We start from the raw sequence: 288,358 nt of genomic DNA, 5'->3' as shown, positions 1-288,358 counted from the left end.
TTGTCAGTCCGCGTGCTGGGTAATGTTTCTCCACACAGATCTACAGCGACGATTGGGCGATGAAATACGACGGTCACACCGTCCAGACTCCTATTGTGAGACATTCCTCTGTCTGGATCAGCACCGCCGCTCGTATCTTCTATAAGTGCAAACAAATTCACCTAAATCACTGTATCATGAAAAGTTCTAATACTGTGTATATATATATATATATATATATATATATATATATATATATATATATTTTATATATGTGTATTTTCTAATATACTTTTATTTTATTTTTAAGTCTTTACATTTTTCAAAATCTCTGCTTGCTGTCTGTAAACAGAAGCTGAAAACCCGTCTTGGCATGTTTTCTCTCGTAGGTGAGGGTTTGTTACAATTGTATCCAGTCTAGAAAATCCTCTGTGATCTAAACACATCAGCATCATACATTTCTCTCCCGTCCTGATTGTTTGCTACAATGTATCAGTGCAGGTGAAATGTATTAGTCTAAATTCCAGGCGGTTTAGCTCACAGAGGGTTATCTAGACAGGATACAATTGTAAAAACACTCAGCTGTGAGAAATATTAGGCTCTGTTCACACTAGCATCATGTCTTACAGTATTACAATTATGATGGATCCTGAGTGTTTTAATTGACTTTGGGTCACTCAGGTTTACGCCAGGTATATATATATATATATATATATATATATATATATATATATATATATATATATATATATATATATATATATATATATAATGAAAAAATAGCGCAGCGGACAACGTTCTTCTGGCCATCAAGGGAAATTCCACAAAAAACAGCCCGAGCAGTAATCTAAACATAGCCTTAGGTCTGAACAGATTTGTTATCAATCGGACATAAATCAGAATCTAAGAATGTTCTCATTCATTGACAGCAAGCAGAGATCGTAGAAATGTTAAGAAAACAAAATGGAAAATAAATTAGAAAATTGCAGGACTCTTCTTTTTAAAATCGTTAAACTTTATTTCTATAAAAACCCAAATACCTCTTTAAGTCAAAGTTTTTAAAGGGTAATTAAACGTTCAAAAAACGACCTCCACCGATAGCTAAAACAAAGCGGCGGAAGTGCTCGGGTGAGCTCTGAGCCGCTTGTCTCTGATCGGAAGATCAAGCCAATAAACAAAACATAAATAATTGATAGAATAAAACCGAAGTAGTGCGGTCACAAGTGGAGATGTTGTGCTGCCATATTACCGGTGCTATAATCTCACTGCTGCGTTATTACTAGAACTGTTGTAATGTAGAAACCATACTGTAACAGTGACTACAGGATGCACATAGTGTCTATACCTGCACATTGTATGGCTATATGAGCTCGAAAATGTAAATTTAAAGTGGAGTTTTCCTTTAAGAACCCGGCCAGAAGGTTACGCGCACACACCAAGTACACAATGTCTTTCTCCAGCTTCTCCGGGTAAAGAACATTCTGAACAAACTTTACAACAATCCACTTTTAAATGAATTGGCTAAAGATTTGCATATCATTAAATGAATTCAGGAGTAATTAAGAGGGGATTATGAATGGGCGGTGCAGGGTAGTAGTCCATTATTCAGGACCAGGGTGGAGAGTAGGAGTTTATGGAGCAAAATCTCAGCCCTGTATTATAATCTATGGCCACGTGTCTGTTAGATGCCGGACAAGTTCTAGAAATGTAAAGTGGATTTGTCAGGTCTCCTATCTGGGGGTAACGTAATATAGAGGTGGAGGGGCTGAGCTCGGGACAAATAGTTTTCTATGTGATTTCAGCTTTTACGTGTAAAAAGCTTTTTAAATGCTGCCAGAACTCATAGAGAGAGGCTGTGAGTCCTGCTTCCCCCACCCACTCATAGAGAGAGCCTGTGAGTCCTGCTTCCCCCGCCCACTCATATAGAAAGCCTGTGAGTCCTGTTTCCCCCACCCGCTCATAGAGAAAGTCTGTGAGTCCTGCTACCCCCGCCCACTCATAGAGAGAGGCTGTGAGTCCTGCTACCCCACCCACTCATATAGAAAGCCTGTGAGTCCAGTTTCCCCCACCCGCTCATTTAGAAAGCCTGTGAGTCCTGCTTCCCCCACCCGCTCATAGAGCAAGCCTGTGAGTACTGCTACCCCCGCCCACTCATAGAGAGCCTGTGAGTCATGCTACCCCCGCCCCATCATAGAGAGCCTGTGAGTCATGCTACCCCCGCCCACTCATATAGAAAGCCTGTGAGTCCTGCTACCCCCGCCAACTCATATAGAAAGCCTGTGAGTCCTGCTTCCCCCACCCACTCATATAGAAAGCCTGTGAGTCCTGTTTCCCCCACCCGCTCATAGAGAAAGTCTGTGAGTCCTGCTACCCCCGCCCACTCATAGAGAGAGCCTGTGAGTCCTGCTACCCCACCCACTCATATAGAAAGCCTGTGAGTCCTGTTTCCCCCACCCGCTCATAGAGAAAGTCTGTGAGTCCTGTTTTCCCCACCCGCTCATAGAGAAAGTCTGTGAGTCCTGCTACCCCACCCACTCATATAGAAAGCCTGTGAGTCCTGTTTCCCCCACCCGCTCATAGAGAGTCTGTGAGTCCTGCTTCCCCCACCCACTCATAGAGAGAGCCTGTGAGTCCTGCTTCCCCCACCCACTCATAGAGCAAGCCTGTGAGTACTGCTACCCCCGCCCACTCATAGAGAGCCTGTGAGTCATGCTACCCCCGCCCACTCATATAGAAAGCCTGGGAGTCCTGTTTCCCCCACCCACTCATATAGAAAGCCTGTGAGTCCTGTTTCCCCCACCCGCTCATAGAGAAAGTCTGTGAGTCCTGCTACCCCCGCCCACTCATAGAGAGAGGCTGTGAGTCCTGCTTCCCCCACCCACTCATATAGAAAGCCTGTGAGTCCTGCTACCCCCACCCACTTATAGAGAGAGGCTGTGAGTCCTGCTTCCCCCACCCACTCATATAGAAAGCCTGTGAGTCCTGCTACCCCCACCCACTCATAGAGAGAGGCTGTGAGTCCTGCTACCCCCAACCACTCATAGAGAGAGGCTGTGAGTCCTGCTTCCCCCACCCACTCATATAGAAAGCGTGAGAGTCCTGCTACCCCCACCCACTCATAGAGAGAGGCTGTGAGTCCTGCTACCCCCAACCACTCATAGAGAGAGCCTGTGAGTCCTGCTTCCCCCACCCACTCATATAGAAAGCCTGTGAGTCCTGTTTCCCCCACCCGCTCATAGAGAAAGTCTGTGAGTCCTGCTACCCCCGCCCACTCATAGAGAGAGGCTGTGAGTCCTGCTTCCCCCACCCACTCATATAGAAAGCCTGTGAGTCCTGCTACCCCCACCCACTCATAGAGAGAGGCTGTGAGTCCTGCTACCCCCAACCACTCATAGAGAGAGGCTGTGAGTCCTGCTACCCCCTCTGCACCTTGACTGCTTTTCCTGTATTAGTTTGTATAGAGGAAGATCTAACAATCACTGTTCTGTGTGAGTAGGGGAAGCAGGACTCACAGGCTTTCTCTGAGTGGGTGGGGGAGGCAGGACTCGCAGGCTTTCTCTATGAGTGGGTGGGGGAGGCAGGACTCACAGACTTTCTCTATGAGTGGGTGGGGGAGGCAGGACTCACAGGATTTCTCTATGAGTGGGTGGGGGAGGCAGGACTCACAAGACTATCTCTATGAGTGGGTGGGGGAGGCAGGACTCACAGGCTTTCTGTATGAGTGGGTGGGGGAGGCAGGACTCACAGGCTTTCTTTGTCATCAGTCCGGTTATAAACCTCTTTTTACATAAAAATAGTGAAGGAAATCATGGGGAGCTGTTTATCCCCGAGCCCAGCGTCTCCTCCTCTATCCTGTGCTGCCCTCAGAGACGAGAATTTGTCAGTCATATGAGTGGAAACCAAAAACATTGGCGTAATATCTGATCACTTGATACATAATAGATGATCTATTCAGTCCCATCGCCTTCACCGCAGTCGCACGTCCGCTCTGGCTCGCTGGAATCTACCACGTCATTCAGAGGGGGAGGGGGGTGCATGGATAATTTGGAGACCCTTTTCTTCTTGGTAACCTGTAATAATAGCTGAGCAGATATCTCTTTAGCTCTGTAAGCGGCTCAGTAACCGCTCATTAAATACACACTCGTCTCGGGGCCGCCAGGAATAGCTCGGCTTCACGTGATCCGCGTGGCTGCCATTTTATTTTATTGCTTATTTTGCAAAAATGTAGCAAATGTTGAGGTTGTGCGCTGGAGAGGGATGAAAAGTCACTGACGACTCCCGGGAGGATTTCCAGCCTGACCACGTTGCAGCGCAGCTCTGGAGCACATATTTTCCCATACAGGTCAGCCAGCAGTTACACAGCGGAGAGAGGGGGATTCTGCCAGCAACTGGAGGACGCAAATTCTTTCTTTTCAGCGCCCCGGATTAATCATCTGTTTATTATTCTCAATATAACATGCTACAGTCCTCGAAAACTTCCAGATGAGGGTTATCACCCCCTTCCCTCAGCCCTCTGGCATGCGTGTTGGCTAGGCCGAATATAAGGGCAGATGATGCAAGTCCTATGTAAAACTGAAGATTATTGTGATTACTGTCTTAGGCCTCATGCACACGGCCGTGTCTGTAATCACTGTCTGCCATTACGGGCGCGGCTGCGGACGGTCACCCGCGTTTTCGGCCCTGGCTCCCATACAAAGTGTGGGAGCATGGACCGTAAAAAGCAAAACAACGGACATGTCATTTTGCGGAGGCTTTCTACGGCCCGGAAACCTTCCCACAAATACACGGGCAGGTGTCCGTGGTCAATAGAAGTGAATTGGTTCGTAATTGCGCACCGTAATTGGGGACAAATTCTACGGTCGTGTGCACGGGGCCTTAGTTCAGATCTAATAACTGTAACCTGAAGTCCAATGTAAAACCACAGATCATCATGATTACTCTCTTAAATACAGATAATGCAATAGGTGTTACCTATAGTTCCCATGTAAAACCAGACATAAAACACAGCGTTTCCACGAGACTGTGCCAGAAAGGAAAATATTCCACAGCACTGGACCACAGAAGGGGTGCACGCCTCCACTGGACCTGGTCCACGTTCCTCAATATCCGGCAAACCGAAATAGACAGCGAGGCAGCACTTCCAAAAATATAAGCTTTTAATCACCCGTGCCACTAGACTGGACTGACCGGCGGCAGCGGTTCCACTAGACTGTGGACTGACCGGCGGCAGCGTTTCCACTAGACTGTGGACTGACCGGCGGCAGCGTTTCCACTAGACTGTGGACTGACCGGCGGCAGCGTTTCCACTAGACTGTGGACTGACCGGCGGCAGCGTTTCCACTAGACTGTGGACTGACCGGCGGCAGCGTTTCCACTAGACTGTGGACTGACCGGCGGCAGCGTTTCCACTAGACTGTGGACTGACCGGCGGCAGCGTTTCCACTAGACTGTGGACTGACCGGCGGCAGCGTTTCCACTAGACTGTGGACTGACCGGCGGCAGCGTTTCCACTAGACTGTGGACTGACCGGCGGCAGCGTTTCCACTAGACTGTGGACCGACCGGCGGCAGCATTTACACTAGAGAACAATGTTCCATTACGTTCTGGCCACCTGCAGCCACCACTAGAGGGAGCTGAGGCGATTACTTCATACTGTTATACATAGAATACAATAATAACTGTATGTAGTAAGCGCCCTCTAGTGGTAACTGCTGGCAGCCATAATGTTATGTATTGTATCTATGCCTATGCTGCCGACTCCTGGCTAGAAAAATCACTTGAACACCTTTTGGATCCCAAATCGCCGTCTGGAGCCCCGTATACTACGCAAGACCACACATTGCGATACCGCTCTGAGGACAGACAAAAAAGTAGATTTACCTGCAGTCCTATGTAAAATCACAAATAAGTTGATTTAGGTCAATCTGACATTGGGGTGGGGCGGATACGCTATGTAAAAGCACACCGCGTATCCGCCCTGGATTGTGGTGCAGTTTTTAGGCCGGAATGTCCGTTGCGGAAAATAGCAGGGAGAAAAAAAATAAATGTAAAATCAGGCTTACCCGTAGCCATGGTGACGCATCCCTCTGACGTCCTTGAGACCGGCCTCCTGGGATGACGTTTCATCACGTGACCGCTGCATCAGTCACATGGGATGAAATGTCATTCCTGGAGGCCGGGCAGGACGAAGGAGCAGAGAGTTCTGGGTAAGTATGAGATTTATTATTTTCCTGTGTTTCGATTTTTTGCAGCAAAATCGCAGCTTTTTCGCCGCAAAAATCGCTACATCTGCGATTCATTTCAATGGAGACAACCAGCAACGGAAAACCAGCGGTTCCGCTGCATAAATGGACAAGCTGCGGGGGGAAGAAAAACGCTCCGCAGGTCAATTTATGAACGGTTTTTGGCAATTTTTTTTACGCCGCGTGTGGGTGAGATTTGTTCAATTATCATCCGCGTTGCTGCTACCGTATTATGCTGAGGTTTTTCCGCAATCAAATCCGTTGCGGAAAATCTGCAGTGTTTACGCTGCATGTGAACCCGGCCTTAAAGGCGCAGTATCCGTACACAACATGACTTATTATTACTGATCATTTCCCGGCTGACTCTTCCCTTTCATTGCACAGGAGAAAATAATTCCCCCATTACCAGCGGCGCGGCGTGAAGTGTCTCTCTGACCTGTTTTATTAAATAAAAAGCAGCGAACGGCGTCTTTCAATTTCCGATCCAGAATTTCGGGGGCCCTCTCCTGTTTATGCTGCATTACATCTTATTGAATGTAAGTAATTACCCCCCCCCCCCCCACTCTGCTGCTAATTCATCCACTACCACAATGTATGTCGGATTAAACACATTATTGTAATGGCTGAGGTACAGCTCATGAATTTTCACGAAGGCCGAGCGGCGCGGGTAATAAGGGAGACGCTGCCGGTGGAGAGAACGCAATTACCGAACAGCGAGCAGAGGACTCCAGTACCCCAAACGCAAAGAGGTGACCCCATATGTACTTGTGAATGGCCGCCTACAGCAGATTTCAGCGTAGAAGTTACTTATATCGCCATACAGCGCCCCCTCCCCCACTGACGCCCCCTCCACTTTGTATGTAGAATATTTTTGGGAATGCTTTGCTTTACTCCTGTGGAGTCACCTTACCTCATGTCTTATGCTCCAGTCACATCCAGAGCTGCCTTCAACATTCTGCTGGTTTCCTGTTAGCTCTCAGGCTGCAGGGTCTGATGTCACATGATTTTTTTCCTTTGCTTGTGAAGTACATTGTGGGAGAAGGTTTACACCAGGAGCTCCTCCGTAATCTGATGGAGCACGTAGTGCATCTGCAATGCACTACACCATGAATTAAATGCAGCTTTGAGTGTAACTGGAGAAGATGTTGTGAACGTTTTACAAGTATTTATACAGGAATTCAAAGAGCGACCATTTATAATTCTAGTATTGTGAGCATTTTTATTTTATGTTTGGATGTGGATTAAGCTTTTAAATACTTGACAATTTTATTACTCCAGTCCTGTCCAAAGCTGCCTTTTTAGAATTCTGCTGATTTCTTCACAAGCTTCAGGACCTGCCCTGTGACGTCTGCATGAATTATGTAATGGCGCGTTGTGAGAATTGTATTGGATACACAAGTCACTATGCTGTAGGAAAACATGAAACATGATTAGAATGCAGCTCTGGGTATAAATAGAGAACACTTTATGTAACAAAAGAATAGCAGTAAAGTATTTATACAGGGAGATGAGTATAAATATATTACCATTACTGTGGGCAAGAGTTCATAACGCAATTTGCCGAAACTCTTGTACTGTTCCTAAATCAAGTTTTTTTTTTTTTTTACTCCAGTCACATCTAAAGCTGCAATTATGACTGCCCTTTGCTTTGTCAGTATCTGCACAGTGCGTGCTTGCAAGTTTCTTGAAAGAGAACGGGGACATGTATTTCTTATGTTTAATGGTGCCCCCATAACCGTGCTAGCCACAGTACCCTCAGTGCCAGCTGCAGTGCCCTCCCTCAGCACAACATGTTCCCTCACTCTTGTAACTTCTCACAATCGGTACACGAGAATGTCTTCCAGTCTATAACAAGCCCAGTGTACGAAAGACGGCATAGTCCACAATGCACTGCTCAATTATTTGAATGCAGCTCTGGATGTAACTGGAGTATAAGACCTGTAACTCAGGGCAGGTTGAATAAATGTGGGTTTACGTCTGTATAATAACCCCAAACACAGTTGTAGGACGCCTCTCCACAACGCAACTTCTGCCGGGTCTGCTGATCTCTACGTCCTGTAAGGGTGTAAATGAAAACTTTTGCCAAGGGGGGTGTTTTTTTCTTTGTGGGGTGCGCTAAATGTAAAGCTTTTGCATGTAGCTTTAATACTACTATGTGGTTAAAGTCTAAGGGCTCGTGCACCCTACGCTTTCACGGATCTGCAATATGGCACCCACAGACTGATAGAGGGCCATACTGTACCCCCATGTATACAGGCACGCGGAGGTATCAGAAGGACTGTTGTATCCTCCATCATAAGCCCTATTAACGTATATTCCCCTAAAAACTATATAGTAGGTCTAGGCAATTAATCGGAGAAAAAAAAGACTAAACTGAATTCAGTTCAATTAACCGACGTCATCTTGCGCATTTCGGTTTTTTTTTCCCCAGAGTTTCAAATGTATCTGCGTCCTCAGAACGCAGATACAGTTGAATCCAATGGTAGAGCAGGGAGCAGTAAGGTCCCTGCTCTGCCATTCAGTATGTATCGCCAGATGCTCGCGGCAGAGAGGTGCGAGGCAGTGACGTCATCGCGCCTGACTGTGCCGAGCCACACAGACCAAAGGAGCAGAGGGATATCCTCCACTCGTCGTTGGAATGGGGTTGGGTGAGTATTTTTTTAGCCACTATTGGGGCTGTGGGGGCATTTTACAGCGTGTGGGCAGTTATGGGGCATTATACTGTGTGGAGGGCAGTTATGGGGCATTCTACTGTGTGGAGGGCAGTTATGGGGCATTCTACTGTGTGGAGGGCAGTTATGGGGCATTATACTGTGGAGGGCAGTTATGGGGCATTATACTGTGTGGAGGGCAGTTATGGGGGCATTATACTGCGTGGAGGGCAGTTATGGGGCATTTTACAGCGTGTGGGCAGTTATGGGGCATTCTACTGTGTGGAGGGCAGTTATGGGGCATTATACTGTGTGGAGGGCAGTTATGGGGCATTATACTGTGTGGAGGGCAGTTATGGGGGCATTATACTGCGTGGAGGGCAGTTATGGGGCATTATACTGTGTGGAGGGCAGTTATGGGGCATTATACTGTTTGGAGGTCAGTTATGGGGCATTATACTGTGTGGAGGGCAGTTATGGGGCATTATACTGTGTGGAGGGCAGTTATGGGGCATTATACTGTGTGGAGGGCAGTTATGGGGCATTATACTGTGTGGAATTTAGTTATGGGGCATTATACTGAGTGGAGGGCAGCTATGGGTGGCATTCTACTGTATGGGGCATTATAATGTGGGGGCAGCTATGGGGCATTATACTGTGGAGGGCAGCTATGGGTGGCATTCTACTGTATGGGGCATTATAATGTGGGGGCAGCTATGGGGCATTGTACTGTGTTGAGGGTAGTTATGGGGGCATTATACTGCAGCCAATCGCAGGATGTAGCGGCGGCCACATGGGATAAAACATCATCCCAGGAGGCCAACCTGGATGACGTCAGAGGGCCGGCCTCCTGGGATGATACTTCATCCCATGTGACCGCTGCTGCAGCCAATCACAGTCTGCAGCGGTCTCCAGGGATGAAACGTCATGGTAGCAGGCTGGCTAAGTGCTGCAATTTTCCACAGCGGACATTCCTGTATCACTATTGTTTTATTGCTACAGTTTATTTGCAGATATGTATTTCCATGGTAACAGACAACAAACAAACACTGTAGTCTGATCTTGCAGTCACACTTTCTTTCGTAAGCTACTTTTATACTAACGTACACTCAGTAAGTTAGCAAGAAGTAGAGGACAGATAGATTGGAATATCGCCTCCGGATCAGACTACACAGTTTGTTGTCTGCTACCACGGAGACACATAGGTCTGCATAGGAGCTGTATACACACAGCAATAGGACGTTTTTAATCAAAACTTATTGCAAAGTTAAAACAATTTTAAATTTTTGAGAATTTGAGACAATGGCAAAAAATTTGTTGGTGAATTAGGACGTAAGCTTTAGGATGCCAAGTGCAGTCCACTGCTTTGTCCACCAGGAACGCTACAACATGAAAATTCCCAATGCAACTTGCACTGCCCGAAGGAGAATGTAAAACCCTATTTGGGGTCTTTGGGTGTCTTGCGAGGTATAAAGACGTCAGTTGCGTGATACGGGTTATAGGGGCTCCCTGACGCTCCGCATGTGTCACTCTACTGTATAACCAGAGCTGATCCACGCCGGCGCCTTGGAGTAACCCTGCACGTTGCGTCCTGCGCAGCATATCATTAGAAGGGAATTAAAGGCATGAAATGAACATTTTAATGAAGTAGGAAAGCGGCTGACGTCAGACGTGCTCATTCATTGCTGCTTCCAGGAGGCCTAATGAAATGAAAATGAAGTTTATACCCTCAGCGACTTTAAGCCAGGCTTGATTTCTGCCTGTGATTGAATCTTAATGAGAAGACACTGCTGTGTGCAAACATGTCTGGGCTGGTAGCGGGATTGTTAAATCAAGACACAAGACATGTTACTGGTGGTATAGAAGCCAATGTGCATCCAGCTCCTCACTGCTAATGGGAAGCGATGGCCTGGAAGGTGATGTTATTTATAGGAGCGATCTATAGGATATCATTATAGTCCGGGACAGCAGCAGGTCTCCAGGATACACAGAGCTTCTTATTTTCTTATATACATAGCGCATGGTAGACAAAATTGCACGGAAAACAGGACATTTGTGTTTACGTAAGCGGTGGTGGTATCAAGGTCAATAAATAACATAGGTTGCCTGCCCTATATACCCTCAATATCAAACCAAATCGCAATAGTTAGACCCAGGCAACTCAATATAAGTTTCTTAAAGGGTAACTAAACATTCAACAAACTTCTGACCTGTCATAGTGACATGTCAGAAGTTTTCATCAGTGGGCGTCCGAGCACTGAGACCCCCATCAATCGCTAAAACGAAGCGGCTGAAGTGGTTGTGTGAGTGCTCAGCCGCTTTGTCTCTGTTTTGTCTCTGTTTCGTTTCTGTTCGGCTTTTTCCGGAAATCAATGTAGCGGTGTACGGGCTCAATAGAAAGTCTGAGCCTGTACACCGCTACATCGGCTTTCCGGAAAAAAACGAAACGGCTCAGTGCACACACGAGCGCTTCTACCGCTTCGTTTTAGCGATTGGTGGGGGTCTCGGTGCTCGGACCCCCACCAATCAAAACTTATGACATGTCAGAAGTTTGTTGAACGTTTAGTTACCCTTTAAACCATACAGAGACCGTCTCATCCACCATATACCTTAATGACTGTCCTGCACCCCAACACGCGTTTTGCAAATGGCTTCGTGCTGGATCAATATCTGGTAGAAGTTTAAATGGTGGTAAATCAGCTGAATCCCGAATTGCACCCAGTTTGCTCATCACAAGGTTTTTTTCTGGCACATGTGAGTGGCAAGGCCGTACCCCAGTGACGACCGTCCCAGCGTCCGGAAGTCAATACTGCGCAGAAGTGCAATACCCAGTCCCATAATGCATCAGGAGCGACGTCACGGATGAAGTCCCCCCCCCCCCCTGTTCTGTCCGGTGCATGCGCGCTGAACCCACGAGTCGGCCGTCGCTATATTGGATGTTGGCACTGCTAATATAACAGCATCTACATATAACCAGCTTTTTGTATATTTAAAAATAATGCTAACGAACATGTAATAAGGACTCCCCAACTTCTAGTAACATAGAATATAGTGTATACATATAGAGCAAAATAGCAATCAATTATTACAAACCTATATTGTATATTGGGATCATCCAAGCTTTGCGGCCCCTAGGCCTGGGCAATTACCGTAATCGAAATTCAGCACAATTCATCGACGACCTCTTGCACATTTCGTTTTTATCAATTATTTTCTCTGCATCTTCAGTACACAGGTACAGTTGAAGCCAATGGTAGAGCAGGGGACCGTAATGTCCCTGCTCTACCATTCACTATATATCACTGGAGGTGAAGCAGTGACGTCATCGCACCTGTCTGCGCCGAACTACACAGACCAGAGGGGTCTCCTCCACTCGTCATTGGAACAGGGTTAGGGGAGTATATATATATTGTTAGACAGAGAAAATAAATATAAGCAGCACAACCAGCAACCAGACCATATGGACCACATAGAAATCCCAGCTTCAGGGGGCGCTCGCGGACGATCGTCCCAGTCCAGGGGAAAGAGCAGATCCAAATGAAGAGAAGGAAACCGCAGCACTCCAGGGGAAAAATGTGTCTTTAATTCACCAACACATCACCGGCAACGTTTAAAGACCCTGTGAGGGATGAAACGTTGCAGGTGATGTTGGTGAATTAAAAACTAATTTTTCCACTGGAGTGCTGCGCTTTATTTGTATATTATTAGTTTTATCAGGCACTATTGGGGGCAGCTATAGGGGCATTATACAGCGTGGGGACAGCTATGGGGGACTTTATACTGTGTGAGGGCAGCTATAGGGGAATAATGCTGTGTGGAAGTCCGTTATGGGGGCATTGTATGGTGTGGAGGGTATTTATGGGGGCAATATATGGTGTGGAGGATAGTTATGGGGGCATTATACTGTGGTGGCAGCTATGGGGGGCTTTATACTCTGGGGTCAACTATAGGGGCATTATACGGTGTGGAGTCAGTTATAGGGGCATTATAATTTGTGGGGGCATTATAATGTGTGAGGGGTAGTGTCGGGGTATATTATATACAGTAGTATACAGCAGGCTTGGGATAAATATTAATTCAATGGCATAGCATGCAAATAGGGGGAGTGGCATGCAAAAATGGGTGTGGTCTCATTAATTGTTCAATAATCGTAATCGAGGTCACATGTTCAATCAATCGGGATTTTGACTTGGATCATAATTTCCCAGCCCTAGCGGCCCCTGCTGTTAGGAGAGGGAATAATCATAATAACCAAAATATTGTCTAATGTATTCTACATGTTCACATGATGAGCGGCAAAAATAAAGCACAGACGCTCCGAATATTTATTAGTCGCATTATTAGTCGGCACCACCAACCGTGCATTCATATTGTATATAACGTCCTGAAACAACCGCACCAATGTATACACCGAATGTGCAATGTAGATCCTCCGCTGAATATGTACAGGACAAAGACACGTGCCTGAGAGCTGAGCGTGTGCGTAAACGGCTCCACCCGTAAAAACGTAACACGCAAAACCGCAGCATAATACAGTCCCAGCATCGACAATGTGATTATACCAATGAGGTATTTTTCGGGACGAATATTGACCCGCGGTGCGTATTTTTGAAACCGCGGCATGTCAGTTTGTCAAAACTGCACTGGGCCTAATAGCCAATACATATGAGTGACCAGTATTAATTTATCAACAAATAGTGTTATGTGTGAAGAATATCTCATCGTGTACACAAAAGATTAGAAAAAATATGTATGCGTGAAAAAGTGACAAAAAACATATAAATATGTCAGTTAGGGGGGATTCACACGAGCGTGTATTCGGTCCGTGCGGGCCGCATGGTTTTCACGCGCCACGCATCGACCAATACAAGTCTATGGGGCAGTACAGACAGTCCGTGCTTTTTGCGCAGCGTTTGTTCGCTGCGTACAAAACGCGACAGGTTCAATAACTCTGCGTATTTCGCGCATCACGCACCCATTGAAGTCAATGGGTGCGTGAAAACCACGCAGGTCGCACGGAAGCACTTCCGTGCGAACCGACTGAAACAGCGCACCAGCTGTCAAAAGGATGAATGTAAACAGAAAAGCACCACGTGTTTTTCTGTTTCCAAACATCCAAATGGAGTGTCTTTGAGATGAGCGAACCCGGGCAAGCGAACCGAACTTCACCGGGTTCGGCCGAACTCGGTTTGGCCGAACCCAGCAAAAAAAATTCCGGTACGCGACGTCCGGAGATAGTCGCTGTCCAGGGTTCTGAAAGAGTTAAACTGTTTCAGCACCATGGACAGTGACTACCGATCCCAATAAACATGAACCTGTAAAAAAAAACGACGTTCTGACTTACCGATAACTCCCGGCTTCTTCCTCCAGTCTGACCTCCCGGGATGACAATTCAGTCCAAGTGACAGCTCCAGCCAATCACAGGCCAAGCACAGGCTGCAGCGGTCACATGGACTGCCGCGTCATCCAGGGAGGTGGGCCCGATGTCAAGAGAGGCGCCTCACCAAGGACGCGTCACCAAGGCAACGGCCGGGAAGTTCTCGGTAAGTACGAACTTTTTCTTTTTTTTTTTAACAGGTTGGTGTATATTGTGATCGGCAGTCACTGTCGAGGGTGCTGAAAGAGTTACTGCCGATCAGTTAGCTCTTTCAGCACCTTGGACAGTGACGGGCGTCAACTAGCCTCATCTCTATGATGGCGGCTGCGCGAAAATCACGCAGCCGCGCATCATACACGGATGACACACGCAGCTGTCAAATGGTTTTTGCGCGCGCAAAAACGCAACGTCCGTCTGTATCTGCCCTTATGGAAAGCCGATGTAAAGAAAAATAAAAGAAATCCATATAGAGGAGGAAAAATAGTGATGTGTAAAATAAAAGAAATACAGCGTTGGAAAAAAGAAGAAATTGCAAATGGTTTCGGTTTGTGCCCGTTGTGTAACGTCCTGTTCACACAGAGTTTTTTGCAGGCGGAAAATCTGCCTCAAAATTCCTTCAGGAATTATTGACCTGCCTGCACTCTCTTTGCCCCATATTTTGCAGCGTTTTTTGGCCGCGGCCATTGAGCGCCACGGTTAAAAAAAACAAAACACTGTGAAAACCGTTTTCTGTACCTCCCATTGATGTCAATGGGAGGTCAGAGACGGAAATGCCTGAAAAAACGGAAGCAAACGGAAAAAAACACCTCCGTCTCCCATTGAAATCAATGGGAGGCGTTTTTTGGCGCAGTTTCCGATGCGGTTTCTACGTCAAAAACAGCGCCAAAAAACTCCATGTGAACAGGGCCTATATTTTTGGTTCTATTGCTTATTGGTGTTTATTATTATATGGTGTTTTGGGAGGTATTATCGGTTTTCGGTACGGTATTGGTTCCCATGTACTGAGATTATGATTTTGTGGATAGACCTCCTTATTTTTGGTCTTCTTTTTTCCGGTTTAATAACTTCTAAATGCATATATGATGTAAACCATTAGAGTGGAAGACCACCCCTGTCCATATGGACATTATGGAGGAAAGTTCCCGCTTAGAACCCCGGGAGATCTCCGTAGAGCCGCTCCTGTTCTGGCAGACTCCTCTGATTGGCCGCTTTTGTATTGCTACATTTGCCCTGCCAGACAAGTGGCCACCAGCTGATCGGTTACATTCTCTACAAATAATGCATATGACCACTTTAATATATCTTAAAATGACTACAGACCCCAGATAAAACCCCCCAAAAATATATACAGCCCCCAGACCAGGCCCCCTAAAGAAAAATACACCTAGGCCCAGATCCGTCCTCCTTAATTTATACCCCAGACCGGACCTGCAGATGCGGGGCTGACATCAAGACGTTGTCTGCAGCGGCACCCGGAGTGAAGAAAGCTGCAGTAACGGGGATGGGTGAGTATATGTTTAAAGGGGACCTGTTACATCGAGCGTGCCGTCCAATCTGCAGGCATAATGTTCTAGAGCAAGAGGAGCTTACCAGATTGGTGAATACTTGGGGAAAACATTAGGAGTAACCTGTAAATTATTGATTTAAATCTGTGCTCACTGTGGGATAAAGTGTCCAGTGGGCGGTCTTAACTAATGATTGACAGCCTTTCCTGTATTAATGGGCATAAAGAAATAGCTGTCAATCACAGAGTTAGACCGCCCACTGGACTCTTTAGCTCACATTCAGCAGGGATTTAACTCCATAAGTTATGGGTCATCCTTTTCCCCATAAAACTATATATCAATCTTCTTCTCCACTTCTCCTGCTCTATAACATGCTGCCCACAGATGGAACATCATGTTACTTTTAAGGGGACGTGGTACCCAAGAGATTTGCCTGTTCTTCGGGAGATCTCCGGGATATTCTGGGATAGGTGGGAAATCTAGCCTAATAATCACAGAGCTGTCATCACTTCCCTGCAATACTCAGTAGGGCGGCGATCCGCACAGCACAGAGCTCCTCCCAGGATACGGAGAATATGAAACTTGTGCTCCATCACGAGACATGATGGAAGGGTCGTTCAAAGTAGAAAATGAGGAATTTATCCAAATATATTGTACAGAATGTCTTACCCATGTAGCAGCGGAATAATTCCTGCACCAGAGTGGTTAAAGGGTCGTCCAGTTTAGAAAACTTATCTTCATACACCCTATTAGGAAATTCTAAATTAATAGAGGGGGGTCCTCTGTTCAGGATCCTCATCTCTAGGTCAGAGTGGAGAGCGGTTACATTAGAGCGTCTCTCTCTCTGGAGGACCTGTCCTGTATTACACACACAACACATTGATATGAATGGCCATTGTGTAATGCTTCATTACACCTGCGGTGGTGCTGCAGGGAAATTAAACACTTACTGACAGGTTTCTCCACAGATTACACCTGATCGCTGAGGTTCACAGCAGGAAGATACTTTGTGATCTGCTTATTGTCAAGGGATCTTCAAACAAGTAGACATTGTCCGAAGCAAAGAGCCCCTTTAATATCAGCAGTTGATGGAATTGCCCTCTAAATCATATTAGTCAGGTCTATCATTTCTATTAATGAGTTCCATATCTGTGCTTCTTCAGGTTTTCTCATTACATTTGTCTTCATTGATGACGTGAATCTCACATTCAGCTAAACCTCTATTTCCGCTGCTAATTAAATAAGGTATTGTCGGATTTTTAGGCGACTTTTCATGAGCGGCGTTGAGTTAATATTGGCTTTTTGGAGAGCATGTTAAACGCGTCAGCTGCTTCCCCGAGAGCTGAGCTGCTAACGATAATTATCATTTTATTTGTCAATCAAGAGAATTAGTTTGCAGGAGAGCGTAATTGGCATTGTGCGCTGCTGATAGGACGCCGAGTCCTGCGCCATCGCCGTCCTCAAATATTTATCAAATAAAACAAACCTTATCCTGATAATGGGAAGGACTGTCAATTATTATTAATTGTTCTGCCGCCTTCCGCTAGAACATTTTATATTTTTACGCTTTTCTACTTTGGGCGGAGCTTAATGTCACATGACTTTGTATTTGTCAATTGGCTCATGATTAGGGAAAGAGAATTCGCATATGGCTGGCTCATTTAATTCACACATATGTGCCGACACCGTAGAGATTATGAAACTCCGACATCTAGCCCAATTTGTCATATGTGTTTTACAAAGCGTGAAAAAATGCTGTTCTAAACATTTCTACCAATGGGAGGCATCTACCTGAGCAACCAGGCTTTGTGGTCTTTGTTACTCGTGGATATGTGTGCACTCCATGTGGTCAGGCTTGGTATTGCAAGTAAAATGTATCAATGGTTTTAATGTTCGTTTCTCAACCTTAATATGGTTTGAAGACTTCTACACGTCTTATTCCTATCTTATAGCCTTATACACCTCTTATATCTCTTATTCATCCTGTAGCCTTATACACCTCTTATATCTCTTATTCATCCTGTAGCCTTATACACCTCTTATATACCATTCAGCCATAACATTAATACCACTTGCCTAATATTGTGTAGTCGCCCTCGTGCCGTCAAAACAGCTCTGACCCCTCGAGGTATGGATTTCACAAGACGTCTGAAGGTTCCTGTGGTGTCCAGCACAAGACGTTAGCAGAAGATTTTTTAAGTCCTGTAAGTTGTGAGGTGCGCGGCCTCCAAGGATCGGACTTGTTTCTCCAGCACATTGCACAGATGATCGATCGGATTTAGATCTGGGGAATTTGGAGTCAACACTTTGAGCCCTTTGTCATGTTCCTCAAACCATTCCTGATCAATGTCGGCAGTGTGGCGAGGGCTTTATCCTGGTCCCATCTCTTCCCCAGGTAAGCGATGCACCTGCACTCAGTGATGTAAGACGTGATACATCAGAGAAGGTCCCTTCTTCCATCGCTCCATGCTACAGTTCTGATGATCACGTTCCCATTGTAGGTGCTTTCGGTGATGGACAGGGATCAGCATGGGCAATGTGGCTACACTGCCCCATATACGGCAAGCTGCGATGCTCTGCGTGTTCGGACATCTTTTATCATAGACCGCAGTACGTTTTTCAGTAATTTGTGCTACAATAACTCCTTTGTGGGATCAGACCAGACGTGGCTAACCTTCACTCCTCACATTCATCAATAAGCCTTGGGCGCCCGTGACCCGGTTGTCCTTCCTCGGAGCAGTTTTGGTTGGTACTGACCACTGTATACCGGGAACGTCCCACAAGACCGAGAACGTCCCACAAGACCGGGCACATCACCGGACGTTTTGGAGATTCTCTAACCCAGTCGTCTACACATCACAATTTGGACCATGTCACAGTCTCTCATATTCTTACACGTCTCCAGTTTTCCTGCTTCAAACATCGACTTCAAGAACTGACGGATCACTTGCTGCCGAATAAATCCCCCCCTCCCCTCGTCAGGCGTCATTGTAACCAGATTGTCAGTGTTTTTCACTTCACTTATCAGTAGTGTTAATGTTATGGCTGATTGGTGTATATGTTTTATTCATCGTTTAGTCTTCTAGAGATCTTTTTACATTTTTTATTTTTATCTTGTGACACTTCTTATCTTCCAAAATCCATCGATAACCTTACACACTTCTTATACATGTCTTATATTCCTCTTCTAGCTTTATACTATTATTATACATCTTATATACTCCTTGTAGACTTATACTATTATTATACATCTTATATACTCCTTGTAGACTTATACTATTATTATACGTGTCTTATATACTCCTTGTAGACTTATACTATTATTATACATGTCTTATATACTCCTTGTAGACTTATACTATTATTATACGTGTCTTATATACTCCTTGTAGACTTATACTATTATTATACATGTCTTATATACTCCTTGTAGACTTATACTATTATTATACGTCTCTTATATACTCCTTGTAGACTTATACTATTATTATACGTCTCTTATATACTCCTTGTAGACTTATACTATTATTATACATGTCTTATATACTCCTTGTAGACTTATACTATTATTATACATATCTTATATACTCCTTGTAGACTTATACTATTATTATACGTATCTTATATACTCCTTGTAGACTTATACTATTATTATACATGTCTTATATACTCCTTGTAGACTTATACTATTATTATACATATCTTATATACTCCTTGTAGACTTATACTATTATTATACGTGTCTTATATACTCCTTGTAGACTTATACTATTATTATACGTCTCTTATATACTGCTTGTAGACTTATATTATTATTATACATCTTATATACTCCTTGTAGACTTATACTATTATTATACATCTTATATACTCCTTGTAGACTTATACTATTATTATACATGTCTTATATACTCCTTGTAGACTTATACTATTATTATACGTCTCTTATATACTGCTTGTAGACTTATACTATTATTATACATGTCTTATATACTCCTTGTAGACTTATACTATTATTATACGTATCTTATATACTCCTTGTAGACTTATACTATTATTATACATGTCTTATATACACCTTGTAGACTTATACTATTATTATACGTGTCTTATATACTCCTTGTAGACTTATACTATTATTATACATGTCTTATATACTCCTTGTAGACTTATACTATTATTATACATGTCTTATATACTCCTTGTAGACTTATACTATTATTATACGTCTCTTATATACTGCTTGTAGACTTATACTATTATTATACGTCTCTTATATACTCCCTGTAGACTTATACTATTATTATACGTGTCTTATATACTCCTTGTAGACTTATACTATTATTATACGTCTCTTATATACTGCTTGTAGACTTATATTATTATTATACATCTTATATACTCCTTGTAGACTTATACTATTATTATACATGTCTTATATACTCCTTGTAGACTTATACTATTATTATACGTGTCTTATATACTCCTTGTAGACTTATACTATTATTATACGTCTCTTATATACTGCTTGTAGACTTATATTATTATTATACATCTTATATACTCCTTGTAGACTTATACTATTATTATACATGTCTTATATACTCCTTGTAGACTTATACTATTATTATACGTGTCTTATATACTCCTTGTAGACTTATACTATTATTATACGTATCTTGTATAATAATAGTATAAGTCTACAAGCAGTATATAAGATACGTATAATAATAGTATAAGTCTACAAGCAGTATATATGTCTTATATACGCCTTGTAGACTTATACTATTATTATACATGTCTTATATACTCCTTGTAGACTTATACTATTATTATACGTGTCTTATATACTCCTTGTAGACTTATACTATTATTATACGTGTCTTATATACTCCTTGTAGACTTATACTATTATTATACATATCTTATATACTCCTTGTAGACTTATACTATTATTATACGTGTCTTATATACTCCTTGTAGACTTATACTATTATTATACGTGTCTTATATACTCCTTGTAGACTTATACTATTATTATACATCTTATATACTCCTTGTAGACTTATACTATTATTATACATGTCTTATATACTCCTTGTAGACTTATACTATTATTATACATGTCTTATATACTCCTTGTAGACTTATACTATTATTATACGTGTCTTATATACTCCTTGTAGACTTATACTATTATTATACATGTCTTATATACTCCTTGTAGACTTATACTATTATTATACGTGTCTTATATACTCCTTGTAGACTTATACTATTATTATACATGTCTTATATACTCCTTGTAGACTTATACTATTATTATACATGTCTTATATACTCCTTGTAGACTTATACTATTATTATACGTGTCTTATATACTCCTTGTAGACTTATACTATTATTATACATCTTATATACTCCTTGTAGACTTATACTATTATTATACATGTCTTATATACTCCTTGTAGACTTATACTATTATTATACGTGTCTTATATACTCCTTGTAGACTTATACTATTATTATACGTCTCTTATATACTCCTTGTAGACTTATACTATTATTATACATGTCTTATATACTCCTTGTAGACTTATACTATTATTATACGTGTCTTATATACACCTTGTAGACTTATACTCTTATTATACGTGTCTTATATACTCCTTGTAGACTTATACTATTATTATACGTGTCTTATATACTCCTTGTAGACTTATACTATTATTATACATCTTATATACTCCTTGTAGACTTATACTATTATTATACGTGTCTTATATACTCCTTGTAGACTTATACTATTATTATACATGTCTTATATACTCCTTGTAGACTTATACTATTATTATACGTGTCTTATATACTCCTTGTAGACTTATACTATTATTATACATGTCTTATATACTCCTTGTAGACTTATACTATTATTATACGTGTCTTATATACTCCTTGTAGACTTATACTATTATTATACATGTCTTATATACTCCTTGTAGACTTATACTATTATTATACATCTTATATACTCCTTGTAGACTTATACTATTATTATACATGTCTTATATACTCCTTGTAGACTTATACTATTATTATACGTGTCTTATATACTCCTTGTAGACTTATACTATTATTATACGTGTCTTATATACTCCTTGTAGACTTATACTATTATTATACGTGTCTTATATACTCCTTGTAGACTTATACTATTATTATACATGTCTTATATACTCCTTGTAGACTTATACTATTATTATACGTGTCTTATATACTCCTTGTAGACTTATACTATTATTATACGTGTCTTATATACTCCTTGTAGACTTATACTATTATTATACGTGTCTTATATACTCCTTGTAGACTTATACTATTATTATACGTGTCTTATATACACCTTGTAGACTTATACTATTATTATACGTGTCTTATATACTCCTTGTAGACTTATACTATTATTATACGTGTCTTATATACACCTTGTAGACTTATACTATTATTATACATCTTATATACACCTTGTAGACTTATACTATTATTATACGTGTCTTATATACTCCTTGTAGACTTATACTATTATTATACGTGTCTTATATACACCTTGTAGACTTATACTATTATTATACGTGTCTTATATACACCTTGTAGACTTATACTATTATTATACATGTCTTATATACTCCTTGTAGACTTATACTATTATTATACGTGTCTTATATACTCCTTGTAGACTTATACTATTATTATACATGTCTTATATACACCTTGTAGACTTATACTATTATTATACGTGTCTTATATACTCCTTGTAGACTTATACTATTATTATACGTGTCTTATATACTCCTTGTAGACTTATACTATTATTATACATGTCTTATATACTCCTTGTAGACTTATACTATTATTATACGTGTCTTATATACTCCTTGTAGACTTATACTATTATTATACATGTCTTATATACTCCTTGTAGACTTATACTATTATTATACGTCTCTTATATACTCCTTGTAGACTTATACTATTATTATACGTGTCTTATATACTCCTTGTAGACTTATACTATTATTATACGTGTCTTATATACTCCTTGTAGACTTATACTATTATTATACATCTTATATACTCCTTGTAGACTTATACTATTATTATACATGTCTTATATACTCCTTGTAGACTTATACTATTATTATACATGTCTTATATACTCCTTGTAGACTTATACTATTATTATACGTATCTTATATACTCCTTGTAGACTTATACTATTATTATACATGTCTTATATACACCTTGTAGACTTATACTATTATTATACGTGTCTTATATACTCCTTGTAGACTTATACTATTATTATACATGTCTTATATACACCTTGTAGACTTAGGCCTCATTTACACGAGCGTGTGCGTTTTGCGCGCGCAAAAAACGCTGCGTTTTGCGCACATTTGTATGGCGTATGCACTGCGTATACGCAGCCTTGTTGCGTTTTAAACGCGCAAAAGGCACTTGGCAGCTCCGTGTGTCATCCGTGTATGATGCGCGGCTGCATGATTTTCGCGCAGCCGCCATCATAGAGATGAGGCTAGTCGACGCCCGTCACTGTCCAAGGTGCTGAAAGAGCTAACTGATCGGCAGTAACTCTTTCAGCACCCTCGACAGTGAATGCCGAACACAATATACACCAACCTGTGAATAAAAAAAGACTTTCATACTTACCAAGAACTTCCTGCTTCCCCCAGTCCGGGCTCCCGGCCGTTGCCTTGGTGACGCGTCCCTCTCTTGTCATCCGGCCCCACCTCCCAGGATGACGCCGCAGTCCATGAGACCGCTGCAGCCTGTGATTGGCTGCAGCCTGTGCTTGGCCTGTGATTGGCTGCAGCTGTCATTTGGACTGAACTGTCATCCCGGGAGGTCAGACCGGAGTTATCGGTAAGTCAGAACGTTTTTTTTTTTTTACAGGTTCATGGATTTTCGGAGCGGAAGTCACTGTCCATGGTGCTGAACCAGTTTAACGCTTTCAGCACCGTGGACAGTGACTGTCTCCTGACGTCGCGTACCCGAACATTTTTTACCGGTTTCGGTCAAAACGAGTTTGGCCGAACCCGGTGAAGTTCGGTGCGCTCATCTCGAATTTGACACTCCGTTTGGATGTTTGTAAACAGAAAAGCACGTGGTGCTTTTCTGTTTACATTCAGGAGTTTGACAGCTCTTGCGCGAATCACGCAGTTCGCACGGAAGTGCTTCCGTGCGGCATGCGTGGTTTTCACGCACCCATTGACTTCAATGGGTGCGTGAGTGCGCGAAAAACGCACGATTATAGAACATGTCGTGAGTTTTTTTCTGCGCACACGCGCTGAGCGCAATTCACGCATCGTCTAAACAGCCCCATTGACTAATATAGGTGCGTACGACATGCGTGCAAAGCACGCGCGTCGCACGCGCGTATAATACGTTCGTGTAAACGAGGCCTTATACTATTATTATACGTATCTTATATACTCCTTGTAGACTTATACTATTATTATACATGTCTTATATACTCCTTGTAGACTTATACTATTATTATACGTATCTTATATACTCCTTGTAGACTTATACTATTATTATACGTGTCTTATATACTCCTTGTAGACTTATACTATTATTATACATCTTATATACTCCTTGTAGACTTATACTATTATTATACATCTTATATACTCCTTGTAGACTTATACTATTATTATACATGTCTTATATACACCTTGTAGACTTATACTATTATTATACGTGTCTTATATACTCCTTGTAGACTTATACTATTATTATACGTGTCTTATATACTCCTTGTAGACTTATACTATTATTATACATGTCTTATATACTCCTTGTAGACTTATACTATTATTATACATGTCTTATATACTCCTTGTAGACTTATACTATTATTATACGTGTCTTATATACACCTTGTAGACTTATACTATTATTATACGTGTCTTATATACTCCTTGTAGACTTATACTATTATTATACATCTTATATACTCCTTGTAGACTTATACTATTATTATACATGTCTTATATACTCCTTGTAGACTTATACTATTATTATACGTGTCTTATATACTCCTTGTAGACTTATACTATTATTATACATGTCTTATATACTGCTTGTAGACTTATACTATTATTATACATGTCTTATATACTCCTTGTAGACTTATACTATTATTATACATCTTATATACTCCTTGTAGACTTATACTATTATTATACGTGTCTTATATACACCTTGTAGACTTATACTATTATTATACATGTCTTATATACTGCTTGTAGACTTATACTATTATTATACATGTCTTATATACTCCTTGTAGACTTATACTATTATTATACATCTTATATACTCCTTGTAGACTTATACTATTATTATACGTGTCTTATATACTCCTTGTAGACTTATACTATTATTATACGTGTCTTATATACTCCTTGTAGACTTATACTATTATTATACATATCTTATATACTCCTTGTAGACTTATACTATTATTATACGTGTCTTATATACTCCTTGTAGACTTATACTATTATTATACATGTCTTATATACTCCTTGTAGACTTATACTATTATTATACGTGTCTTATATACTCCTTGTAGACTTATACTATTATTATACGTCTCTTATATACTGCTTGTAGACTTATATTATTATTATACATCTTATATACTCCTTGTAGACTTATACTATTATTATACATGTCTTATATTCCTCTTCTAGCTTTATACTATTATTATACGTCTCTTATATACTCCTTGTAGACTTATACTATTATTATACGTGTCTTATATACACCTTGTAGACTTATACTATTATTATACATCTTATATACTCCTTGTAGACTTATACTATTATTATACATGTCTTATATACTCCTTGTAGACTTATACTATTATTATACATCTTATATACTCCTTGTAGACTTATACTATTATTATACATGTCTTATATACTCCTTGTAGACTTATACTATTATTATACGTGTCTTATATACTCCTTGTAGACTTATACTATTATTATACATGTCTTATATACTCCTTGTAGACTTATACTATTATTATACATATCTTATATACTCCTTGTAGACTTATACTATTATTATACGTATCTTATATACTCCTTGTAGACTTATACTATTATTATACGTGTCTTATATACTCCTTGTAGACTTATACTATTATTATAGATGTCTTATATACTCCTTGTAGACTTATACTATTATTATACGTCTCTTATATACTCCTTGTAGACTTATACTATTATTATACGTCTCTTATATACTCCTTGTAGACTTATACTATTATTATACATGTCTTATATACTCCTTGTAGACTTATACTATTATTATACATGTCTTATATACTCCTTGTAGACTTATACTATTATTATACGTGTCTTATATACTCCTTGTAGACTTTTCCACTTATACGGGCCATATTAACATGTTATGGCCTCACACACATCTTTTATATGTCTTCTATTTGTCTTCTGATCCTTTTTACCTTCCACAATCCATCTATGACACATCCACTTATCAGCATATCTAGGACTCATGTACGGCCTATAATCCCTCAGCACAGTTTTGGCGCAGCCTATCGATCATTGTCCCAACGTTATTTTTTTTTTTACTAAGAACTAGTTGAGATATCACGGGGCTCGTCCATATTCATGAGTCAGCTGATCCGGCTCAGGGCTTACGAGGGCTCAGCGACGAATGGGCACTTTTATCAAGGTTTACGTATCTCGGATTGAACGCCTGATGCTCATCAGCAGAGGCGCCGGCCGATCCGCTGCCTCAGCACATCACACCAGAACACGCGCCTCCTCTCCGCACTGCCACAAGGCGGCCATTAATCAAGGTGTTCATCTCCGAGCTGACGTCAGTCATCCAATGTCTACGTGACTGATGTGAGAAGCCAGCGGAGGGTCTAGTTCTCCCCACTGAGACTCTGGCGGGGGAGGGGGAGAGTAAAGTGGCATTTTATAGGAGAAGAGCGGAGTGTTCAGCCTGCAGCTCTGGAGACCTCTTGGCCTTCGTATATTAAAGAAAATTACAGGCCAATCTTCAAATCGACAGTTCGGCGTATACGGGTAGAAAATTCCGGCTTTTTGTTAAATCGTTCGACCATTGAAGTAAATGGAATCTTTAAGTGGCAAGTGCGGCGGCGGTGTGGGGGGGGGGGAGACGCGTCTTCTATAAATAGCTGGGAAACAAGAGAGACAATGGTAAGAGCAGATCGTTCCAGTGAAAATGTAACGCCATTGTAACCAACGCACGGCCGCTCTTCATCGTCTGAGGTCTGCGATAACCAGGAACGCTCATCCAGCTATACAATGAAATGACATAAAAAATAGCAGTGTATCTGTTGAGCCGATGTATCTAAGCCTATCATGTGGGATACGGTCTGCTGAGCTGATGTATCTAAGCCTATCATGTGGGATACTGTCTGCTGAGCTGATGTATCTAAGCCTATCGTGTGATATGGTCTCCTGAGCTGATGTATCTAAGCCTATTATGTGTGATATGGTATGCTGAGCTGATGTATCTAAGCCTATTATGTGTGATATGGTCTGCTGAGCTGATGTATCTAAGCCTATCATGTGGGATACGGTCTGCTGAGCTGATGTATCTAAGCCTATCGTGTGATATGGTCTGCTGAGCTGATGTATCTAAGCCTATTATGTGTGATATGGTCTGCTGAGCTGATGTATCTAAGCCTATCATGTGGGATACGGTCTGCTGAGCTGATGTATCTAAGCCTATCGTGTGATATGGTCTGCTGAGCTGATGTATCTAAGCCTATTATGTGTGATATGGTCTGCTGAGCTGATGTTTCTAAGCCTATCGTGTGTGATGTTCTGCAGAGCTGATGTATCTAAGCCTATCGTGTGATGTTCTGCAGAGCGGATGTATCTAAGGCTATCATGTGTGATACTGTCTGCTGATGTATCTAAGCCTATCATGTGCGATACTATGCAGAGCTGATGTATCTAAGCCTATCATGTGCGATACTATGCAGAGCTGATGTATATAAGGCTTTCATGTGTGATACGGTCTGCTGACAGATGTATCTAAGCCCATCATGTGTGATACTGCCTGCTGTGTCGGTGTATCTAAGCCTTTCCTGTGTGGTACGGTCTGCTTTGCCTGTGTATCTAAGCTATCATGTGTGATACTGTCTGCTGTGTGGGTGTATCAAAGCCATTTTTTGTGTAATGTCTTCTGAGCTGTGTATCTAAGCTTATCCTTTGTGATTCTGCGCTACATCCTCCCTAGTGATGGATAAGCGGCGGCGGCACATCTGCGGCAGGGTCCTGTGTTGTCGTGTATTACATATGATAGATGGCGGCGTCCGTCCTGGCAGCTTGCGTGATACGGTGACATAGATCATAATGACACTCAGCGAGGACGCACGGAGCCGCAGCATAGACTGTGCATCATGTGGTGGGACCGTCCTCTGCCCCTTCATTCAATAATTGTGTGTAGTCAAGCAGAACGCCTGGTAGGAGTCCTATTCCTGCCAGGACACCGGGCACAGCTGGCACATGCCACACACAAATAATGGATACATTACATCAAATCTGCTCACAAGTCAGCAGGGTCATTGGAGAGGTGGCCGGACCATGCAGAGCTACAAGTGCGCAGCAGCTGAGCCATTAAAGGGCACCACACCTATCACCAGTCCTCGAGTAAAGCCCGGCATTCACAAGTCCTCGCCATAATAAGGCAATTTGCTTTGCATTTTTTTGCAAAATTGTGGCAAAGCTGCTGCGTTTTGGCACGACTTTGCAAAATTTGCTGCAAAAACATCTTGTGAATACAGTCATAATCTAGTCCGCTGTTTGTGAGTTACCGAGGTCTCTATCACAGCAAATAGATACTGGGTGACAACCTCTAGTGGTCCCCCATAACGGTGCCCATAGGATTGTTACTCAACACAAACTCCCCTCTCCCTCCGCTACCCGTAATGTGTCAGTCTTTACTGTATTTCTAGCATTCTACTCATTTGCAAGCCAATTTCTTGCTCCCTCAGAGCGGTGGAAATAATGGATTACACGGCATCTATTGAAATCCATGTCAAATCCGTGTAATGTCAGGTCCTCAAGCAAAAGAGAGGGGTCCTAAATGGGTAATTCCTCTGGGGCACTTTCATTTTTTTAACTTTGACATCAGGCGCTTAAATCTGTAAGTATCGTGCACGCGGTCCTATTCTTATTTATAGGACCCGGCGCTGATACTCGCTGGGCGTCGTATGGGCATCTGACATCAGACGGGAGAATGACATTGGAGCGGAACTTCAGGCTGAATAGCAAAAGCAGCACACAGCACCCCTGATCTATGGTTGAGGGGTACTGTATGCGGATGATAGGAGTTTATCTACTTATGGGCATCATGTAGACGCTCCTCTTCTCATAGCTCGAGCAGTTTAAATATTCAGAGTGAAGTTCCCATGCGTTAATTAATTTATCTGGGGTTCCCGTTCCTCTGTGTGTCGGCACTGCAACGTCCCCCGGAGATATCTATCTGTTCTCCTTCATGTTGTACAGTGTCAGACGTATGTTAGACACATTGAACTTGCCGTCCAAATTGAGTAACACATGACTGCAGGATCAGACTACACAGGGTTTGTTAGTAGTCTGTTACCATGGAGACGTATAGGAGCTGTATACATAAAACGGTAGGAGATTTTGAATCAAGATTATTTGCAAAGTTGGTGTAATAAAAGAAATGTCTACTCTTTACTATCTCTTGGGGATGCAGGTTGGTACATGAGTATGTCCTTTAGTGAGTCGTGACAACCACCCCAACCCCCCCCCCCGCCCTCATTGTCACGCGTTTTCTGCTTTATGTTGGTTGCTGTGAAGATCTCCACAATCCACAGGAAGATAAGCGGAGCCCATGCTGCTGGAATTGCCACATCCCTGCACCAATGTTGGGAAATGCAATTCTTTGGTGATGTAATTGAGAAGGAAGGTCCCGGCAGGGCACTAGCAACATATCTCCTATTACAATAGCTGCAGAAATCATCAGTGGTTACAGCCCAGAATAAAAGCCATTGAAAACACAAGTTAGACCCAGGAATTACCTCTAATAATCATAGCAGCTAAGACACTGGAGACACGATTACTCGAGTAGGCTACAATATATCAGCTCTTTATACATAGTTTATATGTGTCTCCGCCATGTGGTGGACATGGTGTACTACACCACATGTATGTTTGCTGGCAAATAAGACAAATATACGGAAATTTTCAATAATAATAATTCATGTAGAAATACTATAGCATAAACTTGGGCCACGTGCAGACCTGGCACGTTCATAACAGATTTTTGGTACAGATTCTGGACCGGAAAGCCGCAACAAAATACATTATAAGGCCTTGTTCACACGGCGTGTACTTGACGCGTTTTACGCGTCGAAAAACGCGTCAAAAATGCATGCTTTAAGCTTCCCATTCACATCAATGGGAAAACGCATTGTATTGCATACGACACATTTTTTGTGTAATAAAAGAATCGTCAGGTCAATTCTTGGCGCCGAAAACGCTCTTAATTCCCATAGTCAATGGGAGTCCTAATTACGCCCCCAAAAAAATGCGGCAAAAAGGCCTGTACTTTAAAAAGAGTTTTGCAAAAAGACTAGTATTTTTTACACGTCGTCTTTTTTTTTTTTTTTTTGAGCCGTGTGAACAAGGCCTTATACATATGTACTGGCTTTTCATAAACCCCATTCACATGTAGCAGATTTTTTCCGCTGCGCATTTGAGGGCATGATGATAAAGCAGGGGGAAGAGCTGAATAAGCAGCCTATGCCCCTGATGAAACATTCGGTACTAAAACTGTATATGTCATTACTTTATGATCTGTGACTCCAGCTTTGCAGTGTTTATTGAAATCTGTTACTCCCCATGCTTTACACTGCAGCTCAGATTGTTCAGATTTGATGCTAGTAAGAAGCACAAGATCTGCAGGCAGTCAGAATGATTATAAATTACAACCAACTACACCCCCAGTGAGAAAAAGAGGCATATCGGGAAGATGCCGGACACAGAATAAAGGGTCGGAGCCTCAATAATGGAGGACCCTGGAGATCTCCTTTACAGGGGTTTTCCGAGTTATTAAAAAAATTGGCCAATGCAGGAGGGATGCAAAAAAAAGAGCCATTGCTCAACTCACGGATCCCCGCCTTTCCAGCATCGCCGCTCCGTTCCTTCCCGCCGCTGTATTTTGACATAGCTGCAGCAATGACGTCCCCGTATCCCCACGTGATCGTTCAAGTCAATCACTGGTCTCGGTGGGTATACGGCACAGGAGCGCTGAGGCCAGTGCTCGGCTGCAGCAATCACGTGGGTATACGGGCATGTTAACGCTGCAGCTATGTCAAAACACAGCGGCTGGAACGACAGGGATCCTTGAGTTGAGCAATGGTTCTTTTTTTTTTTGCATCCCTCCTGCATTGGCCAATTTTTTAAATAACTTGGAAAACCCCTTTAAGTGAGACCTTTATTGAAATGTAACGCTTATCTGACCGTCTACGTCCCTCTCCTATTGTAAGTCTCTGCCGTTTCTCTTCCCGCGGTGGAAGTCCCGGTCCTCGCTTACCAGTTTTTCTATTGTTATTTTATATTTTCTCCTTCTCTCCGTCAGGAAACAACCTTGATGCCATCCATGACATAACCGTGGCCTATCCCCACAACATTCCCCAGACCGAGAAACACATCCTCAAGGGCAACTTCCCCAAGGAGATTCACTTCCACGTCCGTAGGTATCCCGTCAGCAGCCTGCCCGTCTCTAAGGAAGACCTTCAGCTATGGTGCCAGGAACGTTGGAAGGAGAAGGAGGAGCGGCTGCGCACCTTCTACGAAGGAGACCGGTACTTCGACGTCACAAGACGCAGTCGGATCCCGCCTTGCAAATCGGAACTCAGGGTGCACTTGATAAAGTTTGCTTCGTTGCTGTACTGGACGACCCTTGTCATTGCGTCCTTTTACCTCATCTACCTGTACAGTATCGTCCGGTGGTACGCCCTCGTCATGGTTGTCATCTTTGTCCTTCAGGAAAAGTACTTCGGGGGACTTGAGCTCATCGAGCTGGCATGTCACCAATATCACACCACCCGGCAAGCCGCAGCGGGCAAGCAAAAATAATACAGGGCTGTCTATTTATGATACTTTTTGTAATATCTACCATATTGTGCATGTGAACCGGGTAACCCGAGGCTCTCCAGAATGCTGAGATTTGTAGTTCGTCATCGCCTGGAAAGCCTCTGGTTGCCCGCACTTCATGAATTCCACCTTGTATAGAGACAACATCATAAGATTACATCGGTGGGAGCTCGTAAGTTGGAACCCCCGAGTCCCGGCGTGGCCATCACCCAATAGAGAGCTGATCTTCTTCAGGACTGCTCAAAGATTTACGAAAAACCTTGAATCTCGGCTCTTCTTTCTTCGTTGATATTGATGGTGCTAAAAGCCTTTATTATAGTCGATGGACCTTCTGTAGAAGAGTCTTTTTGAATCTTTGACCAGCGCCAAAAGGGATTTGGACTCTTTACCGAGCGCCATGGCCCCGTATTTCTTGGAACGGTCGGAGGTCCTTGAGGTGGGACCTGTCCGATGGAAGGTGGAATTCACTTTTTACATTTTTCCAGGTATCTTCACTATTGTATTTTTAAAGAACGTTTTAGCCGTCTTCATAGGAAAAAAAATAAAAAATCTTTCAGTCGGTGGAGTTCGACACTTTCACAAAAAGTAAAGCATACCGTATCACTGAGTGTACTCAAAGGGTTAATCTGTTGTCCCTTTAAACTGGATCTCCCATAAACCACCTGGGAAATCCAAATATGATGTGTTTTTACATGGAAGTTTTTGGTGATGTTATCTGTTCAGTAGACAATCAGCCGTTTTCTTTATACTGTATCGGTGTGTGTGTTCGGGCACCGTTGTTTACCTTTCTTCTTTTTTTTTTTTGTGGTTTTGTTTTTTGATGAAATCCTGCCAGATGGAATAGCAGCTAATAAAGCGACTCTCCAGTCCCAGCACAAAATTATAAATATGATGGGGTGTATGAAGTAATATTACTTGGTGCCCTCCAATTGTGCCCCTATCCTGTGGATCCACCGCTTTGGGGTCCCCTCTGTGTTGTCCCAAAACTGCCACATCGCTGCACAAACGGAGTCTACGACACGCCATTGGTTCTCGGGTTGGCCAGAACTGCTCACGTGAACAGCTCTGGCCAATCCAAGAACAGTGGGAGTGTCTCAGACCCGTAGTCTAAAAAGTGCTGCAGCCATGTTGGAACAACACAGTGGGTACCCCAAAGCGGCAGATCCACGGCAGAGGGGGGCAACTGGAGGGCACCAGATAATATTACTCTATATACCCGCCATATTTAAAATGTTGTCCCAGGATCGGGGGGGGGGGGTGGACGCTTTAAGCGATAGAAGTGCCCATTATGAATGTTTGAGGTGGTTTCCATTGACTCCCTCTCGGCGAGCTCTACTTGACTCTTCTGTTCTATCAGGAGAATATTTAGACGGTCCTGACATATTTTTTTGGTTGTTTTTGTGAGATCACATAAACCATTGGAGCCACGGTCTCCTAGATATATTCATATCTAGTCTATCATAGGAATTAAGAATGGGAAGCCAGGAATCGAGAGACAATTTGGAACTACAGGTCTCATCATGGACCCGGTATCTTCAGTTGTCTACCGTCCGAGTAGTGGCCCTGGAGTCCCGTGCTGCACTTCATGGCCTCCTCAATGGCCCAGACTCAGGTTTTAGATATTGGAATTTGAGTGCGTTCTACATAATGTGTATTGATTCTGGATCTCTGTATAATCCGGAATCCAGAAATGTATCTAACCCTCATGGGTTCACCCCTCATCGGAGCTCTGAAGAAGCCGCCTTCACTAGGTCCATGCTATTCAAGAATTAAATCATGCCATCAGACAACGAATAAATTAGACACGTTTTATATAACGGTGCAATTACTTTAATATGACATGCGATAATCCAGAAATTCAGATCGTCCGGCACTCGTTTCAATCACAGGACTGGATGAGAGTCTGAAGCCTCTCAAGACCAGAATACTAAGATTCTTAAAAAATAAATGGAAAAGGATTGTATTGGTTCAGAAAACCATGGCTGCCCTCTTCCAGAAACAGAGCCATAGCTGTCGGCTTCTTTGAAGTGATTGAGGCTGAGCTGCAATACCACACAGAACCTGTCGACGAGTGTGGCGCTATTTTTGGAAGAAAGCCGCCATGTATTTCTAATCCTGGACTATCCCTTTCATGTACTTTTTATATCCGTCCCATAGTCCACCACCCATTTAGTCCCAGTAATAATGGATTCAAGGAATTTTATGATGCTTTTATAAGTCAGTCTAGTTTACAGAGCATTTGAGGCTAAACTAATGAAGTTTCGGAAACGGAGGGCAAGATGGAATGAAACTTGTGCTCCGGCACTGAATTGCACAATGTCAGGGACTATGTCTACCTGGGACTATCTATCATGTTGTGTTACATAATATATTATAAAACGTGAGCTCTTCACTAAACGTTATAACATCTTCCAACATGTCCATGACCCTCACCAGTTCCCAAACTAAAGGGAGCCCCTTGTGGCCATACTGAGAGATTGCCTTGACTGGAAAACTTTTATACAATTCTCATTCTTCTGCTCCTTTTATTTCAGTGGATCTTGAGTAGGGCTGGGAGATTAAGACCTAAATCAAAATCACAATTAATTGAACATGTGACCTCGTTTACGATTAATGGACGATTATTTAGGCCATGCCCCCTGTGTGCAAGTCACACCCCTCTTTTCACGCCACGCCATTGAATTAATATAAATTCCCTGAGCCTACTGTATATAATATACCCCCTGAGACTGGCCCCTACAAAGTATAATGCCCCATAGTGCCTCCTGACACAGCGTAATGCCCTTATAGTTCCTGCCCACACAGTATAATGGCCCATAGTGCGTCCCCACGCGGTATAATGCCCCCACAACTGCCCCTACACAGTACAATGCTCCTATAGCTGCCCCCACGCAGTATAATTGACCCATAGTGCCTCCCCACGCAGTATAATGCTCCTATAGCTGCCCCCACACAGTATGATGCTCCTATAGCTGCCCCCACACAGTATAATGCCCCCAAAGCTGCCCCCACACTGTATAATGCCCCTATAGCTGCCCCCACATAGTATAATGCCCCCATAGCTGCCCCCACACAGTATAATGCCCCATACCTCCACTGCACACAGCATAATGCCCCCAAACAGTATAATGCCCATAGCTGCCCTCCGCATACATTATAATGCCCCTATAGCTGCCCCACACAGTATAATGTTGAAATAGTGCTTAATAAAAGTAATGAAATAAATACTCACCTAAGCCCGTTCCCACAATGAGTGGAGGAGATCCCTCTGCTCCTCCGGTCTGTGCTCTGTGTCACTTGGCGCATACAGGCGCGATGACCGGCGTTACATAGTGAATGGTGGAGCAGGGAGCTGACGGCTCCCTGCACCACCATTGTATTGAACTGTATCTGCGTCCTTAGGACGCAGATACAGTTGATGCTGGGAAATAAAACATCTGCACTGAATTTCGTTTTTGTTTTTTCGATTAATTGCCCAGCCCTAATTTGAGGATTTTCTGTTTCCAGTCACAGAAGGGTTTGAGGGGTTAAACCAACGCTCCTGTCTCCAAGTTGTTGGAAGGTCTGAGCCTCACCAATAACATGTTGCAAGTCCGTTTCGCATGGACTTCCCTCTCCAAGAGGTTCATCTGGACCCTTAACACTTGTCCTATTTCGGACCCTGCCGAGTTCCTCCTTTCTGGCGGCTTTTTGGAAACTTTCTTGGAGAAAAATTTTAATATGAAAACTTTTTTTTGTTAGCTCTTTAACTTTCCAAAGAGAAACTTTGAATGGAAAATAAACTGAGGTTTGTGTGTGATCTTTATGGTTCTTCTTCCTCATTACTTGGTGTTACCCATGAGACCTCAATATTTTTACAAATGATCATAGGAATGGAAGTCGTGATCTGGACATGACAATGGAATAACTCAACTCTTTAGGCTGTGTTCGCAGTTAAACACGATGTTCGGCTAAATACTCTCGACATATACCTCCGATGAAAGTCTCGGACGTGACGTGAACAGTCTTAGTGGACTGACCATCCATAGTTCTATTTGAAATATCTCATCGGCATCATTATATAAGAGGAGGAAACAATACTGAGTTTATTGGGTATAACCAGGTCTGTCATAGAATGGGAACTCAAAAGTGGAAGTTTGGGTGATGTAGACCATTTTTGGTATTCACCAAAGGAAATAAACTGATTTATAAGTAAAATGTGGTTACAGTGGCTCAGGCGGAGTATTGATAAATGAAACCGCCTTCCATAGTCGCTCATAGACATGAGATCTTTCTAAGGGATCCAGCTGGTTTTGTCAGGATCTACCAACTATTTAATATCCATAGAACGGTTAGGCCCTCACAAGACCTCTGATGTCTCTCGTTTCTTCCAAAATAAGTGGTAAGGAGATGGCCGACAGCTTCTCATCTCCCCTACCACCATAGAGTTCTTACATGTTCATCCCAGCCATACATGGGTCCACATTCTGGTCAACAATCATTCAAAGTCTATGGCCTGTTTAATGATAGATTGTTGGTCAGATTGGAAAGATTATGAATTTCCAGCTCGTCTTCTGTTGCATTTCAACTTTTGTCTAAGGCAATTCACCCAACCAAGATGACTTGGTTTCGTCAAGGCCCCATTTACACAAAGTGACGGCCCAGTAGCTATATTGTAATGTTCTGGAGATGGTTGGCATTTTTACACTTGAACAATCACTTTCTTCGTTGGTGAACGATAATGTTATAGAACTGAACGTTTATCACTTTGTGTAAGCGAGCCTTAAGACCCGTCTACAGCCTCATGCAGGACAATCCATCCGCCCAACCATGATATGGTACTCTAGACGCATGCCAGGTAGAGTTTGCACATACGATGTGTTTTGCACAGTCCAACCATCTTGGGCATTGTACTGTTGAATTATCCATGGGGACATGTTTGGCACAGTTGTGCACGTCCATGATATTGTCCAAAACGTTGTGCCCTAGACGTCTGCTAAACCGTCTATCCGACCCAAGACCTCATTCAGTAGTCCCTACAAGACCCTTAATCCATCTAGACATTGAGCTCCGTTTATGCAGGTCAGTCCATATATCCAGGACTTTGTACAGCTGTCTAAAAACCTGCGCCTCAACCGTGCCAGCCATCCATTTAGTCTGGGACAACATCTTCAAAATTGTCATGGATCACCCCACCAACAAATGATGAGGCCATAACATCTACAAACCTTAGGACAATGCGCCGTATTCTGCTTTCCTTTGACTGCGGCCATCAAACAGAAGGGCGCGTTACAATGTTTTTTTTGGGCTGTAAGTCAATGATGGTAAGCAATTGTATACAGTCATGCAACGAGAAATTGTTGGATGGCGCCAGACTGATCTAAGAGCCCTACTGCCGGGGAGCTGAGGATGAAAGGGCAACAATCCCGTCCTAGATTTTCTTGAATGACTCTACTTGTCCTAAAAAGCTACACGTGACCTGTAGAGTGGGACTCCGCTCCGCCCTTGACTCCTTTTAAGTAGAGTTCGTATTGGCTCAGATGAGCCTAGCATGGCCTGGAGGAGCTGTATACCTCTGCTACCATGTTTATTTTATAGGAAACCGTCTTTGGATGGGCAACCGGAGAACATATCACCCTAAGAGAGTAAGTGCTTGGTCAATAAGCGCCATATCATACCCATCTATGACTGGCAGTAATGAGGTCACCACGTGTAATTGCACTTTATTTTCCAAAAACAAACCAAACTCTAAATTATAATTATTCATACGACTCTATAGACCCCATAAAATAACATCCAGACAATGTTTTTAGCTTCTATGTTAATAGTGCCGCCCATAGCGTCACCTATATAGCCTTATACTGAGCGTACATGAACTAGGAGAACTTGTCCATCAGAGACTTTTTTACCGGGTTTATTTATATCGTTGCTTTTAATCATTGTTTTTTGTTTGATATTCTGATCCTCTTTCTCTCCCATAATCCTTTATTCATCCCTTTATCAGCCGGCACAGTCACGTCCTCTGATGTTTTCACTCATTTAACTTTGTAATCATTCGTGAAGGGATCAAATGTGCTGTAAACCCTTTGAAAGTGCATTGTTACTGTATATGAATAAATAAAGATTAAAACTTTTCTCATCCTTGTGGTTAATATTTTGCATAGAAGATCAGTGAAATGACATCTACCACCTTCACACAATGGAGGAGGCAGGGACGCAGCTATAATAAGTAGAAGTCACACCCTGCTCTGGTACCTGACGTTGCCCAAAGGTGCCTCTGCCACATACGTAGACACCAGTGTTATAAATGGGATATGGTAGGTGGTGGCCATGTTAAAGATTTTGGTTTTGGGACCAGGAGCTTCAACTTACACCTCAGGTGGAGGCCAAGTGTAAGCAACTGTACTGATCCTGAGTTACATCATGTATTATACTCCAGAGCTGCACTCACTATTCTGCTGGTGCAGTCACTGTGTACATACATTACATTACTTATCCTGTACTGATCCTGAGTTATATCCTGTATTATACCCAGAGCTGCACTCACTATTCTGCTGGTGGAGTCACTGTGTACATACATTACATTACTTATCCTGTACTGATCCTGAGTTACATCCTGTATTATACTCCAGCGCTGCACTCACTATTCTGCTGGTGGAGTCACTGTGTACATACATTACTTATCCTGTACTGATCCTGAGTTACATCCTGTATTATACTCCAGAGCTGCACTCACTATTCTGCTGGTGCAGTCACTGTGTACATACATTACATTACTTATCCTGTACTAATCCTGAGTTACATCCTGTATTATACTCCAGAGCTGCACTCACTGTTCTGCTGGTGGAGTCACTGTGTACATACATTACATTACTGATCCTGAGTTATATCCTGTATTATACTCCAGAGCTGCACTCACTATTCTGCTGGTGGAGTCACTGTGCATATACATTACATTACTTATCCTGTACTGATCCTGAGTTATATCCTGTATTATACTCCAGAGCTGTACTCAATAATCTGCTGGTAGAGTCACTGTGTACATACATTACATTACTTATCCTGTACTGATCCTGAGTTACATGCTGTATTATACTCCAGAGCTGCAATCACTATTCTGCTGGGGGAGTCACTGTGTACATACATTACATTACTGATCCTGTACTGATCCTGAGTTACATCATGTATTATACTCCAGAGCTGCACTCACTATTCTGCTGGTGGAGTCACTGTGTACATACATTACATTACATTACTTATCCTGTACTGATCCTGAGTTACATCCTGTATTATACTCCAGAGCTGCACTCACTATTCTGCTGGTGGAGTCACTGTGTACATACATTACATTACTTATCCTGTACTAATCCTGAGTTACATCCTGTATTATACTCCAGAGCTGCACTCACTATTCTGCTGGTGGAGTCACTGTGTACATACATTACATTACTTATCCTGTACTGATCCTGAGTTACATGCTGTATTATACTCCAGCGCTGCAATCACTATTCTGCTGGTGGAGTCACTGTGTACATACATTACATATCCTGTACTGATCCTGAGTTACATCCTGTATTATACTCCAGAGCTGCACTCACTATTCTGCTGGTGGAGTCACTGTGCACATACATTACATTACTTATCCTGTACTGATCCTGAGTTACATCCTGTATTATACTCCAGCGCTGCACTCACTATTCTGCTGGTGGAGTCACTGTGTACATACATTACATTACTTATCCTGAGTTACATCATGTATTATACTCCAGAGCTGCACTCACTATTCTGCTGGTGGAGTCACTGTGTACATACATTACATTACTAATCCTGTACTGATCCTGAGTTATATCATGTATTATACTCCAGAGCTGCACTCACTATTCTGCTGGTGGAGTCACTGTGTACACACATTACATTACTTATCCTGTAATGATCCTGAGTTACATCCTGTATTATACTCCAGCGCTGCACTCACTATTCTGCTGGTGGAGTCACTGTGTACATACATTACATTACTTATCCTGTACTGATCCTGAGTTACATCCTGTATTATACTCCAGAGCTGCGCTCACTATTCTGCTGGTGGAGTCACTGTGTACATACATTACATTACTTATCCTGTACTGATCCTGAGTTACATCCTGTATTATACTCCAGAGCTGCACTCACTATTCTGCTGGTGGAGTCACTGTGTACATACATTACATTACTTATAGCCTGTATTGTACTTCAGAGCTGCATTCATAATTCTGAAGTCTTGCTGGTTTAGTGTCTGCACAGAACTAGCACCCACTGACGTTAGAATGGAGTGGACCGGCAGACATTGATGATATTTAATTACAGGCGTTCGCACGGTTTTTGACTTCTTGACCCTTTCTAGTCACTATTTTCTTACAAAGAGAAGAGAAGCTCTTGTGACTATAGTATTCCAAAAACAGGGACAGCTAAAGCAGCTCTACAGTGTAAGGACCCTGAAAACAGCCCCATACCTCACCCTCCTGAATATCTGAGTGGGATATTTGAGTTAACTGCGGCCACCCCTGAATTTTTAGTGCAGATATCCAGCTTGATTGTTGTGCCAAGCGCCACTGCTGCCTGGAAACATCTGCTGGGTTTTCATCTGGAGACGACATTGTCACGCCGCAATGTGATATCAGTGGTAACCGCTCCAATACTTACATGTGCTCTCCCCCTCCGAGATCTGCAGTTAATTAACGTCTCAGCCACACACAAATCTTTCTCATTAGTGACTGCAAATTGTGTGGATTTTGCAACCCACAGTGAGCAGAACATTTGGAAGTACAATTAAAGGAACACTCCAGGCAGACCTGATACACTGTATCAAGCCTAATGCAGGGACTAAGGGGGTGGAGCATGACACAGGCTTTCTCCCTATGTGTTTTTTGAATCCTTGTGTCATGCTCCGCCTCCTCAGGCCTTGCACTAGGCATAACACAATGTATCAATTTTCCCTGGAGTGTTATTTTAACTCTTAAAGAGACACTACATTGAATGTCTAGCTTATCTCAATTTAATATATTCTATCGTTTCCTTTTATCAGCCATTTCAGGTTGAACGTAGGACAGGTAAATGCAATCAATTATTCCCTGTTATCAGCCATTTCGTGTAATCGGTGTCTGATCACAAAAGCAAAGGGGCCTTCTCTCTTCACTGCAATAGGACTGTAATGCGCATGCAGTGAATGGGAGGTACCAGCTGCACCTATTACAGGTTTCAAGAGGGGCCGACCCTCCCCCCTGGATTCCTTATAGATAAGTCTCTTCCTCGAGGCATAACTACAGGGAAATGTGCCCCCTAGAGCAGAATTATTACGAAAAGAGGTCCCCTTTTACACTATTCACTGTAAGCTACCGGCTGTTATAGTCATCTGCCCAATTTCAGCATTGTCCCAGGTCCACAATGTGCACTCAAAGGTCGACGGCAAATCGCGAGATGACCTCTCTGTGTGTCGGTAATGGTTTTCTTTGGACTTTTTTGCAATGGCCACAAAGATGTATGTGAATTTTTTTCATAGGACAACATTGAAGTTGGGTTTTGGGAATAATGCGATTTCACCGTCACTCAAGGGCTGATGGCGAGGAGCTCGAGAAAGGGAAGCTCTTGTTGGGAAAAAAAAAAAAAAGGGTTCCCTTGGGAATTGGGACCTTCATGCTTCTTATGTATGGTCTCTGCAAGTACTGAGTGCCCAAGGACTTTTACACGGCTGATTTTCTAATAGACCTCCTCCAAGAGGTGACCACCCTGGAGCTCCATGCTCTTCTGGAGACATCTTCTACGTTTCTGAGGGGCAGGTGGTGCATATCCATAACGTACTACCAGAACTTCCAGCCTCCGCGAGGAGAACGTGGCTGCTGGTCCTCACGCTGGAGAAGAACGCATTATTGAGGAGTGTAGAGGAGATGACCGGTGACTCCACAGTGGGGCTGCTTTTGCGCTATGGACCTGATGCTTTGCTTTAGACTAGGTCTACACCGTGACTGGTTGCCTACAAGCTACACCAAAAAATATCTACTAGCTGTCGCACGACTATTTTACGGTGCAATGTAGTTGCCATGCATTTTTGGATTTGCAACGGCAACTAATTCAATGTCCGAGATCCCCCCAACAGTCCGGTAATCCGGCGGTCCTGCCATGTGCTAGTTTTCCTAATAGAGGGGTTGTCTTGGATTTGTCTGCTAATCTCAGTGGATCCTGATAATCTTGGAGAGCGTTAATATTTTATACGGAGGAGACGACTGGTGATCAGGTCCTAAATGGTTAAAAATGATGAGGAAGTTGTTCGTTCTTCTGTAATATTCAGCGACCCGCGGATGTTCAGGAGACCGGAAATCAGGGGAAGCTACTAAGACTTCTTCAGCAATGCGGTGGAGGAACCCCAGCATGCATTGGGGGTCTGCTGCCTCTGTGCCACGGTGGGACTTGTAGCTTGCAGGTCACGTATGGAGATGAATAAGCCATACCCACTATATGGCCAAAAGTATGTGGACACCTAAGCATCACACTTATATGAGCTCGTTGGACGTCCCAGACGCGACGGTTTTTCCTGCAGCGGATCCACTGTGGATATTTTGCACCAAATCCCTGGGCGAAAAATCTGCTGCATCTGAACTGAGCTTTAGAAGTTACCTGTGCGATAGCCACGAGGCTGTTGTCACTCTCCGCGATCCGGCCACGATTTGTACCAAAGTCTTTCCATCGTTCCTTGCTTGTCTCTCTAAACCCCATGGTGCAGTGTTCTTGGGGCTTCTCGATTTCTTGGACAGATTCCATGTTGCTGACCCGACTTGACCCAGGCTTTGCTCATGTCACTGAACTTTTCACCAGCTGTAGCTGTGCCAGTCGCTGACGTCTGCCATTCTCTGCACCAGCCACCGACCTTTCCATCAGCTCCTTCCATACTGTACTACCTACGCAGATCCCTTGTCTACTACTGTGGAGTCTTTGGCCCACCTTTATTTAAGGGGTAGTCCAGGATTAGAAAAACATTGCGGCATTCTACCAAAAACAGCACTACATCTGTCTGCAGGTGGTGTGAGGTATTGCAACTCAGCATCATTTAGTTCAATGGACCTGGGCTGCAATGCCAGATACAACCCATGTACAGGTGTGGCGCTGTTTCTGGAAGAAAATTGGCATGTTTTTCTAATCCTGGACCACCCCTTTAAGCCGCATGCACCAGGTTTGAAGAAGTGAAAAATTTTTCTGGTCTCCGAAGGAGATGTGGTTTATACCACCTTTATAATCTTAAATAGGGGGAAATGGGGCAAGTTCTGTCAGAAACCTGCACTTGCTCATAGCACGCGTAGATTTCATTTTCACAATTTAAAGAGCACCTGTCACCTCTCCTGACATGTCTGTTTTACTAAATAATTATATTCCCCATAAAATAACAATTCTGGAGCATCCCTCTGTTATTCCTCCTAGAAATTAATGAATAAATTGAGAACTGGGTGTTACCAGTTGGGTGTGTCCCTACACAGTCCGACAATGTTGACAAGGGGAATGGTAAGGGTATGTTCACACGCAAACTCCAAAACGTCTGAAAATACGGAGCTGTCAAGGGAAAACAGCTCCTGATTTTCAGACGTTTTTTAAGCCACTTGCGATTTTCACTGTATTTTTCACGGCCATTTTTGGAGCGGTTTTCAATAGAGTCTATTAAAAACAGCTCCAAAAACGTCCCAAGAAGTGACCTGCACTATTTTTTTAAAAAGGCAGCGTAAAAAAAACGGCCCGTCGGAACAGAACGCCGTTTTTCCCATTGCAATCAATGGGCAGATGTTTGGAGGCGTTCTGCTTCCGATCTTTCGGCCGTTTTTCGGGCGTTTACAGTCCGAAAAACAGCCGAAAATAGGCCGTGTGAACATACCCTTACAAGGGGAATGGTAACTTCCAGTTGTCAATTTATTCATGAATTTCCAGGAGGAATAACAGAGGAATGGAACAACACAAAGCTCTAATAAAAGATGCTCCAGAATTGTTATTTTATGGGGAATACAAGTATTTACGAAAACAGTCTTGTCAGGACAGGTCCATTTTTAGGACTGCACCAAATTTAGGTGTGAAAATGTTAACAAATTAACACAATCAATTTTCTTCACTTAGACTGCCGTGAAATCGTGCTATAGGGGCTGCAGTCTTGAATAATTGGTGGCAGTCCGGTCATGGTCACAATGCGACACATCCTATTCCTATTACCAGGAACTGTCACTCAAAATTGGATGTCGCTCATCAAGTCTTCGTGTTGCCAGGTCCCCATTCGGCTGGTCCCTTATTTAGGGTCATCGTTTACCCTAGTAGCCGGATTCCCTGATCTCCGGCTCTGGCAGGTAGTGTAATTTTCAGATCTTAGGTTCCTGTAAAGTCTGTTTTCTCTTCTGTACATCCCGATAATCCCTTGACTGACGACTAATAAAGAATTTTCATAACACGGATAATCTGTTTATCTTAATCCGGTGGAATTTGGCGTTTTCCCATAAAGCGCAGTCTCCCACAGGTCTAATTAATAACTAGTGAGAAATGCGATCCCATGGACAACTTTTTTGGCACTTTGCTGAGATTACGGAAATAGTTCTGGCTCCAAAAATAGAAAAAAAAAATCTCATACCTTGTGCCGGTTCCAAATAACACGCCTGGATAATCCAATTTACTGCGTAAAGATGGGATAATCGAATGGAACATTTGCAAAAATACTTGCCCGGACTTCAAGATTTTTTTTTCCCAGCCTGACATGAAGGAGGTCGGGGTTATGTGAGTTTCTTTCTGTTATTTCAATCCTTTATATTTTTCTCGACATTTACTTGGAAGGGTTTATCTTGTTTTTCCTATGACTTATAACTTGTACTGTCAATAGGATCGCTAGGACTTGCTTTTCTGCATGTAGTAAAACAATCTGGAAGCTGTTGGTGTGGAATTTCTGGTAATCCGGAATCCACACAAAATGGTTCCAAAATGTATTGGACATGCCGAAAACTTCTTGTCAATAGCCATTATGCAATCTGCTAAGATTTTTCAAATTTGTGTCCAATTTTTGACCTGTAGGATATTTCCAGACAAATATTCCAAAGACGAATTCCCCAACTGATAGAATGGGAAATCTTTACATCTATGGCCACCATGTAGATGGTTTCCCAGAGTTGAACGTTACTTTCCAAGTAGGGATTTTGTAAATTCACATTGGTATTGATACACAGCCTGGCAAATCCCCTATTACGGGACTATACATTGCCCATGTACAACAATGGAGTCTAAAATATGGACCCATAATACAAACCCATTATCTTATATGGGCAAAGTATGTTTACATTATAGGAACTTTCCAGTTTCAAATAGCTATTTATCGACCAAAGGGGCAGGTCAAGTCGCCACTTTTTGGCCATTGAGGTGAGGAGCCCAATGTCAAGCTGCCTCCCACAAGCACAAGGTATGTTTTTGTCTCATTGACACTCTTTCCAAAACTGTAGTTCTGCTGTCCTGCGATTTATAGGGTGTTGGTTGAGGAGGAGCTGGAGTTTGTTAGAGAGTGGGGGGATGGTGTTGTAAACAGGGTAACGATCAGCCGATGAACAAGCAAACGCTAGTTCATCGGCTGATTGTATAGTTTATGCTGCCAGTAATATTATCGTTGTCAGCAGCGCATCTCCTTGAAGTCGGGGAACAGGATGAAAAATTTTACATCCCGGTTCTGTGTCTGTGTAGGGGAGGGAGGGGAGGAGCTGCAAGTGAGAGCAGGAAGAAAGACCACAGCCTGTTAAAGGGACAGTGTCATGATTTTTTTTTTTTAATTCATTTATGTCTTTTTATTTAATAAAATATTATATTGACTTTATTTAATTGCTCACACACAAAGTTTTTTTTATTAACACTTTCTTACTGTACTGGGGGCTGCCATGTTTTATTTAATCTGTGTATGTGTCTCTTAGCGACACATACACAGATGAAATACGGCAGCTACAGGGCATAGGACACAATGAACGGGAGCCGTTCATTGCATCTGCCATCTGGCCCTATACTGCGCAGGTGCAGTTCAGAGCCACCCAGCAGAGAAGCTGGTTTGTAGGGAGATAGCAGGCGCATTTATGAAGACTGGCTGCACTGCAGGTAAGGTGTGTGTCTCTGTCTGTCTGTCTATCTCTCTCTCTCACAGACCCCCCCTCTCGTGAACCCCCCCTAGCGACCCCTGCCCATGTGTGTCTGTGTGTAACAGAGTAGTGTATGTGTGTCTGTGTGTAGCAGCGTTGTGCATGATTGTCTGTGTGTAGCAGAGCTGAGTGTGTGTCTGTGTGTAGCAGTGCTGTGTGTGTCTGTGTGTAGCAGAGCTGAGTGTGTGTCTATGTGTAGCAGTGTGTGTGTAGCAGCGTTGTGTATGGTTGTGTGTAGCAGAGCTGAGTGTGTGTCTGTGTGTGTGTGTGTGTAGCAGCATTGTGTATGGTTATCTGTGTGTAGCAGAGTTGTGTATGTGTATCTGTGTGTAGCACCGTTGTGTATGGTTGTCTGTGTAGCAAAGCTGAGTGTGTGTCTGTGTAGCAGTGCTGTGTGTGTCTGTGTGTAGCAGAGCTGAGTATGTGTGTCTGTGTAGTAGAGTTGTGTATGTGTGTCTGTGTGTAGCTGAGTGTGTGTGTAGCAGCGTTGTGTATGGTTGTCTGTGTGTAGTAGAGCTGAGTGTGTGTCTGTGTAGCAGCGTTGTGTATGTATGTCTGTGTGTAGCAGTGCTGAGTGTGTGTGTCTGTGTAGTAGATTTGTGTGTGTGTGTAGCAGCGTTGTGTATCGTTGTCTGTGTGTAGCAGTGCTGTGTGTATGTGTCTGTGTGTAGCAGAGCTGAGTGTGTGTGTCTGTGTAGCAGAGCTGAGTGTGTGTCTGTGTGTAGCAGCGTTGTGTATGGTTGTCTCCGTGTAGCAGAGCTGAGTGTGTGTCTGTGTAGCAGTGCTGTGTGTGTGTGTGTCTGTGTGTAGCAGAACTGAGTATGTGTGTAATGACAGGGTAGGGAGACAGACAGGTGAGCCCTAATCTACCCGCCACTCAGTCCCTGCCTACTTGCAACGACCCGTCCTAAGCGATGGGGTACGACTGGGCGACGGGCCCTGCGCTCAGTAAGTGCAAGACAGACAAACAGACAAGGGTAAACAGAAGCTAGGGAAAATGGGGCAGCTGCCCACGGAGACACCGTGAGCAACAAGAGTAGTGAACGAGCCGTGTCAAACCAGGAGAGAACGAGGTACAAAACGCTGAGCAGGAGAGTGGTCAGAAAGCCAAGGTCAATAACAAGCAGATGATGAGTAGTACAAGCAGTAGCAGCAAGGACAGGAAACGAGCATAGAAGAATCACAGACAAAGGAGGAACAGGAAAGGCAGGTATAAATAGACAGTGGGCGGGAGCTAGCTCCGTCTGGCCAGGCTGTGAGAGGCTCTCCCGCTCCTAAGCCTGCCATCCTGAGTGGTGGAAGATGGAGTCAGTCTCACAGACATAGGAGCAGGTGCAGACTGATTGCCCACGGGCGTCGACACAGAAGCTGTGTCTGGCAAATCCTTTACAGTACCCCCCCTTTTATGAGGGGCCACCGGACCCTTTCTAGGTGGACCTGGTTTATTGGGGAAATGAAGGTGGAACCTCCTGAGCAATACCCCGGCGTGAACATCCCGGGCGGGTACCCAAGTCCTCACCTCAGGCCCGTATCCCCTCCAATGGACCAGGTACTGGAGGGAGCCTTGGACCATCCTGCTGTCCACAATCTTGGCCACCTCGAATTCTACGCCCTCAGGGGTGAGAACAGGGACCTGAGGTTTCCTCGAGGGAGCCAAGGACGGGGAGCAGCGTTTATGGAGGGAGGCATGAAAGACGTCGTGCACTCGAAAAGACGGGGGCAACTCCAGTCGGAAGGAGACAGGGTTAAGGACTTCAATGACCTTGTACGGCCCTATAAACCGGGGAGCAAACTTCTTGGACGGGACTTTAAGGCGCAAATTTTTAGAAGATAGCCACACCAGGTCCCCGACCACAAACGAGGGGTTAGCAGAACGTCTTCTATCTGCCTGAGTCTTTTGTATGCTCTGGGACGCCTCTAGGTTCTTCTGAACCTGGGCCCAGACTGTGCACAGTTCCTGATGAACGACATCTACCTCGGGATTGTTGGAACTACCAGGTGAAACGGAGAAGAACCGTGGATTAAACCCAAAATTACAGAAAAAGGGGGAGACCCCTGACGAGTTACTGACCCGGTTATTAAGGGAAAATTCGGCGAGGGGAATGAATAAGACCCAATCATGTTGACAGTCAGAGATAAAACACCTTAAATATTGTTCTAGAGACTGATTAGTCCTCTCCGTTTGGCCATTAGTTTCAGGATGGAAAGCCGAGGAGAAGGACAGATCAATCTCCAACTTTTTACAGAAGGCTCTCCAAAACAATGGAACAAATTGTACCCCTCTGTCAGAAACAATATTGACAGGAACCCCATGGAGACGCAGGATGTGTTTGACAAACAAGGTAGCTAACGTCTTGGCATTGGGTAGTTTCTTGAGGGGCACAAAGTGGCACATCTTACTGAAGCGGTCTACTACAACCCACACCACCGACTTGCCTTGAGATGGAGGCAAATCGGTGATAAAATCCATGGAGATATGGGTCCAAGGTCTCTGGGGAATGGGCAAAGAAGATAGTAAGCCCGCTGGTCGGGACTTTGGAGTCTTGGACCTAGCACAAACCTCACAAGCGGTGACGTAGGCCTTAACGTCTTTAAGCAACCCAGGCCACCAGTAGTTTCTGGCAATGAGGTGCTTGGTACCCAGGATGCCTGGATGGCCAGACAGTGCAGAGTCATGATTTTCCCTAAGTACCCTTAGCCGGAGTTGCAGGGGAACAAACAGCTTGTTCTCAGGAAGGTTCCCAGGAGCTGAACCTTGATCAGCTGCAATTTCGGAGACTACATCAGAATCAATAGAGGAAATGATTATACCTGGAGGCAAAATACAAGCAGGATCTTCCTCCGAAGGAGGGCTGGCCATGAAGCTACGCGACAGTGCGTCAGCCTTAATATTTTTAGACCCAGCCCTATAGGTGACCAAAAAGTTGAATCTGGTAAAAAATAACGCCCATCGAGCTTGTCTCGTTGTTTAGCCTCCGGGCAGATTCTAAGAAAACCAGATTCTTGTGGTCGGTAAGGACCGTTACCTGGTGCCTAGCCCCCTCCAGGAAGTGGCGCCACTCTTCAAATGCCCATTTAATGGCTAAGAGTTCGTGGTTGCCAATATCATAGTTACTCTCAGTGGGCGAAAACTTCCTGGAGAAGTAGGCACAGGGACGGAGATGGGTGAGGGACCTGGTACCCTGGGACAAGACAGCACCCACTCCCACCTCGGAGGCGTCAACCTCCACGATGAATGGCTCCATTTGGTTGGGCTGAACCAGCACTGGGGCCGAGATAAAGCACTTCTTAAGGACCTCAAAAGCCTGGACAGCCTCAGGAGGCCAGTGGAGGAGATCAGCACCTTTGCGAGTGAGATCCGTAAGAGGCTTAGCGATGACAGAGAAGTTAGCAATAAATCTCCTGTAATAATTAGCGAATCCCAGGAAGCACTGTAACGCCTTCAGGGAGGCAGGTTGGACACATTCCTCCACAGCCTGGACCTTGGCGGGGTCCATGCGGAATTCACGAGGAGTGAGGATTTGACCCAAAAATGGTATCTCTTGCACCCCAAACACACATTTTTCGGTCTTAGCAAACAGTTTGTTTTCCCGAAGGACCTGGAGCACCTTCCTGACATGCTCAATGTGGGAGGACCAGTCCTTGGAAAACACAAGTATGTCATCAAGGTACACTACAAGAAATACCCCCAGGTATAAAATCTCATTTATGAAATTCTGGAAGACCGCGGGAGCATTACACAAACCAAAGGGCATGACGAGTTATTCGAAATGACCTTCGGGCGTGTTAAACGCAGTCTTCCACTCATCCCCCTCTTTGATGCGGATAAGGTTATAAGCCCCCCGTAGATCAAACTTAGAGAACCATTGGGCCCCCTGAACCTGATTGAAGAGATCAGGAATCAAAGGAAGGGGGTACTGGTTCCTTACAGTGACCTTATTCAAGTTCCGGTAGTCAATGCATGGCCTAAGACCACCATCCTTCTTCCCTACGAAGAAGAAGCCAGCACCTACCGGAGAAGTAGAGGGGTGAATGTAACCCTTGGCCAGGCATTCCTGGATATACTCGCTCATGGCTTCACGTTCGGGACAAGAGAGATTGAATATCCTACCCTTAGGGAGCTTAGCTCCTGGTACCAAATTGATTGCGCAATCGTATTCTCTATGAGGAGGTAACACTTCGGAGGCCTCTTTAGAGAAAACATCAGCGAAGTCCTGCACAAACTCAGGTAGCGTGTTCACCTCCTCAGGGGGAGAAATAGAATTAACAGAAAAACATGACGTCATGCATTCATTACCCCATTTGGTAAGATCCCCAGTATTCCAGTTAAACATGGGATTATGCATCTGCAACCAGGGAAGGCCTAAAACCAAATCGGACGATAATCCCTGCGTCACCAGTACAGAGCACTGCTCCAAATTCATGGAGCCAACAAGGAGTTCAAAAACAGGGGTATGCTGTGTAAAATAACCATTAGCAAGAGGAGTGGAGTCGATACCCACTATCGGGACAGGTTTAGGCAAATCAAACAATGGCATAGCTAGAGACAGCAAATTCCACAGACATAATATTAGCAGAAGACCCTGAATCCACGAAGGCACTGCCGGTAGCAGACCTACCACCAAAAGAGACCTGAAAGGGAAGCAAGATTTTATTAGGTTTCATCTTTACGGGAAATACCTGTGCGCCCAAGTGACCTCCCCGATGATCACTTAGGCGCGGTAGTTCTTCCGGTTGCTTATTCTTACACCTAGGACAGTTGTTCACTTGATGCTTGTCATCCCCACAGTAGAAGCAGAGACCATTCTTCCTGCGGAACTCTCTACGTTGTTGGGGGGAGACGGAGGCCCCGAGTTGCATAGGTACATCCGAGTCTTCCGTGGAAGAACGAAGCAACGGAACCTCGGGAGGCATCATGGGGGAGTCAGAGGAGAAGGCACAAAAACGTTCAAGTCGTCGTTCCCTGAGACGTCGGTCAAGTCGTACCGATAAAGCCATAACCTGATCTAGGGAGTCAGCAGAGGGATAGCTAACTAGCAGGTCTTTCAGGGCGTTCGACAGACCCAACCTAAACTGGCACCTCAAGGCAGGGTCATTCCACCGAGAAGCTACACACCACTTCCTAAAGTCAGAACAATACTCCTCTACAGGTCTCTTACCCTGATGTAAGGTCACCAGCTGACTCTCGGCAAAGGCAGTCTTGTCAGTCTCGTCATAAATGAGCCCGAGAGCAGAAAAGAAAAGATCAACGGAGGAAAGTTCAGGGGCGTCAGGAGCCAAGGAGAAGGCCCATTCTTGGGGCCCGTCCTGGAGCCGGGACATAATTATACCCACCCGCTGGCTCTCCGAACCTGAGGAGTGGGGCTTTAAGCGAAAATAGAGCCTACAACTCTCCCGAAAGGAGAAAAAAGTCTTCCGGTCCCCTGAGAACCGGTCAGGCAACTTGAGGTGGGGTTCCAGAGGTGAGGTGGGGGGCACTACCAGGGAAGCATCACGCAGGTTGTCCCTCTGAGCCAGGGCCTGGACCTGTAGGGAGAGGCCCTGCATCTGCTGAGCCAGGGTCTCAAGGGGGTCCATAGATGTGTCAGGGACCAGGGTAGACTAGGTATATGGGCTTGTGTTTATGTAATGACGGGGAGGGAGACAGACAGGTGAGCCCTAATCTACCCGCCACTCAGTCCCTGCCTACTTGTAACGACCCATCGTAAGCGACGGGGTACAACTGGGCGACGGTCCCTACGCTCAGTAAGTGCAAGACAGACAAACAGACAAGGGTACACAGAAGCTAGGGAAAACGGGGCAGCTGCCCACGGAGACACCGTGAGCAACAAGCGTAGTGAACGAGCCGAGTCAAACCAGGAGAGAACGAGGTACAAAACGCTGAGCAGGAGAGTGGTCAGAAAGCCAAGGTCAATAACAAGCAGATAATGAGTAGTACAAGCAGCAGCAGCAAGCCAGGAAACGAGCATAGAAGAATCACAGGCAAAGGAGGAACAGGAAAGGCAGGTATAAATAGACAGTGGGCGGGAGCTAGCTCCGTCTGGCCAGGCTGTGATAGGCTCTCCCGCTCCTAAGCCTGCCATCCTGAGTGGTGGAAGATGGAGTCAGTCTCACAGACATAGGAGCAGGTGCAGACTGATTGCCCACGGGCGTCGACACAGAAGCTGTGTCTGGCAAATCCTTTACAATGTGTCTGTGTGTAGCAGCGTTGTGTCTGTGTGTAGCAGAGCTGAGTGTGTGTCTCTGTGTAGCAGTGCTGTGTGTGTGTCTGTGTGTAGCAGTGCTGTGTGTGTGTCTGTGTGTAGCAGAGCTGAGTATGTGTCTGTGTGTAATAGCGTTGTGTATGTGTGTCTGTGTGTAGCAGAGCTGAGTGTGTTTGTGTGTAGCAGCATTGTGTATTGTTGTCTGTGTAGCAGAGCTGAGTGTGTGTCTGTGTGTAGCGTTTTTTTATGCGTTTTTTTGGCACATAAAATGCGCAAAAAAAATGTGTCAAATACACGCCATGTGAACCTGTCAACTGAAAAGTCATTCACTTCACTTTCATCATTCTAAGGGTATGTTGAATGCAGTGTTTTCAGCCGTTTTTCGGGCCGTAAACATCCCGAAAAATGGCTGATAAATCAGAAGCAGAACGCCTACAAACATCTGCCCATTGGGAAATACGGCGTTCTGTTCCAACGGGGAGTTTTTTACGCGGCCGTTTTCCAAAAACGACGCGTAAAAGGAAGTGCATGTCACTTCTTGGAACGTTTTTGAAGCTGTTTTCATTGACTCTATAGAAAAACAGCTCCAAAAACAGCCGTAAAAAACGCGGCCAAAAATGAGAGTTTGATTAAACAATGGCTGATAATCAGGAGCTGTTTTCCTTTTATTTAGTAAGCGTGTGAACATAACCCTTAGCCTTTTGGTGTGTCCTATAGCTACTGCCAGCTGCCATTTGTACAATCACTCCCAAAATGGCAGCCGGACACTGCTTAGCAATTTGAAAACACCTTTTCCTGGCTTGTAGAGGGGGGGTGGGGTTGAGATTCCCTCCCACATTTACGGCGGCTGTGAGTCAGGTTGCTTTGCCTTATTCACCTTGCTGTAATTCTGGGAAGTGCTCCCTCTGGTGGCCAACATAGGAAAACATGTCAAATTATTATTTCCTTTTTAATACATTCCACCATTTGGAAGAAAAAAATAAAATACAGCAAAAAACGTAAAAATATAATAGAAATAAGTAACTTACTTTAAAAAAAAAGGTTTAATTTGTGACACATTCCCTTTAAAGCCCCTTTACACAGGCCAATTATCGGGAAAACTAGGGTTCATATGAACGCTTGTTCCCGATCATTACCTTGATACGATCATCGGCTGATCGTATCGATTATGCAGCATTAAATATTATGGTTGTTGGCAGCACATCTTGGTGTGTAAACGTAGAGACGCTCTGCCGACGTAATAGAAATGTATGGGGACGAGTGATCGTAGTAACGAGCGCTCGTCCCCATAAATAGCTCCTTGCGAAAGGAGTAAACTAGCGCCGATCAACGAGCTGTATCGTTGATCTGCGCTTGTTTACACGGCCCATGTCGGCCCGTGTAAGAGGACCCTTAGTTTCTAGAACATTGGTGACACGGCGAGTCCTTTCTAATCAAAGTAATATTCAGGTCAATGTGAAGACTCATTGTGACTTTCTCTTACCCTGTAATACAGTAAACTCTTTACGCCTCTTCGATTATAATTTCATAAAATACTTGGGTGTTGAGTTTGCTGGAAGGTTCCAGTTGAGTGAAACCTCTGCTTCCCCTGGTCCATTTCCAGTTTCATGTTCAGCAGTTTATTATTCTTCACTCTGGCACCATAAACCTTCCCATCTCAGCATCGGATTAAACTTTCAGAACCTTTTATTCCACAAATGCCATTATCTAGAAAATGTCTGACCAGGCAGCAGCCTCGGGATTAAGAAGGCTTAGTCAGTAATACAGGAGGACTAAACCCACAATGGAACTTGTAAAGATAAGAAAGTGCTGGAAAAGTCACCGGATGCCGTGTACTTCTTAAAGGAACGGTATTTGACAATGTCTCACTGGTCACACCATTGGGTTTGATATGACTACTTAGCTTCAAGAGAATGAGGCGGGCCACCAAGGTATCCGCACCGGAAACCTCTCGTGAGCATATAATACTCACTTTTCTGGTTCCACTGGCACTCTATAGTCCTGGCGAGAGCTCTCGATCTTGGATGATGGGCAGACATCCCAGATAACCAGTACTCAGCATCCTCTATATAGATGTAACAGACTTAATTCAGTAGGCAGGGAGTCTCCTGGAACCGGTGGTGCCAAAGAACCATTAAATTAGAGACCCTTTGCCACCTTTGTTCTGCTATGGGGGCAACCCACCACTGCTCCAATTCCAACTTCACCAAGCACTTGGTAACCTTGCTCTAAATACCTCCTAGACCTCTGTGGGTCATGACAGACGCTACCCGCTGCCGTTCGCGGCCGGTTCCTTCTCGTCGGCGGTCAAATAGCATGTCTGACGTCAAATGTATCGCCAAATGACTGTGGAGAACAAGGCAGCTACAATGTAGGTTCCTGTCAACATACAACCGCAGTGAAAGTCCCAGTTGGTACACTGTCCCTTAAGGGATTACTTAATAATAACTTTTAACCTTTAAGTGGCTTTTGTCATGTCAAAAAGTGATGTCATATCGCTAGGATTGACTGTGATCTTTCAACCTCAACTTCTGACACGGCCTGTCATAGCTCCAGGGAGTCCTGTAGATGAAATTTGTAATCCAATGGAATTTTTGTCCTTTAATAACTGCTACAGCCACAAACATTACAGAAAGACTCCACCCAAAGCTAAACTTGCAGTAAATTAGTGGAGTTGATCTTCTATTTTCTTACACATTGAGAACTCTCCAGGTAATGATAATGTTTCACATTAAAACCATTAATAATTTTTTCTTGCAATACCTTGCCTGACCACGCGGTGTGCTGTTAAAAAGAACACATATCCTGGGAAATCACAAATATACTGTAAAGCTCCACCTAGTGGTAGAAATGTTGATGTATTTCATTATTAGCTCGTCAACACACAGAGATGAGTCACTGGAATGTGTTTTCTTAATGCATCACAAAACGTAAATAAAGGATGGCACTGAACCGTTTGTGGTTCAAGTCAAACCCGTCTAGATTTCCCTATTTACACATGATCGCTGGCACATTGAACTCATGCAGAGAAAACGTAGAAATTATATGACTGTACCTACCAACAATTACATGATGTCCTGAATATAAAATGAGCATGAAAATAAGGTCCTCATAAGTAAAAGCCCCCATGTTTTTTCTTTTTCATAGCTGTAGATTTTGATTACATTTTTGTTTCGGCCCGTGCACATGCTAAAAATATACATAAAGGTCATTTGTATGAACTCAGTGATGTATAAAAGGCCCGAGCCCCCTCAGAAGACGCGATATAAAATGATTTACATTACGCCTTTTGTACTGGGTCTTCATGAAAAATGAAAATACCAGATGAAAAAAATCAAAAGCCTCAAAGGACAAAATAATTATCCGCAATTGATGTTCTGTCTGTGTTGAGGCCTCTGCAGCCGCCAACTATGAATCTATGAGACATCATAAGCAGAGGCTGAATCGCCACCCCAAAAATAGAACAATGGGCCATTGAATCATTTTTAAAGCGTATTGTTTTTGAAAATGGCGCCTTTTCCACTGGAAATATTTTTGGTACACTCTTTAGAAAGTGCCCCTGACGTATGTTCCATCTCACTTGCTTGCAAAGATACATCTGACTTGGAATATTCTTAACAAAAATTTCTCGGCCGAAAGTTTGTGGGCAACTGAACATCAACTCCAACTCCTTCCATAGCCGTGGGCATTACCAGGGAGTTGACTCTTCGATTTATTGCTATGGCAAACATCATTATTCTAGAAAGTCTTTCTACAAGTCTTTGGGACATGCTTGTAGAAATTCCCGTCCCTGGAACGAGGTCGGGCACTGACGTTGGTTTGTACGGCTGGGAGCACCATTCATGTTCTAGTTCAACCAATGTTTTTGAATAAGGTTGAGGTCAATGGTCTCTGCAGTTGAGTTCTTCTACTCCGAACCATTTTATTATGACCTTCGCTTTTTTTCTTGGGACATTGTCTCGATTGAAGTGGAAAGAGCCTTCATCAAACTGTTGTCATTGTAACAAGTTCTGCTACCATTTTTATGCGCTATACACTTCAGCACTTGGTGGTCCTATTCACTGAGCTTGTGTGACCACTGCTTCACGGACCACCTGTTGTTCCAATTTACAAAAAAATAGCCCTTACCATGTAGCAAGTCAGACGTTTAGCAACCTGACACGGGACATCCTATGACTGCACCATGTTGAAAGTGAGAGTTCTTTAGAATGACCAAACGCTTGAAGATACCTGAACGTTGTCTCCATCTCATACCAAAACCATCTGCAAATTTCTATGGAGCTGGTCCTCCCATTTATTGCGATAAGAACCCCCATTATTCCAAGAAGTCTTTCTACTAGATGTGATTCCTGTCCATTCTGCCACAAAAGGTCGGGTACTGATGTTCAATCATCTACAAGAGGTCGGGCACTGATGCCCATTCAACATAAATTCTGGCATTGCTGTCCATTGAACAAGAGGTCGGGCACTGATGCTGTCACAATAACAGCTCTTACACCAAGAACAGTTCTAAAAAAAAAGTACTCTCCCTGTACTTTCAATTGTTGCCTGGATGACATTACTAGAGATCGATCTGCGTCCGCTGGTGAGCGGCGAGGGTGGCACGTCCCCCACCACCCCAGTGCACCGCCATTGACCACTTCCCCCTGCAAACATGGTTTCAGTTGCGACCCGGGAGAAAGCTGAAATGATCAATGTCGGAGAGGCAACAAAATAGCTCTGGGAAGGGCCAGGACCACGCGTGGACCCCACACTGCAGCGACCACGAGATCATGACCAAGAAGATCAAGACCACAGCATCCTGCTGTCTATCAAAGAAAAGTGCTCAACGTGACAGAGGGTAGAAAGATCTATGGCCTGGTGAGTGAAGGGCACAGGGATAAATTTAGAGGTTTGTGTGGCTGAAGGTTGGGAAGTATCTGCGCTGGATGCTGACCTGCACTTTATAGTTACACCCCTTGGTTTACCGCTCGTGGCTGAGCTGCTGCATCTTCTAGACTCTTCCACTCCATAATAATAGCACTTACAGGTGACTGGGGCAGATATCTAGCAGATAATAATAACACAGGTGACCGGGGCAGATCTAGTAGATAATAATAACACTTACAGGTGACCGGAGCAGATCTAGTAGATAATAATAATAACACTTACAGATGACTGGGGCAGATATAGTAGATAATAATAACACTTACAGGTGACCGGAGCAGATCTAACAGATAACAAGAATACTTACAGGTGACCGGAGCAGATCTAGTAGATAATAACACTTACAGATGACCGGGGCAGATCTAGCAGATAGTAATAGCACTGAGAGATGACCAGGGTAGATCTAGCAAATAATAATAACGCAGGTGACCTGGGCAGATCTAACAGATAATAATAGCACGTACAGGTGACCAGGGTAGATCTAGCAGATAATAATAGCACATACAGGTGACCGGGACAGATCTAGCGGCTAATAATAACACTTACAGGTGACTGGGCAGATCCAGCAGATATTAATAACACTTACAGGTGACTGGGCAGATCCAGCAGATATTAACAACACTTACAGGTGACCGTGGCAGATCTAGCACATAATAACAGTTACAGGTGACTGGGCAGATCTAGCAGATCAGAAATTCCATAAATTTACTTCAGAGTGCCACATATAACGTGACTGAGCTATTCAGTTACGACTCATCCTGCATGCAATGTATGTCTATGAAGATTACATGGCTGTGTGCCTGATTTTATCCACCTGTTTTCAATGGGTGTGGCTGAAATACCTAAACTCAATAATTATTTTAACCATATACTGTAATGTATTAATGCATCTATTTAACCAAGTCATATCTATCTATCTATCTATCTATCTATCTATCTATCTATCTATCTATCTATCTATCTATCTATCTATCTATCTATCTATCTATCTATCTATCTCATATCTATCTATCTATCTATCTATCTATCTATCTATCTATCTATCTATCTATCTATCTATCTATCTATCTATCTATCTATCTATCTATCTATCTATCTATCTCATATCTATCTATCTATCTATCTATCTATCTATCTATCTATCTATCTATCTATCTATCTATCTATCTATCTATCTATCTATCTATCTATCTATCTATCTATCTATCTATCTATCTATCTATCCCATATCTATCTATCTATCTATCTATCTATCTATCTATCTATCTATCTATCTATCTATCTATCTATCTATCTATCTATCTATCTATCTATCTATCTATCTATCTATCTATCTATCCATCCATCCATCCATCCATCCATCCATCCATCTATACAACACAAAAGCTGAACAGCATATTCCAACAAAATAAAACAAAACGTGTATATAGGTAGAAGAACCTTTCATTTGAAGTTTTATTTTGTTGGAATGTGCTTTTCAAGCTTTTGTTCATATAAACTTTCTTATCTTTATCATAGCAGCTTATTGGACTAAATTTACCAGAATCTGGAGAACTTAATATAAACCACAAATATTGCAATGACTTCGTAATGATATATCACAAGTATCTGCCCCTTTAAAGAATTGTAAAGAAATGAGAGTAAGGGCGGGTTCACACGTGGCGGAATTTCACTTAAATTCCGCTGCGGACACTCCGCAGCGTTAATCCGCAGCGGTGCCGTTTGTCCATTGACTTACACTTTAATTTAGCAGTGTTCGTTTAGACGAGGCGTAAAATTCCGCTGCGGAGCATAGGCTGCGGAGCGGAATTTGGTGTCCGCAGCATGCTCTGTCTGTTGCGGAGCAGTGGCGGACTCATGGCGGAATTTCTCCATTGACTTCAATGGAGAGTCAAAATTCCGCAATGAAGTCCGCAGATCTTATGTGTGCTGCGGAGCGTATTGGTTTTACTACCATGACATTTCTTCATTCTGGCTGGACCTATGTATTTCTAGGTCTACAGCCAGACTGAGGAAGTCAATGGGGCTCCCGTAATGACGGGAGCGTTGCTAGGAGACGTCAGTAAATAGTCACTGTCCAGGGTGCTGAAAGAGTTAAGCGATCGGCAGTAACTGTTTCTGCACCCTGGACAGTGACTACCGATCTCAATATACATGTATCTGTAAAAAAACATATAAGTTCATACTTACCGAGAACTCCCTGCGTCTGTCTCCAGTCCGGCCTCCCAGGATGACGTTTCAGTGTAAGTGACGGCCGCAGCCAATCACAGGCCAAGCACAGGCTGCAGCGGTCACATGGACTGGCGCGTCATCCAGGGAGGTCGGGCTGGATGCCGAAAGAGGGACGCGTCACCAAGACAACGGGCGGTAAGTATGAAATTCTTTTACTTTCACTAGGGAAAGTGCTGTCCCTTCTCTCTATCCTGCACTGATAGGGAGAAGGGAAGCACTTTTCCCGCAGTCCGCAGCAGCTAGTCCGCATCAATTTTCGGCACATTTTGTGCAGATCCGCAGCAGAATCTGCGACGCAGATTCTGTGCGGCATTGATGCGGACAGTTGCGGAGGAAATCCGCCACGTGTGGTCATGCCCTAAATGCAGAAGATGATATCAGAGCCGCAGCAGCAGTATAATCCTACATTATAGAAATCACATATCATTGTATATAAAGCAGGTCAGTGGAGCACGGGAGGATGTCCCAGCACCAGAGAAATCAGCAAATATAGGACAAGATGTTATAACCGGTGATTATAGAGAAGGTAAAGATACAGAATACAGCAAATAATAAAGGATATAGAGAGGGACATGTCCATATATTATTAATACATAATGCTTTATAATTTAGAATAATTGCTGCAAATACCTGTAATAAGCCAATAAAGAACAGAGTCCAAACTAATAAAATCTCTAAATGTGTACATAGGGGGCAGTATTATAGTAGTTATATTCTTGTATATAGGGGACAGTATTATAGTAGTTATATTCTTGTATATAGGGGGCAGTATTATAGTAGTTATATTCTTGTATATAGGGGCAGTATTATAGTAGTTATATTCTTGTATATAGGGGGCAGTATTATAGTAGTTATATTCTTGTATATAGGGGCAGTATTATAGTAGTTATATTCTTGTATATAGTGGGCAGTATTATAGTAGTTATATTCTTGTATATAGGGGGCGGTATTATAGTAGTTATATTCTTGTATATAGGAGGCAGTATTATAGTAGTTATATTCTTGTACATAGGAGCAGTATTATAGTAGTTATATTCTTGTATATAGGGGCAGTATTATAGTAGTTATATTCTTGTATATTGGGGGCAGTATTATAGTAGTTATATTCTTGTATATAGGAGCAGTATTATAGTAGTTATATTCTTGTATATAAGGGGCGGTATTATAGTAGTTATATTCTTGTATATAGGGGCAGTATTATAGTAGTTATATTATTGTATATAGGAGCAGTATTATAGTAGTTATATTCTTGTATATAGTGGCAGTTTTATAGTAGTTATATTCTTGTATATAGTGGTAGTATTATAGTAGTTATATACTTGCATATAGGGGCAGTAGTATAGTAGTTATATTCTTGTATATAGGGGCAGTATTATAGTAGTTATATTCTTGTATATAGTGGTAGTATTATAGTAGTTATATTCTTGTATATAGGGGCAATATTATAGTAGTTATATTCTTGTATATAGGGAGCAGTATTATAGTAGTTATATTCTTGTATATAGGAGCAGTATTATAGTAGTTATATTCTTGTATATTGGGGGCAGTATTATAGTAGTTATATTCTTGTATATAGGAGCAGTATTATAGTAGTTATATTCTTGTATATAGGAGCAGTATTATAGTAATTATATTCTTGTATATAGGGGCAATATTATAGTAGTTATATTCTTGCATATAGGGGGCAATATTATAGTAGTTATATTCTTGTATATAGCGGCAATATTATAGTAGTTATATTCTTGTATATAGGAGCAGTATTATAGTAGTTATATTCTTGTATATAGGGGACAGTATTATAGTAGTTATATTCTTGTATATAGGGGGCAGTATTATAGTAGTTATATTCTTGTATATAGGGGCAGTATTATAGTAGTTATATTCTTGTATATAGGGGGCAGTATTATAGTAGTTATATTCTTGTATATAGGGGCAGTATTATAGTAGTTATATTCTTGTATATAGTGGGCAGTATTATAGTAGTTATATTCTTGTATATAGGGGGCGGTATTATAGTAGTTATATTCTTGTATATAGGAGGCAGTATTATAGTAGTTATATTCTTGTACATAGGAGCAGTATTATAGTAGTTATATTCTTGTATATAGGGGCAGTATTATAGTAGTTATATTCTTGTATATTGGGGGCAGTATTATAGTAGTTATATTCTTGTATATAGGAGCAGTATTATAGTAGTTATATTCTTGTATATAAGGGGCGGTATTATAGTAGTTATATTCTTGTATATAGGGGCAGTATTATAGTAGTTATATTATTGTATATAGGAGCAGTATTATAGTAGTTATATTCTTGTATATAGTGGCAGTTTTATAGTAGTTATATTCTTGTATATAGTGGTAGTATTATAGTAGTTATATACTTGCATATAGGGGCAGTAGTATAGTAGTTATATTCTTGTATATAGGGGCAGTATTATAGTAGTTATATTCTTGTATATAGTGGTAGTATTATAGTAGTTATATTCTTGTATATAGGGGCAATATTATAGTAGTTATATTCTTGTATATAGGGAGCAGTATTATAGTAGTTATATTCTTGTATATAGGAGCAGTATTATAGTAGTTATATTCTTGTATATTGGGGGCAGTATTATAGTAGTTATATTCTTGTATATAGGAGCAGTATTATAGTAGTTATATTCTTGTATATAGGAGCAGTATTATAGTAATTATATTCTTGTATATAGGGGCAATATTATAGTAGTTATATTCTTGCATATAGGGGGCAATATTATAGTAGTTATATTCTTGTATATAGCGGCAATATTATAGTAGTTATATTCTTGTATATAGGAGCAGTATTATAGTAGTTATATTCTTGTATATAGGAGCAGTATTATAGTAGTTATATTCTTGTATATAGGGGCAATATTATAGTAGTTATATTCTTGCATATAGGGGGCAATATTATAGTAGTTATATACTTGTATATAGAGGTCAGTATTATAGTAGTTATATTCTTGTATATAGGGGGCAGTATTAGGCTGGGTTCACACGTGGCGGAATTTCACTTAAATTCCGCTGCGGACACTCCGCAGCGTTAATCCGCAGCGGAGCCGTTTCTCCATTGACTTCCACTTTAATTTAGCAGTGTTCGTTTAGACGATGCGTAAAATTCCGCTGCGGAGCATAGGCTGCGGAGCGGAATTTGGTGTCCGCAGCATGCTCTGTCTGTTGCGGAGCAGTGGCGGACTCATGGCGGAATTTCTCCATTGACTTCAATGGAGAGTCAAAATTCCGCAATGAAGTCCGCAGATCTTATGTGTGCTGCGGAGCGTATTGGTTTTACTACCATGACATTTCTTCATTCTGGCTGGACCTATGTATTTCTAGGTCTACAGCCAGACTGAGGAAGTCAATGGGGCTCCCGTAATGACGGGAGCGTTGCTAGGAGACGTCAGTAAATAGTCACTGTCCAGGGTGCTGAAAGAGTTAAGCGATCGGCAGTAACTGTTTCTGCACCCGGGACAGTGACTACCGATCTCAATATACATGTATCTGTAAAAAAACATATAAGTTCATACTTACCGAGAACTCCCTGCGTCTGTCTCCAGTCCGGCCTCCCAGGATGACGTTTCAGTGTAAGTGACGGCCGCAGCCAATCACAGGCCAAGCACAGGCTGCAGCGGTCACATGGACTGGCGCGTCATCCAGGGAGGTCGGGCTGGATGCCGAAAGAGGGACGCGTCACCAAGACAACGGGCGGTAAGTATGAAATTCTTTTACTTTCACTAGGGAAAGTGCTGTCCCTTCTCTCTATCCTGCACTGATAGGGAGAAGGGAAGCACTTTTCCCGCAGTCCGCAGCAGCTAGTCCGCATCAATTTTCGGCACATTTTGTGCAGATCCGCAGCAGAATCTGCGACGCAGATTCTGTGCGGCATTGATGCGGACAGTTGCGGAGGAAATCCGCCACGTGTGGTCATGCCCTAAATGCAGAAGATGATATCAGAGCCGCAGCAGCAGTATAATCCTACATTATAGAAATCACATATCATTGTATATAAAGCAGGTCAGTGGAGCACGGGAGGATGTCCCAGCACCAGAGAAATCAGCAAATATAGGACAAGATGTTATAACCGGTGATTATAGAGAAGGTAAAGATACAGAATACAGCAAATAATAAAGGATATAGAGAGGGACATGTCCATATATTATTAATACATAATGCTTTATAATTTAGAATAATTGCTGCAAATACCTGTAATAAGCCAATAAAGAACAGAGTCCAAACTAATAAAATCTCTAAATGTGTACATAGGGGGCAGTATTATAGTAGTTATATTCTTGTATATAGGGGACAGTATTATAGTAGTTATATTCTTGTATATAGGGGGCAGTATTATAGTAGTTATATTCTTGTATATAGGGGCAGTATTATAGTAGTTATATTCTTGTATATAGGGGGCAGTATTATAGTAGTTATATTCTTGTATATAGGGGCAGTATTATAGTAGTTATATTCTTGTATATAGTGGGCAGTATTATAGTAGTTATATTCTTGTATATAGGGGGCGGTATTATAGTAGTTATATTCTTGTATATAGGAGGCAGTATTATAGTAGTTATATTCTTGTACATAGGAGCAGTATTATAGTAGTTATATTCTTGTATATAGGGGCAGTATTATAGTAGTTATATTCTTGTATATTGGGGGCAGTATTATAGTAGTTATATTCTTGTATATAGGAGCAGTATTATAGTAGTTATATTCTTGTATATAAGGGGCGGTATTATAGTAGTTATATTCTTGTATATAGGGGCAGTATTATAGTAGTTATATTATTGTATATAGGAGCAGTATTATAGTAGTTATATTCTTGTATATAGTGGCAGTTTTATAGTAGTTATATTCTTGTATATAGTGGTAGTATTATAGTAGTTATATACTTGCATATAGGGGCAGTAGTATAGTAGTTATATTCTTGTATATAGGGGCAGTATTATAGTAGTTATATTCTTGTATATAGTGGTAGTATTATAGTAGTTATATTCTTGTATATAGGGGCAATATTATAGTAGTTATATTCTTGTATATAGGGAGCAGTATTATAGTAGTTATATTCTTGTATATAGGAGCAGTATTATAGTAGTTATATTCTTGTATATTGGGGGCAGTATTATAGTAGTTATATTCTTGTATATAGGAGCAGTATTATAGTAGTTATATTCTTGTATATAGGAGCAGTATTATAGTAATTATATTCTTGTATATAGGGGCAATATTATAGTAGTTATATTCTTGCATATAGGGGGCAATATTATAGTAGTTATATTCTTGTATATAGCGGCAATATTATAGTAGTTATATTCTTGTATATAGGAGCAGTATTATAGTAGTTATATTCTTGTATATAGGGGACAGTATTATAGTAGTTATATTCTTGTATATAGGGGGCAGTATTATAGTAGTTATATTCTTGTATATAGGGGCAGTATTATAGTAGTTATATTCTTGTATATAGGGGGCAGTATTATAGTAGTTATATTCTTGTATATAGGGGCAGTATTATAGTAGTTATATTCTTGTATATAGTGGGCAGTATTATAGTAGTTATATTCTTGTATATAGGGGGCGGTATTATAGTAGTTATATTCTTGTATATAGGAGGCAGTATTATAGTAGTTATATTCTTGTACATAGGAGCAGTATTATAGTAGTTATATTCTTGTATATAGGGGCAGTATTATAGTAGTTATATTCTTGTATATTGGGGGCAGTATTATAGTAGTTATATTCTTGTATATAGGAGCAGTATTATAGTAGTTATATTCTTGTATATAAGGGGCGGTATTATAGTAGTTATATTCTTGTATATAGGGGCAGTATTATAGTAGTTATATTATTGTATATAGGAGCAGTATTATAGTAGTTATATTCTTGTATATAGTGGCAGTTTTATAGTAGTTATATTCTTGTATATAGTGGTAGTATTATAGTAGTTATATACTTGCATATAGGGGCAGTAGTATAGTAGTTATATTCTTGTATATAGGGGCAGTATTATAGTAGTTATATTCTTGTATATAGTGGTAGTATTATAGTAGTTATATTCTTGTATATAGGGGCAATATTATAGTAGTTATATTCTTGTATATAGGGAGCAGTATTATAGTAGTTATATTCTTGTATATAGGAGCAGTATTATAGTAGTTATATTCTTGTATATTGGGGGCAGTATTATAGTAGTTATATTCTTGTATATAGGAGCAGTATTATAGTAGTTATATTCTTGTATATAGGAGCAGTATTATAGTAATTATATTCTTGTATATAGGGGCAATATTATAGTAGTTATATTCTTGCATATAGGGGGCAATATTATAGTAGTTATATTCTTGTATATAGCGGCAATATTATAGTAGTTATATTCTTGTATATAGGAGCAGTATTATAGTAGTTATATTCTTGTATATAGGAGCAGTATTATAGTAGTTATATTCTTGTATATAGGGGCAATATTATAGTAGTTATATTCTTGCATATAGGGGGCAATATTATAGTAGTTATATACTTGTATATAGAGGTCAGTATTATAGTAGTTATATTCTTGTATATAGGGGGCAGTATTAGGCTGGGTTCACACGTGGCGGAATTTCACTTAAATTCCGCTGCGGACACTCCGCAGCGTTAATCCGCAGCGGAGCCGTTTCTCCATTGACTTCCACTTTAATTTAGCAGTGTTCGTTTAGACGATGCGTAAAATTCCGCTGCGGAGCATAGGCTGCGGAGCGGAATTTGGTGTCCGCAGCATGCTCTGTCTGTTGCGGAGCAGTGGCGGACTGGTTGCGGACTCATGGCGGAATTTCTCCATTGACTTCAATGGAGATTCTAATTTCCGCAATGAAGTCCGCAGCTGTCATGCACATGTTATGTGTGCTGCGGATGCGTTTTGCTTTTTTAACTTGACATTTCTTCATTCTGGCTGGACCTATGTATTTCTAGGTCTACAGCCAGACTGAGGAAGTCAATGGGGCTCCCGTAATGACGGGAGCGTTGCTAGGAGACGTCAGTAAATAGTCACTGTCCAGGGTGCTGAAAGAGTTAAGCGATCGGCAGTAACTGTTTCTGCACCCGGGACAGTGACTACCGATCCCAATATACAGCTACCTGTAAAAAAAATTGAAGTTCATACTTACCGAGAACTCCCTGCTTCTGTCTCCAGTCCGGCCTCCCAGGATGACGTTTCAGTCTAAGTGACGGCTGCAGCCAATCACAGGCCAATAACAGGCTGCAGCGGTCACATGGACTGCCACGTCATCCAGGGAGGTCGGGCTGGATGCCGAAGGAGGGACGCGTCACCAAGACAACGGCCGGTAAGTATGAATTTCTTTGACTTTCACAAGGGAAAGTGCTGTCCCTTCTCTCTATCCTGCACTGATAGGGAGAAGAGAAGTACTTTTACCGCAGTCCGCAGCAGCTAGTCCGCATCAATTTACTGCACATTTTGGGCAGATCCGCAGCAGAATCTGCAACGCAGATTCTGTGCGGCATTGATGCGGACAGTTGCGGAGGAAATCCGCCACGTGTGGCCATGCCCTTATAGTAGTTATATTCTTGTATATAGGAGGCAGTATTATAGTAGTTATATTCTTGTATATAGGGGGTAGTATTATAGTAGTTATAGTCTTGTATATAGGGGCAGTATTATAGTAGTTATATTCTTGTACATAGGAGCAGTATTATAGTAGTTATATTCTTGTATATAGGGGGCAGTATTATAGTAGTTATATTCTTGTATATAGGAGCAGTATTATAGTAGTTATATTCTTGTATATAGGAGCAGTATTATAGTAGTTATATTCTTGTATATAGGGGGCAGGATTATAGTAGTTATATTCTTGTATATAAGGGCAGTATTATAGTAGTTATATTCTTGTATATAGGGGCAGTATTATAGTAGCTATATTCTTGTATATAGGGGCAGTATTATAGTAGTTATATTCTTGTATATAGGAGCAGTATTATAGTAGTTATATTCTTGTATATAGGAGGCAGTATTATAGTAGTTATATTCTTGTATATAGGGGCAGTATTATAGTAGTTATATTCTTGTATATAGGGGGCAGTATTATAGTAGTTATATTATTGTATATAGGGGGCAGTATTATAGTAGTTATGTTCTTGTATATAGGAACAGTATTATAGTAGTTATATTCTTGTATATAAGGGTCAGTATTATAGTAGTTATATTCTTGTATATAGGAGCAGTATTAGGGCATGACCACACATGGCGGAATTCCTCCGCAACTGTCCGCATCAATGCCGCACCTAATCCGGGTTGCGGATTACGGCTGCGGATCTGCACAAAATGTGCAGAAAATTGATGCGGACTAGCTGCTGCGGACTGCGGGAAAAGTGCTTCCCTTCTCCCTATCAGTGCAGGATAGAGAGAAGGGACAGCACTTTCCCTAGTGAAAGTAAAAGAAATTCATACTTACCGCCCGTTGTCTTTATGACGCGTCCCTCCTTCGGCATCCAGCCCGACCTCCCTGGATGACGCGCCAGTCCATGTGACCGCTGCAGCCTGTGCTTGGCCTGTGATTGGCTGCAGCCGTCACTTACACTGAAACGTCATCCTGGGAGGCCGGACTGGAGACAGAAACAGGGAGTTCTCGGTAAGTACGAACTTCATTTTTTTTTACAGATACATGTATATTGGGATCGGTAGTCACTGTCCCGGGTGCAGAAACAGTTACTGCCGATCGCTTAACTCTTTCAGCACCCTGGACAGTGACTATTTACTGACGTCTCCTAGCAACGCTCCCGTCATTACGGGAGCCCCATTGACTTCCTCAGTCTGGCTGTAGACCTAGAAATACATAGGTCCAGCCAGAATGAAGAAATGTCAAGTTAAAAAAGCAAGACGCATCCGCAGCACACATGACATGTGCATGACAGCTGCGGACTTCATTGCGGAACTTTGAATCTCCATTGAAGTCAATGGAGAAATTCCGCCATGAGTCCGCCACTGCTCCGCAACAGACAGAGCATGCTGCGGACACCAAATTCCGCTCCGCAGCCTATGCTCCGCAGCGGAATTGTACGCATCGTGTAAACGAACACTGCTAAATTAAAGTGAAAGTCAATGGAGAAACGGCTCCGCTGCGGATTAACGCTGCGGAGTGTCCGCAGCGGAATTTAAGTGAAATTCCGCCATGTGTGAACCCGCCCTTATAGTAGTTATATTCTTGTACATAGGGGGCAGTATTATAGTAGTTATATTCTTGTATATAGGGGGCAGTGTTATAGTCTTGTATATATGGGGGCAGTATTATAGTAGTTATATTCTTGTATATAGGGGGCAGTATTATAGTAGTTATATTCTTGTATATAGGGGGCAATATTATAGTAGTTATATTCTTGTATATAGGGAGCAGTATTATAGTAGTTATATTCTTGTATATAGGAGCAGTATTATAGTAGTTATATTCTTGTATATAGGGGGCAGTATTATAGTAGTTATATTCTTGTATATAGGAGGCAGTATTATAGTAGTTATATTCTTGTATATAGGAGCAGTATTATAGTAGTTATATTCTTGTATATTGGGTGCAGTATTATAGTAGTTATATTCTTGTATATAGGAGCAGTATTATAGTAGTTATATTCTTGTATATAGGGGCAGTATATAGTAGTTATATTCTTGTATATAGGGGTAGTTTTATAGTAGTTATATTCTTGTATATAGGAGCAGTATTATAGTAGTTATTTGCTTGTATATAGTGGGCAGTATTATAGTAGTTATATTCTTGTATATAGGGGGCGGTATTATAGTAGTTATATTCTTGTATATAGGAGGCAGTATTATAGTAGTTATATTCTTGTATATAGGGGCAGTATTATAGTAGTTATATTATTGTATATAGGAGCAGTATTATAGTAGTTATATTCTTGTATATAGTGGCAGTTTTATAGTAGTTATATTCTTGTATATAGTGGTAGTATTATAGTAGTTATATTCTTGTATATAGGGGCAGTAGTATAGTAGTTATATTCTTGTATATAGGGGCAGTATTATAGTAGTTATATTCTTGTATATAGTGGTAGTATTATAGTAGTTATATTCTTGTATATAGGAACAGTATTATAGTAGTTATATTCTTGTATATAGGGAGCAGTATTATAGTAGTTATATTCTTCTATATAGGAGCAGTATTAGGGCATGTTCACACGTGGCGGATTTCCTCCGCAACTGTCCGCATCAATGCCGCACAGAATCTGCGTTGCAGATCCTGCTGCGGATCTGCACAAAATGTGCAGTAAATTGATGCGGACTAGCTGCTGCGGACTGCGGTAAAAGTACTTCCCTTCTCCCTATCAGTGCAGGATAAAGAGAAGGGACAGCACTTTCCCTTGTGAAAGTCAAAGAAATTCATACTTACCGGCCGTTGTCTTGGTGACGCGTCCCTCCTTCGGCATCCAGCCCGACCTCCCTGGATGACGCGGCAGTCCATGTGACCGCTGCAGCCTGTTATTGGCCTGTGATTGGCTGCAGCCGTCACTTAGACTGAAACGTCATCCTGGGAGGCCGGACTGGAGACAGAAGCAGGGAGTTCTCGGTAAGTATGAACTTATGTTTTTTTACAGGTTGCTGTATATTGGGATCGGTAGTCACTGTCCCGGGTGCAGAAACAGTTACTGCCGATCGCTTAACTCTTTCAGCACCCTGGACAGTGACTATTTACAGACGTCTCCTAGCAACGCTCCCGTCATTACGGGAGCCCCATTGACTTCCTCAGTCTGGCTGTAGACCTAGAAATACATAGGTCCAGCCAGAATGAAGAAATGTCAAGTTAAAAAAGCAAGACGGATCCGCAGCACACATAACATGTGCATGACAGCTGCGGACTTCATTGCGGAAATTAGAATCTCCATTGAAGTCAATGGAGAAATTCCGCCATGAGTCCGCCACTGCTCCGCAACAGACAGAGCATGCTGCGGACACCAAATTCCGCTCCGCAGCCTATGCTCCGCAGCGGAATTTTACACATCGTCTAAACGAACATTGCTAAATTAAAGTGGAAGTCAATGGACAAACGGCTCCGCTGCGGATTAACGCTGCGGAGTGTCCGCAGCGGAATTTAAGTGAAATTCCGCCACGTGTGAACCCAGCCTTATAGTGGTTATATTCTTGTATATAGGAACAGTATTATAGTAGTTATATTCTTGTATATAGTGAGCAGTATTATAGTAGATATATTCTTGTATATAGGGGACAGTATTATAGTAGTTATATTCTTGTATATAGGGGGCAGTATTATAGTAGTTATATTCTTGTATATAGGGGACAGTATTATAGTAGTTATATTCTTGTATATAGGGGCAGTATTATAGTAGTTATATTCTTGTCTATAGGGGGCAGTATTATAGTAGTTATATTCTTGTATATAGGAGGCAGTATTATAGTAGTTATATTCTTGTATATAGGGAGCAGTATTATAGTAGTTATATTCTTGTATATAGGGACAGTATTATAGTAATTATATTCTTGTATATAGGGGCGGTATTATAGTAGTTATATTCTTAGGCAGTATTCTTGTATATTCTTGTATATTCTTAGGCAGTATTCTTGTATATAGGGGACAGTATTATAGTAGTTATATTCTTGTATATAGGGGCAGTATTATAGTAGTTACATTCTTGTATATAGGGGGGCAGTATTATAGTAATTATATTCTTGTATATAAGGGGCAGTATTATTGTAGTTATATTCTTGTATATAGGAGCAGTATTGTAGTAGTTATATTCTTGTACATAGGGGGCAGTATTATAGTAGTTATATTCTTGTATATAGGGGCAGTGTTATAGTCTTGTATATATGGGGGCAGTATTATAGTAGTTATATTCTTGTATATAGGGGCAGTATTATAGTAGTTATATTCTTGTCTATAGGGGGCAGTATTATAGTAGTTATATTCTTGTATATAGGAGCAGTATTATAGTAGTTATATTCTTGTATATAGGGGGCGGTATTATAGTAGTTATATTCTTATATATAGGGGCAGTATTATAGTAGTTATATTATTGTATATAGGAGCAGTATTATAGTAGTTATATTCTTGTATATAGTGGTAGTATTATAGTAGTTATATTCTTGTATATAGGGGCAGTAGTATAGTAGTTATATTCTTGTATATAGGGGCAGTATTATAGTAGTTATATTCTTGTATATAGTGGTAGTATTATAGTAGTTATATTCTTGTATATAGGAACAGTATTATAGTAGTTATATTCTTGTATATAGGGAGCAGTATTATAGTAGTTATATTCTTCTATATAGGAGCAGTATTATAGTAGTTATATTCTTGTATATAGGAACAGTATTATAGTAGTTATATTCTTGTATATAGGGAGCAGTATTATAGTAGATATATTCTTGTATATAGGGGACAGTATTATAGTAGTTATATTCTTGTATATAGGGGCAGTATTATAGTAGTTATATTCTTGTATATAGGGGGGCAGTATTATAGTAGTTATATTCTTGTATATAGGGGACAGTATTATAGTAGTTATATTCTTGTATATAGGGGCAGTATTATAGTAGTTATATTCTTGTCTATAGGGGGCAGTATTATAGTAGTTATATTCTTGTATATTTGAGGCAGTATTATAGTAGTTATATTCTTGTATATAGGGAGCAGTATTATAGTAGTTATATTCTTGTATATAGGGACAGTATTATAGTAATTATATTCTCGTATATAGGGGCGGTATTATAGTAGTTATATTCTTAGGCAGTATTCTTGTATATTCTTAGGCAGTATTCTTGTATATAGGGGACAGTATTATAGTAGTTATATTCTTGTATATAGGGGCAGTATTATAGTAGTTATATTCTTGTATATAGGGGGACAGTATTATAGTAGTTATATTATTGTATATAGGGGGCAGTATTATAGTAGTTATGTTCTTGTATATAGGAACAGTATTATAGTAGTTATATTCTTGTATATAAGGGGCAGTATTATAGTAGTTATATTCTTGTATATAGGAGCAGTATTGTAGTAGTTATATTCTTGTACATAGGTGGCAGTATTATAGTAGTTATATTCTTGTATATAGGGGGCAGTGTTATAGTCTTGTATATATGGGGGCAGTATTATAGTAGTTATATTCTTGTATATAGGGGCAGTATTATAGTAGTTATATTCTTGTCTATAGGGGGCAGTATTATAGTAGTTATATTCTTGTATATAGGAGGCAGTATTATAGTAGTTATATTCTTGTATATAGGGAGCAGTATTATAGTAATTATATTCTTGTATATAGGGGCGGTATTATAGTAGTTATAAATTCTTAGGCAGTATTCTTGTATATTCTTGTATATTCTTAGGCAGTATTCTTGTATATAGGGGACAGTATTATAGTAGTTATATTCTTGTATATAGGGGCAGTATTATAGTAGTTATATTCTTGTATATAGGGGGACAGTATTATAGTAGTTATATTATTGTATATAGGGGGCAGTATTATAGTAGTTATGTTCTTGTATATAGGAACAGTATTATAGTAGTTATATTCTTGTATATAAGGGGCAGTATTATAGTAGTTATATTCTTGTATATAGGAGCAGTATTGTAGTAGTTATATTCTTGTACATAGGTGGCAGTATTATAGTAGTTATATTCTTGTATATAGGGGGCAGTGTTATAGTCTTGTATATTTGGGGGCAGTATTATAGTAGTTATATTCTTGTATATAGGGGCAGTATTATAGTAGTTATATTCTTGTCTATAGGGGGCAGTATTATAGTAGTTATATTCTTGTATATAGGAGGCAGTATTATAGTAGTTATATTCTTGTATATAGGGAGCAGTATTATAGTAGTTATATTCTTGTATATAGGGACAGTATTATAGTAATTATATTCTTGTATATAGGGGCGGTATTATAGTAGTTATATTCTTAGGCAGTATTCTTGTATATTCTTGTATATTCTTACGCAGTATTCTTGTGTATAGGGGACAGTATTATAGTAGTTATATTCTTGTATATAGGGGCAGTATTATAGTAGTTATATTCTTGTATATAGGGGGGCAGTATTATAGTAGTTATATTATTGTATATAGGGGGCAGTATTATAGTAGTTATGTTCTTGTATATAGGAACAGTATTATAGTAGTTATATTCTTGTATATAAGGGGCAGTATTATAGTAGTTATATTCTTGTATAGAGGAGCAGTATTGTAGTAGTTATATTCTTGTACATAGGGGGCAGTATTATAGTAGTTATATTCTTGGATATAGGGGGCAGTGTTATAGTCTTGTATATATGGGGGCAATATTATAGTAGTTATATTCTTGTATATAGGGGGCAGTATTATAGTAGTTATATTCTTGTATATAGGGGCAGTATTATAGTAGTTATATTCTTGTATATAGGGAGCAGTATTATAGTAGTTATATTCTTGTATATAGGGGCAGTATTATGGTAGTTATATTCTTGTATATAGGGGGCGGTATTATAGTAGTTATATTCTTGTATATAGGAGGCAGTATTATAGTAGTTATATTCTTGTATATAGGGGCAGTATTATAGTAGTTATATTCTTGTACATAGGGGGCAGTATTATAGTAGTTATATTCTTGTATATAGGGGGCAGTGTTATAGTCTTGTATATATGGGGGCAGTATTATAGTAGTTATATTCTTGTATATAGGGGGCGGTATTATAGTAGTTATATTCTTGTATATAGGAGGCAGTATTATAGTAGTTATATTCTTGTATATAGGAGCAGTATTATAGTAGTTATATTCTTGTATATAGGGGGCAGTATTATAGTAGTTATATTCTTGTATATAGGGGCAGTATTATAGTAGTTATATTCTTGTATATAGGAGCAGTATTGTAGTAGTTATATTCTTGTATATAGTGGGCAGTATTATAGTTATTTTCTTGTATATAGGGGGCGGTATTATAGTAGTTATATTCTTGTATATAGGAGGCAGTATTATAGTAGTTATATTCTTGTATATAGGAGCAGTATTATAGTAGTTATATTCTTGTATATTGGGGGCAGTATTATAGTAGTTATATTCTTGTATATAGGAGCAGTATTATAGTAGTTATATTCTTGTATATAGGGGGCGGTATTATAGTAGTTATATTCTTGTATATAGGGGCAGTATTATAGTAGTTATATTATTGTATATAGGAGCAGTATTATAGTAGTTATATTCTTGTATATAGTGGCAGTTTTATAGTAGTTATATTCTTGTATATAGTGGTAGTATTATAGTAGTTATATTCTTGTATATAAGGGCAGTAGTATAGTAGTTATATTCTTGTATATAGTGGTAGTATTATAGTAGTTATATTCTTGTATATAGGGGCAGTATTATAGTAGTTACATTCTTGTATATAGGGGCAGTATTATAGTAGTTATATTCTTGTATATAGGGGCAGTATTACAGTAGTTATATTCTTGTATATAGGGGCAGTATTATAGTAGTTATATTCTTGTATATAGGGGCAGTATTACAGTAGTTATATTCTTGTATATAGGGGCAGTATTATAGTAGTTATATTCTTGTATATAGGGGCAGTATTATAGTAGTTATATTCTTGTATATAGGAGGCAGTATTATAGTAGTTATATTCTTGTATATAGGAGCAGTATTATAGTAGTTATATTCTTGTATATAGGGGGCAGTATTATAGTAGTTATATTCTTGTATATAGGGGCAGTATTAGGGCATGACCACACATGGCGTAATTCCTCCGCAACTGTCCGCATCAATGCCGCACAGAATCTGCGTTGCAGATTCTGCAGCGGATCTGCACAAAATGTGCAGAAAATTGATGCGGACTGGCCGCTGCGGACTGCAGGAAAAGTGCTTCTCTTCTCCCTATTCAGTGCAGGATAGAGAGAAGGGACAGCACTTTCCCTAGTGAAAGTCAAAGAAATTCATACTTACCGCCCGTTGTCTTGGTGACGCGTCCCTCTTTCGGCATCCGGCCCGACCTCCCTGGATGACGCTCCAGTCCATGTGACCGCTGCAGCCTGTGCTTGGCCTGTGATTGGCTGCAGCCGTCACTTACACTGAAACGTCATCCTGGGAGGCCGGACTGGAGACAGACGCAGGGAGTTCTCGGTAAGTATGAACTTATATTTTTTTTTACAGATACATGTATATTGAGATCGGTAGTCACTGTCCCGGGTGCAGAAACAGTTACTGCCGATCGCGTAACTCTTTCAGCACCCTGGACAGTGACTATTTACAGACGTCTCCTAGCAACGCTCCCGTCATTACGGGAGCCCCATTGACTTCCTCAGTCTGGCTGTAGACCTAGAAATACATAGGTCCAGCCAGAATGAAGAAATGTCATGGTAGTAAAAACAATACGCTCCGCAGCACACATAAGATCTGCGGACTTCATTGCGGAATTTTGACTCTCCATTGAAGTCAATGGAGAAATTCCGCCATGAGTCCGCAACCAGTCCGCCACTGCTCCGCAACAGACAGAGCATGCTGCGGACACCAAATTCCGCTCCGCAGCCTATGCTCCGCAGCGGAATTGTACGCATCGTGTAAACGAACACTGCTAAATTAAAGTGAAAGTCAATGGAGAAACGGCTCCGCTGCGGATTAACGCTGCGGAGTGTCCGCAGCGGAATTTAAGTGAAATTCCGCCATGTGTGAACCCGCCCTTACAGTAGTTATATTCTTGTATATAGGGGCAGTATTATAGTAGTTATATTCTTGTATATAGGGGCAGTATTATAGTAGTTATATTCTTGTATATAGGGGCAGTATTACAGTAGTTATATTCTTGTATATAGGGGCAGTATTATAGTAGTTATATTCTTGTATATAGGGGGCAGTATTATAGTAGTTATATTCTTGTATATAGGGGGCAGTATTATAGTAGTTATATTCTTGTATATAGGGGGCAGTATTATAGTAGTTATATTCTTGTATATAGGAGGCAGTATTATAGTAGTTATATTCTTGTATATAGGAGCAGTATTATAGTAGTTATATTCTTGTATATAGGGGCAGTATTAGGGCGGGTTCACACATGGCGGATTTTCACTTAAATTCCGCTGCGGACACTCCGCAGCGTTAGGGCGGGTTCACACATGGCGGAATTCCACTTAAATTCCGCTGCGGACACTCCGCAGCGTTAATCCGCAGCGGAGCCGTTTCTCCATTGACTTTCACTTTAAATTAGCAGTGTTCGTTTACACGATGCGTACAATTCCGCTGCGGAGCATAGGCTGCGGAGCGGAATTTGGTGTCCGCAGCATGCTCTGTCTGTTGCGGAGCAGTGGCGGACTCATGGCGGAATTTCTCCATTGACTTCAATGGAGATTCAAAGTTCCGCAATGAAGTCCGCAGCTGTCATGCACATGTCATGTGTGCTGCGGATACGTCTTGCTTTTTTAACTTGACATTTCTTCATTCTGGCTGGACCTATGTATTTCTAGGTCTACAGCCAGACTGAGGAAGTCAATGGGGCTCCCGTAATGACGGGAGCGTTGCTAGGAGACGTCTGTAAATAGTCACTGTCCAGGGTGCTGAAAGAGTTAAGCGATCGGCAGTAACTGTTTCTGCACCCGGGACAGTGACTACCGATCCCAATATACATGTATCTGTAAAAAAACATATAAGTTCATACTTACCGAGAACTCCCTGCGTCTGTCTCCAGTCCGGCCTCCCAGGATGACGTTTCAGTGTAAGTGACGGCTGCAGCCAATCACAGGCAAAGCACAGGCTGCAGCGGTCACATGGACTGGCGCGTCATCCAGGGAGGTCGGGCTGGATGCCGAAAGAGGGACGCGTCACCAAGACAAGGGCCGGTAAGTATGAAAATCGTTTCCTTTCACTAGGGAAAGTGCTGTCCCTTCTCTCTATCCTGCACTGATAGGGAGAAGGGAAGCACTTTTCCCGCAGTCTGCAGCAGCTAGTCCGCATCAATGTACTGCACATTTTGTGCAGATCCGCTGCAGAATCTGCAACGCAGATTCTGTGCGGCATCGATGCGGACAGTTGCGGAGGAATTCCGCCATGTGTGGTCATGCCCTTAATCCGCAGCGGAGCCGTTTCTCCATTGACTTTCACTTTAATTTCGCAGTGTTCGTTTACACGATGCGTACAATTCCGCTGCGGAGCATAGGCTGCGGAGCGGAATGTGGTGTCCGCAGCATGCTCTGTCTGTTGCGGAGCAGTGGCGGACTGGTTGCGGACTCATGGCGGAATTTCTCCATTGACTTCAATGGAGATTCTAAGTTCCGCAATGAAGTCCGCAGCTGTCATGCACATGTTATGTGTGGTGCGGAGCGTATTGGTTTTTTAACATGACATTTCTTCATTCTGGCTGGACCTATGTATTTCTAGGTCTACAGCCAGACTGAGGAAGTCAATGGGGCTCCCGTAATGACGGGAGCGTTGCTAGGAGACGTCAGTAAATAGTCACTGTCCAGGGTGCTGAAAGAGTTAAGCGATCGGCAGTAACTGTTTCTGCACCCGGGACAGTGACTACCGATCTCAATATACATGTATCTGTAAAAAATAATAGAAGTTCATACTTACCGAGAACTCCCTGCGTCTGTCTCCAGTCCGGCCTCCCAGGATGACGTTTCAGTGGAAGTGACGGCTGCAGCCAATCACAGGCCAAGCACAGGCTGCAGCGGTCACATGGACTGGCGCGTCATCCAGGGAGGTCGGGCTGGATGCCGAAGGAGGGACGCGTCATCAAGACAACGGGCGGTAAGTATGAATTTCTTTTACTTTCACTAGGGAAAGTGCTGTCCCTTCTCTCTATCCTGCACTGATAGGGAGAAGGGAAGCACTTTTCCTGCAGTCCGCAGCGGCTAGTCCGCATCAATTTTCTGCACATTTTGTGCAGATCCGCAGCCGTAATCCGCAACCCGGATTAGGTGCGGCATTGATGCGGACAGTTGCGGAGGAATTCCGCCATGTGTGGTCATGCCCTTATAGTAGTTATATTCTTGTATATAGGGGCAGTATTATAGTAGTTATATTCTTGTATATAGGGGGTGGTATTATAGTAGTTATATTCTTGTATATAGGGGCAGTATTATAGTAGTTATATTATTGTATATAGGAGCAGTATTATAGTAGTTATATTCTTGTATATAGGGGCAGTATTATAGTAGTTATATTCTTGTATATAGGAGCAGTATTATAGTAGTTATATTCCTGTATATAGGAGGCAGTATTATAGTAGTTATATTCTTGTATATAGGAGCAGTAATATAGTAGTTATATTCTTGTATATAGGGGGCAGTATTATAGTAGTTATATTCTTGTATATAGGGGGCAGTATTATAGTAGTTATATTCTTGTATATAGGAGGCAGTATTATAGTAGTTATATTCTTGTACATAGGGGCAGTATTATACTAGTTATATTCTTGTATATAGGAGCAGTATTATAGTAGTTATATTCTTGTATATAGGAGCAGTATTATAGTAGTTATATTCTTGTATATAGGGGCAGTATTATAGTAGTTATATTCTTGTATATAGGAGCAGTATTATAGTAGTTCTATTCTTGTACCTAGGGGGCAGTATTATAGTAGTTCTATTCTTGTACATAGGGGGCAGTATTATAGTAGTTCTATTCTTGTACATAGGGGGCAGTATTATAGTAGCTATATTCTTGTATATAGGGGGCAGTATTATAGTAGTTATATTCTTGTATATAGGGGCAGTATTATAGTAGTTATATTCTTGTATATAGGGGCAGTTTTATAGTAGTTATAGTAGAGATAGATGTTTGTAAGCGTTCTGCTACAGATTTTTCAGCCGTTTTTCAGGACGTTTACGGCCCGAAAAACGTCCAAAAATAGCCCGTGTGAACATACCCTTAGACGGACAATTTTATAATTTGGATGGAAATCCTCATTAACGGTGAACACATACTTTACAGGATCGGAAAATAAAACGTCTTGTAGCCCCGTGTTTCTGGCCGAGGCTGGGAGTCCTGTTCTGTGAGTACATTTCTTATCCGCCATCTCTCAGTTTCGGAGTGTGGATATCTGTCAGTTGAAGATTGTCCGGCCGCTGCCGGAGGAGCCACATCAGGAAACATGGTTATGAGATGACACCTAGGACGTCTATGAGAAATGATGTGATATGTATACGGGTGCGACCACAGGAGACCCGCTGAGTGTTTTCCAGCCTCAGTAGTGACATCTCCTGAAGTGATTCAGATGCAGCCATGTTTAATACAAAGCTCCTGCTAAAATGTACGAAATGCAAATAAAGGCATACTTTATATTAGTGCATATAATACATTATACCGGTGTAGCAGAGCTGTGTTTGTCATTTTGTGCAATGTGCCATGAGATCCTAGCAGGTTATGTGTGGTTTTTCTATATTAGTGCATATAAGGCATACATTATAAAGGTGTAGTAGAGCAGAGTTTGTCATTTACTGCAATGGGCCATGTGTTGCGTTTTTTTTTACATAGAAGTGCATATAACGCATAATTTATACATGGGTAGCAGAGCTGGGTTTGTAATTTGGTGCAATGTTCCATGAGATCCCATTAGGTTATGTGTGTTTTTTCCATAGTAGGCATATGAGGCATACTTTATACAGGTGTAGCAGAGTTGGGTCTGTCATTTGGTGCAATATGCCATGACATACTGATGCGTTATGTGCGGTTTTTCCATAGGTGTGCATATAAGCCATACTTCAAACAGGTGTAGCAGAGCTGAGTTTGTTATTTAGTGCAATGTGCCAAGAGATCCCAATAGGTTATCTGCGTTTTTTTTTCCATAGGAGTCCATATAAGTCTGAATTCAGACGGCCGTAGTATACGTCTGTGTGATGGTCGTTAAAGCAACAGCCGTCACACGGACGCAGGTATTTCAATGGGGCTGTTCACACGACCGTTGTTTCAACGGACCGTGGGAAGGGTGCATTGAAAAATACAACATGTCTGATTTTCTTCCGTATATACGAAGCCCTCCATAGACTGAATGGATCCTATGGAGATCCGTGAAAACGAGACCCGCACGTGTGCAACTCGGACATGAAAATTCGCCATTTTTCACTCGTTCGTGTGAATCTGGCCTAAGGCATAATTTATACAGGTGTAGCAGAGCTGGGTTTGTCATTTAGTGCAATGTGCCACGAGATCTCAGTGGGTTATTTGCGGTATTTCCATAGGAGTGCAGGTAAGTCGTTTTATCAACTTCCTATAACATTGAGTGCAATTATTTATTCACAACGTCTGTATATAGATCAGTTCATATTAGTCTGACGCGGGGCACAAGCCGCTGACAGCTTTTGGGGGAAGAAATGCAGTTGAAAACGGCCCAAAAATATATCCACCATGTTCTTTTTTACTATTGGGCGACAGTTTTCATTTTGAGATGTGCGCCAAATTTATAAAGCGTGTAGAACATTGTACATCAGAAAGTTGTCATCCAGCCAACACCAGATGGCTTCTTGCTGTCAGTGAATGGAAATATTGTCTTTATCCTGAGGCTGGAATCCTATCATGATCTTGTCCTGCTTACACAGCTGCATGGCTTGCTATTAGAGAGAGCACTGATACACTGTAACGAGCCCTAGACCTGTGTCAGCCAGACTATTTTAGGGGATGTGACTTGGGAATTCTTGTTCAGGAAAGTTCTGCCAGTTCTGTTTCGGTCACTGTCTAGATCACTGTCTGGGTCAGTAACATACACACCCAGCGTCCTCGCTGTAGGGAACACAAACGTTTCAATTTTTCTTGTTCCTAGTGCCTGAGGGGGCCCAATGGCCCCTCTACCACATAATAGGACAGAAATACCTTCAGTGTATGCCTCCTCTTACATCTCTCTGTGATTGGTGGCTCAAGGTTCATACAGAGTATTCTCAGCTGCGCTGCATTGTAGGGGATGTAGTGTTCATCTCCCACAATGCACTGCACCAAATATCAGGGTGATTTATGGCATAACTGATGACACATTGTGAAGAGCTTATTACACACGTAGATTTATGGCTGAATAAATACGCTGTAAAAGAAAAGTTGTGCTCGGATTTACGGGATCTTTCGCCAGGATATTTTCCTCTGTAATAATCCAGTTTTATCACAAATTCCTAGAACCTTCAACTTTTTACTCATATTTTCTGACCGCAAATGACGGCCTATGATGCCAAGTGTGAGATTTTATTCCCTGGCCCAAGTCAAGCAATGGTCATGGTCCCGCTCATTGGATGTAATGTTGTGTTACTCAGCATAAACATCACATGAAATATTAGAAAACCAGAATAATCGGGGATTAGATGTTCCTTACAAAGTTCAGTAAATTTCACTGCTTCGCGATGGTTGGGCAGAGCACTGGTTTATGAAGTAAAAATGCAACTGTTATTATATCATTGTACAGATGTAGCAGAGTGGAGTTTGTCATCTGGCACTCATAGTTATATTAACTGTGATTTTCATAGGACTGCAGGTAAAACGACCTCATTATCTTAACCCAAAGGTGGACACAGAAAAAAGGGCAAAAACATCATGTGGGTCTTTTTCCGCCAGCATAGCCGCATCTTCTCATTTTTTAAATAATTCTACATATTCTACATTTCCTCTGCAATGATGGGTAACATTCCTGGTGGGCCAGTGCAGTGAGGGGGTTAACTATAACATCTGGTGGTCTGGTACAGTGGAATTACCTACTTCATGTAAATAAAGCCTATCATTCTATTGTGAAAAGTTCTGCAACTTTCTAATAAACTTTGTGTTTCAATTCCTCCCAGTTTTCAAGATCTGTGTCTGTTGTCAATGAATAGAAATGTTCTTGTTTATATTCGGAGGCTGGAAACCTGTGCAGACCTAATACTGATCATCCCAGGTAGGCTAGTGCCGTGAAAGTGTAAGGGAATGCCCCCACGTGGCGGATTTCCTCCGCAGCTGTCCGCATCAATGCCGCACAGAATCTGCGTTGCAGATTCTGCGGCGGATTTGCCCAAAATGTGCAGTAAATTGATGCGGACTAGCTGCTGCGGACTGCAGGAAAAGTGCTTCCCTTCTCTCTATCAGTGCAGGATAGAGAGAAGGGACAGCACTTTCCCTAGTGAAAGTAAACGAATTTCATACTTACCGGCCGTTGTCTTGGTGACGCGTCCCTCTTTCGGCATCCGGCCCGACCTCCCTGGATGACGCTCCAGTCCATGTGACCGCTGCAGCCTGTGCTTGGCCTGTGATTGGCTGCAGCCGTCACTTAGACTGAAACGTCATCCTGGGAGGCCGGACTGGAGACAGACGCAGGGAGTTCTCGGTAAGTATGAACTTATATGTTTTTTTGCAGATACATGTATATTGAGATCGGTAGTCACTGTCCCGGGTGCAGAAACAGTTACTGCCGATCGCTTAACTCTTTCAGCACCCTGGACAGTGACTATTTACAGACGTCTCCTAGCAACGCTCCCGTCATTACGGGAGCCCCATTGACTTCCTCAGTCTGGCTGTAGACCTAGAAATACATAGGTCCAGCCAGAATGATGAAATGTCAAGTTAAAAAAGCAAGACGCATTCGCAGCACACATGACATGTGCATGACAGCTGCGGACTTCATTGCGGAAATTAGAATCTCCATTGAAGTCAATGGAGAAATTCCGCCACGTGTGAACCCAGCCTTAGGCTGGGTTCACACAGAGTTTTTTTACGAGTTTTTTTTTACGCGGAAACCGCGCTACAAAACTCGCCAAAAATGCCTCCCATTGATTTCAATGGGAGGCGGGGGCGGTTTTCTCCCACGAGCGGTAAAACCGGCTCGCGGGAGAAAGAAGGGACATGCCCTATGTTCGCGCGATTACGCCTCTGACCTCCCATTGACATCAACGGGAGGCAGAGAAAGCGTATTTCACGACATTTTATGCCCGCGGCGCTCAATGGCCGCGGGTGAAAAACGCTGCAAAAATCGACGTGCAGGCAGAGGAAGATCTGCCTCAAACTTCCAAACTGAATTTTGAGGCAGATTTTCTGCCTGAAAAAACGGCTCCATTACGCCTACAAACATCTGCCCATTGCCTGCAATGGGTTTTACGATGTTCTGTTCCCACAAGCCTTTATTTTACGTGTCGCTGTCAAAATACGGCGCGTAAAATGACGGCTCGTCAAAAGAAGTGCAGGACACTTATTGGGACGTTTTTGGAGGCATTTTTCATTGACTCCATTGAAAAACAGCTCCAAAAACGGCCGTGAAAAACGCGAGTTGCTACAAAAATGTCTGAAAATCAGGAGCTGTTTTCGCTTGAAAACAGCTCCGTATTTTCAGACGTTTTTGGTCACTGCATGTGAACATACCCTAAGGCTGGGTTCACACGACCATGTTACGTCCGTAATGGACGGAACGTATTTCGGCCGCATGTCCCGGATTGAACACAGTGCAGGGAGCCGGGCTCCTAGCATCATAGTGATGTACGATGCTAGGAATCCCTGCCTCTCTGCAGGACAACTGTCCCGTACTGTAATCATGTTTTCAGTACGGGACAGTAGTTCCACGGAGAGGCAGGGACTCCTAGAATCGTACATAACTATGATGCTAGGAGCCCGGATCCCTGCAGTGTGTTCGGTCCGGGACTTCCGGCTGAAATATGTTCCGTCAATTACGGACGTAACATGCTGGTGTGAACCCAGCCTTAATGAGAACATCCCTAGGGGCTAGTACAGAAAAGGTGTTAATTAGGACATCCCTGGTGGTCTAGTACAGTGAAGGGGTTATTGAGGACATCCCTGGTGGTCTAGTACAGTGAAGGGGTTAAAGAGGACATCCCTGGTGGTCTAGTACAGTGAAGGGGTTATTGAGGACATCCCTGGTGGTCTAGTACAATGAAGGGGTTATTGAGGACATCCCTGGTGTTCTAGTACAGTGAAGGGGTTAATTAGAACATCCCTGGTGGTCTAGTGCAGTGAAACACATCTGTTTTCGTAAACGTATTCCCCATGAAATGATTCTGGAACATTTTTTTCTTAGAGTCCTACATTGTGCTGTTCCTCTATTACTCCTAGAAATATATGAATAACTTGACAAGTGGGTATTACCAGTTGGGGGGGGGGGGTGTCCCTACACAGACTGACACTGTCCAATCAGAGCTGACAGAATGAGACTTTAGGGACTCGCCCCTTTGTTAAGGAGAATGGTAACACCCAGTTGTCAATTTACTCATATTTCCAGGAGGAATAACAGAGGAGAGGCACAAACCAGAGTTCAAAGAAAATATGTTCCAGAATTATTATTTCATGTGGAACACAAGTATTTACTAAATTAGACAAGTCCGGAGAGGTGACAGCTCCTCGAGAAGTATTTCTGCAATCATACAAATTTCTTGGGGAAATTCCTCTGTCGTGAGACAATTCCCTGTCAACCACTTATGTCTTATTTATTTTCTATGCATACATCAGCCGGGCTTGGTCTCGTTCCTACAGATTCCTTCCCGGAGCATGAAAAGAATTCCTCGAAAAAAGGAATGGAAGGAGCAGAAGTGAGGGATGCTGGGAGATTTCTTGCAGGTCCACGAGCGGTCACATGGGGAGGGGGCGATGAGACTGCACCAAACCAGGATGTTCTGCAAAGCAAAAAGGGACCCGTCTTGTTTCCTGCAGCATATTCCACATCTGTCTTAACTGCAGAACGTCCCTTGTCTTTCCTCGCTCTTGATAACTCTGCTCCTGGGTGGAATCTGTATTCTGGAAGTGTACGGGAATCTGGAGGGAGACGCAGAATATTCGCGGTGACGTCAGACGCTCTCCATGTTGTTCTGCCACCTCGGTACTGACGTCAGTGCTGAGAGGAATCGTGGGCACATCAAACACCTCATGAATCTTAAAGCCGAGGCCAAATATCAGGAGGTGCATGAAATATATATGACACGGCCCAATGTATGGGATATAGATGAAAGTTTAAGGCGGTAAAAGCAAGTCACGGAGGAAAGCGTAACAGCAGGGGATTATGGGATAGACGCACCTTACATCGCACGATGCAATCTTATGTCTGTCCCATTTAGAGAACTTTATTGGGAATCGTTCTGTAGCGAAAAGTTCTACAACTTTCTAATATACTTTGTGTTTCAATTCCTCACCATTTTAAAGATCTCTGCTTGCTGTCAGTGAATGAAAACATTCTTGTTTATATTCAGTGGCTAAAAAACCGGTACGAATGATCTAATACTTATCACAGCTCAGGGTTTGTTACAACTGTGTCTAGTAAAGACCATCCTCTCTGAGGTAAACAGTCTGAGCTTCAGACTGATACATTTTACCTGCACTGATACATTGTAGCAAACATAGAAGAGAGATCTGTAATACTCATGCGCTTAGTTCACAGAAGTCCTTCAGAGCCAAAAACCATGCCTGATGCAGCTCTCGCTGACGCCCTAAAAACAAGGTATGACAAGGTGATGCCAAAGCCATTCAGTCCCTTAAAGGAACATTAAACCTAGAAAACAATGATAAGCGTTTGTTTCAGGAGCTGCAGGAAATGTTGCGGGCAGTCTAGCAGATATATGTTCATTTTCTCCTGATCCATCTAATTTTCTGCAGGTAGCTTGAGCACGCGGGTGTCAAGCTTAGCTGACTCCTATTGCACACAGAGCAATGAGGGGGAGAGCTCCTGCTGCAGCCAGTTGCCTTACAAATAGAGACAAGTCTGAGCTGAGATTTGCGAGCTAGTTGTGGCTGCTCTTTTGGTACATATAGAATAATTTTATATATTTCTCAGTTTTTATTGTAATATGAGATAGACCAGGATCAAAGGGAAGAAAGAAAAAGGGAGGAATGCCGTTTTTTTTTAATTTGGAAAAAAACCCGCAACTTTTTGAAAATTTACATGACATCTTTTATTAAGATTTGTAAAAGAGTTTGTCCTTGGAATACTCAGTTGTTGTCCCAGTTCACCTGGAGGTTAGTAGAGAGGAGACCTGACTGTAGTACTGGTCACAAGCCGTCCAGGTGTCATTATAAAGTTACTTGGAAAGGTGTCTCCTGCAAGGTTCCGTTTTACATCCCAATATCACCACTCTTATCCAGTGGCTGTGTGTGGTATAGCAGGTCGTCCCAATTCAAAGTAATACCAGACAGTATTTTAGTGGTTTAATGTTTTCCGTATGTGAACTTTTTTTCTTAAAGAGGATCTGTCACTAGTTTATTAATTCCCTGTCTCCTACCTGATCTAATAGGCGCTGTGATGTTGATCACTGCAGTGTGATTTTGTTTTCAAAAACGTTTATTATTTGCAAAGTTATGAGATTTTTTTTCTAAATATGCTAATTTGTCTATACTTGCCAAATGGGAGGTGACTCTTTCTTTTGACTCTGGGCGATGTAATGTTTTCTGTATGACGCTGTCCAATCAGCTTTCAGTTTCTCCTCTTCCCTGCTCAGCAACACAGTGTATATAGGATACAGCTTCCATTCCCTACTGTGTTTTCAAATGGTGATATCTGTCATTGTGTCACAGCTAGAACTGGTCTCATCTTCCATATGCCACCAGATCTACTGTTCTAGGTGGTCCACAGCTGGAGATATGGCTATTTGAATTGACCCCCCCCCCTTCCCTCCAGCCTCAGTCTCTCACACTGTGAGAAGCAGCTTCATGCTGATTGGACAGCGTCAGAGGCTGGGAGGAGCTCCACCTCAGGAGAATCGCTGGTGGTGACACCCACTTGCCTAGTATAGCCACATTTGCATATTTAGAAAACAGCTCATAACTATTAAAGTAATAAACTTTTTGGGACACAATTTTCACTAGTATTATCAGTGTGATGGCGCCTATTAGATTAGCTGGGAGAGTGCGCATTACTAAACTAGTGACAGATCCTCTTTAAGACCATTCTGTGTTATATTTTTGGGGATATGCATCATTTGCAGCCCCCTCCCCACAGCAGCGTGCCTACTTTATAGAACGTTTCTAACCACTCCCTAAACAGGTTGTGGAGAAACCTTGAACTTGGTCTAAGGTTCCCATTATATGGTCTTTAAGACTTTGAAGTAACTCTGGGCTAAACGGATATGCCATCATGCCTAGTGAAGGTCCTGATGGGGTGGAGCATGATGCAGAGATATAAAGAAAATGCTTGTGTCATGCTCCACCCCCTCAGGCCCTGCACTAGGCTTAATAACACAGTATCAGTTTGGACTGGAGTGCTCCTTGTATGTATTGGGTTGTGAGGTTTGCGTTGTCTGATTATTACAACAGGATCATGAGAGGGTCATCAAATCATCCAGTGTTGGACCTAAGCTTTGAAATACTACAACTTTTCGTCACATTGAGAAACACAAGACACTGAAGACAAGTTATTGTCCTCTAGCATCAGAACTGGGACCCAGTTCTGGTAGGAATTAGAGGGAACGTCCAGCTAAACTGAGAAGATCCTGAGCCATAACCACTGGAGGTCAATGTAGAGGAGACGCCACTGAAGTTTTTGTCACTAGCCGCCCGTATTTTATCATTGACTTCCCTGGGAATGGTCTCCGACAACATCTCGAATTAAATCCAGCAGCCACTAGTGTTGAAGACCATATCAATGTTGTCAGACCTTCTCCAGTACCAACTCATCCCACACATCGAAGATGAACCACCATCAATTTCTTTTTTTTCTTTACCATTTCCATGGCGCTCCTGTGGTGACACTTTCCTAGTCTGTTTACCAGCCTCCAGCAATGACGCGTCGTCTCGACAGCAGACCGCTGCAGGGGTCACATGTGATGACACGTCATTGTTGGAGCTAGGTTTAAAGAGTCCTACAGTCAGACCAGGGAGCACCAGGGAAATGGTGAAAGGAATAGACAGTTTTGTTTTTTTAATACCACAAAAGGGGAAATCTGCACAATTTTGTGTAGAAATTTTCTGCAGCAAATCCATTACGTGTGAACCTGCCCTTAGGGTGTAAGTTGTTACGGTATGTTCTTAAAGAACCCAAGGCAAGACACTCTTATCAATGACGGGGACCTCTACAGATCTCAAGAACAGGGCCCAGTCACCCCATACACTGACATGAATGGGAATTACAGGAGCTGGACTACCAATCTGTTATGGCATGTTCACAGGTTCTTTTGTGAGGCTAGCCATGTTAAGGACAAATAATATAGAATTCAGTCTGGCATATGACCTTATAAAAGTTGGGTTCTAATAAATCTATCCAGCACAATGATTAAATGGTGGTAATTTGTACTAAGATGTTGGAACTTAAAGACATGATGGTCATTCACCTATTCTAAGAAAATAGCACAGAATTAGACTTATTAAGTTGAGTTAATTGAGAACATTCTGGCCACCTTCAGCCGCCACTAGAGGGAGCTCACTGCATATATTGACCCTCAGCTCCCTCTGGTGGAGACTTCAGGTAGCTCAGAGCGCTATAAAGATATATTATGAAATGAATCAGCACAAAATGATGGACTTAAAAAAAAGTCGAAACGGTGGAGATTTCCTATAGTTATAGTTCTCCTTCCTTTACTGGTAGTCACTGATTGCCAACTACACCGAATAAGAATGCGTTTCAAGCACGAGCAGTTGGCTACTTATGTTGTAGGGCTCTCCAGCTCGTCGCTGTGTAGTAAAGATCTTCCGCTTAGTTTGTCACCAAGATCATCCAGATTTGGTTGATAGATCTTAGGATCTTTGCACACAGAAGAAAGGAACTCCAAGGGTACACTAAGCCATCCAGGGGCATGATGGGAAAATAATCGAAAACGTAGCCGTTAGTTGGAGTCGAGTGTGTCATCTGCCACGTCTGGTGTCATCCGCCACATCTGGCGTCCTCTACCACGTCAAGCGTGCCAAAGCCTCTGCTACTGTCTGGACTCTTACATGCACCCTTGTGCTAAGACTTAGCATAGACTGTTGTTTGACCAGCTGCCACTCCGCTATGGCAGAGCAGCCTAGTGGGTCCACATACCCCAGGATCGTGACATCAGCCTTTCTCTTTCAAGAAACTGCTGTGTCTGGTATTCACCATACATGACCCATGGACATGGAAATTGACTACCACGGTCCGTGCGTTGGGTCAGATCAAGGGAGAACATTTGGTAAGGCCAAAAGCTCATTACCACCAGCCGGGTAACACCGTGTTCTTGGTTGGCTATCTTCTCCATGTAGACCTCCTTATTTTTTAAGGCACTGGCTACACACTGGCCATTTACGTGACTCTATCGCTGCAATAATGGAATCTAAAGCAGTCACCAAGTTTCCATTTGGGCAATGACATCTCAACACAATAAGGAAATGTTGACTCTAAGCTCAAAGCCGCATCACATCTGCAAATAAAAAAAACATCTTGCACATGGGTCCAAACAATGAAGATCTCAAGTCCAAAATGTGAATCTCGTTGGTTTATGTAACTTCTGGACACTAAGCTTCAGGGGGTGCAAAATTAGCGGTGGCCGCTGGATCCTTAGGGGGCCTAGAGGTCCCTCTGTCACCTAAGACATCAGTATCATAAATGGACCATGGTAGGTCTTAACATATTTTAGAAAAAAAAGGGGCACTGTTAATGACTGTCTGCATGAAAATGGGACCCTAACAATCATTGGGCTAGGGACAAGTTACGGCCAAAAGAGGACCAAGACCAGGAAAGGGACAATTTTGTGTAAAAGAGGGGTGGGGATGAGCTATAGACCCCCCTTTCTGATATATTCAACCAATGGCAACACGGCTTAGTGCTAACACGCCATTTGCTGTTTTTAGAAGTTGCACAATATTAAACCCTAGCCAACACCCCAGGCTAAATGAACCCCTTAGGACTGCCACAGTCTCAGGCCCATCGGCTATACAACTGAGGGCCTACAAGAACCAATTGACGGCATTTTTTTAAGGGCCTTTCACTCAATCTTACAATATTTTACACAATAGTTTTACATCGAAATTGCTTCATGTTGATTGAATCTTTTATGGTGGCCTAAAAATTGTCGTTTGTCGGCATTATAGTATATTATATATATGTCCTTCGATCATTAATGACTCGCTATATATTGTGGATCAGTGCTCGTTTTTATCTTCACATGTAAAAGGAACCTTAGGCCCTGTTCACACTGAATTTTTTGGCGCTGTTTCTGATGCGAAAACCATGCCAAAAAAATGCTAAAAATTTAAAAAAATGCTCGCGGGAAAAAGAAGCGTCATGCCCTTTCTTCAGGCGTTTCTGTCTCTGACATCCTATTGACATCAATGGGAGGCAGAGAAAGTGGTTTTCGCAGCATTTTTTGCCTGCGGTGCTCAATGGCCGCTGAAAAATGTTGCAAAAAACACGGCAAGTGTTCTGCCGGCAGGTCAAAATCTGCCTCAAAATTCCTTAAAGTGTCGCTAAACGTTTAACAAACTTCTGACATGTCATAGTGACATGTCAGACGTTTGGATTGGTGGGGGTCCGAGCAGTGAGACCCCCACCAATTGCTAGAAGGAAGCAGCTGAAGGTCTCGTGTGAGCGCTCAGCCGCTTCGTGTCTGTTCGGCTTTTTCCGGAAATAAATGTATCGGTGTACGGACTCAATAGAAAGTCTATGAGCCAGTACCCCGATACATCGGCTTTCCGGAAAAAGCCAAACAGACACGAAGCGGCTGAGCGCTCACACGAGACCTTCAGCTGCTTCCTTCTAGCGATTGGTGGGGGTCAAGTTTGTCAAACGTTTAGCTTAACTTTAAGGAATTTTGAGGCAGAAATTTCCACCTGCAAAAAACTCAGTATGAACAGGGCCTAAGTGTCAGTGTTTTACTGATGGGGTTCTTTTGCTTCCTCTATCTACGGGATCATTCTAGGATTTATCTGTGATGTTACTCATGTGGATGTATTCCCAGTTGTTGACCCCAGAACCTGGAGACCTTTGCTCCTCAGATGGGCAGTTGACCAGGTGCTGGGTAATGGTTGACCACTATGCAGAGCGTATGCCCAATATCCCAGAATCCCCTGCCGGCCCTAATCCTACAGCCCAAGGGATGGATCAACACTCGCATTGTCTTTCAGTTCTTCTTTTCTTCTCCGCTCTCTACAGGCAGATGGATTTTGGTGATTTGTTGTCCTACATTTGTTTAATATAAAAATGATTTAATCCAATAGTCGATGTTTTACACAATTACTGAAAGCCTCTTACCCCGCAGTCATGTTACGTGTCTCGTTGTCAGGCTGAGCTGCTTTATGTCTGGTCTCATTTTAGATGGCGAGAACATAAACAGACTTTGCATTTGGGTCAAAATGAGGCTTCGTTCACATCTACGTCAGGGCTCCGTTCATGGATTCCATCAGACCTTTCCGTCAGGGGAACCCGTGAACGTAATTCAAACTGAAACAAGCGGAAACCGTAGGTTGACAGAATGAATAGCGCAGTCGACTACGGTATTGATTTCGTCAAGATCTGACGGAACCCATGAACGGAGCCCCGACGCAAATGTGAACGAAGCCTAAGTCGGCACCTTATGAACGGAATCCAAACGGAATCAAATGTAAACCATAGGTTTCCGTTTGAATCGCCACTGATTTCAATGGTGACGGATCCAGTGCAAGTGATTTCCGTTCGTCTCCGCTTTGACTGAATCAATACCGTAGTCGACTGCGCTATTCATTTTGTCAAAACGACAGAACCTTTACACAACGGGGACAAACGGAATCCATTTTCACCGGATCCGTCACCATTAAAACCTAAGGTTTCCGTTTGTTTCAGTTTGGATTCCGTTCATGGGTTCCCCTGACGGAAAGCTCCGACGGAACCCATGAACGGAGCCCCGACGCAGATGTGAACGAAGCCTTAGTAAATCAGATCTAGATTAAGGCTAAGTTCAGATCTCGTTTTGTGCCCACGTTTGTGGTATACGACGACGCATACGTTGTTATACGTTTGTGTCCGTTCTTACTTCTAAAAACTGATACTTTTTTTGTTCTTGATCTAAATCAAACTTTGTAAAGTAAAAATTTTCCCTATAAGGTTACAAAAACGTATACATTTTACGTATGCAAACGTAGGGTTTATGATTGCATACGTCGTCCATACGTTGCCAATGCAAATAAGAACGTATACGTTTTGGAAAAGTACTGAAAAGCGTAGTAGACTACTAGAAAAAAAAGGATAGAACTTAAGCACACCAAACGTAAGCACAAACTACACCATTAGGGCGTCCGTCCTGACCATAGAAATCAATGTACACGCTGTGCTACACGTTCTGACACTGTTTTTTTTATGTCAAAATGTGCGCGTCAGACGTACAGTAAAAACGAAGTGTGAACTTAGCCTTATTGCTATAATTCTCCAAGTGGACATGTAAAAAAGCTAACATCTTACCTGTTTTTCTAGCCGCCGGGCTGCTAAAAATAATGCACTGTAGGGAATTCAGTGTAAACATTAATAGGAGGAGCCACAGGGAGGGGGAGGAGAGAGCAGAGACACTGCATTTCTACAAAGCCTGGCTGACTCTGTGACTAGATTATGGCTCTACAGCTGCAAAAAAGTGATTTCTGTAACTGAACTACCTTCCAGACCCAGCAAGAGGAAGAGATAAGATATAGGAAGAAAGCACAGAATACAGTAGGAAAAAAAAGGTTTGGGATTTTTGGGCGGAGATGTGCTATTAGTGCTATTTTATACTGAATTATACCTGCAATTTTTTATATCTTTTGACCCATTAAACATCTGTAGTAGCGCAATAAAAAAGTAGCACGATACATGTAAGCTCAATTATTATACTTGGACACAGAATAAAGCCATCACCCTCATGGGACAGTTTAAGCCTCGCTTCAGTTCTACCCAGAAACTCCTCTTTTGAAGCAAATCAGTATAAACCTGACCCTTATATGGCCTCGTCCATGGGAAAGTCCCATCAAAGTTACAATAAATATCTATTCAATTAATGCCGCCATACAGTGCTCACTCAGTACCCTAATACAGTGCTCAATACATATTCTGACTTTCAGTGTTTAATTAATAGCCCTCAGTAAGGGAGGAAGGTGGAGCTGCACCCTGGGGCATATCCGACAGCATATATAAGTGATAATGTAGTGTCAGGGGAGCGGGTGTCTCATGCAGAGAAGGGGTCTTGGCATCAGAAACACTGGTATACAGCAGATCTATTGTGGCTCTTCCACCAGTTTCAGAACCTTACATCCCTTATGTTCTCCATCCAGAAGTGTTACAGGGATGAGTGAGATTTAGGATTTGGAGCTAACAATTTAAACCACTAGCCCAACATAAATTTCTGCTCTGGCAAGGACCCGCATTGGCTTCATGTGACGCCATTAACAATTTGCCATTGACCCTTTCACTGTCAAAGATGTATGTAATACATCATGACTATACATGCATGCCGCCTCTAGAATGTACCACATTAAAGCCCAGAATCCTAGCTTTCAAACGATATCAGGCTCAAATCTCCAGGCACAATATTCGGGGTGTAGCACTTGTTTGAAGTCGGGGAGCAGGATGAAAAGTTTTACTCCCTGGTTCTGTGTCTGTGTAGGGGAGAGGGAGGAGAAGCTGCAAGTGAGAGCAGAAAGAAAGATCACAGCCTGTTACTGTCATCTCTCCCCTGTACAGCGTCCAGTGACATCAGGGGGGGGGGGGGGGGTTATACAGGATCTTTTTTTCATGTTATTACCCCCTCCTACCAATCAGGTAGGAGATGTGATCTTTGATAATATGTTGGTTTTTTTTTAAATTGAGGTTTTATTTGTATATTTAAAAAATGTGAACACTTTGCGGCAGCGAAAGGGTTTAAAAGGAGCTTTGGAAAATAAATAATCCATGTTTGCCGGATCTGCTCCCGTTTTTGGCAACAAAAAAGAATATGGAAGGTCCTACACAGGCCAAAACTACGGATAATACAATTATTTTTTTTACCATGAACGGCAGATATGTTTTCCTTCTACATATAAAAGAGATCCTAGAATTTGTACGGTGACAGTTTCATTCCGGTTTTCTCGCATTGCCAGTGACCGCGGCGTTTTATCTTCTTTGTGTCTTATTTATGGATACGATGATATCACACAATCCGTCCACAGACCCGTTTTATAATGGGATTACTGTCAGGGGCCGCTTAATCTATTAAGCCCCATTTATCAACACAAACCCCCATCAGTAGATAATCAGAGCCCGGGGGGAGACGGCAAGAAAATGAGTGTGTTCTGTGTATTGTGTTTAATATGTGACCCCAACCGTTTATTCCAGCGCCAGTCCTCAGTCATCGGAACCTTTTCTTACTGTATGTTACCAAATCTCATCCTACAAATAACCCCCTTAATGATACTGGCACTTTGCAGAATTCATGAATATAATAATACAGCGAACACTGACACATGGCAAAGCAACGGAAGAGGGAGAGAGAGGGAGCCGGGAGGAAAATGGAATTTGTAAAACAATGCGGATAGATAAGGTGCAGGACTTAGGCTTCGTTCACATTTGCGTCGGGGCTCCGTTCATGGGTTCCGTCGGATCTTGACAAAATCAATACCGTAGTCGACTGCGCTATTCGTTCTGTCAAAACAAAGGAACCCTTACACAACGGTGATCGGAAACCATTTGCACCGGATCTGTCACCGTTGAAATCAATGGTGATGCCAACGGAAACCTATGGTTTCTGCTTGTTTCAGTTTGGATTCCGTTCATGGGTTCCCCTGACGGAAAGGTCCGATGGAACCCATGAACGGAGCCCCGACACAGATGTGAACAAGCCTCATCTACCGCCACAGATGGGTGAGAACCCGAGGCTTTCAACCACCATCCATCCTAATATTAATTGTATAGCAGTTTGACTTCGATATTATGTAGCACTATTATTATATTACTTTATGAATGGAGCTGTTATTTGGTCACTGTATGTTGGTATTATTCGAGCACTGTATGGCAGGATTTACTTGTGTGGCACTGCTACATAGGCACTCTACAGTATACTATTGTTGTAGTGTATGGCGACACTGTATAGCATTGTTATTTAGGCAATTGTATGGACCTGTTATTTGGGCACTATAATGTATGACTGGTCATTTATACACTGTATGACAGTGCACCATATGGGAGGGTGCCAACAGAAGATACTTCATAGGGCATCATCAAACCTAAGACTGGCCCTGGATTGACCCACCATTCAGCTCTTGTGGATGGAACACCTAAAGGGGTTGTCCCATCTTGCATCTAGCAAGTGTCATATCAAACCCCAGTGCTGGATTCACAGTTACACTGCTCAGTACTGCTGTACAATCTCCTCCATGCTGCTGCTGCTTCTAGTAAGTGTTATATCTCACCCCAGTGCTGGATTCACAGCTACACTACCCATTGCTGCTGTATAGTGTCCTTCATGCTGCTGCTTCTAATAAGTGTTAAAACTCACCCCAGTGCTCGATTCACAGCTACACTGTTCATTACAGCTGTATTATGTCCTCCATGTTGCTGCTACTAATACTAGTAATTGTTGTTTCTCACTCCAGTGATGGATTCAGAGCTACTCTGCGGTTTACTGCTGTATAATCTCCTCCATGCTTCTAGTAAGTGTTATATCTCACCCCAGTGCTGGATTCACAGCTGCACTTCTCATTGCTGCTGTATACTGTCCTCCATGCTACTGCAGCTTCTAATAAGTGTTTTATCTCCTTCCAGTGCTGGATTCACAGCTACACCGCTTATTACTGCCGTATAATGACCTCCATGCTGCTGCTACTGATTCTAGTAATTGTTGTATATCATCCTAGTGCTGCATTTACAGTGCGTAATGTCCTCCATGCTTCTAATAAGTGTTAAATATCACCCCAGTGCTGGATTCTCAGCTACACTGCTCATTAATGCTGTATAATCTTCATGATTCTAGTAAGTATTATATCTCACCCCATTGCTGGATTCACAGCTACATTGCTCATTGCTGCTGTATACTGTCCTCCATGCTACTGCAGCTTCTAATAAGTATTTTATCTCTTCCCAGTGCTGGATTCACAGCTACGCTGCTCAGTACTGCTGTATAATCTCCTCCATACTGCTTCTAGTAAGTGTTATAGCTCATCGCAGTGCTTGATTCACAGCTACATTGCTCATTACTGCCGTATAATGTCCTAAATGCTGCTTCTACTGATTCTAGTGATTGTTTTATCTCACCCCAGTGCTGGATTCATAGCTACACTGCTCATTACTGCTGCATAATATCCTCCATGCTTCTAGTAAGTGTTCCGTTTTGTGCCTACAGCTCCTATGCAAACCTATGTGTCTCCATGGTTATAGGCTGCAAAGAAGTTACTCCACGTTTTCTACTTCCTGACCTACAGACAGTAAACTAACGTTTCAACTATGGAACTGTATTGCTATAAAATGCAGATTACTTCTGCAAATGTATTTCCAGTACAAGTCATATTATGGATTTAGGGATAAAGCAGAGCTGAATTTGTCATATAACTAGTCCTTCTGTATAATCTCTGTATTAAGATAATGTGGTAGGTTTTCTGGCAGTCCTATGTCAAACCAACATGCGCTGACGGATTCACCAACTCCCTGAATCTCGTTGTTTCACAAATTCGGATATAAATCTGGATGTTAATCATCTGATTTGACATCAGAATTGTAGCACGGATTTCATCTCGCTTTATCCCGAGCTCAGCTTAGCCCCGTTTGCTTCAATAGAGCCAAGCTGCAATACCAGACGCAACCCATGGACCGAAGTGGCGCTGTTTCACATCCCCATTGTGTCCTCTTCAAAGTACGCCCTACACAGCCCCAGTCACATGACTCAGATCCGATACTGTAAACCGCATTTAAAGAATTGTGATATCACACTCAGCTCTGCTACATCTACATATTATCCATAGACTACTTTTTATTGAAAACTGGATTTTCTAATTGTGTATTCCTTTAAAGTTCTCGTGCACGTCGGTGCCGGTTCCAGGCTGTTACTCCTGTCATCGCTCAGCTAATATATTCCATTTGTGTTACTGTCTAGCAATTAATCATAACTCATCACGTCGTCTCTGTGTTGTGGGTTCTTATTAGGAAGGGTCAAAATATTCTTGGGATCTGCCAGCTATACTAAGTATCACCGAAGACATTGAAATCTGCACGCGGGTAGATAATGATGTCTCGCGCCATTGTTGTATCAAAGGTGACGGGAGACGAGGAGAAGATCACAGCAAGATTTCATGATGCAAATCCTTTCCCATCACCGGCGGAGATCCCGGCTTTATAATATGCAAACAATGATGAGGGTATTACCTCTGATGAGCTGGTTAAAAGTCAATCTTCTCCATGTTGTGGGACCGGAATAGGTCATGATGGTGGCCCCACAAATAAGGATCCGTCACATGCAAATTATTATTAGAAGACAACAATGTTTCCGATTCGACTTGGTTATAAATTTGAGAAAACGTGAAACTTTCATATAAACTCTTGTGTTGGATCCTTAATGAGGACGTGACCTCCCCCGACATGTCTGTTTTATTAAATAATTGTATTCCCCATCTAATAACAAATCTGGAGCATCTTTTCTTAGAACTCTACGTTGTGCCGTTCCTCTGTTACTCCTCCTAGAAATGTATGAATAAATGGATAACTGGGTGTTACCAGTTGGGGGCGTGTCCCTAGACAGACTGACAATGTCCAATCAGTGCTGATAGTGTAAGGACACGCCCTTCTGACAATGGGAATGGTAACACCCAGTTTTTTATTTATACATTTCTAGGAGGAATAACAGAGGAACGGCACAACGCAGAGTTCTAACAAAATTTGTCGTCGATTTTTTATTTCATGTGGATTACAAGTATTTACGTATAGACATGTCAGGAGAGGTGGCAGGTCCGCTTTAAAATTAATGTCCCCTTGATCCCTATTTTGTTTTTGTTAATATTGCTGAGCTGTACCCGCGCCATCACTAGCAGGTGTCGGCTGTAATATACCTCCGATCCCAATGGCAAATGCATGATTTTTCAACGTGGGGTTTTTCACGTGTGTTAGAAAGCAAAATGCCCCCGATTATACAAACTTTCTACATAAATGACATCATACACTGTTACATGGGGGGGGGGGGGGGTTTCAGGGTTAGTAATGGTATTCCCCCCATACTCCTGGTGGTCTAGAGGGGTTTAGCAGTTTATACCTAATATCTCTGGTGGTCTAAGGTGAAGAAGGGGTTAATATTGATATACATTATGCATGGTAGTTATGGAATAATATAGGTTCAGAATTCTCATAAAGCTTGGTTTATATATATATATATAGTGCTCCCCTGGTTCCCATAACAAAATTCTGCCTTCCTGCAGCTACCACTAGGGGGAGCTCACTGCATAGGGAAACTTACAGCTCTAATTAAACTCAATAATACATTTGTGTGCAGTGAGCTCCTCCTAGTGGTGGTAGAAAGAATTACAGTCTTTGACTGTTTTCCTCAACTGCTCAGAGGTGGGTTTTCGTGCACTAGAATCCCCCTAAGTGCGCTCCTGAACCCCGGCCGTTTAATCCCTTAGATGCCATGGTCAATAGGGACCGCAGCACCTAAGTGGCTTGACAGAAAGAGGGGGCTCCTTCTGTCACCAGATTGGTGCACCTTCAATGTGTTTGCCTGCCATGTCTATCTGCCTAGTAGGGTCCAAGAGATTGCGTATCAGTATAACACTGACAGGCAAAATACATTGCAAAAAATAAATAAACGCTAACCAATAAGTTACATGTATTCCTAAATGATAGCATTGAAAAATACAATACCCCCAATAAATAAAACTGCCACTAGAGTGCTCCCTCATAAACTGTGCCAGTAAAGTGCTACCTTACACACAGCTAGAAAATTCTGTCTGTCTGCAGCCGCCACCAGGGGGAGCTCACACAGATTTATATGGCACCCATATTGATCATATATTCAGCAAGCTCCCCCTAGTGGCGGTTACAGCAACCTTCACGGGAAACTAACCTGCTCTGCCAAGAGTTTAGCAGGGTGGACAAGTGTGGAGTAACTATATGTATATTGGGTGCATCATTTAAGTATTACAGTCGGCTTTAGTATACAGTATATATTCTTTTAATCAAGGACACATTTATCATTTCTAATACTTTAAATTGTAAAATTTATAATTTACCTGATAATTATATGAAAAATGTCATATTTATGCCCCTAACGGTGGGCTGTAAATATTCAGGAGCCTGAAAGCTGCAATGTCCAGTGTAACGAGCTGATATACAGGCATTTCCTAAAATACTGCGAGCTCCACGATCCCTTATGATGACCTTATCAAAGGTCGCGAGGAAGAATATGATAAATGTCAGAGCCGGGGGGTGTCGTGCGTGTCCTCAGCCGTCCTTCCTCTGCCTTTTCACCACGGAACCCACCCACAGGGACAATGATCTTTTCATAGACCCCTGGGCTATGCTGTATATAAAATATTAATATTATGCAGATTTCCTTGTAGCTGTGCCCCCCTCCCCCACCCTGAGATACAGAACGACTCCAGTAATACTGAAGCTGAAGGATAGATAATAATGGAGGCTTCTTATACATAACAGGACTCAGCACGACGCTCATTTATTATAGAGGTTTTCCAACAGGTACCTATAGAATATAGGAAAAAGGAAGAATTGTCCAATCAGAATACTCCCTGCCCCCCATGATCACTGCTTTATGTCACATATCTCCAGTGCTGAGACCCTCCAGAGACATTTACATCACACGTGTGATTATTAGCAGCTCGGTTTATGACCTTTTAATACCATGACGTCTTTAGTTCCAATATTCTGTGCTGATTATGCTCATAATATATCTTTATAGCAGTAGGAGCACAATTTTCTAATACAGAGCTCCAAATCTCCTGCATAGTCATAGCGCTAAATCATACAATTCTGTCTGCCTGCAGTCACCACTAGAGGGAGCTCAGGAGCTCACTGCATACCGTGTTATCATTGAGTTCAATGTATGAAGTGTCTGCAGTAAGCTCCTAAGCTCCCCCTAGTGGTGGTTGCAGCCTGACAAAATGTTACAATGTATCTCTACGGTATTGCAAGGAATTTGGAACTCTGTATGAGAAAACAGGGAGCTCCAGCCACTATAAGCATATGCCATATATGTCCCTACCACTGTCCCCTCTAAAATGTGCCCTCTGAAAATAAGATTGTTACTTTAACGCTTTCCTTTCCAGACTGCACAGCTTAGAGGGGACTCTGGTCCCTGCTAGGGACAGTGATATGGACGTTTTCTTCATGTGTGAGCTGATCTGGGATAAGAAATTATAATTGGCTTTTTTGCTGGGAAAAGAGGCAACAGAGTCTTAATTTAGTCTGAAACAATGGCAAACATTGCGTTTTTAGTGCACGTTCCACATATTCGCCGGGAAGTTCTCCCTGCATATGCGCTGAACGTCTATAGACTTCGATGGACCCAACGTATGCCGAAAGAGTTTTTTTTTTTGTATGCCAAAAGAGTGTCCTGCATTATACAAATGATCACAATTATAATGAATCAAAAATTTGAATATTATTGTGGGGTTTTTTTTACTTTTCTTTTTGATTTTTTTTTTTTTTTATGTCTTACTAGATTTTTTAATATGCAGAATAATTTGTCCAACATCCCACTATATCATTCAAGTCCAGTAGGATGTTAAAAGAGCGCCACACCTGACCACAGGTTGTATGTGGTATTGCAGCTTAGTTCCATTAACTGCAGTGGAGCTTCTCTACAACACCAGACACAACCCATGAACAGGTGTGGCGCTGTTTTTGAAAGAAAGCAGCCATGTTTTTCTAATTCTGGGCAACTCCAAGTTTCGCTCTTTGTTGTAAACTTTCATTATGAAAAATCTGCTGGTCTGGCATCAACAACAACAGCAGCACCAGCAGTTAAATAGGGGTTTAAGAGAATCTGACCCCTCTACATCTGAGAGTGAAACAACAGACTCTGAAAGAGTAGGCCCATTCTCTGGGACTGGTGGTGGTAGGCAGAAATACAGGGGAGGTGCCAGAGGCAGGAATAGGGGTCGGGCTAGAGCATCTTCCAACAGTGGCAGTAATTTTTTATCCAACAATCCCCCCATTTCCCGCTACATGCTGAGGGGACAAAAGGATTCAGAAAGGGAAGAGGAACGGATAGGTTACAAATTATTAATTTATCTGAATATAATCTGAGTGCATCTGAGATCATGCTATTAGAGAAGGGGCTTTCATTTGTCCCCACAGTGAAGTTTGATTCATTTACTTGGATCAAGGATTTCAATTTATTTGCTCGTAAATTAAAATGGATTAAGTTTTTCAAACATCACAACCGCAAAAAATGTATGGAAATGGGTTTAGAAGAATCTGATTTGGAAGGCCTGGAAGCCTTGGAAGGGTTGTTTGAGGAAGCAGGTAGAGCCCCAGGACTAGGGCCTTTTACCAATCTAAAAACTAAAAGTAGGAAGCTGCAACCACTGGGAGATTTTACAAATGTGCATTTATTTGTTGACATGGTGGGAGATGAGATTAAGGCTTTGAGTCAGGATATGAGGGGCATTGACAACAATCTGTCCAGGTCTGAACGTGTAGCTCTTACCACCTTGGAAAAAAGACAAAATATTATTTTAAAAGCATCCGATAAGGGTGGGAACATCGTGGTCATGAGCAGAGATGACTATAGAAGAATGTGTGAGGACATTTTACTCAATCCTGACTGTTACACCATTTTAAAAGTTAATCCCACAGCAGAGTTCAAAAAGGAACTTTTGGGTATTTTGCGCGATGCAAAGAGCAGGTCTCTGATCAGTGCCAGTGAATTTGACTTTTTGTTTCCACAATTTCCCATCATGGCATGTTTTTATAGCCTGCCCAAAATCCACAAAGGGTATCCTCCCTTACGTGGCAGACCTATCGTGTCAGGCATCAACAATTTAACCCAGAATGTGAGCACATACATTGACCAAGTGTTGCGTCCGTTTGTATTGGGCCTTACATCATATGTACGTGACACTATGGATGTTTTAAAACAAATTGAGGGTACCACACTGGAACATAATACATTTTTGGCCAGCCTGGACGTTGAGGCTTTGTATTCTTCTATTCCACATAGACTTGGTTGTGAAGCAGTGGAATATTTCTTAACCCCTTAATGACCGCCGATATGCCTTTTCACGGCGGTCATTAGTGGGCTTTATTCTAGAGCGCCGCTATTCTACGTCGCTGCTGTAGAATAAAGTAAACAGAGCAGGGAGCCGTGAAATCTTCCTGCTCTCCCTGCTCTCAGCTCCCTGCTCTGCCGGGTGAGATCGATATTAGTATCGATCTCACCCGTTTAACCCTTCAGATGCGGTGCACAATAGCGAGCACCGCATCTGAATGGTTTTGGAGAGAGGGATGGAGCTCCCTCTCATCCCACCGACACCCGGCGATAAAATCGCCGAGTGTCTGTGTCTTCTATGGCAGCCGGGGGTCTAATAAAGGCCCCCAGGTCTGCCTGCAGCGAATGCCTGCTAGATCATGCCGCAGGCATGACCTAGCAGATGCCTGTCCGTTTTAAACGGACAGGCATAATACACTGCATTACAAAAGTATTGCAGTGTATTATAATAGCGATCGGAGGATAGGGAAGTCCCCTAGTGGGACTAGTAAAAAAGTAAAAAAGTTTAATAAAGTTAATTTTAAAAAAAAGTGAAACAAAAAAAATGAAAAACCCACTTTTTCCCCTTACAAAATGCTTTACTATTAAAAAAAACTACAATAAAGCAAAAAAGTTACACATATTTGGTATCGCTGCGTCCGTAACGACCCCGACTATAAAGCTGTTACATTATTTAACCCGCACTGTGAACGCCGTAAAAAATAAAATAAAAAACAATGGAAAAATTGCTGTTTTCTGTTAATCCTGACTTAAAAAAAATGTGATAAAAAGTGATCAAAAAGTTGCATCTACTCTCAAATGGTACCAATAAAAACTGCAAGTCGTCCCGCAAAAAACAAGACCTTATACAGCTATGCCGACGCAAAAATAAAAAAGTTACAGCTCTTCGAATGTGACAATGGAAAAATGTAAAAAATGGCTTGGACATTAGGGCCCAGAATGCAAGCAGGGGGAAGGGGTTAAAATCTAGAGGTACTCAGTATGGGGCTCATAACCAGCTTGTTTTGCAATTGCTACATTTTGTGTTAGAAAGAAATGTATTTATCTTTGAAGACCGCATTTTCCACCAACAACGTGGTACAGCAATGGGGAGTCCGACTGCTCCCACCTATGCAAATTTATTTCTTGGTTGGTGGGAAGAGACAGTAGTATTTGGGGACAGATTTGCTAAATGGACTTCATCAATAGGGATCTGGATTAGATATATTGATGACGTGTTGCTGTTTTGGAATTCAACAGAGGAGGAATTTAATACCTTTGTGGCAGCCCTCAACGTAAACGATCTAGGGCTAAGGTTTACTTGTGAAATCAGTGATCAGGAATTATCTTTTCTAGATCTCAAGATCATTAAAACTAAGGAAGGCACAATACGTACTAAAGTACATCGTAAGGAAACAGCGACCAACAGTTTCCTTCAATGGAACAGTTGCCACCCTTATCCCCTCAAACGAGGGATCCCTAGAGGCCAGTTTATGAGAGTACGCCGGAACTGTAGCTCGATGGATGACTTTGAGATACAGGCGCAAGACCTCACAAATAGACTGAAGGATAGAGGCTTTCCCATGGGAGTAATCAGAAAGGCCTATGAGGGAGCGAGGGATGCAGATAGGCAGAGTCTTCTTGTCCCTAGACCACGTAAAGAGGAAAGAGTCACGAGACTCATAGGTACTTATGACTCCAAACAAACTGAAATCATGCAAATTTTAAAGAGGTACTGGCGTATCTTAAGTGCTGATGTGGACTTGGCGGATCAGATCACACAATGGCCCTCAGTAACGTTCCGTAGAGGTAAAAACATTAGGGACAGGGTGATGCAGAGTTGCTTTAACCCCATTACACAAAAAGGAACTTGGCTGGACAGGCAGGTACCGGGCACACATAGATGTGGCAGTTGCAAAGCTTGTGATTTTATCCAGAGTGGGAAAAAATTCAAAAGTGTTACCACGAAGGTTGAGTATGATATCCGAGACTTCGTGAATTGTAAAACAGCAGGAGTGGTCTATTTAATAACATGTCCATGCCCCTTGAATTATGTGGGCAAAACGGTGCGGCAGTTTCGGCGCCGGATTAGAGAACATGTTGGTGATGTTGTTAACTCGAGAGATACTCCCATATCCAAACATATACATGCAAAACATCAAGGCAGAGCAGAATGTTTAAAATTTCAGGCAATTGAACTAATACGTCCTCCTAAGCGGGGAGGGGATTGGGACAACCTCATTCTGCGTAAAGAAGCCCAATGGATTTACAGATTGGAGTGTGTACAGCCTGAAGGGTTAAACGAGCAGACAAATTATGCCTGTTTTATTTAAATATGCATCCTTATCGTCTGTAAATCATGAGCTTTTTCTAGGCAGATTTATGGCCGTTGTGCCAAGTCCTTGTACAGCAGCTTGCATTATGCTATTTAATGTTAATAGGCATGGTTCTTCGTTTTAGTAAGTGATTCAAAATTCCAATGTGTGGTAGACATTGTATCGCTCAATCATTCATACAATATGTATCTACAGGGATGGTGGTTTATCGATGGTAGTCCAGTTGCGGTTTTTGAGCTGATCCGCAATATTTATCCAAACTTATTATTATTGTTAGACTCCATCCTCGATTACAATTAAGCTCCTGTGCGGCAATGAGGTGTTCCTACAGCCTCCACTGCGCCTGCGCGTTCGTTCTGATGTTGTCAATATTGCTTCCGGGTATGTCAGATGACAGCCGGTAGTCACATGGTCAGGCGTCACGAATCTGGTGGGTGAGTGTGATTGGCTGGTTCGGAGTGCGCCGCCGAGGCCGGGGGAGGAGTTATGTGTTATAGTAACTCAGAGTCCCGTAGGGAAACATGCCGCTGACATCTATGCGAGCATGCTTCCGTGGTGTACAGCAGAATATCTGCTGTTGAAGTAATATCGCTGGCATCCTGGCCAGAGTGACCAAGCTACAGACCCCTGATGATAAGTATAGAAACGCGTAGGGTTGGTTTCAAGTGAGGAATTTTAGCGTAGGAGACAGTGGCATTGTTGTGTACCTGAGCATTAGGAGTTTCTGGTGTGGTTATCGCGGGCTCCAGTGTGTTTGAGGGTCTAAACCACTGTTACACCAATGTTTAAACGCTGATTCCAGATTGGTATCTTTGTAGTACACCCGGTCATAGAGGGTTCACAACTGAATCAGGACTTGGAGTAATTGTTTAATACGTTTTAATACACACGGTGGGGGCTTTTCACAGTGGTGATTGTACCCCTGTTTTTAGAGAGTTATGAAATAAAGTTATATATTTTACTCATATATCACTTCAGTGAATGTACAATTTTTTCATATTTTGTGGGAGCACAAATTATATGTATCGTTTAATACAGTGAATTACTATGCATTATACAAATGATCACAATTATAATGAATAAAAAAATTGAATAATATTGTGGTTTTTTTTTTACTTTTCTTTTTGCTTTTTTAAATTTTTTATGTCTTACTAGATTTTTTAATATGCAGAATAATATGTCCAACATCCCACTATATCATTCAAGTCCAGTAGGATGTTAAAAGAGTTGTCCAGGATTTGAGAAACATTTCTGCTTTTCCAGAAAACAGTGCCACACCTGACCACAGGTTGTATGTGGTATTGCAGCTTAGTTCCATTAACTGCAGTGGAGCTTCTCTACAACACCAGACACAACCCATGAACAGGTGTGGCGCTGTTTTTGAAAGAAAGCAGCCATGTTTTTCTAATTCTGGGCAACTCCAAGTTTCGCTCTTTGTTGCAAACTTTCATTATGAAAAATCTGCTAGTCTGGCATCGCATGCAAATTCTATATCTTTTAAGTACAGTGAAATTCCTTTAATCTGGAATCCAATAATCCAGAAAATCTGATCACCCAGCACTGAAATGTGTCGTTTACACTTTAAATTATTTTTCTATTTTTTTTTTCTCCATGGCCGTCCCGTAAACTAAAATATTTGATAATCTGACAGAAGGTTGATGCTGGATTATTTTTTTTTCCTATAAATACTTTTCTATTAAAGCAGATTTGTTTTCTTCTGTATTTTTAGAATTGTCTACTATAATCATTTCTCTGCTCATAATAATAATTTTATTATAATAGGCTTTTCTAATTTATAATATGTTATTATTTACAATATAATTATCGTTATCATCATTAATATGCAGAACGTTCTAATTTTCTCTCGATAAATTGCATTAGAGTCCGACTAGATTTATCAATCTCTAATTGTATGGAGATCAAAGTCAAACAAGAGAGAGACAAAATAATTACTGGGCTGCATTTGTATAATTACTATTGGAAGCCGGGGAAGGCGGTGACCCGACCGCGGTCTGGAACAATGCGAGACTCGGGATAACGCAGGCATTGCAATTGAAAGGTTCATCATCCTAAGGATTAGACCAGTCCTGCCTGCACACAAATGCAATTATAGAAATGCTGTTCGACAATTGAAATTCTAACTCAAACAGAGGATTAGAAAGGAGATTTAGGTAAATGTAGAATAAATAAACTCCATCCACTGTCTGGAGATTATAACGTATAGGGGAACTGGAGATGTTCTAGTCCTCGCTGAAGTTATCTCGCTGCTGGAAAAACTTTTTTCTATGTAAATTACAGTAACCGTAATTAAATTGAACCCCCTTAAAATTATATTAGAGAAATCCGTGGCGGGTGGAAATTTAAGGCTGTAAAAAAGGTACCGTAATGGGGTCCTACCACGCCTTATGCAGCGTCAGTGATATAATGACTCTCACATGAAGTATTTTCTCTGGAAAAGGGGGTTATGCAGGGGCGTAGCTGGAGCCAAACAGGGCCTTGGGCAACAAGCAAAATATGACCCCCTGCTTCAGATTTTAAGACAGTATTTCTCTTAATTTCAGTTTACGTAATACTGCCAAACAGTGCCAAGATACTGCCATATACAGCCCACATAACCTGCAGTATCCACATAATACTTCCTTAATAATATGCTCAGATTATACTGCAATTCAATTTTCAAATAATACCACCATACACTTCTAAATAATACTGTGTGGTTTAGAGTTCCTAGTTTTCCTCTAGAAAATAGAGGCTCTAGGCATTAGCCCAGTTTGCTACCACATGGGCTTATCTAGAGAAGGGCAAGTGGGTGCTACGGTTGGTACCAAGAAGCCATTCGCCCTTGGTATTTAGATACAGGACTATCGAAATGAACTGGGTATTTGCCCTAGATGAAAGGAAGCCTTATGCCTCATTCGCACGAGCGTGTATCATGTCCGTGTGCTGTGCGTTGAAACAAAAACAATTGTTGGAGATAAAGTCCAGCGATCACAAGTATCTATAGAGCACGCTGCTATATTACTTTGTGGAACTACAAGAACCAGCAATACAGAGATACACACCGGTGGAAGTTGGAATTTTCTTTTTTGCACGCAGGCTGGGGAAAAGGAGGACTCTTTGTGGACACTTCAGACTTTTTGCTTTCAACTGTCTGAGCGGTAAAATGTATTATTTTATTTTGACTTTGTGGTGTTGGGGATTTCACCTCCCTTTCACCTGCTCCGGTTGTTTTTCTTCTTTATGAATTTGCAGTGAGTGGAGACCTGAGTTTTTTCATACTAGAGAAATAATTGTATGGCACTTAATTATAATTTGCCACCAGATAAACGTCACATGTAGCATATATCAAATCATCTTATTCCCAGTGGGGATTCTCTTACTTTGTTTAGTTCCTGAATCATTAAAACTCTTCAAGTAATTATAAAGTAATTACGTGCAATACCCTGTCTGACCACATGGAGTGATGTTAAGAGAGAGCCCATCATTCAGGAACACTGAGCACATGTAGTAAAATATTCTGAAACGCCATCTAGTGGTAGAAATATTTAGTGCATTCATTAATTGTTACGGAAACTCACCAGATAGTAGAACCTCCAGTGCCACAATTGATTTAGCGCTGACTAACTTGGGCGCAGAGTCCAGTGTTACCTGACACCCTACATGCTACACAGAGGCGTAACTTGAATCTCTGGGGCTCCAATTCAAAATCTGTAACAGGGGCCCCACACCATGTGTCATTTATAATACTGGTCTTCTTATGTGGCAGAAGGTCCTTTAGGGCCCCTCAATCACCAGGACCCGGTTGTAACTGGTAAAAAATTACAGCTGGAATCCCAGAATCAGATATTCTAGTGTCCGTATACATATGTCTTAAAGGAAAAATTTCCCTTACCTATATAATCTTATTTTCTTATTTGGTCTGCTGATAACAGGGAACACTAGCGACACATAATTACATAAATGCACATCTTTTTATTTAACGGGAATTTTAAGATAAATTATTTCATCTACTAGACAGCCGGCAAATCCAATTTAATGGTTTATTAGTGGATTTTTAGGAATGAGGGTTGAAGTGATCGGTATAAATGTTTCTATTATCGACGGTCCACGTTTATTTTTCAGAATAAAATGAAGAAGTATACGATAGGATTAATTAACTACCTTTGCCAATTTTTGAGAATGGACGTCAGGGAGATGCTGAAAGTGGCGTATAAGGCAGAGCACATGCAAGTTTTGTTACCTTATGCCCCACCCATTTATATAGGACACACCCCAATGTACAGCATTTAAATCACAAATAGTGCATATGACCCCCTCATCATACCCCTAAATAAATACATCAGGCAGACCCCCTAAATACAGAGCCAAGACCAAGCCCCCTAAATAAATACAGTCCCCAGAACAACCCCTCTAAATACAGAGCCAAGAGTAAACCCCCTAAATACAAAGCCAAGACCAAACCCCCTAAATAAATACAGACCCCAGACCAACCCCCCTATATACAGAGCCAAGACCAAACCCTTTAAATAAATACAGACCCCAGACCAACCCCCCTAAATACAGAGCCAAGGCCAAACCCCCTAAATAAATGCAGACCCCCAGACCAACCCCCTATATACAGAGCCAAGACCAAACCCTCTAAATACATAGCCCAGATCAACCCCCCTAAATAAATAAATACAGACCCCAGACCAACCCCCCTAAATACAGAGCCAAGACCAAACCCTCTAAATAAAATACAAACCCCAGACCAACCCCCTTAAATACAGAGCCAAGACCAAACCCCCTAAATAAATACAGACCCCAAACCAACCCCCCTATATACAGAGCCAATGCTAAACCCTCTAAATAAATACAGACCCCAGAACAACCCCCCTAATTACAGAGCCAAGACCAAACCCCCTAAATAAATACAGACCCCAGACCAACCCCCCTAAATACAGAGCCAAGAACAAACCCCCTAAATAAATACAGACCCCAGCCAACCCCCCTAAATACAGAGCCAATAACAAATCCCCTAAATAAATACAGACCCCAGATCAACCCCCCTAAATACAGAGCCAAGACCAAACCCTCTAAATAAATACAGACCCCAGACCAACCCCCCTAAATACAGAGACAAGACCAAACCCTCTAAATACAGAGCCAAGACAAAACCCCCTAAATACGGAACCAAGACCAAACCCCCTAAATAAATACAGACCCCAGACCAACCCCCCTAAATACATAGACAAGACCAAACCCTCTAAATACAGAGCCAAGACCAAACCCCCTAAATACAGAGTCAAGACCAAACCCTCTAAATAAATACAGACCCCAGCCAACCCCTTAAATACAGAGCCAATAACAAATCCCCTAAATAAATACAGACCCCAGACCAACCCCTTATATACAGAGCAAAGACCAAACCCTCTAAATACAGAGCCAAGACCAAACCCCCTAAATAAATACAGACCCCAGATCAACCCCCCTAAATACAGAGCCAAGACCAAACCCTCTAAATTAATACAGACCCCAGACCAACCCCCTAAATACGGAACCAAGACCAAACCCCCTAAATACAGAGCCAAGACCAAACCCTCTAAATACAGAGCCAAGACCAACCCCCCTAAATACAGAGCCAAGACCAAACCCCCTAAATACAGATCCAAGACCAAACCCCCTAAATACAGAGTCAAGACCAAACCCTCTAAATAAATACAAACCCCAGACCAACCCCCCTAAATACGGAACCAAGACCAAACCCCCTAAATAAATACAGACCCCAGATCAACCCCCCTAAATACAGAGCCAAGACCAAACCCTCTAAATAAATACAGACCCCCAGACCAACCCCCCTAAATACAGAGCCAAGGCCAAACCCTCTAAATACAGAGTCAAGACCAAACCCTCTAAATAAATACAGACCATCCTAATAAATAAACCACCTAAATAAATAAACCCTATACATCAAAACAGACCCCCTAATGAAATATCCAGATCCCCTAGATTATTGCAGACCCCAGACTAGACCCCTAATTAAACACAGACCCCCCTAAATACAGACCCTAGGACATTGTCTGAGAATAAGGGGGGCTGCAGAAATGGGGAAAATATTTTAAAGAGGATGCAGCGCCCAGGAGATTTTCCTGCTCTTCCGGGGGTCTGGAGGTCACCTCACCAGGCAGGATGGGTGTTGGGTGACCCTGTTCTCAAGATAGGAGCTGGATATGAGGATATGCCATAAATGTCTGTGAGTGGAGTACTCCTTTAATATTTCCCAGGATAGGAATGATTTTCCATGGTGTTGTATCTTTTGGTAAATGCCCAATAATCTCCCTGATTGTAAAAGATAAATGTAATCTCCCGGTATTTGTCTACGGCCGGCGACGGGGTGAACACACCCTCAGGGTATTCAATTGTTAATGCAAATAAAAGTGATAAGTGCCCCTGAGACGCAGGTTTTTATGGAAATCCACCCCTGGGTCAGATGAAAAAGCACCACTTTATAAATGGAGGCCGTCTGTCTTCTCTGCCTCCGGTGACCAGCCACAAGGAGGGTGATTGGTTGACCATGTAAATGGTGGGGTGCTCGGTCCGCCTCTGTATTGGCTCATTAAGGGTGGGGTGCCCTAATAGGGTTTATGGACTGGGGTTTCCTTTATGTAACAACCCCTGTATACTGGCCTGGCAAGGGGTCAAAAATAATGGATATCACCCTGTGGAGCTGCCATTTTGTTGGTCTGTGTTCCCTCCATATCACGGGCAGCACAAGAACAGCTAAACCATCTCCACAGTCTGAAGACCCTGCAAACAGCTCCCCATATCTCAGCTTCCTTGACCAATTATGAATTTGACTTGATGGGGACTGGGACATTGGGGTGAAGCTCAGACGCACCTCGAATTTTAGGTTTTGAGAGGAGAAAGACTTCAATACCGAATAAACAGAGATGAGATAATCAATCACCCGACTAAGGTAACTGACCCACCTGCCCGGTGCGGACATTAACCCCTTACTGTCCCAGACCACCTGGGAGGCTAAAACTAACTCTTTACTGCTCTAGACCACCAGGGAAGATGGCATTAACACCTTACTGCCCTATACTACCAGGGAGGATGATATTAACCCCTTACTACCCTAGACCACCTGGGAGGCTGATATTAACCCCTTACTGCCCTATACCATCTGGGAGGCTGACATTAACTCCTTACTGCCCTAGACAGCCAAGGAAGCTGGCATTAACCCCTTTACTGCCCTAGACCACCAGGGAAGTTGGCATTAAAGAGGCTCTGTCACCACATTATAAGTGCCCTATCTCCTACATCAGGGGTCTCAAACTCGGCCGGGTAAGTGAGCCACATATAGAAAAAATGTGAAGTTGACGGGCCGCATTACTTTCAAATTTGATACATTACAAAATTATTGTTAATTAGTTATTTGAACTACTATAACAATACTACATTACTATAATAATAGCGCTAGGTTTAAACTTACCGGAAATTTGAGAGAATTCTCCACGTGCTTATTTCAACAATCCAGTTTTACAGTTTAAGTGTCGCTAAATGCAGTCCGGCAGCGTTTGGCAGACACACAAATGTTAAAATTAGGCAGCCCCTTTTTAGATCGTGCCACAGTGCCCTCTGTAGATAATGCCACAGTGCCCTCTGTAGATAATGCCACAGTGCCCTCTGTAGATAATGCCACAGTGCCCTCTGTAGATAATGCCACAGTGCCCTCTGTAGATAATGCCACAGTGCCCTCTGTAGATAATGCCACAGTGCCCTTTGTAGATAATGCCACAGTGCCCTCTGTAGATAATGCCACTGTGCCCTCTGTAGATAATGCCACAGTGCCCTCTGTAGATAATGCCACAGTGCCCTCTGTAGATAATGCCACAGTGCCCTCTGTAGATAATGCCACAGTGCCCTCTGTAGATAATGCCACAGTGCCCTCTGTAGATAATGCCACAGTGCCCTCTGTAGATAATGCCACTGTGCCCTCTGTAGATAATGCCACAGTGCCCTCTGTAGATAATGCCACAGTGCCCTCTGTAGATAATGCCACAGTGCCCTCTGTAGATAATGCCACAGTGCCCTCTGTAGATAATGCCACAGTGCCCTCTGTAGATAATGCCACAGTGCCCTTTGTAGATAATGCCACAGTGCCCTCTGTAGATAATGCCACAGTGCCCTCTGTAGATAATGCCACAGCGCCCTCTGTAGATGCTGCCACAGTGCCCTCTGTAGATAATGCCACTGTGCCCTCTGTAGATAATGCCACAGTGCCCTCTGTAGATAATGCCACTGTGCCCTCTGTAGATAATGCCACAGTGCCCTCTGTAGATAATGCCACAGTGCCCTCTGTAGATACTGCCACAGTGCCCTCTGTAGATAATGCCACAGTGCCCTCTGTAGATACTGCCACAGTGCCCTCTGTAGATAATGCCACAGTGCCCTCTGTAGATACTGCCACAGTGCCCTCTGTAGATAATGCCACAGTGCCCTCTGTAGATACTGCCACAGTGCCCTCTGTAGATAATGCCACTGTGCCCTCTGTAGATAATGCCACAGTGCCCTCTGTAGATAATGCCACAGTGCCCTCTGTAGATAATGCCACAGTGCCCTCTGTAGATAATGCCACAGTGCCCTCTGTAGATAATGCCACAGTGCCCTCTGTAGATAATGCCACAGTGCCCTCTGTAGATAATGCCACAGCGCCCTCTGTAGATGCTGCCACAGCGCCCTATGTAGCTACTGCCACAGTGCCCTCTGTAGATACTGCCACAGTGCCCACTGTAGATAATGCCACAGTGCCCTCTGTAAATAATGTCACACACACCCCTTGTAGATAGCTCCATTGGGGCTCCCTCTTGGAGTGGAATCGCCAGCCAGAGCGTTGCCGACGCTTTGGCCAATTATTCCTCTGCTGGAAGAGCCCCTAATGTCACTGTTCATACACAGTGACGTCAGGCGATCCTCCTGGACCGGAATGTGATGTCTGGGGCAACCCCAGAGCCGGTGTCCCAGAGCGCAGCACTAGAATAGGCTCTGCTCCGGAACTCTCGGGAAGAAACTGACATCAGTGTCCATATATGGACAGTGATGTCAGGGGCTTGCCCAGAGCTGGAGTCCCGGAGCAGAGCCGCTTCTAGCACCCTGTCTGGGATTCCAGCTCTGCTCCTGACATCACTGTTCATATATGGACCGAGATGTCAGGGGCAACCCCAGAGCTGGAGTCCCGGGCAGAGCGCTACTAGCGCTCCTACTGGGACTCCAGCTGTGCTCCTGACATCACTGTCCAGCTCTGGGGAAGCCCTAGACATCACTGTCCATATGTGGACAGCAATGTCAGGGGATTCCACAGAGTCCCGGAGCAGAGCCTATGCTAGCGCTCTGCCCGAGACTCCGCTCTGGAGAAGACCCTGACAAAACTGTCCATATATGGATAGCGATGTCAGGGAATTCCACAGAGTCCCGGAGTAGAACATATACTAGCGCTCTGCCCGGGACTCAGCTTTGGCGAAGACCCTGACAAAACTGTCCATATATGGACAGCGATGTCAGGGATTTCACAGAGTGCCGGAGCAGAGCCTATACTAGCAGCTCTGAGTCCCGCGGGCCGCATATGACAGCCTCAGGGGCCGCATGCGGCCCGCAGGCCGCGTGCTTGGGACCCCTGTCTTACATAATCTGATCGGCGCTGTAATGTAGATAACATCCGTGGTTTTTGTTTTGAAAAACAATCATTTTTGAACACGTTATGAACAACTTGAGATTTATGCTAATTAGTTTCTTAATAGCCAATTGGGCGTGATTTTACTTTTTTTCATTGTAACCAGGGAAATCTCTGTGGAACTAGTTACATATTGTAGGTTCACTTCTCTCATCCAGTTATTGTAAATAATTTTTTTTTTTCTTAGAAATATTCCCAATAGCAGCGTCCTCTCCATTTATAACTATACAGCAGCGACATCTACAGGATGCTGCGATATCCAGACAAATGCAGGAAGACATTCTGCTGATTTAGTGTTATTTGTTTAAAAACATCAAATGTGAAGGACGGAGGAGGAAGAGAGAAATAAAATGAAATTATAATTTGCATCAAATTTATTGATTTTTGGATTTCAAAAGATGAAGTCGCTGAAATGTCTGGAATCTGCAACAGAGAATTGGTGCAATCTGCCATCTGCTGGTCACACATTGAATCACACAAATATTTTATGTTATTTCAGCTGGACACATCCCAGTGCCGGGGAAGCTCAGGGGCCCTAGAGCAAAACCTGTAACAGGGCCCCTTACTTACTATGTGCCGGGTACAATACCGGTGTCTTCTTATGTGACAGCGGGGGTCCCCTCAGATATCACGCCCAGGTGCAACTGCTCTGTCTGCACCCCCTTTAGCTACACCCCAATCCCAGTGGTCGGCCAGGGAGTCATTTTGCCAAGAAATCTGCTGCTGGAGCTTAAGGAGGTTTCTGACTCCTAAAAATAGATTCCTACAGGCTTCAATAGAGCTAAAATATACACTGGCCAAAAGTATGTGCCCCCCGACCATTACACCTATATGAGCTTGTTGGACATCCCATTCCAAAACCATGGGGGTTAATATGGAGTTGGGCCCCTTGTGGCTATAACACCCCCCACTCTTCTGGGAAGACATTCCACAAGATTTTTGGGTGTCTGTGGGAATTTGCGCCCATTTGTGAGGCCAGGACTGATGTTGGGGAGAAGGTCTGGCTTGTAATCACTGTTCCAATTCATCCCAAAGGTGCTGGATGGGGTTGAGGTCCGGGCTCTGTGCGGCCGCTACAGTTCCTCCACAACAAACCCCTCATCTCATGTCTTTATAGAGCTGGCTGTGTGCACAGGGGCGCAGTCATGCTGGAACAGGAAAGGTCTACCCCATTTTTTACAGGACTTTTTAGAAAACGTCTCAAAAGGGGACTGACTAATGCAAATTTGCATTAAAAGAGTAATTCTGGGGTGTTTGGGGAGTTTTAGAGAAGTGGGGGTGGGGCTTCAAATGTCACTTGTTGGAAGGTATGGATTGGCTGTCCGGCGGCCCAGGGCCAGATTTATTGAAAATGAAACCTTTGACAAGTGAAAAAGTACCCGACCCCTCCTCTCTATTTTTAGAGAGTTCACAACATTTCAACTATAACATACAGAAAATACAAATACATAGACGCATTTTACCCAAATATTTATACCCAAATACCACCATACAATGCCAAATAATACTTCATAAAATGCTCACAAAATGCGGCCATTCACTGCACAAATAATACCGCCATACAATGCCTAAATTGTGCATGGGTTAATAGTAGAGTCCCTGGTGGTCTAGAGCTGTAACAGTTAAAGTGTAGCTAAACGTTTGACAAACTTCTGACATGTCATAGTGGCATGTCAAAAGTTTGGATGGGTGGGGGTCCGAGCACTGAGAGCCCCACCAATCGCTACAACAAAGCAGCTGAAGAGCTCGTGTGAGCGCTCAGCTGCTTCGTGTCTGTCTGGATTTTTCCGGAAAGCCGATGTATCGGAGTACGGGCTCATAGAGTTTCTATTGAGTCCGTACACGATACATTTCTTTTCGGAAAAAGCCGAACAGACACGAAGCGGCTAAGCGCTCACATGAGCGCTTTAGCTGCTTCGTTCTAGCGATTGGTGGGGGTCTCAGTGCTCAGACCCCCACCCATCCAAACTTCTGACATGTCCCTATGACATGTCAGAAGTTTGTCAAATGTTTAGTTACATTTTAAGTGCCTGGTGGTCTAGAGCAGTATCGGTTAAGTCCCTGGTGGTCTAGAGCAGTATCGGTTAAGTCCCTGATGGTCTAGAGCAGTATCGGTTAAATCCCTGGTGGTCTAGAGCAGCATCGGTTAAGTACCTGGTGGTCTAGAACAGTATCAGTTAAGTCCCTGGTGGTCAAGAGCAGTATCGGTTGTCCCTGGTGGTCTAGAGCAGCATCGGTTAAGTCCCTGGTGGTCTAGAACAGTATCAGTTAAGACCCTGGTGGTCTAGAGCAGTATCGGTTAAGTCCCTGGTGGTCTAGAGCAGCATCGGTTAAGTTCCAGGTGGTTGACGGCAGTGGAGGTTTGTATGCTCCATTCTCAGGTTGCTCTTAAAGGGGCTGAGCAGTTGCCCATTTTACCCTAAGACCTGACGTTTCTTGTTGTTATTGCCCATAGTGACTTCCCTGTAACGTGGCGCTGCTACACGTGTGTAATCTGCTCTCATCCAATCAGGATTGTGAAAATCTATTGTTCGGGTTGCACTATTTATTGAGGCCCCTGTTTAAAGTGCCCCTGTCCCATAATAGGTTTAAAGGGGTTTTCCACTATAGCAGCTTCTTCAACAATGATCTGAATACCAGGGATGTAGCTGCCGGGACCCCGGGAGATCAGCTATATTTCCAAGGCGAAGCCGCCAACATATACACATCCGCTGCAATGTTGGGGAGGTGATAATAATGGGACTCGCTGGGGGGGGTTCATAAATGTGGGACAACCCCTTTTATATTCAAATGAAATCCAATATTTAGGATAAATGAGGACCTGCGGTAGATCAATTGAGGTCCAGAAGATAAAATCCCTGGTGATCGGCCAGCTGTACATTTCTCCTGCAGTGGCCTCTACAGGAGAAATGTGGGATTACATGCAGTTCATTCAAATGAATGGTCAACTATGTAATACATGTGTAACGTTCGTGGTCGCTGACCACAAACTCCTTCCATCCGGTCCACGCCCTTCTCTCCAGAAATGTCTGCACATGCGGCCGTCCTGTTCCACAGTAACCACCAGGGTGTGCTCACGACCAGTCAGAGCGCACACAGGTGTGAAATTGAGCTGATTGCTCCCAGAGCACCCTGGACTATAAGAAGGGCTCTGCCCCTTCCTGCCTTTCCTGAGCTTTGTTGTCGTTACCCTAGTCTGTCTATGCAAATGGTCTCCTAAGTGTTTTCCAGTTCTCAGTGTTTCCCGTTCCTGCTACCTGTAACCTGTATCCCGTGCTATCCTCGTCAAGTGCCGTATTGAGTTGAAGTCGTGCTGCGTTGAGTAGCACGCCTGTCCTGTTACACCACGCCTGGTGTCTGCCTGCTGCGTAGTCCCAGCCGAGCCTGTCTTGCTACTGTATGAGCTGCCACAGGTACACTATACGAACTATAGACTGTGACCTGTGTCCTGTTGGCCAGCTGCCATACCGTCAAGGCGGTACGGTCCAGTGGGTCCACGTACCCTACGTGACAACATGGTCACGATGAATCCTCCAGAGCCGCAGCCACTCTTTGCAGCAGTTCTCTGTTCTGGCTAATGGATGGGGTCCTGAGTGGGGGACCACCCCTTTCTGAAGTTTACAGTGTGTATCGATACAGACAGTCCTAATGGAACAACCCTTTTAGACATTCATTTTTGCTAATTATTATTGCATAAATATTACCTATCTATCTATCTATCTATCTATCTATCTATCTATCTATCTATCTATCTATCTATCTATCTATCTATCTATCTATCTCATATCTATCTATCTATCTATCTATCTATCTATCTATCTATCTATCTATCTATCTATCTATCTATCTATCTATCTATCTATCTATCTATCTATCTATCTCATATCTATCTATCTATCTATCTATCTATCTATCTATCTATCTATCTATCTATCTATCTATCTATCTATCTATCTATCTATCTATCTATCTATCTATCTATCTATCTATCTATCTATCTATCTCATATCTATCTATCTATCTATCTATCTATCTATCTATCTATCTATCTATCTATCTATCTATCTATCTATCTATCTATCTATCTATCTCATATCTATCTATCTATCTATCTATCTATCTATCTATCTATCTATCTATCTATCTATCTATCTATCTATCTATCTATCTATCTATCTATCTATCTACCTACCTACCTATCTATCTATCTATCTATCTATCTATCTATCTATCTATCTATCTATCTATCTATCTATCTATCTATCTATCTATCTATCTATCTATCTATCTATCTATCTATCTATCTATCTATCTATCTATCTACCTACCTACCTACCTATCTATCTATCTATCTATCTATCTATCTATCTATCTATCTATCTATCTATCTATCTATCTATCTATCTATCTATCTATCTGTGTATGTGTTCAGGGAATTGAATTTGTGAATGGGAAGAAAACACATGGTGATATTTACATTTTTCACACTCAGCGCTGAAAAGTAAATTTAATTAAAACACGTTACTCAAGTGAGATACATTGTGGCAGCGGAGAATCGCATTACGGGAAATGGTTGCATTGATGTGGAATATTAATATTTCGTTTAATGAGTCAGCTCGGAAAACACTTTATGTAAATATAATTTTTATTGTATTGTGCCTAGAAGGATCCGTGCGGCCATTTATATTTATCTAGAACAAGCCGTGATACATAGAAGATTCTGCCGGCTGCCGTCGCAGTTCAAATAAAATTAAACCATTAATACAAATTGTGATTATATCGCATACGGTTCCCATCCCAGTTTATTTAACCCCTCCAGGTCATGATATTATTGTGCTATACTCCGAAATCAAGGGGTCCTATAGCAGGAGCTGGGGTATTTCTATTACCCTTCTCAATACTGCCGGGGGATTGAACTGCCATTCTGCGATCACTTGCTAATTGTCTTTTATACACAGCATCACATTGATGATGTATTATATTATAAGATATATTTATACGATGGTCTCTATATCTAGTCGATGGTCCATGATGATATAAGCAAACACATCAACCACTGTACCCAACCATTTTCACCCTGGGTGGTCAATACAAGATTTATGTCCTTTATGTCCAAAAAGCTCAGTGCCCCCTTGATGGTCTATGGTAATATAAGGAAAAAAGTTAATCTTTATATCCAACATGCTCTGCATTTTCTTGATGGTCCATGATTATATAAGAGTAGATGTCAACCTTCAGAACCAACAAATCTCCATGCCGTCTTTATGGTCTATGGAAATATATAAGAGAACATGTCAACTTTCATAACCAAGAAGATTGGTGCCGTCTTGATAGTCCATGGTGGTATAAGAGTAAATGTCAATATTTATATCCAACAAGTTCTGTGTCTTCTTGATGGTCCATGGTGGTATAAGAGTAAATTTCAATCTTTATATCTAACAAGTTCTGCGTGTTCTTGATGGTCCATGGTGGTAGAAGAATACATGTCAACCTTTATATCCTAAAAGCTCGGCGTCTTCTTTATGGTCCATGGTGATATAAGAGGACATGTCAACCTTCAGAACCAACAAATCTCCATGCAGTCCTCATGGTTTATGGAAATATAAGAGAACATGTCAACCTGCATAACCAAGAAGATTGGTGCCATCTTGATATTCCATGGTGGTATAAGAGTAAATGTCAACCTTTATATCCAACAAGTTCTGTGTCTTCTTGATGGTCCATTGTGATATAAGAGTAGATGTCAACCTTCAGAACCAACAAATCTCCATGCCGTCTTTATGGTCTATGGAAATATAAGAGTACCTGTCAACTTTCATAACCAAGAAGATTGGTGCCGTCTTGATAGTCCATGGTGGTATGAGTAAATGTCAATCTTTATATCCAACAAGTTCTGCGTCTTCTTGATGGTCCATGGTGGTAGAAGATAACATGTCAACCTTTATATCCTACTAGCTCGGCGTCTTCTTGATGGTCCATGGTGATATAAGAGGACATGTCAACCTTCAGAACCAACAAATTCCCATGCAGTCCTCATGGTCCATGGAAATATAAGAGAACATGTCAACCTGCGTAACCAAGAAGATTGGTGCCGTCTTGATAGTCCATGGTGGTATAAGAGTAAATGTCAATCTTTATATCCAACAAGTTCTGCGTCTTCTTGATGGTCCATGGTGGTAGAAGAATACATGTCAACTTTTATATCCTACAAGCTTGGCGTCTTCTTGAAGGTTCATGATGATAAAAAAAAATGTACACATTAACCTTTACATCCAACAAGCTCCATGCCATGTTGATGGTCTATGTTATTATAAGAGTTTATATTAACATTTATATCCAACAAACTCAGAACCATCTTGATGAACTACGGTGATATTAGCATATACATCAACCGTTATATTCAACAGACTCCACCATTATTGATGGACAATTGTGATACAAGAGAGCAACAAAAGTTTTATACTCAAGGTCTTCTTGATGTTCCATAGTGATATAACAGTACATGTCAACCTTCATATCTATCCATATTTATGGTCCGTGGTGATAGAAGACTATTCATCAACCTTTATATCCAACAAGCTCTGCACCATCTTGATAGCCCATGGTAATAAAAGGTACTTGTCAAACTCCAACAAGCTCTGAACCTTTTGAGAATCTTTGGTGATAGCCTACATATTAACCCTCAAACCTAATGAGCTCAGCTCCTTCTTGTTGGTCTGTGGTAATAGAACAATATACATCTCCCTTTATATCTCGCAAGCTTTGTCCCTTCTTGGTGGTCCATGGTGATGGAAGAGTACAGATCAAGCTTTATACCCAAGAATCTTGGCGCCTTTATGATGGTGTATGATGATATATTCAGCAAGCTCAGCTCCTTCTTAATGGTCCATGAGGATATAAGTGTATACATCAATTTTTATACCCAATGATGGGGTTCTTTGGCCAAGACTTGTGTCCTACTCCACCCCATGTTTCTGGGAGGAAAGATATTGAGACTAATACTTCCATAACAATGCCCTACCATGTCAATAAAGTATGCTATTGTATTATGTTTTATGGCAATAGATTATTTTTATCATTGAAAAATAAAATAAAAAATACATTGCCAAATAGCAGTACCGGTCACAAACACCGCCTGCTGACCTTACCAGTTCAGCCCCTGCCTCCATCTTGCTCTTTTCCCTTTGGTCAGCCCATGGTCATGTTGTGGATATCCAGTTGACCTTATTTGCTACCACCGGCAGCTCTTGGCACCTGTGTGTACGGAAGATATACAGATGTAGTCATCTTTATCTTGACTTTTAACGCATTAAATACCCAGTGGTAAGAAACTTTAACTTGACTTTTGAATGGTTTTTGTTGTGTGATATTACGGTGCAGCAAGTTATCAGATAAACTTGGCTACATCTGTCTATCTTCTCTACATCCTCATGAGCTGGTCAGTGATTTCCCATGCCTTGTCCTATGTATTGTGGCATAGGACGCTGCACTGGTGGTAGAACTACAAGGTTCCTGAGCCCACCCGCTGGAATATGGCAGTACCCTACAGTGCCCACATAATAATACCATAGAGTGCCTATAATTAGTCCAGTATCAATACCCACTGTCAATACAGTATCAATACACACTGTCCAGTGGCTTAAATCTGAGACATCCCACCAGAAAGCAGGTTCAGATTAGTTATCGGATTAGAGTAGGGCTGGTCCAGGGGGTCGGGGCAATGCCCATTTGGCCCGTGCTATAATCCAACTTTGGATAGCATGCCTCAACCTTCATACACAGTAGACTCTATTTCTAGTTGAAGGTGTAATGCACTATGTTATAACATACAGATGTAGCAGAGCTGAATGTGCGTCATGTGATATATTAGATTAGAATAACTCAGTAGGTTTACCTGCAGTTCTGAGTACAAAAGACACATTGTGATATATCACCACGAGTAATGCCAAATGACCAACCCAGCCTTGCAGCAGAACCTATTCAGCTCTGCTACATCTGTAGTACATCTATGTAGATATATCTTATGCATATAAGTGGTGAGCTTGACGTGTGAATTCTTCTTCAGCTTTATAAGTGAGTCTACTGCCCCCTAGTGTTTCAGGCTATTAAAGGGGCAGAAATAATTGGATAAGAATAATTAGAATAATTGATGCTGACGCCGTACCAATTACAGCAGAAAGATCTTGGGGAAGGGTTGGATATAGGGATGACACTATTTGATTTAATTGGGCTATTGATGGATCTTGAACATTGAGATATGTGTCCCACCCCTCCCCCTTCATGATAACCTAGTTGACGCTGACATTAGACCAGGGGCGTAACTAGGAAAGACTGGGCCCCATAGCAAACTCTTGAACGGGACACCCCCCGGGTGCCACAAGCAGCCCCCCTTATAAATAGTGCCCCCTGTAGAATGTGCCATACAGCCCCCCTGTAGATAGTGCTATATAGCCCCGCCTATCGACAGTGTCACACCCCATTTGTAGATAGCGCCCCACCTTGTAGATAGTGCCATATAGCCCCTGTATATATCGCCATAAAACCCCCACTGTATATAGTGCCACACAGCCCCCTCCCTTGTATATAGTGCCACATAGTAAAAAGTGCAGCACAGCCCCCCTTAATAGAAAGTGCCACACACAGACCCCTGTAGGTTGCGCAGCACTCAGCCCCCTATAGATAGAGCCACAGCCCGCCCCCTTGGAAATAGTGCCATACAGTTCCCCCATTTGTGTAGTGCCACACAGCCCCCCTTGTGTATAGTGCCACACAGCCCCCCTTTGTGTATAGTGCCACACAGCCCCCCTTGTGTATAGTGCCACACAGCCCCCCTTTGTGTATAGTGCCACACAGCCCCCCTTGTGTATAGTGCCACACAGCCCCCCCCTTGTGTATAGTGCCACACAGCCCCCCTTAATAGAAAGTGCCACACACAGACCCCTGTAGGTTGCGCAGCACTCAGCCCCCTATAGATAGAGCCACAGCCCGCCCCCTTGGAAATAGTGCCATACAGTTCCCCCATTTGTGTAGTGCCACACAGCCCCCCTTGTGTATAGTGCCACACAGCCCCCCTTTGTGTATAGTGCCACACAGCCCCCCTTGTGTATAGTGCCACACAGCCCCCCTTTGTGTATAGTGCCACACAGCCCCCCTTGTGTATAGTGCCACACAGCCCCCCCCTTGTGTATAGTGCCACAAGGCAATGGCACATCAGAGAAAGTTGTATCAGTCAAGGAGATGTCACTCAAACATGGAAAGGTGGGTTTGGAGGCAGGACTTTGTGACTCTTCAGGATAGCGGCACCGCCCCATGACCCTCTAATGAGTAATTAGCATATAGTGTGCGCCGTTTTAAAAGTGGATTTTAAGGATTTTGCTGCATCTGAAAAAAACATACAAGGGAATGTTTGGAAATATTGTCAGGTCATGTATTACTGCATGGTCGCGGTTCAAGGGGTTAAAACTACCTGACAGATTCCCAAGAAATATACAATGAATTGAGAATAATTCTATCTGCCCTGCAATATTGTTGTTATAAATATATTCTATACAATTACAGATCCAGAACCAAGCTCTGACATATATACAGCACCAGAAATAAGCTCAGTGCATATATACAGTACCACAACCAAGCTCAGTACATTATATACAGCCCCAGAACCAAGCTCTGACATATATATAGTACCACAACCAAGCTCAGTACATATATACAGCCCCAGAACCAAGATCAGTACATATATACAACACCAAAACAATGCTCAGTACATATATACAGTACCACAACCAAGCTCAGTACATAAATACAGCACTAGAATCAAGCTAAGTACATATAGACAGCACCAGAACCAAGCTCAGTACATATATACAGTAACACAACCAAGATAAGTATATAAATACAGTAACACAACCAAGATAAGTATATAAATACAGTAACACAACCAAGATAAGTACATAAATACAGCACTAGAACCAAGCTCAGTACATATATATACAGCACCAGAACCAAGCTCAGTACATATATACAGCACTAGAACCAAGCCCATACATATATACAGCACTAGAACCAACCTCAGTAAATATATACAGCACCAGAACCAACCTCAGTACATAAATACAGCACCAGAACAAAGCTCAGTACATATATACACAGAACCAAACTCATTACATATATACAGCACCAAAACCAATCTCACACGTATATACAGCACCAGAACCAAGTTCAGTACTTACATAAAGCATCAGAACAAAGATCAGTACATATATACAACACCAGAACAAATACAGCTCAATTTAGTGCAAACCCTGCCGTATAGGTTTTTACTGCGTAAAACTACAGCTCCCAGCATGGCCCAAACAATGGTGAGGATATGCTGGGAGATGCTGGTTCACAAAAAAAAAATCATATCCTAATCATCTCGCTGCAGATCATACAGTGACTACAGTGCTGATTAGAGGCAGAATAAACATTTACATTAAGTGACTCACCGGTGACGTCTCAGATTCTAGTTCTTTTCTTTTCCCTCCGGTCCAGACCTCTATGATGGATTTCTACCGGCCACGACCCATTTGTGCAGTTTTCCGCTCAGATGTCTTCAGCTTCTCACTTTTAAAACATTTCTGCACCTATAAACGAAGTTAAAATTCTCAACACCTCTAAATATAATAAAGCACCATACACTGCACCTCTAACTATAATAGCGCCATACACTGTGCCCCTGATTATAATAGTACCATACACTGTGTCCCACACACACACACACACACACACACACACACACACACACACACACACACCGTGCCCCCTGTAGATAGTGCCCCCATAGCCCCCTGTAGATAGTGACCCCCATAGATACTCCGTAGATAGTGACCTACATAGAAGCGCCTGTAGATAGTGTCCCACATACAGCCCCCTGTAGATAGTGCCCACATATGGACTCCAGAGCTGCAAGGCAATAGTTTTATGAGAAAAAAACAAAAAAACTTGACATACTCACATGATCCCATTCCCACGCTGTCCGCTGGCAATGCAGACCTGCTGTCTTCTGAGCATGTCTGCTGGAGCTGAACAAGCATCGTTCAATGACGCTGATTGGCAGGGCAGAATGACTTGCCCCATCAATCAGCGCGTTTCAAGCATGGAAGCTGAATGGTCGGGCACGGAACATGCCCGGCCATTCAGCGCTAATGCATGTATTTAGCTGTCGCTAGCACCGGGATCCCCTCCGGTGCTAGCGACGGCTACAGGCATGAGAGGGCCTGTGTCGCCCGGCCCATACTTGTTGGAGGCTCGGCGGCGTGAGCCCCATAGTAGCGGTGCTACCGCTGTAGCAGCCATAACGGCTGCTTGCGGTGCCATCAGGCATATGGGGGGGCGTGTAGGCTGGCGGCACGGGCCCCCTCAAGCCGCGGGCACGGTAGCAGTCGCTAGGGCTGCTACCACGGTAGTTACGCCACTGCATTATACATTGGACTCAGTTCATCATTATTTAAATACATAATGTTCTCATCACACGACGCCAAATAAAGCAAGAAAACCCGATATATACAGGGAGAAATAATTGATCGTATAAGCAAATTATGCCAAACGCTACTCCCTACCGAAGACACGAAATGATCCGGCGAATAACAAGCGCGATGAGGAATGAGGCGCGATGCGACGGCCGCTGATTAACTCTCAGAGATTTATTTCCTCTACGAATAGGACTTTAAAGGGTAACTAAACGTTCAACAAACTTCTGACATGTCATAGTGACATGTCAGAAGTTTTGATTGGTGGGGGTCCGAGCACTGAGACCCCCACCGATCGCTAATTCGAAGCTGCAGAAGTGTTCGTGTGAGCGCTCAGACTCTTCGTTTCTGTTCGGCTTTATCCGGAAAGCAGATGTATCAAGTACGGGCTCATAAACTTTCTATTGAGTCACCGTACTTTGATACATTGATTTCCAGAAAAGCTGAACAGAAACTAAGCGGCTGAGCCTCACACGAACACTTCTGCCGCTTCGTTTTAGCGATTGGTGGGGGTCTCAGTGCTGGGACCCCCACCAATCCAAACTTCTGACATGTCACTATGACATGTCAGAAGTTTGTTGAACGTTTAGTTACCCTTTAATTGACGTTTAATTGCCGACCATTCAAAAATATATGCTTGACATTTAGGGGTCAATCATTGTCATCCCGTTTAACCTGCGCAGAAATAAGTGTGACCCGGCAGATGGATCCTAATTAATAAATAACATTAAGGGTATGTTCACACGGCCTATTTACGGACGTAATTCGGGTGTGTTTTTGCCCCGAAATACGTCCAAAAATAGCGCCTCAATAGCGCTGACAAACATCTGCCCATTGAAAGCAATGGGCAGACGTTTGTCTGTTCACACGAGGCGTAATTTACGCGCCGCTGTCAAATGACGGCGCGTAAATAGACGCCCACGTCAAAGAAGTGACCTGTCACTTCTTTGGCCGTAATTGGATCCGTTATTCATTGACTCCAATGAATAGCAGCGCCAATTACGTCCGTAATGGACGCGGCGTTCAAGCGCCTGCACATGCCGTTACGGCTGAAATTACGGGGATGTTTTCAGGCTGAAACATCCCCGTAATTTCATCCGTTACGGACGCCCTCGTGTGAACATACCCTAATAATGATAATGAAACTATTATTTTCATATTTGCCCCCCTTAAAGGGATATTCCAGCTGTCAACAGTCGTCACCAATCAATTGGATAGGTAATAAATTATAGATCATGAGGGTTCGGTCATTGGGAACCGACTGCCCCGTCCCACTAGGATGGCCGGAATTAAATGCACCTTCCATAGAGTTGTTAAAAGGGTAAACACACAAAAGCTTGGCCTCCACTCCATACAACTTCTCCGCACCACGGTCCCAGGAGTCAGCTCTGAAAACGCCTTTTCTCTTTAAATCAGCCTCATATTTTGCAGCATGAACATATGCCATGTGAACATAGCCTTAGCCAACCTAGTGGTAGTACAGGGAAGAGAAAAGTGTCTAACATGTCTAGCTAGATGCACCAAATTTATCATACAGCGTGCACCAAACTGCTTGGTCTAAGTTTACACCTCCACAGTATCGGCTCCAGGGTATTTGTGGCACTTTACCTTTTGGTTCTTGTTTTAATCTTTTTAACCACTAGGTGGCAGCATTGCATTACTTATATACACACTAAAAAAATATTATTTTTGTCATGACATAATGGAATATAAGCGATCTGTAGGGGACAGTATTATAGTAGTTATATTCTTGTATATAGGGGGGCAGTATTAGGGCATGACCACACATGGCGGAATTCCTCCGCAACTGTCCGCATCAATGCCGCACAGAATCTGCGTTGCAGATTCTGCTGCGGATCTGCACAAAATGTGCAGAAAATTGATGCGGACTGGCCGCTGCGGACTGCAGGAAAAGTGCTTCTCTTCTCCCTATTCAGTGCAGGATAGAGAGAAGGGACAGCACTTTCCCTAGTGAAAGTCAAAGAAATTCATACTTACCGCCCGTTGTCTTGGTGACGCGTCCCTCTTTCGGCATCCGGCCCGACCTCCCTGGATGACGCTCCAGTCCATGTGACCGCTGCAGCCTGTGCTTGGCCTGTGATTGGCTGCAGCCGTCACTTACACTGAAACGTCATCCTGGGAGGCCGGACTGGAGACAGACGCAGGGAGTTCTCGGTAAGTATGAACTTATATGTTTTTTTACAGATACATGTATATTGAGATCGGTAGTCACTGTCCCGGGTGCAGAAACAGTTACTGCCGATCGCGTAACTCTTTCAGCACCCTGGACAGTGACTATTTACAGACGTCTCCTAGCAACGCTCCCGTCATTACGGGAGCCCCACTGACTTCCTCAGTCTGGCTGTAGACCTAGAAATACATAGGTCCAGCCAGAATGAAGAAATGTCATGGTAGTAAAAACAATACGCTCCGCAGCACACATAAGATCTGCGGACTTCATTGCGGAATTTTGACTCTCCATTGAAGTCAATGGAGAAATTCCGCCATGAGTCCGCAACCAGTCCGCCACTGCTCCGCAACAGACAGAGCATGCTGCGGACACCAAATTCCGCTCCGCAGCCTATGCTCCGCAGCGGAATTGTACGCATCGTGTAAACGAACACTGCTAAATTAAAGTGAAAGTCAATGGAGAAACGGCTCCGCTGCGGATTAACGCTGCGGAGTGTCCGCAGCGGAATTTAAGTGAAATTCCGCCATGTGTGAACCCGCCCTTATAGTAGTTATATTCTTGTATATAGGGGGCAGTATTATAGTAGTTATATTCTTGTATATAGGGGCAGTATTATAGTAGTTATATTCTTGTATATAGGGACAGTATTATAGTCGTTATATTCTTGTATATAGGGGCAGTATTATAGTAGTTATATTCTTGTATATAGGGGCAGTATTATAGTAGTTATATTATTGTATATAGGAGGCAGTATTATAGTAGTTATATTCTTGTATATAGGGGGCAGTATTATAGTAGTTATATTCTTGTATATAGGGGCAGTATTATAGTAGTTATATTCTTGTATATAGGGGCAGTATTATAGTAGTTATATTCTTGTATATAGGGGCAGTATTATAGTAGTTATATTCTTGTATATAGGAGTAGTATTATAGTAGTTATATTCTTGTATATAGGGGCAGTATTATAGTAGTTATATTCTTGTACATAGGGGGCAGTATTATAGTAGTTATATTCTTGTATATAGGAGCAGTATTATAGTAGTTATATTCTTGTACATAGGGGGCAGTATTATAGTAGTTATATTCTTGTATATAGGAGCAGTATTATAGTAGTTATATTCTTGTATATAGGAGGCAGTATTATAGTAGTTATATTCTTGTATATAGGGGGGCAGTATTATAGTAGTTATATTCTTGTATATAGGGGCAGTATTATAGTAGTTATATTCTTGTATATAGAGGCAGTATTATAGTAGTTATATTCTTGTATATAGGGGGCAGTATTATTGTAGTTATATTCTTGTATATAGGAGGCAGTATTATAGTAGTTATATTCTTGTATATAGGGGGCAGTATTATAGTAGTTATATTCTTGTATATAGGTGGCAGTATTATAGTAGTTATATTCTTGTATATAGGGGCAGTATTATAGTAGTTATATTCTTGTATATAGAGGCAGTATTATAGTAGTTATATTCTTGTATATAGGGGCAGTATTATAGTAGTTATATTCTTGTATATAGGGCAGTATTATAGTAGTTATATTCTTGTATATAGGGGGCAGTATTATAGTAGTTATATTCTTGTATATAGGAGGCAGTATTATAGTAGTTATATTCTTGTTATCTTGTATATAGGAGGCAGTATTATAGTAGTTATATTCTTGTATATAGGAGCAGTATTATAGTAGTTATATTCTTGTATATAGGGGCAGTATTATAGTAGTTATATTCTTGTATATAGGGGACAGTATTATAGTAGTTAATATTCTTGTATATAGGGGCAGTATTATAGTAGTTATATTCTTGTATATAGGGGGCAGTATTATAGTAGTTATATTCTTGTATATAGGAGGCAGTATTATAGTAGTTATATTCTTGTATATAGGGGGCAGTATTATATTAGTTATATTCTTGTATATAGGGGGCAGTATTATAGTAGTTATATTCTTGTATATAGGGGTAGTATTATAGTAGTTATATTCTTGTATATAGGGGACAGTATTATAGTAGTTATATTCTTGTATATAGGAGCAGTATTATAGTAGTTACATTCTTGTATATAGGAGGTAGTATTATAGTAGTTATATTCTTGTATATACGAGGCAGTATTATAGTAGTTATATTCTTGTATATAGGGGGCAGTATTATAGTAGTTATATTATTGTATATACGAGGCAGTATTATAGTAGTTATATTCTTGTATATAGGGGGCAGTATTATAGTAGTTATATTCTTGTATATAGGGGCAGTATTATAGTAGTTATATTCTTGTATGTAGGGGCAGTATTATAGTAGTTATATTCTTGTATATAGGAGGCAGTATTATAGTAGTTATATTCTTGTATATAGGGGGGCAGTATTATAGTAGTTATATTCTTGTATATAGGAGCAGTATTATAGTAGTTATATTCTTGTATATAGGGGGCAGTATTATAGTAGTTATATTCTTGTATATAGGAGCAGTATTATAGTAGTTATATTCTTGTATATAGGGGGCAGTATTATAGTAGTTATATTCTTGTATATAGGAGGCAGTATTATAGTAGTTATATTCTTGTATATAGGGGGGCAGTATTATAGTAGTTATATTCTTGTATATAGGAGCAGTATTATAGTAGTTATATTCTTGTATATAGGGGGCAGTATTATAGTAGTTATATTCTTGTATATAGGAGGCAGTATTATAGTAGTTATATTCTTGTATATAGGGGGGCAGTATTATAGTAGTTATATTCTTGTATATAGGGGCAGTATTATAGTAGTTATATTCTTGTATGTAGGGGCAGTATTATAGTAGTTATATTCTTGTATATAGGGGCAGTATTATAGTAGTTATATTCTTGTATATAGGAGCAGTATTATAGTAGTTATATTCTTGTATATAGGAGCAGTATTATAATAGTTATATTCTTGTATATAGGAGCAGTATTATAGTAGTTATATTCTTGTATATAGGAGGCAGTATTATAGTAGTTATATTCTTGTATATAGGGGGGCAGTATTATAGTAGTTATATTCTTGTATATAGGGGCAGTATTATAGTAGTTATATTCTTGTATATAGAGGCAGTATTATAGTAGTTATATTCTTGTATATAGGGGTAGTATTATAGTAGTTATATTCTTGTATATAGGGGACAGTATTATAGTAGTTATATTCTTGTATATAGGAGCAGTATTATAGTAGTTATATTCTTGTATATAGGGGCAGTATTATAGTAGTTATATTCTTGTATATAGGGGCAGTATTATAGTCGTTATATTCTTGTATATAGGGGCAGTATTATAGTAGTTATTCTTGTATATAGGGGGCAGTATTATAGTAGTTATATTCTTGTATATAGGGGCAGTATTATAGTAGTTATATTCTTGTATATAGGGAGCAGTATTATAGTAGTTATTCTTGTATATAGGGGGCAGTATTATAGTAGTTATATTCTTGTATATAGGGGCAGTATTATAGTAGTTATATTCTTGTATATAGGGAGCAGTATTTAAGTAGTTATATTCTTGTATATAGGGGTAGTATTATAGTAGTTATATTCTTGTATATAGGGGACAGTATTATAGTAGTTATATTCTTGTATATAGGAGCAGTATTATAGTAGTTACATTCTTGTATATAGGAGCAGTATTATAGTAGTTATATTCTTGTATATAGGGGACAGTATTATAGTAGTTATATTCTTGTATATAGGAGCAGTATTATAGTAGTTATATTCTTGTATATAGGAGCAGTATTATAGTAGTTACATTCTTGTATATAGGAGCAGTATTATAGTAGTTATATTCTTGTATACAGGGGTCAGTATTATAGTAGTTATATTCTTGTATATAGGAGAAGTATTATAGTAGTTATATTCTTGTATATAGGGGGCAGTGTTATAGTAGTTATATTCTTGTATATAGGAGCAGTATTATAGTAGTTATATTCTTGTATACAGGGGTCAGTATTATAGTAGTTATATTCTTGTATATAGGGGCAGTATTATAGTAGTTATATTCTTGTATATAAGAGCAGTATTATAGTAGTTATATTCTTGTACATAGGAGCAGTATTATAAGTTATATTCTTGTATATAGGGGGTAGTATTATAGTAGTTATATTCTTGTATATAGGGGGCAGTATTATAGTAGTTATATTCTTGTATATAGGAGGCAGTATTATAGTATATAGGAGCAGTATTATAGTAGTTATATTCTTGTATATAGGGGCAGTATTATAGTAGTTATATTCTTGTATATAGGGGCAGTGTTATAGTAGTTATATTCTTGTATATAGGGGGTAGTATTATAGTAGTTATATTCTTGTATATAGGGGGTAGTATTATAGTAGTTATATTCTTGTATATGGGGCAGTATTATAGTAGTTATATTCTTGTATATAGGGGACAGTATTATAGTAGTTATATTCTTGTGTATAGGGGCAGTATTATAGTAGTTATATTCTTGTATATAGGGGGCAGTATTATAGTAGTTATATTCCTGTATATAGGGGGCAGTATTATAGTAGTTATATTCTTGTATATAGGAGCAGTATTATAGTAGTTATATTCTTGTATACAGGGGTCAGTATTATAGTAGTTATATTCTTGTATATAGGGGCAGTATTATAGTAGTTATATTCTTGTATATAGGAGCAGTATTATAGTAGTTATATTCTTGTACATAGGAGCAGTATTATAGTAGTTATATTCTTGTATATAGGAGCAGTATTATAATAGTTATATTCTTGTATATAGGGGGTAGTATTATAGTAGTTATATTCTTGTATATAGGGGGCAGTATTATAGTAGTTATATTCTTGTATATAGGAGGCAGTATTATAGTAGTTATATTCTTGTACATAGGAGCAGTATTATAGTAGTTATATTCTTGTATATAGGGGCAGTATTATAGTAGTTATATTCTTGTACATAGGAGCAGTATTATAGTAGTTATAATCTTGTATATAGGAGCAGTATTATAGTAGTTATATTCTTGTACATAGGAGCAGTATTATAGTAGTTATATTCTTGTATATAGGAGCAGTATTATAGTAGTTATATTCTTGTATGTAGGAGGCAGTATTATAGTAGTTATATTCTTGTATATAGGGGGCAGTATTATAGTAGTTATATTCTTGTATATAGGAGCAGTATTATAGTAGTTATATTCTTGTATATAGTGAGCAGTTTTATAGTAGTTATATTCTTGTATATAGGAGGCAGTATTATAGTAGTTATATTCTTGTATATAGGGAGCAGTATTATAGTAGTTATATTCTTGTATATAGTGAGCAGTTTTATAGTAGTTATATTCTTGTATATAGGAGGCAGTATTATAGTAGTTATATTCTTGTATATAGGGAGCAGTATTATAGCAGTTATATTCTTGTATATAGGGGCAGTATTATAGTAGATATATTCCTGTATATAGGGGCAGTATTATAGTAGTTATATTCTTGTATATAGGGGCAGTATTATAGTAGTTATATTCTTGTATATAGGAGGCAGTATTATAGTAGTTATATTCTTGTATATAGGGGGCAGTATTAGAGTAGGTATATTCTTGTATATAGGGGCAGTATTATAGTAGTTATATTCTTGTATATAGGGGGCAGTATTATAGTAGTTATATTCTTGTATATAGGGGCAGTATTATAGTAGTTATGTTCTTGTATATAGGAGCAGTATTACAGTAGTTATATTCTTGTATATAGGGGCAGTATTATAGTAGTTATATTCTTGTATATAGGGGCAGTATTATATTAGTTATATTCTTGTATATAGGAGCAGTATTATAGTAGTTATATTCTTGTATATAGGGGGCAGTATTATAGTAGTTATATTCTTGTATATAGGAGCAGTATTACACTAAGCAATTTTAGCAGTGAGGAGGGCACATGATTCTGCTAAAAGAGGCCGCTACCATTATGAATTACCTTTGTCATGAAGGGTTGTAGTGGTTTGTACCAATGTTGAGGTAGGTGGTTTGTGTCACTTGCACATGAATGCCAGGACCTAAGGTTTTCCTGTAGAACATTGCCCAGAGCATCACACAGCCTCTGCTGTCGTGTCTTCTTCATATGATGCATCCTGGTGCCATCTCTTCCCGGGTAAGCAATTTAAATGCACTTGGCCATTAATATGATGTAAAACATGATTCATTAGACTAGGTGCCTTCTTCCATTGCTTCATACTCCGCATCTGATGATCTCGTGCACGTTGTAGGGGCTTTCTGCAGTGGACAGGGGTCAGCATGGACGCTCTGACCTGTCTGCGGCTACACAGCCCCATATACAGCAAGCTGCCATTCTCTGCATGTTCTGACATCTTTCTATTATAGTCAGCAGTAACTTTTTCAGTAATTTGTGATACAGTGGCTCTTCTGTGGGATCGGACCAGACGGGCTCGCCTTCACTCCCGATGCGCATCAATGAGCAATGGGCGCCCATGACCATGTCATTGGTCACCTGTTGCAGTTTTTTGGACCACTTTTGGTAGGTAGTAACCACTGCAAACTGGTAACAGCCCACAAGACCGGCTCTGATCTTAATGGTAATGTTATAGCTGATCGGTGTATATGTACATAGACTCAACATAGAGAATTTTTTCTATTTATTATTTTAACCAAAACATTTTTGAAGACATGTGGATACAGATTTTTTTATTTTAGCTACAGTTAAACTTTAATTTAAAGTCTCAGAAATTATCTACAAAAACATCACTTATATAGGAGAACAGTTCTGGGCGGGTGACAAAAGTTCTGAAATGTTGTACTTTATAAAATCTTAAACTTTCAAACACATTTAAAGGGATTTTACCAAGTTGAACGTTTATCACTTATCCACAGGATAGGTGAGAAGCGTCTCATCGCTGGGGGCCCATACTTTGGGACCCCAATTAATAACTAGAACAGGCGTCCTGAGCCCCAGTCCTGCTACAGCTCGACCGCAGGGAGGAAACGTTTAGGTCAAGCATTCGCTGCTCATTTCAAAGTTTGTGGGACTGAAGGATACAGCCGGGTACAGCGCTCATCTATGTCCGTCAGTCCCATTCATACTTCTCATTACTACACTGGGGGATCGGGACAGCCGTTCTAGTGATCGGTGGGGCTCCCAGCGATCAGTTATTCATTACTTATTCTGTGCATAGATGATAAATGTTGAGCTTGACATTACCCCTTTAACACACAGGCTACAATGAAAAAGGAAATGTAAACGACAGCAAGACCGCATCGTAAGGCTTATAAACTGTCCAGGACAATCCGGAGCTTTCACAGTGGACACTCATCTCCTACAAGACACAAGGAAAACACATTCATTACATGCGGACACAAATAGATACATTTTCCTTGAAACACATATTGATACTATTTTACAGCTTATATAAAGATATAATCTATATAAAACTTGGAGTCACTTTGTAAATGCATGACATTACTTATCCTGTACTGATCCTGAGTTACATCCTGTATTATACTCCAGAGCTGCACTCACTATTCTGCTGGTGGAGTCACTGTGTACATACATTACATTACTTATCCTGTACTGATCCTGAGTTACATCCTGTATTATTCTCCAGAGCTGCACTCACTATTCTGCTGGTGGAGTCACTGTGTACATACATTACATTACTTATCCTGTACTGATCCTGAGTTATATCCTGTATTATACTCCAGAGCTGCACTCACTATTCTGCTGGTGGAGTCACTGTGTACATACATTACATTACTTATCCTGTACTGATCCTGAGTTACATCCTGTATTATACTCCAGAGCTGCACTCACTATTCTGCTGGTGGAGTCACTATGTACATACATTACATTACTTATCCTTTACTGATCCTGTATTATACTCCAGAGCTGCACTCACTATTCTGCTGGTGGAGTCACTGTGCACATACATTACATTACTTATCCTGTACTGATCCTGAGTTACATCCTGTATTATACTCCAGAGCTGCACTCACTATTCTGCTGGTGGAGTCAATGTGTACACACATTACATTACTTATCCTGTACTGATCCTGAGTTACATCCTGTATTATACTCCAGAGCTGCACTCACTATTCTGCTGGTGGAGTCACTGTGTACATACATTACTTATCCTGTACTGATCCTGAGTTACATCCTGTATTATACTCCAGAGCTGCACTCACTATTCTGCTGGTGGAGTCACTGTGTACATACATTACATTACTTATCCTGTACTGATCCTGAGTTACATCCTGTGTTATACTCCAGAGCTGCACTCACTATTCTGCTGGTGGATTTACTGAGGATCAGTACAGGATAAGTAATATCATGTATGTACAGAGTTATATCCTGTATTATACTCCAGAGCTGCACTCACTATTCTGCTGGTGGAGTCACTGTGTACATACATTAAATTACTTATCCTGTGCTGATCCTGAATTATAGACTGTATTAAGCTCTGTGCAAACACTAAACAAGTAGGGAATGCTGGGAGATTTCAATTTGGAAGCCTGCAGAACTGTGAATGCAGCTCTGGACACCAATTTTAAAGTGACTCCTGCATGACAAATTGTTTTTATGTAGTCCCAGCCTAAGAGTTCATGACTTTTAGGCTGGGTTCACACTACCTATTTTCAGGCGTAAACGAGGCGTATTATGCCTCGATTTACGCCTGAAAATACGGCTCCAATATGTCGGCAAACATCTGCCCATTCATTTGAATGGGTTTGCCGACATACTGTGCCGATGATCTGTAATTTCCGCATCGTCGTTTGACAGCTGTCAAACGACGATGCGTAAAATGACTGCCTCGTCAAAGAAGTGCAGGGCACTTTTTTGGACGTAATTTGAGCCGTTTTTCATTGAATTCAATGAAGAACAGCTCTAAATTACGGCCGTCAATGACGCCTCGCAAAATGCGAGGACGAGCAATTACGTCTGAAATTACGGGGCTGTTTTCTCCTGAAAACAGCTCCGTCATTTCAGCCGTAAATGCAGTTAGCGTGTGCACATACCCTTAGATGTCAGCCAGTGGCAGAACTACCACTATAGCAGCCAAAGTTGCCTGCGGCATGAGCGGACCCGTGCATCCCGGCACATAACATTTATATGCCAGGCGGGGCAGCATGGGACAACTCATGCCTGGTGGCATCGCTAGCTTCAGGCACCTGGGGCACCCCAGACGCCAGGCGGTAATGATCGCCACATTCAATTGTATCTGCGCTGTGTATCTATACTATGTGGGGGCATTATACTGGATGGGGCAGCTATGGAGGCATTATACTTTAAGGTGGCATTATACTGTATGGGGCAGCTATGGGGGCATTATACTGTGGGGGCAGCTATGGGGGCATTATACTGTGGGGGCAGCTATGGGGGCATTATACTGTGGGGGCAGCTATGGGGGCATTATACTGTGGGGGCAGCTATGGGGGGCATTATACTGTGTGGGGGCATCTATGGGGGGCATTATACTGTGGTGGTCAGCTATGGGGGGCATTATACTGTGGTGGTCAGCTATAGGGGGCATTATACTGTGGTGGTCAGCTATGGGGGGCATTATACTGTGGTGGTCAGCTATGGGGGGCATTATACTGTGGTGGTCAGCTATAGGGGGCATTATACTGTGGTGGTCAGCTATGGGGGACATTATACTGTGTGGGGGCAGCTATGGGGGGCATTATACTGTGTGGGGGCAGCTATGGGGGGCATTATACTGTGTGGGGGCAGCTATGGGGGGCATTATACTGTGTGGGGGCAGCTATGGGGGGCATTATTAAGTTGATAATTTTGTACGGCCCGCAAATGATGTTATAAATATCCAAATGGCGCTTGGCAGAAAAAAGGTTCCCCACCCCTGATCTATCATCTTTCCCAGTTACGCTCCTGACGTCGGCCAGTAGGACTTACCAGTGCGTTTCCTCCCGGTGATCAGCTGGACATGATAATTTGCATCCACTGGAAGAAATAATATCCACATCGTGATTTATACAGAAACAGCAGCAATTATATCGTGTGCAACTACAATCATCCAATCATCTGTCCCTGATAATATAGGACCGTGGTCCCCAACCTGTAACTCTTCAGCTGTAGTGAAACCAGAACCCCCAACATACACTGATAGCCTGTAGCTGTTAGGCCATGCTGGGAGTTGTGGTTACACGACTGCTAACGAACCTCAGGTTGGAGACCACTGATCTCAGGTATATGGGGGGCTGTCAGTCACCCTTGGGCATCTGCTCTGCGGGGATATCACCCATGTTTGGTTTTACAGGCTGGCTCCAACACCAAGAAAATCAATGAATTGAAGCTGCTACCCCTCCCCTTCCTATGTTCACACTTTGCAGTAGGATGCGGCACAAAGTCACGCTACTACTGCGAGGCAAAACAAGTGAGAAACTTTTCTGGTTTTATGGAAATAATCACAAATGATTATTTAATAATCAAAAGTTTAGCAACTTTCCGATATAGTTTGTGTTTCAATTCCACACCATTTTTAAGATCTCTGCTTGCTGTCAGTGAATGGGAACATTCTTATTTGCATCCAGAGGGTGAAAAAATTTACTGACCTAAACTTTCCACAGTTGAGGGTTTGCTACGGTTGTATACAGTCTAGACAATTCTTTGGACTCCAGATGGATACATTTTAGCTGCACTGATACATTGTAGCAAACTATCAGGACAGGAGAGATTTGTTGTGTTGCTGACATGTTTTCAAATTCACAGCGTGCTTTATATGTTGCAGATTTCACCATTTACAATGCACGCAAAGGATGAAATCTAAATTAGTGGGAAATTTGCTGCACATTTTCTGCCAGGTATAAACTTTTATTACTTTCCAACCTTTAGCGTATCTGAGGATCAATGGCTGGCTGATAACAGAGAGCAATAGTGTGCATTTACGTAAGTCGTTTTTCATTTCCTTTTTTGCTGTGATTTTCGGAACCGCGGCAAAACGTTGACATTTTTGTAAAAACCGCAGCGGTTTTCTGTTTTACTAAAATTGCAGCAAAATATTGCAATAAAAGTCTCCAGCAAATGCAAAAGCACAGTGTGAAACTGCCCTCTGTTATCAGCCAATCATCCTAAAATAAGCAAGGTGTGAACAGTAGGGCAAATAATACAGTAAGTCAAAGATCACATATGACGGCAAATCTGCATTTGTTACATGTGGATTTTAACACGGATTTGCACTGCAAACGGTAAAATCCGCTGAAAAATTCTGCTAAAAATCCGCCACACATAAAGCATGCTGTGGATTTGAAAACACATCAGCGCCACAAACCTCTTTTTATTTTTTCCTGATAATTTGCTACAATGTATCAGCGCAGGTACAATGTATCAGTCTGGAATCCAGGCCGTTCATTTGACAGAGGATTGTCTAGATTGGACACAACTGTAACAAATCCTCAGCTGTAAGAAGTTTTAGGTCTGAACACGTTGTCAGCCTGTGGATGTAAACGTGAATGTTTAATGAAAAATAAATATATCCTCAGGCCAAGATCACACACACGCAGTTTTTAGTGCAGTTTTTTTTTTAAGGCAAACTCAGAAGTGGACACAAAGGAAAGTAGAAGCATCAGTTTTTTCTTTAGACCTTTCCTTCCTTTCGGATCCAATTCTGGCTTTGGCTGAAAAAAACTGCATCAAAAACTGCATCAAAACTGTGTGTGTGACCCTGGCCTTATACAGTATGGCACAATTAATTTTTTGTCTTATGGATTCTCACAGAATATATGATGAGAACAATCCCCCATGTACAGGTACAATATAGGACCATAGTTTATATCGGCGCCATATTCCCGATCCAGGTAACAACAATCCGAAATTTGGCCATGTGCATGGGGCTTTCCTCATCCGTAATACTCCTATATCAGTACTGTGCTAATAATGAATGCTCCCTTGTCATGTGACGCTCACCTCTTCTGCGCTCAGGTAAACCCCCGCTCCATCCTTCGTTAAGTTCTGGAAGACTTCTGAAAAGTAATAAGTGGGATGTTATGTGAGTCACATGGGCCGCCACGGCTTATACCGCCATATCTGATCTCATACAGGGCCGTACGCTGAATTTTGATAAGATTAGGGGGTTTAGAGACACATACATGTGTTCATTTGCCAATGACATTTAGTCATACTCAGTGCCCCCATAATGTTTCCAGTTAAAGCCTGTGCCTACATAACAATGACAGCCATAGTATTAGGCATAACATTGCCATTCATAGTCAGATCATTGCAAGCCATAGTGCCTCCATAATATTAAAAGACATAGCCAGTGCCCATAACATTACCAGTTATAGTAAATGGCCATAACATTGCCATCCATAGTCAGAATCAGGCACACCATTGCCAACCATAGTAAGTGCCTCCATAGCATGTATAGGCATAGAAAGTGCTCTTTTATATAACTTTTCCAGCCATAGTCAGTACCCCATAACATTAACAATCAAAGTCAGTGCCCCCATAACATTGACATCCATAGTCAGTGACACAATAATTTTGCCTGCCATAGTCAGTGCTCCTACAACATAGACAGCCATGGTAAGTGGCCACATAACATTGGCAGCCATAGTCGGTGTCTATAATGCGATGCCAAGGACAATGGATGTTGGTCATCAGCACTTGATGCGGTGTAGAGGGTTACATATGATATGAATGGATCTTCTTTGTACTGAGATTACTTTATGGCAAGATGTCCAAGCCCATTGAAAAATGTGACGTCACCATGATGACCCTGGGGATAATCTTGACGCTGCCGCACGTCACATCCTCTGCTGCGGGATTTCACTCACTTGTCACAGTTTCCAGGCGAATCATGCAACAGACAAAGTCTGCAAAGCTCAACTTCTGGGCGTAGTTTGCGTATCGCAGGAGCATGATATTCAGCACCGCGTCACTGACCATGAGACCTGGAAAATATACAAAAATGGATCAATGTGATGAGAGGAACATTCTGAGAAAAGAAAGATATTCATCAAAGCCGGTGTTATAAAAGAGCTTTTCCATATAAAAGGATGAATTCCTATACCAGTGGTGCCCAGATCAATTGCTGCTGGAGTGGTCCTTTAAAGGTCTATGTCCACCTCAAGAACCCCATCTTACAATTTTCACACTTTGTAAACAAATTAATGACTTATTTTGTAATAATCCTGAGTTGGACCCCATATTATACTCCAGAGCTGCACTCACTATTCTGCTGGTGGAGTTACTGTGTACACACATTACATTACTTATCCTGTACTGATCCTGAGCTACAGCCTGTATTATACTCCAGAGCTGCACTCACTATTCTGCTGGTGGAGTTACTGTGTACACACATTACATTACTTATCCTGTACTGATCCTGAGCTACAGCCTGTATTATACTCCAGAGCTGCACTCACTATTCTGCTGGTGGAGTCACTGTGTACATACATTACATTACTTATCCTGTACTGATCCTGAGTTACATTGTGTATTATACTCCAGAGCTGCACTCACTATTCTGCTGGTGGAGTCACTGTGTACATACATTACATTACTTATCCTGTACTGATCCTGAGTTACATCCTGTATTATACTCCAGAGCTACACTCACTATTCTGCTGGTGGAGTCACTGTGTACATACATTACATTACTTATCCTGTACTGATCCTGAGTTACATCTTGTATTATACTCCAGAGCTGCAGTCACTATTCTGCTGGTGGAGTCACTGTGTACATACATTACATTACTTATCCTGTACTGATCCTGAGTTACATCTTGTATTATACTCCAGAGCTGCACTCACTATTCTGCTGGTGGAGTCACTGTGTACATACATTACTTATCCTGTACTGATCCTGAGTTATATCCTGTATTATACTCCAGAGCTGCACTCACTATTCTGCTGGTGGAGTCACTGTGTACATACATTACATTACTTATCCTGTACTGATCCTGAGTTACATCCTATATTATACTCCAGAGCTGCACTCACTATTCTGCTGGTGGAGTCACTGTGTACATACATTACATTACTTATCCTGTACTGATCTTGAGTTACATCATGTATTATACTCCAGAGCTGCACTCACTATTCTGCTGGTGGAGTCACTGTGTACATATATTACATTACTTATCCTGTACTGATCCTGAGTTACATCCTGTATTAGGGCGGGTTCACACATAGCGGAATTTCACTTAAATTCCGCTGCGGACACTCCGCAGCGTTAATCCGCAGCGGAGCCGTTTCTCCATTGACTTTCACTTTAAATTAGCAGTGTTCGTTTACACGATGCGTACAATTCCGCTGCGGAGCATAGGCTGCGGAGCGGAATTTGGTGTCCGCAGCATGCTCTGTCTGTTGCGGAGCAGTGGCGGACTCATGGCGGAATTTCTCCATTGACTTCAATGGAGATTCAAAGTTCCGCAATGAAGTCCGCAGCTGTCATGCACATGTCATGTGTGCTGCGGATACGTCTTGCTTTTTTAACTTGACATTTCTTCATTCTGGCTGGACCTATGTATTTCTAGGTCTACAGCCAGACTGAGGAAGTCAATGGGGCTCCCGAAATGACGGGAGCGTTGCTAGGAGACGTCTGTAAATAGTCACTGTCCAGGGTGCTGAAAGAGTTAAGCGATCGGCAGTAACTGTTTCTGCACCCGGGACAGTGACTACCGATCCCAATATACATGTATCTGTAAAAAAAAATGAAGTTCGTACTTACCGAGAACTCCCTGCGTCTGTCTCCAGTCCGGCCTCCCAGGATGACGTTTCAGTGTAAGTGACGGCTGCAGCCAATCACAGGCCAAGCACAGGCTGCAGCGGTCACATGGACTGGCGCGTCATCCAGGGAGGTCGGGCTGGATGCCGAAGGAGGGACGCGTCATAAAGACAACGGGCGGTAAGTATGAATTTCTTTTACTTTCACTAGGGAAAGTGCTGTCCCTTCTCTCTATCCTGCACTGATAGGGAGAAGGGAAGCACTTTTCCCGCAGTCCGCAGCAGCTAGTCCGCATCAATTTTCTGCACATTTTGTGCAGATCCGCAGCCGTAATCCGCAACCCGGATTAGGTGCGGCATTGATGCGGACAGTTGCGGAGGAATTCCGCCATGTGTGGTCATGCCCTTATACTCCAGAGCTGCACTCACTATTCTGCTGGTGGAGTCACTGTGTACATACATTACATTACTTATCCTGTACTGATCCTGAGTTATATCCTTTTTTATACTCCAGAGCTGCACTCACTATTCTGCTGGTGGAGTCCCTATGTACATACATTACTTATCCTGCACTGATCCTGAGTTACATCCTGTATTATACTCCAGAGCTGCACTCACTATTCTGCTGGTGGAGTCACTGTGTACATGTATTTCTTATCTTGTACTGATTCTGAGTTACAGTCTATTATAGCTGGGGACTGGGGCTTCGTTCACATCTGCGTCGGGGCTCCGTTCACGGGTTCCGTCAGACCTTTCCGTCAGGAGAACCCATGACCGAAACCCAAACTGAAACCATAGGTTTCAGTTTGCATCACCATCGATTTCAATGATGATGGATCCGGTGCAAATGGTTTCCGTTGTTTTGACAAAATCAATAGCGCAGCACGGGACAGTATTCCCGCGGGGAGTCATGGACACCTAGCGTCATACATAACTATGATGCTGGCAGCCCAGCTCCCTGAACTGTGTTCGGTCCAGGAAATGCGTCCGACATGCGGTCTGTATATCACGGACTGAACACGGTCGTGTGAATAAGGCCTTAGAAACCCATCTGAATGAGGTCACCTTTTTTAGAGCAGGTGGTCTCACACACTTTACTTTTAGTAATTTACTGACAGCAAGCAGAGTTCTGAATAGGAATTGAATGATAACGTTTATTAGAAAATTGCAGAATGTTTATTATGCAATGATGACGGAAACTTACAGTATTAAACGAATACTAAATACTAATACTATACTAATGATCAGTTATTTGATAAATTCAACTCTGCTACATCGGTTCGTGGCTATGCTTGGCACAGGTTAAATACACACTTGACCTCATGCATAAAACTTTACTGTCAAAAATGTCAGTAAAAATAAATCAGATTGCGGCAGCTTCCATCATTTGTGTTACACTTTAGCATCCGCCAGTCATGGAGCTACACAATCTGCAGATGTAACGGGGCAGAACCAAGGGTCTCACTGTGACTGCATGCCTGCTAAGTTCTGTAGATGAGGAGGGGGTCCTGCAGTGAACCCCAATATGCTTCTCCCCCACGTCACGCTCATAGGGGTCCAGGAAGCTGAGATATGTGGAGCTGTTTGCAGGTTCCTCACTCTGTGTAGCTACTTTAACTGACCCTGTGATATGGAACATAGAAGCCGCACTACAGGGTGAAGAAGTGAAAATTGTTTTTGATCCACTGCAGAACTAGAACACTCCCAATGACCACAGTGCCCCCTCCATAGCACAGGGAGCACACAGACCGCTAAATCTGCTCTACAGTGCGAGGACTCTGCAAACAGCTCCTCATATCTCATCGCATACAGTAGATCCTTGTGAGTGTGACACGGGGGGAAAGGGCATATGGTAGTTAACTGCAGTCACACTTGAACTTTCAGAATACTATAAAGTTAAGCTTTAAAGGGGTTCTCTCACCTCTTTTCTAAAAAGATGCCACCTTGGCGATCAGCTGATCACTACAGGTCCAGGTCCTATGAGGTCGGAATCACCGACTTATTTTCCCTGCAGTGGCCACTAGAGGGGAAATTAAGTATTACATGACAATCATGTAAAACATTGCCGGACTAAGTCTACTGGAGCAAAAGCTACTTTCCGCTCATTGATGACATCACTATGCCCTAGTAGGGCATTTGGACAGGGGCTGATTTCGCAAGACAACCCATTTAAGCTCTGCCCTTGCCCCACTCCAGAAGACCCCATCTACTTTAAGCTACATCACAGATCTGTCTTTGTCCTAAGCCTTGTTAATATCCTGTCCATGCCATTTACCACGTTATGACCGTAAGATACTTACTGACCCAAACAAATTACATAAAAACGACCGCAAAGCCGTGAATCAGGATCTGCAGTGTGTACGTCGCCCGTGAAGAACGATTAATGTCTTTATACAGCGATCGCCTCTCAATGAACCCAATAACCTCAATATCATTTTAAACGCCAAACTCCAAAATCTGCCGCAGCCGATCCATCAACGTTACAAGTCGTTGTTCTTCTAGAAATGTAAGTAATAGGACCTGTCTGTTCACTTGAAGGACCTATCCATTCTTATTTTCCAGCTTAAAGATCTGGGACTACAGAGAATTACTGACTAGCGAGAGATACGAAGGTCGTACCGATCTAATGTCAATTGCCTGGGTGAGTTTAACCCTTTGTTATATTTCGTGATGCCCTATCTTATGTAAATAAAGCTTGATCATTTTATAATGAGAAGTTCTGGCAACTATATATATATATATATATATATTTATATTTAGTATCATTTCTTTTGATTTCTGCTTGCTGTCAGTGAATGGGAACATAGTGAATGGGACATATATCCTTGTTGAGAACCTGTACACTACCAATACTTCTCATAGCTAAGGATTTGCTACAATTAAATGTAAAATGTATAAATCCGGATTGTCTTGGTGGGATATAATTGAAATATTGAAATTGGAATTTGAACCCCGCTGTAACACCCAAAGAAAACTATAAAGTATAATAGGAAAAAACATACAAATAAACAAATTATTCATTAAAAAAAAGAGAAAACAAAAAAAATAAACATTGTACCAGCTTCCTGGGCTGCTCTTGCCAAGCCAAAACCATCAAGAAATCCAGTTTGGTTCACATCAATGGTCTGGAATAGATCCTAAAAATGGGAAATCCATATTAATCAATGATGGCATTAAAAATAATATTATGTATCATATATGGGAATACAGCACAAAAGTGAAAAAAGAGAATTAAAGTAGTTAAGAACTACTACTGGTATACTGTCCCATTTATTATACAAGAATATAACTACTATAATACTGCCCCCTATGTAGAAGAATATAACTACAACAATGTTCACACGGGGTATTTTGCCGAGTTTTTTGACGCGGAAACCGCGTCGTAAAAGTCGGCAAAAACGGCCCGAGAACGCCTCCCATTGATTTCAATGGGAGGCGTCGGCGTCTTTTTCCCGCGAGCAGTAAAACTGCCTCGCGGGAAAAAGAAGCGACATGCCCTATCTTCGGGCGCTTCCGCCTCTGACCTCCCATTGACTTCAATGGGAGGCAGGAGAAAGCGTATTTCTCGCTGTTTTATGCCCGCGGCGCTCAATGGCCGCGGGCGAAAAACGGCGCGATAATTGCCGCGAAAATCGGCGTGCAGGGAGAGGAATATCTGCCTCAAAGTTCCAAACTGAATTTTGAGGCAGATATTCCTCCCCCAAAATACTCTGTGTGAACATAGCCTAATACTGCTCTTATATACAAGAATATAACTACTATAATACTTCCCCCTATATACAAGAACATAACTACTATAATACTGCTCCTATATACAAGAATATAACTACTATAATACTGCTCCCTATATACAAGATTATAACTACTATAATACTGCTCCCTATATACAAGATTATAACTACTATAATACTGCTCCTATATACAAGAATATAACTACTATAATACTGCTCCCTATATACAAGATTATAACTACTATAATACTGCTCCTATATACAAGAATATAACTACTATAATACTGCTCCCTATATACAAGATTATAACTACTATAATACTGCTCCTATATACAAGAATATAACTACTATAATACTGCCCCCTATATACAAGAATATAACTACTATAATACTGCCCTTATATACAAGAATATAACTACTATAATACTGCCCCCTATATACAAGAATATAACTACTATAATACTGCCCCTATATACAAGAATATAACTACTATAATACTGCCCCCTATATACAAGAATATAACTACTATAATACTGCCCCTATATACAAGAATATAACTACTATAATACTGCCCCCTATATACAAGAATATAACTACTATAAGACTGCCCCCTATATACAAGAATATAACTACTATAATACTGCCCCTATATACAAGAATATAACTACTATAATACTGCCTCTATATACAAGAATATAACTACTATAATACTGCCCACTATGTACAAGAATATAACTACTATAATACTGCCCACTATGTACAAGAATATAACTACTATAATACTGCTCCCTATATACAAGAATATAACTACTATAATACTGCCTCTATATTCAAGAATATAACTACTATAATACTGACACTATGTACAAGAATATAACTACTATAATACTGCTCCTATATACAAGAATATAACTACTATAATACTGCCCCCTATGTACAAGACTATAACTACTATAATACTGCTCCTATATACAATAATATAACTACTGTAATACTGCTCCTATATACAAGAATATAACTACAATAATACTGCCCCCTATATACAAGAATATAACTACTATACTACTGCCTCCTATATACAAGAATATAACTACTATAATACTGCCCTCTATATACAAGAATAGAACTACTATAATACTGCCCTCTATATACAAGAATATAACTACTATAATACTGCCCCCTATATACAAGAATAGAACTACTATAATACTGCTCCTATATACAAGAATAGAACTACTATACTACTGCCCCTATATACAAGAATATAACTACTATAATACTGCCATCTATATACAAGAATATAACTACTATAATACTGCTCCTATATACAAGAATATAACTACTATAATACTGCCTCCTATATACAAGAATTTAACTACTATAATACTGTTCCTATATACAAGAATATAACTACTATAATACTGCCCCTATATTCAAGAATATAACTACTATAATACTGCCCCTATATACAAGAATATAACTACTATAATACTGCTCCTATATACAAGAATATAACTACTATAATACTGCCCCCTATAAACAAGAATATAATTACTATACTACTGCCCCTATATACAAGAATATAACGACTATAATACTGCCCCTATATACAAGAATATAACTACTATAAGGGCATGCCCACACGTGGCGGATTTCCTCCGCAACTGTCCGCATCAATGCCGCACAGAATCTGCGTTACAGATTCTGCGGCGGATCGGCCCAAAATGTGCAGTACATTGATGCGGACTAGCTGCTGCGGACTGCGGTAAAAGTGCTTCCCTTCTCTCTATCAGTGCAGGATAGAGAGAAGGGACAGCACTTTCCCTAGTGAAAGTAAACGAATTTCATACTTACCGGCCGTTGTCTTGGTGACGCGTCCCTCTTTCGGCATCCAGCCCGACCTCCCTGGATGACGCGGCAGTCCATGTGACCGCTGCAGCCTGTGATTGGCCTGTGATTGGCTGCAGCCGTCACTTAGACTGAAACATCATCCTGGGAAGCCGGACTGGAGACAGAAGCAGGGAGTTCTCGGTAAGTATGAACTTCTATTTTTTTTTACATGTTGCTGTATATTAGGATCGGTAGTCACTGTCCAGGGTGCAGAAACAGTTACTGCCGATCGATTAACTCTTTCAGCACCCTGGACAGTGACTATTTACTAACGTCTCCTAGCAACGCTCCCGTAATTACGGGAGCCCCATTGAATTCCTCAGTCTGGCTGTAGACCTAGAAATACATAGGTCCAGCCAGAATGAAGAAATGTCATGTCAAAAAAGCAAGACGCATCGGCAGCACACATAACATGTGCATGACAGCTGCGGACTTCTTTGCGGAATTTAGAATCTCCATTGAAGTCAATGGAGAACTTCCGCCATGAGTCCGCAACCAGTCCGCCACTGGTCCGCAACATCCATTGTATGCCGCGGACACCAAATTCCGCACCGCAGCCTATGCTCCGCAGCGGAATTTTCAGCCTCGTCTAAACGAAGCCTACTAAAAAGAAGTGGAAGGCAATGGAGAAACGGCTCCGCTGCGGATTAACGCTGCGGAGTGTCCGCAGCAGAATTCAAGAGCAATTCCGTCACGTGTGGCTTTGCCCTAATACTGCCCCCTATATACAAGAGTATAACTACTATACTACTACCCCTCTATACAAGAATATAACTACTATAATACTGCTCCTATATACAAGAATATAACTACTATAATACTGCTACTATATACAAGAATATAACTACTATAATACTGCGCCCTATATACAAGAATATAACTACTATAATACTGCCCCATTATACAAGAATATAACTACTATAATACTGCCCCCTATATACAAGAATATAACTACTATAATACTGCCCCTATATACAAGAATATAACTACTATAATACTGCCCCCTATATACAAGAATATAACTACTATAATACTGCCCCTATATACAAGAATATAACTACTATAATACTGCCTCTATATACAAGAATATAACTACTATAATACTGCCCCCTATATACAAGAATATAACTACTATAATACTGCCCCTATATACAAGAATATAACTACTATAATACTGCTCCCTATATACAAGAATATAACTACTATAATACTGCGCCCTATATACAAGAATATAACTACTATAATACTGCCCCTATATACAAGAATATAACTACTATAATACTGCCCCCTATATACAAGAATATAACTACTATAATACTGCCCCTATATACAAGAATATAACTACTATAATACTGCCTCTATATACAAGAATATAACTACTATAATACTGCCCACTATGTACAAGAATATAACTACTATAATACTGCCCACTATGTACAAGAATATAACTACTATAATACTGCCCTCTATATACAAGAATATAACTACTATAATACTGCTCCTATATACAAGAATATAACTACTATAATACTGCCTCCTATATACAAGAATTTAACTACTATAATACTGTTCCTATATACAAGAATATAACTACTATAATACTGCCCCTATATTCAAGAATATAACTACTATAATACTGCCCCTATATACAAGAATATAACTACTATAATACTGCTCCTATATACAAGAATATAACTACTATAATACTGCCCCCTATAAACAAGAATATAATTACTATACTACTGCCCCTATATACAAGAATATAACTACTATAATACTGCCCCTATATACAAGAATATAACTACTATAATACTGCTCCTATATACAAGAATATAACTACTATAATACTGCCTCCTATATACAAGAATTTAACTACTATAATACTGTTCCTATATACAAGAATATAACTACTATAATACTGCCCCTATATTCAAGAATATAACTACTATAATACTGCCCCTATATACAAGAATATAACTACTATAATACTGCTCCTATATACAAGAATATAACTACTATAATACTGCCCCCTATAAACAAGAATATAATTACTATACTACTGCCCCTATATACAAGAATATAACTACTATAATACTGCCCCTATATACAAGAATATAACTACTATAAGGGCATGCCCACACGTGGCGGATTTCCTCCGCAACTGTCCGCATCAATGCCGCACAGAATTTGCGTTACAGATTCTGCGGCGGATCTGCCCAAAATGTGCAGTAAATTGATGCGGACTGGCCGCTGCATACTGCGGTAAAAGTGCTTCCCTTCTCTGTATCAGTGCAGGATAGAGAGAAGGGGCAGCCCTTTCCCTAGTGAAAGTAAACGAATTTCATATTTACCGGCCGTTGTCTTGGTGACGCGTCCCTCTTTCGGCATCCAGCCCGACCTCCCTGGATGACGCGGCAGTCCATGTGACCGCTGCAGCCTGTGATTGGCTGCAGCCGTCACTTAGACTGAAACGTCATCCTGGGAAGCCGGACTGGAGACAGAAGCAGGGAGTTCTCGGTAAGTATGAACTTCTATTTTTTTTACACTTTGCTGTATATTGGGATCGGTAGTCACTGTCCAGGGTACAGAAACAGTTACTGCCGATCGCTTAACTCTTTCAGCACCCTGGACAGTGACTATTTACAGACGTCTCCTAGCAACGCTCCCGTAATTACGGGAGCCCCATTAACTTCCTCAGTCTGGCTGTAGACCTAGAAATACATAGGTCCAGCCAGAATGAAGAAATGTCATGTCAAAAAAGCAAGACGCATCCGCAGCACACATAACATGTGCATGACAGCTGCGGACTTCATTGCGGAATTTAGAATCTCCATTGAAGTAAATGGAGAACTTCCGCCATGAGTCCGCAACCAGTCCGCCACTGGTCCGCAACATCCATTGTATGCTGCGGACACCAAATTCCGCACCGCAGCCTATGCTCCGCAGCGGAATTTTCAGCCTCGTCTAAACAAAGCCTATTAAAAAGAAGTGGAAGGCAATGGAGAAACGGCTCCGCTGCGGATTAACGCTGCGGAGTGTCCGCAGCGGAATTCAAGAGCAATTCCGCCACGTGTGGCTTTGCCCTAATACTGCCCCCTATATACAAGAATATAACTACTATACTACTACCCCTATATACAAGAATATAACTACTATAATACTGCTCCTATATACAAGAATATAACTACTATAATACTGCTCCTATATACAAGAATATAACTACTATAATACTGCCCCTATATACAAGAATATAACTACTATAATACTGCTCCTATATACAAGAATATAACTACTATAATACTGCCCCCTATATACAAGAATATAACTACTATAATACTGACCCTTATATACAAGAATATAACTACTATAATACTGCCCCCTATATACAAGAATATAACTACTATAATACTACCCCTATATACAAGAATATAACTACTATAATACTGCCTCCTATATACAAGAATATGACTACTATAATACTGCTCCTATATACAAGAATATAACTACTATAATACTGCCCCTATATACAAGAATATAACTGCTATAATACTGCCCCCTATATACAAGAATATAACTACTATAATACTGCCGCTATATACAAGAATATAACTACTATAATACTGCCCTCTATATACAAGAATATAACTACTATAATACTGCCCCCTATATACAAGAATATAACTGCTAGAATACTGCTCCTATATACAAGAATATAACTACTATAATACTGTCCCTAAATACAAGAATATAACTACTATAATACTGCCCCCTATATACAAGAATATAACTACTATAATACTGCCCCCTATATACAAGAATATAACTACTATAATACTGCCCCCTATATACAAGAATATAACTACTATAATACTGCCGCTATATACAAGAATATAACTACTATAATACTGCCCTCTATATACAAGAATATAACTACTATAATACTGCCCCCTATATACAAGAATATAACTACTATAAACTGCCCCTATATACAAGAATATAACTACTATAATACTGCCCCCTATATACAAGAATATAACTACTATAATACTGCCCCCTATACACAAGAATATAACTACTATAATACTGCTCCTATATACAAGAATATAACTACTATAATACTGCTCCTATATACAAGAATATAACTACTATAATACTGCTCCTATATACAAGAATATAACTACTATAAACTGCCCCTGTGTACAAGAATATAATACAGAGATTCCTTTGAAATCATTCAAAGAAATATTGGGACCGTACCACGAGATTATTAGGCTACATTCACACGACAGTGAAAAACGGCTGTTGTGTGACGGCCGTTTTCAGAACAGTGAAGTTCTCTGTGTGTATTCACATGGCCGTTTTTTTAACAGCCAGTGAATATAGGTGGTTAAAAAATAGGACAGACAGCTCCCATAGAAGTCAATGGATTCGTTTTTAACGGCCGTTTTTTGGATAACTGTCCTTGTAACGACCGGTAAAATCTGATCCTGGTTGAGGACTCCCCGCACACAGCGCTACTTTGAGCGCTGAGCCCGAGGAAGCCCTTGTCATTACTGTCCATATAAGGACAGTGAAGTCAGGGCTTTCAACAGTGCATCGCGGATTCCAGTCTTGTAGATAGCACCCCTCCATGTATATATCTCCCAGTGACTGAAGATAGCAACCACCCCCACCACACGTAGATATCGCCACTGTAGCTCCCTGTAGGAGCGGAATCCCCGGCGGCCAGACGCCACTCTGGCAGGGGATTCCGCTCCTGGTGAAGCCCCCGGCATCACTATCCATATATGGACAGAGACGTCAGGGGCTCTGTCTATGAGCGGAGACCCTGTCCAGAGGGATTCCGTTCCTACAGTGAGCTACAGTGGTGCTCCTACATTTTTTTGTTCTACAGTGGTGCTATCTACAGGGGAGTGGGGGTGGTATCTACATGGGGGTGCTTTATGGTGGGTGTGGTGCTATCTACAGGGGACACTGTGGTGCTATCTACATGGGCACTGTGGTACTATGTGGGCTCTATGGCACTATCTACAATGGGCACTGTGGCACTATGTGGGCACTGGCACTTTATATGTGGGCACTGTGGCACTATGTGGGAACTGTGGTACTATGTGGGCAATGGCCCATTTGTGGGCATTATCTACAGTGGGCACTGTGCCAGTATCTACAAGGACATTGCGGAGCCATCTACATGGGCACAGTGGTGTTTTCAGGGGGCTGGGGAAAAAAAAAAACCTGACAAATGAAATCCATTCTTTTTTTTAACAGCCATTAAAAACGGATGACAAACGGCCATTAAAAATGGACAGACGGAAATTTGGAGACACTGATGCAAAATGGCCATGAATGTTTTTTTCACTGCCGTGTGAATGAAGCCTGAGAGTATGTTCACACGCAGTGTTTTCAGACATAATTCGGGCGTTTGAAAAAAACGCCCCTAATACGCCTACAAACATCTGCCCATTGCTTTCAATGGGAATTACGGTGTTCTGTTCCCACGAGGCTTAATTGTACGCGTCATTGTCAAAATATGGCGTGTAAAATGGCGGCTCGTCAAAAGAAGTGCAGGACATTTCTTGGGAAGTTTTTGGAGGCGTTTTTCATTGACTCCATTGAAAAACAGCTCCAAAAATAGCCGTAAAATACACAGCAAATAACGCGAGTTGCTACAAAAACGTCTGAAAATCAGGAGCTGTTTTCGCCTTAAAACAGCTCCGTATTTTCAGACGTTTTTAGTCACTGCGTGTGAACATACCCTTAGACATTTATCAGACATTGAGGGTTTTTTGTACCTTACACATGTTCAGGCGTTTCCACAGACGACCAAATTCATTGAGGCTGAGTCTTCCATTTGCATTCAGCTGAAGTTTGTTAAAGATAATGTGTCATGTATTCATTTCCCCACCCACTAATGATAATGAGATGATTCTCCTCAACCTGTGCCTATTTATACAGCAATGCGGACAGGTGATCTTTATAGAACAGGAAGTGTTAGCTAGTTGTGACTGCTTTAGTGGCCAGCATGAAAACTGCAATATTTTAAGATTTTTTTTAAAGGCTATGTAAACTTTTGAGAGTGATTTTTTTTTAAATAAAAATGTCAGTCAGTGTGTTTGGTGCAACTTTCAATTTAGTTAATAACAAAAAATCTTACTTTTTGAGATACAGCTGCTTTGTATCCTGTATACATAGCAGCTGTATCCACATTAAAGGCTATGTTCACCATTGAAAGTTATTTTTTTTTAAATATAAAAATGTCTATCAGTGTGCTTGGTGCAACTTTCTAATTAGTTTTTATTAAAAATTATTTTAACTTTTTGAGATACAGCTGCTTTGTATCCTGTATACAGAGCAGCTGTATCTATCGCTAAGACCTGAATCCGTTAGTCCCGTGGTTCAGTGTCAGCGGATTCTGTGTGTCTCCGACAGTTTATAACTTACATGTGAAAGATCACAGGTGGATCCTGCGTGTCAGATACTCAGGACCCGCTGATACTGAACCCGTCAGGTCCGCGGGACTGACGGATTCATGTGTTAGCGAAAGATACAGCTGCTCTGTATACAAGATACAAAACAGCTGTATGTCAGAAAGTCAAAATAATTTTTAATAAAAACTAATTAGAAAGTTGCACCAAACACACTGATAGACATTTTTATATATAAAAAAATAACTTTCAATGGTGAACATAGCCTTTAATGTGGATAGACACATATAAAAAAAAAAAAACAACTAATTGTTTTTACAAAATATATGTAAAATAAAAACCAGATTTAAGAGATGTATATTTTTCTGACAATACATTCTTTTTTAAGTAATTTAGTTCTCAAGTCTGTATAACTAGAAACGACCACTAGATGGTGCTGCAACATCAGTGAATATTGAGTAACACCCTGGAGGACAGAGCATTATATACAGAGTATCATTATGTTACAAGTCTCGGATGTAAATACTTCTTAGGGATCTTTCACATCTGCGTCAGGGCTCCGTTCCGATGGTACGTCGGAGGTTGCCGTCGGAACGGAGCCCTGACTGACACAAATGGAAACCACAGGTTTCCGTTTCCATCACCTTTGATTTCAATGGTGACGGATCTGGTGCCAATGGTTTGTGTCCGTTATACAAGGGTTTCGTTGCTTTGACGGAATTATTACGGTATTCATTCCGTCAAAGCAACGGAACCCTTGCACATCGGAGACAAACCAAAACCATTGGCACCGGATCCGTCACCATTGAAATCAATGGTGATGGAAACGGAAACGTATGGTTTCAGTTTGTGTCAGTCAGGGCTCCGTTCCGACAGAAACCTCCGACGTACCGTCGGAACGGAGCCCTGACGCAGATGTGAATGAAGACTTATAGGTTTCTCTGCTTAGATTGCTAAAAAACAAATAATTTAAATAAATTGCTACACTTCTCCTTTTACTTTAAGTAATTAATTATCGGTATCTGATATTTGCCCAATTCACACAATTAGCAGTAGTGGTTTGGCTTTCGCTATTTTATTTTATTTGTTTTATGTTTAGATTAATAAATCACCATATTTATTTCATTTTTATTCATCTCTAGGCAGGACTGAAAGTGTAGCTAAACGTTTGATAAACTTCTGACATGTTATAGTGAGGGTATGTGCACACAACCTCTTTTTAGACGTAATGGGGGCGTTTTACGCCTCGAATTACGCCTGAAAAGACGGCTCCAATACGTCGGCAAACATCTGCCCATTGCTTGCAATGGGTCTTACGATGTTCTGTGCAGACGAGCTGTCATTTTACGCGTCCCTGTATTATACTCCAGAGCTGCACTCACTATTCTGCTGGTGGAGTCACTGTGTACATACATTACATTACTTATCCTGTACTGATCCTGAGTTACATCCTGTATTATACTCCAGAGCTGCACTCACTATTCTGCTGGCGGAGTCACTGTGTACATACATTACATTACTTATCCTGTACTGATCCTGAGTTACATCCAGTATTATACTCCAGAGCTGCACTCACTATTCTGCTGGCGGAGTCACTGTGTACATACATTATATTACTTATCCTGTACTGATCCTGAGTTATATCCTGTATTATACTCCAGAGCTGTGCTCACTATTCTGCTGGTGGGGTCACTGTGTACATACATTACATTACTTATCCTGTACTGATCCTGAGTTACATCCAGTATTATACTCCAGAGCTGCACTCACTATTCTGCTGGCGGAGTCACTGTGTACATAGATTACATTACTTATCCTGTACTGATCCTGAGTTACATCCTGTATTATACTCCAGAGCTGAGATATACAAAAAAATGGGACATAGAATGTAATTAAAACCACAGAAAAGGCCATACTCACAGATTAGGTGGTGGGTAAAATACCCGTTCCAAACAGGACGCAACCAGGTCAGAGAATGCTGTTGATGGGAAGTGCCCAGGTGTGTTTAAATAATGATAGCCACTCCCACTAACCTTGAGGGGAGTGGTGTGTTGGGCATGGAAGTAAATGTGTAATAATAATAAATAAATAATAAAGTACTGTGTATAGTGCACATGTGAGGTATAGGGGACATGACTAAGTGTAGTGTGTAGAAATCAGGGCTGTGAGTGAAAAAAAAAAAAAAAAAGTGAGTGGAGAGTGTAAAACATGGAGGCATAGTGTTTGGATAGTGAGGCACAGCATATATCGCCGAATAGCAGCCTATTTATAACGCCCATACTGTAAGAGAGCGGGCTGCCCTGCATGCAGTGCCAAACATCCGCACACCAGGCTATCCCAGCATCATAAGACCCGGGCGCGTCCTGAAAAAAAGTATGTACAATGTAAGTAACCATGAAAAAACATGGGGTATTAGTTGTTGTTTTGGCCAAAAAAACGCAAGCTCGCAATCCACGTCACGGATCCCCACACTTGCGAGTCCCTACCTAGAACTTTTCGTTCCAAAATCTAAGATATAGTGAGTATGGCCTTTTCTGTGGTTTTAATTACATTCTATGTCCCATTTTTTTGTATATCTTAGATTTTGGAACGAAAAGTTCTAGGTAGGGACTCGCAAGTGTGGGGATCCGTGACGTGGATTGCGAGCTTGCGTTTTTTTGGCCAAAACAACAACTAATACCCCATGTTTTTTCATGGTTACTTACATTGTACATACTTTTTTTCAGGACGCGCCCGGGTCTTATGATGCTGGGATAGCCTGGTGTGCGGATGTTTGGCACTGCATGCAGGGCAGCCCGCTCTCTTACAGTATGGGCGTTATAAATAGGCTGCTATTCGGCGATATATGCTGTGCCTCACTATCCAAACACTATGCCTCCATGTTTTACACTCTCCACTCACTTTTTTTTTTTTTTTTTCACTCACAGCCCTGATTTCTACACACTACACTTAGTCATGTCCCCTATACCTCACATGTGCACTATACACAGTACTTTATTATTTATTTATTATTATTACACATTTACTTCCATGCCCAACACACCACTCCCCTCAAGGTTAGTGGGAGTGGCTATCATTATTTAAACACACCTGGGCACTTCCCATCAACAGCATTCTCTGACCTGGTTGCGTCCTGTTTGGAACGGGTATTTTACCCACCACCTAATCTGTGAGTATGGCCTTTTCTGTGGTTTTAAATACTCCAGAGCTGCACTCACTATTCTGCTGGCGGAGTCACTGTGTACATACATTACATTACTTATCCTGTACTGATCCTGAGTTACATCCTGTATTATACTCCAGAGCTGCACTCACTATTCTGCTGGTGGAGTCACTGTGTACATACATTACATCACTTATCCTGTACTGATGCGGAGTTACATCCTGTATTATACTCCAGAGCTGCACTCACTATTCTGCTGGTGGAGTCACTGCGTACATACATTACATTACTTATCCTGTACTGATCCTGAGTTACATCCTGTATTATACTCCAGAGCTGTACACACTATTCTGCTGGTGGTGTCACTATGTACATACATTACATTACTTATCCTGTACTGATCCTGAGCTACATCCAGTATCATACTTCAGAGCTGCACTCACTGTTCTGTTGGTGTGATGCTTGTTCTTAGTGCAGGAGCATACAAATACCCTCTACCTCCCTGTGCTAGGTGTATGAGGATGCAATGGATGAGAAGATGAGGCAGGAATGTATAGATGGAGCTGATTATGTACACTATGGGCACTCAGACTTAGACTGATAGGGGCTGCAGTAAAAGATACATCCATCAGCATTAGAATCCCTCGGCAGGAGTCCAGGCTGAATTCTCCTCTGTCGGCTACAAAGGTTTGATCTGCAAATAAAGAAAGAGGAATAATTACAGAGTTGTGACATTGGAGCTGATCTCTGCCCATTATATGTGGGTGTAAAGGAAGTTTTCAAAATCATCATCAACTGCAATGTCCTATCTGAATCCCAAATCACAGAACATTTTGAGCACCGATTTATTTTGCCAGTAACGCTTGCAAAAATGGCAAGGAATTCACGATTTTAAAGCAAATCAGCTAAAAAAATCCCCCTCTCTTTTGCGATCCGGTTCTCTGTAGGTAAATATGCTCTACAATGGTCATACAGTATTTGTAATGAAAAAAAAAACAATGTAATAGTTAGTTTTACATTTCCTAATTGTCTGTGCTGGAAGCCGGGTGCAGACACTGAACAAGCAGGGGATGCAGAGAAAATGTAGGGACTTATGTAAGTGACTAAATTCTTTGGGTAGAAAGGGTATAATGCATTCTCTATGATACAGATGTGTTCAGCCTCCATTCCGGAATTGGTTTACATGATATAATTCACAGGTGGAGTAAAATGTGCTCCATTACTTTACCTGAACTTTTTTTAACTTTTTATAAAGCCCTTTAAGGGCCTGACGGAGTTCGGTGTCAGCTCATTGCAACATAAAAACCTGCTGTCAGGGATTCCCAGTGCATTGTGCTGCATCCAAGGGCTAAACAGGCGAAGTCATCAGGCGATGACATCAGACCTTGCATCTGGCGGGAGGTGGAAACAAGCAAGTTGCCATGGAGCAAGTAATCCTACTTTTGGGGACTGCAGGATATGGATGCTTTAGTGTAGCCTAGTCCATCCAATAACTGCTTGAGTAGTAGTCCTTGAAAAATGGGAGTGTCTTAGATGGAGATGGGTGTGGCTTAATTGATGGTATGAAAATGATCAAACCCAGGATCGAATTACTATTTAGGAAGTTGCGGTCAGTTCAATCCGTTGTATTCAGACTTACCTGTAATAATAACATCATTTAGAAGCATTTGCAGCTGTTCGGCGTACATCTCGGAGGTCTTGAAAAAAATAAAAATATATAATTATGGATTTATGATTTTTAAATTAGTAGTATCACCATCATAATCATCATCATAATCATCATCATAATCATCATCATCATCCTCCTGTAATGACGGGGTAGGGAGACAGACAGGTGAGCCCTAATCTACCCGCCACTCAGTCCCTGCCTACTTGCAATGGCCCATCCTAGGCGATGGCGTACAACTGGGCGACGGTCCCTACTCTCACTATGTGCACGACAGACAGACAAGGGTACAAGGAAGCTGAGGGAAAAGGGGCAGATGCCCATGGCTACACCGTGAGCTATAAGAGTAGTGAACGAGCCGAGTCAAACCAGGAGTGTACGAGGTACCAAACGCAGAGCAAAAGAGTAGTCAGTAAAGCCAGGGTCAATATGAAGCAGAGGACAAATAGTACAAGCAGCAGCAGAGCCAGGAAACAAGCAGAATCACAGGCAAAGGAGAAGCAGGAAATGAAGGTATAAATAGACAGAGGGCAGGAGCTAGCTCCGTCTGGCCAGGCTGTGATAGGCTCTCCCACTCCTCAGCCTCCCAGCCTGAGTGATAGAAGAAGTAGTCACTCTATCAGACTTAAGAGCAGGTGCAGACTGACTAACCACTGGCGTCGACACAGAAGCTGTGTCTGGCAGATCCTTTACACCTGCATTAAAGGATCATTCAACTACCTTATTTCAATGTTGAGGTATCAGAAGTTGAAAGTTCAGCCCTCCTTTGCGAAAAGTTACTTTGCCTATGTCCATATGACAACACTTCCTGACCTTGCACCCCTGCACAGTGTCATCATAGGGTCATTGCACCTTATAGCAACCAAACAGAATCCACTATACAATTTTCTTATATAGTTAAGACAATGAAAGAAGAGACCTGATTGGCTCATATGAGTCTCAGTGTGCCTATGTTAACACTGAGCTACCAGAGCACAGGGACAGGCAGTGTTGTCATAGAGACACATTTAAATATTCGTTTAGGGATAATTTTCTGTGGCACGCTACACCCTGCACACTTATTTTAGTCAGCCAAGTAGGAAACCTCTTAAAACTTTGGATCCCACCCCTGCATAAATCACGTAAATATTGCGGCAATAACTATTCAGCATTACTGCAGAGTAATATATACTCACCTGGTTTGCATAACGGACAAAAATATTCTCATAGTTGCCATCTTGATATCTTTTTAAAACAGCCTAAATATATATAGAGAACAAAAAGTAGACATTACAAAAAAAAATTCTCACAAATATCTATCAAGATAATGGACCCTTTATAAGGTGCACCACCAATTCTCATGCTTCCTCCTTCTTGGAAACCTGTAATAGCAGCACCTCTATGCATTAAACAGACACCAAGTGAAAACCCCACCCCCGCGTTACTTCAGATTTGCAAATAAACAGAAAAGGGGGGTGGTGGGAAAATGCCCCTCCCCTGAGGAGCAGCTTTGTAGTAGAAAACTGATGAGGTGGGAGCTGCTGTTTGGTGCTTAATGAATTTTCTCCAGCTCTGTGCGTCTGTCATGATACTTGGTGGTCATATATTACATATTTTCTTGGTGTCTGAGCACAGTAGATATTGCTGCGTGTGGGTTTAAAGATGGTTTAATGTTCTTGTGAAGATATTAATGTGTTTATCATTGAGTCGCTGTCGCTTGTCTAAATGTGACCTTGGGAAGGTCAAATAATACATAAATTTTCAGTCAGTTTTAATGAATAATTGCAGCAAATGTAATTAATGTTTAATTAATGTCATGGGAAAAGTCTAGACTGCGGAGTGACCTCATCTAATCACCTAAACCTCTATCATGTATCCCTTTACTAATGGGACTGATATAATATATACAGGGATATGAGATAGAGAAACACACAGACATATTGATGATAGATAGATAGATAGATAGATAGATAGATAGATAGATAGATAGATAGATAGATAGATAGATAGATAGATAGATAGATAGATAGATAGATAGATAGAGAGAGAGAGAGAGATAGATAGATAGATAGATAGATAGAGAGATAGATAGATAGATAGATATGAGATAGATAGATAGATAGATAGATAGGAGATAGATAGATAGATAGATAGATAGATAGATAGATAGATAGATATGAGATAGATAGATAGATAGATAGATAGATATGAGATAGATAGATAGATAGATAGATAGATAGATAGATAGATAGATAGATAGATAGATAGATAGATAGATAGGAGATAGATAGATAGATAGATAGATAGGAGATAGATAGATAGATATGAGATAGATAGATAGATAGATATGAGATAGATAGATAGATAGATATGAGATAGATAGATAGATAGATATGAGATAGATAGATAGATAGATAGATAGATAGATAGATAGATAGATAGATAGATAGATAGATAGATAGATAGATAGATAGATATGAGATAGATATGAGATAGATATTAGATAGATAGATAGATAGATAGATAGATAGATAGATAGATATGAGATAGATAGATAGATATGAGCAGGGCCGCCATCAGGAATTTCAGGGCCCCCTACAGCTAAATTTTCTGGGCCCCCCTACCGTGGCACCGCCTGTTAACGGTACTCCGTCCAGCACTATACCATGGTACCCAGGACCGCCATCAGGGGGGGTATTATGGGTACTGATGTGAGAGGCCCGGCCAAACCTAATTGAAAGGGGGGGCCCGGCAACTGCCTGCAATGGGGCCCGTTTTTTTCACCAAAAGAATGTCGTGAGCTGCGGGCCCCCCTTTCAATTAGGTTTGGCCGGGCCTCTCACATCAGTACCCATAATACCCCCCTGATGGCGGCCCTGGGTAGCATGGGGGTCGTCATGGGGTCCGTCAAACGCGCGCACCCGCAAACTCCCGCGCATGCGCACCCGCGGCCGCCTGGAACCGCGCACCGAATTTTGAGGCAGATTTTGACCTGCCCACACTATCTTGCCGCGTTTTTTGCCCACGGCGATTGAGGACAGCAGACAAAAAACGCAGGGAAAAATGCATTTTCTGCCTCCCATTGATTTCGATGGCAGGTCAGAGGCGGAACCGCGGCAAGAAAGGACGTGCTGCTTTTTCTTTTTTCCGCGACTGGCTCCCATTGATTTCAGATTAAGTTTTGGAAGTTTTTTGGTGCTGATTCTGACGCAGTGTCCGAGTCAATATCAAGGCCTCGCACGGACCTATGTTACTCTATGGGGCCGTGCAGACTGTCAGTGATTTTCACGCAGCGTGTGTCCGTGTGTCCGCTGCGTAAAACTCACGACATGTCCTATATTTGTGCGTTGTTCGCGCATCACGCACCCATTGAAGTCAATGGGTGCGTGAAAATCCCGCCCAGCACTTCCGCAGCCGTATAAACTATGAATGAAAACAGAAAAGCACCGCGTGCTACAAACAGAGTGTCATAATGATGGCGGCTGCGCGAAAATCACGCAACCGCGCATCATACGCTGCTGACACACGGAGCTGTTATGAACTTTTGCATGCACAAAACGCCACGTTTTTGTGCACACAAAAAGCACACGCTCGTGTGAATCCGGCCTTAGGGTAGGAACACACTAGGCATGAACGCTGCGGGTTTTATGCAACACATTTTATTGTGGACAATCCGCAGCGTATCACAGTCTCAGCAGAGTGGATGAGATTAGAACAAATCTCATCCACACGCTGCAAAAATAATGGACCTGCAGTGTGACTTTTTGGCTTTTTAAGCCGCAGCGTGTCAATGTATTCTGTGGAATCGCTGCTCCTCTGTTGCGGAAATGCTGCGGTTCTGCCGCAAAAATCACAAAATGAGAAAAAAAAAAGGTACTTTTTTACATTTATAAAAAAGTTTAGACTTGCCCCGGCCGTAGTCCTGGTGACGCGATCCTCTATTCTTAGCGCAGCCCCGCCTCCTGTCATGACGTTTCATCCCATGTGACTGCTGCAGCGGTCACATGGTCTACAGCGTCATCCCAGGAGGCGGGGCTACGTTCAGAAGAGAGAGATGCGTCACCTAAACTACGGCCGGGGCAAGTCTAAACTTTTTTTTCCCTGCAGGATTCCCGCAGCGGACACGCCTCACCAAACCTGCGCCACTATTTGGTGCGGTTTTGCGGGCAGAATTCCCTGCGGCTCCCGGGATAAGCTGTGGAGTTTTACTCAGCATATCCGCCTAGTGTGTCCCTTATGATGTCGCTCCTGGAGCTGCTGCCGCTCTCTAAATAGGCAGTTGGTTCAGTAGAATTTGGAATTATTTTTTTTTGTGAACCAGCTTAAAAAAACACAAAACTTTTGTGTTAGGGCCTGTTCACATCACTGTTCGCTTCCGCTCCGGGGTTCCGTCTGAGGTTTCTGTCGGGTGAACCCCGCAACGGAAAGTGAAAGTGACAGCACAGCTTCCGTTTCAGTCACCATTGATCTCAATGGTGACGGAAACATCGCTAATTGTTTCCGTTCGTCACCATTCCGGCAGGTTTTCGGACGGAATCAATAGCGTAGTCGACTGCGCTAATAGTGACGGAAACGGAAGCTTTCACTTTCACTTTCCGTTGCGGGGTTCACCCGACGGAAACCTCAGACGGAACAGAAGCGAACGGTGATGTGAACAGGCCCTAACACAAAAGTTTTGTATTTTTTTAAGCTGGTTCACAAAAAAAAATAATCAAAAGCCGCACTGCAGGTCCATTATTTTTGCAGCGTGTGGATGAGATTTCTTCACATCTCATCCACTCGGCTGCGACTGTGATACGGTGCGGATTGTCCACAATAAAATGTGTTGCATAAAATCCGCAGTGTTCATGCCTAGCGTGTTCCTACCCTAAGGCCGGATTCACACGAGCGTGTGCTTTTTGTGTGCGCAAAAACGTGGCGTTTAGCGCATGCAAAAGGTCATAACAGCTCCGTGTGTCAGCAGCGTATGATGCGCGGTTGCGTGATTTTCGCGCAGCCGCCATCATTATGACACTCTGTTTGTAGCACGCGGTGCTTTTCTGTTTTCATTCATAGTTTATACGGCTGCGGAAGCGCTGGGCGGGATTTTCACGCACCCATTGACTTCAATGGGTGCGTGATGCTCGAACAATGCACAAATATCGGACATGTCGTGAGTTTTACGCAGCGGACACACGGACACACGCTGCGTGAAAATCACTGACAGTCTGCACGGCCCCATAGAGTAACATAGGTCCGTGCGAGGCGCGTGAAAATCACGCGCGTTGCACGGACGTATTACACGTTCGTCTGAATAAGCCCTAACAATAAGGCCCAGTTCACAGAGTTTTTGGGCCTTGATATTGACTCGGACACTGCGTCAGAATCAGCACCAAAAAACTTCCAAAACTTAATCTGAAATCAATGGGAGCCAGTCGCGGAAAAAAGAAAAAGCAGCACGTCCTTTCTTGCCGCGGTTCCGCCTCTGACCTCCCATCGAAATCAATGGGAGGCAGAAAATGCATTTTTCGCTGCGTTTTTTGTCTGCTGTCCTCAATCGCAGCGGGCAAAAAACGCAGCAAAAAACGCGGCAAGATAGTGTGGGCAGGTCAAAATCTGCCTCAAAATTCTTTAAGGAATTTTGAGTCAGATTTTTTCGGCCTGCAAAATACTGTGTGAACAGGGCCATACATAAACAGCACTTTGAGACACTTTACTCACCGTGTCAGAAGAGCTGCTCCCACTCCAGTCCTCTTCAGGCGATGTCTTCGGTCCAGATGTAGTCCTTCTCCTCCAGGCTCCAGAAAATGGCGGGGATCGTAGAACTGCCGCAGCGCAACAACTAGACTCCTCCCCCTCTCCTTACGCAGCCACGCTCTGGAGAAGGAGGAGGCGGAGTCGGACGAGGAGGCGGAGTCGGACGAGGAGGAGGCGGAGTCGGAGGCGGACGAGGAGGACGAGTTGGAGGCGGGCCAGCAGGTAAGTAGACTGCGCCGCTGTCCAGTGTGGCTGTCCTTCCCCGTAGATCTTGTGTTGCGGGCGCACCGCTTCCCTCTCGGTGGCGCGCCTGGTCGTTCGCGCGTGGGCGCGCGCGCGCTTGCGGTCGTTCGCGCGCAGTCGCGCGCTCGCTCGTACACGCGCAAGCGGTCGGTGATAAGAGGGGGGCCCGCAGCTCACGGCGGTGTTTCACGAGAGGGGTGCCCGCAGCTCACGACATTGTTTTGGTGAAAAAAACAGGCCCCATTGCAGGAGCCTGTTTTTTTCTACCAAAGGCAAGTCGCGGCAGTTGCCGGGCCCCCCTTTCAATTAAGTTTGGCCGGGCCCCCTACACTACTACCCCTAATACCCCCCTGATGGCGGCCCTGGATATGAGATATAGATAGATAGATAGATAGATAGATAGATAGATAGATAGATAGATAGATAGATAGATAGATAGATAGATAGATAGATAGATAGATATGAGATAGATAGATAGATAGATAGATAGATAGATAGATAGATAGATAGATAGATAGATAGATAGATAGATAGATAGATAGTGGGCACAGCGGCACAATATGTCACTGCATGCCATGGACTGAGAGAGACATGATATGCCATGGACTTGTATAACCCCGACCCTAGATGTGTCCCTATCCCCAAGCCCTCAGTCCCTATCCCTCATTCCCTTACTTCTTACTTGCTTTGGCAATGCTAATATGTATTTGGTCCTGCCAATAAAGCTTCTTTGAATTGAATTGAATTGAATTGATAGATAGATAGATAGATAGATAGATAGATAGATAGATAGATAGATAGATAGATAGATAGATAGATATGAGATAGATATGAGATAGATAGATAGATATGAGATAGATAGATAGATAGGAGATAGATAGATAGATAGGAGATAGATAGATAGATAGGAGATAGATAGATAGATAGATAGATAGATAGATAGATAGATAGATAGATAGATAGATAGATATGAGATAGATAGATAGATAGATAGATATGAGATAGATAGATAGATAGATAGATAGATAGATATGAGATAGATAGATAGATATGAGATAGATATTAGATAGATAGATAGATAGATAGATAGATAGATAGATAGATAGATAGATAGATAGATAGATAGATAGATAGATAGATATGAGATAGATAGATAGATAGATAGATATGAGATAGATAGATAGATAGATAGATATGAGATAGATAGATAGATAGATAGATAGATAGATAGATAGATAGATAGATAGATAGATAGATAGATAGATAGATAGATAGATAGATATGAGATAGATAGATAGATATGAGATAGATATTAGATAGATAGATAGATAGATAGATAGATAGATAGATAGATAGATAGATAGATAGATAGATAGATAGATAGATAGATAGATAGATAGATAGATAGATAGATAGATAGATAGATATGAGATAGATAGATATGAGATAGATAGATATGAGATAGATAGATAGATAGATAGATAGATAGATAGATAGATAGATAGATAGATAGATATGAGATAGATATGAGATAGATATGAGATAGATAGATAGATAGATAGATAGATAGATAGATAGATAGATAGATAGATAGATAGATAGATAGATAGATAGATAGATAGATAGATAGATAGATAGATAGATATGCTATTAACAGGGGGAATGGTAATGCACAGCTGTCAATCTGTTCATACATTTCCAGTAGAAATAACAGAGGAGGCACAATGCAAAGTTCTAAGAAAAGATTCTCCGGCACACTGCTGGTATTATAGTTTATGGAAGCACGTTGTTGGTAGTACTGTCTATGGGGTTACTCTGCTGGCAGTTTTGTTTATGGGGTTACTCTGCTGGCAGTTTTGTTTATGGGGTTACTCTGCTGGCAGTTTTGTTTATGGGGTTACTCTGCTGGCAGTTTTGTTTATGGGGTTACTCTGCTGGCAGTTTTGTTTATGGGGGTACTCTGCTGGCAGTTTTGTTTATGGGGTTACTCTGCTGGCAGTTTTGTCTATGGGGTTACTCTGCTGGCAGTTTTGTTTATGGGGTTACTCTGCTGGCAGTTTTGTTTATGGGGTTACTCTGCTGGCAGTTTTGTTTATGGGGTTACTCTGCTGGCAGTTTTGTTTATGGGGGTACTCTGCTGGCAGTTTTGTTTATGGGGGTACTCTGCTGGCAGTTTTGTCTATGGGGTTACTCTGCTGGCAGTTTTGTTTATGGGGTTACTCTGCTGGCAGTTTTGTTTATGGGGTTACTCTGCTGGCAGTTTTGTTTATGGGGTTACTCTGCTGGCAGTTTTGTTTATGGGGTTACTCTGCTGGCAGTTTTGTTTATGGGGTTACTCTGCTGGCAGTTTTGTTTATGGGGTTACTCTGCTGGCAGTTTTGTTTATGGGGGTACTCTGCTGGCAGTTTTGTTTATGGGGTTACTCTGCTGGCAGTTTTGTCTATGGGGTTACTCTGCTGGCAGTTTTGTTTATGGGGTTACTCTGCTGGCAGTTTTGTTTATGGGGTTACTCTGCTGGCAGTTTTGTTTATGGGGGTACTCTGCTGGCAGTTTTGTTTATGGGGTTACTCTGCTGGCAGTTTTGTTTATGGGGTTACTCTGCTGGCAGTTTTGTTTATGGGGTTACTCTGCTGGCAGTTTTGTTTATGGGGTTACTCTGCTGGCAGTTTTGTTTATAGGGGTAATAGGTAGTCATGCATGTCGATTGTGATGTCCTCCAAGTGTGGAAATGGCAGAGGACCCCTTTAAACAAGTGAATATAGAGGGATGGGACAGTTGTCACCCGCCTGCCTCTCGATGAGTGAGCAGCGGTATAAGTGATGGGCGGCTGCACTGGCGACTGTATCTGTGGCTGCCCAATTAATTATACATTGTCGTTCTACAGACATTACGCAGCGTGTTATTACAAGGCAGCAAATCAAAGTCCCCAGAACGTGCGAGGGAGCAGAGCCAGGCGAGATTTATGCACGAAATCTGAGCTGGCAAAAACCGCTGTAAGTCGGGCATCATAACGGGTGACAGATATTAATAAAAGCAATTAAGTAGGCAACTAGCCATTTACCTTAGGATTCTGAGAGTTTATGCTGAGCCTCGAGCCAAAGTCACTGGAAGAAAGAACATGAGCACAAAAAAAAAAGTTACACCAATGAATTACTTTAATTTTTTTAAATAAATACGATTTTTCATACAAACTATATTTAAAGGTACAGTCCGCAAAATATAGAATTTAGGGCAAAATTATGATCAGTGACTCCAGCTTGGCTATTGGAGTCTGATGTCATCTAAAATCCATTTCCTGATTCATCAAAGGCTCAGGCTGATGATCTCTTGCTTCTCCATGCTTTACACTGCAGCACTGCTAATATAACCACCAGCTTAACAGTTAGTCAGTACTTCAATGTAAACTTCAAGCTTCTATACCGTCAGTGATTCTACAGGATTAGAAAATGATGGCTGCTTTCTTTAAAATCAGCACCACACATGTCTACAGGTTATGTGTGGTATTGCAGCTTAGCCCCTTTCATTTCAAGAGAGCTGAGCCAAACTAGTGAAGTCAAAGTGCAAGCTATATGTGGGCAAAACATTGAACCCCTACCTTAGTGTGGCGTCATTGGGAAACAGAGCCTGGTTTCCGTTTCTTTGTACTTTTTTGCTGTTTTCAGTTCTGAAAATACATACTATTTATTGTATACATAGACATATAGAAAGGGACAGTTTGTAATATATATAACTACTATGGGGTCCAGGAGGTGTGCAGGACCGGGGAGGCTTCCCCAAATGCAGAAATAAGATTCCTAAAATGATGCTCATAGAGACCACTTCCCTGGTCTCTATGACAGACAGATCAAGGGGGGAGATTTCTGTTGCTGCAAGGTGCCGCCTGGCCAGAAAAACAGGTCCGGCTCCCTTTTTCCAATTTGCTGTTTCGCTTGCACTAGTGAGAGACACAATATATGCTTTTTGGGATTCATATTATTTATTGCGTTATTTTTCACCCAAATCCACTGTTTACCTTCACAAAGCCATAGAGGTAAATTATACAATTCTGTCTATTTGTAGCCACCACTAGGGGGAGGTCAATGCATAAAGATTTATCATTAACTTCAATGTGAGCTGTATAAATCCATATGAAGTAAACTCCCCCTAGTGGTGACTGCTGGCAGAAAGAATCATATTATCTAAGTGTCAGAGGGGGCTATTTGGACCCCCACGACCCCGAGTGTATCCCTTGTTCAATGTCACTGGTATGTTTTATTTATGTTATAACACTTTAAAGAGACGATATATGTATTGTTATTTGCATTTCTTTGCTGCATGTGCCTCGGTACTACATTAGAAACACCAGAATCACAGTTTGGAAGGTAAGTGGAAGAAAACTTCAGTATAAAAGTGTATACCACATACAATATATTAAAGGGGTTCTACATTGTTACAAAAACATGTCTGCTTTCTTCCAGAAACTGCGCCACAGCTGTCCATAGGTTGTGTCTTGAACTGCAGCTCTGCTTAATTAAAGTGAATCGAGCGGAGCTGCAATACCATACACAACCTGTGGACGGGAGTGGCGCTGTTTTTGGAAAAAAGCAGCCATGTTTTTCGAAGCCTCCTTGAAATAGTATGAATTATCTGATACTTACTGCGATGAGGTGTTGCTGGGGAGGAACTCTCGATTCGTTTCACTTGATGTGGTTCCGATGTCTGGATTTCTACAATTATAACAGACACTTAATACTATATACCAAAGCCAAACCCTATAGATTCCTTAGAGTCATTATTATTTAGAGTAATATCGGGCCACCAACTATATATAATTTTGACTTGGCCCCTTAAAATGGGATACAATTTTTTGTGTTCAATTATAGGACAGTTAAAAAAAGTTGACCTTTGGTGCTGGCAAAGACTTTTGGGAATCCCATGGACAACAAGCAGAAACAAAATACTAAGTGGATCCTTGACCAAATCAAGAGCATCCTCCCGCTAGTGGCACAAGACTCCCGCTAGTGGGAAGACTCAAGTCACTGGAGTAGAAAACAATTATGGTTGAAAGAGTTGAAGGGAAATGTGGAAGAAGTCATCACCAGCACCGAGGAGTAAATTCCTGACATCATGGACGCAGTGTTGAGAAGCCTAAAGACCCAAAAAGTAGACCGGACATTCTGAAATTAACCATGAAAAAGTTGAAACTGGGAGAAGAAATGGACACAAGGTGGATAGTCACTGTCAAAAAACATAAAGCTCACAAAGTTTGAAGACCCAAAAAGAGGTTAGACCTTTCTGGAGGAACTCTAGTCATGTGGTTGGCAAGAGTCAAAACCAACTTGATGACCCTTAAAATATTTGCAATCATGAGTCTAGACCGTGTGGTATAATGTATAATATTTTAACCTAGGTTTTTGTTTTTTTTAGTTTTTTAATTTTTGTATTTGAGGGTATTATGAAGGTATGAGGTTATTAATATATATATATATATATATATATATATATATATATATATATATATAGCCATTGGTGTGCATGGAAGAGAAAGGGCCCCATAACAAATATTAAACTGGGGCCCGATTATGGTGCCGGCTTTTACACCTTAGAACAGAAGGGCCTGGTGTTTGTTTCCCCCTCCACACCCTTTCCATTATCCTTGGGCCAATTCCCAACCCCCTAGTTTGCTAATAATGTCGTTCCCCTGGAGAGGGAAATCCTGCACAGGTTCTCGCCATCCAATAACAAAGGCAATGGGGTCAACCAGGGCGAGAACCCTTTTGCCAATGTCTGCCGCTATGGTATGTACGCCCTTGGTTATAGCTTTAGTTATATAGCTTTATACGGTACCGTATAGCCATATTCACGTATATTTTTCTCAAAAAGGAAGCAAAAATTTCCGCACCAAATATGCATGAGACGCATGAAGTCAGCAGATCACAGGTGACCAATGTTTTCCATTATTTTTCACAAATACTTAAAAAATTTATTGTTTGTCCCTTTGAAAAGCTAAATAAAAAACAAAAAATTATTACTCGGCGATCTGTGAAGTCTTCATAAAGATTCTTAGCAGGAACTCCGACTCTTGTCCCTTATTTTGGGTGAAGGGTAGAATGACGTAGGTGCCAGGTGGAGCCATGAAAGATCTGGTAACTTCTCTGGCCCGTTCTAGTCCAGAGTTTATGGTTTCTGTAACGTGCTGCCGGGAATATTTTTGTTGTGATCCATTCTTGACGCCCTACAGAGTCAAAGGAAAAACCAGCGTGAATTACATGGTAAAGAATAAGAACTTAATTTGCAAAAAAAAAAAAAAGTATCACATGATTTAGCTGATACTTTTTGGCCAAAACAGTAATTGCAAGAAATTTTTGATGGGTGCAAATCAAAAATTTGTGTCTTTCATTTAGAAACGCTGGATGAGACGCCAAAGAGCATTGAAGGAAAAGTACAATTATGGCAAACATTAGAATACTCCCATCCTTGAGTAAAATTCATGCATCCTTATCTGCCCCAAAAAGTACAAATTGCGCAATATGAATATAACCCAAATGGCTCTTGGCCTGAGGTGGCAAAAAAAAATGTTGACAATTTTTCCAAAGTAGATTTTTAAACTTTCCTTTTTTGCCAAATTGCATCCTGTTTTCGATTAAAAACCCAATTGAGGACCATGAAACATTTCATTATCGCTTTTTTTGCATTACACTCACAGCCAATCTATAAGGTCATCCATCTGACAGACCTGAGGGCCTTTTTTAGGCCCATGGCTGCCATTGTAAAAATACCGGAACCTTGCGGTCAAACTCCTTAGGCGCCGCTGTCACTATTAACTGTGTTAAATGGCTGGGATCAGAGGTTTCTCTCTCCCTCGATGACCATGATCCCCAGGACGTACTGTTACGTCCTAATGCAGATAAGTGACGCAACTAGGACATACTGGTACGTCATTTTGCGGGAAGTGGTGTATTTGTTCTAATGGATGATAACTACATCCACATATGTAGCTTGGGCTCTACAGCGACTTTTGGTTGAGCGATGGTTGGGGTGAAAATGTCGGGATTTACAAAAATTTCGACCATGTTGGAAGTCATGACATTGTCAGATGACTCTTTTCTCCATAATGACACCTTGGGAAGCCCTTGACCCGTTACCTGGCCACAAGTTACAGTGTAGCCGCAGAATAAATATGTTCAGGTGTGGAGATGTTGATACATTGACTCTCTAGAATGGGTCACTGCTCCCCAAAAACATCCAAAAATTACAACAATGCGAAGAAGACTTTTAGCATAATAGTCAACATGATTCAGACTCATCTCCCTACATTTCATGGAGAGCCACACGTCAAAACATATTGGGGCCACTATAACCCAACACTGGATATGACTAAGCAGCCGCAATATGGCAACAGACGAATCTTCTCATTACACCCGTTATTTGCATAAAAAAAGTTCAACTACTTTTGGCTCTGTTACAGATTTTGCATTGGAGTCCTGGAACTTCAAATTACTTTATTTAGCCCCTTAGAATGTGCCCCCATCCCCACAACGTCCTTCCTCCAAATTTTGCCCATTTTAGAGCAGAGGAAAAATATCATAGATGACTTTACTGCCGTCCTGTGATCATCTACAGATCTGTAATTGTAAGGCCCCATGCACTGCCAAGGCCCTTGTGTCCGTAATCACGGTCCGGCTTACAGAGTTTATGGCATAAATATCTTATAGCTGGAGATCCGACTTCTGGCACCCCCATCCATCAGGAAAATGGGGGACATTTATTGCTTGTTTTTTTTCCGTAGCTCCCATAGACTTGAATAGAGAGAGCCACTGTAAAGGATCTGCCAGGCACAGCTTCTTTATCAACGCCCATAGGTAATCAGTCTGCACCTGCTTCTAGGTCTGTGAGACTGACTCCATCTTCCACCACTCAGGATGGCAGGCTTAGGAGTGGGAGAGCCTATCGCAGCCTGGCCAGACGGAGCTAGCTCCCGCCCTCTGTCTATTTATACCTGCCTTTCCTGTTCCTCCTTGCTTGTGAATCTTCTCTGTTGGTTTCCTGGCCCTTCTGCAGCTTCTTGTACTATTTGTCCCTGCTTCGTATTGACCCTGGCTTGCTGACTACTCTCCTGCTCTGCGTTTGGTACCTCGTGCTCACCTGGTTTGACTCGGCTTGTTCACTACTCTCCTGCTCTGCGTTTGGCACCTCGTACTCTCCTGCTTTGACTCGGCTCGTTTACTACTCTTGTTGCTCACGGTGTTGCCGTGGGTAACTGCCCCGTTTCCCTTAGGTTCTGTGTTCCCTTGTCTGTTGTGCACTTATTGAGTGTAGGGACCGTCGCCCAGTTGTACCCCGTCGCCTAGGGCGGGTCGTTGCAAGTAGGCAGGGACTGAGTGGCGGGTAGATTAGGGCTCACTTGTCTGTTTCCCTACCCCCATCATTACATATTCACAAGCCTATATATCTAGTCTACCCTGGTCCCTGACACTACTATGGACCCCCTTGAGACCCTGGCTCAGCAAATGCAGGGTCTCTCCCTACAGGTTCAGGCCCTGGCTCAGAGGGTCAACCAGCCTGATGCTACCATGGTAGTGCCCCTCACCTCACCTCTTGAACCCCACCTCAAGTTGCCTGACCGATTCTCAGGGGACCGGAAGACTTTTCTCTCCTTTCGGGAGAGTTGTAGGCTCTATTTTCGCTTAAAGCCCCACTCCTCAGGTTCTGAGAGCCAGCGGGTGGGTATAATTATGTCCCGGCTCCTGGAGGGGCCCCAAGAATGGGCCTTCTCCTTGGCTCCTGACGGCCCTGAACTTTCCTCCGTTGATCTTTTCTTTTCTGCTCTCGGACTCATTTATGACAAGACTGACAAGACTGCCTTTGCCGAGAGTCAGCTGGTGACCTTACGTCAGGGTAAGAGACCTGTGGAGGAGTATTGCTCTGACTTTAGGAAGTGGTGCGTAGCTTCTCGGTGGAATGACCCTGCCTTAAGGTGCCAGTTTAGGTTGGGCCTGTCGAACGCCCTGAAAGACCTGTTAGTTAGCTACCCCTCTTCTGACTCCCTAGACCAGGTTATGGCTTTAGCGGTACGACTTGACCGACGTCTCAGGGAACGACGACTTGAACGTCTTGGTGTTTTCTCCTCTGACTCCCCCATGATGCCTCCCGAGGTTCCGTTGCTTCGTTCTTCCACGGAAGACTCGGAGGTACCTATGCAACTCAGGGCCTCCGTGTCCCCCCAACAACGTAGAGAGTTCCGCAGGAAGAATGGTCTATGCTTCTACTGTGGGGATGACAAGCATCAAGTGAACACCTGTCCTAGGCGTAAGAATAAGCAGCCGGAGGAACTTCCGCGCCTAAGTGATCATCGGGGAGGTCACTTGGGCGCACAGGTATTTCCCGTAAATATGAAACTTAATAAAATCTTGCTTCCCTTTCAGGTCTCTTTTGGTGGTAGGTCTGCTACCGGCAGTGCCTTCGTGGATTCAGGGTCTTCTGCTAATATCATGTCTGTGGAATTTGCTATGTCTCTAGCTATGCCTTTGATTGATTTGCCTAAACCTGTCCCGGTAGTGGGTATCGACTCCACTCCTCTTGCTAATGGTTATTTTACACAGCATACCCCTGTTTTTAAACTCCTTGTTGGCTCCATGCATTTGGAGCAGTGCTCTGTACTGTTAATGCAGGGATTATCGTCCGATTTGGTTTTAGGTCTTCCCTGGTTGCAGTTGCATAATCCCACGTTTGACTGGAATACTGGGGATCTTACCAAATGGGGTAACGAATGCTTGACGTCATGTTTTTCTGTTAATTCTATTTCTCCCCCTGAGGAGGTGAACACGCTACCTGAGTTTGTTCAGGACTTCGCTGATGTTTTCTCTAAGGAGGCCTCCGAAGTGTTACCCCCCCCCAATACGATTGCGCTATCGATTTGGTACCAGGAGCTAAGCTCCCTAAGGGTAGGATATTTAATCTCTCTTGTCCCGAACGTGAAGCCATGAGAGAGTATATCCAGGAATGCCTGGCCAAGGGTTACATTCGCCGCTCTACTTCTCCGGTAGGTGCTGGCTTCTTCTTCGTTGGGAAGAAGGATGGTGGTCTTAGGCCATGCATTGACTACCGAAACTTGAATAAGGTCACTGTGAGGAACCAGTATCCCCTTCCTTTGATTCCTGATCTCTTTAATCAGGTTCAGGGGGCCCAATGGTTCTCTAAGTTTGATCTACGGGGGGCTTATAACCTTATCCGCATCAAAGAGGGGGATGAGTGGAAGACTGCGTTTAACACGCCCGAAGGTCATTTCGAATACCTCGTCATGCCCTTTGGGTTGTGTAATGCTCCCGCGGTCTTCCAGAATTTCATAAATGAGATTTTAAGAGACTACCTGGGGGTATTTCTTGTAGTGTACCTTGATGACATACTTGTGTTTTCCAAGGACTGGTCCTCCCACATTGAGCATGTCAGGAAGGTGCTCCAGGTCCTTTGGGAAAACAAACTGTTTGCGAAGACCGAAAAATGTGTGTTTGGGGTGCAGGAGATACCATTTTTGGGTCAAATCCTCACTCCTCATGAATTCCGCATGGACCCCGCCAAGGTCCAGGCTGTGGCGGAATGGGTCCAACCTGCCTCCCTGAAGGCGTTACAGTGCTTCCTGGGGTTCGCTAATTATTACGGGAGATTTATTGCTAACTTCTCGGTCATCGCTAGGCCTCTAACGGATCTCACTCACAAAGGTGCTGATCTCCTCCTCTGGCCTCCTGAGGCTGTCCAGGCTTTAGAGGTCCTTAAGAAGTGCTTTATCTCGGCCCGGTGCTGCTTCCGCCCAACCAAATGGAGCCATTTATCGTGGAGGTTGACGCGTCCGAGGTGGGAGTGGGGGCTGTCTTGTCCCAGGGTACCAGGTCCCTGACCCATCTCCGTCCCTGTGCCTACTTCTCCAGGAAGTTTTCGCCCACTGAGAGTAACTATGATATTGGCAACCGCGAACTCTTAGCCATTAAATGGGCATTTGAAGAGTGGCGCCACTTCCTGGAGGGGGCTAGGCACCAGGTAATGGTCCTTTCCTGACCACAAGAATCTGGTTTTCCTAGAATCTGCCCGGAGGCTAAACCCGAGACAAGCTCGATGGGCGTTATTTTTTACCAGATTAAACTTTTTGGTTACCTATAGGGCTGGGTCTAAAAATATTAAGGCTGATGCACTGTCGCGTAGCTTCATGGCCAGCCCTCCTTCGGAGGAAGATCCTGCTTGTATTTTGCCTCCAAGTATAATCATTTCCTCTATTGATTCTGATTTAGTCTCTGAGATTGCGGCTGATCAAGGTTCAGCTCCCGGGAACCTTCCTGAGAACAAGCTGTTTGTTCCCCTGCAATTCCGGCTAAGGGTACTTAGGGAAAATCATGACTCCGCACTATCTGGTCATCCAGGCATCCTGGGTACCAAGCACCTCATTGCCAGAAACTATTGGTGGCCTGGGTTGCCTAAAGACGTTAAGGCCTTCGTCGCTGCTTGTGAAGTTTGTGCTAGGTCCAAGACTCCCAGGTCCCGACCAGCGGGCTTACTACGTTCTTTGCCCATTCCCCAGAGACCTTGGACCCATATCACCATGGATTTTATCACCGATTTGCCTCCATCTCAAGGCAAGTCGGTGGTGTGGGTTGTAGTAGACCGCTTCAGTAAGATGTGCCACTTTGTGCCCCCCAAGAAACTACCCAATGCTAAGACGTTAGCTACCTTGTTTGTCAAACACATCCTGCGTCTCCATGGGGTCCCTGTCAATATTGTTTCTGACAGAGGGATACAATTTGTTTCATTGTTTTGGAGAGCCTTCTGTAAAAAGTTGGAGATTGATCTGTCCTTCTCCTCTGCCTTCCATCCTGAAACTAATGGCCAAACTGAGAGGACTAATCAGTCTCTAGAACAATATTTAAGGTGTTTTATCTCTGACTGTCAATATGATTGGGTCTCATTCATTCCCCTCGCCGAATTTTCCCTTAATAACCGGGTCAGTAACTCGTCAGGGGTCTCCCCCTTTTTCTGTAATTTTGGGTTTAATCCGCGGTTTTCCTCCGTTTCACCTGGTAGTTCCAACAATCCCGAGGTAGAAGTCGTTCATCGGGAACTGTGCACAGTCTGGACCCAGGTTCAGAAGAACCTAGAGGCGTCCCAGAGCATACAAAAAACTCAGGCAGATAGAAGACGTTCTGCTAACCCCTTGTTTATGGTCGGGGATCTGGTGTGGCTATCGTCAAAAAATTTGCGCCTGAAAGTCCCGTCCAAGAAGTTTGCTCCCCGGTTTATAGGGCCGTACAAGGTCATTGAAGTCCTCAATCCTGTCTCCTTCCGACTTGAGTTGCCCCCATCTTTTCGAGTACACGACGTGTTTCATGCCTCCCTCCTTAAACGCTGCTCCCCGTCCTTGGCTCCCTCGAGGAAACCTCCAGTCCCTGTTCTCACCCCTGAGGGGGTAGAATTCGAGGTGGCCAAGATTGTGGACAGCAGGATGGTCCAAGGCTCCCTCCAGTACCTGGTCCATTGGAGAGGATACGGGCCTGAGGAGAGGACGTGGGTACCCGCCCGGGATGTTCACACTGGGATATTGGTCAGGAGGTTCCACCTTCGTTTCCCCAATAAACCAGGTCCACTTAGAAAGGGTCCGATGGCCCCTCATAAAAGGGGGGGTACTGTAAAGGATCTGCCAGGCACAGCTTCTTTATCAATGCCCATAGGTAATCAGTCTGCACCTGCTTCTAGGTCTGTGAGACTGACTCCATCTTCCACCACTCAGGATGGCAGGCTTAGGAGTGGGAGAGCCTATCGCAGCCAGGCCAGACGGAGCTAGCTCCCGCCCTCTGTCTATTTATACCTGCCTTTCCTGTTCCTCCTTGCTTGTGAATCTTCTCTGTTGGTTTCCTGGCCCTGCTGCAGCTTCTTGTACTATTTGTCCCTGCTTCGTATTGACACTGGCTTGCTGACTACTCTCCTGCTCTGCGTTTGGCACCTCGTACTCTCCTGGTTTGACTCGGCTCGTTTACTACTCTTGTTGCTCACGGTGTTGCCGTGGGCAACTGCCCCGTTTCCCTTAGGTTCTGTGTTCCCTTGTCTGTTTGTCTGTCGTGCACTTATTGAGTGTAGGGACCGTCGCCCAGTTGTACCCCGTCGCCTAGGGCGGGTCGTTGCAAGTAGGCAGGGACTGAGTGGCGGGTAGATTAGGGCTCACTTGTCTGTTTCCCTACCCCCATCATTACAGCCACATACATGTGTGGCCACCTCTGCATTCATTCTCCACCTGGATGCTGCAGCTGACCCTCATTCCCCTGGTAGATGGCGTCCTTGAACCTTTATACATAATCTTCATCTCTTGGTCAGAGTGGAGAGCGGTTACATAGAGCGTCTCTCTCTCTCTCTCTCTCTCTGAAGGACCTGTCCTGTCCTGTATTACACAGACAACACATTGATATGAATGAGCACTGTGTAATACTTAATTTCACCTGTGGTGGCGCTGCAGGGAAATTGAACACTTATTGCCAAATTGACCAACAGATTACAAATGATCGCTGAGGGTCTTGGCAGGAGAACACTTGGTGTTCAGTTTAAGATCAAGGAACCCTTCTAAAAAGTCAAGATTATCAAAAGTGGAGAACTTTTTTCAGGTGAGGGTGGGACTGAGCACATGAAGGAGGGGAAGAAGAGAGACAGCATTAATATCTATTTTTTTCTGAATTTTTTGCTGCAATTTTTGTCACAGTTTTGGCTGATATTTTCCTGTCATTTTCTGGTGCTGATTCATTTGTGGTACAACGAACGGCAGAGAACTGTGCGTGCATTTATGGATTTCTGGCAACCCAGCTCTGGACAACAGAAACAGGGGCACAAGGAGGGTATGTTCACACGGCCTATTTACAGACGTAATTCGGGCGTTTTAACCCCCGAATTACGTCCGAAATGACGGCTTGAAAGCGTGGAGAAACATCTGCCCATTGAAAGCAATGGGCTGACGTTTGTCTGTTCACACGAGGCGTATATTTACGCGTCGCTGTCAAACGACGGCGCGTAAATAGACGCCCGCGCCAAAGAAGTGACCTGTCCCTTTTTCAGACGTAAATGGAGCCGTTTTCCATGGACTCCATGGAAAACCAGCTCCAGTTACGTCCGTAATGGATGCGGCGTTCAAGCGCCTGCACATGCCGTTACGGCTGAAATGACAGGGCTGTTTTCTCCGTAAAACAGCCCCGTAATTTCGGCCGTTACGGACGCTGCCGTGTGAACATACCTGGACTGTGAGGGGAAAAAAGCCACAGGACACCATGGACTGGGGCCTCAAACCAGGGGCGTAACAATTGCAATCGGAGGAGGCTTGACAGGCCTGGACACCCGGGTGAGCACCACTTAGTATGGCAGACCAGAAAGCTATTGGCTCCGTGCGACGCCACTGAGGGTATGTTCACACGATTAACAAAATACGTCTGAAAATACGGAGCTGTTTTCAAGGGAAAACAGCTCCTGATTTTCAGACGTTTTTGGAGCAACACGCGTTTTTCACTGCGTTTTCCCTGCGTTTTTACGGCCGTTTTTGGAGATGTTTTCAATAGAGTCTATGAGAAAACGGCTCCAAAAACGTCCCAAGAAGTGTCCTGCACTTCTTTTGATGAGCCATCATTTTATGCGACGTATTTTGACAGCGACGCGTAAAATGACAGCTCGTCTGCACAGAACATCGTAAGACCCATTGCAAGCAATGGACAGATGTTTGCCGACGTATTGGAGCCGTCTTTTCAGCCGTAATTCGAGGCGTAAAAAGCCTCCATTATGTCTGAAAAGAGGTCGTGTGCACATACCCTCACTCTTGTAAGAAATAGTCTGTTTCAGACCTGTGGAATTCAAGAGGTCGGGAGGACGCTGATGACCCTGCAGCTCGTCGTAAGAACACGGTTAGGTAAGTTTCCGTTTTTTTTCATTAACGCAAAGGTGGCACTATTAATGGGGAGACCTTACCATTATATTAGGGTCTAACTACTATATGGGCGCACCTAATTACTACTATATGAGAACATAAAACTACTATATGGGGCACCTAACTTCTATGTGGGGGCACCTAACTACTATTTGAGAACAGCTAACTACTATATTGGGGCACATAATTACTATATGGGAGCACCTAGCTACTATATGGGGGTACCTAACTACTATATGGGGCACCTAACTACTAAATGGGGGCACCTAACTACTATATGGGGGCATATAACTACCATATGGGAGCATCTAACTACTACATGAGAGCACCTAACTACTAAATGGAAGCTCCTAACTACTATATGGGGGCACCTAACTAATATATGGGGGCACCTCACTACTATATGGGAGCACCTAGTGCATAATTTTCCCTCCAGCTCCATAATTAGTACTCGAGCTCTGCCATACTAAATGGGGGCACCTAACTAATATATAAGGGCACATAACGACTAAATGGGGGCATCTAACTAATATATAAGGGCACATAACTACTAAATGGGGGTATCTAACTAATATATAGGGGCACCTAACTACTATATGGGGGCACCTAACTACTATATGGGGGCACCTAACTACTATATGGGGGCACCTAACTACTATATGGGGGCACCTAACTACTATATGGGGGCACCTAACTACTATATGGGGGAACCTAACTAATATATGGGGGCACCTAACTAATATATGGGGGCATATAACACCGTATTGGAGCATCTAACTACTATATGAGAGCACCTAACTACTAAATGGGGGCACCTTACTACTATATGGGGGCACCTAGCTAATATATGGGGGCACCTCACTACTATATGGGGGCACCTAGCTAATATATGAGGGCACCTCACTACTATATGGGGGCACCTAGCTAATATATGGGGGCACCTCACTACTATATGGGGGCACCTAACTACTGTACCGGAACATAATTTGCCCTCCAGCTCCATAATTAGTACTCTAGCTCTGCCCTTGTCTCAAACTGCTGGCCACCAGGGTTTTGGACACACATACAGTAATAGATATTAGAAATCTGGGGGGCATTTTCCCAGCTGGGACAGTAATATAATTCTAATATCTCAGATGCTTAAAAGTTTTTAAAAGATTTTATTTCTTATTATCTGCTCATTTCTTCATGTATCTGCACATTAGTAAAATACTGTGAAGCTCTTACCTTGGCTACAACCTGTACAGCAAAGGAAAAAAAGAAAAGATTCTATTAGTTCTTCCTCTGATGTAAAAAAAACACATTTTAAAGATGAGATGAACAAGGGGGTGACTGCAAAATCTGGGGGAGACGGGCCTGGAATATCCTCCATGTCCACCATATTTTGTACTTTTAATCTAAATTAATTTCTTTATATATCTTTATCTGCCGAAGCTCCTAATCAAAAAAATAAATAAATCTTACCGCATATTGTTATACTTAAAAATAAGGCAGTATGCAGTGAGCTCCCTCTAGTGGTGACTGCAGGTGGCCTGAACATTGGGGGAATTTATTAAGACTTTATCTAAAACACACTGAAGTAAACTGCGCCGAATTTATTTGGAGGTACTCGCTATAATTGACACCAGTTTTTAGAGTGAATGATAGTAAATTTGTTTGGCTGTGAGAGGCCCCGCCTCTGTTGCTATGCTCCACCCTCTCTTTTTTTTTTTTTTAAAGTCACAAAAGTAATTTTTTGTTGTTGCGCAAAGTGCGACATTTGTGCCGTTTGTGACTTTTCAACGTAGAACTACTAATAAATCCCTCCATTATATTTTAGCGCTATGTTTATACAGTGGATTTGGAGCAGTGTATCAGGAACATAAAGTTCTAAATGCCATAAAGATATAATAAGAAATTAATCAGCACAGAGTGTTATATCCAAAAACTTGATGATGAGGATCGAAGGTGGAGATTCACTTTAAAGCAACAGATTAAAGACTATGGAAACCTCTGGGGCCATTCTGTTATTTGATTGGCTGTGGTTGTTATTAGAAACAGACTGCATGTAATCTACTACCCAGCAACCTGTAGAATCCTGATCCAAGACAAACCCGACAGACTGCTGATGTTATCACTCCCTTCTCCAGCCCCTGTCTCTCCTCTCCTGAACCATCCGCCAGGCTGAAGTATGACCACAGCAAAGGTCAACTGTGTGTTTTATCCCAGAACATATGAGTGCAGAAAAAAGACCCCAAATGTTTCCATAGCCTCTAAAGGTGAAAATTATCATATCAATGTCACAGGACAATTTTTTTTACAGTCTTTAAGGGCGGGTTCACACATAGCGGAATTTCACTTAAATTCCGCTGCGGACACTCCGCAGCGTTAATCCGCAGCGGAGCCGTTTCTACATTGACTTTCACTTTAATTTAGCAGTGTTCGTTTACACGATGCGTACAATTCCGCTGCGGAGCATAGGCTGCGGAGCGGAATTTGGTGTCCGCAGCATGCTCTGTCTGTTGCGGAGCAGTGGCGGACTCATGGCGGAATTTCTCCATTGACTTCAATGGAGATTCAAAGTTCCGCAATGAAGTCCGCAGCTGTCATGCACATGTCATGTGTGCTGCGGATGCGTCTTGCTTTTTTTACTTGACATTTCTTCATTCTGGCTGGACCTATGTATTTCTAGGTCTACAGCCAGACTGAGGAAGTCAATGGGGCTCCCGTAATGACGGGAGCGTTGCTAGGAGACGTCAGTAAATAGTCACTGTCCAGGGTGCTGAAAGAGTTACGCGATCGGCAGTAACTGTTTCTGCACCCGGGACAGTGACTACCGATCCCAATATACATGTATCTGTAAAAAAAAATGAAGTTCGTACTTACCGAGAACTCCCTGTTTCTGTCTCCAGTCCGGCCTCCCAGGATGACGTTTCAGTGTAAGTGACGGCTGCAGCCAATCACAGGCCAAGCACAGGCTGCAGCGGTCACATGGACTGGCGCGTCATCCAGGGAGGTCGGGCTGGATGCCGAAGGAGGGACGCGTCATAAAGACAACGGGCGGTAAGTATGAATTTCTTTTACTTTCACTAGGGAAAGTGCTGTCCCTTCTCTCTATCCTGCACTGATAGGGAGAAGGGAAGCACTTTTCCCGCAGTCCGCAGCAGCTAGTCCGCATCAATTTTCTGCACATTTTGTGCAGATCCGCAGCCGTAATCCGCAACCCGGATTAGGTGCGGCATTGATGCGGACAGTTGCGGAGGAATTCCGCCATGTGTGGTCATGCCCTAATAAAGACCGACTGCAGAACTTGTATATTGGAGGCAGCATTTATTTATTTATTTATACATAGAAGGCAGTAATATAGCAGCTATATTCTTATACATAGAGGCAGTATTATAGTAGTTATATTCTTGTATATAGGAGGCAGTATTATAGTAGTTATATTCTTGTATATAGGGGCAGTATTATAGTAGTTATATTCTTGTATATAGGAGCAGTAGTATAGTAGTTATATTCTTGTATATAGGGGGCAGTATTATAGTAGTTATATTCTTGTATATAGGAGCAGTATTATAGTAGATATATTCTTGTATATAGGAGCAGTATTATAGTAGTTATATTCTTGTATATAGGAGCAGTATTATAGTAGTTATATTCTTGTATATAGGGAGTAGTATTATAGTATTTATATTCCTGTATATAGGAGGCAGTATTATAGCAGTTATATTCTTGTATATAGGGAGCAGTATTATAGTAGTTATAGTCTTGTATATAGGAGGCAGTATTATAGTAGTTATATTCTTGTATATAGGGAGTAGTATTATAGAATTTATATTCCTGTATATAGGGGGCAGTATTATAGTAGTTATATTCTTGTATATAGGGAGCAGTATTATAGTAGTTATAGTCTTGTATATAGGAGGCAGTATTATAGTAGTTATATTCTTATATATAGGGGGCAGTATTATAGTAGTTATACTCTTGTATATAGGGGGCAGTATTATAGTAGTTATATTCTTGTATATAGGAGGCAGTATTAGGGCATGACCACACGTGGCGGATTTCCTCCGCAACTGTCCGCATCAATGCCGCACAGAATCTGCGTTGCAGATTCTGCTGCGGATCTGCACAAAATGTGCAGTAAATTGATGCGGACTAGCTGCTGCGGACTGCGGGAAAAGTGCTTCCCTTCTCCCTATCAGTGCAGGATAGAGAGAAGGGACAGCACTTTCCCTAGTGAAAGTAAACGAATTTCATACTTACCGGCCGTTGTCTTGGTGACGCGTCCCTCTTTCGGCATCCAGCCCGACCTCCCTGGATGACGCGGCAGCCGTCACTTAGACTGAAACGTCATCCTGGGAAGCCGGACTGGAGACAGAAGCAGGGAGTTCTCGGTAAGTATGAACTTCTATTTTTTTACAGGTTGCTGTATATTGTGATCGGTAGTCACTGTCCAGGGTGCAGAAACAGTTACTGCCGATCGCTTAACTCTTTCAGCACCCTGGACAGTGACTATTTACTGACGTCTCCTAGCAACGCTCCCGTCATTACGGGAGCCCCATTGACTTCCTCAGTCTGGCTGTAGACCTAGAAATACATAGGTCCAGCCAGAATGAAGAAATGTCAAGTTAAAAAAGCAAGACGCATCCGCAGCACACATAACATGTGCATGACAGCTGCGGACTTCATTGCGGAAATTAGAATCTCCATTGAAGTCAATGGAGAAATTCCGCCATGAGTCCGCCACTGCTCCGCAACAGACAGAGCATGCTGCGGACACCAAATTCCGCTCCGCAGCCTATGCTCCACAGCGGAATTTTACGCCTCGTCTAAACGAACACTGCTAAATTAAAGTGTAAGTCAATGGACAAACGGCTCCGCTGCGGATTAACGCTGCGGAGTGTCCGCAGCGGAATTTTAGTGAAATTCCGCCACGTGTGAACCCAGCCTTATAGTAGTTATATTCTTATACATAGAGGCAGTATTATAGTAGTTATATTCTTGTATATAGGGGCAGTATTATAGTAGTTATATTCTTATACATAGAGGCAGTATTATAGTAGTTATATTCTTGTATATAGGTGCAGTATTATAGTAGTTATATTCTTGTATATAGGAGCAGTATTATAGTAGTTATGTTCTTGTATATAGGAGCAGTAGTATAGTAGTTATATTCTTGTATATAGGAGCAGTATTATAGTAGTTATATTCTTGTATATAGGAGGCAGTATTATAGTAGTAATATTCTTGTATATAGGGAGCAGTATTATAGTAGTTATATTCTAGTATATAGGAGCAGTATTATTGTAATGTTCTTATATATAGGAGCAGTATTATAGTAGTTATATTCTTGTATATAGGAGGCAGTATTATAGTAGTTATATTCTTCTACATAGGGAGCAGTATTATAGTAGTTATATTCTTGTATATAGGAGGCAGTATTATAGTAGTTATATTCTTGTATATAGGGAGCAGTATTATAGTAGTTATATTCTTGTATATAGGAGGCAGTATTATAGTAGTTATATTCTTGTATATAGGGGCAGTATTATAGTAGTTATATTCTTGTATATAGGAGCAGTATTATAGTAGTTATATTCTTGTATATAGGAGGCAGTATTATAGTAGTTATATTCTTGTATATAGGGGCAGTATTATAGTAGTTATATTCTTGTATATAGGAGGCAGTATTATAGTAGTTATATTCTTGTATATAGGGGCAGTATTATAGTAGTTATATTCTTGTATATAGGAGCAGTATTATAGTAGTTATATTCTTGTATACAGAGGCAGTATTATAGTAGTTATATTCTTGTACATAGGGGGCAGTATTATAGTAGTTATATTCTTGTATATAGGAGCAGTATTATAGTAGTTATATTATTGTATATAGGAGCAGTATTATAGTACTTATATTCTTGTATACAGAGGCAGTAGTATAGTAGTTATATTCTTGTATATAGGGGGCAGTATTATAGTAGTTATATTCTTGTAGATAGGGGACAGTATTATATTAGTTATATTCTTGTATATAGGGGCAGTATTATAGTAGTTATATTCTTGTATATAGGGGCAGTATTATAGTAGTTATATTCCTGTATATAGGAGCAGAATTATAGTAGTTGTATTCTTGTATATAAGAGCAGTATTATAGTAGTTATATTCTTATACATAGGGGGCAGTATTACAGTAGTTATATTCTTGTATATAGGAGGCAGTATTATAGTAGTTATATTCTTGCATATAGGAGGCAGTATTATAGTAGTTATATTCTTGTATATAGGAGCAGTATTATAGTAGTTATATTCTTATACATAAGGGGCAGTATTACAGTAGTTATATTCTTGTATATAGGGGGCAGTATTACAGTAGTTATATTCTTGTATATAGGAGCAGTATTATAGTATTTATATTCTTGTATATAGGAGCAGTTTTATAGTAGTTATGTTCTTGTATATAGGGGGCAGTATTATAATAGTTATATTCTTGTATATAGGGGGCAGTATTATAGTAGTTATATTCTTGTATATAGGGGGCAGTATTACAGTAGTTATATTCTTGTATATAGGAGCAGTATTATAGTATTTATATTCCTGTATATAGGAGCAGTTTTATAGTAGTTATATTCCTGTATATAGGGGCAGTATTATAGTAGTTATATTCTTGTATATAGGAGCAGTATTATAGTAGTTATATTCTTGTATATAGGAGCAGTTTTATAGTAGTTATATTCCTGTATATAGGGGCAGTATTATAGTAGTTATATTCTTGTATATAGGGGGAAGTATTATAGTAGTTATATTCTTGTATATAGGGGCAGTATTATAGTAGTTATATTCTTGTGCATAGGGAGTAGTATTATAGTAGTTATATTCTTGTGCATAGGGAGTAGTATTATAGTAGTTATATTCTTGTATCTAGGAGGCAGTATTATAGTAGTTATATTCTTGTATATAGGAGCAGTATAATAGTAGTTATATTCCTGTATATAGGAGCAGTATTATGGTAGTTATATTCTTGTATATAGGGGCAGTATTATAGTAGTTATAATCTTGTATATAGGAGGCAGTATTATAGTAGTTATATTCTTGTATATAGGAGCAGTATTATAGTAGTTATATTCTTGAATATAGGGAGCAGTATTATAGTAGTTATATTCTTGTATATAGGAGCAGTATTATAGTAGTTATATTCTTGAATATAGGGAGCAGTATTATAGTAGTTATATTCTTGTATATAGGGGCAGTATTATAGTAGTTATATTCTTGTATATAGGAGCAGTATTATAGTAGTTATATTCTTGTATATAGGGAGCAGTATTATAGTAGTTATATTCTTGTATATAGGGGGCAGTATTATAATAGTTATATTCCTGTATATAGGAGCAGTATTATAGTAGTTATATTCCTGTATATAGGAGCAGTATTATAGTAGTTATATTCTTGTATATAGGGGGAAGTATTATAGTAGTTATATTCTTGTATATAGGGGGCAGTATTATAGTAGTTATATTCTTGTACATAGGGGCAGTATTATAGTAGTTATATTCTTGTATATAGGAGCAGTATTATAGTAGTTATATTCTTGTATATAGGAGCAGTATTATAGTAGTTATATTCTTGTATATAGGAGCAGTATTATAGTAGTTATATTCTTGTATATAGGAGGCAGTAATATAATAGTTATATTCTTGTACATAGGGAGCAGTATTATAGTAGTTATATTCTTGAATATAGGGAGCAGTATTATAGTAGTTATATTCTTGTATATAGGAGCAGTATTATAGTAGTTATATTCTTGTATATAGGGAGCAGTATTATAGTAGTTATATTCTTGTATATAGGGGGCAGTATTATAGTAGTTATATTCTTGTATATAGGGGGAAGTATTATAGTAGTTATATTCTTGTATATAGGGGCAGTATTATAGTAGTTATATTCTTGTATATAGGAGCAGTATTATAGTAGTTATATTCTTGCATATAGGAGCAGTATTATAGTAGTTATATTCTTGTATATAGGAGGCAGTAATATAATAGTTATATTCTTGTACATAGGGAGCAGTATTATAGTAGTTATATTCTTGTATATAGGGGCAGTATTATAGTAGTTATATTCTTGTATATAGGGAGCAGTATTATAGCAGTTATATTCTTGCATATAGGGGCAGTATTATAGTAGTTATATTCTTGTATATAGGGGCAGTATTATAGTAGTTATATTCTTGTACATAGGGGGCAGTATTATAGTAGTTATATTCTTGTATTGGGCAGTATTATCCTAGTTGATGTCGGGTAGTAAATATATTTACCCTAGTTAGGGCAATGGTTGAAATGCACTCAGAGCAGTTTTCATTTCCATTTCCCGACTCTTCTTGGAAGTGTGTCCATACCTTAGAGAAGGCAAATCCAATAGGTAACCATGGAGGATTGTATTTCCTTTCATTGCTTAGACTCTGCATGAGAGCCACAGTCACATTGTATCCCCTCTTCGTTCCTTGTGACTCTGGAACTGTGATCACGTACTGGGGATTTTTCAACATATCCTCTAAATATAAAAAAGAGACAGATTTTTTGACCAAATTTGTTCTGCAGATGCAACATGACATAACTAAAGAGTGGATTGTGTTTTTTTTTTTTTTTGTTGTTTTTTTTTAAAAGACCATCAATGTGTGATTGGTGGGGTTTTACAACCTTGGGATCCCCACTGATCAGCAGAATGAAGGGATAGCCCCCTCACTGCAGTGATGTGTGCACTCGTGTGGCTGTGTCTGGTACTGCAGCTCTGCTTTGTTCACTTGAATGTGCTGAGCTGCAGTATTATACATAATCACAAATGTTTGGATGTCGTCTAGATACTGTAGTAACACATGGACCTCCAGCGATCACACATTTATGGCCTAGTCTAAGAATATATCATCAATGAAAAATCATTTTTTTTTTTCATCTGTTAAAAGACGTCATAATGTTTGACAAACCTGCAGTGTTACAACCACCAGCGTTGCTGCCCCTCACCCATTGGTTGTAGTAGCTGGTGGTCTCCCAGACATGCTGTGGGTTTCCGAAATCTAAGTAACTCGGGGTGAAGTTACAGATGTTCACTTGCACAAAATTTTGCATGAAATCTTGACAGGACATCCTATAGGCAAGAATACAAGTTAACCCATAACTCACTTAGGTGATACAAGTTACATCTAGAAAATAATGGTTGCCATCAAAAATAACAATTAACGAAATAATAGATACATTTATAACTATTCACGCCCTTGTGTCATAAAGGGGTAGTCCCTGAATCAGCTCTTCATACTTTTATTACCCATCAATAAATTTCTCCTTTATCCAATTCTGTCCCATGCTGCAATAAAAACGGTTAGAAATATATAAAGAATCCTCACAAGCCTCAGATCTGTCTGGCTGTAAGGCAACTGACCGCTGCAGAAGCTCTCCCCCACTGCTCTGTCTACAATAGGAGACCAAGCATGTTAAGCTCCACCCTTTATAAAGCCACTCCCTTCAGTAATCTGCTGGCTGAACATGGAAATGAGGAGTAACCCAACACCTGTTTACATTTGTTGCAGGAACATGTAGAAAATTGTGTAGACGCGAGTTTATATCCTGTTTGCTTCATCATTCGTTTCTAGTTCTACTTTTCCTTTGAGCATTTTCTATCCAATTAATTATATTAATTTAAGCACCTATCTTCCAACAGTTCTATTTTTTTTTTAGGAGACCACACAGAGGCGGGGCTTAATCAGATTTGCATACAGAGGGGCGTTTCTGTCAGTTTGGGGGAGGGTACGGGCATGGCTTAAAACGGTTCACGATTTGGGATTCTAATTTGAGTTGTAAACAATCATTTGGTCTCTATGGACACATTGCTCCTTCCACCTTTCTGCTAGAGCAGCCATATTATTGGGATCTCTACCCACCTTAAAGGGGGCTTTCCAGCAGAAACAAGTGATGGCATATCACTTGGATATATATTCACTTGTTGATTGTAGGGGTCCGACCACAGGGACCTCCACCCTCCAACCAAGGCACTGTATAGAGAACTGCACCTCAAGTGGTCGGGGGTCCTAGTGGTCGGACCCCCTCCAATCATCAACACATGCCAGAGATATGCTGTCACTTGCTATGGGTGGAATACCCCTTTAAGCTGTTACCTCTAAAGTCTTTTGTCCTATATTTTTTGTAAGTAGCACATTTGTCACTAAGGCTCAGGTGCAGAATCTTTTATTTATCCACATTAAACTTCATTTGCCATTTTCTTGCTCAATTATTCAACCCCTTTAAATCCCTTTATAGCTAATATATCCCCTTGTATGTTAATTACTCTACATAGTGTAATGTAGTAAGGTCGTTAATAAAAATGCTGTAAAGGACTGTTCCCAGTGGCCCATTCTTGTATAAACCAAGTCACACATAGTCAAATAATACAACATTCATTTTGGCATTGAGAAGTACGGCCGTCCCTGTCACTGCAAAATTACCGTCATTTATGGGTGAGAGTGCGGCACCTTTTTAGTCCCCTGATTACTGAAGATGAGATTTTAAGCAAGATCTGAGTTAAAGGGAACCTATCAATAGTATAATGTCCTATCAAAGTTGAACGAAGGGGTGCAATAACACACTAAATGGCCATGCCAGTTAGGAGACCATACAAGGCATGTCCTTCCCCCCTGACCCATTATAAACAAGGAGGTAAAGTGTCAGAGAGTGTGTCATGGGACCCTACTTGACATATGGTATACAGCAAAACTCCTGGGCTTCAATGCAAAACCTGCAACAGGACCCCCCACCTACCCTGGGCCATTTCTAATGTCTTCTTATGTGGTAAATGGCCCTTTGGGCCTCATGGGGCACCAGAATCCGGGTGCCGCTGCTACCTATGCAACCTCTATCAGAGGAGAGGACATGGGTGGTAAACTGTTTTGAAGCCCACTTGGAAGAGAGCATTGAGGTTTTGCCCTCGAAATCATCTTTATTAGTCTTGAATTTTTTTTGCCTAATTTCTTCTATTTTTGCATATTTGTCACAATTAGTTGTATAAGTTCTTAAAAAAACCAAAACAAACCTAAAATAAAGATAGAAAATCCTAAAGGATAATTTTCAGTCATCGGTCCGTGATCTCATAGAATAGGGTAATATTGCAAGATAACGATCCAAAGTTCAAGGGAGAGTTCACTTCTAAATGGGTCAAAAGAGACTAAATTTAAGGGGTTGCTCTGGCTTTGAAGAATTAAGAGTTAATAGATGGGATTCCTATATTTGGGACCTCTATCAATTAGCCTGAGAGCAGCTACAAAGAGCGTCTCTCCCTCTGGAGGACCCAGCGCTTCTGTGCATTACATGGATAGTTCATATGTAATCCTTCATTTCTCCTGTGGTGGCGCTGCAGGGGAATAAAACACTCCCCAACACTTTGCAGCTGATCGTTGCAGCACCGACTGTGATCAGCTTATTTTTGGGAGACCCTTTTAAGAAAAAGGAATTGAAAATGAAGACATTCCATTTAATATGGGGGCCTAGTCAAAGTACGGACTTGAGCCTCATTGAGATGTGGTAGCTGGACCTTACACAGGCAGTTCATGTCCAAAAGAGTCCGATGTGGCTGAATTAAAGTAATTTTAGTGCCAAAAATCCTGGAAAGCGATTTGAAGTTATCTGAAGCATTTAGATCAGTATTGATTATAGAAGGGCCGGTCGGTTTTGGATAACTTTTTTCCTTCTATGCATTTTGTGTGTAGTACAGTTATCTGATACAAAATTGTGTTTGAAGATTTAAGACAATTAAGTGTGAAGAATATACAAAAATAGGGGGCAAATACTTTTCCATTGCACTGTCTGTCAGATGCCTTCACATGAAGGGGTCAGTCCTGATGACAAGTTCCCTTTAATTCTGTGAGGGTTATATGAGGTGAGCAACAACTCTAATAACCCTAGGACTGTACGCTGGAGTCAGTACTTGAATTAATGCACATAAATATATATACCAAAATTCTCCGTCATTCCTGTCAACGTTCAGCTTTTTTCTTAAATCAGGCCGGACTCTCTCCCATTGAGATGATCTGCAAAAGAGAAACATCTTGAGTACCACAGTAAACATTGTAGCCCTTCATAGCAGTTTGGGTTTTAAATAACAAAAAGTGAAAGGACGGTTGTAAATACTTGTACCACTAGGTGGTGCAAGAGAATTATTTTTTCTCTTTTTCCATCATTGAATTCTGCACTTTGGCACACCAAAAGGTTAGTTGTGGTATTGCAAGTGCTGCAAATAATTATAATTCCAAAAAATAACCTGACTTGAAAATGTATGTATACAATCTAGCAACAAAGTGTTTGATTTATGCTACAGATGTAGCAGTGCTTCGATTGTTAGATGTTGTTAAGTTGAGTTTGTAATTTGTAAAATAATATTGGGATATCATCACATGGTACGTTTGATTGTATATAGTACTGAAAATAATGTACTGCATTGGTTCAACCCAGGAAAGGAGCTGGACGGCTTCTGGGGCATGAGTCCTTGGTGCTGGGTCTCAGGAGAGGGACCACTTTGCTTAGGGCAGCGAGCTGAACCTTTGCCCCAGATGAACGAAAGACTTGCTACGGCTTCGGTCACGATGCACAATAAATGCAGCCCAAATGAGTTGGATGACAAATTCATTTTTATTACCTCTGTATATATCATATTGTTCCCACTAATATATTGTAACTGTGGATAAAAATTGTTAGTAATGGGTAATTTCATCTAATGTTAACCCTGCTGGTATTGGGGGCGACTATAACTGCTAGACTACTAGTCCATATCTTGATGATGTTGAGTCTTCCTCTGAAGATATCATATTACTGATGAAGTTGCTATATCTTAAAGTATGTTAAGATTCCCCTATACAAAGCTTTATATTTAGAATTCATGAATTTGTCCATTATGCATTACAAATCTCTTCCAGTTAAATAGTTACATAGTTACATAGTTAGTACGGCTGAAAAAAGCCACATGTCCATCAAGTTCAACCAAGGGACGGGAAAAGGGAAGGAAACATTTCTACACATAGGAGCTAATATTTTTTTGTTCTAGGAAATTATCTAACCCTTTTTTTGCAGCATCTCCTGTCCCTGCTGTGACGGCTCCTGCGGTGGCTATTCCATAGATTCACAGTTCTCACAGTAAAGAAGACTTGTCGCCTCTGCAGCTTGAACCTTTTTTTCTCCAGACGGAGGGAGTGCCCCCTTGTTTTTTGAGGGGGTTTTACAGGGAACAGGATTTCACCATATTTTTTGTATGTGCCATTAATATATTTATATAAGTTAATCATGTCCCCCCTTAGTCGTCTTTTTTCAAGGCTAAATAGGTTTAATTCTTTCAATCTTTCCTCATAACTTAGATTCTCCATGCCCCTAATAAGTTTCGTTGCTCTTCTTTGTATTTTTTCAAACTCGAGGGCATCGTTTCTATGAACTGGAGCCCAGAACTGAACTGCATATTCTAGATGAGGCCTCACCAATGCTTTGTAAAGTGGTAATATTACATCCCTGTCCCGCGAGTCCATGACTCTATAATACACGACAATATCCTGCTGGCCTTTGAAGCAGCTGATTGACATTGTGCTGTTATTGAGTTTATGATTTACAAGTACACCCAGATCCTTCTCAACAAGTGACTCCCCCAGTGTCGCTCCCCCTAGGACATATGATGCATGCAGGTTGTTGGTACCCAGATGCATAACTTTACATTTATCTACATTAAACTTCATCTGCCAAGTGGACGCCCAAACACTTAGTTTGTTTAAATCTGCCTGCAATTCATGAACATCTTCCATAGTCTGAACTATATTACATAGCTTGGTGTCATCTGCAAAAATAGAAATAGTGCTATTACTCCCATCCTCTATATCATTAATAAATAAGTTGAATAATAGGGGTCCCAGCACTGAACCCTGGGGTACACCACTTATAACTGGGGACCATTCAGAGAAGGAATCATTGACCACAACTCTCTGGATACGGTCCTTGAGCCAATTCTCAATCCAATTACAAACTATATTTTCTAAACCTATAGTCCTTAATTTACCCATTAGGCGTCTATGGGGGACAGTGTCAAATGCCTTTGCAAAGTCCAAAAACACTAAATCCACAGCGGCCCCTCTGTCTAGACTTCTGCTCACCTCTTCATAAAAACAAATCAGGTAAGTTTGACAACTTCTGTCCTTAGTAATGTTTACTTTTCACAAGATAAGTTTTATGTGCAGTACCATGCCTGACCACATGGTGTGCTGTTAGGAAGAAACTTCCATTTCGGAACATGTAATGCATACTCTAAATCGCCATCTAGTGGCAGAAATTAAGAGTGCAATCTTGTACATTTTCTGCTCCCTTAAACAACAATTTCATGCCTACTGCATCTGAATTTGGATTTGTGCCCGTATTCTGTAGCTTAGTTGCTAAAGGTTCTCCAAAGCTCAAAAATGCAGAATTGTACTTAAAAATTGTAAATGTCCTCTACCCTTGAAATTGTCTTACTTGTGTTTAACTATGTAATTTTCATTTAGCCTTTACTATTTCCCATTCCTGTCTGCTTATTAAGCCTAGCTGACATATTCCACCGCTTACACTGTATCATTATATTTACCGTGAAAAACCTAGTGAAAAATAAACAATGGAGGTGCAAAGAGTCATTATTTCCACAAAAAGAATGATCAATTATTTCTACGGGCACTTGTATAATTACAGGAAACTCTACTTTACTACATTCTTTCTGCTAATGGAATAGAAATATGCGCCAGTTTAACGTAATTGACACAGCGTTCGCCACTTTCTTTACAGAAAGTTTCATTTCACTGAATATCATAAACAAAGCAGAATCGCATATAATGTAGGGAATGTAAAAAGGACTAAGAGGATGCACGATAAGGTATAAAAGCATTCATACAAGGGAATTAACAAATAATTAAGTTGAGCTCCTTTATCTCCTGGGGCTTTTGTGGCTGTACTCAGTTATAATAACAGAACTGGGCCCAATATAAAATGATCCTGACCAATCAGCTAATTATATATGTAGTATGTAACAAAAAACCTGTAAAGCAAAGACGCTACCAAAGTCCATCTTTGCAAACCAGAGTAGCCTTTGCAGAGTCTAAGGGACCGCTAAGGGAACCTAAGGTTTTCATTCTTCAACCCCTAAACAGTGATCTGGTCTTTGCTGCTGCAAATCTGTAGTAGAGTAGCCGCTGACTAGTGGAGCAAACAGGCAACATAAAAAATACTCACAAACCAGGATTAAAGAATATAACTACTATAATACTGCCCCCTATATACAAGAATATAACTACTATAATACTGCCCCTATATACAAGAATATTACTATAATACTGCCCCTATATACAAGAATATAACTACTATAATACTGCCCCCTATATACAAGAATATAACTACTATAATACTGCCCCTATATACAAGAATATAACTACTATAATACTGGTCCTATATACAAGAATATAACTACTATAATACCGCCCCCTATATACAAGACTATAACTACTATAATACTGCCCCTATATACAAGAATATAACTACTATAACACTGCTCCCTATATACAAGAATATAACTACTATAATACTGCCCCCTATATACAAGAATATAACTACTATAATACTGCTCTCATATACAAGAATATAACTACTATAATACTGCTCCCTATATACAAGAATATAACTACTATAATACTGCCCCTATATACAAGAATATAACTACTATAATACTGGTCCTATATACAAGAATATAACTACTATAATACTGCCCCCTATATACAAGAATATAACTACTATAATACTGCCCCTATATACAAGAATATAACTACTATAATACTGCCCCTATATACAAGAATATAACTACTATAATACTGCCCCCTATATACAAGAATATAACTACTATAATACTGCCCCTATATACAAGAATATAACTACTATAATACTGGTCCTATATACAAGAATATAACTACTATAATACCGCCCCCTATATACAAGACTATAACTACTATAATACTGCCCCTATATACAAGAATATAACTACTATAACACTGCTCCCTATATACAAGAATATAACTACTATAATACTGCCCCCTATATACAAGAATATAACTACTATAATACTGCTCTCATATACAAGAATATAACTACTATAATACTGCCCCTATATACAAGACTATAACTACTATAATACTGCTCTCATATACAAGAATATAACTACTATAATACTGCCCCTATATACAAGACTATAACTACTATAATACTGCCCCTATATACAAGAATACAACTACTATAATACTGGTCCTATATACAAGAATATAACTACTATAATACCGCCCCCTATATACAAGAATATAACTACTATAATACTGCCCCTATATACAAGAATATAACTACTATAATACTGCCCCTATATACAAGAATATAACTACTATAACACTGCCCCCTATATACAAGAATATAACTACTATAATACTGCCCATATATACGAGAATATAACTACTATAATACTGCTCCTATATACAAGAATATAACTACTATAATACTGCCCCCTATATACAAGAATATAACTACTATAATACTGCCCCCTATATACAAGAATATAACTACTATAATACTGCCCCCTATATACAAGAATATAACTACTATAATACTGCTCCTATATACAAGAATATAACTACTATAATACTGCTCCTTTATACAAGAATATAACTACTATAATACTGCCCCCTGTATACAAGAATACAACTACTATAATACTGCCTCCTATATACAAGAATATAACTACTATAATTCTGCCCCCTATATACAAGACTATAACTACTATAATACTGCCCCTATATACAAGAATATAACTACTATAATACCGCCCCCTATATACAAGAATATAACTACTATAATACTGCCCCTATATACAAGACTATAACTACTATAATACTGCCCCTATATACAAGAATATAACTACTATAATACTGCCCCTATATACAAGAATATAACTACTATAATACTGGTCCTATATACAAGAATATAACTACTATAATACCGCCCCCTATATACAAGAATATAACTACTATAATACTGCCCCTATATACAAGAATATAACTACTATAATACTGCCCCTATATACAAGAATATAACTACTATAATACTGCCCCCTATATACAAGAATATAACTACTATAATACTGCCCATATATACGAGAATATAACTACTATAATACTGCTCCTATATACAAGAATATAACTACTATAATACTGCCCCCTATATACAAGAATATAACTACTATAATACTGCTCCTATATACAAGAATATAACTACTATAATACTGCCCCTATACAAGAATATAACTACTATAATACTGCCCCCTATATACAAGAATATAACTACTATAATACTGCTCCTTTATACAAGAATATAACTACTATAAGGGCGGGTTCACACATGGCGGAATTGCACTTAAATTCCGCTGCGGACACTCCGCAGCGTTAATCCGCAGCGGAGCCGTTTCTACATTGACTTTCACTTTAATTTCGCAGTGTTCGTTTACACGATGCGTACAATTCCGCTGCGGAGCATAGGCTGCGGAGCGGAATTTGGTGTCCGCAGCATGCTCTGTCTGTTGCGGAGCAGTGGCGGACTCATGGCGGAATTTCTCCATTGACTTCAATGGAGATTCAAAGTTCCGCAATGAAGTCCGCAGCTGTCATGCACATGTCATGTGTGCTGCGGATGCGTCTTGCTTTTTTTACTTGACATTTCTTCATTCTGGCTGGACCTATGTATTTCTAGGTCTACAGCCAGACTGAGGAAGTCAATGGGGCTCCCGTAATGACGGGAGCGTTGCTAGGAGACGTCAGTAAATAGTCACTGTCCAGGGTGCTGAAAGAGTTAAGCGATCGGCAGTAACTGTTTCTGCACCCGGGACAGTGACTACCGATCTCAATATACATGTATCTGTAAAAAAAAATGAAGTTCGTACTTACCGAGAACTCCCTGTTTCTGTCTCCAGTCCGGCCTCCCAGGATGACGTTTCAGAGTAAGTGACGGCTGCAGCCAATCACAGGCCAAGCACAGGCTGCAGCGGTCACATGGACTGGCGCGTCATCCAGGGAGGTCGGGCTGGATGCCGAAGGAGGGACGCGTCATAAAGACAACGGGCGGTAAGTATGAATTTCTTTTACTTTCACTAGGGAAAGTGCTGTCCCTTCTCTCTATCCTGCACTGATAGGGAGAAGGGAAGCACTTTTCCCGCAGTCCGCAGCAGCTAGTCCGCATCAATTTTCTGCACATTTTGTGCAGATCCGCAGCCGTAATCCGCAACCCGGATTAGGTGCGGCATTGATGCGGACAGTTGCGGAGGAATTCCGCCATGTGTGGTCATGCCCTAATACTGCCCCCTGTATACAAGAATACAACTACTATAATACTGCCTCCTATATACAAGAATATAACTACTATAATTCTGCCCCCTATATACAAGAATATAACTACTATAATACTGCCCCTATGTACAACAATATAACTACTATAATACTGCCCCATTATACAAGAATATAACTACTATAATACTGCCTCCTATATACAAGAATATAACTACTATAATACTGCCCCCTATATACAAGAATATAACTACTATAAAACTGCCCCTATATACAAGAATATAACTACTATAATACTGCCACTATATACAAGAATATAACTACTATAATACTGCCCCTATATACAAGAATATAACTACTATAATACTGTCCCTATATATAAGAATACAACTACTATAATACTGCCCCTTTATAGAAGAATATAACTACTATAATACTGCCCCCTATGTACAAGAATATAACTACTATAATACTGCTCCTATGTACAAGAATATAACTACTATAATACTGCCCCCTATATACAAGAATATAACTACTATAAAACTGCCCCTATATACAAGAATATAACTACTATAATACTGCCCCTATATACAAGAATATAACTACTATAATACTGCTCCTATATACAAGAATATAACTACTATAATACTGCCACTATATACAAGAATATAACTACTATAATACTGCCCCTATATACAAGAATATAACTACTATAATACTGTCCCTATATATAAGAATACAACTACTATAATACTGCCCCTTTATAGAAGAATATAACTACTATAATACTGCCCCCTATGTACAAGAATATAACTACTATAATACTGCTCCTATGTACAAGAATATAACTACTATAATACTGCTCCTATATACAAGAATATAACTACTATAATACTGCTCCTATATACAAGAATATAACTACTATAATACTGCCTCCTATATACAAGAATATAACTACTATAATACTGCTCCCTATATACAAGACTATAACTACTATAATACTGCCCCTATATACAAGAATATAACTACTATAATAATGTCCCTATATACAAGAATATAACTACTATAATACTGCCCCTATATACAAGAATATAATTACTAGAATACTGCCTCCTATATACAAGAATATAACTACTATAATACTGCCCCCTATGTTCAAGAATATAACTACTATAATACTGCTCCTATATACAAGAATATAACTACTATAATACTGCTCCTATATACAAGAATATAACTACTATAATACTGCTCCTATATACAAGAATATAACTACTATAATACTGCTCCTATATACAAGAATATAACTACTATAATACTGCCTCCTATATACAAGAATATAACTACTATAATACTGCTCCCTATATACAAGAATATAACTACTATTCTCTCTCATGTTTTTCCCTTTCCTGATCTATTCTACTTCTTCCTTCCTCTTCGGTTCTCTATTATTTGTTTTCCTCCCCAACCCCACATTCTCTTCCCTCCCCAACGTTTTTGCCTTCCTCTGACCTTCACTATAATTCTCTCCTTTTCCCTCCCTTCCGCTCTTCTATACCTCCCCCTTCCATTCTCCCTCCCTCTCCCATACCTTCTCCTCTTCTTCTCTCCTCCCCCTTCCCCTCTACTCCCCTGCCTCCCTCTCCCATCACTTTTCCTCTCCTTCTCTCCTTTACTTTCCCCTCTACTCCCCTGCCTTCCTCTCCCATCACTTTTCCTCTCCTTCTCTCCTTTCCCTTCCCCTCTACTCTCCTGCCTCCCTCTCCCATCCCTTCTCTCCTTTTCTCCTTTCTCTTCCCCTCTACTTCCCTGCCTCCCTCTCCCATCCCTTCTCCTCTCCTTTTCTCCTTTCTCTTCCCCTCTACTTCCCTGCCTCCCTCTCCTTTACCTTCTCCTTTTCTTCTTTCCTTCCCCTCTTCTCCCTTCCTTTATCTTCACATCCCTCCCTCAGTCAGTATTAATACATGATGTGTCTTGTAGCAAATTCATTTAGGGTCTTTCTGGCTAAGTTGTACGGAACTCGTTTCAATCCAGAGGGAAGATAGGCGGCTGCAGATCAGCGGTTCTAAACATTCAGGCGGTCAGCATCAGATTGACTCTCACACACTATAAAATGCAACCTCGGCCCGTTTTCAAAAACCCAACAATGTGGTTTCAGTACTCTTGGGCCTAAGACTCTATGTAGTTCTCCACTTTGTCCACCACAGATGTACATGAAGAGCAGTAAATGTGGGAGCTCCAACCCTAAGATACAGTAAATATAAGATTTAGAGGGGTTGCCCTAATATGACTCATGACAAGCCAATCAAACATCAGGGAAGTCTCCCATTGGCTCCAGTGTGTGGCCTTTTTCTTAGAATCAGTAGGGATTGATATTCACCCATCACTCCAGTGTCCGTTCCATTCTCCTTTGCCCCAAGGATTCCAGACTCGAACAATGTCTTCTGATCTGTTGCTATATTCAATCTGCAGAAAAAAATGAGGGACAATGTATATCTCAGTCTTAGTATAAGATAATCCCTGTAATAACAAGTGCCATATAACACACTGATGGGCCCAGTGGCGTAACTACCGCTATAGCAGCCGTAGCGGCTGCTACGGGGCCCACGGCATGAGGGGGCCCGTGTCGCCGGCCGGCACGGGCTCCCACCATGGCCGGAGGCTCCACTAGCAGCCGCTATCGCTGCTACAGCGGGACGCCACTGAACACTACGGCAGAGCAGGGAGGTATCTCCCCGCCCTGCCATTAAACAAAAGACATGTATCCCCTCTCCACAGGATCTCCACAGGACAGGGGATACATGTGTGATCGCTGGCAGCGATAGGGAGAACGGGGGACCGAAAGTCTCCTGCAGTTCTCCATCACAAACCTCGGAATTCCGGGGTCTGTGTCGGCAGCTCCGTAGAAATGAATGGAATGGAATGGAATTTTTATTGAGCTGCGCAGACGCCGGAAGTCAGAGGTTAGTCATGGAGAACTTCAGGGGACTTTCAGTCCCCCGTTCTCCCTATCGCTGCCAGCGATCACACATGTATCCCCTGTCCTGTGGAGATCCTGTGGAGAAGGAATACATGTCCTGTGGAGAGGGGATACATGTCTTTTGTCTTTTCACACTGTAGGTCGCATTTTTTTGGGGGGTTGGGGACGCTGTATGGGGTTCCCTACTGGGGGGGGGGCTGTATGGCGTTCCCTACAGGGGGGGGGGCTGTATGGCGTTCCCTACAGGGGGGGCTGTATGGCGTTCCCTACAGGGGGGGCTGTATAGCATTCCCTACAGAGGGGGGGCTGTATGGCGTTCCCTACAGAGGGGGAACTGTTTAGCGTTCCCTAAAGGGGGAGGCTGTATAGCGTTCCCTACAGGGGGGGGCTGTATGGCGTTCCCTACAGGGGGGGCTGTATAGCGTTCCCTACAGGGGGGGCTGTATGGCATTCCCTACAGGGGGGCTGTAAGGCGTTCCCTACAGGGGGGACTGTATGGCGTTCCCTACAGGGGGGGCTGTATGGCATTCCCTACAGGGGGGGGCTGTATGGCGTTCCCTACAGGGGGGCTCTATGGCGTTCCCTACAGACCCCCCCTGTAGGGAACGCCATACAGACCCCCTGTAGATAATGCCATAAGCCCCCCCTGTAGATAACGGCATACAGTCCCCCCTGTAGATAACACCATACAGCCCCCCTGTAGATAATGCCATACAGCCCCCCCTGTAGATAACGGCATACAGTCCCCCCTGTAGATAACACCATACAGCCCCCCTGTAGATAATGCCATACAGCCCCCCCTGTAGATAACGGCATACAGCCCCCCTGTAGATAACGGCATACAGCCCCCCTGTAGATAATGCCATACATCCCCCACTGTATATAACGCCATACATCCCCCACTGTATATAACGCCATACAGCCCCCTGTAGATAACGCCATACAGCCCCCCTGTAGAGAACGCCATACAGCCCCCCCAGTAGATAACGCCATACAGCCCCCCTGTAGATAACGCCATACAGCCCCCCCTGTAGATAACGCCATACAGCCCCCTTTGTAGATATCTACAGGGGGGGGGGGCTGTATGGCGTTATCTACAGGGGGGACTGTAAAAAAGGCACTATCTACAAGGGGGGGGGGGGTTGTGTGACACCCAGGGGAGGGGGGCCCCAGTCAAAAGTTTGCTATGGGGCCCAGTCTTTCCTAGTTACGCCCCTGGATGGGCCCTATGGTCAGTGACTCCAGCTTAGTCTATTGGAGTCAGAGGGTAGGCTTTAATATCATGGTATGTAGAGTAGATTAATACTAGGCACAATGTTCACATCAGGCCACAATACAAGATGTGTAACAAGGTCCACCAACTATCACATGCCAATAATAGTACTGGTCTCTTTATATGCTGCAGAGGGTTCATGTGGCCCCTCAGGCTCCAGGGCCTTGGTGTAACTGCAACCTCTGCACCCCGACAGTTTAATTTCTTATTAAGGCGCCATATATAATATGCAATAATAAGTGAACTCCCTGGACCTGCGCCTGCTGGTGGCTGCTAGTGCAATAAGTCAGCATTCTTCGTTATCTCCAGTAGGTGGCAGTATGCCCATATTATTTACTAGGGCATATTTCCTATCTCTGCTCTATTATTCCCAAACACAATGGATTCATTTATTTGTACATCAAAAACAAGGAAAGTGAATGTTCTGTCGTCACCACAGATTTCTGTGATTTATTTTAACAACCATCTATTAGAGCATGAAATGGAAAAATGTCTTAATTCACAAAAACAAAAACACCTTTCATACAGGTAACAACCGCTATATTATTGTTGAGTGGAAGGTGTGATATATGTCATTAAAGTAAATACCCCCCTAATACCTGCAGCTACAGATTAAACTCTCAACCAATTCTGTTCTTTCTAAATGATGTGATAAAATTCATTCACTGAACCAACGTAACAACACAATCACTGCAAAAGTATTACCAGATTTATATTCTTGTATATAGGGGGCAGTAGTATAGTAGTTATATTCTTGTATATAGGGGGCAGTATTATAGTAGTTATATTCTTGTATATAGGGAGCAGTATTATAGTAGTTATATTCTTGTATATAGGGGGCAGTATTATAGTAGTTATAGTCTTGTATATAGGGGGCAGTATTATAGTAGTTATATTCTTGTATATAGGGAGCAGTATTATAGTAGTTATATTCTTGTATATAGGGAGCAGTATTATAGTAGTTATATTCTTGTATATAGGAGCAGTATTATAGTAGTTATATTCTTGTATATAGGAGCAGTATTATAGTAGTTATATTCTTGTATATAGGAGCAGTATTATAGTAGTTATATTCTTGTATATAGGGGCAGTGTTATAGTAGTTATATTCTTGTATATAGGGGGCAGTATTATAGTAGTTATATTCTTGTATATAGGAGCAGTATTATAGTAGTTATATTCTTGTATATAGGGGCAGTATTATAGTAGTTATATTCTTGTATACAGGGGCAGTATTATAGTAGTTATATTATTGTATATAGGAGTAGTATTATAGTAGTTATATTCCTGTATATAGGAGGCAGTATTATAGTAGTTATATTCTTGTATATAGGGGGGCAGTATTATAGTAGTTATATTCTTGTATATAAGAGGCAGTATTATAGTAGTTATATTCTTGTATATAGGAGCAGTATTATAGTAGATATATTCTTGTATATAGGGGCAGTATTATAGTAGTTATATTCTTGTATATAGGGGCAGTATTATAGTAGTTATATTCTTGTATATAGGAGCAGTATTATAGTAGTTATATTCTTGTATATAGGAGGCAGTATTATAGTAGTTATATTCTTGTATATAGGAGCAGTATTATAGTAGTTATATTCCTGTATATAGGGGGCAGTATTATAGTAGTTATTTTCTTGTATATAGGGGGCAGTATTATAGTAGTTATATTCTTGTATATAGGGGCAGTATTATAGTAGTTATATTCTTGTATATAGGGGGCAGTGTTATAGTAGTTATATTCTTGTATATAGGAGCAGTATTATAGTAGTTATATTCTTGTATATAGGGGCAATATTATAGTAGTTATATTCTTGTATATAGGGGCAGTATTATAGTAGTTCTATTCTTGTATATAGGGAGCAGATTATAGTAGTTATATTCTTGTATATAGGAGCAGTATTATAGTAGTTATATTCTTGTACATAGGGGGCAGTATTATAGTAGTTATATTCTTGTATAAAGGGAGCAGTATTATAGTAGTTATATTCTTGTATATAGGGGACAGTATTATAGTAGTTATATTCTTGTATATAGGAAGCAGTATTATATTAGTTATATTCTTGTATATAGGGGCAGTATTATAGTAGTTATATTCTTGTATATAGGGGACAGTATTATAGTAGTTATATTCTTGTATATAGGGGCAGTATTATAGTAGTTATAGTCTTGTATATAGGGGGCAGTATTATAGTAGTTATATTCTTGTATATAGGGAGCAGTATTATAGTAGTTATATTCTTGTATATAGGGAGCAGTATTATAGTAGTTATATTCTTGTATATAGGAGCAGTATTATAGTAGTTATATTCTTGTATATAGGAGCAGTATTATAGTAGTTATATTCTTGTATATAGGAGCAGTATTATAGTAGTTATATTCTTGTATATAGGGGCAGTGTTATAGTAGTTATATTCTTGTATATAGGGGGCAGTATTATAGTAGTTATATTCTTGTATATAGGAGCAGTATTATAGTAGTTATATTCTTGTATATAGGGGCAGTATTATAGTAGTTATATTCTTGTATACAGGGGCAGTATTATAGTAGTTATATTATTGTATATAGGAGTAGTATTATAGTAGTTATATTCCTGTATATAGGAGGCAGTATTATAGTAGTTATATTCTTGTATATAGGGGGGCAGTATTATAGTAGTTATATTCTTGTATATAAGAGGCAGTATTATAGTAGTTATATTCTTGTATATAGGAGCAGTATTATAGTAGATATATTCTTGTATATAGGGGCAGTATTATAGTAGTTATATTCTTGTATATAGGGGCAGTATTATAGTAGTTATATTCTTGTATATAGGAGCAGTATTATAGTAGTTATATTCTTGTATATAGGAGGCAGTATTATAGTAGTTATATTCTTGTATATAGGAGCAGTATTATAGTAGTTATATTCCTGTATATAGGGGGCAGTATTATAGTAGTTATTTTCTTGTATATAGGGGGCAGTATTATAGTAGTTATATTCTTGTATATAGGGGCAGTATTATAGTAGTTATATTCTTGTATATAGGGGGCAGTGTTATAGTAGTTATATTCTTGTATATAGGAGCAGTATTATAGTAGTTATATTCTTGTATATAGGGGCAATATTATAGTAGTTATATTCTTGTATATAGGGGCAGTATTATAGTAGTTCTATTCTTGTATATAGGGAGCAGATTATAGTAGTTATATTCTTGTATATAGGAGCAGTATTATAGTAGTTATATTCTTGTACATAGGGGGCAGTATTATAGTAGTTATATTCTTGTATAAAGGGAGCAGTATTATAGTAGTTATATTCTTGTATATAGGGGACAGTATTATAGTAGTTATATTCTTGTATATAGGAAGCAGTATTATATTAGTTATATTCTTGTATATAGGGGCAGTATTATAGTAGTTATATTCTTGTATATAGGGGACAGTATTATAGTAGTTATATTCTTGTATATAGGGGCAGTATTATAGTAGTTATATTCTTGTATATAGGGGCAGTATTATAGTAGTTATATTCTTGTATATAGGGGGCAGTATTATAGTAGTTATATTCTTGTATATAGGGGGCAGTATTATAGTAGTTATATTCTTGTATATAGGAGGCAGTATTATAGTAGATATATTCTTGTATATAGGAGGCAATATTATAGTAGTTATATTCTTGTATATAGGGGCAGTATTATAGTAGTTATATTCTTGTACATAGGGGCAGTATTATAGTAGTTATATTCTTGTACATAGGGGCAGTATTATAGTAGTTATATTCTTGTATATAGGGAGCAGTAGTATAGTAGTTATATTCTTGTATATAGGAGCAGTATTATAGTAGTTATATTCTTGTATATAGGGGCAGTATTATAGTAGTTATATTCTTGTATATAGGGGGCAGTATTATAGTCGTTATATTCTTGTATATAGGGGCAGTACTATAGTAGTTATATTCTTGTATATGGAGCAGTATTATAGTAGTTATATTCTTGTATATTGGAGCCGTATTATAGAAGTTATATTCTTGTATATAGGGGCAGTATTATAGTAGTTATATTCTTGTATATAGGGGCAGTATTATAGTAGTTATATTCTTGTATATAGGGGGCAGTATTATAGTAGTTATATTCTTGTATATAGGAGCAGTATTATAGTAGTTATATTCTTGTATATAGGAGCAGTATTATAGTAGTTATATTCTTGTATATAGGGAGCAGTATTATAGTAGTTATAGTCTTGTATATAGGAGCAGTTTTATAGTAGTTATATTCTTGTATATAGGGACAGTATTATAGTAGTTATATTCTTGTATATAGGGGCAGTATTATAGTAGTTATATTCTTGTATATAGGGGGCAGTATTATAGTAGTTATATTCTTGTATATAGGGGGCAGTATTATAGTAGTTATATTCTTGTATATAGGGGGCAGTATTATAGTAGTTATATTCTTGTATATAGGAGGCAGTAATATAGTAGATATATTCTTGTATATAGGAGGCAATATTATAGTAGTTATATTCTTGTATACAGGGGGCAGTATTATAGTAGTTATATTCTTGTATATAGGGCCAGTATTATAGTAGTTATATTCTTGTATATAGGGGCAGTATTATAGTAGTTATATTCTTGTATATAGGAGCAGTATTATAGTAGTTATATTCTTGTATAAAGGGGCAGTATTATAGTAGTTATATTCTTGTATATAGGGGCAGTATTATAGTAGTTATATTCTTGTACATAGGGGGCAGTATTAGGGCATGACCACACATGGCGGAATTCCTCCGCAACTGTCCGCATCAATGCCGCACAGAATCTGCGTTGCAGATTCTGCAGCGGATCTGCACAAAATGTGCAGAAAATTGATGCGGACTGGCCGCTGCGGACTGCAGGAAAAGTGCTTCTCTTCTCCCTATTCAGTGCAGGATAGAGAGAAGGGACAGCACTTTCCCTAGTGAAAGTCAAAGAAATTCATACTTACCGCCCGTTGTCTTGGTGACGCGTCCCTCTTTCGGCATCCGGCCCGACCTCCCTGGATGACGCTCCAGTCCATGTGACCGCTGCAGCCTGTGCTTGGCCTGTGATTGGCTGCAGCCGTCACTTACACTGAAACGTCATCCTGGGAGGCCGGACTGGAGACAGACGCAGGGAGTTCTCGGTAAGTATGAACTTATATGTTTTTTTACAGATACATGTATATTGAGATCGGTAGTCACTGTCCCGGGTGCAGAAACAGTTACTGCCGATCGCGTAACTCTTTCAGCACCCTGGACAGTGACTATTTACAGACGTCTCCTAGCAACGCTCCCGTCATTACGGGAGCCCCATTGACTTCCTCAGTCTAGCTGTAGACCTAGAAATACATAGGTCCAGCCAGAATGAAGAAATGTCATGGTAGTAAAAACAATACGCTCCGCAGCACACATAAGATCTGCGGACTTCATTGCGGAATTTTGACTCTCCATTGAAGTCAATGGAGAAATTCCGCCATGAGTCCGCAACCAGTCCGCCACTGCTCCGCAACAGACAGAGCATGCTGCGGACACCAAATTCCGCTCCGCAGCCTATGCTCCGCAGCGGAATTGTACGCATCGTGTAAACGAACACTGCTAAATTAAAGTGAAAGTCAATGGAGAAACGGCTCCGCTGCGGATTAACGCTGCGGAGTGTCCGCAGTGGAATTTAAGTGAAATTCCGCTATGTGTGAACCCGCCCTTATAGTAGTTATATTCTTGAATATAGGGGCAGTATTACAGTAGTTATATTCTTGTATATAGAGGCAGTATTATAGTAGTTATATTCTTGTATATAGGGGGCAGTATTATAGTAGTTATATTCTTGTATATAGGGGCAGTATTATAGTAGTTATATTCTTGTATATAGGGGCAGTATTATAGTAGTTATATTCTTGTATACAGGGGAAGTATTATAGTAGTTATATTCTTGTATATAGGGGACAGTATTATAGTAGTTTTATTCTTGTACATAGTGTGTAGTATTATAGTAGTTATATTCTTGTATATAGGGGGCAGTATTATAGTAATTTTATTCTTTTACATAGTGTGTAGTATTATAGTAGTTATATTCTTGTATATAGGGGCAGTGTTATAGTAGTTATATTCTTGTATATAGGGGGCAGTATTATAGTAGTTATATTCTTGTATATATGGGCAGTATTATAGTGGTTATATTCTTGTATATAGGAACAGTATTATAGTAGTTATATTCTTGTATATATGGTGGCAGTATTATAGTAGTTATATTCTTGTATATAGAGGGCAGTATTATAGTAATTATATTCTTGTATATAGGGGCAGTATTATAGTAATTATATTCTTGTATATAGGGGCAGTATTATAGTAGTTATATTCTTGTATATAGGAGCGGTATTATAATAGTTATATTCTTGTATATAGGGGCAGTGTTATAGTAGTTATATTCTTGTATATAGGGGGCAGTATTATAGTAGTTATATTCTTGTATATAGGGCCATTATTATAGTAGTTATATTCTTGTATATAGGAGCTGTATTATAGTACTTATATTCTTGTATATTGGGTGGCAGTATTATAGTAGTTATATTCTTGTATATAGATGGCAGTATTATAGTAGGTATATTCTTGTATATAGGGGCAGTATTATAGTAGTTATATTCTTGTATATAGGGGCAGTATTATAGTAGTTATATTCTTGTACATAGGGGGCAGTATTATAGTAGTTATATTCTTATACATAGAGGCAGTATTATAGTAGTTATTTTCTTGTATATAGGGAGCAGTATTATAGTAGTTATATTCTTGTATATAGGGGCAGTATTATAGTAGTTATATTCTTGTATATAGGGGCAGTATTATAGTAGTTTTATTCTTGTACATAGTGTGTAGTATTATAGTAGTTATATTCTTGTATATAGGGGGAAGTATTATAGTAATTTTATTCTTGTACATAGTGTGTAGTATTATAGTAGTTATATTCTTGTATATAGGGGCAGTGTTATAGTAGTTATATTCTTGTATATAGGGGGCAGTATTATAGTAGTTATATTCTTGTATATAGGGCCAGTATTATAGTAGTTATATTCTTGTATATAGGGGCAGTATTATAGTAGTTATATTTTTGTATATAGGGAGCAGTATTATAGTAGTTATATTCTTGTATATAGGAGCTGTATTATAGTACTTATATTCTTGTATATAGGGTGGCAGTATTATAGTAGTTATATTCTTGTATATAGGAGGCAGTATTATAGTAGTTATATTCTTGTATATAGGGGCAGTATTATAGTAGTGATATTATTGTATATAGGGGCAGTATTATAGTAGTTATATTCTTGTACATAGGGGGCAGTATTATAGTAGTTATATTCTTATACATAGGGGCAGTATTATAGTAGTTATATTCTTGTATATAGGGGGCAGTATTATAGTAGTTATATTCTTGTATATAGGGGCAGTATTATAGTAGTTATATTCTTGTATATAGGGGCAGTATTATAGTAGCTATATTCTTGTATATAGGAGGAGTATTTTAGTAGTTATATTCTTGTATATAGGGGCTGTATTATAGTAGTTATATTCTTGTATATAGGGGCAGTATTATAGTAGTTATATTCTTGTATATATGGGGCAGTATTATAGTTGTTATATTCTTGTATATAGGGGGCAGTATTATAGTAGTTATATTCTTGTATATATGGGGCAGTATTATAGTAGTTATATTCCTGTATATATGGGCTGTATTATAGTAGTTATATTCTTGTATACAGGGGCAGTATTATAGTAGTTATATTCTTGTATATAGGAGGCAGTATTATAGTAGTTATATTCTTGTATATAGGGGCAGTATTATAGTAGTTATATTCTTGTATATAGGAGCAGTATTATAGTAGTTATATTCTTGTATATAGGGAGAAGTATTATAGTAGTTATATTCTTGTATATAGGGGCAGTATTATAGTAGTTATATTCTTGTATATAGGGGGCAGTATTATAGTAGTTATATTCTTGTATATAGGCGCAGTATTATAGTAGTTATATTCTTGTATATACGGGGCAGTATTATAGTAGTTATATTCTTCTATATAGGGAGCAGTATTATAGTAGTTATATTCTTGTATATAGGGGGCAGCATTATAGTAGGTATATTCTTGTACATAGTGTGTAGTATTATAGTAGTTATATTCTTGTATATAGGGGCAGTATTATAGTAGTTATATTATTGTATATAGGGGCAGTATTATAGTAGTTATATTCTTGTATATAGGAGGCAGTATTATAGTAGTTATATTCTTGTATATAGGAGCAGTATTATAGTAGTTATATTCTTGTACATAGTGTGTAGTATTATAGTAGTTATATTCTTGTACATAGTGTGTAGTATTATAGTAGTTATATTCTTGTATTATAGTAGTAAGCTCTTAAACTGTTCTGAGACTCATGGAGAATGGAGCTTTGGCTCTCTTTGGTCTCATCCAGCTTTTTCCTGGATAGTGTGAGCTTGTGTAAGACTCCCTTTTAACCAATATAATGTTCCTAATCTAAAAAGAAAGGAGGTGCAAACACGCACCAGGTGCTTGTTTAGGGGGTTTGGGGTGGGGTGATAATATATTGATGGAATTTAGAACATGGCCGGAGGGGATTCATTTTACGTGCGATATTGGGTTCTTCTTTATGCCCCAAACTGTCTGAGGTTTTATAGTTCCTGGGAAATTATATTATATAATTCCCTTTAAAAATATTTTCTGTGCTCTTTGAAAAACAATTTACTCTCAGGAGTGATATTTACATTGAAACCGTTCCAACTTTATTGAATGTCTTATTGTTCCCCTGTAAACAGGTTGTTATGTTAGCGAAACCGTATTCTATTATTAGATATTGTTATTAGAACAATGTGTGGCTTATCTACTGAAACTGGCGAGGAAATGACATCCAGTTCCAAAATATATTCAACTGTCGTCTCACCTTTCTAGTGATATGATGTCATATAATGAAAAATCAAAAAATTGTCACCCCAAGCCAAATGATATTTCAAAACCTCTGAAAAAGACTGAACCACTAAGGGCATGACCACACATGGCGGAATTCCTCCGCAACTGTCCGCATCGATGCCGCACAGAATCTGCGTTGCAGATTCTGCAGCGGATCTGCACAAAATGTGCAGTACATTGATGCGGACTAGCTGCTGCAGACTGCGGGAAAAGTGCTTCTCTTCTCCCTATCAGTGCAGGATAGAGAGAAGGGACAGCACTTTCCCTAGTGAAAGGAAACGATTTTCATACTTACCGGCCGTTGTCTTGGTGACGCGTCCCTCTTTCGGCATCCAGCCCGACCTCCCTGGATGACGCGCCAGTCCATGTGACCGCTGCAGCCTGTGCTTTGCCTGTGATTGGCTGCAGCCGTCACTTACACTGAAACGTCATCCTGGGAGGCCGGACTGGAGACAGACGCAGGGAGTTCTCGGTAAGTATGAACTTATATGTTTTTTTACAGATACATGTATATTGAGATCGGTAGTCACTGTCCCGGGTGCAGAAACAGTTACTGCCGATCGCTTAACTCTTTCAGCACCCTGGACAGTGACTATTTACAGACGTCTCCTAGCAACGCTCCCGTCATTACGGGAGCCCCATTGACTTCCTCAGTCTGGCTGTAGACCTAGAAATACATAGGTCCAGCCAGAATGAAGAAATGTCAAGTTAAAAAAGCAAGACGTATCCGCAGCACACATGACATGTGCATGACAGCTGCGGACTTCATTGCGGAACTTTGAATCTCCATTGAAGTCAATGGAGAAATTCCGCCATGAGTCCGCCACTGCTCCGCAACAGACAGAGCATGCTGCGGACACCAAATTCCGCTCCGCAGCCTATGCTCCGCAGCGGAATTGTACGCATCGTGTAAACGAACACTGCTAAATTAAAGTGAAAGTCAATGGAGAAACGGCTCCGCTGCGGATTAACGCTGCGGAGTGTCCGCAGCGGAATTTAAGTGAAATTCCGCTATGTGTGAACCCGCCCTTATAGAAACAACGTATAAAGCTATTTTTGGATTAGATTAAACCTAAAGGTGACCTTATGATAGATTATATTACTTATGTCATACTGGTCTTGAGTAGCATTTTATGTTATACTCCAGAGCTGCACTCACTATTCTGCTGGTGGAGTCACTGTGTACATGCATTACATTACTTATCCTGTACTGATCCTGAGTTATATCCTGTATTAGGGCATGACCACACGTGGCGGATTTCCTCCGCAACTGTCCGCATCAATGCCGCACAGAATCTGCGTTGCAGATTCTGCTGCGGATCTGCACAAAATGTGCAGTACATTGATGCGGACTAGCTGCTGCGGACTGCGGGAAAAGTGCTTCCCTTCTCCCTATCAGTGCAGGATAGAGAGAAGGGACAGCACTTTCCCTAGTGAAAGTAAACGATTTTCATACTTACCGGCCGTTGTCTTGGTGACGCGTCCCTCTTTCGGCATCCAGCCCGACCTCCCTGGATGACGCGCCAGTCCATGTGACCGCTGCAGCCTGTGCTTGGCCTGTGATTGGCTGCAGCGGTCACTTAGACTGAAACGTCATCCTGGGAGGCCGGACTGGAGACAGACGCAGGGAGTTCTCGGTAAGTATGAACTTATATATTTTTTAACAGATACATGTATATTGAGATCGGTAGTCACTGTCCCGGGTGCAGAAACAGTTACTGCCGATCGCTTAACTCTTTCAGCACCCTGGACAGTGACTATTTACTGACGTCTCCTAGCAACGCTCCCGTCATTACGGGAGCCCCATTGACTTCCTCAGTCTGGCTGTAGACCTAGAAATACATAGGTCCAGCCAGAATGAAGAAATGTCATGGTAGTAAAACCAATACGCTCCGCAGCACACATAATATCTGCGGACTTCATTGCGGAATTTTGACTCTCCATTGAAGTCAATGGAGAAATTCCGCCATGAGTCCGCCACTGCTCCGCAACAGACAGAGCATGCTGCGGACACCAAATTCCGCTCCGCAGCCTATGCTCCGCAGCGGAATTTTACGCCTCGTCTAAACGAACACTGCTAAATTAAAGTGTAAGTCAATGGACAAACGGCACCGCTGCGGATTAACGCTGCGGAGTGTCCGCAGCGGAATTTAAGTGAAATTCCGCCACGTGTGAACCCAGCCTTATACTCCAGAGCTGCACTCACTATTCTGCTGGTGGAGTCACGGAGTACATACATTCCATTACTTATCCTGTACTGATCCACATCCTGTATTATTCTCCAGAGCTGCACTCACTATTCTGCTGGTGGAGTCACTGTGTACATACATTACTTAGCCTTTACTGATCCTTAGTTACATCCTGTATTATACTCCAGAGCTGCACTCACTATTCTGGTAGAGTCATTGTGTACGTACATTACATTATTTATCCTGAGTTACATCCTGTATTATACTCCAGAGCTGCGCTCACTATTCTGCTGGTGGAGTCACTGTGTGTGTACATACATTACATTACTTATCCTGTACTGATCCTGGGTTACATCCTGTATTATACCCCAGAGCTGCACTCACTATTCTGCTGGTGGAGTCACTGTGTACATACATTACATTACTTATCCTGTACTGATCCTGAGTTATATCCTGTATTATACTCCAGAGCTATACTCACTATTCTGCTGGTGGAGTCACTGTGTACATACATTACATTACTTATCCTGTACTGATCCTGAGTTACATCCTGTATTATACGCCAGAGCTGCACTCACTATTCTGCTGGTGGAGTCACTGTGTACATACATTCCATTACTTATCCTGTACAGATCCCGAGTTACATCCTGTATTATACTCCAGAGCTGCACTCACTATTCTGCTGGAGTCACTGTGTGCATACATTACATTACTTATTCTGTACTGATCCTGAGTTACATCCTGTATTATACTCCAGAGCTGCACTCACTATTCTACTGGTGGAGTCACTGTGTACATACATTACATTACTTATCCTGTACTGATCCTGAGTTATATCCTGTATTATACTCCAGAGCTGCACTCACTATTCTGCTGGTGGAGTCACTGTGTACATACATTACATTACTTATTCTGTACTGATCCTGAGTTACATCCTGTAATATACTCCAGAGCTGCACTCACTATTCTGCTGGTGGAGTCACTGTGTACATACATTACATTACTTATTCTGTACTGATCCTGAGTTACATCCTGTAATATACTCCAGAGCTGCACTCACTATTCTGCTGGTGGAGTCACTGTGTACATACATTACATTACTTATTCTGTACTGATCCCTTGTTACATCCTGTAATATACTCCCCAGCTCCGTCTCTATTCTACTTGTATTACATCTGACATTTTTCTTCATTCTCTGCTTGTTTAAGGTATGCACAGAGCTTGTTTTCTGGTGATTCTTACTGTCTGAAGTGTCCAACATTACAGCAGACATTGTATGTGATAACATTAACTGCCCTCTGCATGACAAAAGCTGAGCTAAGTTGTTATGGAAGTGAGAAGCTTGTTGACGGTTTCCGGCCTCAACAATTGTGAATGCAGCTCTGGAGTATAATATACGTGTTAAGATCAGGTGAAGATAAGTACTAGAGTATATTTGTCTAATATATCTTCAGTATATATCTATCTAGATATATATATATATATATATATATATATATATATATATATATATATATATATATATATGGAGAGTCCACCGTCCAGCAGCACCAGTCAAGATATGGGTGGGTGCGAGCCCCAAGAGCTCGATCACAGCTCCAAGTCTCCTATAGTCGTCCAAGAATAGGCAGCACTCCAAGTCACAGTGAAAAAAATTAACTTTTTATTAGCCCTTGTGCTAATAAAAACGCCATTTTTTTCCCTTTGACTTGGAGTGCTGCCTATTCTTGGACGACTATATATATATAGAGAGAGAGGGAGAGACAGAGACATATAATCTGAATAGAACTAAGAACTAATAATTAGATTTAGTGATTATGTTGCAATCCTGGCAAAATTAATACTAAATTTAGTGCAGGACGTGAGGTGGTGGAGCATGAGAAAGGGAGTAACCATTTGTCATGCACCGCCCCCTCAGGCTTAACAAAGTGCATTGTCTTTGTCCGGAGAGTTCCTTTAATCCATGTTAATGTTGGTCAGTGAGGTGGATCCTGGACGTGATTCAAGTACCGTTTTCAGATTTCCTATTTTAGTAAAATAATTTGTCTTCTGGATTCTGCGGCTATACTCGTACCGTTCTGCAAACCGTAATGAGGAAACGTTCATTTGATGCTCGTTTCTATTACATGATCAATATATTTTCCACATCTGGGGCACGGGATATTCTCTATCACGATCTAAAGCTGAACGATCATCAATGGTGTTTTGCATTTTAATTTGCTATATTGTATATATAATTATTTATTTTTGTCTTTTTTGTGTTATTTTACTTTTTATTCCTTTAAGCCTCCATTATGCCGTCTTTTTATACTCAGGCAGCAGGGATCCCTGTTGGCATTTATATTGCACAGACTCTTTTATCTTGAGCAAAAAATGTAGGGACCTCAATAGAAAACACCAAGACCAGTCTTACGTTGGATGGTACCTTCTGTTGGTGCCGTCTCTCCATACGATGTACTGTCATGCAGTCTACAAATAACCACACCATACAGTGCCTGAAGTGCTTTAAAGGACATGGCATAAATGTCTGATAGATTGTCTGATAGCTCTGACACCCGTACCCATGACGAAAACGGTGAGGCGTTTGCTGGCTGCTGACTCCCATCAGGGACTATGTGGAGAGTGGTCCGCGCGTGCGCCCGGCTCCTTCCATGTTGTATAGGAGTTATAGAAACAGCCGAGCAGCGGCCGCCTCACCAGGCAAAACGGGGGTCAAGTGACCCCCGTTATCTATATAGTTGCGAATCCCAGTACCTTGAAACTCCTCAGCCCAAATGCAAAATCTATAAATGGACCCCCTGTCTACCATGTGCCATTTATAATACTGGTGTGGCAGAGGGACCTTTTGGCACCTCAGGCACCAGAGCCCACTTGCGACTGCTTCCTCTGCACCCCTCTATAGCTATACCCCGGACCCCCATGGCAATGTTGCCACCCACTCATGAGATATAAATCAAGTTCTCATTTCCTGAGAACTGAGATCTGGGGTGCTGTCTGTTAGGGTACCCATACTAGAGAATTTCGTTTGCCGGCCCTGTACCTGACTATGATATAGAAGAATTGGTATGGTGAGTGAAAGAAAGTCATCGATGACCATCTTGTCTCCACTATTTCAGGTATTCAGGCACAAGAACACGTACAGCACCCCTCCAGTATGTGGACTTTTGGGTCCCTTCCGACAATGGGGCCCAAGTGCAACTGCTACTACTGCACCCCCTATAGCTATGATCCTGATGATCCTGGTTGGTCTTCATATGCAGGTGCAATCCTATTTATCTGTATTTCCAGTACCTACAGGGTCTTGCAGCTAATCCAGTAGGACGGGATTTATATTGCAGGCTTCTGGAATCATTTTCTTATTCAATAGTTATTTGTAATAGTCCAGACCAAAAATAAATGTCATAGGATTTCCAACCTGCAGATATCCCATCCTATCGCTTAGTACTCTTTTCCGTAGCTTTCCCTATGCCAGAGATATTAATATGGCTTTAATCCTCGAATACCTTAATGTATAGATTTCTAGAGTTTCTTATTAGTTTTACTTGTCCCTCCCCCTCCATACAAAACAGAGCTACAAGTAGGATGGTAAAGAGGAGGAGTCAGTTGTCGGAGGAGAGATAACTTCCTCCATCAGCTACATCAGACAAATAGAAGCAAATCCTGTGTGTTACCTGAGTGCCGTCAGTCACAGTATAGGCATGACCCTGAACCAGACCGTTCTGCAGCTCAGCGTTCCCAGTATGTAACTGAAATAAAATTATGTAAAAAAGATAATTAATTTACATGTGACAACACATATTTATAGGACTTTAGTTATTCATATACACTTGTATTTGTTCATCAGGAATTGGAACGTGATTAAGTCAACATTCCCATTGTTTTCTAATATCCGCAATATATATTCTTTTTCCCAGTGTGATGGCTTCATTAAAGGGTGTTTCCAGCTTTAACTTGTTAGAAGGGTCCTTCATAAAGTGTTCTACTTCTATGACCCCCAGCAATCAGCTGTGATCTATGGGAAAACCTGACAGTAAGTGTTCAGTTTCCCTGCAGCACCACCACAGGAGAAATTAGGCATTACACAGTGTCCATTCATATCAATGTGTTGTCTGTGTAATACAGGACAGGACCTCCAGAGAGAGAGACGCTCTACGTAACTGCTCTCCACTCTGCCCAAGAGATGAGGATCCTGAACAGAGGACACCCTCTTATACTCCAGAATTCCCTAATAGGGTGTATGACAATTGGTTTTCTAAACTGAACAATTCCTTTAATTTTCCACGTCGTAACTACTAATATATTAGCTGCTAGTGGGACATGGCATGTAAGGACTCTTATATACGAACTTCAGGCTTTGGTGTAACCCACACTAAACTTTTGCCCATATAAGTCTGACTTTGCGTCGACCTCTAGGCATTGTGCCCGATTCCTGCTTGGTGGCCGGATTACTGAAGGTTAAGGAGAGTTCACTGATTGGCGTTGGCTCCAACAGCTCGAATAGAAGTTCATATTTGCATTCACAATGATGTGTAAACAAAGCATTAAAGAAGAAGAGATCTCCTACAGGAGAGGAGATGGAGCAGAGTAGTAAAATGCATGAACACGTGTGCAGCAGAAAAGTAATGCAACACAAAGCTGCGCCGCTACCAAACTGCAAAAACAGAGGCACAACAGTATGCTAGTACATAAGGTTTTTGCTGCCACTGGTGGCTGAGAGATGATAGAGTAACACATCAGTAATAATTGAAACTCTGTGTTACTGTCCCATTGGCATGAAAGAAGATCAGCTATGCTGTTAGGGGGTGTCTGTTCAGAAGCTTTTTTTGATGGTTTTAATAACAGCCAGCAGAATAGTGAATGCAGCTCTGGAGTATAATACAGGATGTAACTCAGGATCAGTACAGGATAAGTAATGTAATGTATGTACACAGTGACTCCACCAGCAGAATAGTGAGTACAGCTCTGGAGTATAATACAGGATGTAACTCAGGATTAGTACAGGATAAGTAATGTAATGTATGTACACAGTGACTCCACCAGCAGAATAGTGAGTGCCGCTCTGGAGTATAATACAGGATGTAACTCAGGATCATTACAGGATAAGTAATGTAATGTATGTACACAGTGACTCCACCAGCAGAATAGTGAGTGCCGCTCTGGAGTATAATACAGGATGTAACTCAGGGTCAGTACAGGATAAGTGATGTAATGTATGTACACAGTGACTCCACCAGCAGAATAGTGAGTGCAGCTCTGGAGTATAATACAGGATGTAACTCAGGATTAGTACAGGATAAGTGATGTAATGTATGTACACAGTGACTACACCAGCAAAATAGTGAGTGCAGCTCTGGAGTATAATACAGGATGTAACTCAGGATCAGTACAGGATAAGTAATGTAATGTATGTACACAGTGACTCCACCAGCAGAATAGTGAGTGCAGCTCTGGAGTATAATACAGGATGTAACTCAGGATCAATACAGGATAAGTAATGTCATGTATTTTCAAAGTGACTCAACGTTTGTCTGTAGATTAAAGGGGTTGTCTGGGACCTTTAAAAAACTGTCTGCAAGCAGGGGATTTGATATAATAACAAAGCAAAAGCAATGTATAAAATATTATAAATTAGCCTGTTTATGGTACATACATTATTATATATTTGCATTTCTGTACCCATCTTTATATTGGATTTTATACTTACGTCTCCTGGCGTTGTACACCCCATAAGAGATCTTGATCTTACAGCAGCTAAAACAATGTCTCGGAGGTCTGATGGGGCTTTGGATAAGTTAAAATCCATTTGCACCCCTCCTGTAAAATCCACCATTGCCTCTGAGATGAATCCCCAGTGCAGGTTCTGGTATGACCCTCGCAGCCTATATGGATAAAAACAGAAGTTTAGAGGCTGTATTTAAGATTTTCTACAGAGTACCCGTCACCACATTCCCCCCTACAAATTATGCATGGGGCTTCTATCTGCCCCATAGAGTTATTTGTAAGGGGCAAATGTAGTCTATATCACTGCATAGAAAACCCCTGCCCATATCTGGTCTATAAGGAAAGAAGGTCATCATAGATGGAGGGTCTCTTCTTCAGGTCCCCCTTCATTAGTGCTCTTAAGGACACCTCACAATCATCTATTTCATGTATGCTCATGACCTGCCTAGGTAGAGTCGTGCGTTAACCTTAGATCATCCTATCCCCCCACCCCCACTTTAGTAAAGACACGTGACACCGAGGTTGGATGTGAAATGGCCACAGCAGCCGTTTATTAATTTCACAGTTTTATAAAAACAATTTAAATCCGAAACATTCGGATAACTAGTTAGGAATCCGCCATAGAATTCCTCCTAATAATTCACATGACCCAACATGGGTCAGAATCGTAAATAACAATTTAACGTTAACATTAACCCGAGCAGAGGAAGTCCTTGAAGCCCCTTCAGATGTTCCTTTTTAAGAACACACCGAATTAGCCATCTGCAAACCACCAATTACCTCCAGCCGTAAACCAGCTCGGAAGCACCGTTCACCTCTGCAGATGGCTCCAACCACTAGAAGTCCACTTCAAGGGGATAACACCCGATGAAGCCCTCAAGTGATATACCGACCACTAGAAGTCCACTTCAAGGGGATAACACCCGATGAAGCCCTCAAGTGATATACCGACCACTAGAAGTCCACTTCAAAGGGATAACACCCGATGAAGCCTTCAAGTGATATACCTTCTACCAGAAGACCACTTCAAAGGGATAACACCCGATGAAGTCTTCAACCATGTACCTTTTTTGGGGGACGCATACCCCCGATGCGACCCCCCCACCATTTTGTACTGACTGGCCTCAAGGACTCCCCCCGCCAGCTGCCATGACAACAGAACCTACTCCGGAAAAAAGAAAAACATGTTAGATAAGCACACAAATAAAACACAACGCTCATATACGGACGTACATAAGACCTAAGGAGTAACAAAACCAAGGGTGGGAGGGTGGGAGCTTACTGTTCTTGTGTTACTCCTCCCGCTGCTTCCGGCTCAATGCCGAGAAACAGCGGGAAGCGCAGTAACGGCCCCCCCGTCCCCCTTAACTCCTCCCCGTCCCTCCTCCAGTTCCTTCCAACTCTCCCTCACCTAATTAACCCTTTCCCTACCAGGACGGTCATGTCGGCTTCCCTTAATCCCTGCGGGCTGCGTCCAGCCTCTTCTTGACCTGCCTAGGTAGAGTCGTGCGTTAACCTTAGATCATCCTATCCCCCCACCCCCACTTTAGTAAAGACACGTGACACCGAGGTTGGATGTGAAATGGCCACAGCAGCCGTTTATTAATTTCACAGTTTTATAAAAACAATTTAAATCCGAAACATTCGGATAACTAGTTAGGAATCCGCCATAGAATTCCTCCTAATAATTCACATGACCCAACATGGGTCAGAATCGTAAATAACAATTTAACGTTAACATTAACCCGAGCAGAGGAAGTCCTTGAAGCCCCTTCAGATGTTCCTTTTTAAGAACACACCGAATTAGCCATCTGCAAACCACCAATTACCTCCAGCCGTAAACCAGCTCGGAAGCACCGTTCACCTCTGCAGATGGCTCCAACCACTAGAAGTCCACTTCAAGGGGATAACACCCGATGAAGCCCTCAAGTGATATACCGACCACTAGAAGTCCACTTCAAGGGGATAACACCCGATGAAGCCCTCAAGTGATATACCGACCACTAGAAGTCCACTTCAAAGGGATAACACCCGATGAAGCCTTCAAGTGATATACCTTCTACCAGAAGACCACTTCAAAGGGATAACACCCGATGAAGTCTTCAACCATGTACCTTTTTTGGGGGACGCATACCCCCGATGCGACCCCCCCACCATTTTGTACTGACTGGCCTCAAGGACTCCCCCCGCCACAGCGAAACAGGCCTTGACCACCTTAAGCCTGTGAGTTCCTCCACACCACCACCGCCCTTTCTATGCCTTCTGCTATCGCCAAGCTCCAAAGATCAATGCCAACCTCGGTCAGATGAACCCCGTCACTTCTCCAAAAATTCCCCACTCCTGACTCCAAATCCCTATGCCTCACGCAAATGCCCCCGTTCTTCGCCACAAAACGGGACACCGCCCGGTTAACTTTTATACGAGCCTTATTGACTCTCTCCACCGATCTAGCTAACCGCCAATGCTTTCTTGGGACTATGTCCGACCACACTACCACCAACTTGGGATAAGATAACATATCATGTTTGATATCCCGCACCAACTCACGAAAAGGGCGGACTCCTAAGTCATTCCCACCCACGTGCAACACTAAAACCTCCGGAACCCTATCCAGCCGCGCATATGTCTGGAATTCCGCCAACACCCTGCTCCACGACATACCTCTAAAACCCAGCCAATGCACAACCGCATCCTGTCGCGGAATGCGCAACTGGCGACCATCCGGGCGGACCATCCGGGCGGACGTCCGCCCTCAAAGCCCCCCAGTGCACGTACGAATGACCCATCAACCACACCAAACACGGAGGCGAATCTGAAACGGAAAAAACAATTAGGCACCACCAATATAACATTTGCAAAGCGTACACAACCAAACTCATAACATATGGGGGCGGACATAGGACTTAAACCTTTTAGACTCCCAACGACCAATACGCCTCACCCCTTCATCATCCAACCCCCAGCGCCCCGCTTCCGTTGCTGCGCCAATCCTGAAGGAATGAGAGGAATATGAGCCTGCCGCAACACCAACCGCCGTCAAACATTTTTTAAATACAGCTCCAAACTGAAACCTGGACAAAAACGACCCGTCCACATGACGTAACAAAGGCAAATCTGGAGACCCCCTGTTTTGCGTAAAACCCCGCATGCACTCTACTGGGCACATGACCGACCCCGGGAGAGCGAACAAAACTATCAGTTTTCCCTTCCCTACTTGGTCAGTTTTAGATCGACGCAACCATACCTCTAGCCGATCTGCAACAACTCTCTTACCCACTCCTCCCACTGCCTCCAACAAGCAGCATACGCACTCCACGTCCCGCGCGCCAAAGACCTTTGTAACAGCTGCTCTACGGGACCGATACCAGATCCCAAAGATGCTCCGGACAAGCCAAACCGAGACGTTCCGCTCCCGGTGCCAATTGCCGAAACCGGTCCCACTGCGAGCGAGAAAGAGCATCAGCGATACAATTCCGTACACCCGGGACATGCACCGCCACCACCCACGCGTTCAATGACAAACTTACCAACACTAAATGCCGCAACAATTGAACTACCGGAGGAGAGGACGCCGTGATGTTATTAATGGCAAGCACCACCCCCATGTTGTCGCAGTAAAAACGGACCTTCTTATCCCTGAGCCTGTCCCCCCAAATGGTAGCCGCCACCACGATAGGAAACAGCTCGAGCAGGGCCAGATTCCGCGTGAGTCCACTGGACACCCAGCTAGCCGGCCATTGACCCGCGCACCACGGACCTCCCCCGTAAGCTCCAAAACCACCCGCCCCAGCCGCATCCGTAAAAATATTCAAATCACTCGTATCCTGCGCAGGGGCCATCCATAGCGAGCGACCATTGTACTGGCCCAAGAAGTCATCCCAAACCTGAAGATCAGCTCGGTGCTCCTCCTTGAGCCGCACAAAATGATTCGGCGCGCGCACTCCCGCCGTTGCCGCCCCCAATCTCCTGCCAAACACCCTCCCCATCGGCATAATCCGGCAGGCGAAATTCAACTTCCCCAGCAGCGACTGAAGCTCCCTCAGCGTCATTTTCTTGATTCTACAAGCCCGTCGAACCTCCAGCCTCAAAGCACCCAACTTATCCGCCGGGAGCCGACACTCCATTGCCCCCGAGTCTATTTCGATTCCCAAGAAACAAATCGTCGCTACCGGGCCCTCCGTTTTTTCCGGCGCCAAAGGAATCCCAAAATCCCTCGCCACCTTCTGTAGTGCATGAAGCAAATTACCGCAAACCGGCGAACCCCCCGGGCCAACGCACAAAAAATCATCTAAGTAATGGATCAACGAATCGACCCCGGATACTCCCCTCGTTACCCACTCCACGAAGCTACTAAACGCCTCGAAGTATGCACAGGAAAGAGAACACCCCATCGGAAGGCACCGATCCACGTAAAAGGCCCCATTCCAAAAACAACCCAACAGCCGTTGGCTTTCTGGATGGACCGGCAACAACCTGAACGCCGCCTCGATGTCGGTTTTTGCTAGCAGCGCCCCTGGACCCGCAGCCCGCACTAACCCCACCGCCTTATCGAATGAGGTATAAACTACGGAACACAACTCGTGATCAATCCCGTCATTTACCGACGAACCTTTGGGATACGATAAATGTTGAATCAAACGAAACTTTCCGGGCTCGCGTTTAGGGACAATACCCAACGGGGACACAACTAAATCTTTTACCGGCGACTCAACAAATGGCCCCGACATGCGACCCAACGAAACTTCTTTTAACAACTTTTCCGACACGACTTCCGCATGCAAGTAAGCCGATTTTAAATTCCTCCGCGTAACCGGAACCTCATAAGGAGGCGGAGGAATAACAAAACCAACACGAAACCCTTCATAAAGCAACTTAGCTGCCGCCCTATCCGGAAACTCATGTAGATAAGGGGCCATCCTTTCCACCTTCACCGGCGACACCCCCTTGACCAGCCCCGTGCTGGTTCCCTGACCTCTTTTTTCGCAGACATTTTGCCGCCCCGTGTGATGCACCATTACACTCGGAACACACGTGCTTGAACTTGCACGTGGCACCGAACTTGCACTGACCTTCATTAAATTGCCAGCAAAACCCCGCCTTTCCCCCGCCGCTTTGTCCAATCTGACTAGACTGGCCTCCCTGGCCGCCGCTCCCGGGAAAGGACTGCCTAACCGGAGCCGTAACCCGTAACCAGAGAGCAATATCCTTCTGGTCCCACCGAATCGCCGGCCGAACCGCCTTCCGCTGACGGAATTGCTCATCATATCGCAGCCACGCCTGACCCCCATACGCCCTATGAGCCTCCCCAATGGCATCAAAATAACAAAACAACGCCGAACAATTTTCCGGCGCCTTTTCCCCTATCACACTAGCCAATATGGCGAACGCCTGCGACCAATTAACGAACGTCTGCGGGATAAGCCTATACCGCCGCCGTTCCTCCTCGTCCTTTTTACTCTCATCCCGCTTGCTCTTATCCAAATTAAATTTAGCCAGCGGCAAGAGAGAAAAAATTTCAACATATTCGTCTTTCCAGATCCGATCACGCACCTCCTGCTTTAAATGCGCCCCCAACGGACCCTCAAAACACACGTACACCTCCCCCCGAGCACGATCATCCATACGCACTCGATCGCCGTCCTTCTGCGCCTCGGTCTGTACCGACACCGCGACCGCCTCTCTAACCGCCGCCACCGGGCGCGCCTGTAACGATCCCACGTCCCTGGGGCCTTCCCAAACTACCGCAGGGGACACTTCCGTTACCACCGGCGCCGCGGCCCTGTCCAGGCGCCCCACCAGCTCCCGTAAGCAACCCACTAAGTCTGCCAAACCCGCTCCGTCGCGTCCGCCCGCGCCACTACCGGCCCCCGATGCAATGCTAGCAGCCCCCCCGCCGACACCCGACATAAAAATCGCTGGATAAGACAATGATGGAGTTATACACTCACCGGGCTGCACAGGCGCTGTGTTCCCGTCAGCCGGACCATCCTGACCTCGACGATACACGTCCAGTTCACCTTCCTCCAATTCTTCTCTCGCCGACGACTGTCCATCCCAACGACATCTTCGGAACGGGGATGAGGACGCGCTGACCGATGGGCCGGCAACCTGCCGCCCGACCGCCGGGACCCAGACTTCCGACCGGACCTGTTGCCTCGACGTCGCTACAGATCTAGGCGTCCGTCTAGACGATCCTGACGAAGCCTGCCCCCTGGCCGGAACATCACCATGCGGGGCGGCCGTACCTTGTCCTCCAAATCTTCCATCTGATGGGGGAGGGGTGACAGGGAGCCCAGCCTGCGACTCCCTGCTTACCGCCGGACCCCGTCGCGGCCTGGGATTCCTGCCAGGACGCAGGGCCTGGGAAGGGGCGGTCCTCCCAGCTGCCTGGCCTGCAGCGTCCGGGATCGGGCTCCCTCTGCGACGCCGTGTCCGCGGGACTGCCTCCGGACTGAGGCGCTCTGGAGGTCGGGACCGCCGAGAGGGACGGGTCGACCCGGCCTGCGTCGCCGTCACCCCTGGCAACGCTCTCTGCCCGCCCAGCGCAGGAGCGGTTGTTGCCGACTCCCCCCCCGCCGCCATAGCCATGCTCGTGAGGGGGCCGGGGGAGGGGAGCCTGTCCTTTGCAACAGACCCCGAACGCCGTGCCCGACGCGGCGAAACGGCGTCCGGGATCCTCGTTATGGCAGCCACGGTCTCCTCTAGCCATCCGGGACCGTGGTGCACAGCAGCGGCACGCAGCCGCTCTAACATTAAGGCTTCTGCCATCCCTAAAAGCACGGGCAACGGGGGAGCTTACTGTTCTTGTGTTACTCCTCCCGCTGCTTCCGGCTCAATGCCGAGAAACAGCGGGAAGCGCAGTAACGGCCCCCCCGTCCCCCTTAACTCCTCCCCGTCCCTCCTCCAGTTCCTTCCAACTCTCCCTCACCTAATTAACCCTTTCCCTACCAGGACGGTCATGTCGGCTTCCCTTAATCCCTGCGGGCTGCGTCCAGCCTCTTCTGTAACTGTGGAAGCCCCGAGATCAGCTGACTGTCGGAAAAGCACCTTACAAAAGAGTCTAATTCTGAGCCCCCAAGTCCACTTTAAAAACGATCCGACATTATGAATGGAAGGTCATTTAGGGTGCATAAAAAAGTGAAAGCAAAATTCAATTCTGCCCTGCTCCTGTGTCCATTTAACAATATTATTTTTTTTGGACTTGAGTGTTGTCATAGGAATATTGTACAGATTCCAGTGGTCATTTGGATGGTTATTTGGCCCACAAAAACTACTAATAATGGCATATTTTATGTCACTGTGTTGAAACTTTACTTGTCCTGTACTGATCCTGAGTTGCATCGTGTATTATACTCCAGAGCTGCACTCACTATTCTGCTGGTGGAGTCACTGTGCATATACATTACATTACTTATCCTGTACTGATCCTGAGTTATATCCTGTATTATACTCCAGAGCTGTACTCAATAATCTGCTGGTAGAGTCACTGTGTACATAGATTACATTACTTATCCTGTACTGATCCTGAGTTATATCCTGTATTATACTCCAGAGCTGCACTCACTATTCTGCTGGTGGAGTCCCTGTGTACATACATTACATTAATTATCCTGTACTGATCCTGAGTTACATCCTGTATTATACTCCAGAGCTGCACTCACTATTCTGCTGGTGGAGTCACTGTGTACATACATCACATTACTTATCCTGTACTAATCCTACATCATGTTACATCATGTATTACATCATGTATTACACTTCAGAGCCGCAGTCACAATTCTTCAGGATGCTCCCCCAGCAGAATAGTGAGTGCAGCTCTGGAGTATAATACAGGATGTAAGGCTGGGTTCACACGACCATGTTACGTCCGTAAAGGACGGAACGTATTTCGGCCGCAAGTCCCGGACAGAACACACTGCAGGGAGCCGGGCTCCTTGCATCATAGTTATGTGCGACGCTAGGAGTCCCTGCCTCTCCGTGGAACTACTGTCCCGTACTGAAAAAAAGATTACAGTACGGGACAGTTGTCCTGCAGCGAGGAAGGGACTCCTAGCGTCATACATAACTATGATGCTAGGAACCCGGCTCCCTGCAGTGTGTTCGGTCCGGGACTTGCGGCTGAAATACGTTCTGTCCATTACGGACGTAACATGCTCGTGTGAACCCAGCCTAACTCAGGATCAGTACAGGATCAGTAATGTAATGTATGTACACAGTGATTTCACCAGCGGCATAGGGAGTGCAGCTCTGGGGTATAATACAGGATGTAAATCAGGATCATTACAAGATAAGTAATGTATTGTTTATATAAATTGACTCTTCTTTTTTCTAGATTGATTCAATATATAAACTAAAAAAGGTGGACATGTCCTTGAATAATAAAATATATATTAAAAGAAATACATGAAATCATCAGACATACTTAGCATAAGCCTTCTCCAGTAGAGATGGCCAAAACTCATGGCTGATGCGTGGTTGCACTGACAAGTAGCTTCCATTGAGCATAGGCAGCCGATCATCGACAACTACATCCACCCATTCTCCGTACTGCCAGAACTAGGTGAGAAAAACACAAGATACTTACTGCATGATCTAACAATTTGTGGTTTGGGTGATTGTTAATTTCCTTACCATACATGATACTGAGAGCGTCTGGAATCTAGATCCCCAGTTAGACTCCCCTAACGCAGAAGATATGTGTACGTGGCAAAGCATCATGATGCAAATAATTTTGTGACAGCTGTCTATTCCTTAAACTACCCATAATGCCTTATTTATGTATTAGCATTACAGCAGACTAGTAGTGTAGTCTGTAGCGCCCCTATAACAGCAGTCTGGCCGTATATTTAGGAGCTCCCCCTATAATACCAGTCTGTCTGTCTAATCTGGACCTTTCCCTACAGCAGCAGTCTTGCTATGTAGTCTGGACCTCTCCCTTTAACAGTAGTCTGGCTGTGTAGTCTGGACCTCCCCCTATAACAGCGGTCGGGCTGTGTAGTCTGGACCTCCCCCTATAACAGCGGTCGGGCTGTGTAGTCTGGACCTCCCCCTATAACAGCAGTCTGGCTGTGTAGCCTGGACCTCCCTCTATAACAGCAGTCTGGCTGTGTAGTCTGGACCTCCCCCTATAACAGTAGTCTGGCAGTGTAGTCTGGACCTCCCCCTATAACAGTATTCTGGCTGTGTAGTCTGGACCTCCCCCTATAACAGTATTCTGGCTGTGTAGTCTGGACCTCCCCCTATAACAGCGGTCTGGCTGTGTAGTCTGGACCTCCCCCTATAAAAGCAGTTTGGCTGTGTAGCCTGGACCGCCCCCTATAACTGTGGTCTGGCTGTGAGGTCTGGACCTCCCCTTATAACAGTAGTCTGGCTGTGTAGCCTGGACCTCCCCCTATAACAGCAGTCTGGCTGTGTAGTCTGGACCTCCCCCTATAACAGCAGTGTGGATGTGTAATCTGGCCCTCCCCCTATAACAGCAGTCTGGATGTGTAGTCTGGACCTCCCCCTATAACAGCAGTCTGGATGTGTGGTCTGGCCCTCCCCCTATAACAGCAGTCTGGATGTGTAGTCTGGCCCTCCCCCTATAACAGCAGTCTGGATGTGTAGTCTGGCCCTCCCCCTATAACAGCAGTCCGGCTGTGTAGTCTGGATCCCCCCCCTATAACAGTGGTCTGGCTGTGAGTTCTGGACCTCCCCCTATAACAGCAGTCTGGCTGTGTAGCCTGGACCTCCCTCTATAACAGCAGTCTGGCTGTGTAGTCTGGACCTCCCCCTATAACAGTAGTCTGGCAGTGTAGTCTGGACCTCCCCCTATAACAGTAGTATGGCTGTGTAGTCTGGACCTCCCCCTATAACAGCAGTTTGGCTGTGTAGCCTGGACCTCCCCCTATAACAGCAGTCTGGCTGTGTAGTCTGAACCTCCCCCTATAACAGCAGTGTGGATGTGTAATCTGGCCCTCCCCCTATAACAGCAGTCTGGATGTGTAGTCTGGACCTCCCCCTATAACACCAGTCTGGATGTGTGGTCTGGCCCTCCCCCTATAACAGCAGTCTGGATGTGTAGTCTGGCCCTCCCCCTATAACAGCAGTCTGGATGTGTGGTCTGGCCCTCCCCCTATAACAGCAGTCTGGATGTGTCGTCTGGAGCACCTTCTCACTGTTCCTTACTGCCCCTTAGAGCTTTTTCAAAAAGCACTTCAAAGAGCTATACAGCTCTATGTATTTACAATCATTGTTATAGAGGGTCTTCACTTCTACTCTTCTCCATTTCTTGAATGTATCTGGGAGATGGTTTACGTAACTTCATAACGCCCCTGTCAAGTGGAATATTCCCCTGTTTACTCATTGGGTTCTGCTCTTGTATTTTGTACATCGTGTGGAATAGATAATCCGGCCTAATCCAGATGTAAACACAAAGAAAACTCTTTAAGAGACGGGATTAAGAAGGTCTAGAGTCAACAGAGAATGAACGTTACGAGGCTCCAGTGGGTAATATGTCCGCCTCATCACATCAAGTAATAATTGTGATTATTATACAGGAAACTCTACTAATTTTAGATGTGGATTAGGGCCTGTTAACATCAGCATTGTCTTTCCGTTGAGGAGTTCCATCCGAGCATTCTGTCGAGGGAACCCCTCGAAGGAAAGGCAAACGGAAACCATAGCTTCCGTTTACATCAACATTGATCTCACTGGTGACGGATACTTTGCTAATGGTTTACGTAAGTCACCGTTGTGAAAGGGTTCCTTTTTTTTTTACGGAATCAATAGTGCAGTCGACTGTATAGACACCTTTAGATTACCCTTAAAGGGACATTCTTCATACACTGTCGTGAATCGTACCAGTAATGGCATGAGATGTGTCACCATATTGGTGCATGAATTGTGAACTGTGAGCAAATCTTCTTACTCATTAGTCTTCAAAGTGCCGATCAGAAGGCTAGAAGAAGTTGGTCTTAGCTCCATGATTTTTTTTTTTGAGTTCTTTGTTTTTTTTGGAGGCAGGGTTGGATGCGATGGTATCATACGATCCTTCTCTGCTATTCTGAATGGTTGGGACAGGTCACAATGAGGTGGGCATGTGTGACAATCTATTATGTTCTTTGGCTGTTGAGTGTAGGGTACGCCATATTGGTTGTCCCAACTGGATGTCAGATGGGGGGTCGGGGCCCTGCTTTGGACTGCCGTCTATGATCCAGAGAGTGGAGCTACTGTAAAAACATGTCTGCCACATTGGTGGACTCATATACTTCTTGTGAATGGGTGCAGTGTAAGGCTGGGTTCACACGACCTATTTTCAGGCCTAAACGAGGCGTATTATGCCTCGATTTACGCCTGAAAATACGGCTCCAATACGTCGGCAAACATCTGCCCATTCATTTGAATGGGTTTGCCGACGTACTGTGCCGACGACCTGTAATTTACGGGTCGTCGTTTGAAAGCTGTCAAATGATGACGCGTAAAATGACTGCCTCGTCAAAGAAGTGCAGGACACTTATATACATTATATGCAGGACACTTATATACATTATATGCAGGACACTTATATATATTATATGCGGGACACTTATATACATTATATGCAGGGCACTTCTTTGGACGTAATTTGAGCCGTTTTTCATTGAATTAAATGAAGAACAGCTCAAAATTACGGCCGTCAATGACGCCTCGCAAAATGCGAGGAGGAGCAATTACGTCTGAAATGACGGAGCGGTTTTCTCCTGAAAACCGCTCCGGAATTTCAGCCGTAATGGTTGTTAACGTGTGCACATGCCCTAATAATACATCTCAATGAGTGTCAACTCGGGCAGCTGCATCAAGAAAAGTAGTTGTCAATTTAGGACAACCCTTTGTGCTTTTATAAATTCTTGCAAACATAAGAAATAGATTCTGGTTCAACTGGTTCTCATTATGGAAATGGTTTTCAAAGTTAAAAAATTCCAACTTACTGTCAAAAACTTACAAAAACATAATTCTGAATCAACATCTGCAGATTTGGGAATACATTTTGAAGCCCACATGGCCTTGAAAGGGATTATGTGTCATGATTCTGGAATTTAGGGGGGTTTACTAATACGTGGAAACCCCCCTGAGTCATCCATGAGAAGTGGAGTTAAATTATAACATTCTTTCTGCCGCCACTAGAGGGAGTTCACAGCATATGGATTTATTGGGAATTTTAAAAATCCCTATGTAATGATCTCCCCCTAGTGGCGGCTTCAGGCAGCCAGAATTTTATCATGTAACTATAATTATGTGGAGGGAAGCGATGTATAATAAAAACAAGACTCTAAACCCATGTCTCCACAGTAGGCACCAACGGGCTTGAAAACCAACCCCAGTCAAACTAAATTAAATTTGGCACATTTTGAACTGTCTGAAAATTAAATCTAAACCTGTTAGATTTGTGCCAAAATTTGCACATTTTGTACTTATTTTTCCATGTCTACATCTCCTGGGAGACCATGCCCACTTTTCTTGACCCTTTCCAAATTTAGCAAGCGACGAGAAAATGTGACTGCAAATTTGTTGCACGGCAAGATAGTAAAATGGGACTTTTTATAACGTTAGAATTTGACATGTAGATGACATACGAAGCTAATTTTCATTCCAGTTTGAGGAAAAATGGAGTATAACAAAAATATTCCCCTCTTACCCTAAAATGAAATATTCCGGCATACTTGTTCGTGAACTCCTGGTCTTTGGGAAGAACATTTTCCAGAAATTTTCGATGCAAAGTTAAAGACCCGACAGCAGAGAGAACCCAACAGTCTCCTAAAGAGCAAAAGTGTCAATCCACAAATGTCATTGCAGCAAGTAGACATTAAGCTGTGCTTCCTTTACCTTACTGATAAAAATAGTTTTGGCCTTAGGGGGGTGCAATGCCTCGGTTGAAGGGGGTGCTATCAGGAATCGTAATAATACTGGTATAGCAGTATCATTTATACATTGTATAGCACCGTTCTTAGATGACTTTATGTATGGAGCTGTTATATGGTCACGGTATGGTAATATTTACTTGGCATTGTGCGGCGTTGCTACATTGGCACTGTACTGTATATTATTTTGCAGTGTATGGTGATGGTGGCACTGTACAGTATTATTACTTAGACATCATATAACACTGTTATTAAATTGCTTTATTTATGAGGCTGTTATTTGAGCCCTGTATGGCGGAATTTGCTTTTTATGCACTGTACATTATTTTTGCAGTTTGTGGTGGTAGGGCATTTTTTTTAGACAATATTTTGTCACCGTTATTTGGGTATCATCCTGTATGAGAATAATTAGGCACTATAGGGTATAGGTAACTGTATACTGTATATCATAAGGGGAGGTAGGGCACCAAAAGAAGGTATCGCACTGGACACCATCCAACATAAGGCCGGCCCTGGATATAACTAATATTGGTTACAGCTGTAATGTAGAATTTTTATAGATATTAAATATGAAATAACTGTTGGTTGTCCCAAGGTCAGGAGCTTTGAAGTTAATAATAAGAAATCTTATAATGATCTGATGCTATTTTCTTTGACTAATACCAAAGTCTTACCCCTACAAAAATTTTAATGACATGGGCAAAACATCTTCTAAATGGCCCAGAGTCTATGGGCCCCGCTAGGGTGCAAGAATGGCGCAGTATGAGAGAAGCATCCATACAGGTATAGAGTTAGAGCAGATCTGTCATCAGACTATGTTCCCCTATATAAGTGTAGCATAACATGAGGATAGGTCCGCTTTACTACTAGCTAAAAATAGGAGCAACTAAAGAATGCAGGGGACACCTAGTTATGAGTCCGGTGTATTCATGAGGGTAGCACGCCCCCCCCCCCATACGTCACATTGATTCTTTATCTTCATACACAGCAGCCCATTAATCACTGTGAGGAGAGGAGAGGCGGAGGAAGGGGAGAAGAGGCAAGAGAGGTGGGGGAGGAGAAAAGAGGCGGCCGAGGCGGAGGGAGGTGAGGAAATGCGAGATAGGTGGAAGGAGGAGAGAATAGGTGGGAGAAGCGGGGGATAAGGGGAGATGCGGAGGGAGGAGAGTCAGGAGAGGTGGGGGGAGACAAGGAGAGACGGAGGCAGATGAGGAGAGGCGAGAGAGGTGTGGCAGGTGAGGGGAGAGGCGGAGGGAAGAGTGGCAGGAGAGGTGGGCGAGGCGAGGAGAGGCGGAGGGTGGTAAGGAGAGGCGGGGGAGGTGAGGAGAGGAGGGATAGGCAGAGCGAGGTGAGGAGAGGCGGAAGAGATGGAGGGAGGGAGGTGAGCAGAGGTGGGAAAGGGGGAGAGGAGAGGTGGGAGAGATGGAGGGATGCAAGGAGAGGTGGGGAAGGCGCGGAGAGGCGGGAGAGGCAGGGGGAACGCTTTGGTCACTCCTATTAACCCAATGGCACAATATTTTTGTCTAATAGGAGGGTGGACCCATGCCCCTATTATGCTACACTTATATAGGGGAGCAGAGTCTGCTGACAGATCTGCTTTATTTTATAAAATTCATTTCGTTTGTAGGGAGCTCTCGACATAGAATTATACAACGTGTATTAAATTCAATATTTGCTGTATGAATCTGTATGCAGTGAGCTCCCTCTAGTGGTGGCCTCACGTAGGCATAATTTTATCCTTTAACTCTTTGTCTATACAGAAGATTTGGAGCTTTGTATCAGAAAAACAAAGCTGCTATCCGTATAGAATGTTGGACCACTTTAGATGAAATAAAATAAAATGTAACCCTTTACTGCCCTAGACTACCGCAGGTCCTATTAACCCCTTCAAGATCCTAAACCACCATAAATATAAGACATGTTACACTGTGAGGTATTAACCCTTGACTACCCTAGAGTTCCTCAAATATTACTACCATGGCAATGTAGTGGGTCTGCATCATCCTAAGGCTTCGTTCAGATCTGCGTCATGGCTCCGTTCCGACGTTCCGTCTTAGCTTTCCGTCGGAACGGAGCCCTGACTGACACAAACGGAAACCAAAGGTTTCCGCTTCCATCACCATTGCTTTCAATGGTGACGGATCCGGTGCCAACGGTTTCCGTTTGTCTCAGTTGTGCAAGGGTTACGTCATTTTGACTACGCTATTGATTCCGTCAACACGACAGAACCCTTGCACAACTGAGGCAAACGGAAACCGTTGGCACCGGATCCGTCACCATTGAAATCAATGCACCTATGCTTCCCGTTTGTGTTAGTCGGGGCTCCGTTCAGATGGAACGTCGGCACGGAACCATGGTGCAGATGTGAACGAAGCCTAAGCTGTAGATTTAATGTATTGCTTTTTTTTTATTTATATCATTATTTCTTTCCATTCATTAGCAGAAATAATTATTTTATTATTATTATTATTTTATTATTATTTTTTTATTATTATAAGCAGAACCATCAAATATTCTTACCTATTTCTCCTTGCACAATGTCAAATATGCTAGCACCATCAACCAGAAAACGAGCATCTCTTTGAAGCTCCTGATATAAAAAAAAAAAGATGAAAATGTTGGAGGTGAGAAAACACCATTTGAATAATGTACAGATGTAGCAGAGCTGAGTTTGTCATTTCACTCAAATTCATCTCAATATCTTGATTTATTAGCTGTGGCTTTTCAAAGGACTGCAGGTACATACAGTATATACACTATATGGCCAAAAGTATGTGGACACCCTTTCTAATGATTGAATTCAGGTGTTTCAGCCACAACCTTCGCAAACAGGTGCATAAAATCAAGCACACAGTCATGTAATCTTTATAAACAAACAATGCTATGGGTCATACTGAAGAACTCAGTGACTTTCCAAGTGGCACTATCGTAGGATGCCACCTTTACCACAAGTCAGTTTGTGAAATTTCTGCCCCAGTCAACTGTAAGGGTATGTTCACACGGCAGCCTCCGTTACGGCTGAAATGACGGAGCTTGACGTAAAAAAAATGACCGTCGGCACAGAACATCGTAAAGCCCATTCAAATCAATGGGCAGATGTTTGCTGCCGCTTTGGAGCCGTATTTTTTGGACGTAATTCGGGGCTAAAACGCTCGAATTACGTCCATAAATAGGGTGTGTGAACCCAGCCTTAAGATCCCCATGCACAATGCCAAGTGGCGGCTAGAGTGGTGTAAAGCACGTCGTCACAGGACTCTGGAGCAGCGAGTTCTCTGGAGTGATGAATCACGGTTCACTCTCTGGAAGTCTGATGGAGAAATCTGGGTTTGGCGGATGCCGTTACCTATCAGAATACATAGTGACTACTGTAACATTTGGTGGAGGAGCGGTAATGGTCGGGGGCAATTTTTCAGGGTTTGGCCCCGAATTTTCAGTAAAGGGTTAATGTTAAAGCATACAAAGAGAGTTTACACAATTGTGCACACAGCGAGCTCCAAAATTACATGGGGTGACAAGTTTGTTGTGGAGGAACTCGAGTGGCCGCCCTGACTTCAAAACCATACAACACCTTTGGGATGAATTGGAATGTTGATTGTGAGCCAGACCCCCTCTCCCAACATCCGTCCTGGGCACAAATTCCCACAGACACACCAAAATCTTGTGGAAAATCATCCCAAAAGAATGGGGGGCTGTTGTATTCGCAAAAGGGGCCCAAAACCATATTTAAAGCAATAGTTTTGGAATGGGATGACCATATAGGTGTGATGGTCAGGTGTCCACATACTTTTGACCATATTGTGTGTATAGTTTTAACTAAGTGTACTGTATACTTGATATACCACTTTTCTCATACACTGCATCTTTGAAGGTTTTTTTTTTATAAGAAAAACAATAAAAACATACAGAAAACATGATCCTGCATTTAACCTCCATTCTTTACACTGCAAACTGCATTCAGAAATAAGATTTGTTACAAACTTACAATATCATTATTAAAGTTCCCAGGGGTCAGCAATATTGGAGATAGACACTTTCTTCCAGTATTGTTTGGATAGACGTTGCAACAGGGTGTGTGCTTTATGGCAGCTGCAATGAATGGCAATCAATGGTCAGAACAGTGTCATAGATCATGTAGTGACCGGGGAGCTGCATACAGAGCTGTATCAGTGTGCGTATAGTGTTAGTTTCCTGCCTTATCCAGGCCTCCAGCAGAGTAATAGAGCTATCATTAACTCCCCCACCTTCTATTGATAATGAGATGACTCTGCTCATTTGTCCCAGTATATACAGCAAAGCTAAGTGAGCTACAGAAAACAGGAAATGACAGCCTATTGTGTGTGCTCTAGTGGTCATTGTGCAAACTACAATATTACAAGATGTGGATAAGTAGCTGGATCCGCATGTAATCGATCACATCTAAGTAATGAACTTAGATGTGATCGGTTTTCAGCTCGATCCTGAGTCCCGCGGACATGACGGATACAGGTTTCAGTGCTAGACATGGATGCTCTGTATACAGGATACAAAGCAGCTGTATCTCAATAAGTAAAAATATTTTTTAATAAAAAGTAATTAGAAAGTTGCACAAAACACACCGATAAACAATTTTATGGAGAAAAAAAAATCTCTTTAGAAGCTTTACATAGCGTTTAAGGGAGCCGTTTGAATAGGAGGAAGCTGTAATACTGTGCTCCACCACTATGAAGGTGGCGCTGTTGTTCAGTATGGAGCTGTGTTATAAATGAAGGGGAAGCAGCGTACACCGGACCACCGTGACCCTTCAAACAGCTCATCGTGGGGGGTGCCGATAGTCAAACCTCCACCATTAAGATATTGATGGCCAATTTTATTTCACTACACAACCCTTAATGACCAGCCTATTTTAAAGAGGCTCTGTCACCACATTATAGGTGCCCTGTCTCCTACATAAGGAGATCGCCGCTGTGATGTAGGTGACAGTAATGCTTTTTATTTAATAAAACGATCTGTTTTCACCACTTTATTAGCGATTTTAGATTTATGCTAATGAGTTGCTTAATGCCCCAGTGGGCGTGTTTGTACTTTAGACCAAGTGGGCGTTGTACAGGGGAGTGTATGACGCTGACCAATCAGCGTCATGCACTCCTCTCCATTCATTTACTCAGCGCATAGTGATCCTGCTAGATCCTTATGTGCTGTCTTATACTAACACATTAACGATACTGAAGTGTTTAGACAGTGAATAGACATTCCACGGGATGTCTATTCACAATCCCTGCACTTCGTTACTGTTTCTATGGTAGTTACAGCAGATCAAGCGTAATCTCGTTGTAACCTGTCATTTACCGCGTAATCTTGCGAGATCACGCTTCCTCTGTGGTAACTACCACAGACAGAGTAACGAAGTGCAGAGATTGTGAATAGACATCCCGTGGAATGTCTATTCACTGTCTAAACACTTCAGTATTGTTAATGTGTCAGTATAAGACAGCACATAAGGACCTAACAGTATCCCTATGTGCTGAGTAAATGAATGGAGAGGAGTGTATGACGCTGATTGGTCACTGATTGGTCAGCGTCATACACTCCTCTGTACAACGCCCACTTGGTCTAAAGTAAAAACACGCCCACTTGGGCATTAAGCAACTCATTAGCATAAATCTAAAATCGCTAATAAAGTATGTATGAGATAGGGCACTTATAATGTGGTGAGAGCCTCTTTAAACCTCGATGACCAAGCTATTTTTTAAGCTTTTCCATCGTCGCATTCAAAGAGCTATAACTTTTTTATTTTTGCATTGACCTAGTCGTATAGTGACTTGTTTTTTGCGAAACAAGTTGTATTTTTTATTAGCAGCATTTTGGGATACATATAATGTATTGATTAACTTTTATTGCGGCGATACCATAATTATATAGGTTTTATGTTTTTATGTTTTACTACTTTTACACAGTAAAAACACTTTTATTTTTTCAAAATTGTGTTTTTGTGTCTCCATATCTGAAGAGCCATAACTTTTTTATATTTCTGTCGATGCAGCTGTATGAGGGATTTTCTTTTGCAGGACACCTTGTGGTTTCTATCAGTACCATTTTGGAGTACATGCCACTTTTTGATCATTTATCACATTTTTTTGAGGGCAGGATGAACAAAAAAACAGCAATTCTGACATTGTTTTTTATTTTATTTCTTACGGCGTTCCCCGAGTGGGTTAAAATATGTCATAACTTTATAGTTGGGGTCGTTACGGACGCGGCGATACCAAATATGTGTAACTTTTTAACTTTTTTTTCTCATAATAAAGCATTTTGTAAGGGGAAAAAGTGGGTTTTTATTTTTTTTATTTATTAATAACTTTTTAAACTTTTACTTTTTAGCTCGATCCACTAGGTGACCTCAGTATACGATCATCCGATCGCTTTTATAATACACTGCAATACTTCTGTATTGCAGTGTATTACTGCCTGTCTGTTTACAACAGACAGGCATCTGCTAGGCCATGCCAGAGGCATCCACTACAGTCAGACCTTTATTAGGCCCCCGGCTGCCACAGAAGACACTGGCACCCTGCAATCTCATAGCAGGGTGCCAGTGGGGTGAGAGAGGGAGCTCCCTCCCTCTCCCCAAAACCTCTTAGATGCCGCACGCGCTATTGAGCGCTGCATTTAAGGGGTTAAACGGGCGGATTTCGATCCACCTGTTCGAGCAGCGCTGCCCCAAGTTCTCAGCTACCTCCGGTAGCTGAGAACAGGGGGTTTTAACTGCTCCCGGCGGTGCAGCTTTATTCAGATGCAGCGCTGTGAAAAGGCGTATTGGCGGTCACTAACGGGTTATAAGTGAATATTCCAAGACAGGCTTGACGGTATTAAAATCTCTGGTACCCTAGTGTGGTTTAGGGATGAATATTTTTGTCTTTAGTGGTCTTTGTGGGTGAAGGAGATAATGGTAATAATAGCCCTGGTGGTCTAGGGTAGTAAAGAGGTTTGTCCCTTCAATGGACATCTAACTAAGGATTCCATACACACGTACATCCATGAAGTGATGACTGGAGTACTCCGCCGCAGCGCTACATTACCGACATTCTCCCGTTACATTAGATTTTTAGATTCAGGATATATCACAATAACCGCAGATTGTAATCTGTTTCTCTCAATTACAGTGGAGATTTTCATCAGTGTCTTATTCAGAGGTGAAGTGATTATTTCATTTGGTTCCTTTGAGAAGCCGCTTTTATCTAATCACTGAACTGTACTCGACGTTCTTCTTCAACGAGTCTCAAGGAACTGATAAAATAACACTTCTGATTAACAACTTTGCCGGAGTAACTTTTACTTTTACACATCGTGTCTGATTTTAAGAAGATCTGCAGAACCTCATAAAGATAAGAAACCTACACTATTATGGGCCAAACGTCTGTGGACAGCAAGGATGATTGAGTTCCGGTGTTTCAGCCACATCTATTGAAAACAAATTCATAAAATCAAGCACACAGCCATGTAATATCCATAGACAAACATTGCTAGTAGTAGGGGTTTGCACTGAAGAGATCAGTGACTTTACACGTGGCACTGTTATAGGATGCCACCTTTGAAATTTCCATTCTGCTAGATCTGCCCCGATCTCCTGCGTTATTACTATCTGCGAGATCTGACCCGGTCACCTGTAAGTGTTATTATTATCTGTTAGATCTGCCCTGGTCACCTGTAAGTGTTATTATTATCTGCTAGATCTGCCCCGGTCACCTGTAAGTGTTATTATCTGCCAGATCTGCCCCAGTGACCTGTAAGTGTTATTATTATCATCAGCTAGAATCTCCCCCGGTCACATGAAAGTGTTATTATTATCTGCCAGATCTGCCCCAGTCACCTGTAAGTGTTATTATGTACTAGATCTCCCCCGGTCACCTGTAAGTGTTATTATTATCTGCTAGATCTGCCCCAGTCATCTGTAAGTGTTATTATTATCTGCTATATCTGACCCATCATCTGTAAGTGTTATTATTATCCGTTAGATCTACCCCAGTCACCTGTGTCATTATTAGCTGCCAGATTGGCTCTGCTCACCTATATGTGTTATTATTATCTGCTAGATCTGCCCCAGTCACCTGTAAGTGTTATTATTATCTGCTAGATCTGTCCCAGTCACTGGTAAGTGTTATTATCTGCTAGATCTGTCCCAGTCACTGGTAAGTGTTATTATTATCTGCTAGATCTGCCCCGGTCACTTGTAGGTGTTATTATTATCTGCTAGCTCTGCCCCAGTCACCTGTAAGTGTTATTATTATCTATTAGATCTGCCCCAGTCACCTGTAAGTTTTATTATTGTGAAGTGGAAGCATCTAGAAGTAACAACAGCTCAGCCTTGAAGGGGTAGAGCATAAAAAATTAAAAAGCAGAGCTGCTGAGTACAGAAGCGTGTGGCACATAAAGTCGCCTATCCTCTGTTGTATAACTCACTATAGAAATCATCTATAAACTCTATTTCTGTGCATCCAGAAATGGTATTTGTTGCACACAAGCCTAAGATCACCATGCACAATGGCAAGTGTCGGCTGGAGAAGTGTTAAGCACTGGACTCTGGAGCTTCATTGTAGTTTATTACTCTTTACTATCTACTATACAAGTTGCACTATGCACTGTGTATACCAAGAACTGCATTAAAGAAATACTCCTGACAAAACTGATGCACTGTGTTATGTATATTGTAGTGCCTGAGAGGGTGCCGCATGACGCAGGGATTGGTATGACTCTGCTATGGAGCCCACCATCACAATCTTTAATTATACGTACATCCAAAGACGCTTCAGGGTATCCACTGGCTTCTTTTCCTAAATTTTTTTTATCATTTTGCATTGGCACCCTGTGACTGCTTGGAACCTTGGACTTTGTACACCCCAGGAGTGCACTCAAGAGCATGGACTTTTAAAAACCTGGGCTGATTATAGTGGTATATTTTTAGGATTTGAAGAGTCCCATACAATGTCCACCTAAAATTGCATTATAGTGCCATACAGTAAACATATAACATACAGTGCACAAATAATATTGCTATATCATACCTCCCAATCGTCCCGGATTCAGCAAAACGGTCCCGGATTTCAGGTGGTGCCCCGCTGTCCCGAGTGGCCGGAGTTATTTCCCGCTGTCGACTGTGTCTGCGTCCACAGTTGAGCCCAATGCTGAAGCAGGGAACCATCCGCTCCCTACTTCAGAATTAAATCAGAGCAGATGGAGCTCCCCTGGCACAGCACTACTTCAAGAGCTGTGCTTGGGGAAGCCCTTGACGTCACTGTCCATATATGGACATTGACGTCAGGGGCTCCTCCTGGAGCGGAATCCCTGGCCAGATCATCGGCAATGGGGATTCCGCTCAAGGATTAGCCACTGACATCACTGCGCCCAGCATCGGTTGTCCCTCTTTGTGATTTGAGGTATGGCTATATAATGCTTAAATATAAATGTTATACATCAGGTACCATGATATATGTTTAGTCAGTAGTTGGCAGTATGGTAATTGCCCCTTTTACCCTATTGGTCATGTTCAAAATTTTTACCTTATATTGTAAATAAAAGTATTTGCTGATCCTTCAATATAAAATTTCTAACTCGTCCCGTCTATGTATTTAAGATCTGGTTCAACTATTATACAGCCATTTTTTTTTTGTTACATTTCATTAGTATACAATTCCACATTGAAATAAATTAAATAGTTCACACACTATTAACTTCATTCCAAATACCCCTGGAAAGTGAAAAGACTATAAAAAAATAATTCTCTGATTCATGCTTAAAAACACACACAAAATGGAAAAGTGTAGATCATTTTACAGAGCATTAATTCCTGTAATCCAGCCCGAGGCGCATTAAAGGTACATTCTTCTTAATATCATTTATAGCCTGCAGTCCCACAGAAAAGAAGAAAAGTCTCTCACGGATTGTACCCGGTAATCGTGCAATACAATCTATAGAGTAACACGGGAAGAAACCAAGTCAGAAGGATTTCTATTTCAATATTAATTTACTGCAAATTCAACCTGGGAGATTGAAAAAAATCTGAAACCGAAATAATATAATAGGTATATACAGTCAAACCTAAGTTATACAGTAAATACATTGTAAACAATAGATTTTGCCCAATACAAATTTATACAATTCAAACGTTACTCTCATCATGATTAAAGATGAAGCAAAGATTATTATAGTCTTTAAATTCTGGGAAGAGCATTCTTATGTTATGTATGTTGCCCCCTACTGGACAATCTACTCCTTTGTACAAAAATATAATCACTATAAGGGCATGCCCAGACGTGGCAGAGTTCTTCCGCCACTGTCCGCATCAATGGCGCACAGAATCTGCGTTGCAGATTCTGTTGCGGCTCTGCCTAAAATGGGCATTAAATTGATGCGGACTGGGCGTTGCATATTGTGGGGGAGAAGGGACAGCCCTTTCCCTAGTAAAAGTAAAAATAAATTCATACTTACCCGGCCGTTGTCTTGGTGACGCGTCCCTCTTTGGGCATCCAGCCCGACCTCCCTGGATGACGCGGCAGTCCATGTGACCGCTGCAGCCTGTGATTGGCCTGTGATTGGCTGCAGCCTGTGACTGGCCTGTGATTGGCTACAGCCTGTGATTGGCCTGTGATTGGCTGCAGCCGTCACTTAGACTGAAACGTCATCCTGGGAGGCCGGACTGGAGGAAGAAGCAGGGAGTTCTCGGTAAGTATGAACTTCTATTATTTTTACAGGTTGAGGTATATTGTGATCAGAAGTCACTGTCCAGGGTGCAGAAACAGTTACTGCCGATCGTTTAACTCTTTCAGCACCCTGGACAGTGACTATTTACTGACGTCGCCTAGCAACGCTCCCGTAATTACGGGTGCACACACGTAGACACCCGTAATTACGGGAGCCCCATTGACTTCCTCAGTCTGGCTGTAGACCTAGAAATACATAGGTCCAGCCAGAATGAAGAAATGTCATGTTCATAAAACAAATACGCTCCGCAGCACACATAACATCTGTGGACTTCATTGCGGAATTTTGACTCTCCATTGAAGTCAATGGAGAAATTCCGCAATGAGTCCCGCACCAGTCCGCAACACGTCCGCAACAACCATTGTATGCTGCGGACACCAAATTCCACACCGCAGCCTATGCTCCACAGCGGAATTGTCCGCAACGTGTAAACGAACCCAACCACAAAGCTGTGGAAGGCAATGGAGTATGTGTACGCTGCGGATTTCCGCTGCGGACTGTCCGCAGCGGAATTCCAGAGTAATTACGCCACGTCTGGTCATGCCCTTATACTGCCCCCTATATACAAGAATATAACTACTATAATACTGCCCCTATATACAAGAATATAACTACAATAATACTGCCCCCTATATACAAGAATATAACTACTATAATACAGCCCCTATATACAAGAATATAACTACTATAATACTGCCCCCTATATACAAGAATATAACTACTATAATACTGCCCCTATATACAAGAATATAGCTACTATAATACTGCCCCCTATATACAAGAATATAACTACTATAATACTGCCCCTATATACAAGAATATAACTACTATAATACTGCTCCTATATAGAAGAATATAACTACAATAATGCCCCTATATACAAGAATATAACTACTATAATACTGCCCCTATATACAAGAATAGAACTACTATAATACTGCCCCTATATACAAGAATAGAACTACTATAATACTGCCCCTATATACAAGAATATAACTACTATAATACTGCCCCTATATAAAAGAATATAACTACTATAATACTGCCTCTATATACAAGAATGTAAGTACTATAATACTGCCCCTATATACAAGAATATAACTAAAATACTGCCCCTATATACAAGAATATAACTACTATAATAATGTCCCCTATATACAAGAATAGAACTACTATAATACTGCCCCCTATATACAAGAATATAACTACTATAATACTGCTGCTATATACAAGAATATAACTACTATAATACTGCCCCTATATACAAGAATAGAACTACTACAATACTGCCTCTATATACAAGAATATAACTACTATAATACTGCCCCTATATACAAGAATATAACTACTATAATACTGCCTCTATATACAAGAATGTAAGTACTATAATACTGCCCCTATATACAAGAATATAACTACTATAATACTGCTCCTATATACAAGAATATAACTACTATAATACTGCCTCCTATATACAAGAATATAACTACTGTAATACTGCCCCTATATACAAGAATATAACTACTATAATACTGCCCCTATATACAAGATTATAACTACTATAATAATGCCCCCTATATACAAGAATATAACTACTATAATACTGCCTCCTATATACAAGAATATAACTACTATAATACTGCCCCCTATATACAACAATATAACTACTATAATACTGCCCCTATATACAAGAATATAACTACTATAATACTGCTATATATACAAGAATATAACTACTATAATACAGCCGCTATATACAAGAATATAACTACTATAATACTACCCCTATATACAAGAATATAACTACTATAATACTGCTCCCTATATACAAGAATATAACTACTATAATACTGCCCCTATATACAAGAATATAACTACTATAATACTACCCCTATATACAAGAATATAACTACTATAATACTGCTCCCTATATACAAGAATATAACTACTATAATACTGCCCCTATATACAAGAATATAACTACTATAATACTGTCCCTATATACAAGAATATAACTACTATAATACTGCTCCCTATATACAAGAATATAACTACTATAATACTGTCCCTATATACAAGAATATAACTACTATAATACTGCCCCCTATATACAAGAATATATCTACTATAATACTACCCCCTATATACAAGAATATAACTACTATAATACTGCCTCTATATACTAGAATATAACTACTATAATACTGCTCCCTATATACAAGAATATAACTACTATAATTATCTTTTTTATTTGAAAACTTGCAACAAAATATTACAATACCTTTGCAATACACTCATAACAGATAAAGAAAATAAACATTTGTCTCTTAATAACATCACAATCATTAAACAAACCATAATATATGAATATTGCTCCAGTATCAACTATTTTTCATGATATTATTCTAGACAGTATTACAGGAGAGTTCTTCTTTATTGGTGACCGGGCAGCATCGCGCACACCACAGAGGGTACACGGTCACCCCATTTATAACATATAGTGAACCTCTATGATATAAACTGAGTTCGGGCTAGAAGTCTCCATACAGCAGCTGAGAGTTTCACTGTCCCACTAGATGTGGTGACTGCAGGGACACAGCAGGGACATTACTCTGTAGATAAGTCTCTTGTATAAAGAGGACATTGGGTTTGTCGCCAGACAGACGCTGGAATATCGCCCGCCGCCTGCTCCTATTCTTCACATTAATAGAGGTGATTTTCAGCCTCTTCTTGGTTACAGATCTTTCCTACTTTTTTTTTCCCCCTTCCACTACTATGTCCCGTTACACCCCATCTTTTGGTGGACATTGGGGGGTCAGCATCTTCATCCTGAGGTTCATCATCTGGGTTGTGTGAGGAGACTTGCTCCATCTCTGCTTCTTCTTCCTGTTCATCTTCCCCCAGTGCACAGTAACGTCCCCCAGTTATCGCCAGCACTGGAGACTCCGGTTATTTCTTTGCAGCAGTGATTTTTTTCCTAGAAGAATCATCTGTTTTACTTCTCCTTTTAACCGTCTGAAATCCCTCCTCATCCATACTGGTCGCTGCGGCTGGATCAGCTGGTTTTTTACTGGTCGCTGCGGTTAGATCAGCTGGTTTTTTACTGGTCGCTGCGCCTGGATCAGCTGGTTTTTTACTGGCTGCTGCGGCTGGATCAGCTGGTTTTTTACTGGTCGCTGCGGCTGGATCAGCTGGTTCCTTACTGGTCGCTGCGGCTGGCTCAGCTGGCTCCTTACTGGTGTTGGGCAGATGTTTAGATGTTTTGGTGACAGAGTGACTGGGTATTTTGCTTTTAGCATGACCTCTATTTTCAGTGGCTGGTGACACTTGTGCAGCATCCACAGATAGGACATTCGTCTCTGGAGCAGGGTCTCTGGTACTTCGGCTCACATCCTCGCTGGGACTTCCAGGTTCTGGGGTTGTATCTACACATATGGAGACATCCTCCTGCTCTTCTTCCATGGCTCCTTTAAAGGTCTCCTCCTTATTATGTTCTGCATGCGGACACTCCCGGAATGTATGTCCAGGTCCTAAGCACAGGTTACAGATGACAGGTCCTGTACAATCATCCTTCACATGCCCAAACTGACCACATAGTGAGCACTTAATACGGGAACAGTTGAATGCCAGGTGTCTGCCCCCACATCTATGGCACAGTCGCGGTTGACCAGGGTAGTAACATACGCCTCTCTCCGAGCCCAGGTAGAAGGAGTGCGGCAGATGTCTGGTCACTCCATTCTCCTGAACCAGCTGGATCTTGACAGAATATCCTCCATTCCAGATCTCCTCCTCATCATAGATCTTTGTTGGCAGTCTCTTCACCTCACAATATCTGCTCAACCAGTGCTGCAAATCTGCCAGAGCTACCACCTCAGACTGGAACAGGACGGTGGCGGTGACTACCTGGGGTTTAGTCAGCTGGATGACATGTAGATGCTCCCACATCGCGTGCTCCTTTGTATCGTTATAAATACTCAAGAATAAGTCTAGACTATATTGCAGCTTGAAACTGATGTCATAATTCCTGCTGGAGGGAACGTGGATCAGAGCGAACACCTCAGAAGCTTTAAACTTCATAAACTCCTTCAACAAAACTTTCCCAATGTAGAGTCTGGAGGGGATGTTTTCCTCTGGTCCTGAGTACCTGATTCTGACCGTGTTCCTCCTCGGAGGTGTGGGGTTAGTCGGTCTTGTGACGCTGGAGAACAGTCTCCTGTACTGAGGTCTGTCAGCAGGTGGGTCAGGACTGGACCTCTCCTCAGCTGATTGTACTGCAGATCCTCCTGTATCTGCTCCTGATCGCTGTGTAACCTGCACTCCATTCACTGACACTGCGGACGGCTGAACCTCCAGAACAGGGTCTGCAATGTCCGCCTCAGCCTGTGCCGCTGGTTCATCCGATATCAGACTGTCAATCACCGCGCTGAGCGAGGTCTCACTTATAATATCAGGACATGAGGCACTTTCTTGCTCACTCCCAGGAGTGCCACTCGCATTCACTTCATCAGTACTGCACATAGAGTCTACTGCAGTTAACCCCTCGTCAGCTGGCACACATTTCTCTGCCGCTTTAGCAGCATTTTTGTTGACTGATTGCACAGACCCCACACATGATGGGAGTTGTGAACCTCCAGCCATTGCACACTCATATCTTCCAGGGTTTCCCTGTGCCACAATATTATACACAGTCTTATAGTCAGTGTCTTTTTTTGCAATGATATTTTTTCTCTTCACAGTTTGGGCTCTGGTCTCCCTTTTGTTCTCAATTGCCCAGTTCTTTATTTTGGGTACTGTGCATGATTCTTTCTGCAATCTCTCCTTCAATATCACCAGCTCACGTGTGCAAACATCCAGACACTCACATTTCATCAGCTTTGCCTTTGGATCAGTCTCTTGGTTAATTTCAGTTCTCAATTTGCGAACTTGCATTTCCATTTTAAAGATATTTTTCTTTGTCATTTTTGTGCACAATTTACCAACATCATGAGATTCAGTTGACTCACCAGCCACCATTTCCAGATCATCACCTCCACCATCTCCATGCTGCAGGCCAAACTCCAGACTCTGGGCTTTCCCAGGATCATCAGCCCAGGACCCCTCCCCTCCACCTGGGTCAGAAGCCATGCATAGTCCTAACAGGGAGCTCACAAGCACACGTCTATCCTCTCCTATGGACAAGAATATAACTACTATGATACTGCCCCCTATATACAAGAATATAACTACTATAATACTGCTCCTATATACAAGAATATAACTACTATAATACTGCCCCCTATATACAAGAATATAACTACTATAATACTGCCCCCTATATACAAGAATATAACTACTATAATACTGCCCCCTATGTACAAGAATAGAACTACTATAATACTGCCCCTATATACAAGAATATAACTACTATAATAATGCCTCCTATATACAAGAATATAACTACTATAATAATGCCTCCTATATACAAGAATATAACTACTATAATACTGCCCCTATATACAAGAATATAACTACCATAATACTGCCCCTATATACAAGAATATAACTACTATAATACTGCTCCTATATACAAGAATATAACTACTATAAGGGCATGACCACACATGGCGGAATTCCTCCGCAACTGTCCGCATCGATGCCGCACAGAATCTGCGTTGCAGATTCTGCAGCGGATCTGCACAAAATGTGCAGTACATTGATGCGGACTAGCTGCTGCAGACTGCGGGAAAAGTGCTTCCCTTCTCCCTATCAGTGCAGGATAGAGAGAAGGGACAGCACTTTCCCTAGTGAAAGGAAACGATTTTCATACTTACCGGCCGTTGTCTTGGTGACGCGTCCCTCTTTCGGCATCCAGCCCGACCTCCCTGGATGACGCGCCAGTCCATGTGACCGCTGCAGCCTGTGCTTTGCCTGTGATTGGCTGCAGCCGTCACTTACACTGAAACGTCATCCTGGGAGGCCGGACTGGAGACAGACGCAGGGAGTTCTCGGTAAGTATGAACTTATATGTTTTTTTACAGATACATGTATATTGGGATCGGTAGTCACTGTCCCGGGTGCAGAAACAGTTACTGCCGATCGCTTAACTCTTTCAGCACCCTGGACAGTGACTATTTACAGACGTCTCCTAGCAACGCTCCCGTCATTACGGGAGCCCCATTGACTTCCTCAGTCTGGCTGTAGACCTAGAAATACATAGGTCCAGCCAGAATGAAGAAATGTCAAGTTAAAAAAGCAAGACGTATCCGCAGCACACATGACATGTGCATGACAGCTGCGGACTTCATTGCGGAACTTTGAATCTCCATTGAAGTCAATGGAGAAATTCCGCCATGAGTCCGCCACTGCTCCGCAACAGACAGAGCATGCTGCGGACACCAAATTCCGCTCCGCAGCCTATGCTCCGCAGCGGAATTGTACGCATCGTGTAAACGAACACTGCTAATTTAAAGTGAAAGTCAATGGGGAAACGGCTCCGCTGCGGATTAACGCTGCGGAGTGTCCGCAGCGGAATTTAAGTGGAATTCCGCCATGTGTGAACCCGCCCTTATACTGCCTCCTATATACAAGAATATAACTACTATAATACTGCTCCTATATACAAGAATATAACTACTATTATACTGCTCCTATATACAAGAATATAACTACTATAATACTGTCCCTATATACAAAAATATAACTACTATAATACTGCTCCTATATACAAGAATATAACTACTATAATACTGCCCCCTATGTACAAGAATATAACTACTATAATACTGTTCCTATATACAAGAATATAACTACTATAATACTGCCCCCTATATACAAGAATATAACTACTATAATACTGCTCCTATATACAAGAATATAACTACTATAATACTGCCCCCTATATACAAGAATATAACTACTATAATACTGCCTCCTATATACAAGAATATAACTACTATAATACTGCTCCTATATACAAGAATATAACTACTATTATACTGCTCCTATATACAAGAATATAACTACTATAATACTGTCCCTATATACAAAAATATAACTACTATAATACTGCTCCTATATACAAGAATATAACTACTATAATACTGCCCCCTATGTACAAGAATATAACTACTATAATACTGTTCCTATATACAAGAATATAACTACTATAATACTGCCCCCTATATACAAGAATATAACTACTATAATACTGCTCCTATATACAAGAATATAACTACTATAATACTGCCCCCTATATACAAGAATATAACTACTATAATACTGCCTCCTATATACAAGAATATAACTACTATAATACTGCTCCTATATACAAGAATATAACTACTATAATACTCCCCTATATACAAGAATATAACTACTATAATACTGCTCCTATATACAAGAATATAACTACTATAATACTGCGCCTATATACAAGAATATAACTACTATAATACTGCCCCCTATATACAAGAATATAACTACTATTATACTGCTCCTATATACAAGAATATAACTACTATAATACTGCTCCTAAATACAAGAATATAACGACTATAATACTGCCCCCTATGTACAATAATATAGCTATTGTAATACTGCCCCTATATGCAAGACTATAACTTCTATAATACTGCCCCCTCTTTGGTCAGACCCCAGTATTTCTGTGATTCTCTAGTGGTGTCCGTGTACACAGGTACTTCTGTGGATCAGCATTGTCATGGCTCCTGCATGCAGCTTAATAGTTAATATCATTATACACAGCTCAGCGTAATAAACACTGAATGATTTTTCTTTTTCCTTTGGTCATTTCCTTGGCAGCAATAACCAAAGTGCATCTGTCAGGCTTTTTTCCCTTCACAGCAGAATTTGCACTTTAAGGTACACTGAGCGCCCTGTAAAGCGTTTGCATGTTTATCATTTGCATCAGAGCCCTGGGGATATGTCAGTAAAATGAAGTTGTGAAAAGATCAGACCAGAGTATCCGCTCCAGAACACATCTCTTTATTTCTCAAGGTCGTCTTATCCTTCATACTTTCAAATAGCCCCCCCCCCACGCTATATGTTGTACTGCTCCATTTACCAACGCAGTATAGCAAAAGCCACCATCTGTCGGGATGCTTAAATGTATTCTCAAATAGCAAAATCCATTACACTACATCCAAATAACTTCATACGGGTCGGCTTAGAAGACAACAGGAGATGCGTTCCATGTCCTGAAGGCATCTGACATCTTCAGGACCTTCTTATATAATATGGCCACATCACATGTCCGCCGGTCATTTACCGCACCATTAACCAACGAATCATTACAGCTAAATGTCACCCCTACTATATAGAAATGCAGCAGATGTAGCAGAGTTTAATCTTTAACGGTCTTGTAGCGCTGGGATCCTGGGTTTGAATCACGCTATGGGCAACATCTGCATGTAGTCTGTATGATCTCTACGTTTCCTTCCACACTCCCAAAAAAAAATCTACTAACAGGTTTATTGGCTTCCTATTAATGTGTCCCTAAAAGAGAACATGTCACTGGGTCATATAAGTTGAACTAGTTAACTGACCTCCCTGTCTCCCTGTTTCCAAAGCTGTTTTTCTTTTTTTTCTGAACCCCCCCGTTCCAGAGATATGACCCAGTGTTGTGTTGGTTGCGTTTATGCTAATTTGCTGTAGTTAGCCAACGGGGTGGAGCTAGCTTCCCTTACCTCTGATGCAGACCAATCAGTGCGAGGCAGCTTAAGAGTAGTTCCCGCCCTGTTGGCTAACTGCAGCAAAGTAGCATAGAGGGAGTCAAGATAACAGTGGGCCATATCTCTGGAACAGGGGGGTCCAGGAAAAAAAGAAAAACAGCGCTGGAATCAGAAAGACATTGCGATTCATGTCAGTAAATCAGTTCAATTTATATGACCTAGTGACAGATCCCCTTTAAGAACAGGAACTGACGAGAGTGATGACTATTTCTGTGCAGTGCTGCAAAATATGTTGGCAGAGCAATATAAATAAATGAGAACGCAATATATTAACCCCTTGGCGACATTCCATGAACTATTACGTTGCTGTCGCCAAGGGGATGTATAGAGCGCGCTCACAGGCTGAGCGCTCTCCATACTCGGCGGGTGACGGCTGTGTTATACAGCCGACACCTCACTGCCACGGGTGGAATCAAAGTTCTCTTTGATCAGCCGGTTACAATGGTTGTTATGGCATCCTAGGGGCCATCTTTGTACTCCTTAGGCTCTGTTCACATCTGCGTTGGGGTCCCGTTCTGGCGTTCCGTCTGAGGTTTCTGTCAGAACGGGACCCTAAGCAGACACAAACTGACATCGATGGAAACCAGAGGTGTCCTTTAATTTCAATGGTGACGGAGCCGGTGCCCGTGGTTTCTATTTGTCTCTTTTGTGCACCGGACCCGTCGACAAAAAAAACAAAGAAGTTATGGCTTTTGGAAGGTGGGGCGGATAAAACAAAAATGAAAAAACGCAAATTGGCCGTGTTTCCAAAGGGTTAATCTGATAGAATACCACTGCTCGACGATCAAGATATCATGGAGTGATGAATAAAAAACTCGGCTATATCCTTAGCAAGTTTATCGTTACGAGCAGGTATAACAGTTTTGTCTCATCTTGGAGTCTATAGTGGTCAAATTTGCAGAGTATTGCGGTAACCACCCTAAACCACTGGCAGTATAACTTTAGGATGCCACTTTCCCTGGCTCCGTTCGATCACATAATACGAGATGGTAAGCGATATAGAAGTATGATTGTGGTAATTCGCTCCACGGAGCCCCTCAGCTGGAGGTTCACCTCTGGACAGTGTTGTCTTGGTTAGGTACCAGACCATTAATTTGATGACCATTGGGCACTGCGATATTGCCGAACTGTTCAAAGAGTTGTCTCAAGACGACTATCCCTGTCCATATGAGTCTTTATGGTTAAATTAAGAAGACGCCAAAGACTGTCTTTCATGTCAAGACGCTGTCCCATGTCTTCAGGCCCTTCTTATAGAACATGGCTAAATGCAATATCGGAAAAGTCTACAGGCCCTTGGACATCATGGAGAAAGGTCTAGGTCTACTACTTAGGACCCCCTTCTATTAGCCAGAGCAGAAAGCAGGGACAGGACAAGCTGCTACGGCGCCCAAGACAGATAAAGCAAATTGCTCCCGATCCTTCCTAATACAAACAGCCCCATACAGTGTCAGCCACAGTGTACCCCTAAAATGCATCCAACATTAACCACAATGTCCTCAATTCTCAAACATAATTCCAGCCACAATGAACCCGTTTTGCTAGCCACAATGCCTCGCAGTGTCTGCCACAAATTCGCTCACAATGTCCCCCTATTTCCAGACACCATATGCACCCACTGTCAGACAGAATTCCCCTATAATTAGCCACAATGCCCCCTTTTGCCAGTCACTGTACCCACAGCACAAGTCACTATACCCCTCTGTTACTGGTCACAACGCCCAAGCGTCAACCACAATGCCTTTATATATTGGCAGTCGTGATGCCCCTAAACGTCAGCCACAAGTTCCTCTTTATGGGCAGCCACAATGACCCCATATGGAACTCCCCGGTCACAGTCTTCCCTGCTGTATTATTTATCCACCTCATCCCCGTTCCTTCAGAGCTGCGCTCCTCTTCTCTATGTGACCTATCCTGTGCTAGGGATCAGCCCTGGAGGAGAAACTCCCAGCAGGAGCGATCTGTAACAGACTACTTCTGCATGGTAGAGCTAAGCAGCGTATATGTAGTGCCGATCATCTCTGTATAGTCAGCACGTCCTAAATTCAGAAAGGATGATTATGCATTTATTGTTGCCATGCCCAATTGTGCCCCTCATCCCATCACTGCCTAATCCTTGTCCTGGCCCTGCTAGTAAAAATGGCTCCCGCTCTGGAGGACTTGGCACGACTTGTTGAGACGACCTCTTTAATGTTCTATAGTAGCAGCAAGGAGGTGAATTCATCCACCTGGTCCTATATAAATGAAACCATCTCCATACAACGCCACAGAATATGTTGCTGCTCTGTAGTAATAATACTAAATCAAGATGATGATGGAAACCGAGAAGCACAAGTTGAAGGTTCCTCCGTGGCGACTTCGGACCAAGGAGACCTCAGGGTCTTCCGTCCTCCATATCCCAGAAATTGTTAGCGTTTATGGCTGGAGAAAATTTATGTCTCTAGACTTAATATTTTACATACTGGCCTATCCTGCTGGACCTGGAACGTGCGACCCGAGCGCCCATAATAAATCTATGTATTTATATAATGAGAAAGCAGTCACCAATTAATTCTTTCTGAAGGTGACCCCTAGAAGGCTGAGCCGTGGGCTGCGCTGCTACCTGCTGTATCACCAATCTGCATGACTGTGTTTGAGGAGACGGAACCCGAACTGACATCTAATAAATATTTAAGAGCACATTAAACCTAAACTGCAAATATAAATATGGATACAGGAGGAATGGAGGGGAAAACAAACGCATCTGCCGGGAATAAGTGACACCTGCTTAACATTAAGAAGTTTTCTAAATATGAAAATTATAATAATCACAATTTATCATATATTAGTATATAGAGGAACTCAGGCAGATGAAATTCTCCTACAAACTTTATCATAGTATTACAGTAGTTATATTCTTGTATATAGGAGCAGTATTATAGTAGTTATATTCTTGTATATAGGGGGCAGTATTATAGTAGTTATATTCTTGTATATAGGAGCAGCATTATAGTAGTTATATTCTTGTATATAGGAGCAGTATTATAGTAGTTATATTCTTGTATATAGGAGCAGTATTATAGTAGTTATATTCTTGTATATAGGGGGCAGTATTATAGTAGTTATATTCTTGTATACAGGAGGCAGTATTATAGTAGTTATATTCTTGTATATAGGAGCAGTATTATAGTAGTTATATTATTGTATATAGGGGGCAGTATTATAGTAGTTATATTCTTGTATATAGGGGGCACTATTATAGTAGTTATATCCTTGTATATATAGGAGCAGTATTATAGTAGTTATATTCTTGTATATAGGAGCAGTATTATAGTAGTTATATTCTTGTATATAGGGGGCAGTATAATAGTAGTTATATTCTTGTATATAGGGAGCAGTATTATAGTAGTTATACTCTTGTATATAGGAGGCAGTATTATAGTCGTTATATTCTTGTATATAGGAGCAGTATTATAGTAGTTATATTCTTGTATATAGGAGCAGTATTATAGTAGTTATATTCTTGTATATAGGAGCAGTGTTGTAGTAGTTATATTCTTGTATATAGGAGCAGTGTTATAGTAGTTATATTCTTGTATATAGGAGCAGTATTATAGTAGTTATAGTCTTGTATATAGGGGACAGTATTATAATAGTAATATTCTTGTATATAGGGGCAGTGTTGTAGTAGTTATATTCTTGTATATAGGGGCAGTATTATAGTAGTTATATTCTTGTATATAGGGGCAGTATTATAGTAGTTATTTTCTTGTATATAGGGGGCAGTATTATAGTATTATAGTAGTTATAGTCTTGTATATAGGGGACAGCATTAATTTATCATATATTAGTATATAGAGGAACTCAGGCAGATGAAATTCTCCTACAAACTTTATCATAGTATTACAGTAGTTATATTCTTGTATATAGGGGGCAGTATTATAGTAGTTATATTCTTGTATATAGGAGCAGTGTTGTAGTAGTTATATTCTTGTATATAGGGGGCACTATTATAGTAGTTATATTCTTGTATATAGGAGCAGTATTATAGTAGTTATAGTCTTGTATATAGGGGACAGCATTATAGTAGTTATATTCTTGTATATAGGGACAGTATTATAGTAGTTATATTCTTGTATATAGGGGGCAGTATTATAGTAGTTATATTCTTGTACATAGGGGCAGTATTATAGTAGTTATATTCTTGTATATAGGGACAGTATTATAGTAGCTATATTCTTGTATATAGGGGCAGTATTATAGTAGTTATATTCTTGTATATAGGGACAGTATTATAGTAGTTATATTCTTGTATATAGGAGCAGTATTAAAGTAGTTATATTCTTATATATAGGAGCAGTATTATAGAAGTTATATTCTTGTATATAGGAGCAGTATTATAGTAGTTATATTCTTGTATATAGGAGCAGTGTTATAGTAGTTATATTCTTGTATATAGGGGGCAGTATTATAGTAGTTATATTCTTGTATATAGGGGGCAGTATTATAGTAGTTATACTCTTGTGTATAGGAGCAGTATTATAGTAGTTATATTCTTGTATATAGGGGCAGTATTATAATAGTATATTCTTGTATATAGGGGACAGTATTATAGTAGTTATATTCCTGTATATAGGGGCAGTATTATAGTAGTTATATTCTTGTATATAGGGGCAGTATTATAGTAGTTATATTCTTGTATATAGGGAGCAGTATTATAATAGTTATATTCTTGTATATAGGGGCAGTATTATAGTAGTTATATTCTTGTATATAGGGGGCAGTATTATAGTAATTATATTCTTGTATATAGGAGTAGTATTATAGTAGTTATATTCTTGTATATAGGGGCAGGTTTATAGTAGTTATATTCTTGTATATAGGAGGCAGTATTATAGTAGTTATATTCTTGTATATAGGAGCAGTATTATAGTAGTTATATTCTTGTATATAGGGGCAGTATTATAGTAGTTATATTCTTGTATATAGGGGGCAGTATTATAGTAGTTATATTCCTGTATATAGGGGCAGTATTATAGTAGTTATATTCTTGTATATAGGGAGCAGTATTATAGTAGTTATATTCTTGTATATAGGGGCAGTATTATTGTAGTTACATTCTTGTATATAGGAGCAGTATTATAGTAGTTATATTCTTGTATATAGGAGCAGTGTTATAGTAGTTATATTCTTGTATATAGGGGGCAGTATTATAGTAGTTATATTCTTCTATATAGGGGCAGTATTATAGTAGTTATATTCTTGTATATAGGGGGCAGTATTATAGTAGTTATATACTTGTATATAGGCAGCAGTATTATAGTAGTTATATTAATGTACATAGGAGCAGTATTATAGGAGTTTGTATGTTAAATGTGAAAATTACATACCTTGGAAAATACTGTTGGCGGACTATTTAAAAAAAAAATAGTATTATTGTATTACAGGGGCATAGTTGGGGGAAAGTTTTGAGCTGGCATGGCAAGTTCCACTGGTGCTGAGTGTCGGGGGTATATCAACAAACCACTATTTAGATACAGTACTAGGCCATTTATTTGAATGGCTGCCTCCGGTGAAGGAAAGTCCAGCTATAACATTATGCACTACTTAGACACCTCCTGAGCAGGTTCTTTCATGACTGTGCGGCTGTATTATTATTATGTGTCATTTTATTTGTGCATGAGTGAAAGTAATAACTTGGGCGAAAACCCAGGAACGGAATGAAAGTGCATTATAATGAGAGTGACTCATTACATAGTTATAGGGAAGTGTTATAGGAATGACGGTGTGACATGGTGTGTAAAGGGGGTTAATTATTGTGTAATGGTTCTGCAACATTATCATTTACTTTATGTTTTGATTCGTCATCATTTTCTGATTGTTTTTTTTTTTAAATATTGCTTTTCTTGTAAAATGTTTCCCCAGGGGGCAACCTTATTTGAGACACCTAATTACTTTCTGTATTAACTGTATATACAATACAACAGGGTGTGTTTGCTTTGCGGCAGCAGCAATGAATGAGAATTTAATTGACAAAGAAGTGTCATAGATTGTTAGTCTCCAGGAAGAGGAAGAGCACAACCCCCTCCCTTAATGACCAGGGAGTAACAGGGGCATAACCGTGCTATGTCTGTGTATATGTTATATAGTGTTACTGTCCTATCCTAATTTATCTAAAAAAAAAAGAAAAATCTTTTATATCCCCGGCCACATAAAATGATAATGAGATGACCTGCTGACCACATACCCTAATGCTAATGAAATGACATTGCTGACCCCATCCTCTATTTATAGTGAGATGACGGGTTGACGCTGTCCCGGTCTACACAGTAAAGCTGATCAGTAACTCCTGGAAACAGTAAGGCCACGGTCACACGTGGCAGAAATTTTCCGCAGCAAATGTTGGTGCAGATTTGGGGCAATTACGCAACGAATCTGCACCAACATTTTCATATTTGACAGGTAATTCAGACGTTGCAGAAAAGACAGCGGACTTGCCACAGATTTCAGTTTTTGCATTGCAAAGACTGAAATCCGAAGTGAGATTCCACTGCTTCTCCACAACATAATGCGCTTGCTGCTGAAGGAAAAATTCTGCACCGCAGCCGCACAGTTATTCTCCGCAACGTCTGAACTAAGTTTCCTAAAAATATATAGAAACAAATGTAAAAAACGGCCGCTGGAGAATTCCACTGCGGACTGTCCACAGTGGAATTCAACAGCAATTCCGCCACGTGTGAACGTGGCCTAAACATCAGCATCTTGTATAAATGCGAGTGGCCACTGTAAAAACTGAAGTATTTCAGGATTTATATTTGCATTGATAATCATAAAAGATAAAAAAATAAAAATAAAAAATGTTTATAATAAAAACTTACATTAATTTAAATAATATATGTCTTTTCACGGTGCTGCATTGTAATAAATAAACCGCGCCGGGAGCAGTTAAAGGGAGCAGAGCTGTTCAAACGGGTGAGATCGATATCAGTATTGATCTCGCCCTTTTAACGCTCAGATGCGGCGCTCAATAGCGAGTGCCGCATCTGAGTAGTTTTGGAGAGAGGGAGGGAGCTCCCTCTCTCACACCACCGGCACCCTGACTAAGATCGCAGGATGCCGGTGTCTTCTATGGGAGCTGGGGGCATCTCAGAAGTGTGGATTGGTGGGGGTCCGAGCACTGAGACCCCCACCAATCGCTAAAACGAAAAAACTGAAGCACTCGTGTGAGCGTTCTGCCGCTTAGTGTCTGTTCGTTTTTTTCCGGAAATAAATCGGTATCGGTGTACGGACTCAATGGAAAGTCTATGATACATTTATTTCCGGAAAAAGCCGAACAGACACGAAGCAGCTGAGCGCTCACCACAGACCTTCAGCTGCTTCGTTCTAACGATTGGTGGGAGTCTCAGTGCTCAGACCCCCACTAATCCAAACTTCTGACGTTTCACTATGACATGTTAGAAGTTTGTCAAACGTTTAGCTACACTTTAATAATAAAAAAATATGTGAAAAAAAATGAAAAAACACACTTTTTCCCAAATTACAAAATGCTTTATTATTATTATTATTTAAAAAAAAATAAACATTTAAAAGTTACACATATTTGGTATCGCCACGTCCGTAACAACCACCAACTATAAAGTCACTACATTATTTAACCCACTCGGTGAACGGCATAAAAATAAAATATACAACAATGCAAGAATTGCTGTTTTCTGTGAGTCCTGCCTTAAGAAAACTCTGATAGGAAGTGATCAAAAAGTTGCATGGACTCCAAAATGTTACCAATAAAAAGTACAAGTCATCCCGCAAAAAAAAAGTCCTCATACAGCTGCATCGGCGGAAAAATAAAAGTTATGCCTCTTCAAATATGGAGACAAAAAAACAAATTTGTTTTTTAAAGAAAAGTGGTTTTTACTGAGTAAAAGTAGTAAAACATAAAAAATCTATATCAATTTTGTATCGCTACAATTGTAATGACCTGCTGAATACAATTATTTTGTTATTTATACCACACGGTAAACGGTGTAAATTTAGGACGCAAAAAAGTGGCAAAATTGCTGTTTTTTTTCTATTACCCCCAAAAAAAGTTAAATAAAAGTTAATCAATAAATGATATGTACTCTAAAATGGTGCTATTAAAAAATACAACTTGTCCTGCAAAAAAAACAAGCCCTTATACAGCTATGTCGATGCAAAAATAAAAAAGTTATAGCTCCTCGAATGAGACGATGGAAAAACTTTAAAAAAAAAAGCTTGGTCATTAGGGCCTAAAATAGACTGGTCACTAAGGGGTTAAAGAAGTATTAGACTTTATACTGTCCGCTAAGAATCTCCCTCCCTCCCCTGCCCTACAGTAAAGTCATTAACAGAAGATTTATTTTTTTAACGTTCTAATTAGAATGTAATTATTTGTTACCATTTGCTCTGGTGCAGTTTCTTATCGCCAGCTGATCGTTATCAAGAAGTCGTGTTTGACTAATGACGCAGGAACGCTACTTATGTACGTGAATGAGCGAATCTGCTTGTAAACCAAATGTTCTATCACGAAAGGGAAAAATATAGTAACCACTTCTGACATCGAAATAACGAGTCAAACATGACGGAATGATACTGACTGCTCTCTACCTCTTCCGCCATACAATATATTTACCATTCATTTCTATTGGATTTTAGAAACATAGAATTTTGGGCCAATTTACAGTGTTGAATAATTCTATAATATATCTAATAAGTCTTCATTTTTCTCCATATCACCCGCATAGACATGGGGGTAATTTCAAATTTGTCTGCCTGTAGCCACCACTAGGGGGAGCTTAAGAGCTTACTGCATACAGTTTATACACTGAATTCAATAAGATCACAGTATGCAGTGAGCTCCCCCTAGTGGTATCTGCAGAAAGTCTATATTTTATCATTTACCTCTATGTCTATGCAGGGGATTTGGAGCTCTGTTTTAGGAAAATGAAGACCAAAATAGTTATTCTGATGCTTAAGGGGACTAAAAAAACACATATATATGTCCATTCTCAGTGAAAAAAAATTATTCTGCCATGTTTGATATCTAAAGGGATAATTATTATTGTCCACTAGAATCAAGATAAGCGGCGCCAGAGTTATCCAGCCGCTGATCACTTTATAGATTTTAATGTTCTCATTTTAAATCCTTTTCTCACTTTCCAGGAATCACTTCTAGGAATCTGAATGATCATCTTTTTTTCACTGTGTAAACAAATACTAGTGTTTTCTGGGTTTCAGGGGGGGGGGGGGGGTCAATCAGATGACCCTGCCCCCTTATATTAGCCATCCATAGGGCACATTATAAGGAGTTGTGTAAACCGGACTTTACTGTAAGTCTACGACCAGCTGGTGCCTGTATACAAACAGTAACGGGAAACCACTACTAATATATAAAAAGCAAGTAAGAGGTTACCAAAAGTAATCATGGGCATAAGTAATTATAGATGTATGTGGCAAGAAAGCAAAAAAAAAAAAATAAGTAGCTGAGCTCTGGACCTGTGATATGACTTGTGTGTGTGCAAAGTATTAAATGACTGTGGCTCATTGTGAAGATATTATAATAGTACTGTACTTAGATAACTGCATAGATCATATTACAGGACTATGGACTGAAGAGAAACACCTGCACAAACTCTTTTGTCTACAGGAAAATAAGGCTGGTTAAATTCCAGATCATCTTTCTACCCATGAAAACCGGTTACATACTGTATTAAAGGGGTCCTCCAATTTGAAAAATCTTTTTTGTAAGAAGGGAGCCCTGATGATAAACTACTTACAAGGTGTTACAAGGTGGGACCCCCAGCGATCGGCTTGGAATCCTAACATCAAGTGTTGTATTTCTCTGCAGCTCCACCACAGGAGAAATTAAGTATTACACGGTTTAAATTTAAATCAATGGGCTATTGTATTGCAGAGACATACTGGGTCTTCCATAGTGAGTGACACTCTTTGTAGAAGCTTTCTACTCTGGTTATTAAATCAGTATATCTGGAATGAGGAAGGAATTGGAATAGCAATCATAAGCCAGAACTTCTCATCAACATCAGTGTTTGACCTGACAAAAGCTCTTCTGGATGAATGGGCAAAAAAATCCCACAAACTCCAGAATCTTGTGGAAAGCCTTCGCAGAAAAGGTGAAGCTGTTATGGCTGCAAAATAGGCTCAAATGTATATAACCCCCATGTTTGGGAGTGGGACGTCCAAGAAGCTCATCTAGGTGTGATGGTTAGGGGTCCAATTACTTTTAGCCAGAGGGTATATAATAAAACTGATTGAATGTTCCTTTAATGAAAACTTCCCATGTGGAAATAATATATAAGTATATAAGGATATTTCAATGACACTGCAGGCTACACTATTTCTAGACAATGGATATTTTAAAGAAGTTGTCCCATCAGGACAACCCCTGTCTATATCCCCATTCGGGCATATGGACTTGATAGGGGGATGTCCCATACCAGGGCCAACCACTAAGCACCATTTAATGGGCCACAGGTTATACTAATTTCCCCAGTAATGGTCACTACATGGGAAACCAGCAGCAGATGATGTATTTTCACTATACATCTCGTGGGAATATTTGATCGCTCCCTTGGGGCACACCTAGTACATACACATTGGTATAGGTGGTGGACTGGTGTTGGCGTACAGTCTTGGCCTTCTCTTTGTCCAACTTTTAATATGATCCCAGAACGAGCCCTTTGTCAACATGGAGCAGATTAGTCAAAGTAAAGAACTTCTAGAATGTTTTTTAATCTGGTTTTTATTTGTTATGTGAACAGTTTAACGGCTCAAATGGAAAGACCGGGTCATGTAAAAGGCAATATCATTGGGTCAATTCTTATATAAAAATCTCAACTAAAATTGTCACCAAGGACGGTGGGGATAGGGGATAATCTCTTATGTCGAATACCGTTTAATGTGATGCAGGAATGGCGTGATGGGGAACTTGTAGTGTAGATTTAGGATTTTTTATGGGCGGGCTGTTTAATAAGTTCGACCTCTAAATCAAACACACAAAAAGTCTTGAGCCTAAGTGGTATCGTATCTGATCTAGTTCACGGTGTCTGCTCTTTGTCTTTGCTTCCTCTTGACTTGTCATCCAAACCATGTCCATCCTGTCTCCGTTCATAACCTGCCTGTTACTTTTGGGTGAGGCGGCTCAAAAAATTGTAGTGGGACTCCATGAAAGCAAGAATCCAGTAACATGTTGACCATGTGGACACTGTTTTCGGTCTTCTTTTTTCCCTACCACGTTGCATGCTGTTTAGAGTACATGGTTGGACACCATCACAGTTGGTCCCCTCTTTACCCCACCCTTGGCTCAACACGAGTAAAGCATGTTTACTCAGATAGTCATAAGAACCCCAAGCCAAGTGGGTCATGGCACCTGCCCAGGTGTTGATGCCATCCCTGGTTACATCCTAGAGTTCAGCCTTCATATTTCATCTTTAGGAACCTGTCTTGGTAACAATATATGCTCCAGTTTTTTAGAGCAGCTACTATATACTTTGTTTGGCCAACTTTTTCCCATCCCCCTACATTGTAGTGTCCGACATTGTACTTTCCGTTGAGATCCTTCTTGGTTGCTCGTCCGTTTTCCAGTACCAGTCTAACAACCCTCCATTTATCCAATAGCCAATTACCAGCACAGACATTGCATTCAGTTTTATATCTTATGCTGCACCCTCTGATAACTTTAACAGCTGCTGCTAAACTAATTCAGCGTTTTTTTCTTACGCTCTTATCACAGCTTTACCTATCATTATCCCACGTTCATAACATGTTTACAATGTGGGTTAGGCCAGCTGCCAGTATTATTGGGCAGCACAATGTTGGAAGCCGAGATTTCAGATATTGCCGAGAGAAGACTACTATGTAATTGGATCACTGCCTACTAAAAAAAGTAGGTCCAATGAAACCTACTGGGAGATTACAATGGAACATTTCGTTTTTACTGGAGATTCTTTCTAAGAATTGTGTTGCATTATTACAATGTAACAAAAATTTTGATTTTTAAAAAATGAATGAAGCAATTGGACTAATATGTGAGATAAAAAGAAGAGTATTATAACAATCAGTATATAGGTGAAAATATAATATTCCACTATTCCTCAGGAAATATTTCTGCATTGTCTTCCGTAATTATAGGGATGTCTTCATACAATGTATTTAGGATGATTCCTGCCTCCCTACAAAAACAGGAACCTCCAGTCAAAATCCCTTAAAGGATTCTATCGCCAGAAAATGACCTATTGTATACATTAAGTCCAGAAAAAAATGGTAGGCCAAAAAGCACTACTTCATCACAAATTAAGACGTCCTCAATAGGTAATGCGTAAATACATTTTATTACATTTGATGGAGTGACACGTTTCGACACCGAACTGGCGTCTTCATCAGACCGTATGCATCTCTTGTATACATGAAATTTTTATGTAAAATGTTTTGAAATCTTGCACTTTTTACACATTAACGCCCTCACAATGGAATGACACTTTCTTTCACTTTTTGTTGTGTGCAGTTGGGGCAGGGGCAGTATTTATTTATCATTAGACGGCAGGATTACAGTAAAAGGAAACACCTCTATTATAAAACTGGAGGCAGATAACAATAGATCACCCCATTGATGGAGACAGCTCTCCTCCTCTCTCCTCCCTCTCCCTGCACGGTGACCTCTGCCCAATCCACAGAGCATGCCCACTACAGTCTCCGATACAAGTCAATTTCTTAAGTCCAGGTGCCGGCTATGAAGCAAAAAAACTGCTGTTGCAGCAGCTCAGGATAGATGGCCGCCCCCATATTCATGTAAAGAAATTACAACACAAAAATATACAGAAATGAAAAAGATACGTGTATGCAGTGCAGGCTTGTTTGGTTTCATAGGGGGTCATGTAAATAAAAATTGGTGTTACTGCACAGGATTATAAATGTGTCTTATATCAAAGGACAGGGACTCAATATAATGTGCTGCCAGAATAAACCAATTCTGCCATGATTTTGCTTAGGATAACCATTGTTTTATGATTTCTTGTTGATTACACCAAAGAGGGTCATGCCCTGTCCCTTCAGGACCAGCACTGGGCATAACACAGTGTATCAATTTATCCTGGATGGTTCCATTAAAAAAAAAAAAAAAGAAACAAAGTATGCTATCCCTATCTCATCATCCTCCTATCCTATTCTGTCTCATATGGCAACCAAAACGGTGAGTAATATGCGGTATATAGAACTCCTCTATAGGTGTCCCTGCAGGGCTGCTGTGCAAAAAACAGTGTGTGGGCCCAGATAGACTACTTTTGTGACTGTATTTGCCAATGACTGAGCAGCTCTGTGATAGGCTGACTAGGATGATGTGTAGTCTATGATAGACACATGGTGAGTGTTTTTTTAAAATAAACCCTGTGGCCAGACTGGGCCCACTTCCACATTGTGGACCCCTGTGCAGCTAAACAGAATTTTCATACCAGTGTCCTAGGAGATCAGCCATTTTCCTTTTTTTCCCACAAACCGAAGATCAGACCTCTCTCGAGCTGTAAGACAACTGTCTGCAGCATGAACCCTCCACCGCTGCTCTGTCTGCCACAGGACATTAGACAGCCAAGCAATGCCCCCTTATCAAGCCCCACCCCAACCAGCCTTCTGCAAGTCAAAAATAGGAGAAATCTAGATCTCTTGCTGTTGGATAGATCATTACTACATAAAGCACGATGTTCGACAATTAAAACCATTACTTGGTCAGATTATGCAGCAATTACATTGTCATTGGATGAAACTTTTAATAACGCCTCTACTTCTCTCTGGAGAATAAATGTCTATCACCCACACAACTAAATGCAGAGATTGAACAGACCCTCAAAAAATGTTTTTCCTATTTAACAAAGATTCGGTTTCTAACATGTTCACTTTTTGGATCGCTCATAAGGCGGTTACCAGAGGCAAACCTATACTATTAATAGTTAGAAACAAGGGAAGAAACAACAAATGACCTCACTTCTAAAATAAAAAATCTGGAACGAAAAAACAAGATGAGCATCTGAGGTTTCTAAAGGCCTTTTTACACCGGCCGATAAGCAGCCGATGCAGTGAGCGCCGATCAACGAGACATCGTTAATTGGCGCTTGTTTGCTCCTGTCACAAGGAGCTGTGGATGGGGACGAGCGGTCGTTACTGCGATCGCTCGCCCCATACATTATCATCATGTCAGCAGCGCGTCTTCCGTCTTCTTTTGTAAAACAATACGATCAGCAGATGAACGAGCGTTTGATCCTTCATCTGCTGATCGCTGCCCTGTTTATACAGGGCAATTATCGGCAACGATAACACAGCCTTACTGCAAATTGTCTGAATTCTTACACTTAACATGCCGATAGATATTTATTATATTCCTTTTATATATTATTATGTCTATATTCTATTTATTTATCTGTATAAGTTCTGCGAATACATAAGGTATTTCAAAATTTTTTTTCTAATCCAGACTACTCCTTTAAAGCGGTTTTCCCATCTCCTGAAGTGATGGCATAATGCTAAGATATCCCACTGCCAGGACCCCCACGATCCTGAGAATAAAGGGGCTACAGGGCTCCTCCTGAATGAGGTTATGCTGCAGTACTCTGTACAGCTGGTAGCCGGGAGCGTCTTCTCTGTGTATGGAAAAGTTTGAAGGTGATTCAGATCTAAAGCGAGCCCAGAGGTTGGACTCCACCGATCAGAAAATGTTATATATATATATATATATATATATATATATATATATATATATATATATATATATATATATACATATATATATTTTGTTTTATATTTGAGTCGGGGAAAGCTGGGTGATAACCACTGTCGGAGCTGTGATTACGGTCATGTCGGCTATTACACATAAGGTCATATGCATGATTTGTTTTTTTTTATTGTGTCAGGTACTAATAATGATTATAATAATAATGTACTTTTTTAAAACATTTTTTTATTAACTTACGGTTGGTCTCTTCCATTTGATGCTCAACAGTTTATCCTGCGATAGTAAATTTTGTCCGATAGAATACAGGTTAGCCGGGAACACGTCATCCTCAAAAAGCTGCTTTCTATTGATACACAGGTCCCGTATGCTGTTAAAATCTTGTCCTTTGAACTTTTTGGGGTTCTCTACAGTCCCAATTTTTCTTTGGGACTGCTGCCCCTCTGCCACTTTCTGATACACTCCAGGGATTGGCATTATGGTTCAACGCTATTCAGAGAAAGAGAAAGGATACATAATATGATACAAGCAGCAATGTAAAAAAAAAAACCACAAAGAAACGTCATCAATGTAACTGAACTTTAGAGGATTTTAATACATGAGCAAAAATTTGATTTGCAAATCAGTCAGGGCACCATAAAGGTATCCACATCCTACTGCTAATTCTAGTAAATTTGTTTAGAAAAAAAAAATTGTTTCTAATTTGAATTAGTTTATTTCAGAGGTTCCAGGAATAAACAAGGCAGCCAAAATAGACAGCAGTTAAATAAGGGCTTATGAGCTGTTTCCTATGCAATCTCTATAGTGCAGTCACTTTCCAAGCCTGTAGTTCGGAATATTTGAACTGACCTTCAAGTAGTTTAAGTAGTTGGTTACTACCGTTACTTGGATTAGACCTTGTGCATTGGTTACATTTACTACTTGCTGATGGTCCCTATTCTCAGTAAAAAAGAAAATAAAAAGGATTTTTTTGCCGTCAGCTCCAGAAAAAAAGACATTTATGTCAGGCATGTCGAAATTAAAGCCATCAATGCTAAAGTTCCCTGTGAACCCCTTTAATCCCTTAAGGTTGTGGCCTATTTGGACCGCCAAGATGCAGCAATTTTTTTATTTTTATCATCAACCCTTTCCGAGAGCCATAAACTTTTCATTTTTCACTGACATAGTCATATGAGGGCTTTTTTTTTTATTTATTTTTTTTGCTTTGTATCTTTTAATGGCTCCATTTATTGTATTGAGCAACTTTTATACATTTTTTGGGAGGGAATGAAAAAAACAACAATAATTCAGTCATTGTTGTTTGGAATTTGTTGTATGCCATTCACCGTGCGTTATAAATCACATATTATTTATATTCTGTGGGTTGGTAGGATTATGTAAATACCATATTTGCATAGCTTTTTAATGTTTTACTATTTCTGCGCAATAAAAACACTTTATTTAAAATAATTTGTATTGTGTCATCATAACTGTTTTTATTTTTCCATCGACGTAGCTTTATGTCAGCTTGATTTCCGCAGGGTGAGTTATAGTTTTCATTGGCACCATTTTGGGGTACATAAAATTTATTAATTAGCGTTTATTTATTTTTCAGGGGCACTCAAAATAGGCTGACATCACTTTTCAGCTTTGCAGTGTAGACTTAGACAAGGTCAACAGAGTAATCTCCTTATCTCCTTCTCATAAAAGGTCATGGTCAACAGAGTCATCTTATTATCATTAGTTACATAGTTGATACAGTTGAAAAAAGACACTGGTCTATCAAGTACAACCTATAATCTTACCAGGTTAATCCAGAGGAAGGCAAATATCCTATGAGACAGATGCCAATTGCCCCATATAGGAGGACAATTATTTCCAGACTCTAATTATGGCAATCAGAATAAATCCCTGAATCAACATCCTATCTTCAAAAATCTAACACTGATAATTTGTAATATTATAACTTTTAAGAAAAGCAAAAAAAACAAACCATCACAACATCTTGTGGCAGCGAGTTGCATAGTCTGACAGTAGAGGTTCCATAGTGTGACTGCTCTTACAGTAGAGAGTTCCATAGTGTGATTGCTCTTACAGTAGGGGTTCCATAGTGTGATTGCTCTTACAGTAGAGAGTTTCATAGTGTGACTGCTCTTACAGTAGCGTTCCATAGTGTGACTGCTCTTACAGTAGGGAGTTCCATAGTGTGACTGCTCTTACAGTAGAGAGTTCCATAGTGTGACTGCTCTTACAGTAGAGGGTTCCATAGTGTGACTGCTCTTACAGTAGAGTTCCATAGTGTGACTGCTCTTACAGTAGAGAGTTCCATAGTGTGACTGCTCTTACAGTAGAGAGGTCCATAGTGTGACTGCTCTTACAGTAGAGAGTTCCATAGTGTGACTGCTCTTACAGTAGAGGGTTCCATAGTGTGACTAATCTTACAGTGGAGATTCCATAGTGTGACTAGTCTTACAGTAGAGGTTCCATAGTGTGACTGCTCTTACAGTAGAGGGTTCCATAGTGTGACTGATCTTACAGTAGAGGCTCCATAATGTGACTACTCTTACAGTAGAGGGTTCCATAGTGTGACTGATCTTACAGTAGAGATTCGATAATGTGACTACTCTTACAGTAGAGGTTCCATAGTGTGACTGCTATTACAGTAGAGGTTCCATAGTGTGACTGCTCTTACAGTAGAGGGTTCCATAGTGTGACTGATCTTACTGTAGAGGTTCCATAATGTGACTGATCTTACAGTAGAGGTTCCATAGTGTGACTGCTCTTACAGTAGAGGGTTCCATAGTGTGACTGATCTTACAGTAGAGGTTCCATAATGTGACTGATCTTACAGTAGAGGTTCCATAGTGTGACTGCTCTTACAGTAGAGGGTTCCATAGTGTGACTGCTCTTACAGTAGAGGTTCCATAGTGTGACTGCTCTTACAGTAGAGGTTCCATAGTATAACTGCTCTTACAGTAGAGTTCCATAGTGTGACTGCTCTTACAGTAGAGGTTCTATAGTGTGACTGCTCTTACAGTAGAGGTTCTATAATGTGACTGCTCTTACAGTAGAGGTTCTATAGTGTGACTGCTCTTACAGTAGAGTTCCATAGTGTGACTGCTCTTACAGTAGAGGTTCCATAGTGTGACTGCTCTTACAGTAGCGGTTCTATAGTGTGACTGCTCTTACAGTAGAGTTTCATAGTGTGACTGCTCTTACAGTAGAGTTCCATAGTGTGACTGCTCTTACAGTAGGGCGTTCCATAGTGTGACTGCTCTTACAGTAGAGGTTCCATAGTGTGACTGCTCTTACAGTAGAGGGTCCATAGTGTGACTGCTCTTACAGTAGAGGTTCTATAGTGTGACTGCTCTTACAGTAGAGGTTCCATAGTGTGACTGCTCTTACAGTAGAGTTCCATAGTGTGACTGCTCTTACAGTAGAGGTTCCATAGTGTGACTGCTCTTACAGTAGAGGCTCCATAGTGTGACTGCTCTTACAGTAGAGGGTTCCTTAGTGTGACTGCTCTTACAGTAGAGGTTCCATAGTGTGACTGCTCTTACAGTAGGGCGTTCCATAGTGTGACTGCTCTTACAGTAGAGGTTCCATAGTGTGACTGCTCTTACAGTAGAGGGTCCATAGTGTGACTGCTCTTACAGTAGAGGTTCTATAGTGTGACTGCTCTTACAGTAGAGGTTCCATAGTGTGACTGCTCTTACAGTAGAGTTCCATAGTGTGACTGCTCTTACAGTAGAGGTTCCATAGTGTGACTGCTCTTACAGTAGAGGCTCCATAGTGTGACTGCTCTAACAGTAGAGGCTCCATAGTGTGACTGCTCCTACAGTAGAGGTTCCATAGTATGACTGCTCTTACAGTAGAGTTCCATAGTGTGACTGCTCTTACAGTAGAGAGTTCCATAGTGTGACTGCTCTTACAGTAGAGGTTCCATAGTGTGACTGCTCTTACAGTAGAGGTTCCATAGTGTGACTGCTCTTACAGTAGAGGCTCCATAGTGTGACTGCTCTAACAGTAGAGGCTCCATAGTGTGACTGCTCCTACAGTAGAGGTTCCATAGTATGACTGCTCTTACAGTAGAGTTCCATAGTGTGACTGCTCTTACAGTAGAGAGTTCCATAGTGTGACTGCTCCTACAGTTAAGAAGCTCTGTCTATGATGATGGTGAGACCTTCTTTCCTTGTAGAGGATGTCCCTTGTCATGGATACAGGACTAGGTATAAAAAGCTTTTTAGACAGACCTTTGTACTTCCATCCATATAATTGTACATTTTAATTAGATCGCCACTTAGCCTTATTTTTTCCAAACTGAAGAATCCCAAGTATGAAAACCTGTCTTGGTACTTCCATCCACCCATTCCCTTAATTACCTTGGTCGCCCTCCTCTGCACCCGCTCAAGTTCAGCCTTGTCCTTCTTATACACAGGTGCCCAAAATGGTACACAATTTTGACTAGTGATTTGTGTTGAGGCAAAACTATATTCTTGTCATGAGCATCTACGCCTATTTTGACACATCCCATGATTTTATTTGCCTTGGCAGCAGCTGCCTGGCACTGGTTACTAAAGATAAGTTTACTATTCATCTATATCTCTAAGAAGGCCCAAAACTGACCCCTGTGGCACCCTGATGGTAGCTTTAACCGAATTTGAGGATGTTCCATTAATAACCACCCTCTTTTTTTCTATCATTGAGCCAGTTGTTAATCCAATTACATATATTTTTGCCCAGTCCCACATTCCCATTTTATTAGAGGGCGGGTGATTTAATGACAGATGACAGCTTTACTGTACTGCTAAAGGATAGCAGGCAGGATAGCAAGACACCGATAAGGCCCTGGATGCAGCCCCCCTGCCACTCCTTGGTCTCCGGCGGACTGTTTCCCATCACTTCCTGGATATTATATTCATATTATATTCATCTATACAGGGCTTTATTAGGTTTGCATTAACTCTGATTCATTGCAGCAGCCATAAAGCACAAGCCCTGCTGCATACCTCCAATAGGGCCGCCCACAGGGAACACATTATTTCTATTCTACATACTAGATGGGTTTTTTCCCCTGACATTTGCCATCAATGGACAGACTGGAGAACCCCATTTACATTAGAGCTTGGGGTTAGGCTGATTTTTATATATGGCCAGCTTAAAAGTGTTGTCCAGTTTAGAAAACCCATTTCCATACACCTTATTAGGGAGTTAATAGACGGGGGTCCTCTGTTCAGGATCCTCATTTCTTGGTCAGAGTGGAGAGCGGTTACATAGAGCGTCTCTCTGTCTGGAGGACCTGTCCTGTATTACACACACAACACATTGATATGAATGGACCCTGTGTAATGCTTCATTTCTCCTGCGGTAGCGCTGCATTGAAATTGAACACTTACTACCAGTTTTCCCCACAGATCACAGCTGATCGCAGGGGGTCCCGACAGGGAGAACCTTCTAACAACTAAGGATTATCCAAAGTGGGGAACCCCTTTGAGTATCATAGAAAAATTGCTCCGGCGCAATGATGGGGGAGGGGCATTGTATTTCGATATATTATGCCTTATTTTACCACCTCATCTAGGCATTGGGGGCTGTTTAGTGGGTTCATATGCTCCCAGTAGTTTCGCTTTATTAGTCTACCTTAATTTAAAGATGCCGATTTCGCTGACAAATTTCCATTAAATATATATATATATATAAAAGTAAAAAACTGTTGTAAAAGTTTGCGGAAACTAAAAACAAATGCCTACGCTTAAAACTTTGTAATTATGAATGAGTAGAAGATTTTCTGAAGCTTTTTATCAGCCGCGCTGTTGTATGTCGCTCGGTGCATGCAAACAGCCTGATTTCCTGTATAAACAGCGGGAGCCATGTTTACCGGCTGTTCCCCTGTTTCCGACCTTCCATTTACTTGCTTTTATCTCTGCGTCTGCTTTTCACGTACTGACTTGGCTTTTCTTTATACAAGTGTTTTAATTATAGCAAATAACGATAATTAGCACATGAAAATCACAAGCGAGGTCGAGCAGGGCCCTTCCAATCCTTCCAAGCGAAGCTGTAAATCTGTCACGTGTCGTATTATGTAATGTCTGTCCTCAACTCCATCCTCATCTCACTGGGAAACAAAAATGTTCATTATAAAAGACACTTTCATGTAGTTCTAGTCATACCTGGGTCCTAGTGCCTAAGGGGGCCCGAAGCCCTTTTTGACACATAGGGAGGCACCAGTTTTAAAAATGGAACAAGAGAAGTTGGGGGCCCGGTTACAGATTATGAATTGGGGTCCAGCAGGTTCCAGTAATGACTTTAGAAATTGTTATAAAACAATATAAGTGACAGAGGTGTATCGCTCAAACCTACTACTTGTAACGGCCGTGGTCGCAGACCGCAGACCCCTCTCATCCTGCCGACGTCTCCCTCCCTCCGTCCTGCCCTGCAGTGACCACTAGGGTGCACGCGCGAGCTCATTCTCGGCCTTAAAGCGCCGGCACGCGCACATGTAAAGAATTTACTAATTACTCCCAGATCACCCTGGACTATAAATTAGGGCCATGCCCTTTCACTCCTTGCCTGAGCGTTGTTTCCTATTCCTATGCTAGGCCACATTGCGGGGCATGGCCGGCCGCTGACGACCGCCCGCATTTTCGGGCCGTGCTCACATACAAAGTATGGGAGCACAGCCCGTAAAATACGAAAAATAAGACATGCTCTATATTTCCCGGCACAGTCATACGGAAAGGTGTCCGCGGCCAATAGAACTGAATGGGTCTGTAAAACCTCGGACCATGTTACGGTCCGCGGTTTTATGTTCGTGTGCATGGGGCCTAAGTCTTGCAAATGGTCCCTTAGTCATATCCTGTTCCCAGTGTTCCCGTGCCCTGCTACCTGTATCCTGTATCCTGTGCTGTATTTGTTCCTGGGCCATCTCTAGTGTTAGAGTCGTGTTGGGCTGTCTGCTACGCCTGAGGTCATACACCACGTGTGGGACCCTTGTCCTTGGACTCTGTAGAGACTTGGTACACTGTTCTTTGGCCAGCTGCTACTCCGCTACGGCGGTGCGGCCCAGTGGTTCCACATACCCACAGATCGTGACACTACTACTCGGCTACTATGACTACTTTGGGCACCGTGACCTTGGAATCCAATGGAGAAAGTTTATACCTCCTTGCGTGGGTACTAGGGTGAAGAAAGGAGAGATTACTTAGACTCCGCACATCAGTTTAGCCAGCGCCAAACCCATTGCAGCTTTAGGATCCATTTTCTATAGAGAACCGTAACATCCCCTATGGGCAAAAAAAAAACATGTGACCTTGCAGAGATGGTTGGAAATGTATCCCCTGCCTGTGACGTCTTCACCAAAGAGAATAGTTTAACTCGTATTGCGATGAAGTGTAAAGGCGGAAGGACGGGAATATTTCTCCACTTGTGACGACTGTGCAGCTCTGTGCTACATCAATTACCCTTTGGATCCATGTTTTATTATGTTTTACAATCCTACAGTAATGTTTACAGAGAGTTGCCTTGTCGATTACCTGTTCCTGTCATAGTATGTCTAGGTAATTACAGCCCATTAATACTACACGTGTTTCCCATCTCAGGTCTTTATGATATATCCACAGGATGTGCCACCGGTGTCTGATAAGTCGGGGTCCCACCTCTGGACCTCCCACCTATCTGGAGAACAGCATTGGTAGGCTCTGGACTGAAAGAAGAGGTGATCCCCTTGCCTGGTGGAATGGGGGTCTGAGTCCCCATTCACTGACAGCAAGCAGAGATCTTGAAAATGGGGAGGAATATAAACACAATGTATGTTAGAGAAGGAACAATGATTTCGTTTTATTTAAGTCTATCTAGCCCCCTGCAGTGTAGTATTTCATGTCTACTGACAAGTCCTTGTCTTCCAGTCTGGGTGACCACCATCTCAGTACATGGGGTGACAAACTGTTTTGGTCACATGATGTTCTATTGACCTCTTTTCCATGTTATGCGGCCCGTATGGACAACCGGGTAAAGAAGATTCAGAATTTCTGTCTACTAAGTGGAAGGTTTATTGAAACATGATAGATATAAGATAGATCGATAGTTTGATCGATAGATAGATAGATAGATAGATAGATAGATAGATAGATAGATAGATAGATAGATAGATAGATAGATAGATAGATAGATAGATATGAGATAGATAGATAGATAGATAGATAGATAGATAGATAGATAGATAGATAGATAGATAGATAGATAGATAGATAGATAGATAGATAGATAGATAGATAGATAGATATGAGATAGATAGATAGATATGAGATAGATAGATATGAGATAGATAGATAGATAGATAGATAGATAGATAGATAGATAGATAGATAGATATGAGATAGATAGATAGATAGATAGATAGATAGATAGATAGATAGATAGATACAGTGAAGGAAATAAGTATTTGATCCCTTGCTGATTTTGTACGTTTGCCCACTGTCAAAGACATGAACAGTCTAGAATTTTTAGGCTAGGTTATTTTTACCAGTGAGAGATAGATTATATAAAAAAAAAAAAAGAAAATCACATTGTCAAAATGATATATATTTATTTGCATTGCGCGCAGAGAAATAAGTATTTGATCCCCTACCAACCATTAAGAGTTCAGCCTCCTCCAGACCAGTTACACGCGCCAAATCAACTTGGTGCCTGCATTATAGACAGCTCTTACATGGTCACCTGTATAAGAGACTCCTGTCCACAGACTCAATGAATCAGTCTGACTCTAACCTCTACAACATGGGCAAGACCAAAGAGCTTTCTAAGGATGTCAGGGACAAGATCATAGACCTGCACAAGGCTGGAATGGGCTACAAAACCATAAGTAAGACGCTGGGTGAGAAGGAGACAACTGTTGGTGCAATAGTAAGAACATGGAAGACATACAAAATGACTGTCAATCGACATCGATCTGGGGCTCCATGCAAAATCTCACCTCGTGGGGTATCCTTGACCCTGAGGAAGGTGAGAGCTCAGCCGAAAACTACACGGGGGGAACTTGTTAATGATCTCAAGGCAGCTGGGACCACAGTCACCAAGAAAACCATTGGTAACACATTACGCCGTAATGGATTAAAATCCTGCAGTGCCCGCAAGGTCCCCCTGCTCAAGAAGGCACATGTACAGGCCCGTCTGAAGTTTACAAATGAACATCTGGATGATTCTGAGAGTGATTGGGAGAAGGTGCCGTGGTCAGATGAGACTAAAATTGAGCTCTTTGGCATTAACTCAACTCGCCGTGTTTGGAGGAAGAGAAATGCTGCCTATGACCCAAAGAACACCGTCCCCACTGTCAAGCATGGAGGTGGAAACATTATGTTTTGGGGGTGTTCCTCTGCTAAGGGCACAGGACTACTTCACCGCATCAATGGGAGAATGGATGGAGCCATATACCGTCAAATCCTGAGTGACAACCTCCTTCCCTCCACCAGGACATTAAAAATGGCTCGTGGCTGGGTCTTCCAGCACGACAATGACCCGAAACATACAGCCAAGGCAACAAAGGAGTGGCTCAAAAAGAAGCACATTAAGGTCATGGAGTGGCCTAGCCAGTCTCCAGACCTTAATCCCATCGAAAACTTATGGAGGGAGCTGAAGATCCGAGTTGCCAAGCGACAGCCTCGAAATCTTAATGATTTACAGATGATCTGCAAAGAGGAGTGGGCCAAAATTCCATCTAACATGTGTGCAAACCTCATCATCAACTACAAAAAACGTCTGACTGCTGTGCTTGCCAACAAGGGTTTTGCCACCAAGTATTAAGTCTTGTTTGCCAAAGGGATCAAATACTTATTTCTCTGTGCACAATGCAAATAAATATATATAATTTTGACAATGTGATTTTCAGTTTTTTTTTTTTAATATAATCTATCTCTCACTGGTAAAATTAACCTAGCCTAAAAATTTTAGACTGTTCATGTCTTTGACAGTGGGCAAACTTACAAAATCAGCAAGGGATCAAATACGTATTTCCTTCACTGTAGATAGATAGATAGATAGATAGATAGATAGATATGAGATAAATAGATAGATGGATAGATAGATAGATAGATAGATAGATAGATAGATAGATAGATAGATAGATAGATAGATAGATAGATAGATAGATAGATAGATAGATAGAAGAAAAACAAATGGATCCAGCCGCACCGGTATGCTGTGGGTGCAAGCCAACGGGATAAGACCACAATCCCAATGGTATATAAGACAAAAAATAGGCAGCACTCCATTCAGGTAGAGGTGAAAAAAGAGGGTACTTTTATTGTCCCATAAACAGTGGCAATAGATAGATAGATAGATAGATAGATAGATATGAGATAGATAGATAGATAGATAGATAGATAGATAGATAGATAGATAGATAGATAGATAGATAGATAGATAGATAGATAGATAGATAGATAGATAGATAGATAGATATGAGATAGATAGATAGATAGATAGATAGATAGATAGATAGATAGATAGATAGATAGATAGATAGATAGATATGACACAGATAGATAGATAGATATGAGATAGATAGATAGATAGATATGAGATAGATAGATAGATAGATAGATAGATAGATAGATAGATAGATAGATAGATAGATAGATAGATAGATAGATATGAGAGATAGATATGAGATAGATAGATAGATAGATAGATAGATAGATAGATAGATAGATAGATAGATAGATAGATAGATAGATAGATAGATAGATAGATAGATAGATAGATAGATAGATAGATAGATAGATATGACACAGATAGATAGATAGATAGATATGAGATAGATAGATAGATAGATAGATAGATAGATAGATAGATAGATAGATAGATAGATAGATAGATAGATATGACACAGATAGATAGATAGATATGAGATAGATAGATAGATATGAGATAGATAGATAGATATGAGATAGATAGATAGATAGATATGAGATAGATAGATAGATAGATAGATAGATAGATAGATAGATAGATAGATAGATAGATAGATAGATAGATAGATAGATAGATAGATAGATAGATATGAGAGATAGATATGAGATAGATAGATAGATAGATAGATAGATAGATAGATAGATAGATAGATAGATAGATAGATAGATAGATAGATAGATAGATAGATAGATAGATAGATAGATAGATAGATAGATAGATATGAGATAGATAGATAGATAGATAGATAGATAGATAGATAGATAGATAGATAGATAGATAGATAGATAGATAGATAGATAGATAGATAGATAGATAGATAGATATGACATAGATAGATAGATAGATATGAGATAGATAGATAGATATGAGATAGATAGATAGATAGATAGATAGATAGATAGATAGATAGATAGATAGATAGATAGATAGATAGATAGATAGATAGATAGATAGATAGATAGATAGATAGATAGATAGATGATAGATAGATAGATATGAGATAGATAGATAGATAGATAGATAGATAGATAGATAGATAGATAGATAGATAGATAGATAGATAGATAGATAGATAGATAGATAGATAGATAGATAGATAGATAGATAGATAGATATGAGAGATAGATATGAGATAGATAGATAGATAGATAGATAGATAGATAGATAGATAGATAGATAGATAGATAGATAGATAGATAGATAGATAGATAGATATGAGATAGATAGATAGATAGATAGATAGATAGATAGATAGATAGATAGATAGATAGATATGAGATAGATAGATAGATAGATATGAGATAGATAGATAGATAGATAGATAGATAGATAGATAGATAGATAGATAGATAGATAGATAGATAGATAGATAGATAGATATGAGATAGATAGATAGATATGAGATAGATAGATATGAGATAGATAGATAGATAGATAGATAGATAGATAGATAGATAGATAGATAGATAGATAGATAGATAGATAGATAGATAGATAGATAGATAGATAGATAGATGATAGATAGATAGATAGATAGATAGATAGATAGATAGATAGATAGATAGATAGATAGATAGATAGATATGAGATAGATAGATAGATAGATAGATAGATAGATAGATAGATAGATAGATAGATAGATAGATAGATAGATAGATAGATAGATAGATAGATAGATGATAGATAGATAGATAGATAGATAGATAGATTCAGCACTGTGATGTGGACACTCGTGCTTACAGCGTGTTACTGAGTAATATTTGGCGTTCTCTGGATGGTTCCGCTGTTGCAGTATTATCCATTGCCATTACTTCATTATATTTTACATTTCATCCGTTCCATAGTTGAATTCATAAATCTTTCCACTTTTTACACTTCCCCTGAACAAATTATTTCTAATCAAATTAAACGAGATTAAAGCTAACAGAGTCTGAAGACGCAGATGACAGGGTGCCGCTCCTGGAGGTTTAATTGTATTATATTGTACATTAAAATCAATCTACTTAGTCTCTGCAGCAAATCAATGGCTTAAAAGTTGTTTGGCTTCCAGTGCGGATCGTTAGGTAAAGATTTAGGACTTGGGCCGGTCAATAAGATTAAAAGCACAAGAAGGAGAAATATTGCGCTGAGGAGAGAAATGTTTAGTCGGGATCTTTTGTCATGAATTATTTCCGTGTTTTGTAGAATTGGCATTTTCATAAATTCTATACAATTGATATTTCTCTTCTTGGGATTAATAAATATTGAATTCTTTCCAAAACCGCTGAATAAGACGCCTGGGAAAGTAAGGAAAACTAGAAGAGCGAAGATCTAATATCCCTTAAAATAAAAAATTCCAAATCCATGATTAATCCAAGTCCAGTCCAAGTCCATAACTCATCCTCCATCCATTTCTTAAGCTGCGCATACACCTGAGATTAAAGTCGGCCAAAGGGGTCAATTTTGGCCATTTCGGCCGACCATCATTCAAAAAACGTGCATGAACTTTCATTTGCGATGGTCGAAACGAAAGAAAAAATAATCAACCAGGTTGGAAAATTTCGGCCATGGTCGGCCGAAACTACATGTGTATGACATGATCATCTGAATTTGGCCGATCATTTGAACAAGACCCATAGAGTCATTTTTTTTTATTTTTTTTTAAACTTGACTCCCGGATCGGTCAGTTTAGTCTCTTCTGTTGCAGATGGGATTGTTTGTAAGAATGATCCTATTGATCGTATATGGCCGGCTTTAGGCTCTGTACTCACGCATGTAAAGACTCAACATGAAGGGCATACATTGCCCATAAGTCCCCAAATTGAAAAAAACTTGTCCTGTACGGTATCTTTTGTTGCTTTCCTATACAGTAAAAAGATATACCGGCATAAATCTTCCACCAATTGGTGACTACGTAGGTTCTAACCTCATATATAATGTGTCCTCCGATAGGTCCGGATTGTATTAAGGTTACGTGGCAATTTTTTTCTTTTCTTTAGTGTTTCAGTCAATGAAACATGAATTAGAAATTATTTTTTACACACGTTTCGTCAGACTTTAAAAAAAAAATGTAACACAGAGATAAATATAATGACATGCGCACCCTCTAGGAGCACTGATTTGGGGTTTATTTATAATCACTGATTGTGATTCCAAATCACAGCGCAACATCAGGTCCTATCCTAAAGTAAAAAGTGATCAGGGGCTGGATGTCTATGGGGCATCTAAGGCAGGCACAACAGGGGGTATCTGTCGTTGGCACTCTGAGGGGCATCTGTGGCATGGACTAAGGGGTATTTGTACTCTGGATATATGTGTGGCAGGCACTCTGGGGTCATCTGTCTCAGGCACACTGGGGGCATCTGTGGCAGGCACTATGGAGATATCTGTGGCAAGCACTCTGGAGATATCTATGGCAAGCACTCTGGGCATCTTTCGCAGGCACTCTGGGGGCATCTGTGGCAGGCACTCTGGAGATATCTGTGGCAGGCACTCTGGGCATCTGTCTCAGACACTCTGGGGGCATCTGTAGCAGGCACTTTGGTAAGACTCTGTGGCAGGCACTCAAGGGGCATCTGAGGCGGAGGCACTTATTTGTGCATCTGTGCCATGGATTATGGGGCATCTGTGACAGGCACTTATATTGTATCTGAGGTAGTCACCCTTGGGAAATCTGAAGCAGGCACTATTGGGCAATTTGGGTAGGGCTTATAGGACATCTGAGGCCACTGTGAAGGGCACTTTAAGGGGCATCTGTGTAAGGCAAAATTGTCAGTCTCAGGAACATTGTTACCAGTAAAAAGTTAATGTAATAATGTAATTTCTCGTATTCTGGAATTCGTTTATCTGTCACATTTGAAGGCTATGGACACAGTTTTCGACTTTATGGGTATATGTAAACATCACAACATTTTTGCACCATTTCATATTATGGTATTTAGAAAATCAGCCCCCAAAGAAAAACATTTTACATCACATAAAAATTTCTAAAAATTCAAGCCTAGTAAGAATGTCACCCCATCCTCTCCATATATCATCCGCAGTGTCGCTCCACACGTCTCAGCATAATACCAAAAACAATGTCCCACATCTAATTTTTTTAGGAAATTCTTCTTTCTAAATAAAATATTTCTGACAAAAATAATTTGAAATTTACATTTCTTGTTATTATTATTATAATTTTTTTACATTACGTTGGGTATTATTCTGCTCAGATTTCTTTGCTTCTTTCTGGATCTGTAATTGAAGCCGCACTTTACATTCCTGAATATACAGCCCAAGGATAGAAGCTTAAGTATATCACAGTTTATGCACCCGCTGGTAACGGTCACATTGTGTATGGTGCGGTGTGTGCAAAACATAGGAAGGTGCAAAAACATACACCGACCATTCTACATATACACTGACACACCATATACACCTGCGTAAAATTACAAATATTTACACAGCACCGAAACCCCAATCCCAGGTTCTAGGAACCTTTTAGGGTTGATTCAGATTCAGAAGATTTTTTGGCGCATATTTTCCACGCAAAATAACGGGCATGTTGTAGATTAGAAAATTTTCATTTATTCAGAAATTTACCAAAATTTTTTCCTCTACATTTATTGTACTGAAAATCTGTGACGTCTGAACATGACCTTGTAGTATGTTCCAGCCACAGATGCCCCCTTTATTATCTCTCTCAGGTGCCCCATTTCAGCATGCCAGCCCAAGGTGCCTAATTAATGTTGGAGACCACTGGTAAATAGTACCTTAGTAATTCTGCTATTGTTAAACCACAAGTCCCAGCAAGCTCCCTAGTGTCTAATGATGTTGTGACACATACAGAGGACCTCAGGAAGATAACCACTTCTCTACAGACAGCTGCCCCACCAGTGACCTTTTACTGCCTCTGGAGGTCCCGAGTGGGGGACCCCTCTTTGATGTCCATATGTCCTAATAGTAGATATGGACATGGGTTGTCTTCATGACACAACCCCTTTTAGATGGGTTGTTCCATCAGAATAACTGGGTTGTTCCATCAGAATAACCCGTATTCATATGCCCTAGTAGAGCATAGTGACATCATAGAGGTGGTCCCTCCGCTTGGGACCCCCCATTATGTACCAGAACCTAGAGCTGCTCTGTTAAAACGGTTCCCATCCACTATGGCAGACCTGGCACGTTCTTCATGGATGACCATTCATTCGATGGGGAGAGATGATGCTCTCTTTTTGTGAAGGGGTTGTCTTCATTAGACAAGCCCCTTTCATTGCTATTAGTTTTGTTTGTCTTTTGGAAGGTTTTGTTGGGACTATTAGTTCCATAAAAGTTTCTAAGGTATAATATTAATAATAATCATGTCTTGTATCATCTGACTGATCTGTGAAGGAACATCCTACCCAAGACGCCGGTGGAAGTCTCAATGAGAAAGCAATTTACCTTAAGGAACCATTAAGTTCTGATCTGAGTTTGGTCTCTCTCCTCCACTTCAATTGTAGAAACCTCCTGAGTGTTGTGTTATATTTCCTCGGGTTGTTCCTCCTTCTTCTTCAGCAGCCGGCAGCGTCCTTGCCTTGGTTAAACATTGGCGCTTTGTATCTGTATTTATGAGTGTTTACCAATCATTAATACACTTGTATTTTAGTTTTCCTTGCAGCCAGGTGACTATGGATCAGGACTGCTGTGAATCTACCTGAGCCCTGTGGGTGTAAACTCGACCTGTATTTACATGCTATTATTAGGCAAATGAGCGGACCTCCCCCACCCCCGCCTCTGAAAAGTCACTGTAGAAGAATACGTCACCCAGCCTGGAAGTGTCACCTGTATATGTGCCAGATCACACCAGGTTCACTGTTTTATATGCAACTGCAGCCAGCTACCTGTTCTTTAATTGTTTTCTTACCTCTTATCATTGGTAATAGGAGAAAATTACTTATATTGTAATTGTACAGATGTAGCCAAGTTTATCTTGACTTGCTGCATCTCATCGTGATATCACACAAAAAAGCCATTGAAAAAACCCAGTTAAAGTTTCTTGACACTGTGTATTTAATGCGTTAAAAGTCAAGATAAAGATGGCTACACATGGTGACCCCATTACAAAATTAGAATGCCCTCCACCGCTCTTGATGTGCCCCGTACTGTATCTGCCACCAGTTCTTTCCCATAATGAGTGAAGGATTTTGGGACATAGTTAGGCTGTGGCATGTGCCAGGTGGTGCCAACAAGTCATTCTGCCTTGCCCGGGGTATTTCGTTACAGGACTACTGTATAAAACCATTTCAGAGGACAGGTCACCGCTGTGGGTAGTGATTGGCCGCCACGGTCAGGTGACATGTCACTTTGGATGATATCATCACGCACCTTTAAAGGACCAGTGTCACGAAAAAAAAAATTTTTAGATCAATTTGACTTTAGTGTTATTAAACATTTTTTTTATTTATTTGTGTGTTTGTGTTTTACTGTTTTTTATTTTTTCACTTTTTCTTCCCTATGGGGGCTGCCATTTTTTTTTCCATTTCTGTATGTGTCGATTAACGACACATACAGACATGGAATATGGCACATACATCCTCATAGTGAGTGCGAACGGGGCCCGTTCCATCCACTATGCTGTACGCCGTCTGTGTGGGAACTGTGCGACGTCCGGCGCCATTTTCCTGTGGACCGGAAGTCGCGGCCGGACAGTAAGATTACTACTTCCGGTCACGGCTTCCGGACTTGTGCACTTGGAGCGGCGGCAGCAGACGGAGCGGACGGACCGGAGGGAGCGGCGGCGGCAGGAGCAGGTAAGTTATTTCTATGTATGTTCGTGTTTTACTGTGTGTTTACTACTGTATGTTAACCTACTACACTGTGTGTTAGCTCAAAAAATGGCAACACACAGTGTAAGAGGTTTGACCGTTCAATCCCCTCGTTTCTCCCGGCACTAGCCAGGATAAAGGAGGGGGGATTCTGAGAGCTCACTAGAGCGAGTGTGTCTTCTCAAATTTTGCAGCATAAAGCAACGTGGTTGCTTTACCACATGCAATGCTGCAATTTTGGGAATTGCTCCATCTAGTGACCAGCGCTGGGAAATATTATAAATTAGAATCTAATTTATAATATTTCCTGACTAGTGAAAAAAATTAAAAAATTAGAACACTGTTTAATCATTTTTACACTAACTGTTTAACTAAAAAAAATAAATTCTAGCGACACATTCCCTTTAACGCCAAAAGAGTAGCAGGGACACCGACGATTGGTGGATAATCATAAAGTGACTATATTGAATTTTATCTTATTTTTGCATTTTATGTCTAGAAACCCATTTATAAATATCAGGAAACCACTTTAACCTGTTAATCACCATATTTTCCCTATAACTGGGGCACATATGGCTGTCCTAGTTATGAGAAGACGGAGTAAATATAGAGCTTTAATGTCGAACTAAATTTTAAAAAACGACATTGTGGTGGAAATTTTAAAAAAAACTAGTAAAAAATAAAAAACACTAAACCATACATGATCAGGACAAATGCAACAAGAAGTTATTTCAATACTTTATTTAAATATCACTTTCCAATATTACAATATTTAAAAAAAAAAGAGGAAAATTGTTGTTTGTGTTTGTTCATTTTTGTACAGCAAAAATATTACTGTAAAAATAGTTTCAAACTCATTCCTATCTGTCATGATAGAAAAAAGATGCAAATTATTTGAATTATTGCCTAACAAACAATTTAAAAAATAATAATAATTTCAGTTCAAGAACTTACATAAAAGGAGTTCTTTGCTTTGGACAATCCCTACTTTTTAGAAGGATCCCTTTACAATAAGCTGATCACATAGTGTCCCCCTGCTGGGACCTCCAGTGTCAAACTGTGATCTGTGAGAAAACCTGTCAGTAAGAGTTCAATTTCCCTACAGCGCCACCACAGGAGAAATTAAGTATTACACAGCGTCCATTCATATCAATGTGTTGTCTGGGTAATACAGGACAGGACGGGTCCTCCAGAGAGAGAGAGAGACGCTCTATGTAACCGCTCTCCACTCTGACCAAGAGATGGGGATCCTGAACAGCGGGCCCCGATTTATTAACTCAGAATTCCCAAATGGGGGGTATGGAAATGGATTTTCAAAAACTGTACAACCAGAGGAAGTAGAAGAAAAACTGTGAGATAGATTTAAAAAAAAAAATCCAATCATATTAAAATAAACCTACATTTTTATGACTCCAAGTATGGATACATTTCTGATCAATAATCAATATTGAAATGATATAATATGGATAATTAGTAAAATTCAGTTTGCAAGGAAGGAAATAAAAGCATCGCACCGTCATAATATCCACTGGTGGAGACTGGTCTCAATGCTCTTAAAGAAAAAACCCTTTTCTATGCCGATGGTGATACCCTTTATCCTCTAGATGAGTAGATGCACCCTTGATATATTTACAGGCCTGGGCAATGGGATATATAGGGTGCTGCCAGGGGGGCATCACCAAGCCACTCCTCCTTTAACAGGGTATTTAGATATAGGGCTAGGGCAGCATCCTGGATCTGCCCCAGGTGAAGCAAAGCCTAGCTATGACCTTGTATCGACCTTGGGTTTTGAAGAACATGTTAGAAATGATGTTCACTGCTGCAAGAGGTTATAGGGGTTGTCCCATGAAGACAGTCGCTTTTAAAAAAGACGGGGCAGCAGTTTCTATAGCCCCCGGCGATCAGCTGTTACTGAATGGGGAAGCCGTTTTTAGTCATACATGAATAATAGATGTCCATGGATGTGCCGCCAGAGCAAGAGTCACTGTTACAGATCGTCTCTCAGTTCTGGGACATAGAGAAGGTCCAGAGTTGGGGACTCCCCTATATGAAGTCCATGTGCCCTAACAAGGCACATGGACAGGGGTTCTTTTTCGAGACAATCCCTATAAATAATCAATGAGAAGAATATCACCGATAAGTAAATTAATACCTTGGACAAAATATCTGGTAGAACTTCCACTGTCGGAAATAAGTCAACCACATCATACAGCGTAACCATCAATGAGCTCTGTGCTGCTCGACAGACTGTCTACCTTTCTTGTCCAACTTGTTTTCCAAGTTTGGATGGTTGCCTTCGAATGTCCTTAGACTTCTTCACAGGTTTCCATATCTCCTGATCATCAACGTCAGTGGTTGTCATTCAGCCAAACAAGCGAAGCCAATCTTCGTTCTTCCCACTGCGAGGAATCACAGTAAGGTTCTATTCACACTGTGCGGTCAAATCACAGTTTATTGCAGCGATTACACAAAAATTGCCTCAGAACGCCACGTTTTTTTCAAAATTGCAGAAAAAAATGCAACATTGTGCCACAATTTTATGGTAATTCTGGCAATAAACTGTGATTTGACCGCACCGTAAGAATTGATCCTAAGGGTCTTCTCTCTGTGCTTCTCCCCACTACCCACATTGACATAAACATCCATCCATTAATTCCTCTTTAAAAATTGTTATTTAGTATTTTGGGAAGTCGACCTGCTATTTGTAGCTCATTGCTGGCCATAAAATAATGCATTGACCTCTCTTGAACCATGAAAAATTGTACATATCATAGAGTTGGTCCATTCGCGTTCTAGGGGCTCTTAGAGAGAGGGTCCATCCCTGGTTAGTCCCATCCCCTTTACTATTGGGTGGTGATATCCTCATGTAGGACTCCCCTCTCCAGAGGGACTTCAATGTTAGCAAAAAGGGGGGAATTGGCCCAAGAGTCATTATCAGGGTTAAGGGGGAAAAAAATGGCGTTCTGCATTGGGTGTCAAAACCTGGCACAATAATTGGGGGTGCAGTTTGATCTTTGCCATCGTGCCCCTTCTTTTCTTTGTATGCCGCTATAACTAACTCATGGCCTTCAATACAAACCCGGCTTGGTAATACTGGGCTCAACATTGCTCCCTAAAATAGTCAGTAATCTGCACAAGTGACATACCAATGTAGAAGACTTTGCAGAATAGAAATGGCATGGCAACCCCAAGACATCTTTTGACCCTCCTTCTTATGTTACCCACCGCTCCCGCTTCCTGCGATGAGTGCCCACTGGTGGGCGTGGCTCCTGCCATTGACTGCATTTGGTGGCTAGGCAACTGGACACCTCCGTGATGCAATGCTAGGCAACTGGACGCCACCTAGGATGAGTCTAGGATGAGACTTCTGTCTTCTGCGCCCGTACAGTGAATGACAGAGAACATTTTTGAGTTGGCGCAGGCTAACCCGGGTAGGGAAGTCTAAGGAATTCACCATTCTTCACCCTTAATACCCGCAAGAATTGACTTTGCCGGTAAGATTCCCAGGCTGCGGTCCCCAGGAAAGTCCTCAATAGATGTTAGGGCTGCAGATGGCGGATATGAAAAATTCAATGATCAGCGGGCAGCATTAGGTTTAGTAATCAGTATCTGGAGGCAAAATCATGGTCAGGCCAAAGATCAATGCACGATAAATCGGATTAAGTGGAGTCAAGATTAAAGACGGGTCAAACACAGGGAACAACAGAAACAAACGCCAGGAAAATCACCTCTGGGGCTTTTTGCCCCACTTCTCTCTCTTGTAACCACATGAGCTCCATATTTCTTCAGCGATACGGGTTTAGAAGAAAAAACAACTAAATCGACCCATAAGCTACCCCTAAACTATCATTGGGTCATCCATACCTGAATTCTTTGTGTGGGCCCACGTGCCGCGGCCCAGCGCTAAATATTATACCTGTATAACGAGACACTTACCTCACTCTCTACTGGG

The 288,358-nt window shown here is 41.6% G+C and overlaps 2 protein-coding genes across 3 annotated transcripts in view; one reads left to right on the top strand and one right to left on the bottom strand.

The window, feature by feature from the left end:
- The window catches only part of LCLAT1 (lysocardiolipin acyltransferase 1), a 114,501-nt gene extending 76,408 nt beyond the window's left edge, over positions 1–38,093 (top strand). For both annotated transcript variants that reach the window (XM_075863440.1, XM_075863439.1), the window contains exon 6: positions 31,463–38,093. In XM_075863440.1, the coding sequence (XP_075719555.1) occupies positions 31,463–31,962 (500 nt within the window). In that variant the 3' untranslated portion in view covers positions 31,963–38,093. The remainder of the gene's footprint in view (positions 1–31,462) is intronic.
- A 96,755-nt stretch (positions 38,094–134,848) lies between these two features.
- On the bottom strand, positions 134,849–267,670 carry LOC142761435 (calpain-13-like). Its single transcript, XM_075864625.1, has 24 exons — positions 267,434–267,670; positions 235,526–235,595; positions 232,783–232,901; positions 228,550–228,683; positions 220,111–220,285; positions 218,078–218,152; positions 201,369–201,454; positions 192,578–192,652; positions 189,563–189,723; positions 188,978–189,132; positions 181,832–181,843; positions 171,699–171,901; positions 170,325–170,393; positions 169,283–169,351; positions 168,749–168,791; positions 160,905–160,967; positions 159,703–159,760; positions 158,687–158,757; positions 154,268–154,336; positions 145,913–145,991; positions 140,961–141,077; positions 140,092–140,147; positions 138,082–138,129; positions 134,849–135,490 (listed from the first exon to the last, which is right to left on the bottom strand). The coding sequence occupies exons 1-23, from the start codon at positions 267,668–267,670 to the stop codon at positions 138,103–138,105; spliced, it is 2,223 nt and encodes a 740-aa protein (XP_075720740.1). The 3' UTR covers positions 134,849–135,490; positions 138,082–138,102.
- Between the last annotated feature and the right edge of the window lie 20,688 nt (positions 267,671–288,358).

Source organism: Rhinoderma darwinii, chromosome 4 (genome assembly GCF_050947455.1).
Source record: "Rhinoderma darwinii isolate aRhiDar2 chromosome 4, aRhiDar2.hap1, whole genome shotgun sequence".
Taxonomy (NCBI): Eukaryota; Metazoa; Chordata; class Amphibia; order Anura; family Rhinodermatidae; genus Rhinoderma; species Rhinoderma darwinii.
The sequence above is the reverse complement of the archived record's forward strand: the minus strand, read 5'-3'. Positions and strand labels throughout refer to the sequence as shown.

Coding starts and splice junctions, on each gene's coding strand:
- LOC142761435 (XM_075864625.1), bottom strand. CDS start 267,670: ATGCCAATCCCTGGAGTGTATCAGAAAGTGGCAGAGGGGCAGCAGTCC. Junction 159,761..160,904: donor TTGTCCGTTATGCAAACCAG/GTGAGTATATAT, acceptor ATTTTTTTCAAG/ACCTCCGAGATGTACGCCGA. Junction 145,992..154,267: donor AACGCCTGAACATGTGTAAG/GTACAAAAAACC, acceptor TCCCATTTTTAG/GATCTATTCCAGACCATTGA.